The sequence below is a fragment of the Nuphar pumila genome, chromosome 16 (assembly GCF_984573655.1).
Source record: "Nuphar pumila chromosome 16, dmNupPumi1.hap1.1, whole genome shotgun sequence".
Classification (NCBI taxonomy): Eukaryota; Viridiplantae; Streptophyta; class Magnoliopsida; order Nymphaeales; family Nymphaeaceae; genus Nuphar; species Nuphar pumila.
Window position 1 is genome coordinate 42,682,107 of NC_143264.1, and position 288,358 is coordinate 42,970,464.

Genomic DNA, 288,358 nt, shown 5'->3' on the forward strand with positions numbered 1-288,358 from the left:
CCATCCCATGGATTTTCCCGCAATTTTCAAAACGGAGGCGAGTATTTTTAAAACAATTTTCAAAATCCGGTCAAGTTTGAATCGCGAAAGCATTTCCCTCTCTCTTCCGCGAGGAAGGGAATACGGGAAAAATTTTGCAACGATAACATTGGGAAAATTTAAAAACCAATTCTGCAAGTTCCATAGGACGATGGGGCACGATACAGAGTACTGCTTTGTCCTCAAGCATATGATACAAGACTATATTGATAGGAATCTTCTGGTGGAGGACGAGGACCGAGCCATTTCCGGACCACTCAAAGAATTGAGGATGTCAAAGTTTTTCTTCACTGTCATTCCTTTTTGTCAGTCGTCTTGTAGGGGCAAGTCAGCTCAGTCTTTTATGAACCATTTTCGTCAAAGTACTTATAAATATTCAGTTTTGTTATCAACCTTTGCTTATCAATTAAAGGTCAATTTTCTTTATGTCTTTGATATCCAATACTTCCTTCTTTTGCCATACTGAGGCATTTAAATTCTTGTTCTTTTTCAGAATGCGGGACAATCCTAACACCATTCATGAGAGAAATGATATTACCTATGAGGGTTTTTCAAAAAATCATGAAATTTTGAAAGTTTTTGCAAAATCTTCGTTATGATAACCAAAAAGTTCAAATATTTTTGGTCCAACCTTTGTCAAAAATCAACCCTCGTGTTGATCTTCTTTTCTAAAAATTGTTTCAAACCATTGTTCTCAAAAATCAAACCTGTTGTTGATCTTCTTTTTCAAAAAGAAGGTTTTTCAAACCGTTACCTACAAAAATTGACCCTCATGATGATCTCCCGTGTTGATTTCCTTTCAAAGATCAGCTCTCGCACTGATCATTCTTCTTGCGGTTGATCCTCTTCCCAAAAATGATTTCTCACTTGTCTTTCAAATGAACATTTTTCCTTTCACTTTGAAGATCTCATATGCAGGCAGGATCAGACAAACTCGTTTTTCTCAAATCTTATAAATTTTCAGTTAATATTGTTGTCTTTATTAGTTTCATTCATATTTTTATCAAAGTTTACATCAATTTTATCAAATTTTATCAAGTTTTATCAATTTTCCTAAATTTTATTAAATTTTATCAACTTTTTACCCTTTCAGGTTAAGGGATAAACCTGATGCCGCTTTTCCCATGAGGTATTTCCTTTCTCCTTTTTCCCGCTTAGGTTAAGGGATAAACCTGACCCTCGTTCTTTGAGGTGTTCCCATTCAGGATAAGGGATAATCCTGAGATGACTCATAGGAGCAACAATGCTACTTGTGAGAATTCTTTTACAAAACAAAATTTTCATCAATTTCCTCAAATCTTCTCCATTTTTATCAGTCTTTCATCAAATTCTATCTCCTTCTATCTTCCCAAATTTTATTCTGTCTTTTTCCCATTCAGGATAAGGGGTTAATCCTGAAAATTGGACCGCATACAGCTAACTGTGCTGGTCCATCTAAATCATAGATCATAAATCATAAATCTTGTCATATCCCTTCTAAATTCAAGTCTCAGGTTATCTCTTCACAAAATCTTCTTTTTCCCTTTCAGGTTAAGGGACAAACCTGAACCTCGGCCTTCGAGGTATTTTTTTCCCTTTCAGGTTAAGGGATAAACCTGAATCATTTTTTTATGATTTCCTAAATTATCATCAAATGTCTATTCAATTTCCCCTTCAAGATAAGGGATAATCCTGAAACCTCGGCAATCATTCTTGCTTCAATCTCCAAATATCTTAAAAATGTCAGCCTCCTTCTCGACTCTCAGTTGGAAAATCTAGTGCTCGTACTGGTACATTTTAAAAAATTCAGTGCTCTTACTAGTACATTTTCAAAAATTCAGTGCTCGAACTGGTCATTTTCAATCCTAGATCAAACCATTTTTTGGAACCCAGTCATCGAACTGGTCATTTTAAATTTTCGATCTTAGATCGAATCATTTTTTCGGAGCCCAGTCCTCGAACTGGTCATTTAAAATTTTTGATCTTAGATCGAACCATTTTTCGGAACTCAGTCCTTGAACAGGTCATTTTTTTTTTTAAATTTCAAATAAAGAGCAAGTTCATTTGAGAAATCCAGTCCCCGCACTGGCTATTTCTCAAAATTTTCAAATAAAGAGCAAGTTCATTTGAGGAATCCAGTCCCCGCACTAGCTATATCTCAAAATTTTCAAATAAAGAGCAAGTCCATTTGAGGAACCCGGTCCTCGCACTGGTTATCTCTCAAAATTTTCAACTAAAGATCAAGTTCATTTGGGAAACCCTGGTGCTCGCACTGGTTATTCTGCAAAAAAAAATTCAAATCTAAAGACCAAGTTTATTTGAAAAACTCAGTTCTCGCACTGGTTATTTCTCAAAATGTTCAAATTAAAGACCAAATCCATTTGAGGAACCCCATCCTCGCACTGGTTATCTCTCAAAATTTTCAACTAAAGATCAAGTTCATTTGGGAAAACCCGGTGCTCGCACTGGTTATTTTGCAAAATTTTCAAATCTAAAGACCAAGTTCATTTGAAAAACCCAGTCCTCGCACGGGTTACCTCTCAAAATCTTTAAATCTAAAGATAAAGTTCATTCACAAAACTCAGTCTTCATACTGGTTGTTTCTAAAAAAGTCTCAAATCTTAGATCACATCATTAAGGTTCCAGCTTCTTCGCTGGTCGTTAAATGAAAGGTCCCAGTTCTCACTGGTCGTTAAATCAAAGGTTTCAGCTCCTTCGCTGGTCGTTAAATCAAAGGTCTCAGTTTTCACTGGTCGTTAAATGAAAGGTCCCAGTTTTCATTGGTCGTTAAATCAAAGGTTCCAGCTCCTTCGTTGGTCGTTAAATGAAAGGTCCCAGTTTTCACTGGTCGTTAAATCAAAGGTTCCAGCTCCTTCGCTGGTCATTAAATGAAAGGTCCCAGTTTTCGTTGGTCATTAAATCAAAGGTTTCAGCTCCTTCACTGGTCATTAAATGAAAGGTCCAAGTTTTCACTGGTCGTTAAATCAAAAGTTCCAACTTTCGTTGGTCGTTAAATGAAAAGTTCTAGTTTTCCACTGGTCGTTAAATCAAAAGTCCCAGTCTGTCACTGGTCATTAAATCAAAGGTTCTAACTTTTGTTGGTTATTTAATCAACAGTCCCAGCTCCTTCGCTGGCCATTAAATAAAAGGTCCCAGTTTTTACTGGTCAAAATTTCCAAAATCAAAGATTCAGCTCAAGGTCTCATTAAAATCTATATTGAGTGATTATTTCATAAAGGATCCTCGAAAACTTTGCCAATTTGATTAAAGACATTTGTTGATGTCAATATTTTACTACACAAAGGAATCACCTCAAATTACCTCTAGTATTTTTTCCAAAAGGTAAAGCTTTTTGCGAAAAAAGATAAAATTTAAATTCTGTCCTTGTTGATCAACCAAAAGGATGTAAGAAATATCCTCGGTATGGTTAGCGAAAGAAGTATTTAATGATGTTGAAAAGCCAGACGCGAATTGATATTGATCATGGCTATGGCGCATGTTTTGAAGACGATTTTCTGGCAATCAGGTAGTGGAAATATCCTGAGTTATAAAAAGAATTCATTCAATCCATATCTCCTCGTCCATTTAAGTTGCAATCAAATATCTGCAAAAGGGATCTCTCAATTATCGTCAAGATAAAGACGAATATGCGAGCTAGACCCCAAGGCCAAAGAAGATTTGGATCATCTCTGAGATGAAGGAGTTTTTGACGGATCCTTCCAGGGAAAGTTCAGATCACCATTAAGATGAAGGTAGATGCGATGAACCTACTGACAAACCCTAAAAGATATTTGATTTCTGTTACCATCTAAAGACCTTTTGAGCCAATATCATCAGTATAATTCCTGAGAAAAAGAAAGATCAGAACATTTTCAAGAGAAAGGAGTTTGTGACGTACCCTTCCCCGAAAAAAAGAGAGAGAAAAGTCAGGACATCTCCAAATGAAGGATGATGTAAAAACCCAAGAAAGCTCAATGACTCAAAAGGAGTGCAAAAAGATTATCATGAAAAAACACCCAGATATCAAACTGCCAAATTGCCAGAAGTCATCTTTTCTTATGCGAAATTCTTTTATCAATATCTTTTCACTACATGCTTTTATGAAATTAAGAATATTTCTTCTCTCCTCATGTCAAGGAAATGGATGGCTTCCTTGAAGAAAATCATCAGCGCTAAAATTTTGAATTTGACTCTTAAGACCGAGGAGTTAACCTCGTTGGAGGAAATACTTTATGTAAAAGAGGGAATGTCTTTTGCACATACGTGCACATTTTCAAGCGTTTGAGTCAACTACAGTTTTATCTTATTGGCAAAATTTTCTAGCTATTCCAAGAATGAAATAAATATTCAATATCCATTTTGATGCAACCTAGCGTTGTTTATATCTTCTAAAAGACTTTCCTTATTTCGTTGAAGTATTTCTTCTTATCCCATCATGGTTTCTTCATTCGGGAATTCTGTATGGTCGTACCCACTCAGGTTAAGGGTCAAACCTGAATTTTCTGCGAGAGGTCATCAATTTCAAAAGCTGATTTAGTCTCAGCAATGAGGCGCCCAAGATCATCCATTTTTTTAAGCTTTAGGGAACTTCATTTTCCTCCTTTCGCGAACCTCTTTTGGATTTGTTTGTCCAAACTCCGAAAGGTCCTATCATGATTTCTTCGTTCGAGGATTTCATTTGGTCGTCCCCTTCAGGTTAAGGGTTAAGCCTGAACCTCACCCCTCGAGGTATCTTCCTTTTTCAGGTTTGGGTTAAACCTGAGTCTCGTTTCGACGAGGTTCCTCATTTTGACGAGGTGTTTTCTTTCAGTCCCATCATGGTTCTTCCCATCGAGGAATCCATGCTTTGTATATCCATCCAGGATAGGATCCTACTTGAGCTTCATCTCACGAGGCATTTTCAAAAAATGTCCCATCAAGGTCCTCATATATTCCTTTCCTCATTCAGGTTATCTTGAGATATCTTCATCCCATCCAAGTTAAGGGCTAAACCTGAGTCATTCCAAAAAATTGATTTTGCCTCACCCATAAGACTTGATCAAAATTCTGATTTTCCACCATTTTTGGGACCTTTACCAAAAGTCCCATCACGATTTCCAAATTTCTGTTATTCAGTCATATCATTTTCAAGGATTTCGTCTCCCCAATACCATTTAGGATAAGGTATTAAGCCTGAAAAACCATGTCTTTTCAAAAGCAAATTCTTCCACACCCAGCTCAGATCTGATGACTCGGGTTTTTTTTTTCAAAATTTAGAGTGTTTTCTTTGCCACTAAGCTCGGCTTTCAACTGGCTTAGTAGCAAAGAGGGGCATCTGTAAACACCCCAAATTTTTCAAAATGTTGTAAATATTCCCTTTTTGCCCTTGGCCTCCATTTTCTAAATAATTAAGTCATTTTTTTCAATCAAAATTCCAGTTTATTTCTCAAATTTACTAGAATCAAATCAATTTTTTATATCTGACTCGATTTTGGATCCGGATCCAATATCAGAATCCAAACCTGAGCTTCGTTATCCAATTTTTAAACCAAATTCTCAAAATTACCAAAATAACTTTTGAAAGGCTCAGACAGTTCATCCGGTATCCATTTGGATCCATCGCATTGTATTTCTCGATTCGAGGTTCAAAACTTGAATATTTTCTCAAAACTTGTATCCAAACCCATTTTCTGAAGAAATTTCTCCAAAATAACCCCGAATTCTCAAAAAACCCTTCTTTTGTAAATGTTTGTAAATTTAGTTTAAAAATTCCTTAGTTTTAGAATTTTATTTCAAAAATACCAAAAAAAAATAAAATATACAGAAAATGAAGAAAAGAGCAAAAAATAAAAATACAAAAGAAAAATACAAAAAAATAGTTTAGAAAACCCCTTTTTGAAAGTTATTCTTTTAGTGAAAACCACCCTTTTGAAAAGATTCCTTTTCAAGAAACCTTATTCTGAAAATTTTAGAAAATTGAAAGGACCAAATTCGAAGAAGGCCTAACGGCCTTCTGTTATCAAACAAAAGCCGCAGGCCTCCGTTTCCTCATCCATCTTCACCCTGTCATTGCTTCACACACCCTTCTCTCTCCTTCACGATCCTTGCTCATCCCTCTATAAGAAGAGACACAGAGGAAGGGGTCGGGGATCGATTTTTACATTTGTCTTTTGCCTCCTCATGTGCTCTTCTTATTCACGATCTCCTCTGATCCCTTTCTGTCCACGATCAAGCTTTTGAATCCCCTTTTCTTCTTCAACAGAAAAGGGGTTCCACGGTAGAAAAGGAGGGAACTCCCTCCTACAAGATCCATTGTGTGCCCATCGATTATACTCCCTGCGTCTCTCCTCATTCCCCCTTTTTCTCCTCTTATTTCTCCTCCTTGGTTTTTCTTCGATCGGCTGAAGGAGATTAACCCCGTCAGCAACTAGCGGTAAGTGCCTCATCTCCTCCTCCATTTCTTTTCATATCGTTCACTTCTTTTGTTGCTTTACTGCATTCCCCTTTGTTTTCCCGATTTTTTTTTCATTGATTTCCTTATTTTAAATTTATTAATGCACTCTCTGTAATATTGATTTGTCTATAACAAATCGGGTTATACACAAGCAAGATCAAGGGGAACGAATGTGTTCCAACACTTTGTTCTCTCTGCTTTTCTTTATATTTTACTGTTTTGTTTTTTTTATTATTATTATTCTAAGCCATGGCTGGTTTCATTTCTAATTTCTTTCCCCGACTTCAATTCCTTGTTTACATTAGAACCCTGATCCCATTGCAATGAATCGGTTGAGATCTTGACTCTCCATTTTATGTTTTATTTTCTTCGGATTAATCATGATTATTCACATACGTCGGGACTCTTATCGCTTTGATTTTTTTGTGTCTATCAATTTCACTTTGCCTGTTCTGTCATTGATACGAGTGTAGACGTTGCCTAAAAAAAAGAAGGGAGGATATAGTTAGTAGCTGAAGACCTTCAAAGATCTGAAGCTATCTGTCCAGGATTATACAGTTGTTGTTAGGATTAAGAATAATATGATGACCAAATTGGCGAGGCTATCAGAGTTGTAACATCTTCAAGAGTTCTAAGACCTCTTTGAGGGAACAGGGATTGGTATAGACATTTGCGTCTGATCAAGCAAGTGTCATTCGGAGGCATCTCATTTTCCTTGATAAAACTGCTCATTGTGTGGCCAAAAGCCTAATAGTGCCATAATTGGAGGTTACGTTTCATAAGGTGTCTTTGTTCTTCTGCTTAACTAGTGACATTTTTTTCTTTGTTTGACATCAACATCTAATTAATAGTAGGCAAAAGCTTGAAGCTCTAGGTACCAGGCTTTGTGTACATTAGTATTCCAACAACAACATTTACGAGGAGTTGCATTTTGTCATCTTTTGGTCTCGTTACCCTGTCAAACATCCCATTTCTTTGATACTGTATTCTGATCCTGGCCTATTTCGTAGGTTTCGATCTGAATTTCTGTATTGAGCTTACGTCTCTTTAAACTTTTGTGTGGTTTGACATTGCAGGATTCTATTAGCAGGCGATTTCTTTTCAGATGTGTCTTTTAAATGCCCTCCAGTATCATGTAGCATTAATGTGTGGTGTCTCATTAAAATTTTTTGTAACTGTTTTGGTTTGCTCTGTACTTTTGTTCACAAGATTTTCTATATCTATATTTTAATATGATCTCTGATTTCCTTACTTTACCATGATGTTATATCATCGTTTATAATTGCTGTTTACACTGATCAGTTTTATTATAATATAATGTATATCAATTTGATATCTCTTTGTTAACATCTCTGGTTTTTATCATGGTATGCACTATTCAAAATTCATCATATAGTATCCTGCCTTAATTTTTGCCTTGATGTCTAAAATTTCAAATCCATTTTATTCGTTATGTTATGTATGTTTATCCCCCATTGATGCTTTCTTGTTTTCTATATATGTACTTATGTAATATTTTGCTCGTGCATGTGCTTTCTGTATACATGTTGTCTGTAAGAATCACATTACATCCATCACAACCACAATACACCCCTGGCATTTTACTCACCTGTCACATATCTTTATTTTCTGCATACATATATCACCCACTTTCCACAGTACAATACCCTCCCAACTACATCCTTCCACTTCCACCATTTATATCACCTCCAGATACACTTCCCTGCTACCCTCATCAGCAAGCCATCACTCCCCAAAATTATAGCTTCAGCTTCCATATCTCACTTCTCTGCATCTCTTATAGCCTCATCAAACATTGCATCACCTGTCATGTATCACAATATTAGGATATCTCAAGATAGATTTGGTTTTAGACTTTCATATATGCACGATCCAAGGAAATAGATGATAATATATATTTGAGACATTCTTACTGCTTTGATTGGAATGGTTCTTCATTCTTACTGTGCACACTTGAAAGTCAATAAAAGGGCACTGAAGCTTCTGCAAAGCTGACCCAGAACGAAGGAAATGCTCGTTGGATATTGGAAAGACGCTAAGCTCTGATGAGCATCTCAATTCTTTAGTTCACCTCTATGCTTTTCAGGAACCTCTGTAATTAAAGCCACACGGTGTTAGAATTCCTGCATTTGTACAGTTTTCATTTTATATTGGTTATATTCCTGTGTTATATATGTTAGCTCGCACACATTAAATCACAATGCACATGCTAGTTTGTATATTAGCTGTATGTGTTTTGCAATATTATGTTAATTTGCATCTATGAATATTGCTAAATGTTAGAAATTATTCAGCATTCATATAAGTTGCATGGTAAGTTAATCATTTGCGATTTGTGTCATCATAATGCATATATTAGTGTTATATCTCCTGCACCTCACATTCATGTGTCCCATATTATCCTTCACACATCAAAACCCCTTTGCACTTCCTTGTGTTTCCTCACTGTACTATACAGGAACCCTTAGCCTATGCACAGCATGTCATCATATACACCCTATTATAGCTTTGTGTGTTCCCCTAAGCACAACAGTCGCGTGGGCTGCTTGTCTCCAGCAATGGCTACAAAAACCAATCACCAACCACGCCAGCCACCACATTCACCTGCCTTCCACATCACTTACAACTGCACTTCATACAACACCCAACCCATGTTACCCGTTGCGGAGATCATGAATCCAACAAGCCCTTGGGACTGTTGTTGCTTAGCCACATGCATCGACATCAGCTAAGATGTTTCCCCCATTAGCCTCAGTTCGCTTGCTTAATCCCTTTGATTTTAGCATTGCTTTTTTTGAGTTAACTTAAGGATTACGGAATCGCACTCCCTCTCATAAGAATTGTTGAATTAGAAGTGTGGATTCCTTCTATTCATATCATTCAATATGCTTTTATCTGACAAGGCACTTTCATTCCCTTCATCCTTCCAGATATATGTATATATCATACACATCCTTTAACATCATTCATATGATATATTTTGATTGTATGATAATCATGTTTTTGCAGGAAATGTATGAAAAGGGTTATCTCCCTTCTTAGCTTAGAATTTGTAATTTCTATTCCAATGTCGTAATAGCTAAAACTATAATGAGAATTTCTCATTCCTTACATTAGATTAGAATGTATGAACATGCATATATCTTAGAAATTGCTTGTTTTCATATCATTTTCTTCTTTATCTCAAAAATTCACGAATGGAAACACGAATGACACGTGCACCATTGTAATAAGAGGTGATTAAACCCTAAGTTGATGATTTGCATCAATGGCCATAGTGAGGGTATGAACAAAACTTAGGATTTTCATCTTTTATGGAATAACACTGGATCTACACTGGATCCTTTTCAAAAATCATTATTTTTTTAAAATATTTTCTTCCTTTATCAGAGTTTAATTTAAAATTAACTCAAAATATATATCAATGGTCATAGTCAGGATATATTGAGAGTTAATTTCATTTTAAACTCTATAAAGGCACAAAATGTGTTTCATTCTTCACTTGAATTTAAATATGATTACTATATAATACATTCAATGACCATAGTCAGGGATGTATTATATCTTCAATCTTATTTTAATTCATTTAAAGAATGAAATATGCTTTTCAAATTCAATTTCAAAATTCTTTAATTCATCTCATCATTTAGGACAAAATTACATCATATTTCCAAAAATCCTTTCTCAAAATCCAAGTGATTTTGAGTTTCTTCTTCATTTCTCAAATCAAATTCATCCTTCTATCTTATTTCAAAGATTCCAATTTCAATTTCAAAGTCCAATTTGACATTGAGGTTTCAAAATCATTCTTGTATTCCAAATCCAATTTCAAAGTCCAATTCAACTTTAAAAATTTAAATTCATTTTCAGGATTCAAATTCAATTTAGCATTTTGGATCTAATTTTCAAAGTTCAATTTCTGATTCATCTTCTGATTTCAAAACTCAAGCTTTAAATCAAGTTTATCCTTTATTCTTCATTGAGTCTTGATTCTCAATTCAAAACTAAAGTGTTGAGATTAATTCTGAATCTCAAAATTCGATTTTTCCTAAGTTTTAAATTCAAATTTGGATTTTCAAAATCCAGATCCATCAACAAGTCCCATTTGGATTTTGAAAATCCAAATTCTATCTTGGATTCTAGATTTAGAATTCAATTCCACCTCAGATTTAGATTTTCAAAACCAAATCCATCCTGAGAATCCAGATTTCAAATCCAATTCCATTCCCAATTTCAGATTTCAAATCCAAATTCTATCTTGAATTTCATATTTCAAAACCAATTCTATTTTCAGATCACAGCTAGACTTCTTAAATCCAATTCTATTTTCAAATTTCATTTGAATTTCTTAAATCTAAAATTCCATCCTGATTTCGAACTTTAAATCTGGAATTCAATTCCATTGCGAATTTCATCTCCACTTCAAAATCCAGATTCAAAATTCAAATTCAAAGTCCATTTTGACTTTGAAACTTCATTTTTTCTATCTCAGCTTCAAATCCCCCTTTCTCTTCATTCTTTTCAATTCAAGATTTATTTTCCCAACTTTGATTATTTCAAAACTTAGAACTTCAAATATCTTTTCAGATTTATCTCAAGCTCTAAGTTAGATTCAACTTTCAAAAGTCATTTCTTCACTCCATTTATTTCAGAATTACTTGGAAAATCTCAAATTTCCAAAAGTGTTTTCTCAAAAGCATATATTTCTGCATTTGCATTGCACAAGCATGATTCTCTGTGCATTTTAGACTTTGAATAAATTCTTAGATAATATTTTAGCAACGCAAAAGGCATAAATTCGATCCTTGATTCGATTATCCCTGGTAAAGGCGCCAGGAACGGTCGAACCTCGTACCGACGAGCGAATCCCGTCTCTCCATTTTTCCGCAAATATTTCAAAACGGAGGTGAGTAATTTTCAAACATTTTCAAAATTAAGGTCAAGTGAGACCTTCACAAAAGAATTCCTCTCTCTCTTCTTTTCTTTTCTCTTTTCTCTTCTCTCTTCTTTTTTTATCTTTTATTTCCTCTTCAAAAAGGGAAATAGAGGCTAGAAAGGAAAAGAGAAGAAAGAGAGAAAGAATACAAGAAAGGAAAAATTTTGCGATGATCACACCTAGCCAGCCCATGGTGAATCCTAGGGGTAAGGAGTCGATGCATGGCCTGCATATGACAGATGCCCATCAAGAGTAGGCTCAGGTGGTAATCACCCTTAGGAATGGGAAGCAGTACCAAGCGAGGAAGGTTGCAGGAGAAAGAGAGAGAATGAGTGAGAAGCAGCATGTCCCTACCATCCCACCTCAGGAAAGCGAGAGGGCTCTACCATCTGAGCCTTCAAAGTCCTATACTCCCAAAGCCTCCTTTCTTAAGGTGCTAGAAAGACCGTAGTCATTAGGCAAGACGAGAGTGAACATGCTGGAGATGCTTGAGATATTCAAGCACGTTCAAATAAACCTCCCCTTGCTTGATGCCATCCAACAAGTCCCTGCATACGCAAAGTTCCTAAAGTAGCTTTGCACACAAAAAAGGAAGTTGAGGTCCCAAGTACCGAAGAAGATATACTTGACAGAGCAGGTGAGTGTGGTGTTACAACACCAAACCCCACCAAAGCTTAAGGACCTAGGGACTCTGATTATTTTGTGTGTCATAGGAGACATCATTGTTGAGTGTGCATTGCTTGATCTTGAGGCAAGTGTCAATATCTTGCTAGGTTTCTTTTATAAAAATTTTGGATTAAAGGAGATAAAGCCAACGCCTATGACTCTGCAGCTTGCAAATAGATCAGTCAAGGTCCCACAAGGGATTCTTAAAAATGTTTTAGTCAAGGTGAAGGACTTCTACTTCCCTGTCGACTTCATCATTTTAGATATGGAGGGAGTAAATGATATGCAGCAGACCCCCATCATACTTGGATGCCCCTTCTTGGCCACTACCAATGCGTGTATTAATTGTCGCACAGACACGATGGATGTCTCATTTGGCAATAGGAAGATGAGGTTGAACATTTTTCATCCGGCAATGGGGCCTGTCAGCGATGAGGCTTCTTTCGAGGTCGACTTTGTTCAGGACCTCGTAGATACAGAGCATACATGGTTATTGAGTGATCCACCTCAGGAAGAGGTTGATGAATCGCCCGAAGAAGATTGTCATGGGTCGATGGAGAGTCAGGCAGGTGATCTAAGTTAGACCTAGCACTTCGAACCGCTTCCGGAGTTGGCAGAGAAGCGAGCCCGACTGTCCATAGAGAGTCCACTCGAGCTGGAGCTGAAGACCTTACCGGCCTCACTCAAGTATGCCTTTTTAGGCAAGGATCAGACTCTCCCCGTCATTATTTATGTAGACCTGACTGGCACCCAGAAGTGTCAGCTTTTGCAGGTCTTGCACAAGCATAAAGAGGCGATTAGATGGTCGGTGGCGGATCTGGAGGGGATAGACCCCTCCTTTTGCATGCACAGGATTATCATGGACGAGGGTGTCAAGCCCTTCAGAGAGGCGCAAAGGAGGCTAAATCCCCATATGAAAGAGGTGGTGAAGAAGGTAGTCAAATGGTTGGACGCGGGGATCATTTATCCCATCTTCAATAGTCAGTGGGTGAGTCTCACCCAGGTTGTCTCTAGGAAGTCTGCGCTCACCGTGGAGATGAATGAAAAAGGCGAAAGTGTCCCTATAAGGACTACCACGAGATGACGAGTCTGTATTGATTATAGGAAGCTAAATAGTGCAACTAGGAAAGATCACTTCTCATTACCGTTCATCGACCAGATCTTAAAGAAACTCGCAGACCAACATTATTTTTGTTTCTTGGACGGTTGTTCAGGATACAATCAGGTGGTCGTTCATCTTGAGGACCAGAAAAAAATGACGTTCACCTGCTCATATGGCATATTTGCTTATAGGAGAATGTCGTTCGGGCTCTGCAATGCCCCGACAACATTTCAGCAGTGCATAATGGCGATCTTCTTGCATATGATGGATGACGTCCTTGAGATTGTCATGGATAATTTTTTGGTCTATGGCTCTTCCTTTGATGATTGTCTTCAGAAGCTATCCTGTGTGCTTTAGCATTGTAGACAGATAAATCTTGTGCTCAATTGGGAGAAGAGTCATTTCATGGTTCAACAAGGCATTGTTCTTGGGCATATTGTGTCCGAGAAAGGGATTGAGGTCAACAAGGCCAAAGTGAAGTCCATTGCTAGATTATCTCCACCAACCTCTGTGCAGCAAGTGCGTTCATGCCTACAGCATGCAGGTTTCTATCGACGGTTTGTCAAGGATTTTAGTAGGATTTTCAGGCCATTATGCAACTTGTTATCGAAAGACCAGTCATTTATCTTTTATGATGCATGTCTGAAGGCATTTATGTCTCTAAAAGAGGCCCTGATCACAGCTCCTATCCTTCATTCTCCTGATTGGTCAATTCCTTTTGAGATTATGTGTAACGCGTTTGATTATGCGGTTGGAGTCATTCTTGGCCAGAAGATAGAACGGTGGTCTCCTGTCATTTATTACACTAGTAGGACCCTCTCTGATGCTCAGATGCATTACACCACCACAGAGAAGAAACTGCTAGCTGTAGTTTTTGCTCTTGAGAAGTTTCATTCTTATTTGTTGGGCTCCAAGGTCATCGTTTACTCAGATCATTCCGCTCTGTGGTACCTAATGAGTAAGAAGGATGCCAAACTGTGTCTCATCCATTGGATCCTTTTGCAACAAGAATTTGATCTCGAGATTCGAGATAAGAGTGGATGTGAGAACCTTGTAGCAGATCATTTGTCCAGACTAACAGTGGAGACATCCACTGATCAAGGATAGATTGATGATTCATTTTCGAATGAGAAGCTCTTTCATGTCAAGCATCTGCCCTGGTTCGTGCATATTATCAACTTTTTGGTGATCGAAGAGTACCCTGCGCACTGGAACCGCAATGAGAGAGATCAATTTTTTGTGCAGGTGAAGCACTATTTCTGGGAGAAACCAGAGTTGTTTTTATTATGTTCGGATCAGATGATTCGGAGTTGTGTTCCTGAGGAGGAGTATGACTCCATTCTATCATTCTGTCATTCCTTTGCTTGTGGAGGCCATTTTTCTAGTCGGAAGACTGCCGCAAAGGTCCTCCAGTCTGGATTTTGGTGGTCGACACTGCATAGAGATGCCCATAATTTTTGTAGGAGGTGCTTGCGCTGTCAGTAAACAGGATCCATCGCCAAGCGTGACATGATGCCCCTTCTTCCTATTTTGATTATTGAGATTTTTGATGTGTGGGGCATTGATTTTATGGGTCCTTTCATGCCTTCATTCGAATTTGTGTATATTTTAGTGATGGTGGATTATGTCTCCAAGTGGGTCGAAGTTGTGGCCACCCAGACCAATGATCATAAAGATATGCTTCAATTTATCAAGCACAATATCTTTAGTAGGTTTGGAGTCTTGAGAGCGATGATTAGTGATGGTGGTATGCACTTCTGAAATGTGCAAGTAGCTTCCTTACTTAGGAAATACTTGGTACGTCATCAGATTGCCACACCATACCACCTACAGACTAGTGGTCAGGTCGAGGTCTTCAATACGGAGATCAAGCGGATTCTTGAAAAGATAGTTCGGTCAGACCGCAAGGACTGGTCCCAGCGCCTCGATAATGCCCTTTGGACTTATAGGACTGCTTTCAAGACTCTGATTGGCATGTCTCCATACCAATTGGTTTTTGGGAAACCATGTCACCTCCCTGTTGAGTTGTTGCATATGGCATATTGCACTATCAAAAAGTTCAATTTTGATATGGCCCAAGTTGGCGCTGAGAGAAAGCTGCAGTTGAGTGAGCTTGAGGAGTTGCGCAATGAGGCCTACGAGAGTGCCAAGATTTACAAGGCTCGAACCAAGCATTTCCATGATCAGCACATTGTAAGGAAGCAGTTTGAGCCTGATCAAAAGGTTTGGCTTTATCATTCGCATCTCCATCTTTTTCCTGGGAAGCTGAAGTCCAGATGAAATGGACCGTTCATAGTCCATAGAGTTTTTCCACATGGATCGATAGATCTTTTGGACCCTCAAATGGGCGGCATTTTCAAAGTCAATGGGCAGTGACTGAAGCCCTACATTTCTGATAGTGTGGTGAGGCAAGACATTGAGGTTGTTGACCTCATGGATGCATGAGGCCACGCACAGGTTTGTATATTGTATCTTTAGTAGGATCTAGTAGATGTTCATAGATGGTTTTCTTTATTTTGCTTAGCTTTCTTGTATCTCATGAGTATATTGTTAGATCAGGTATGCATTTTTATGTAATCGTAGGACATGCATTCATATGTCATACCAGGTAACTTACTCTTTTCTCCCAATTACCTTGTTCTCATGTGCATTCACTTAGTTTCATACATGCATGTGGGAGTGCCAGTAACAATAGTGTCATTCATGCATGGGGGAGGGTGTAGTTTGCACGTCCTGATTCTTCTATCTACGTACTTGCACATTTTATACGTCAACTCACAAAATTTAGGCTTTTAGGGAATGAGTTTGAACTTATATGATTGTTTTGCAAAATCTAATATTTTTAGATAATTTTTAAGTCCCATGAAAAAAAATTCTAACACGGATCTAGAAAAACCATGGTTGTTTATGTGGATTTCAAAGAAATGATGTTAGATGAATGTTAGAGTTTATTTTGAATCATAAGTATGAATATGCGTGGTTTTATTTTTGAGAAACTAAGCTAATGAACAATATTGCATTTATGAGCTCAAAAGTGAAAAAGAGTATATGTTTAGTTGTTTGATATCTTCGTACTTCCTAGTAGTTGGGCTCAGACACAAGTTGAAGTGTTTGAGTTTCATATTGAAAAAGATAATGAAGGCAGTCACTTCTTTGTCTACGTTGATATTTGTGGCCTATTTTGTTCGAGCAAGTAGAGCCTGAGGGGGTGTTTACACCTGGTGCCCTAAAGCCATCTGGTTTGGGAGTCACCGGTTCGAAAGCCCGTTACATAGATTTTATAGAGAGCCTAATAGATATTGACATTACATATGACAGAGAAATAGACTATACGTAAACTATAAAAAAATTGAAGGTCTAGTGACTCGAGCAACTAAGTCTGAGGGATACTTTGTATATGGTGCCCTAAGGTCATCTGGTCTGGGAGTCACTGACCCAAATCTTGTTACACGGGTTACAAAACTGAAAATTTGAAATAGTGCTCAACAAAAGAAATAAAAGAAAAAGTGTGTGAAAAATTGAAAATCAAGTAAAATAAAAAGTTTACTGCTTAGAAGCAAATATTGAGAAAACCTGTGCAGAAAATATATGAGTGAGGATAAGTAAATAATAACGTGTATATATTTGATTTTCAGAGAATAAAGCATAAATGATTGTGATATTTAGAAATGTGAAAGAAAATATTTTATTCTGTGGTGGCAGGTAAAAAACAACTCTAATCATGTTTTGATAATGTAATGGCATGAAATATTTGTGAAAACAAACTCCTTGACTGCCTAATGTTTTTTGAAGTTGAATTTTTATGCATACATGATAAAGATGTTTGTGGGTAGCATCACTGCAAACCCTCACGAGACCTTACTCGTCCACTGGGGCAACCCAGGGGTTGAAAGGGCTTGTTGCTTATGCTAAATACAACTGTAATTTCTACAAAAGTGAATTAGGTTTTGCTTTGATTAGTTAATTTATTAGTTTTGTTGTTTGCTTCAGTTTGCTCGAGGACTAGCAAACGATAAGCATGGGGGTATTTGATCATGCATACATTTCACATCGTATTCAAATTAATTTATGCATGATCGAGTGGAAAATCGTATTAAATTCCCAATTTTATCATTAGTTTCAAGAAATCACGTGAAAAGGAAAATATTGAAGAAGTCATGAATTTTAGGTTGTGCCGGTGTTCCTTTTAGTATTTTATTAGTGTAAGAATTTTCTTGAGTCATATTTTGTTTAGATTAGGTCTTAATTAGTTAAGCTTAATCAATGTAGAAATGAGCATTTTAGGGAAAATGTTTTTCAAGCAAAGCCCTTTTGAGAAATTACCAAAAAAAAATTGGTCTTGCTTTGAAAAAGTAGATTGACCTAATGCGTGATTTCAAAACCTCACGTAAAGAGAGAAAGAGGCATCTCCTCCTTGGATTTTGTGCCTCTTTCCCTCTCTCACTCTCTTTCTTCCCTCTCTCCTCTGTCTCCCCCTTCTCACTACCAGCTGGTTCTTCTTCCTCCCTTCTTCTTCTCCTTCTCCCTTCCTTCTCGTCGGCGGCTTCTTCTTCTTCTTTCAGCAAAACGGAGCAGTGTGACGATCTGATCTGGGAGAGACCACTCTTTTCGCAACCAGTCCAGCCGAACTATTCAATAATTTGTTCTCCCCTCTTCTTTTTACGTGTTCAGAATAGTTTCTTTTTTTTTTTTGCTAAAAAGAATAAAAAAAACCGTATCCTAAATTTTGTATTAGACTGTTTGTTTCATTGTGTTCTTTAGGGTTACATGTTACACGGTTTCTTGGTTTTTAGCTGTCAAAAATAAATAAATAATAGAAAAGGAGAAAAAATACATAGCGTGAGCTATGAAGAAAAATTGATGTTGCTGGGCATACCTGGGATGAACTCAATCTGCATTAGGTAGTTAGAGTCCTTATTTTATTGCATTACACAGGCACTATTGTTTTTTTTTTATTGTTCATTAGTATTAATGCTTGCGGTAGAATATTATATGTTAGATTAGGGTTAATATCAACGTAGCATCTTTTGTTTTTTTTCTAGTCAGCGTTTTGTTTACTTTTTTTTGTTCAGCGTTTTACATTTTTTTCCGTCAATGCATGTTAAACTTAAGTTCATTCGTTTCTAAATCTGAGTTCAATAGTTGTTTGTGATTGAGTTTCAACAATTTTTGTTAATTAATTAAGAAAAAAAAAAGAGAAAGAATCGGTAAAGTCTAGCACCTTTTGTTTTTTTTTTGTCAGCGTGCTTCAATTACTTAGGTTCAGCCGTTGTGTTACTTAGGTCATTTTTTTATTAGTTTTTATTCAGCATCTCTTGTTTTTATATAAGTTAGTGTGCCTTGTTTCAACAGCAATTATTTGTTAACGTTGAAATTGCATATAGCTAAGTTGATTCATGTTTATACATTTTTTTTATATAGGTCAAGCTATTAGTATAGGTTAAGTTATTGAGTTTGAATATTTTTGTTGTGTCTGCTGTTTAGTATTGATTGTATTAGATGCTGGTTGCTTTAGGTTAGTGATTGCATTAGTTATTATTTCATTAGATATTAATTGTCTTACTAGTCGTACTTTACTTCATCAACAATTATTTGTCTTAGTTATTCATTTCAGTGGCTGCATTGAATTCATTAGGTTGATTACATTATTTAACATGTTAGTTAGCTATTTCATTAGTTCATGTCACGTAATTATTTGTGTTAGTATTAGCCATTTGTTTTAGTCATTTTATTTTAGTAAGTGTCGCAATTGATTTTTAAAATTAGAGTAGTGTTTTCTAGTTATTTCGTGATTAGTTAGTCTCTTTCGTATTCTAGATTAGTAATTGGTTATGCTATTTCATCTTGTAGCGGTTTGTTAGAACTTAGTTTAGATATTGTTTGTTGATTTTTAGTTTAGATTTGGTATTAGTTTGTATCGTACTGTTGTGTTTTGTGTGTTTGATTTTTGCAGGGAACAATCAGACGTATGGTAAAGCCCTTTTCGTGCCCTCGAAGTACCCTCTGAGGTCCTCTCAAGCCCTTAGAGAGCCCTCAAAGAAGGAAGGGAGCACAACCAATAGGAAAGAGATACAAAGGGACCGCATAAAAGACTCAAGCACTGAAGACTTTTACCTTTTCTTTTAGATTAGGATTTTATTTCATTTATTCAATTCATTGGGTTGTAATAAGGCCTTTCTATTCTTTTGTTTGTTTAAGTCCTCTGCGTAGGGTAGTACTCTTTAGTGATTTATTTATTTAATTAATTATTTTGGCAATAAAGAGTAGCGTAGTTGTGTGTTTGAATACGAGTATTTTTCGTTCCCTGAGATTGACCCGGACTCCACTCGTGCGATCCGGTTTTTATATTTTTGGTGTCGGGCTTTCACATTATTTTTATATAAAATATCATTTTCAAAAGCGTTTTCCAAAACTTACACTAAACATCAAAGACCAGGTGGTACGATGCAGTTGATGGAGATTCTGTAGTGAAAATGGAAGATCACGATGGGTTTCATTGTAGGTTTACCTACAACTCAACGTCAGCACGATGCAATTTGGGTGATTGTCAACAAACTCACCAAATAGGTATACTTTTTGTTCATCCAGATCAGTCAATCATTATACAACTTAGCAGAGTTGTACATTCGGGAGATAGTTTGTTTGCATGGTATTCCCTCATCGATTATATTCGACCAAGACCCTCGTTTCACTTTTTGTTTTTGGGGACAGTTGCAGAAAGCTCTAGGTATAAAGCTAAAGTTCAGTACAACTTTTTATCCCCAGACTGACGGACAGTCGGAGCGCATGATATAAACCCTTGAGGATATGTTGCGAGCTTGCGTTCTCGATTGGAAGGGCGATTGGGACATGCATTTAGCACTAGCCAATTTTGCATATAACAATAGTTATCATGCTAATATTATGATGGCTCCATACGATCTACGGGCGACCTTGTCGATCTCTAGTTTACTAAGATGAGGTTGGTAAGTATGCAGTGGAGTCACCTATTATTTTGCAGCATTACACCAAGTAGGTTCTGAGGATTTGCAACAGACTTCACGTAGCCCAGAGTCAACAAAAGATTTATGCAGATAGGAATCGCAGGGAGCTCACTTTTGCGGTGGGAGATTTTGTGTTTGTCAGGGTGCCTCCTACCAAAAGTGTGTTCTGGTTTGGGAAGTTGAGTCCTAGATACGTCAGACCATTTGAGATTCTAGAGTAGATAGGTGAGGCCGCTTATCAGGTAGTATTACCTTCTCAATACTCGCAGATACATGATGTCTTTCATGTGTCTATACTGAGAAAGTATGTTCTAGACCCCTCACACATGATCCAATACGAAGATGTGAGCATCAGAAAAGATTTGCCCGCTGAAGAGAGTCATGTAGTAATTATTGATCGAAAAGAGCAGGTATTAAGGATGAAGATTGTTCCCCTAGTGAAAGTATGGTGGCAGCATCATGTTATCGAAGAGTGCACTTGGGAGCCTGAAGCTAGTATGCAGGAGAAATATCTTCATTTGTTTTGAGCCTCGCTTATATCAAATTTGGGGGATGAAATTCTTTTTAAGGGGGGTAGAGTGTAAAACTCAAGATTTTTCTTTGATAATTAAATAAATAAATGATGAATTATTGGTTCAATTATGACTATATTGCAAATTCTTGATTTTCTTGATATTCTTGATTTTTTTGATTTTTTATTTTGATTAATTATGAATCTTCATCTCGAGTTATGAAGAATATTGCAAGAATAATTAGAAATTTTAAAATTGAGTGGCTTTAGATCTTAAACCTTTGTTTTGGATCTAATTTTGGCATTTGGATCTAATATGGATCTGAGGTGTTATTTGGATTGGTTTCAATCTTAAATATTAATTGGATCCAATGGTTATGGATTAGACCCTCATGGGGATGTCCTACGTGGACCCCCATTTGGATTCAGGCATGTATATGAATTAAAATATTATCTAAATTTAATTTAGATAAATAAATAAATAAATAAAAGTTATAATCAAGATTTTTAATTAAATTTTTTAATTAAATCACTAATTAAGATACTAAAGAGGGTGGGACATCCCACACCTCTTAAAGATATAACATTTGTTAGGTTTTGTTAGTGTTTAGTTGTTGAATAATCAAATTTGATAATCCTAATTAAATTTTAGAAAAATCAAATATCTAGAGAGGTAGGAGTCTAGAAGATAATATTTTTTCTAGAAAGGACTCCTCTCTCTCTCCACATGATTTTAGAGAGGAGAGTCCTATATCAAATGGGTTAGGGCTTGTGGAGAAGGCTATATATACCCCTCTCACACGCTCCTCTCATTTTTCAGAAATTATCTCTCATTTTTCATTTTTTTGTTCTTCTTCCTCTCCTCTTAAAAACATCTAGTAGGTCTACAGTAGTGTGTGCATCCATTAAATCTGCACAAACCTTGGTGGTTGTGGTGGTGTAGAGATCGGACTACCCGATTTCCTTTTTATTTAAAGGATCTATCAATTTTTTGGGTAAGATTTACATAGTAGATGCTTTTTACGTATATTACGCATGCATATATTAATTATATTTATTTTTACTAGCATATTTACATGTTTGTATCTATTATACATGTTTTCCTTTATAAAGAAAGTGTTATTTGGATTTAAAAAAGGTGAATCATGAGTTTTTCATAAAAATAATTTTAAAAAGCATGTCTAAAGAAGGTTTCTTTGTTGGTTTATAATAGATTCAGTCATAACTTAATTATTGTTGGTGATATTCATAAGTTAACCCATATTGTATCTAATTAAATCTAAAATATTGAGTTTTCAAAGGTTTTATAGTCTCAAAAAGATTTTCAACAAAAATGTTTTCTGAGAAACCTAAGTTTGTGATGACGGATAAATCATGCCCGACCAGTTTCAGAAATAAATCGAGATCTCTTCGAATATCAGTCCAAAAAATCTAAATAAAAATACTGGATTATTCTACTCATCATGGGTTAAAATCTTGTTTTGCTGATTTGGAGTCATATTGAGTGAGAAACATTCATCCTAACAGAGCTCTAGTTCAGGCTCTGGATACAAGACTGTTTCGACCTATATCTGTTAAAAGATAAAAATGCCTAAGAAAAACTACTCTGAATATTTTATAAATATTTGTTTGAAGTATAACATATAATAAAAGAATGTATAAAAAAGGTTTTGCCAAAAACATTTTTTATAAATTCTAAGAAAATCTTTAATCTAGTAAAAATCTACAGTTTACAGATTCTAGATTGAAACTCTGTCTGAAGAGATTTTCATAAAAGTTTTTTAATTATTTTTATGCTCATTATTTTTTAGATCAATTTATTGAGTTGTATTCTTGACAGGTACAGACAGGCACACTAACAATATGGTGATTTGATATGTGATTTGTTATTTTTGGCAGATTTTATAAAATTGGGTCATCAGGAATCCAAATTTTTCTGACGACTTATGCTTGTGATTAGTAAGTAACGTGTTTGGATCTTATGGTTTTACTATTTTTCTATTATATTCAACATATTATTAGTCTTTAGAAACCTTATTAAATCATAAATAAAGGGTTAAACATTAAGAAATATCTAAGTTTGATTTGTTGCAAGTTATAATTGAAAGATATTGTAAAGCTTGATTGTTATGCAAATTAACTGTTTTGGTTGATTCCAAAAGATAGTACTTTCATTAATATGATTTTTTTCAACATGTTTAGCTTGTTAAATATCTGAATTCATGTTTATCTTATTAAAGATTTAATAGTTTATGTTTGAGATAATCAAACTCCTAAATTTCTCAAAAAAAATGATTTAAGGTTTTGGGCTCTTTTTTGGAATTCGATTCTTCTAAATGCATATGTTGTTGAGATATGATTTTTCTAAGTTATGTACATCATGAACTGAATTATGTTATATGTATTTACATTGATTAAGCATGGCTACAACTAAACATAATTAAAAATATACAAGCCTTTCCGATTTGGACTTATGAGGGCCTGGATCGGGCAAATCGGCTTATGTGTTTTCGGTTATGGGTTTGTTATAGTAGATTCATGGATTCAATCTGTTATCATAGATATTTTAATCAGGTCTGATGTGATTTGAATTACTGTAAAATCAGGACATTAATCAGAGTCATGTCGATTTACTCGATAAGGGTTTATGGAAGCTCTTATCGAGAAAGTCGGGGTTTGTGGCTTTAATTATGTTTTGATATTTTCTTTAAACTTTTTACAAATTTAGTTTTGAATTATATCAAATTTGATATAAATATTTATGATAGAGATAGAGATGAGTTTGATCGCAATTGGTAAGTTATGGTTATGGTGTAAGGATGCTCTATTTTTTATAAATAGGCTCTTATACAAATTGTATTTGAGATTTATGAGTAAATTCATTTATGACAACTTAAATGCATTTATTTTCATGATAAATTGAGCATGAGCATGATTGTATTTGCAAAGCATGTGAAAGAATGTATACGGACATACTGATTGCATTGTGATTTAGCAAAACATGTTTTAGTTGTATGGTTTCGGGCTACTCTAGCCACTGGACCTAAATAATTTGACAATGATTTACAACTGTGGTTCACAAATTGATTCATATTTGTGATAATAATGCATGCTTATTTCTAAATATTAAAATTATGTGATACTGCATAAACAAATTGTTGAATAGCAAGTTGACATGATTCATTGCTTATGAGAATGCATGCTATGCTTTGAGATGCAGTATTTGTGAAATGCATGTAGGATGATAGAAATCCCACAGGATTGCATGGGCACTTGGGTACTCGATAAAATAATAATCTATGGTTTCAAAGAGGGAATAGTGAGATGTCAAAACACTAGCCTAAATGGTAGATGCATTTACCTATAGCCAAAATAGGCCACCCGAATTCATATTTCTAATTTTTTTACATGAACATATTTCATAAAATCAGAAAAATAATATTACATTTATTTTTAAATAATCTACCATAGACAAATCTTGTTTTCATTGCTGTTAGGCTGGAAAACTGATCTGTCTCATCGAATCCTATTTCCTCAAAAATAGTTTCGGTATTTTTTGTAATAAGGCACATAAAAATGAATAATTTTCAATGCTAAAAATAATAATAAAAAGCATGCTAGGCACCATAGTATGTGTACATGGATATTAACTACAATTTCTAACTGAAATTTTGCTAGTAACAATTAAATATTTCATATATTTTTTAAAATTTATAGATTTTATTTCTGACAAAATCAATAGCATGCACACAATTTTTTTTAATTCGGTAGTTTGGCTACTTTAGGGGGTGAATCAATTTCTTCTAGGTAAAATTGAAATCATCCCCTTTTTATTAATTCCAACATGAATTCTGACATAAATCTTTTTTTAACAATAGTTCAATTCAGATTCTAAAACCCAATTTTTGGAGAAATCGATTTTGAGAGGGGATTTTCTTTAGAAAACCCTCTCTATTTTAGATTTCGACAAACCCTATGCCATACCCATGTATGAGGGACATGGTATAGGGTTTGTTCGTATGAAAAATCATAAGAACTCATGCCTTTGAGTCATGATTTACGTTTAGAGAATAGAACCCCCTACCTCTTTCATGAAAACGCCTCCTAAGCTTGCAAAATCAAATCTCGTACACAAACCGTCCACCCAACATGTGTGGTGACCATGCCAACGAACTCAAACTGCTTACTCTCCAGCTACTCACGTGAATGTCATCCTTGTTGGGCCACTTGAGGGAAACACAAGGGATATGTAGGGAAGAAGAGAGGAGGATGGAGAGCAATCAAGGGAGCAAGAGAGAAAAAAAAAACTCAAATGGGCAAATAAGGGGGGCGTCAGCCCCTCCCATAGTTTTATAGGAGTTATGGGTAGAGGTCAAGGGCTGGGTAAATCTCAACTCTTGATCTCCATCAAGGCTTTCTTTCCAAATATGTCTTCTTTTCTAACTTCCTTTTCTCTCTTTTATTTTTTTTATATTGTAGTTTGGTTAGCTTAAGGCATAATATCTATTACTTATATATGTTATAATATATGCATTATACTATGTAAGTAGAACGTCATATGGGCTTGTCAACCCCCATGGGGTTAGACCTTTCCATAAACAACTTTTCAAACTTGCTTGCTTGGCAAGCAAGTTTGACTACTCTTTTCTTTCTTTCTTTTCTTTCCTTTTCTCATGTCTCATTTCTTTCTTTTTCTTAATGTTTCAGCCTTCCCATCCTAGAAGTATCTAGGATGGGATGCCCCTCCCTTGGGAGGCCTCTCTTTGGAAAAAGGCAAGTTTTGACTTTTTAAAAGTTGTTTTGGTTTTTGGTAAGTTTCAAAATAACTTTATTTTTAAAGTTAGATTTTATTTTTAGTATTTTAAAGTTGAAATGGAGTGCCACATAGGATGGGATGGCCCACCTATAGACTCCTACACTTTTATAAAATTTAGTTTACTTATAATTTTTATTTCACTTATTAATTTAGTTAATTAAATAAATTTGTAATTTGGATTTCAATTCTTTCAAAACTAAAATTTAGAATTAAGTGAAATGACAATAAATGAAACTTAAATTAGGTTTATATGTAGGTGAGTGTCTCTACTTAGATTTCAGTTATATTTGTTATTCATTATTATTATGTTTTTTTTTAACAAATTTTGAATTTCTCAAAAATAAATTTTGACAAAAAGGGTTTCACTAGGATCGAGGGACCCCTGGGGCGTGTGAGTCTAGTTTATACATTTAAAAAATTTCCTAAGTCTTACATGCTTTAAAGAATAACCCTCAGTACAAATTATTATTTTTAATTTATCACACATAAAGAAAATTGCAAAAAATTACGAAAATTCCTTGAAAATTTATGGGTATTACATCCAACCCCCTTAAAAAAAATTTATCCTCGAAATTTGGTTAAGGTTACATAGAAAATAGGTGTGGATGTTTTGCTCTCATCTCCGCTATCAGCTCCCATGTACACTCTTTGAGTCCATGGTGTTGTCATTAAACCTTCACTAAAAGAATCGTCTTATGTCGTAGCAATTGCTCTCATCGATTTACCATCTCTATTGAGCGTTCCTCGAATGTGAGATCCTTCTACACCTCTACTTCGTCATACTGAATAATATGTGTCAGATCTCGCACATACCTCCTCAACATCAACACATGGAAAACATCGTCAATGTCCAAAAACTGAAGCAAGAATGCTATTCTATAGGCCACGCCACCAATCTTCTCGAAGATGAGGAAAGGTCCTAGATACCTTGGACTCAACTTCACCTTCTTGACAAACCGAAATATGCTCTTAGTTGGCAATACCTTGACGAATACAGGATCTCCCACTTTGAATGCGACTTTTCGGCGCATCGGATTTGTGTAGCTTTTCCGACAACTCTAAGTAGTCAAAAGTCTCTTCTGAATCAATTGTACATGATTCATATAGTGTTGCAGGATGATTGATGACTCGTTAGCTCGATCACCAACCTCACTCCAACAAACAAAAGATCTACAGGGTCATCTGTACAATGTCTTGTATGGAGCCATGCTGATACTCGAGTGATAATTGTTGTTGTAGGCGAATTCGGCTAGCTTCAAGTGTTTACTCCAGTTGCCCTTCCACTCTAATGCATAAGAGCGGAACATGTCCTCTAGGGTTTGGATAGTCCTCTCTGACTGTCCGTCTGTCTGTGTGTGAAATGCCATACTAAACTTAAGCTTTGTCCCCAAACGCTTTCTATAGTTGCCCCCAAAAGTTTGACATAAACCTCAGATCTTTGTCTAAAATGATGGAGATAGGTTATAATTTCTGAGATTTTTTTAGGGTTTTTTGAATTTTTGGCATTTGAATTATTATGTGATGAATTCTAAATTCTAGCTAGAAATGTGTTGAGGGCTTGTAGGGATTAGAATAAAATAATTAGGTATGAAAATAACCCCTACATGCCTAAGGTTTCTAGAGAAATTAGAAATATGATTTCTTAGATAGTTTCAAAAAAATGAATTTTAGCCTTAAGAGAATAAATTAAAATAAATAATTTAAATGTTTAAAACTTTGAAGAATTATTTATGAAATTTAATTAGGCATGAATTTAATTAAAATACATGTATTAGTATTTCATGTGAATTATGAATTAATTTATGAAATATTTTAATTTAATTTAAAATGAATTTGACTTGAATTTCATGAAATGGATTTCAAAAATTATCTAAAGTTTATAAAATGATAGGAGTCCATAGGTGGGACAACCCATCCTATGTGGCATCCTAATTTAAAGTTTAAAATAATAAAAACAAATATAAACTTTAAATTGAAGTTAAATTGAAAGTTACCAAAAACAAGGTAAAAGTGAGAAAAGTCAAAACTTACTATTTTTCAAAAATAAACCCCATAAGGGTGCATCATTTTCAGAAGGACCTAGAAGGGTCCAGCAAGGGCTGGACCCATGAGGGGAATAGGAAAGAAAGAAGGAAAAGGAAAAAAAATAACATTTAAAAAGTCAACTTGCTTGCCAAGCAAGCAAGTTGCCTTTTTAGAATTTTAGAAAGGGGAGGTCGACCGACCCACTCTCTATTTTAATAGTGTGCATATTACAGTATATATATACTAGGTATAAAAAAAAGGAAGTAATTTTTCTTAGATTTGGAAAGTACCCCTTCATTGAGATCAAGGGCTTGGATTTACTCCAACCCTTGACCTCAACACAAACCCTATAAATAAAGAGGAGGGGATCATGCCCCCCACCCCCCCTATTTGATAATTTTGCTAGAACTACTTATTCTCCCCAATTTCCTTTAATTTCCCTTTTTCTCTCTTTTCCACACAAAACCCTATGGTGTTTTCTCTTTTGGGTCTGTAAGAGAGGCTTTCACATGATTTAAGAGGGACTAAGGAGAGTCTATTCGATGTCGTGGTATGCGTGGACTGTTCGGTACATACAAAAAGATCAAGCTACACGCATAGGATCAGATTTTTCACCAAAATGTAGGGGGATTTATACTTCTCTTGCAAAACGGAATTTGTAGCATAAATTCCATGAGTTTTTCATAAGTTTAGACCCTAAACCAACCCTCACATACGTGGGTTTGGCTTAGGGCTATCAAAAGATGGAAAAAGAATAATTTTTTTAAGGAAAACCACCTTAAAAACACATTTTTCTCCAAAAAATTGGTTTCTCATAAAATAAAACCATAAATTTTTAAAATACGTAAATTAGGCTAATATTTTTATGCAAATTTTGATTTGAGTCAGTAGTATATGATATTATAGATGTCCTGTAATAATTTGAAAATTTTTTGTGGTCAAAATATTTAGTTTTTGTGAATTTAGTCTTATGTTTTTTAGAAAAAAAAATTGGAAAATTTAGTAAAACCTATGAATTTCATCGTTAGATCCATGAAATATTTAATTGTAATTGGTAGATTATGTTCATGTGTATATTTTATGATTTTTATAGATTTTTTTATTTTTAATTATATATAAATTCTATGATTTATTTATTTAATTGAGTATTTTACCAAAGTAAATTTTGAGGAAGTAAGCCACAATCAAGATGAGTCTATTTTTTTGGTTGAATGGCTGAGAAAAAATATGATTTATCTAAATTAGAATATATTAGCCTTAGATGTGTGATTTTATTTAAGTTTTTAAATTAAATTATATCAAAAAAATATGGGTCTACGGATTTGGGTGACCCGGTTTGGCCCCACCCGAATGCAAAGACCTGATATTATTGTTTCTAGCCAAACATCTGGTTAGTAAAATGATCGTAACTCTCTCGTCCGAAAGAATTTTGGAGAGCAATTTATTACATTGAAAAACTAACAAAATTTCACACTTACTGTGAAATTTTGGACTCTTTTCATAGATTAAGCACTATTCTATGACAGGCGGAACAGAATATGATATGTCTATAGTAAAATATTTGTAACTCTCTCATATAGAGGAATTTTTATGAATGGTTTGTGGCTATGAAAAGTTGACAAAATTTTCTTCAATTTGTAAAGATTTCAGCTCTGCTCACTAACTATAAAAAATTTTAACTGTGTAACAATTGGACAGAGTTGAGAGTTTCGCAAATTGGAGTTGGTTTAAAGACCGAACCCCGATATATGTGTAGTTGCATATGTTTCGTGTAATTTTTCTTATGATTAGCATGCAGAATGTGTATGCATATACATGTCTGATTTTATGTAGGGTATGTTGTGCCTATCTTAAGGCATGAATGAATATTCAAAAGACTGAACATGTTGCCTAAAGGGGGCTAAGCATTAATTAAGGGATTGAAGAGTCAAACATGCAAAGTGCAATGTTTAATTACAAATGTTGTTTGTGGTTGCATGTCTAATCATGTTATAATGATGATGATGTGATGTAATTATGTAGATGCATGTAAGTTATATTTCATTATCACATTGCCAATGTACATGCATATGTATTAACCAAAGCATGAGAATAATTAGGTAATTGAATGCAATGCTTCAAAGAATGCATCTATTGCCCAAGAAGTGGTCAAATCCTTATAATGAATTCAATCATGATGTTGCATGTAAGCCATTAAAATAATTAAGTAAAGCATGTGACATTAGAGTAAGGGCTTGCAAAGAAAGGGCAAGTGGTACATCCAACTTCATGAAACTCTATTTTAGCACGGAAGGTTGCTCCTCCTCACCCACGAAGATAGAAAAAACTATGTAATAGACTGCAACGTAGAGGGTAAGAAACTCATGAGTGAAAGTCTGATGCATCGAGTTGGTGGTGTTGAGAGTCTCTCTCACTCTTGTCGTCAGATAACCCAGTACTTGTGAAAGGTGTCCGGCCATGCCAATCATTATATGTAAAACACTGCCTAAGCTACGACCCTGAACCAGGTTTCTGCCTGTGTTGTACCCATAGGACTAAGAAGTGATAACTTAAGATGTATGTGCATTAGTTAGGCATTGCATGCATTATTTAAGAAAGAACATATAAATAAAGTTAAAAATTTATGCATGCATTCAATGGCTTTTGCATTTGGTAAGTTCATGCATTTTAACTGCTCATGCATTTTATTTGCTTTGGATGAGTTAATTGATGCATACTTGTTTAATTTAGTGAATTATATACGCATGTTAGTTGTGTAAGTATTTCAGTTAATTGTTAGTTTTAAATTATGAAAAGTCTAATAAAATTCCTGTTTCGTATTTTATTTTACGAGTTTAATATATTTCACCCTACTGAGACATGTCAAGTCTGACCCCATATGATTTAATATTTTTCAAAAAGTTAGTAGATGCTTGCATGCGAAGGTGGGAGGTTGCGATGGGAATTGAGTCTATCTTTCTTATACCTTCTAAGTTTTTAGACTCTGATTATTTATTAGTTTTTAATTCAAGGACAAATATAATTAGTTATGAACAGTTGTGGACTTTGGTTTATTTTATACATACTTAAATTTATTTATTTTTAATTTCATAATTGTACGGTTGCAAGTATTCATGTAAAGTAGCATGCCAAATTTTAGAACTGATGAGTTTTTTCATTGTTATTTCTTAAAAGATTTAAAAGGGTTTAAAAAAATTACTATTTTGCGGGTTCTAAAAATTGGGGTGTTATATAGGTACTCCATGTAACCTGACGATCTCATCAACGTATAGATCTGTCAGACTCTCCAATGTTTGATTCGCCCTAGTCGGTAGGAAGTGTGTCGACTTTATAAGGTGATCTACAATAACCCATATAGTGTCATACTAGTGTCGTATCATGGGCAGACCTACCACGAATTCTATGGTAATGTCTTCCCACTTCCACTGTGGTATCTCTATCGTCTGCAAGGTTCCACCAGATCTTTGATGCTCGATCTTGACCTGTTGACAAACTAAGCATCTCAATACGTACTCAGCAATGTCTCTCTTCATACCGTTCTACTAGTAGTTCCTCTGAAGGTCATATATCTTTGTGCTACCTGGATGTATAGTGAACCTGATCTGATGCGCCTCGTCAAGTAGCTCTTTCCTCAACTGTTGGTCCGTGTGAACTCCCCAAATTTTTCAAAAGTTTGTAAATAATCCCTTTTTGCCCTTTATCTTCATTTTCTGGGTAATTGAGTCAGTTTTAAATCTAAATTCCATTTTATTTCTCAAGTTTTGTTGAAATTAAATGCATCCGACTCAATTTCGGATTCGGATCCAGATAAAAGATCCAAATATGAGCTCTGTTGTCCAATGTTTAAAATCAAATTCTCAAAATTACCAAAAATAATTTTTAAATAGCTCGAACAGTCCATCCGACATCCGTTTGGATCCATCACGTTGTATCTCTCGATTTGAGTTTCAAAAAACTCGAATATTTTCTCAAAACCTGGGTCCAAACCCATTTTTCTGGAAAACTTTTCTTAAAATAGCCTTGAAAAACCTTCTTTTGTAAATATTTTCATCTCTCATACTGCTTAGGTTTTAGAATCTTATTTCCAAAAGTAAAAAAAAAAATCAGAAAATATAGAAAAGACAAAAAAAAATAAATTTTTTTTTTGAAAGGCCTCTTCCTGAAGACCCTTTTTTTTTTAGAAAATCGGGTAAGGACCCCCCCCCCCCCCCGCACTTTATTAAAAATCTTGAAACTAAGGGCCCCTTCGGCAAAAATTTCCTTTTAGGGTTTCTTAAAGAAACCCTTGGCGAAAAAAAAAAAAGAGAAAAGGGGGTCGAAGGTGGCACCTCTCGCCTCTCTCACAAAAATCCTCCATGAACCCTCTGATCGCCCGAGCTCCTCCTCCTTCGTTCATCACCAATGAATTCGCATGCGTCCATTTCCCGAGCTCCTCTTCCTCCACGAGCCTCTCTATGGCCTCCATCCATCTACAACGAAAACCCCATGCTCAGCCTTCGCCGCCCTTCATCACCTCCTCTTTCATGAAGCTTCCTCAAGAACCCTCATCACACGCTCCATAGCAATGGCTCCAAAACCCTCAACCATCGATCATCAACCGCTTCCCCTCTTCTTCACCTTCCATCTTGAATGACACTTCTCCCTCTCAAAGTTTCTCTCTTCCTCTATAAAGGGAGGCCAGCAAGAGACGAATGGGGACCGAACAATCCGCCTTCAGCATATCTTGATTCCTCTCATCGGGTGTTCATTGCTACTTGGAAGCAAAAGGAGAGCCTCTTGGACCACGGCGCCACCATCTGCCAGAGGACCTTCTTCTCTCAATCATCCATCTTTCCCATTCTTGCCTGACAGCTTTCCTCGGAAGCCGCTCTTTCGGAGTCCCCAACAAACATATAGAAAGGAGTCGAGTCCTGCAGTAAGGTCGTGGTTTTCTCTCGCTTCAGCCTTCCTGATCCTTGCAAAAACAAGGAATTTGCACATCCCAGCTTTTCTTGCGATCAATAGAGGAATTCGGCTCTCACCACACCACGACGCCTCTCTGTTTAGAATTCCTCCTTCCTCTTCATTTCGGTTCTGAAAGGAAGCCCCACTTTGGTAAGTATCTACCACTCTCTTTTCCTCTGAATTCTCTATTAAATGACAATGAATATTCCTTCTTCTCATGGATTTTGTTAAATTTCTCCCATTTACTTTGATTTTATTTTCGGTTCACCCAAGCACCCCCTATGCCACCGATTTATTTATAGCAAATCGGTCCATAGCAGTGCAAAATTGACGGATTCCCGACTCCTACATTGTTTTATTTCTCTATTTGCGATTTAACATCGAGTTTTGCTGGTTTATATTCAAATTTTGTTGATGTTCTCATGATTGAGCCATATGTTTTAATCCATAGCAAACTTTGTTAGGATATAATTCTTTACTTTCGGCTTTTATTTTCTTTCGGTTCTCGTTCTTCTGATCTTCATCATTTTTTTTTCTTTTGATTCCTTTATCCAGTCCTGTACTAGATCATAGATTGCTTCTTAATCACTGCTTTCCCGTTTTGCTTTTGGCTTGGGTTTCTGCTAGTGTTTCAATTTCCATTTTATCTCCTGCTAGCTTCGATTCTTACGGGTGATCCTTCGTTGGTTTTCTGTTTTATTGTCTTTCGATTTTTGTTGTAAGCTCATAATCTGATTTCATCTTTCTCCCTAATTCCTGATTTGTGCTTCATGTTGTTGCATTCTACATCATACATATACTTACATGCTCTTTCTCAAATGTCCACATGCTTTGATTTTCTACAGTATTACAATCATCAATAAAGTATCGCTTTCCTTTTTTTTCTTTCCTGTTTCAATCAATTTGAAAATAATCGAATGTTAGCATTTTGTGGTTCCCTGCATTCATGACATGTTCTGATGATTTAACCTCAAATTTGCATTTGACTTACCAGGGAGACCCATGTCTGGTTTGAATGCTTAGTAGCTTTAGTATGACTCTATGCTATATTGGTAAGTCATGGAAGCCCATATTAGATCTTATCATAAATCAGTCTTTTCAATTTACATCAAATGGGCCAGGAATCCCTTATTGAACTTATAAGATTCATAACCACAGTCCTAAAATCTCTCATCAAGGGCGGGGCAGAAGGGAATAGCTTATTGGGTGTGGTACATATGGGAGAGTTCATCTTGCTATACACAGTCACGGCAATTCCTGCAATGAAAGGGTTGGTTTGATTGGTTTTAGATGCAGGTACAGGGACATGTTTGATACAGTTCATCATCACCTTAATGAACCTAGTTGCGAATTTGATTACGAACCCCAGCTCTGTATTTAAAGCCAGGTTTGCGTGAGCTCTTGAATTAAATGTTCACTCATTCAAGTTCTAGATCGATGGTCTGGTTGTCAACAATTGAAATAAATCTAAAATTGAGCGATCCATCTCCAATATCAGTTGACTGATTGTTTTCAGTCCTGCAAAAACTTAAGTATCTTAAGCCATTATTTGGCCTCTTACATACTGGATTTTTTTACATATGAATTCTGATTCGATTTTTTTTTCTTATTTTATCAAAACAACTTGGGCTGTGTTGTTTGAACATCTGTGAAGGACGATGCCCTGTGCCTTTATCAGAATAATTGATTTCCTGATTATCTCTAATGATCAGATCCTCACGATCTGAGAATTTGAGTAAAGATTACTCCTGGTAGATTGATAATGATTTGAGCATTGATCGTTTGATCCCTGATCCCTGGCTGGAACGATCATCGACTTATTGAATTCTCTGGTTCAAGAAAGTGCCATTCATTGAGAATTTCGGTGAGCATTATTTTGGAAATCAATCAGCTGACATTCTTTTTACTCCTAAATCTTAAATCTTCATTGATTGTCTAAATACTAGTTATTGGTGTTCAGATATCATGTGAAAAACTTTCTGAGTTCCAGCTTCTATTACTGATATTATATTTGGAGCTCTTTACATTTGAAATTCCAATCACTGATTTATTGTTACTGAGTCTTTCAACCTGATTTTTTTTTACTTATTGTTGAACGCAGGGTTACTATCCATCCGAGCTTTTAATCGGTAAGCTCCAATTTTAATGAAATTTATTAAAACTATCGAAGCTCCAATTGCTAAGTTTTTTTTTTCTTTATTCATTTTGTTTCCCTTTTGAGTTTGTTATGTTGTGACAAAACCAAGGAAATAATCTACTCTGATGGAGGTTCTAAAACCCCAGTCAGGTTGGGATGGGTCCGTTAAGTATAGCTCTGCCATTGTTATATGTACTATGTTGAAGAGGGTAAGAATCAGTAATGCAGAAAGTTAAGGGATGTTGTAAGATCTGAAAAGGTTAACAAAGAGACCCTTCCCTAATAAAATTAGTCTTTTTGCCAAGCAAGAGAGACGGTCGAGGTAAAGCTCATACATTGAATCTTGTATATATTATTATAGCATAAACCCTTTTATCCTATCTTCTATACGTTTGTTGTAATATAACATTTTTATTCCACCTTTCGCGCATCTACTGTAATGACCCAGTCACATCATGATGATTTTAATCCCTATCATTCCTTTCATAGCCATTTGATATACTTGTTCCCCACAGCTATGGCACTCATGGTTATCACTTACCTTCAGCTATGTCTACACAGCTGTCTTGGTAGCATCAACTGCTACCCATTTTCCACTCCAACTTCAGCACCCTTTACCTTCCAACCCACACCAGCTACTCCTATAGATGTCTCAACAGCACTATGTTGTCGCCCATTCACAAATATTGTAAGATATCATAGGGCCGAGAATTTTCGGAGAGATATTATGATCTCTCTTCTTTACAGCAGTTCACCAAAAGAAATGTCCTAAAACTGTGATTTCTCACAATGGTTCACCAAGCGAGTTACTACATGTTCCTCATTTCCTACAGTGATTCATCATGAACTGTATGGCCATCACATTTCACAATGGCCCATCTTGGACTATCTCAGTCCCCATTTTCACTTGTTGCATCTGATCATGGCAGTAGTTATATATATATGCATATGTTTATGTACCTATATACCTATATATATAGATCTATATTCATATATATACATATATGTGTATAGATCTATATGCATGTACATATGTACATAGATATATATATTATTTTCATCTTTCCATGCTTTTAGATTTTAAAACATATAAGCATTTTTTTTTCTTTTCTTTCATTAGCATCTTTGAAATCCATGTAATGTATGTAAATTCTCTTCCCCTTTTCATACTAACCGAGTGTTTTGCAGGAAAAATGTGGAAAATGTCATTACTTGGGATTTGTATTTTCAATTTCAAGTATATTGTAATAGTTAGATTTTAATGAAAATTTACACTTCCTGTTTTAGATAGAATGAATGAGCATTGTAAACATCATGAATTGCTTGTTTTCATGCATTTTTGCCTTTATTTCTCAAATTCTCACAAATGGCAACACGAATGGCATGTGCACCATTTCATAAATAGGTAATTAATCCTAAGTTGATGATTTACATCAATGGCCATAGTCAAGATGTAAACAAAACTTAGGATTTTTATCTTTTATAAAATAACATTGGATCCATACTAGATCCTCTTCAAAAATCATCATATTTTTCTTTAAATATTTTCCTCTTTTATCAGGATTTAATGTAAAATTAATTCAATATATATACCAATGGCCATAGTCAGGGTATATTGAGAGTTAATTTCATTTTAAACTCTATAAAAGCACCAAAATATATTTTATTCTTTACTTGAATTAAAATATGATCATTATATAATACATTCAATGACCATAGTCAGGGATGTATTATATTTTCCATCTTATTTTAATTCATTTAAAGAATGAAATAGCTTTTCAAAATCCAATTTCAAAGATTCTTTAAATTCATCTCATCATTTAGGATAGAACTGCATCATATTTTCAAAGTTCCTTTTTTCAAAATTCCAATTGATATAAATATCTTCTTCAATCAATCTTCAATTCTTGTAAAATCCAAATTCATCTTTTCATTTTTCAAATTCTATTTCATTTTCAATCTCAAAGTTCAATTTAAACTTTGAGATTTCAAATTCATTCTATATTCTAAATTCCATTTCCAAAATCAAGTCCAATTTCAAAGTTCAATCTAAACTTTGAGATTTCTGATCCAAAACTTGAATTCGAAGTCCAATTTGACTTTGAAATTCATTTGTATATCCCAAAGTTTAAAGTTCAATTTAAAGTCACCTTCTGTTTCAAAATCAAGTTTAATGTTATCATCTTCAAAAATTCAAAACCAAAGTTTGAGATTGATTCTGAATCTCAAAAACTTGATCCTTCTTAAAATCCAAATTCAGTCTGGGTTTTTAAAAAACTCAGATCCATCTTCTTTGGACTTTCAAAGTCCAAATCCAAAAAGTCAGGACCCAATCTCACCTTGGATTCCAGATCTTGGATCCAGATCCATTTTAGGATCCAGAACCCCATTCTACTTTGGATCTTAGATTTCAGATTTAAAATCCATCTAGGATCCAGAGTCCAACTCTATCTTGGATCTCAGATTTCATATCCCATCTTCAGATCCAACTCCATTTTAGGATCCAGAATCCAATGTCATCTTGGATCTCAGACTTTAGATCCAGATCTATTTTAGGATCTAGAACCCAAATCTACTTTGGATCTCAGACTTCAGATCCACTCCATTCACGGATCCAGAACCCAGTTCCACTTTTGGATCTCAAACTCCAGATCCAATTCCATTTTAGGATCCAGAATCCAATTCTACTTTGGATCTCAGATTTCAGATCTAAATCCATCTTAAGATCCAGACTTCGGATTTGAATTCCAGATTTCAAATAAAATGCTATTTTCAAATCTGACTTTCAAAATCCCATTCTATTCTCAATTCTAGATTTCAAAATCCAATTCCATTTTCAGATCTTCTGAACTCCCTAAATCCATTTCAATTTTTAAATACCATTTGGATTTCTCAAATCCATCATGATCTCAAATTTTAAATTCAATTCCACTTCAAATTTTATCTCTTCTCCTAAATCTAAGTTCAAAATCCATCTTCTGACTTTGAAATTTCCTTCCTTTTCCCTTTTCATCTCAGCTTCAAATCATTCTTTTTCAAAATCAAGATTTATTCTTCCAACTCTGATTATTTCAAAGACTTAGAACTTCATATATCTTTTCTGATCTATCTCAAAGTTCTAAGATTAGATTCAATCATTCAGAAATCATTTCTTCACCCCATTATCAAGTCCATCTCAGAATACTTGGAAATTTTCAAAAAGAGCATACATCTTTGCATTGCACAAGCATGATTCTTTGAGCATTTAGATTTAGAATAAATCTTTAGATGATATTTAGGCAAAACAAAAAGTCATAGATTCGATCCTTGGTTCGATTACCCCTGGTAAAGGCGCCAGGAACGGTCGAACCTCGTACCGACGAGCGAATCCCGTCTCTCCATTTTTTCCGCAAATATTTCAAAATGGAGGCGAGTTAAATTTCTAAATATTTTTCAAATCAAGGTCAAGTGAGACCCCGCAAAAGAGTTCTTCTTCTCTCTTCTTTCTTTTCTCTTCTCTCCTCTCTTCTTTTTTTGCCTTTTATTTTTCTCCCTTCAAAAAGGAAGAAAATAGAGGTTAGAAAAGGAAAAGAGAAGGAAGAGAGAGAAACCACAAGAGAGGAAAATTTTTGCGATGATCACAGTTTTGGCAACCGTGATGGGACCCGTCTTCGTTCGGTCGAATTATGCCTTTGCTTTGCTTTGATATTATCTAAGTCTTTATTCTTCTATGTCAGCTTCATTTTCCATGCAAACCTTAGGAGCCTAGACTCTGTCCTAAGCTGACATTATTTGCATATAGGATCTAAGTATGGTTTGGTAGGACGATATTGAGGAGATTATTCCATGTTCACATTAGATTTAAGTTTGAAACACAACTCTCCTCAATTTTAGGGATTGAATGCAAATAATGTATGCAAGTGTATGCTTCTTTTCATTTAAATTCTATCTCTTTAGGACTTGCATTAGAGCTTTCTGGTTTTATCTGCATGTTGAACATGTTTTTGAAAACATCCCTACCTATATTGTCCTGGTCTTCACGTTGCTGAGCTGTCTCACTGAACCATAGTTCGGGAGAGAGCCTCACAACTGGACCACCTATTTGGGTTCGCGCCCCCTACCACGTACCTAAGGGCATAGTCCGAGGTATATCAGTAGGTGCTCAAGGATGTTGGGAAACCTTACCTTAGAATCGAAGAGATATCTTATATGCCACGTATTTCGAGCCTCGACTCTAGTATATCGGCATACCTTGATTGGAATCAGAAGATCTGAACCGTAGAGTTAGGATTAAGGTCCTACAAGCTATTTCAAATATTGCATTTAGAGTCAGCCTTTTGGGAATGCTGTGTGTGCATCCTTGTTTGTGCAGCTATGATTATGTAATATTTCCTAGTATTCTCCTGTATATATCAAACCTTCTTCAAAACCCTGGGTGTATTATTCAAAATTTCCCTTTATTTTCAAAAACCCCAGATATATACTTTTCCTTTACCTACATTCTTTTCTCTTTTGTGTCAAAATTTTCTTAAAAACTCTGGAAAGACTTTTCTAAGTCCCTTAGTCTCTCAAAATTTCCAGGATTTATGTCTGTCCTTTTCTTTCATCAAAAGTATGTCCACAAGTTCTGCAGACTATCTAATTCTCTTCCTCTCTTGCCTTAGTATCATTTCGATGGCGTCCGAATCTCCCGATGCTATCTTTCCCAGGGATCATGTCTTCTATCAAATAAGGGATGGAACCCCGGATCATCGGGTTATCCAGTCCCATTCCTTCTTTCCTCTGTGGTATTATTCCTGGTTCGTCACCTTCTCGCGTATGTTCCCAGACCACTTGAATGATTATGGATTGGAGATGGCATCGGCAGTTGGCAAGCGAATCATCAATGGCAGTCTGATTCAAGCTATGGCAGAACAATGGAATCCACGTACCTGCACATTCTGTTTTCCATGGGGAGAGATGACTCTGCTAATGGACGAGTTCAGTGATATCATGGGATTGCCAGAACCAGCTGGTCAGCCAGACGATCCGGTCCAGCAACAGTTCTTGATCAATGTCAAGGGGATAGATGTTCGAGAAGCATTAGCCAGAGCTACAGGGAGCAAATCTTAGCCTCTCACGGAGATCAACGAAAGTCAGTTCTTCGACCTGTTCGGACTCTATCGCAAGTATGGGGCCTACGAAGAAGTCGATACTTTGTCTCGAGCAGCGAAAGAAAGAATCCAACATGCCATGGTCCTATGCACGGTGGGACTAGCGTTCTTTCAGGATGGTCAGAATTTCATCGATGTCAGAGTCGCTCAGCTCTTTCGAAGATGGGGGAGCAAGCAGACCCGTCAGCTTTTAGTATCCATGGCAGCTCTAGCCTTTCTCTACAAAGGCTTAGCTCGTTTCGCCCTCGGAGAAACCATCTTGGTGGAAGGATGCACGTATGCCTTGCAGCCGTGGTTCCTGCGACATGTGCCGTCAAAAGCCAGTTCCTTGAGGTTCAACAGCAAGAAGCCGAAATCTATTAATCAGTATCGAGCCTTGATCGAAAGTCTGCACCAGGAAGAGATCCTCTGGGACTATTTTGACAGACGAGAATCAGTTCCTCGCTACACTTGTGCCTGTAGCAAGCGATACAAATTACTCGGCCCTTTCTTCTGCGTCGACTATCAGCCAGAGAGGTATCTCAGACAGTTTTCGCAGCGGCAGGTTTGTGTCAACACTCGCTTTCCGACGGGCCACATGCCAGAGTTCAATCTACAGTCGGATCAGTGGTGTGTGGCATACCACGTCACCAAATACACTTGGGACTCCTTCATTCCTTTGTCTATGTTTCCTGGTCCTAATGTATCGTCGGAGCATCGAGAATGGTGGCAAACTGTCTTCCCACCTTCTCTTTGTATTTAAATTTTATCATCAATAAAAATGCAACTTTTTGTTCTGATAAAAAGCTCTTTATGGCCAAAATTTTGAATTTGATTTATATGGTCACGATCCTCGTGACGACCTCATCCTTGGGGATGAGACCTCTTTTTTATATTCTTTCTTCGATTATCTCTCATCGTGATGGACGACCTCGCCTAGGTTATAAGGCGCATTTTTGTTGTCGCAAAATGGTGACACAATTATCGCAAAATTTGTGATGACCCAATCTCTGGTGATGGGATAACTTGTCTAAATTGTCTGTCAATTCCCCTTTCTTGTCCTTTTCTCAAAAGGGCTCCATTTTTCAATCTCTAACCATTCCTCTATTTCTACAAAAATCATTTGGCATTGTCAAAATGGTTCAGACCAGTGCTGGAAAGGAGACTGCTCCTCAGCACAGTGACAGCGAAATCAAAGCAATGGATTCTCCCAAATCGGTCAGGAGGTGGAATCAGAACCAAACCGATGATATAGACCCTGCCATGTACAACCTGTTCAAAAGAATGATGACCAGAATGATGTTAGAACAGGCTGAGGCCAGTCAGAAGAAGGTTGCTCCGAAAAGCAGACCAAAGAAGAAAGCTGTGAAAAAAACAGTCAGGATCATCAGAAAGAAAGTCCAGCCTGACACCACTTCTGAAGAAACAGAATCAGTTGAAGAGGAATCAGAAGAGGAAGAGCAGTTTGTTTATCATCAAAATCCTCTGTCGTAGTTTGTAAAAACCGCTGCAGAGCCTGAATCAATAAACAAATCCATTCTGGCTAATGATCTGATGCAAGAGCAGATGAAAGAAATGAATCGGGCCATCAAGGATATTCAGGCCAAAAGCAAGGGCAAGCAGACCTACTCCGGTGAATATTTTTACAATGGCCTGGATGGGGATGATAATCTAGAGAATCTCCCTCGCAAGTTCCTTAAGTTTCATCATCATTTGGCCACTTTCTATGTCGAGTGCAGCCGTTTCAGGAAAGACAACCGAGCGTTATTCATTTGCTTTCCTCGCAGCCTAGAGAGTGTAGCGGCCAGGTGGTATGCAGACCACATTAATCCCATCGAACTACGAAAGTTCGATAAAGTTGTTAACCTATTCATTAAGCGCTTCATGTTCAATATTGAAGCCTCACCAACCCTCAATCATATGTACAATCTGAAGCAGAGCGAGAATGAGAAGGCTAGCGAATTCATCCACAGGTGGAGAAGCACCTGTAACAGAATGAAGGTCCCCATCCCAGAGGAGCATGCCCTACAGATTATTTTGAACAACTTTACCCAGCCTCTGAGGAACCTCATTTCTACCTCGCCCGCCAAATCATTCATCAAACTAATTGAGAGATCCGAATGACTCGAGACTGGCTTGGACAATGGCCTGTATGAAGGGTATCCTTTTGTCAGAGGGAATCCCGATCAAAAGAAGAAGGCGCACGTCCCCTATTCTACAGGATTTTCGGATCAGGGCAGCGGCAGTTCTAACAGCAAGAAGAACAAAAAAATCGTAACAAAAATGTCGGGCATTCCAGGGCCGAAAGGACAAACTCGACAACTCAGAAAGGAAAATTTTTCAAGCCACAGCCTGTCCAGTCAGCACCTCAGCCAGAAGCGAAGGAGTCAGAGAAGCCGAAACACGAGGGTTGGAGTTATGACCGAGAGTTCACAGCTCTGGAGCAATCCCGCGAAGACATCTTGGAATATATGATGTCAAAGGGAATGATCAAACTCCCTAAGGTGGCAGATCTTCCCGTTGCTATGGGAAAATGGACTGACAAGTTTTGCAAGTTCCATCGGACTGTTGGACATGATACCGAGCATTGCTTTGTTCTTAAGAACATCATCCAAGACTGCATTGACAAGAATTTATTGATCGAGGATGAGGAAGAACAACCAGAAATCTTGACCAAGTCATTTCCCAAGCATTCAGCTTCAATCATCACGGAGCAGACATTCACTCTTCAAGATAGCATTCAGCCATGTTCTAGGCAGGACATTCAGGATCAGCATCAGGTCTTGGTCCTTCGTCAAGCACAGTCTTCCGCCAAGAGGGTGGATATTACTGCATTTTACAAGAAAACAAGCAAAGAACTAGCAAAAGCAATGGCAGACATTGCCAAGCTAGTCCCTAGATTTCCGAAGCACTTCGTCAAGGCAGCTTCGAAGAAAAAAGAGGCTTCAGGGTCAGTTCAGAAGCCAATCACTGCTCTATCCAACATTTCTATCCTGGATCTGACCCACGCTTCGCCCGAGCACCAGCAAGTGCTAGAAGATCTTCTCAGAAAGATCAAAGTCAAGCCTAGCACCACTCCACAAGATATGGCTTAGATCGTCAATCAGGCCATGAAAAACGCACCAATCACATTTTCAGATGAGGATTTGCCAAAACCTCACTCATTTCACAATAACGCCTTATATATAGTGGTGCGAACTAGGGGCATGACAGTCCCCCATGTGCTAGTTGACGGAGGCAGCAACCTCAATATATGTCCTGAGATGACGGCCAAGACATTGGGCCTAAAAGAAGAGGAGTATACCCTAGATCCGATCACGATCTACGGTTTCAACAACCATGGGCAGACAACCAAGGGGAAGATATTTCTTGAAATCTTCATCAATTATTCGATGCATACAGTCCTCTTCCACGTGGTCAATGTGCCACCCACATACAATCTGTTGCTTGGGCGCACTTGGGTCCACAACACCAACGCTGTCCCTTCAACCTTACACCAATGCATCAAGTGGTCAAAGGGAGGCATGATTACCACGATCTTAGGAGAAGACTCAGAAGAGCGACTCCTGCAGCCAATGATTCTCCATCCTACTTTCACTGCCGACATCCCGAGCATCAGGGAAGTCAATGAAATCAATCTGAGTGAAAGCCTGGACATGTTAAAATTAAAAGAAGTCCAGCCAACAGAAAATGTAACGACAGTAACCCAGTGGCAGGGGCCCCATTTCTTTAAGTTAGGTGGACGCCTCGACTGTACTTCCTTTCAGGATCACCCTCTTTTCCCTCAGTTCTCAAAAGCTAAGAGAGGGTTTGATCTTCTGATTAAACACGGTTATCAGCCCTTCAAGGGCCTGGGCAGCAATGAAGACGGCATTCTGGAGCCGATCGTCCCCGCTCGGCATGTCGAGGGTACAGGCTTAGGTTTCATAGGTCAATCGTCCGACAGGAAGACCACCTTCGTCAAAGGATCCCAGTAAAGAAGACAATGACAGTGTTTTCTGCTTTTCTTTTTCCTTTTTTCAAATGTCATCTTGTAGGGGCCAAAAATCCGCCCCAGTTTCTTTCTTTCAGAAATCATCTGTAAATATCAAAGTTACTTAATCAATGAAAATTTTGTTTACCCTATTCATCTTGGTGTACACAAATTCTTTGTTTACATCCTTTGCTATGATTGTCATTCTCTGTTACTGTACAAAAGGTTGCTTTCAAAAACTTTTGTCCTTTCTCAAACACCTTTTTTGCACTTTCAGGATTGCCGTCATTATGGCTCCTAAACCGCTCAAAAAGCTCGTTATCAATACCAACCTTTTTCAAAATAAATCCAAACCGGCCAGAATATGCAAGGCAAGGGCAGAAATCGGCAAGGTAACAACGCAGATCGAAGAGTTAGCAGAATTCGATTCGGCGATTCAGAATTTGCCAGCATTCAGAAGCAGGATGAACCATCACCATTGGTTCAAGATCCAACAGAGGATGTCAACATCGGTTCAGAAGATGATCCGAAAATCCTCAAAATTGGTTCCAGCTTAAATTCAGATGAGAAGGAAAGGCTCGTCTATTTTCTCAAACAGCATCAGGAAGTCTTCGCTTGGACTTATGAGGATATGCCAGGCTTAGATCCCAAGTTGGTCAAGCATCGCCTTGTGCTGAAGCCGGATTGCAAGCCAATCAAGCAGAAACTATGAAAAATGGATCCTCGAGTGGCATCGCAAGTTAAAGAAGGACTTGAAGAGCTGTTAAAGGCAGAATTCATTCGGACTATCGAATACCCAGATTGGTTGGCGAACATCATAGCAGTTCCCAAAAAGAATGGCAAAGTCCGAATCTGTATTGATTTCAGGGATCTGAACAAAGCAACCCCGAAAGATGACTATTCACTCCCCAACATCGATCTTTTGATTGATAGCATGGCAAGCCATGCCATGTTTTCCTTTATGGATGGATACTCAGGCTATAATCAGATCAAATTGGCCACTCGTGACCAATCCAAAACTTCCTTCACCACGCCTTGGGGTACGTTTTGCTACACAGTCATGCCATTTGGGCTCAAGAATGCTGGGGCAACCTATCAGAGAGCAATGACAGTTATTTTTCATGACCAGATGCACAAGAACATGGATGCCTATGTGGATGACATCTTGGTCAAGTCAAAAGAAGGAGAGGATCATCTTGATGCTCTCGGCCAAGTCTTTGAAAGACTTATTCTCTACAAGCTGAGACTCAATCCACAGAAATGCGTCTTCGGAGTGGAGTCAGGCAAACTACTTGGCTATATGATCAGCAAGAAAGGCATAGAAGTGGATCCTGCCAAGGCAAAGGCGATCATTGACATGCTGCCTCCCACTAATCTTAAAGAACTGCGAAGCCTTCAGGGTCGCATTCAGTCTATTCGACGTTTCATCTCAAATTTGGCCATGAGATGTGAACCCTTCAATCACTTGTTAAGAAAAGAAGTGAAGTTTGAGTGGGGATCAAAATGTCAGCTCTCATTTGATCGCACCAAGCAGTATCTTCTCAATCCACCAGTTCTGAAGCCACCAGAACTTGGAAAGTCACTTCTCTTGTACATCTCCGTCAATCACAATGCTTGTGGCAGATTTCTTGCACAGTACGGGGAAGGCAGCCGGATAGAGCATGCCATCTACTACATCAGCAAGACCTTCATCGATTATGAGAAAAGATACTCTCAGATGGAAAAGACATGTCTAGCCTTAGTATGGATGTGTCAAAAGCTTAGACATTATCTCTTGGCGTCAGAAATCAAAATTCTATCAAGACTTAATCCTCTTAAATACATCCTTGAACAACCTTTTCTTACTGGACGGATTGCTAAATGGCAAGTCCTCCTGATGCAGTACGATTTGGAATATGTTTCTTAGAAGTCAGTCAAGGGTCAGTCCATCGCGGACCAGTTGGCAGATTTCCCGTTGACAGAAGAGATCAAAGCGGAAGATGATTTCCCTGACGATCACATCTGCAGTGTTCAGGAGTCCCCAATTTGGACTTGTGAACACCCCAAAATTTTCAAAGTTTTGTAAAAATGACCCTTTTGCCCCCGACTCTATTTTCTGAGAAGATCAAACTGATTTCAAAAGCTAAATTTCAATTATTCTTCAGATTCTTTGGATTAAATTCCATATAGATATATTCAAAATCAATTCAGGTTCGAATTCGGTGCTTTAAATCCATATTTCCTCAAAATCCGGATCAAAACCCATTTCTGAAGAAATTTTCTCAAAATAGCTTTTAGTTCTCAGAAAAATTCCCTTTTGTAAATATTTTTGCAAAAACACAAAAAATTAGTTTTAATCCTTATTTTCTCACAAATCTTAGGTTTTCTACTTAAAAATACAAAAAAAAATAGAAAAATAACACCAAAAACCAAAAAAATGGAAAAAATTTGAGAAAAAATGAATTAGTTTAAACTTTAAAAATCAATTTTTTGCTAAAAAGCCCTGAGAGCCCCTTTTTGTAAAAACTCAAAATTCAGAGGGGGCCCTATGCAAAATCCTCTTTTAGGGTTTTGAAAACCCTTCGTAAATGAGAAAAAGGAAAAGAGAGCCGCCTCCCTCACTCTGGTATCTCCCCTCCATTGCCGCCCGATCACCATCTTGCACAATCCACCCTTCGATCGGGGATGGCCTCTTCCTCAACCCTCAATCCTCAACCGAACCCCCCCTTCTCGATGGTTCTCCTCCTTCGATATAAGCAGGTATCGAGAAGGGGTAAAGGGCCTGTCTTCACCCTACCACCGCATCATCCTTCTTCCCCCTCTCTGATCCGTCTTCACCCCATCATGCTTCACGTTCTTCTCCTCTTCCTTTCTTTCCTCTGTTTCCCCTTTCCCCTTCTTCTTCTCTCTTTTTCCTGTTCCTCCCCCCCCCCTGTTATCATCGCAAAATTTTACTTTTTGCGAGTCAAACTAACCTTTGAAAAAGATTTTGAAAATAACTCGCCTCCGTTTTAAAATGCGGAAAAATTCCGTAGAATGGGACTCGCCTATCGGTACGAGGTTCAACCGTTCCTGCCACCTTTAACAGGGGTAATTGAACCAAGGATCAATCTTATGCTCTACTCTATTCAACTTGTCTAAATCATATTCTAATTTCTAAATGCACATAGAATCAGGCATGTGCTATGAATTTTAAGAAAATGCACATTTGATAACATGATGTTTGCTTTGAATGATTGAAATATTTAGAATAGATATCACATGGAAAATCGTGAATTGGGATTTAAAATGTACTTCTGAGAAAAGTAAAAATCAGTTTTTGAGGAATCCTTGACATTTGGTGAAAATCGATTCTGAGAGACTTGGTTTCTCTGAATTCAAACTTGGAAATTGAAATTCTAACTTAGAAAATTTGAATTTGGAACTTGGGAAATGCTTGAAATATCATTGGCAAATCCATATTTTGAGAAAATCGATTTTTGAATAAGACTTAGGAAATTTTTGATTTCTCTAACTTCAAACTTTGAAATTGACTGCATAACTTTGGAAAATTGAGTTTATGAACTTGAGAAATACTTGAAATATTCTTTGCAATTCATTGCTTTTGGGAAAATCGATTTTGCTATAAGACTTAGGAAATTTTGAGGAATTCAATTTCCTTGACTTGGAATTTGAATTGGAATGGGCAAATGCATGAAATGAATGAATATAAATTTGAGAATTTGAGAAATACTTTTTGTATTTTTGAGAAATGCAGTGCATTTTGAAGTTAGCCTAAGAGTGTAGGCTGAATGTGGCTAATGTGAAGATCATAAATCTGGGTATCATTCATATTCTGACTATGGCCATAAATACGAATTCCACCAAGTTTATAAACTTCATAAAAGCTAGTGCATGTGCCATTCGTGTAGACCATAGTGAGTTTTAATATGCATGAATCATCATCCATCACACATTAACATTATTTAAAAAAATAAACTATATGCAATGCAACCTAAGCTAAGCAGGAAATGTAAATTCTTATTCCAAAGTTTAATTACAAATTACATCACTATTGAAATTTAAATACATGAAAAATAAAATCTTCAATGTACCTGCAAAACTAGAAAAACTTTGTTAGTGATGATATGTTGGCTTTTCTAGGTTTATCCAGTAATATCTAGAAATTACTGGATTTTGCTAGATATAAGCCTTTTTGCCATGATTCCCTTAAATCAAAATTGATAAAATATGAAATAAGATTGAATAAATAAGGAAGATAAGATATGAAATTTCGAAATTGGGGTCAAAATGACCAAAATGCCCTAATAACAAAACTATGGCCTTGAAATTAGGGTTTTTAGAAATATATTTGGAAAAATGCAAGTTTTGAAAATTCAAATGAAAATAAATCAAACCACATATGATATGACATGATTAAAAATATGAAAATTAGGGTTAGGGATTTCGAAATTGAGGTCAAATGACCAAATTGCCACCGATAGCAAGACTATGGCCTTGAAATCAGGGTTTTCTGAAATAATTTTTGGCAAAAACTTTGGTTTTATGGATTAAATGAAATCAAATAAACATAAAATTAAACATGAACTATCCTAATATGATTATAAACATGACTAAACCCTAAAACATATACTTATGCATGAAAATCCAATAATATCACAAAAAATATGATTTTAACAGTGTTTTTGGAATTCTTCGGGTACCCTGTTTTGCAATTTTATTAATTCAGCCATCAATCGGATTCCAAAATTCATCAAATTCGGTACCTGCACTTGTTATAACCCTAATGTTGGATTGGAATTATAAAAATATTTTTTTGACATTGAATTAATCCAAAAATTGCATCAAACCCTAAAAACATGTTATTTTTGACCTAATTTATCAACCAGTTTCAATCCAAGACCCGAACCAGGGGGCAAATCTCCATGAAAAATTATGAAGTTTTACAGAGACTAACTAAGAAGAAAAACAGAGATTTCCCAATTTACAGATCGGAAAAAGAATCTCCGGTTAGGGAGAAACCCTTCCGGCAATCTGAGCTAAAATATATCACTTTCAACAGGGATTAAAATGGCTACTTCAGATTGAAAATACAGAAATAAATAGCAATCCTAAACAAAAATCTCTGAAATTTTAGTGGTGAACAGTAGACAGAAAAATAGCAATACTCACTTTTTACATATCATGAATCAGATCTGTGCTTTGGGATTTATGACTAACACAAGTCTGATCAGGGTTTTGGTAAACCCTAACGAGTTCTAAATTTAAAAACAGATTCTCTGAAAGAGGCAAAATACTAAACAGTGATCAAAAAATCGAAAATTTCACAGCAGACAGATCTACTCAATGTTAATCCATAGCATTTTACATATCTAAAATCGGATATAATATGAGAGAAATATCATAACAGCAAGCTACCTTCTTGATTTTAACCACGATTTTAAAGCTTTAAAAACCCGATTTGATGTCTGATTTTTTTGACAGGGTTTCCGAGATCCAAAACCTCTGATTTTTCTACAGTAACTCTATAACTCATGCATGCATCACATATAAAAAATGTAGAAATAAACAATGAGTACTTCAATCCGAAATAACATTATATTTACTGTTCTAAACCTAAAACACACAGAAATTTAAGAAACTTGAAAAACCATGCATTAACTAATGTAAATCCATAAAATAAACTATAAAACAGTAAATAAAAACTATTTCTATGCTATATAACGTAAAACAAACATGAATAAACCATGAAAATAAAATAAAAACAGGGAATCAATGGCTGGAATTTGATATCACCTTTAAAACATAGATTTTACCCATTAAAAGGGTAAATCATATATTTTATTGGTTAATAAGGTAAAGAATCATATTAAAATTAATTCTAATGGATTTAAATCCCTGTAAATCACCCAAAACAGGGTTAGATCACCTTCTTGGATCGTTCTTGCTGATTCTTGAGGTGAAACCATGGTTGAATCCATGAAATAGGAGGTATTAATGGCTAAAATTGATTTAAAACTATTAAAAACATGAAATAAAAGCTAAAAATTAAACAAAATAATTACCTTGAGGTGGCTGCAATGGAGGAAGGGTTGGAGAGGAGAGAGAAGCTCCAAGAATCCAAAGGAGAGCAAGTTGAAAAAATCGACCCCCTATGGCCTTCTATTTATAAAAAAAAATTAGGTTAAAAATCAAATGTTTTAAAAAAATTGGACTCTTCTAAGGGGGGGGCGATTTTTGGGTGAAAAGACCTAACTACCCCTAGCCTAAATTATCTAAAGTAGTGCCTAATTAACCCCTAGACTTTCCTAAAAAATCCCCAAATGTAATGCCACTTGGCATTTTCTACATTTGGCTTTTTAAAACACCTTTAAAAACCTTTAAAAACACTAGTTTTAAAAACTAACTTTCAAAAATGAGTTTTTCAAAATGGTTTTGACTCTTCTAAACCTCTAACACTAACCAAGACATCAACTAACCCTAGTCTAGCCCTGACTGACTCGAATATGGCACCACCCCGAGTGGGCCCTACTTGAGTTTTTTTTCAAAAAGCGATTTTAAAACTTGAAATTGAAGGAGTTTTCAAAAGGATTTTTCAAAAGCAATCTTAAAACTAGAATTTTTGAAATGGCATAAGGTTCTAACTAAGCTAGAATTCCTCTGGATATGGTGCCAACTGAGTGGGCCCACATCGAGTTTTGAAGAATTTTGAAATAAACACTGAAAATGGTTTTAAAAAGGGGTTAAAATCGATATTTGAACTTCAAGATTTCTGAAAATAGGGTCTCAAGCGAACTGGAACTCCGAGTTAGAGTCTTGAACTCTTAGGACTCTGAGATTTTAAATTTTAGAATTCAAATGTAAAAATTTTTGAAAGATTTTATCAAGAAATGATGAAATAAGTCAGAAAACACAGTCAGGGTTAGACTCCTAACTCGACCGAACTCTAAAATACAGTCCTGAACTAACTGGACTCTGTAAAATGACCTAAATTTAGAAAACAATAAAAATGAAATAAAAACAGACTTCAAAACAGACTCCTGACCAGATTAGGACTCTGAGACAGAGTCCTGATCGGACTGAAACTTTCAAAAATTTGAGAAATTTGATGAATAGAGAAATTCAGAAGCGACACCATCTCAATGGGTCTCATCTGAGAATTGAAATCGATAGAAATTTGAATTTAACATGAATCCAGATTGTTTTCTGAGAAAATATTTCGAAATATAAAGTCCTGGGGTTGGAAAATGATGGAGTATTGAATAAAAACCCAGGTTTTGAAATTGATTTTTTTGAAATAAAAGCTTTGAAATTCAAATCTGGATTGAATGTTTTGAAAGCTTGTAAGACCCGCAATTTTTCAGAAAATATCTGAATAAAATTCATGAGGCATTTACCGGTAAAAATAGCATTTCTTCTCAGAATGCAAAACGAATCAATTCCTGCGAGCCAGTTATACTTAGGATATTCGTCGAATCGCGAATATATGCTCAAATACTCTGGAAGCCATAACTTCCTACCTGAATGAAATCAAAGGATTCCTGCGAGCCAACTTTCTTAGTTACGTCAATACGAAGGGAATGGCGTACTCAGAATTTTTCGGAAAAAAATCGCCGGAAACCCGAAATTCTTGCGGGACCCACGGAAATATTGGTGGGACCCATAGAAATATTCCTCAGAAAATATCTGGTGGGACCCACAAAAATATCCCATGGAATATCCAAGTGGGCCCCACACCAAGGAACCTCTTGGAATTAAAAGGAAGCCAAGGGGGTAGAAGGGGGATAAAAATTCCCAAGAGGAGGTGGGCTTGGGCTATAAATAGCCCTCCCCACTCTCTCTCTTCTCATAAAAATCGACCCCCTCTCTCTCTTGCCTTCTCTCTCTCTCCTAAACCTCCCCTACCTAGCCTAGCCCACCTGACCTGGTCTGAGCCTGCCTGACTTAGCCTGAGCCTGCCTGACCTGGTCCTAACCCACCTGACCTGGGTCTGAACCCACTTGACCTGGTCCAAACCCAGTTGACTTGACTTGAACCTAGTTGGGTTTAAAGTCAAAGTCAAAGTCCTTTTTGGTCCAGATTCCGGTTTGGATTTCTGAACCCAGACTTAGCCTACTTGAGCTGAGTTCGAACCTGCTGAACCCAGTTGACTTGGATTGAACCCTGTTTGGTTCAAACCACTTAGGTTGAGTAGCTTGACCTGCTCTACCTCTTTCTCAACTAAGTCAGCTTCATCTGACTTAGTCTGACCTCTCGAAGGAAGGCTCGAAGCCAAAGAAGCCACCCGGAGCCGTTTCTTCCACGATTTGAAGTAAGTTCGCTTCGTTGATCCATCTCTCTCAAGTATTTGACTGTTTGTATATAGAATATACTTTCTGAAGTAGTATCTTGCTTTAGTTCTTGATTGAGCCCCTTTTGGACACTTCGGTGTTCACCCGCTCGTCTCGTAACTATCGTCGGATATATTTATGTTCAAACACGCAGTATATGCGTTCTTCAAAATGGTATCTCGCTTTAGTTCTTGGTTGAGCCCTTTAGGACACTTCGGTGTTCACCCGCTCGCCTCGTAACTATCGTTGGATGCGGATCTAGGTGTATATCTGTTGATTCTGCCGACGCGTCTTATATCGCACAGGCTATGTAATTTACCTTTGCTGTCGCGTCGTATGATGCCAAGGCTCCCTGTTTTCTGCACTTCCGATTACTGCACTTCCGATTATGCATTTACTTACGCCGTTGCGTCGAACGATGCCAAGGCTTCTGCTTTCTGCAATGTATTTACTTACGCCGTCGCGTCGAACGATGCCAAGGCTTCTGCTTTGTTATATATGTAGAATATTTCGTTCAGTTACACACCCTGAACAATAGTATATGCATTTCTTTACGCCACCGCTGTATAAAGCACAGGCTTCTGCTTATACTACATATATAGCGCATAAATGAGCGTTCAAATGGAGATCAACTCCAAATCGCCCATGCGATTCCTTGACCGCTCCTCGTTCAAGATTCTGCTTGACGAATGAAGCCCCTATTGGAAAGGCTTCGGTTTTTGGCAAAATGCTCTTTACGTAATGACTAAGTCAATTTCGTATGGCCTGGCTATGGCCAAGGGTTCCTGCAACCTTGATGGATGCAAAGTACGCACAACGGTGCGCATCCATTTCCCGAATTAAGCGTGGTGATTTCCTACCAAAGAGGGGAGATGCCGCTGAAATGGATAAAAGAAACGCACGCTTTCTCCGTAAAAGAGAGGAAGTGCTGCTGAAATTTCTAAAGAAGCTAAGAATAGCTCAGAAAGAACGTAGCAGGATACTCTGACATATAGCAGAGTGCTACCCAGTTCATGGTTTGCCCTCTACAACGAAGAAGGGTTCGTCGCACCACTGCCGGTAGAGCAGGGGAGGTGCTGACGAAATGGTTGGCAGAAGAGCTGCCGGAACCAATGGAACGGCATAATGATGTCCGTTGATGGAACGATGCCAGATCGGCTCGTATCCTTGTGCCTGCAAGGGCACTTTGCTCGTAAGGGCCGCTGAGCCGGAGTAGAGGTTGCGCCTTGGCTAGGTTTGGACTCGTTGCATAAAAATACGCCGAGTAGCCGATCTATTTAGATCGAGTCATATGCATGCTCATTGAGAACGGTTACACAACCAGACTCGTAAGGGCCGAAGAGCCAGAGTGTGTTGTTTCCACCCAAAGAGGTGTGATGCTCGTGGTGGCCGAAGTGCCAAGAGTGGTGTTCTGCATGCATATGAATAAGACTTAAGGTCTCACATACCTCGCGGTTGAAGATCGTGTTAGGGGTACCCCCTCAGTAATGACTGTGTTGGGGAAGACTGAATGGGGTCGGGTACATACTCCCGTAGTGCTGAAAGCACGGGCTGCCTAAATGGCATGCAGATTCTGTCCAAGTAATTGTAAGACTGGCAGACCCCTTCAGAAATTATGCTCACTGTGGAATGACAGTGATGGTACAGCCTTGAGTGACATGTATTTTACTTTGGACCTGATAGAGTCCACGATGGCCTCAGTCACTCATGGGTTTTGGGGTCGTGGTTATCCTTAAGATCTAAGGATTGAACCCAACTACTGCAAGTAGAGGATGCATCCGAATATGGGCCTAGTAGGGTTCTCCCAGTTGAAACACACTGCCCTACTATGGATAGGGTCAACAGGCCTCTGGGGTATCTAAAATACATAGAATAATCAACCCCCAGAACGTCGCGTTGATGCCCGAACAATAGCTCTACCTGCGTACCAATGGCGGGAGCGGTTAATTATCGAAACAATGCATTAGCTTAGGTTCAGCGATGCTTTGAATGTATGAGTGGATGACGTGTTGAGTCAGTCCTGCATAACCTTTGTGAAGGTGTTATGTTCGGTATACGACTGGACCGACTGGGCAAAAACCCGTGTTGTATCTACACGACTAAGTGAAACTCGAGGAGTTGTCCTTAGATGCGTGGGATACGGATGTGCCAAGTATGAAGACTTGAGCTAGACATCACTTTGAGACCCGGAAGAGGTCATGGCTAAGTCGTGGAGACTTATGCAGCTATTCCAATCACAGCCCTGAAAAGGCTTGCTCTAAGTCATGAAGACTCGAGCGGATGTTCTACTCATAGCCCTGAGGAGGCTCCTGCGATATACGCTAAGTCTTGGAGGCTTGAGCGTCGTTATTGCGCATTGCGACCCTGAGTGGTCATTATCGTACTTGAGTTGAATGGTTACATGATTGCATGCTTACCAGACCATCAGTGGTTCTGACCCCGTTTTATGGGGATTTCAGGTGTTGGACCTGCGTGGCGATATGCGGATCAAGGCGGCATCGAGTTTCAGGGTTTCTCTAGACAGAGTTGTACTGCTTCCTTTTATTGAACCTACACTGCTTTTCTAAGCAGTAGTGTTGTAATAAACATGAGTTTTCGATAAAATGGAACACCTTGGTGGTCAATGAATTGCTTGGCCACATACCTGCAACGTGCTCGGAGTTTTCTAAAACCGACGACTCATTATCGTCTTATTCCGCTGCTAAAAGCTTTTCTAAGTTCCGCTGCAAAGAAAAAAAAAAGAAATTCATGAAAATTTTAACTTAGCTTTGTTTTGGAAATCCGGGGCGTTACAAAATTGGTATCAGAGCATGAGTCTGAGAAACCTGGTTCAAGATCCGTCATGGTCCCGATATCGCACTGTAAGTATATGTTTTTATACTTTGGTTCTGATCTGGGTGCATCTTTGTATAGATGGCAACTCATGACTCGCGTGGATACTGCTATCGCTGCAAGGTCATGCACGATGAGTAGATATGCCCGTATGAAGTCCAAGACTGCCAATATTGTGGCGAAGATGGGCATTCCGCCAACGAATGCCAAAGGAAATATACCGCCGATATGGGTCGGCGGGCTTCAAAGGGTCTCAGGGATGAGACTTCGCGTGTCAGTGGACCGCATCACTCTAGTGTTGGGAGCAACCATACCCCAACATCTTTTGATGAATTACCAAGGCTGAGGGATTTTGATTTGAACTTCCCGGCGGAGGTCTATCACTCGCCAAGCTACCATCCGGCATCACATACGCCGAGCTTAAATGGCAGGAACAAAAGAGGGGATTCTTTCTGTTCGCCAATCATTATTCCAGACTCCCAGAGTCTTGATCTTGCTGACTGGGAAAGTGGACTGGAGTCTCTCATATATCCCCAGTATTCGCTTGCTAGTGCGGAAGTGCCGCCCAAGCCAAAGCTAGTAGTGCCTGCACCAAGGCCATGTGGCAATAGATGGACCTTTTGGAGTTCGTCTTCATCAAAGAAATCCAAGTCTTAAAGAGACTGGTGATGTTTTGGAGTCAGTAGACTCATGTATATAGTTTCTCAACGCCTAAAGTCTGTCAGTGTGGCATGACGTTTTGTTTAAAGCGATGCTTGTGTAAATGTGATGTATATTAAGTAAATAAAGCTTTTACTTCCTCATATACATCGAGAAACTAAAAACAAGTGCTTGTGTGTGCATAGATAAATGGCTCCTACGACGAGGAGAACCATACCAAGCGAGGAGTCCTATACGCAAGGATTCCTGTTGGAGACACTCAATAACCTGGTTACCGCCATCCTGATCGATATGATACAGTACGATGTCATTCTGGGAATGAATTGGTTGGCTCAGAATAATGCCAAGATTCTGTGCCGCGAGGGCAGAGTGATTCTATCTCCACCCGGATTGCCTAAGATGGAGTACCGGTTATCCAAACCAGTTCCACAGAAAAGGCTCATATTAGCACTTAAGGTACAAAAATACCTTAGGAAGGGTTGTGTGGCCTTCCTGTTGAGTCTCTCGGTGGAAAAATCCAATGACCAACCCCTTGAGAGTTTGGAAGTGGTACGGGAGTTTCCCGATGTGTTTCCTGAGGAATTGCCAGGACTTCCGCCACTTCATGAGGTTGAATTTGGAATTCAATCCTTACCTGGAACAGCGCCGATATCCAAAGCCCCGTATCGAATGGCGCCAGCTGAACTCAGTGAGTTGAAGTGTCAGTTGGAAGAACTGATGGAACAAGGGTTCATCTGTCCTAGTGTGTCACCGTGGGGAGCCCCAGTGCTGTTTGTAAAGAAGAAGGATGGATCCCTTCGGTTATGCATCGCTTATCGGATGCTTAACCAGGCAACTGTTAAAAATAAGTACCCGTTGCCTCGGATTGAGGACTTATTCGATCAACTCAGAACAGCGAGGGTGTTCTCCAAGATCGACCTCAGGTCTGGGTACCATCAACTCAGAGTAAAGGAAGAGGATATACCCAAGACAGCCTTCAGAACGAGATACGGCCATTATGAGTTCGTAGTAATGCCCTTCGGACTCACTAATGCGCCTGCTGCCTTTATGGATCTAATGAACCGGATATTCAGACCATATTTGGATAGCTTTGTCATCGTCTTTATTGATGACATTCTCGTATATTCTGAGAACAAGGAACAACACGTGGAGCACTTGAAAATCGTCTTGAAAACCCTTCAAGATAACCAACTCTATGCTAAGTTTTCAAAATGTGAATTCTGGCTAGACAAAGTGATGTTCCTTGGTCATGTGATCTCAAAAGATGGAATCGCAGTGGATCCTGCGAAGGTGGAAGCTGTGATGGACTGGAAGCAGCCAGAAAATATCACTGAGGTCTGTAGCTTCCTTGGACTTGCCGGATATTATCGGAAGTTCATACAAGACTTCTCCCGAATCGCCGTACCGATGACGAAATTACTTAAAAAGGGAGTCAAGTTTGAATGGACTGACCAGTGTAAGGAGTGCTTTGAGGTTCTCAAACAGAGGCTTACCACTGCCTCTGTCCTTACCTTACCTTCTGGTCAGGGAGGCTTCGTTGCTTATACCGATGCCTCGGGAACAGGTCTGGGTTGTGTGTTGATGCAGCATGGCAAAGTAATCGCCTATGCATCACGACAGTTGAGGGTCCATGAGAAAAACTATCCAACCCACGACTTGGAGCTTGCCGCGGTAGTGTTCGCGCTTAAAATCTGGCGACACTACCTGTATGGAGAGAAATTTGAGGTCATGTCGGACCATAAAAGCCTAAAATACCTCTTTTCTCAAAAAGAACTCAATATGCGGCAACGGCGATGGCTGGAATTCCTCAAAGACTATGAATTCACGCTTTCCTATCACCCTGGAAAGGCGAATGTTGTAGCAGATGCCCTTAGTCGCAAGACTGTTGGCACTCTGGCCAGCCTAACCGGACAATGGAAGTTGATGGAGGATTTCGTCAAGTGGAAGCCATTTTTGGCTGATTCAGGTAGAATCCAAATGCCATGTTTGACGATCCACATTGAGTTCCTCGATCGCATCGTAGCCGAACAGTTCAAGGATCCCCAGTACTTGGAATTGAAAGCTCGTGCTGAAAAAGATAACACTTTCTTCCATTTGAAAGAAGATGGAGGAATATGGATGGAAGAAAGAATTTGGGTTCCAAATAACCCTGAGCTAAGACAGGAAGTACTCCAGGAGGCTCATAATAGCAAGTACACCATTCACCCTGGAGGTACAAAGATGTTCAGAGATTTACAGAGAAAGTACTGGTGGAGGGGTATGAAACGTGATGTGGCTACGTTTGTCTCAAAGTGTTTGATCTGCCAGCAAGTTAAGATCGAACATCAGCGCCCTGGTGGAAAGATGCAACGGATCGAGATTCTAGAATGGAAATGGGAAGGCATTACGATGGATTTCATCGTTGGATTGCCTCGATCCAAGAGACAACATGACTCAATATGGGTGATCGTGGACAGACTCACCAAGTCTGCTCACTTCCTGCCAATCAACACTCGATACTCAACTGAACGATTGGCAGAGATCTACATTCGGGAAATCGTTAGACCCAATGGAGTGCCGATTTCGATCATATCTGATCGTGACCCGAAGTTCACCTCTCACTTTTGGGAGCAGCTTCAGAAAGCCCTGGGGACAAAACTCAAGTTCAGTACAGCATTCCATCCCCAAACAGATGGGCAATCAGAACGAACCATACAGACTCTTGAAGATATGCTAAGAGCCTGTATGCTGGAATGGAAAGGTGATTGGGATTCCCACCTAGCGTTGGCTGAATTTGCTTATAATAATAGCCACCACACTAGCATTGGGATGGCGCCGTATGAAGCCTTGTATGGACGACCCTGTAGATCACCAATCCATTGGGGTGAAGTGGGTGAGCGAACCTTGGACTCGCCCATTGTGTTGCAGCATTATACTGAGCAGGTCCACATGATCAGAAAGAAGCTACTGACTGCTCAGAGTCGACAGAAGAGCTACGCCGATTAGCGGCGTAGGGAACTCGCTTTTCCGGTTGGAAATAAGGTTTTTATCAAGGTCTCTCCAACCAAGAGTGTGTTTCGTTTTGGAAAGAAGGGGAAGCTCAGCCCCATATTCGTTGGTCCCTTCGAAGTTTTGAGCCGGATCGGAGAGACTGCCTACCGAGTAGCATTGCCACCACAATACGCGCAAATACATGATGTATTTCACGTATCAATGCTTAGAAAGTACGTTCATGATCCTTCTCACGTCATTCAACATAAAGACATTGACATCCGAGAAGATATGACGGTAGAAGAAAGGCCAGTGGAGATCATGGACCGACGGGAGCAAGTGCTAAGAACGAAGGTCATCCCACTTGTTAAAGTGAGATGGCAACATCACGGAGTCGATGATTGCACTTAGGAGCCTGAATCAGATATGCGGGATAAATATCCTGAACTCTTCACTTTGTAATCTTAACTGAATTTCGCGGACGAAATTCCTTTAAGGGGGTAATGATGTAAGACCCGCAATTTTTCATAAAATATCTGAATAAAATTCATGAGGCATTTACCGGTAAAAATAGCATTTCTTCTCAGAATGCAAAACGAATCAATTCCTGCGAGCCAGTTATACTTAGGATATTCGTCGAATCGCGAATATATGCTCAAACACTCTGGAAGCCATAACTTCCTACCTGAATGAAATCAAAGGATTCCTGCGAGCCAACTTTCTTAGTTACGTCAATACGAAGGGAATGGCGTACTCAGAATTTTTCGGAAAAAAATCACCAGAAACCCGAAATTCTTGCGGGACCCACGGAAATATTGGTGGGACCCATAGAAATATTCCTCAGAAAATATCTGGTGGGACCCACAAAAATATCCCATGGAATATCCAAGTGGGCCCCACACCAAGGAACCTCTTGGAATTAAAAGGAAGCCAAGGGGGTAGAAGGGGGATAAAAATTCCCAAGAGGAGGTGGGCTTGGGCTATAAATAGCCCTCCCCACTCTCTCTCTTCTCATAAAAATCGACCCCCTCTCTCTCTTGCCTTCTCTCTCTCTCCTAAACCTCCCCTACCTAGCCTAGCCCACCTGACCTGGTCTGAGCCTGCCTGACTTAGCCTGAGCCTGCCTGACCTGGTCCTAACCCACCTGACCTGGGTCTGAACCCACTTGACCTGGTCCAAACCCAGTTGACTTGACTTGAACCTAGTTGGGTTTAAAGTCAAAGTCAAAGTCCTTTTTGGTCCAGATTCCGGTTTGGATTTCTGAACCCAGACTTAGCCTACTTGAGCTGAGTTCGAACCTGCTGAACCCAGTTGACTTGGATTGAACCCTGTTTGGTTCAAACCACTTAGGTTGAGTAGCTTGACCTGCTCTACCTCTTTCTCAACTAAGTCAGCTTCATCTGACTTAGTCTGACCTCTCGAAGGAAGGCTCGAAGCCAAAGAAGCCACCCGGAGCCGTTTCTTCCACGATTTGAAGTAAGTTCGCTTCGTTGATCCATCTCTCTCAAGTATTTGACTGTTTGTATATAGAATATACTTTCTGAAGTAGTATCTTGCTTTAGTTCTTGATTGAGCCCCTTTTGGACACTTCGGTGTTCACCCGCTCGTCTCGTAACTATCGTCGGATATATTTATGTTCAAACACGCAGTATATGCGTTCTTCAAAATGGTATCTCGCTTTAGTTCTTGGTTGAGCCCTTTAGGACACTTCGGTGTTCACCCGCTCGCCTCGTAACTATCGTTGGATGCGGATCTAGGTGTATATTTGTTGATTCTGCCGACGCGTCTTATATCGCACAGGCTATGTAATTTACCTTTGCCGTCGCGTCGTATGATGCCAAGGCTCCCTGTTTTCTGCACTTCCGATTACTGCACTTCCGATTATGCATTTACTTACGCCGTCGCGTCGAACGATGCCAAGGCTCCTGCTTTCTGCAATGTATTTACTTACGTCGTCGCGTCGAACGATGCCAAGGCTTCTGCTTTGTTATATATGTAGAATATTTCGTTCAGTTACACACCCTGAACAATAGTATATGCATTTCTTTACGCCACCGCTGTATAAAGCACAGGCTTCTGCTTATACTACATATATAGCGCATAAATGAGCGTTCAAATGGAGATCAACTCCAAATCGCCCATGCAATTCCTTGACCGCTCCTCGTTCAAGATTCTGCTTGACGAATGAAGCCCCTATTGGAAAGGCTTCGGTTTTTGGCAAAATGCTCTTTACGTAATGACTAAGTCAATTTCGTATGGCCTGGCTATGGCCAAGGGTTCCTGCAACCTTGATGGATGCAAAGTACGCACAACGGTGCGCATCCATTTCCCGAATTAAGCGTGGCGATTTCCTACCAAAGAGGGGAGATGCCGCTGAAATGGATAAAAGAAACGCACGCTTTCTCCGTAAAAGAGAGGAAGTGCTGCTGAAATTTCTGAAGAAGCTAAGAATAGCTCAGAAAGAACGTAGCAGGATACTCTGACATATAGCAGAGTGCTACCCAGTTCATGGTTTGCCCTCTACAACGTAGAAGGGTTCGTCGCACCACTGCCGGTAGAGCAGGGGAGGTGCTGATGAAATGGTTGGCAGAAGAGCTGCCGGAACCAATGGAACGGCATAATGATGTCCGTTGATGGAACGATGCCAGATCGGCTCGTATCCTTGTGCCTGCAAGGGCACCTTGCTCGTAAGGGCCGCTGAGCCGGAGTAGAGGTTGCGCCTTGGCTAGGTTTGGACTCGTTGCGTAAAAATACGCCGAGTAGCCGATCTATTTAGATCGAGTCATATGCATGCTCATTGAGAACGGTTACACAACCAGACTCGTAAGGGCCGAAGAGCCAGAGTGTGTTGTTTCCACCCAAAGAGGTGTGATGCTCGTGGTGGCCGAAGTGCCAAGAGCGGTGTTCTGCATGCATATGAATAAGACTTAAGGTCTCACATACCCCGCGGTTGAAGATCGTGTTAGGGGTACCCCCTCAGTAATGACTGTGTTGGGGAAGACTGAATGGGGTCGGGTACATACTCCCGTAGTGCTGAAAGCACGGGCTGCCTAAATGGCATGCAGATTCTGTCCAAGTAATTGTAAGACTGGCAGACCCCTTCAGGAATTATGCTCACTGTGGAATGACAGTGATGGTACAGCCTTGAGTGACATGTATTTTACTTTGGACCTGATAGAGTCCACGATGGCCTCAGTCACTCATGGGTTTTGGGGTCGTGGTTATCCTTAAGATCTAAGGATTGAACCCAACTACTGCAAGTAGAGGATGCATCCGAATATGGGCCTAGTAGGGTTCTCCCAGTTGAAACACACTGCCCTACTATGGATAGGGTCAACAGACCTCTGGGGTATCTAAAATACATAGAATAATCAACCCCCAGAACGTCGCGTTGATGCCCGGACAATAGCTCTACCTGCGTACCAAAGGCGGGAGCGGTTAATTATCGAAACAATGCATTAGCTTAGGTTCAGTGATGCTTTGAATGTGTGAGTGGATGACGTGTTGAGTCAGTCCTGCATAACCTTTGTGAAGGTGTCATGTTCGGTATACGACTGGACCGACTGGGCAAAGACGCGTGTTGTATCTACACGACTAAGCGAAACTCGAGGAGTTGTCCTTAGATGCGTGGGATACGGATGTGCCAAGTATGAAGACTTGAGCTAGACATCACTTTGAGACCCGGAAGAGGTCATGGCTAAGTCGTGGAGACTTATGCGGCTATTCCAATCACAGCCCTGAAAAGGCTTGCTCTAAGTCATGAAGACTCGAGCGGATGTTCAACTCATAGCCCTGAGGAGGCTCCTGCGATATACGCTAAGTCTTGGAGGCTTGAGCGTCGTTATTGCGCATTGCGACCCTGAGTGGTCATTATCGTACTTGAGTTGAATGGTTACATGATTGCATGCTTACCAGACCATCAGTGGTTCTGACCCCGTTTTATGGGGATTTCAGGTGTTGGACCTGCGTGGCGATATGCGGAGCAAGGCGGCATCGAGTTCCAGGGTTTCTCTAGACAGAGTTGTACTGCTTCCTTTTATTGAACCTACACTGCTTTTCTAAGCAGTAGTGTTGTAATAAACATGAGTTTTCGATAAAATGGAACACCTTGGTGGTCAATGAATTGCTTGGCCACATACCTGCAACGTGCTCGGAGTTTTCTAAAACCGACGACTCATTATCGTCTTATTCCGCTGCTAAAAGCTTTTCTAAGTTCCGCTGCAAAGAAAAAAAAAAGAAATTCATGAAAATTTTAACTTAGCTTTGTTTTGGAAATCCGGGGCGTTACAAAGCTGGAGTGCTGGATCTCAAGAATGAGATGCAATGTCATGCAATGCTATGCAATGCAATGAGATGGTATGCCGAATGCATGCAATGATATGCAATGACACATGAAATGGACAAACACTAGATGAGGGTGAAAATTTGGGGTGTTAACAGATGCCCCTCTTTGCTGCTAAGCCGGTTGAAAGCCGAGCTTAGTGGCAAAGAAAACATACCAAATTTGAACCATAAAAATGCCCCAGTTAGATAAATCTGACTGGGTATGAAAGAATTAATTCAAATGATGATGGTAGTTATAAAATGGAGAATTTTATTTCAAAAGAAGTGAGATTCAGGTTTTGCCCTTAACCTGGATGGGACGAGAAATACCTCGTATGGAACGAAGCTCAGGCTTAACCCTTAACCTGATTGAGAAATGAAATACCTCATCACGTGAGGCTCAGGTTTGTACCCTTAACCTGATTGGGCAATGAATGGACAAAATCCTCGAAAGAAGAGACCGTGATGGAACCTTCGGATTTCTGCACAATGAATTCGATAGGGGTTTTGCAAAAGGAAGGAAATTGGGGTCCCTAAAGTTTAAATAGGGATTTGATTTTGGGCACCTCATTGCTGAGACTAATTAACTTTTGAAATTGCCTTTTGCTGGAATTGGTGGCTTAACCTCAAGCCGAAATTGGACTGTCTATGGTGGGACAGTGGGGACACAGGGAAGTGTGCGAATCTGAGAGCCCGTGCGCTCAGATTATACCAAAGAAGGGAAGGAATCTTGAAAACTCACGTTATCAAGTCCTAAAAGGGATGGTGTCAGGATACGCCAAAGATGAACCTCAAGCTCTCGCTTCATGCCAGGATAATTAGAAAATATTGTCAAAATGTTGAAAATCATTGTTGATTCAAAATAATTTAAAATGATGCACATTGTTTTGAAAGTATTCCCTCTTTTCTACCTGAAGTATTACCTCCGACTGGGCTTAACTCCATAGAATCAAGATTCGAATTCAAATTGCTTGCGATTGGCTTTCTTTCAAGGAAGCTATCAATTTCCTTGATATGGATGGGAAAGAGAGTATTCTTGATATTGCAAGAGCTATTGGTGAAGGAATATTGATAAAAGAATTTCACAAAATTAAAGAAGATTCTTGATAGATTTGGCAGTCTGATATCCTGGGATTCTTTTCTCATGATTATCTTTCTGCACTCTTTTTTTAGCAGATTGGAGCTCTCTTGGATTTTTCGGGAATTACATCATCCTTCATTTTGGAGATGTCCTGACTTTTCTCTCTTTTTTTCTTGGGAAGGGTACGTCACAAACTCCTTCATCTCAGAGATGTTCCGATCCTTCTTTTCTCTCAGGGATTATCTTGATAGTTATTGGCTCATTGGTAGGAAATCTCTTGATGATAGCTGGAATTAAATATCTTTTAGGGTTTGTCGGAAGGCTCATCACACTCGCCTTCATCTCGACGGTGATCTGAACTTTCCCTGGAAGGATTCGTCACAAACTTCGTCATCTTGGAGATGATCCAAATCTTCTTTGGCCCCGGGGGTTGACTCGCTTAATTCACCTTCATCTTGACGACAATTGAGAGATCCCTTTTGCAGATATTTAATTGCAGCTTAGGTGATTGAGGAGATATGAAAATTGAGTGGATTTTTCTGTATCACCAAGGATATTTCGACTGCTTTATTTTTCAAGAATGGTCTTTAAAAATGTGCCATTGACTGCGATCAATATCAATCACTCATGGCTTTGCAACAACATTGAATTCTCTTTGCTGGCCATATCGCGGATTTATTCTTCATCCTTTTGGTTGGCCAATAAAAAGATTTTGAATTTTGAATCGTTTTTCGTGAAAGCATTGTCCTTTTGGAAGTAATACTAGAGGTATTCTGAAGTAATAATTTTGTGCAATAAAGATTTTTGAAATCAACAAATATTTAATGACAAATTGGCAAAATTTTCTTGAAATCCTTTTGTGAAAGCGAGCATTTGAAGCACAATGCAACACATTCATGACATAAATTCTCTTCTCCTTTCCCCAAAGGAGAAGATTCAGAAATTGGAATTTGGGAATTACTCCTCTCTTCCCTGAAGAGGAGGTGTTTGCAAAACGAACTTTTGAAGAGAAATTAAGCTTTCGTCAAAACTTCCTAATATTAGGCTTCTCTTATGGAAAGGGGGCCGGAATTGGTGAGGTTGGTAAATTGGTCATGAAGGAACGAGTTCATCACACTCTCCCTGAAAAGAGGGTCCTTCGTGATGAAATGGCCTAATCTGAAATTATGGTTACAAGGAAAACGAACATCCGTCGAAGCTCTCCCTGACCTAAGGGTTCCTTGTATGAAATTGGAATTTTGTTTTGCAAACGGTTCACAAAGGCACGAGTCCCTTCAAACTCTCCCTAAAAAGGGGCTAAGTGAACGAATTGGATAGCATGCGAAAAGAGCGAGCTCCCTCGAACTCTCCCTATACAAAGGGTCTCTCGCAACATAAATTTTTTTGGAATTGGGTATTTGGTGACCAAAAGGTCGAAATTTGGAATTTTGAATTTTGAATTTTTGAAATTGGAATTTTGATATTTGAAATTAAAAATTGGATGTTTGGAATTTGATATTCGGAAATTGGAAATTAGAAATTGGGAATTTTGGAATTTGGAAATTGATATTTGGAAATTGGAAATTAGAAATTTGGAATTTGGAAATTGATATTTGGAAATTGGAAATTAGAAATTGGGAATTTGGAAATTGATATTTGGAAATTGGAAATTAGAAATTGGGAATTTTGGAATTTGGAAATTAGAAATTGGGAATTTTGGAAATTGATATTTGGAAATTGGAAATTAGAATTTTGGAATTTGGAAATTGATATTTGGAAATTGGAAATTAGAAATTGGGAATTTGGAAATTGATATTTGGAAATTGGAAATTAGAAATTGGGAATTTTGGAAATTGGATGAGTGATCAGCACGAAGACTGAACTCAAGAGGTCGACTGACATGACCATTCAGTGGAACACTAACACGAGTGTTTGATTTTGAAAGGATACCGGTATGCATACCGGTTTTAAAAATGTACCAGTTTGGATACTGGATTTTGGTTCAGTTCTGGTGATTGTCTTTCAATCTTGAATCGTTAGGAATTGTGATGGGATTGATAGTTGAAATCTCAATACTGACCAGATTGTTATTAATGCGATTGTATGCAAATGAATGCAAATTGATGCACATGAATGCACAAGTGCGTGAAATGAGAGATTTGTTTATCCTACCTGCATACAGGATATTTGTAGATAAAAACAAAATTTTAAAATGCCCCAGTGTAACTGGGAAAAAGAATTTTGATCATTATTGAAGAAAATTTGGAAGAATTATAAAGAATAGGAAATTGTTCAAGTATAGAATTTTTTCAAATGTCGAGCATTGATGGGATCTGGTAATTCTATTCCATCAGCATTGATGAGCCGATATAAATTGCGAGGTAGTGCCTCTTTGACAACATAAGGACCTTTCCAATTTGGCGACCATTTGCCACCCGGGCAGTGCCTGAGATAAGCTGCTGATCTGAGCACTAGATCATTGACACGAAATTTTCTCTCAATGACAGATTTTGCATATTGTCGGGCTATCCTCTGGCGATAGGATTGAGCATGCTCTGCTGCTCTGATCCTTCTTTCATCGAGCAAATCAAGTTGTACCAGTCGCTGTTGCTGATACTGATCAAGAGGTAATTCTAGAAGTGATGCAAATTTCAGAGCAGGTTTCTGAACATGTAGAGGTAGTACTACTTCAGTTCCGTAGACAAGTTCTGACGGAGTAGCATTCGTTGGAGTTCGAATGGTGGTTCTGTATGCCCATAATGCATCATGAATCTTTTCATGCCAGTCACGGCCCGTTTCTAAAGTTCGCTCCAGGATTCAGATCAGAATCTAGTTGGTGGCCTCTGCCTGACCATTCCCTTGAGGATAATAAGGAGCGGAAAAATGATGATGAATTTTGAACTTTGAGCAGAATGTCCTCATTCTCTCATTCTTGAAATGACTGCCATTATCCGACACAATATCATGCGGTATACCGAAACGGCAAAGGATATTCTTATGGATGAAAGAAACCACGTGTCGACCTTCTACTGTGCGTAGAGTGACTGCTTCTACCCATTTAGTAAAATATTCTGTTGCGGTAAGAAAATATTTATGACCATTGGAGGCTGAAGGAGTGATGGGACCTACAACATCGAAAGCCCACATGGAAAATGGCCATGGCGAGACGACAGATTGCAAGTATGTCCCTGGCGCATGAATGGAAGGTGCATGCATCTGACATTGAACGCACTTCTTCACAAAACGATAGCATTCTTGTTGCATAGTTCTCCAATAATATCCTGCTCGGATGATTTGTTTGACGAGAGTCTGATAGCCAACATGACCACCGCAAATGCCTTCATGTGCTTCTTGCACAACTTCTTTGGCTTCTTCTTCGTCCAAACATCTGGAATACTCAGAACTGAATCCACGACGATAAAGGATGTCAGAAAGAATAAAATATCGAACGGACATGTGTTGAATTGCTCGTTGCTCTCTCTTTGATAATTTTGGAGGAAATTCGTCAGTTTTAATGAAATTCTTGATATCATGATACCAAGGCTTCTTCTTCTGCTCAACCTGGTTTATCTGCTTTACTGGGACGAAAGCGGGTTGATCAAGTCTGCCAATTTCAAATGAGCGACAAGATTCTCCACTCCTGAAAGACATGATGGATCCCAGATTAGCTAAACTGTCTGCAACTTGATTGAAATCTCTCTTGATATGAAAAAGTTGGAATTCTTCGAATTTGTTGGCAAGAGCTGAGACAATCTTCTGGTAAGGAAGTAATTTCTGATCTTTCACTTGCCATTCGGCTAGGACTTGATTGACGACGAGCAAGGAGTCGCCATAAGCATGCACTCTTTTGACATTGAAGTCCTGTAGAATTTTCAGACCTTGTATCAAAGCTTCATACTCGGCCATATTGTGAGTGCATTAAAAATCCAGTTTAAGAGAAAAGGGAATCATCTCTTTCTCTGGTGTGATTAGCAGAATTCTGATTCCTATGCCTGCCATATTCTTGGAACCGTCGAAGAATAAATTCCAAATTGGGGATTATTGAATATTGCAGATCCGCTCATCGGGGAAATCATCCTCAGCTTTAACATCCTCTGCTAGAGGAAAATCTGCTAATTGGTCTGCAATTGCTTGGCCTTTGATAGATTGCTGAGAGACATATTCCAAGTCGTATTGCATTAATAGGACTTGCCATTTGGCGATTCGTCCGCTGAGAAATGGTTGTTCAAGAACGTACTTGAGATGATTTAATTTAGATAGAATCTTGACTTCAGACGCCAATAGATAATGTCTTAATTTCTGACACATCCATACCAGAGCTAAACACGTCTTCTCTATCTGAGAGTATTTCTTCTCGTAATCAATAAAGGTCTTGCTCACATAGTAAATGGCATGTTCTATCAAGCTGCCCTCTTCGTATTGCGCCAAGAATCCGCCGCAAGCAACTTGATTAACTGAAATGTATAGCAATAGGGGTTTCCCTAATTCTGGCGGCTTTAAAACAGGAGGATTGAGAACATATTTCTTGATGTGTTCGAACGACTGCTGACACTCTGGTCCCCATTCGAACCTCACTCCTTTTCTGAGCAAATGATTGAAAGGCTCACATCTCATGGCCAAATTAGAAATGAATCGCCGAATTGATTGCATGCATCCTTGAAGGTGTGAACACCCCAAATTTTTCAAAATGTTGTAATTATCCCCGTTTTGCCTTTTTCCCCCATCTTTTGGGTAATTGAGTCAGTTTTTAATCTAAATTCCATTTTTTTCTCAATTTTTGTTGAAATTAAATTCATTTTACATATCTGACTCAATTTTGGATCCGGATCTAGATCAAAATCCAAATCTGAGCTTCATTATCCAATTTTTTAAATCAGATTCTCAAAATTTCCAAAATAACTTTTGAAAAGCTCAGACACTTCGTCCGGTATCCGTTTGGATCCATCGTATTACATTCCTCAATTCGAGGTTTAAAGCTCGAATATTTTCTCAAAACTTGGGTCCAAACCCATTCTTCTGAAGAAATTTCCCCGAAATGGTCTGAAATTCTCAAAAAGTATACTTTTGTAAATATCTCTCAGAAAAATACAAAAAATTAGTTTTAATCCTTGTTTTCTCACAAACTTTAGGATTTTATTCTAAAAATACAAAAAAATGGAAAAATCATGCAAAAAAAAATGGAAAAATAACACCAAAAACCAAAAAATTTGGAAAGATTCTGAGAAAAACAAATGATTTCGAGCCTTTTTTTTGAAAAATAATTTTCGCTAAAGACCTCTGAAGCCCTCTTTTGTAAAAAAAATTGAAAGTTGAAAGGGGGGGGGTCTTTGAAAAACTCTTTTAGGGTTTTTCTTTTACCATTTGTAAGGAAGAAGAGGGGGAGGGAGGCGCAGCCGCCCCTCCCGAAACGCGCCAGCCGCACGCCTCTCGTCTCCCTCCATGGCAGGTCGTTTCCCCCCCATGTGCGATCTCCACGCTCATCCTCCATCCACCCTCCATCACGAAACCCCATGCCTTCATCTCCACCTTCCATCGCCAACGATTTTTCGTTCACGAACCTTCTCTCCCCTCTATAAAAAAAGAGGAACAAGGGTAAGAAGGGGATCCATTTTTTTCTGGTGCCGATCATTCCCCCCCAACATTCCATTTTCTCTTATATTCCTTTCTCTTTTGGAGATCGATCTTTCTGCAAGAGCACCTCCCTTTCATCCATTACCGATCGAGTTTTCTCTGCAAAAGATCACTACAATCCACCTTCATCGAGTTGCCCAGTAAAATCCATCATCAACTTCATCCATCCAGCCTCACTCGCTCATCTGGCAGCCATTTTACTTCGAAAAAGAAAAGAGAAAACATCAATCGGTGCTTCATCTCTCTGGTGCTTCCCCTTCAATCAACGGGAGATTGGTCAGCGAAATCACAAAAAAAGAAAACTGAAGAACGATTCCTCTCCAAGGCATCACTTCTGTATTTGCCTAAAAGAACTCAAAATCTCTGCAAGAGACAGGTAAGAACATCTCTTCCATTTCCAATTCTCTGCAAATACTTTTTCATATTGTCGTTTCTTTCTATCATCTCCCGTTTGACCCTATATTCTAGTTTTAATCCATTTTTTTTTTACGCACTACAGAGTGTGTGGAGTCGCTCATAGCGATGCCCACCTCTCTTGTGCAACAACCACGGAACAATCATGTTCCAACATGTTAATCTTGTGCTTACATTGCTATTTCTTTTCTATTTTCTATTTATTTTATTAATTTTTTATTTATATCTGAACGTTGTGGGGTTTCATTCGTTGATTAGTTGGTTCAATCAGGTAATTCTTCAAATGGTTCGTCTGATCCATTGATTTAATTCGTCCGATTGACATATTGGTTAGATATCTATCCACACCTTGTTTTATTAGATAAAAAAATATTTGATCTGCAATTAGACAATAATACCATGTCCTTAGTTCTAAGAGGAAATAACTGAAGATTCAGGTAGGTATAAAAAAAAAAAAAGAGAAATCTTCTTCTCTCTAGTGAAAAGGGTTCGTTCCTTACATAAATTGTCATGCATCATGATGTCACTGATAGGCCTTCATTGTTTTCAATACATGTTATATCTGGCAGATATCTCAAATTTGAAGAAGATTGCAAAAAGAAATAAATTGAAGGCTGTCATGCTCTTGTTGAATATCTTCCCCTTATTTTGCAATTGAGATGAACCAAAGATTCTTTTCCCCCTTTTTTTTTTCTTTCTCGTTACTGTGCTAATGGATTCTATCCTTCTTTATATCTCATCTCCTTTTTGTTTTACATTCCATATCACGTGCCATGTTTCCTTGTCTATATACCATTTGCTTTATCTTCATATCTATCAAATCATACCCCTGCATAGCATCAATAACATTTAGAATTTTCTTCTAGTTCATCAGTGTTCCTCAATCCTGATATATGCTTTGTATTCATGCCATAGAGACTGTTAGCATCTGTATCATTGCATCGAACATCATTAGGCATTCAGTCTTCATCTGCATCTTTCTTTATCGCATATTTTAGACTTATATCTCTTATCATTCCAGCATATACATCCCCTTTTCAACTTGTTTTTTTTTCTTTTTTTTACATTTTTGCAATGAATTGTTGCTGAGATGTTTATCTTTCTGTATGCTGGTATGGATGCATTGGGTATTGAGAAGTTTCGATGTATACAGAGCAGTCCAGGAAAATCGATTGGCTTGGGTTTAATGCTGATAGGATTTGTTATGCTGGGAAAGGTAGTTGTTGGGTCCCCATTTTCCCCCAACTTCTGTTGTGATTCCTGGTCCAAAGAAGGAAGCGAATTTTGCCTATCTTTTCTCAAAATCTGCCAGCTGCAAAGCTTTGGCATCAAATACAAGAACTAAAGAATATCTGCCATCTTCAGTTACTCTTCACGAATCACTTCGCCTTGAGATTCCACCACCCTGACCATACTGGAAAATATGTTTTAAAAGCCTCATCCAAGTGTTGTTTATCTCCATGTTTGAATCTTATAATGTCATTCTTCCCCTGTTTAAAAAAAAAATCGTATGTTAGCATCAGTGCGGACCACTCTTAGCCAGGAAGAATATTGGAGTATGCTCCAAAGCCATATGAAAGAAGTGTGTATCCAACATCTACCCATTGGTTAAAAATTAGATTGCTAGTCAAGATGCTATTATTAGATGCAAATCGTTTACTTATTATACACTAATTGAAGATTCATATACTGTGAGATATATTTTGTTAAATTCTGTATAATTTGATCTTAGTATGCATCATATGGTATTAGCATATAAATGTCAATATCAATTGCAATACATCATCATGCCCATACTAGTCCACTCTCAGTATCATTTATGTATGATATTGCACGACACACCATCCATCATATATTTCACCATTTTCACAATGCTTCAACACTTGCTGTTCCTGTACCCCCCACAGTAAGCACAATTGGCCATGCACTGCCATACCCACGACCCCTACTGCTGTGAACCACCTGCAACAGAGCCTCTGTACCCTGTCCAGTTTAGGCTCGTCTAGCATCCATCTCCACCAGCATTATAGTTACCCATTTCCGACCCATTACCATATCCCCTCATAGTAGTTAATGAGTTACTGTAACCTCCCAGCAGTCCATAGGCTCACTACATCTCCAAGACATTAGATATTTCCATACACATACTTTCCCCCATTAAGTATATGAGTTGCCTTAGGAAAACCCATAGGCATTCCCCACTTCAACAAGTCATCAGCCTGTCAATAGCTGTCATTTCCAGGAAACCTCCATTGCTTGCAGAAAATGACATCTTGCTCGATCTATCAAATGACTATCCCATCGGAATAAAAAGCTAGGATTAGGATCGGCTGAGTGAGTCTTTCTTTTCCAGCCCTCTTCTCAAACCTTGCGGCTAAATTACCTGAAAGTTTTACATAATCTGCTGAACTGACTAACATTAGTCAGTGCTTTGAAGAGGAGTTTTCGGGGATAAGCTTTTTTTGTCCTGAAATGTGATACTGCCATTAGAGGGTTCCTTAGAGAATCCATCAGTTATGCAAACTATGTTCAGATCCCTGAATAACAGCAAAAGTGTTGACAGTGAGCAAACCTATTGCTCTGATATTTCTAAAGAAGATCAAAGTGATCTTAAGCCTTCATGCCATTTTCCACATTATCATACATATTTTACTTAGCATCCATAACTCACTGCATCTTCACCTTATGTATAAAGTGCTATCCTTCTTTTTTTATGTGTGGCTCCTATTGTATATTAACACTTGATTCCTGCAGGGAATGTGTAAAGGGTATGGCTTTCCCTTGAAATTAAGAAATTTTGTAATTTCAATTTCATTCAAAATCTGTAATAGTTAGATACTAATGAGAACTTTATGTTTCCAGCTTAGGTAGAATGAATGAGCATTATAACCATCATGAATTGCTTGTTTTCATTCATTTTTTTTTTCTTCATTTCTTAAATTCTCACAAATGGCAACACGAATGGCACGTGCACCGTTTTCATAAAAGGTAATGGATCCTAAGTTGATGATCCATATCAATGGCCATAGTCAGGGTATGGACAAAACTTAGGATTTTTATCTTTTATGAAATAACACTGGATCCACACTGGATCCATTTTCAAAATTCATCATATTTCCTTAAATATTTTCTCCTTTTATTAGAATTTAACTTAAAATTGACTCAAAATATATACCAATGGCCATAGTCAGGGTATATTGAGAGTTAATTTCATTTTAAATTCTATAAAAGCACCAAATGTATTTGATTCTTCTCTTGAATTTAAATATAGATTATTATATAATACATTCAATGACCATAGTCAAGGATGTATTATATCTTCAATCTTGTTTTGATTCATTTAAAGAATAGACTAGCTTTTCAAAAAAATCCAAAATTCAAATTCTTCAAATTCATTCATCACTTAGGATAGAATTGCATCATATTTTCAAAATTCCTTTCTTTTCGAAACTCCAAGTGATGTAAATATCTTCTTCAATCAATCTCCAATCCTATTCCTCTTTTTCAATTCTATTTCATTTTCCATCTCAGAGTCCAATTTAACTTTGAGATTTTAATTTCATTTCATATTCAAAAATTCCAATTCATTTTCACAGTTCAAATTTTACTTTGAAAATTCAAATTCATTTTCAAAAGCTCCAATCAAACTCAAGGTCCAATTTAACTTTGAGATTCTTGATTCATTTCAAGCTTCAAAACCCAGGTCTAAATAGACTTAGGATTCATCTGTATATCCAACATTCAATTTCTAAAAATTCCTTTTCCCAAATTCAAATCAGACTTAGAAATTCTTGATTCCTCTTCTGAAATTAACTCCAAGTCTATTTTTAAGATCCAAAATTCAACACTCATATTGGATCTCAGACTTTAGATCCAATCCCTCTTTAGAATCCAGAATTCAACACTCATATTGGATCTCAGACTTCAGATCCAATCCCTCTTTAGGATCCAGAATTCAACACTCATATTGGATCTCAGACTTCAGGTCCAATCCCTCTTTAGGATCCAGAATTCAACACTCATGTTGGATCTTAGACTTCAGGATCCAATTCCTCTTTAGGATCCAGAGTCCAATTTCACTTTTGGATCTCAGACTTCAGATCCAATTCCCCTTTAGGATCCAGGATCCAACTTCACTTTGAATCTCAGATATCAGATCCAAATCCATTTCTTAGATCCAGATTCCAACTCTACATCGAATCTCAAGCTTCAGATCCAAATCCTTCTTAGGATCCAGAACCCAATTTTATATCGGATCTCAAATTTTTGATGTTAAATCCGTCTTTAGATCCAATTCTATTCCCAATTCTAGATTTTAAATCCAAGATTCGTTTTCAGATCTCATCTAAACTCCCTGAATCTATTTCTATTCTTAAACACCATTTGATCATCTCAGATCCATTCTAAGATTCAAATTCAATATCACTTCAAAATTTCATCTTCTTCTCCTAAATCCATGATTGAATTCAAAGTCCATTTTTTTACTTTGAAACTTCATTTCTTTTCATTTCAGAGCTTCAAAATCATTCTTTCTCAAAGCCAAGATCTATTCTTCCAAACTCTAAATTACTTCAAAAACTTAGAACTTCTCTGATCTATCTCAAGTTCTAAGTTAGATTCAATCATTTCTTCACTCCTTTGCCAAGTTCATCTCAGAATACTTGGAAATTTCTAAATCAATTTTCGAAAGAGCATTCATCCTTGCATCGCACAAGCATGATTCTTTTTGCATTTAGATCTTTAGAATAAATTCTTAGGTTATATTTAGGCAAAGCAAAAGGCATAGATTTGATCCTTGGTTCGATTACCCCTGGTAAAGGCGCCAGGAACGGTCGAACCTCGTACCGACGAGCGAATCCCGTCTCTCCATTTTTCCCGTAAATTTTCAAAACGGAGGCGAGTTATTTTCTAAATATTTTTCAAATAAAGGTCAAGTGAAAACCCGCAAAATAGTTCCTCTTCTCTCCCTTTCTTTCTCTTCTTTTCTTTTCTCTCTTTCTTTTCTTTCTTTTCTTTCTTTTATCCTTCTCCCTTCAAAAAGGAGGAGAATAGAGGTCAGAAAAGGAAAAGAGAAGGAAGAAAGAGAAACCACAAGAGAGGAAAAAATTTGCGATGATCACAGATTTGGCGACCGAGATGGGACACGTCTTCGTCTGGTTGGATCTATGCCTTTGCTTTGCCTTTATATAATCTAAGTCTTTATTCTAACATATGTCAGCTACATTTTCCATGCAAACCTTAGGAGCCTAGACTCTGTCCTAAAGCTGACATCATTGCATATAGGATCTAAGTATGGTTTGGTAGGACCATATTGAGGAGAATATTCCATGATCACATTAGACTTAGGTCTTAAATACAACTCTCCTCAATTATAGGGATTGAATGCAAACAATGTATGCAAGTGTATGTTCCTCCTTATTTAAATCTATCTCTTTAGGACTTGCATTAGAGACTTCTGATTTTATTGCATGTTGATCATATTTTGAAAACATCCCTACCTATATTGTCCCGGTCTTCACGTTGCTGGGCTGTCTCACTGAACCATAGTTCGGGAGAGAGCCTCACAACTGGACCACTTATTTGGGTTCGCGCCCCCCTACCACGTACCTAAGGGCCATAGTCCGAGGTATATCGGTAGGTGCTCAAGGATGTTGGGAAGCCATTACCTTAGAACCGAAGAGATATCTTTCTGCCACGTACTTCGAGCTTCGGCTTGAGTATATCGGCATACCTTGATTGGAATCAGATGATCTGAACCATAGAGTTAGGATTAAGGTCCTACAAGCTATTTCAAATACTGCATATAGAGTCAGCCTTTAGGGAATGCTGTGTGCACACCTTTGTTTGTGCAGCTATGATTATGCGATGTTTCCCTTGTGTTCTCCTATAATATATCAACCTCTTTTAAAACCCTGGGTGTACTCTTTAAAAACTTCCTCTATTTTCAAAAACCCCGGGTGTATATTTTCTCCTTTACCTACGTTCTTCTTTCTTTTGTTGTCAATCCTTCTTTAAAAACCCTGGAAATTCTTTCTTTGAAGTCCCTTGATCTTTTACAAAATTTCCAGGAAATTATGTCTGTTCCTCCTCTCATCAAAAGTCTATCCGTAAGTCCTGCATTCTATCTGACTCTTTTCTTCCCTTTTGCCTCAGTATCACTCCGATGGCATTCGAATCTCCCGATGCTATCTTTCCTTGGGATCATGTCTTCTATCAAATAAGGGATGGAACCCCAGATCATTGGGTCATCCAGTCTCGTACCTTCTTCCCTCGGTGGTACTATTCTTGGTTCACCGCCTTCTCGTGTATGTTCCCAGACCACTTGGATGATTGTGGATTAGAGATGGCATTGGCAGTTGGCAAGCGAACCATCAACGGCAGTCTGATTCAAGCTATGGCAGAGCGGTGGAATCCGCGTACTTGCACGTTTTGGTTTCCGTGGGGAGAGATGACTATGCTAATGGACGAGTTCAATAATATCATGGGATTGCCAGAACCAGCTGGTCAGCCAGATGACCCGGTCGAGCAGCAATTCTTGATCAATGTCAAAGGGGTAGATGTTCGAGAAGCATTGGCCAGAGCTACAGGGAGCAGATCCTAGCCTCTCACAGAGATCAGCGGAAATCAGTTCATCGATCTGTTCGAACTCTACAACAAATTTGGGGCCTACGAAGAAGTCGATACCTTATCTCGAGCAGCGAAAGAAAGAATCCAACATGCCATGGTCCTATGCACAGTGGGGCTGGCATTCTTTCAGGATGGTCAGAATTTCATCGATATCAGAGTCACCCAACTCTTTCGAAGATGGGGAAGCAAGCAGACCCGTCAGCTTTTAGTATCCATGGCAGCTCTAGCTTTTCTCTACAGAGGTTTGGCTCGATTTGCCCTCGGAGAGACCATTTTGGTAGAAGGGTGCACATATGCCTTGCAGTCATGGTTCCTGTGACATGTACCGTCAAAAGCCAGTTCTTTCAGATTCAGCAACAAGCAGCCGAAGTCAGCCATTCAGTGTCGAGCTTTGATCGAGAAACTGCATCAGGAGGAAATCATTTGGGACTTCTTCGACAGAAGAGAGACCATTCCTCGCTACACCTATGCTCGTGACAAGCGCTACAAACTGCTCGGCCCTTTCTTCTGCGTAGACTATCAGCCAGAGAGGTGTCTCAGACAGTTTTCGCAGCGGCAGGTTCGTGCCAACACTCGCTTCCCGACAGGCCGCATGCCAGAGTTCGATCTACGGTCGGATCAGTGGTCTGGAGCATACCACGTCGCCAAATACACTTGGGACTCCTTTATTCCTTTGTCTATATTTCCTGGTCCTAATGTATCATCAGAGTATCGAGAATGGTGGCAAACTGTCTACCCACCTTCTCTTTGTATTTAAATTTTGTCAATCAATGAAAATGCAAGCTTTTATTCTGATAAAAAACTTTTATGGCAAAATCTTATTTTTACGGATTCATCCCCAGTGATGAGACCCATTTTGTCTATTCTTCGTCATGACAGACGACCTCGCCTAGGTCATAAGGCGCATTTTGTCACCATAAAAGGATGACACGATCATTGCAAAAATTTGTCAATCCCTTCCGCCATGTCTTTTCCTAAAAAGAAATCACATTTCCCAAAAAATTCCTCTGAACCCTAATCATTCTTTTCACCTTCACAGGAAATCACTGGCATTTGCAAAATGGTCGTAACAAGGGCAGGAAAAGAAACTGTTCCTCAACACAGCGACAGTGAGGCCGGAGGGATGGATTCCCCCAAATCAGTTAGGAGACAGAATCAGAATCAAGCAGATGACATAGATCCAGCCATGTATAATCTGTTTAAAAGAATGATGACCAAAATGATGGCTGAGCAGGCCGAGGCTAGTCAGAAAGAAGTTGCTCCAAAAAGCAAGCCAAAGAAGAAGGCTGTAAAGAAGCCAGTTAGGATTGTTAGAAAGAAAGTACAGCCTGACACCACTTCTGAAGAAGCGGAATCAGTAGAAGAGGAATCGGAAGAGGAAGAGCAGTTTGATTATCAGAATCCTCCACCGCAGTTTGCAAAGACCGCTGCAGAACCCGAATCGATAAACAAGCCCGTTCCGGCTAATGACCCAATGCAAGAGCAAATGAAAGAAATGAATCGGGCCATCAAGGATATTCAGGCTAAAAGCAAGGGCAAGCAGACCTACTGTGGTGAAGATTTTTACCATGGCCTAGACGGGGATGACAATCTGGAGAATCTCCCTCGAAAGTTCCTTAAATTCGATGGAACCAGCAACCCCAAGGCTCATTTGGCCACCTTTTATGCCGAATGTGGCCGTTTCAGAAAAGATAATCGGGCGTTATTCATCTGCTTTCCTCGCAGCCTAGAAGGAGTAGCGGCCAGGTGGTACGCAGACCACATTAATCCTATCGAACTAAGAGAGTTTGATAGAGTTGTGAATTTGTTCATAGAACGCTTCATGTTCAATGTTGAAACCTCACCAACCCTCAATCATCTGTACAATTTAAAACAGATGGAGAATGAGAAAGCCAGTGAATTCATCCACAGGTGGAGAAGCACCTGTAACAGAATGAAGGTCCCCATCCCGGAGGAGCACGCCCTGCAGATTATTCTGAATAATTTCGCTCAGCCTCTGAGAAACCTCATTTCTACATCACCTGCTAAGTCATTCATCAAACTGATTGAGAGAGCCGAGTGGCTCGAGACCGGCCTGGATAATGGCCTGTACGAGGGTTACCCTTTCGTCCGAGGAAACCCTGAGCAGAAGAAAAAGGTTCATGTTGCTTATTCCACGGATTTTCCCGACAACAGCAGTAGCTCTGGCAAAAAGAAAAGCAAGAAGAATCGCAGCAAGAACTCAGGGCATCCCAGGACCGAGAGAGCAAACTCTGCATCCCAGAAGGGAAAATTTGTTAAGCCACAGCCCGTCCAACCAGTGCCCCAGCCAGAAGTGAAGCAGCCAGAAAAGCCGAAGCACGAAGGTTGGAGTTATGATCGGGAATTTTCAGCATTAGAACAGTCCCGCGAAGACATCTTAGAATATATGATGTCGAAAGGAATGATTAAGCTCCCCAAGGTAGCAGACCCTCCCGTCGCCATGGGTAAATGGACGGATAAATTTTGCAAAATCCATCGGACTGTGGGACACGACACTGAACATTGCTTTGTCCTCAAGAACATCATTCAAGATTGTATTGACAAAAACATGCTAATTGAGGACGAGGATGAGCAGCAGCCAGAAATCTTGTCCAAACCATTCCCTAAACATTCAACTTCGGTCATTACACAGCAAGCATTCTCTCTGTAAGGCAGTATCCAACCATGTTCCAGGCAGGACATTCAGGATCAACATCAGGTCCTCGTCCTTCGCCAGGCACAGTCTTCCGTCAAGAGGGCGGATATCACCACATTTTCCAGCAAACCAACAAAGGCAACGACGGAAATTACCAAAGTGATCCCCAGGATTCCGAAGCGCTTTATCAAGGCAGCTTTAAAGAAAGAAGAAGCTTCAGGGTCAGTTCAGAAGCCAATTACTGCATTATCCAACATCTCTATCTTGGACCTGACTCACGCTTCATCTGAGCACCAGCAAGTGCTAGAAGATCTTCTCAGAAAGATCAAGGTCAAGCCTAGCACGACTCCGCAAGATATGGCTCAGATCGTCAATCAGGCCATGACGAATGCACCAATCACCTTTTCTGATGAGGATTTGCCAAAGCCTCATTCGTTTCATAACAATGCCCTATACATAGTAGTGCGGACCAGGGGTATGACAGTCCCTCATGTGCTCGTCGATGGAGGCAGCAGCCTGAATATCTGTCCAGAGATGACAGCCAAGGCGTTGGGATTAAAAGAAGAGGAATACACCCCAGATCCGATCACGATCTACGGTTTTGACAACCATGGGCAGACAGCCAAGGGGAAGATATTTCTCGAAATTTTTATCAACTATTCGGTGCATACGGTCCTATTTCATGTAGTAAATGTGCCACCTACGTACAATCTGCTCCTCGGGCGCACTTGGATCCACAATGCCAATGTGGTCCCATCAACCCTGCACCAGTGTATAAAATGGTCGAAGGGGGGCATGATCACTACGGTCCTAGGAGAGGATCCGGAAGAACGACTCCCGCAGCCGATGATTCCCCGTCCCACTTTCACTGCCGACATTTCGAGCATCCGGGAAGCCGAAGAGATTAATCTGAGTGAAAGTCTGGATATGCTAAACTTGAAAGAAATCCAGCCTACAGAAAATGTCACCGCAGTTGTCCAGTGGCAGGGACCTCGCTTCTTCAAGCTGGGAGGACGCCTCGATTACACCTCATTTAGAAATCACCCTCTGTTTCCTCGATTCTCAAAATCAAGGAAAGGATTTGATCTCCTAATGAAGCACGGGTATCAGCCCTTCAGGGGCCTGGGCAAAGATGAAGACGGCATCCTAGAGCCGATCATCCCTGCTCAGCATGTCACCGGCACAGGCTTGGGTTTCACAGGTCAGTCATCCGGCAGAAAGACCATCTTCGTCAAGGGAGCTCAGTAATGAAGACAATGCCAGTGTTTTCTGTTTTTCTTTCCTTTCTGTCATCTTGTAAGGGCAAGATCCGCCCCAACTCCTTTCTTTTCTTCAAACAATCACTTGTAAATATCAAGGTTTACTTAATCAATGAAAAGTTTGTTTGCTCTATTCATCCGGGTGTACACAAATTCTCTACTTATATCCTTGTCTATGTTGTCATTCTCTATCTCTGTACAAAAGGCTATTTTTCGGATATTTTACCTTTTTCTCAAAAGCCTTCTTTTCGCTTACAGGATTGCCGTGATCATGGCTCCTAAATTGTTCAAAAAGCTCGTCGTCAATACCAACCTTTTTCAAAATAAACCAGCCAGAGCACGCAAAGCGAAGGCAGGGGCAGAAGTCAGCAAAATGACAGATCAGATTGAAGAGTTGGCAGAATTCGACTCGACAATTCAAGATTTGCCAGAATTTGCCAGCATTCAGAAGTAGGATGAACCATCACCGTTGGTTCAAGATCCAACAGAAGATGTCAATATTGGTTCAGAAGATGATCCAAGAATCCTCAAAATTGGTTCCAGTCTAAGTTTAGATGAGAAGAAAAGGCTCATCTACTTCCTCAAACAGCATCAGGAAGTCTTCGCTTGGACTTATGAAGATATGCCAGGTTTAGACTCCAAGTTAGTCGAGCATCGCCTTATGCTGAAGCCGGATTGCAAACCAATCAAACAGAAACTCAGAAAAATGGATCCTCGAATAGCACCACAAGTTAAAGAAGGACTTGAAGAGTTATTAAAAGCAGAATTCATCCGGACTATTGAGTACCCAGATTGGTTGGCGAACATTGTGGCAGTCCCCAAAAAAAATGGCAAAGTTCGGATTTGTATTGATTTCAGAGATCTGAACAAAGCCACCCCAAAGGATGATTATCCACACCCCAACATCGATCTTCTGATCGATAGCACGGCAGGCCATGTCATGTTCTCCTTCATGGATGGATACTCGGGCTACAATCAAATCAAATTGGCCGCTCGTGACCAATCCAAAACTTCTTTTACCACACCTTGGGGTACTTTTTGCTATACAGTCATGCCGTTTGGACTCAAGAACGCTGGGGCAACCTATCAGAGGGCTATGGCAGTGATCTTTCATGATCAGATGCACAAAAACATGGATGCCTACGTGGATGACATTCTAGTCAAATCTAAAGAAGGAGAGAATCATCTCGATACTCTAGGCCAAGTCTTTGAAAGACTTATCCTCTACAAGTTGAGACTCAATCCGCATAAATGTGTCTTCGGGGTAGAGTCAGGCAAACTGCTTGGCTACATGATCAGCAAGAAAGGCATAGAGGTGGATCCTGCCAAAGCAAAGGCAATCATTGACATGCCGCCTCCCACCAACCTCAAAGAATTAAGGAGCCTTCAGGGGCGTATTCAGTCTATTCGACGTTTCATCTCAAATTTGGCAATGAGATGTGAGCCCTTCAATCACTTATTAAGAAAAGAAGTGAAATTTGAATGGGGATCAGAATGCCAGCTCTCATTTGAGCGCATCAAGCAGTATCTTCTTAATCCACCTGTTCTGAAGCCACCAGAACTCGGAAAACCACTCCTTTTATATATTTCCGTCAACCACAATGCTTGTGGCGGATTTCTTGCGCAGTATGAGGAAGGCAGCCGGATAGAGCATGCCATCTACTACATCAGCAAGACTTTTATCGATTACGAGAAGAGATATTCTCAGATGGAGAAGACATGTCTAGCCTTAGTATGGATGTATCAGAAGCTGAGACATTATCTCCTGGCATCAGAAATCAAGATCCTGTCGAGACTCAACCCTCTCAAGTACATCCTTGAGCAGCCTTTTCTTACTGGACGGATTGCAAAATGGCAAGTCTTCCTGATGCAGTATGACTTGGAATACGTCTCTCAGAAGTCAGTCAAGGGTCAGTCCATCGCAGATCAGTTAGCAGATTTCCCGTTGACAGAAGAGATCAAAGTAGAAGATGATTTTCCTGACGATCGCATCTGCAGTGTTCAGGAATCTCCACTCTGGACTCTATTCTTTGACGGAGCCAGAAATATGTCTGGTATAGGGATTGGGATCTTGTTGATCACTTCTGAAAAGGAGATGCTCCCTTATTCCCTCAAGCTCAATTTCTAATGTACTCATAACATGACCGAGTATGAAGCTCTAATACAAGGCCTCAAAATTTTGCAAAGCTTTGATGTCAAAAGAGTACACGCCTTTGGCGACTCATTACTTGTTGTCAGTCAAGTTAATGCCGAATGGCAAGTCAAGGATTCAAAGCTAATCCCTTATCAAAAGATTGCCTTAGCTCTCATAGGCAACCTTGAAGAATTTCAGCTCAATCACGTCAAGAGGGAATACAATCACATAGCCGATGGCTTAGCCTGCTTAGGCTCTATTTTGTCTTTTAAAGACAGTAAATCCTGTCATTCCTTCGAGATCGGCAGACTTGATCAACCTGCCTACATTTCAATTGAGCAAGTGAACCAGGCCGCTTAGAAGGAAAAGCCTTGGTATCAAGACATCAAAAGCTTTATCAAAACTGGTGAATTCCCACCAGACATGCCAAGAAGGGAGCAACGTGCAATTCAACGCATGTCGGTCCGCTATTTCATCCTTGCCAATACTCTCTACCGTCGTGGGTTCAGCTCTGAATATGCTAGATGCTTAGATAAGGATGAAGCCATGAAAGTGGTCCGAGAGGCACACGAGAGAATTTATGGTGGCCACGTCGGCTACCAAACACTCGTCAAGCAAATTATCCATGCGGGATATTACTGGAAAACCATGCAACAGGATTGCCATCAATTTGTAAGGAAATGCATCAAATGTCAGATGCACGCTTCTTTCATTCATGCGCCAGCCGCATACTTGCAATCTGTGGTCTCTTTTTGGCCCTTTTCGATGTGGGCCTTCGACGTGGTGGGTCCAATCACTCCTTCAGCATCTAATGGCCACAGATACTTCCTCGCCGCTACAGAATATTTTACCAAATAGGTCGAAGTTGTAACTTTGCGAACAGCATAAAAATCTCCTTTGTCGCTTTGGCGTCACACATGATATTGTGTCAGATAATGGCAGCCATTTCAAGAATGAGAAGATGAAGTCCTTCTGCTCGAAGTTCGGGATTCATCACCACTTCTCAGCTCCTTACTATCCCCAAGGGAATGGCCAGGCTGAGGCCACCAACAAGATTTTGATCTGCATCCTGGAAAGAACAGTGGAAACAGGCCGTGATTGGCACGAGAAGATGCACGATGCACTTTGGGCGTATCGAACCACCATTCGAACCCCAACAAATGCTACTCCTTCAGAGCTCGTCTATGGGACGGAGGTGGTGTTACCTCTACATGTTCAGAAGCCCGCACTCAAGTTTGCGTCACTCATTGAACTTCCGCTTGATCAGTATCAGCAGCAGAGATTGGTACAGCTTGATCTACTAGACGAGAAAAGACTCAAGGCAGCAGAGCACGCTCAGGCCTATCGTCAGAGGATAGCTAGGCACTACGCCAAATCAGTTATTGAGAGAAGATTTCGAGTTAATGATCTTGTGCTCAGATCGACGGCTCATCTCAAGCACCGGCCGAAGGGCAAGTGGTCACCCAATTGGGAAGGCCCTTATGTGGTTAAGGAAGCATTGCCCCGTAATTCCTACCGTCTGATCAATGCAGATGGAGCGGAACTGCCAGATCCTATTAATGCCCTACATTTGAAGAGATTTTACACTTAAATTCCTAGCCTTTTGTACTCTTCAAAAATCTCTCTCAATAAAGCGACGATTTTTCTATTAAATTCTCACATCTTCTCCCTGATACTGGGGCATTTTATTTTGATCTATACATGTCTTCCTTCGTCACATGCAGGCAGGATTAGACGAACTCTTTTCCGAAAAACTTATCAATTTTCCAGTTGATCTATTTTTATTTAAATTGCATCTATTTCATTTTCCGATTTAATTGAATTTTCATCGATTTGTTATCCATTTTTATCATTTTGTCAAGTTTTTTATCAAGTTTTTATCAAACTTTTAAATTTTATCAATCTTTTATTTTACATCCCTTTCAGGTTAAAGGATAAAACCTGAACTACTTCCCATAAACTCTTCAATACATATCAACCTTTATTCATTCCTCTTCAGGATAAGGGAAAATCCTGAAGTCATCAAAATTCAGACCATCTTGGGTCAAGAATCTTGAATAAATCTTTGTAATCGGCAGAATCGATTCATGCATTTTGTCAATTCTTCTAAAAATCCGACTCTTGGGTAGGAATTATCTCCTTCTCATCTGGGTTCCGACTCGGGTTTTCCTTTTTTTTTATATTCTCATTTCTGAAGTTTCAAGTTTCGACTTGAACTTCCTTTTGAATCCAATGCTCGTGTTGGACAAATTGTTGTGTTGAGAATACGAGTTTCCGAACTCAATTCTCATTCATTTTCTTATATTTAAAAACTGGGTTCCGACTCGAATTTTCCTTTTTTATATATTCTCATTTCTGAAGTTTCAAGTTCCGACTTGAACTTCCTTTTGAATCCAATGCTCGTGTTGGACAAATTGTTGTGTTGAGAATACGAGTTTCCAAACTCAATTCTCACTCATTTCTTATATTTGAAAAAAACTGAGTTCCGACTAGGATTTTTCATTTTCCCTAAATTTTCATCAAATGTCTATCCTATTTCCCCTTCAGGATAAGGGATAATCCTGAAACACCGGCAATCATTCTCGCTTAATTCTCAAGTATCTTTGAATGTCGGTCTCATTTTCAAATTCTCCTATTAAACCAGCCAGTGCTCGTGCTGGTGTGCATTTCGAAAATCCAGTGCTTGTACTGGTGTGCATTTTTCAAAAAACCCAGCGCTCATACTGAGGCATTTTTTTTTGAAATCCAGTGCTCGTGCTGGCATATCTAGCGCTCGTGCTAGTGTTTGGCTGACTAATCAGTTAGTCATCCAGGTTCAGCCTTTGTGCTAACCAAACATCATCATTTCAAGCTATAAATTCTCAATTTCGACTTTCAGGTCACCATTTTATCAAGAATCAATCTTTTTCTCTTGTGAAGGACCCTCTTCAGGGAGAGTTCGAGGGAGCTCGTTCCTTTCGCATGCAACCATATTCCGTTCGCAAGAACCTTCTTCCAGGGAGAGTTTGAAGGGACTCATTTTCTTCGCGAACAGTTTGCAAAACAACAACCAGCTTTACACAAGAGAACCCTTTTTCCAGGGAGAGCTTCGACGGAAGCTCGTTTCTTTTGTGGCCCCTGTTTTTATCATCCTTGGCCAACCCCTTCATAGAGGACCCTCTTCTAGGGAGAGTGTGATGGACTCGTTCCTCTGTGATACTTTCTCAACTTTGTTTTTCGGCCGCCTTTCCATAAGAGAAGCCTAGAGATAGGGAGTTTTGACGAAAACTTAATTTCTCTTCGAAAGTTCCGTTTTGCAAACACCTCCTCTTTCAGGGAAGAGAGGAGTATTTCCAACTTCCCATTCAGGTAAGGGTTTAAGCCTGAGTCTCTCTTTTGGGGAAAAAGAGAGGAGAATTTTGTCACGGACGTGTCGACTCGATATCAAGCGACTTTTGTCAAGGATTTTCTAGAATACGTTGCCAATTTGCTATCAAAAATCATTGTTGATCTCAAAAGTTTTCATCACACAAAGAATTATCTCAAACTACCTTCAGTATCATTTTCAAAAAGAGCAAGACTCTTGCGAAATAAGAGCTAAATTCAAGCTTTTTCTGTTGGTCAACCAAGAGGTTGAAGAAAAATCTTTGATATGACCGGCAAAGGAAAATTCAATGATGTTGAAAAGCCATAAGTGAGCTGATATTAATCATAGCACTGGCACATTCTTAAAGATTATTCTTTTGGCGGTAAAACAGTGGAAATATCCTGGGCAGTAAAAAGAACCTACCCAATCCATATATCCTCAGTCATCCAAGCTATGCTGCGATCAAATATCCGCAAAAGAGATCTCTCAATTGTCGTCAAGATGAAGGCGAATTAAGCGAGTGGACCCCCAGGGCCAAAGAAGATTTGAAACATCTCCAAGATGACGGAGTTTGTGACGGATTCTTCCAGGAAAAGTTCGGATCACCGTTGAGATGAAGGCGGATGCGATGAACCTACCGACAAACCCTAAAAGATATTTGATTTCTGCTACCATTTAGAGATTTCAACCCAAGAACCAATGTCATAAACCTTGAGAAAGGAAAAGAAGGATCGGAGCATCTCCAAGATGAAGAAGTTTGTGACGTACCCTTCCTCGAAAAAGAGAGAAAAGTCAGAACATCTCCAAAATGAAGGAGGATGTAAAAGAGACCAGAAAAGATCCATGGTTCAAAAGAGTGCAAACAGATCATCATGGGAAATGCCCAGGATATCAAACTGCCCAAAACTGTCAGGAATCATCTTTATCTATGTAACATTCTTTTATCAATACCTTTTCACTTAATTGCTTTTATGAAGCTAAGAATGTTTTCCTCTCTTTTCATGTCAAGGAAATTGATATCTTCCTTAAAGAAACTCAACAGCAACAAATTTGAATTTTAGATCTCAAAATTCTACAGAGTTAGCCCAATCGAAACTAATACTCTAGGTAGAAAGAGGTGACATTTTTCAATCATTCTAAATCAACTACAATTTTTTTGGTACCTTATTGGCAATATTTTCTAGTTATCCCAACATGAAGAGTGAACTTGAAGATCGTTTTGACGTATCCTGACGTCATCCCTCCTTAGGACTGAAAAGTCCTTTCCTTCCGCCTGATCTGAGCGCTCTCAGATTCGCACACTTCCCTGTGCTCCCCACTGTCCCGCCATAGACAGTTCCCGCTCAGGATAAGGGTTAAACCTGAATTCTTTGCAAAAGATCTGTTTTTGTCAAAAGCTATTTTCAGTCTCAGCAATGAGGCGCCCAAGAACAACCCCTTTTCAAGCTTTAGGGACCCCCATTTTTCATCCTTTTGCAAAAACCCCTCTTGGACTTGTTGTGTAAGGTCTAGAGGCCCATCACAGTTTTCCTCGCTCCTCGAGGATTCTATATCCATTCAGGCTAAGGATTAAACTTGTTACCTCACCCCTCGAGGTACAAACCCAAACCTTCTGCGAGAGGTCGTCTGTTTTTGAAAGTTGATTTTAGTCTCAGCAATGAGGCGCCCAAGAATCATCCCTTTTCCAAGCTTTAGGGAATCCCTTGATTTTCTCTTCTCGCAGACCCCTTTCAGATTTGTTCATCCAAATTCTGAAGGTCCCATCATGGTTTCTTCATTCGAGGATTCCGTATGATCATCCCTTTCAGGTTAAGGGTTAAGCCTGAACCTCACTTCACGAGGTACCTTCCGTTCAGGTTAGGGTTAAACTTGAGTCTCATTTCCGACTAGATATCTTTTCTAGTCCCATCGCGGTTCCTCCATCCGGAGATTCCGCTTCATCTCCCACTCAGGTCAAGAGTTAAACCCGAATCTCGCTTCAGTGATGCATCTGTTGTCCCATCACGGTTTCTTCACTCGAAGACTCTGTATGGTCGTCCCTCTCAGGATAAGGGTGAAGCCTGAACCTCGCTCCGCGAGTTACCTTCCTTTCAGGTTTGGGTTAAACCTGAGCCTCGTTTAGACGAGGTAATCCTTCCCGTCCCATCATGATTTTCCCCACAAAGGAATCTGTGCTCTTTGTGCATCCATCCAGGAAAGGATCGCCCTTGAGTTTTCATCTCATGAGGCATTTCTCTCAAAATGTCCCATCGAGGTCCGCTTATGTTTCCTTTCCCCATCCAAATTATCTTAATCTATCTGCGTCCCATCCAGGTTAAGGGCTAAAACCTGAGTCATTCCAAAGGGTTGATCTTGTCTCACCCATGAAACTTGATCAAAATTCTTATCTTTCACCATCCCTGGAATTTTCACCCAAAGTCCCATCACGATTTCCTCATTTCTATCATTCAGTCGTATCATTGTCGAGGATTTCATCCCCCCAGGACCATTCAAGATAAGGTTTCAAGCCCAAAAAGTCGTGTTTTCAAAATAAGTCTTCCACACCCAGCTCGGATCAGCTGACTGGGGCATTTTTCAAAATTTGGAGTGTTTCTTTGCCACTAAGCTCGGCTTTCAACCGGCTTAGTAGCAAAGAGGGGCATCTGTGAACACCCTAAATTTTTCAAAATGTTGTAATTATCCCCTTTTTGCCTTTTTCCCCCATCTTTTGGGTAATTGAGTCAGTTTTTAATCTAAATTCCATTTTTTCTCAATTTTTGTTGAAATTAAATTCATTTTACATATCTGACTCAATTTCGGATCCGGATCTAGATCAAAATCCAAATCTGAGCTTCATTATCCAATTTTTTAAATCAGATTCTCAAAATTTCCAAAATAACTTTTGAAAAGCTCAGACACTTCGTCCAGTATCCGTTTGGATCCATCGTATTACATTCCTCAATTCGAGGTTTAAAGCTCGAATATTTTCTCAAAACTTGGATCCAAACCCATTCTTCTGAAGAAATTTCCCCGAAATGGTCTGAAATTCTCAGAAAATATACTTTTGTAAATATCTCTCAGAAAAATACAAAAAATTAGTTTTAATCCTTGTTTTCTCACAAACTTTAGGATTTTATTCTAAAAATACAAAAAAATGGAAAAATCATGCAAAAAATGGAAAAATAACACCAAATACCAAAAAATTTGGAAAGATTCTGAGAAAAACAAATGATTTCAAGCCTTTTTTTTGAAAAATAATTTTCGCTAAAGACCTTCGAAGCCCTCTTTTGTAAAAAATTTGAAAGTTGAAAGGGGGGGGGGTCTTTCAAAAACCCTTTTAGGGTTTTTCTTTTACCATTCGTAAGGAAGAAGAGGGGGAGGGAGGCGCAGCCGCCCCTCCCGAAATGCGCCAGCCGCACGCCTCTCGTCTCCCTCCATGGCAGGCCGTTTCCCCCCCATGTGCGATCTCCACGCTCATCCTCCATCCACCCTCCATCACGAAACCGCATACCTTCATCTCCACCTTCCATCGCCAACGATTTTTCGTTCACGAACCTTCTCTCCCCTCTATAAAAAAAGAGGAACAAGGGTAAGAAGGGGATCCATTTTTTTCTGGTGCCGATCATTCCCCCCCTACATTCCATTTTCTCTTATATTCCTTTCTCTTTTGGAGATCGATCTTTCTGCAAGAGCACCTCCCTTTCATCCATTACCGATCGAGTTTTCTCTGCAAAAGATCACTACAATCCACCTTCATCGAGTTGCCCAGTAAAATCCATCATCAACTTCATTCATCCAGCCTCACTCGCTCATCTGGCAGCCATTTTACTTCGAAAAAGAAAAGAGAAAACATCAATCGGTGCTTCATCCCTCTGGTGCTTCCCCTTCAATCAACGGGAGATTGGTCAGCGAAATCACAAAAAAAGAAAACTGAAGAACGATTCCTCTCCAAGGCATCACTTCTGTATTTGCCTAAAAGAACTCAAAATCTCTGCAAGAGACAGGTAAGAACATCTCTTCCATTTCCAATTCTCTGCAAATACTTTTTCATATTGTCGTTTCTTTCTATCATCTCCCGTTTGACCCTATATTCTAGTTTTAATCCATTTTTTTTTTACGCACTACAGAGTGTGTGGAGTCGCTCATAGCGATGCCCACCTCTCTTGTGCAACAACCACGGAACAATCATGTTCCAACATGTTAATCTTGTGCTTACATTGCTATTTCTTTTCTATTTTCTATTTATTTTATTAATTTTTTATTTATATCTGAACGTTGTGGGGTTTCATTCGTTGATTAGTTGGTTCAATCAGGTAATTCTTCAAATGGTTCGTCTGATCCATTGATTTAATTCGTCCGATTGACATATTGGTTAGATATCTATCCACACCTTGTTTTATTAGATAAAAAAATATTTGATCTGCAATTAGACAATAATACCATGTCCTTAGTTCTAAGAGGAAATAACTGAAGATTCAGGTAGGTATAAAAAAAAAAAAAGAGAAATCTTCTTCTCTCTAGTGAAAAGGGTTCGTTCCTTACATAAATTGTCATGCATCATGATGTCACTGATAGGCCTTCATTGTTTTCAATACATGTTATATCTGGCAGATATCTCAAATTTGAAGAAGATTGCAAAAAGAAATAAATTGAAGGCTGTCATGCTCTTGTTGAATATCTTCCCCTTATTTTGCAATTGAGATGAACCAAAGATTCTTTTCCCCCTTTTTTTTTTCTTTCTCGTTACTGTGCTAATGGATTCTATCCTTCTTTATATCTCATCTCCTTTTTGTTTTACATTCCATATCACGTGCCATGTTTCCTTGTCTATATACCATTTGCTTTATCTTCATATCTATCAAATCATACCCCTGCATAGCATCAATAACATTTAGAATTTTCTTCTAGTTCATCCGTGTTCCTCAATCCTGATATATGCTTTGTATTCATGCCATAGAGACCGTTAGCATCTGTATCATTGCATCGAACATCATTAGGCATTCAGTCTTCATCTGCATCTTTCTTTATCGCATATTTTAGACTTATATCTCTTATCATTCCAGCATATACATCCCCTTTTCAACTTGTTTTTTTTTCTTTTTTTTTACATTTTTGCAATGAATTGTTGCTGAGATGTTTATCTTTCTGTATGCTGGTATGGATGCATTGGGTATTGAGAAGTTTCGATGTATACAGAGCAGTCCAGGAAAATCGATTGGCTTGGGTTTAATGCTGATAGGATTTGTTATGCTGGGAAAGGTAGTTGTTGGGTCCCCATTTTCCCCCAACTTCTGTTGTGATTCCTGGTCCAAAGAAGGAAGCGAATTTTGCCTATCTTTTCTCAAAATCTGCCAGCTGCAAAGCTTTGGCATCAAATACAAGAACTAAAGAATATCTGCCATCTTCAATTACTTCTTCACGAATCAATTCGCCTTGAGATTCCACCACCCTGACCATACTGGAAAATATGTTTTAAAAGCCTCATCCAAGTGTTGTTTATCTCCATGTTTGAATCTTATAATGTCATTCTTCCCCTGTTAAAAAAAAAACAAAAAAAAAAACAAAATCGTATATTAGCATCAGTGCGGACCACTCTTAGCCAGGAAGAATATTGGAGTATGCTCCAAAGCCATATGAAAGAAGTGTGTATCCAACATCTACCCATTGGTTAAAAATTAGATTGCTAGTCAAGATGCTATTATTAGATGCAAATCGTTTACTTATTATACACTAATTGAAGATTCATATACTGTGAGATATATTTTGTTAAATTCTGTATAATTTGATCTTAGTATGCATCATATGGTATTAGCATATAAATGTCAATATCAATTGCAATACATCATCATGCCCATACTAGTCCACTCTCAGTATCATTTATGTATGATATTGCACGACACACCATCCATCATATATTTCACCATTTTCACAATGCTTCAACACTTGCTGTTCCTGTACCCCCCACAGTAAGCACAATTGGCCATGCACTGCCATACCCACGACCCCTACTGCTGTGAACCACCTGCAACAGAGCCTCTGTACCCTGTCCAGTTTAGGCTCGTCTAGCATCCATCTCCACCAGCATTATAGTTACCCATTTCCGACCCATTACCATATCCCCTCATAGTAGTTAATGAGTTACTGTAACCTCCCAGCAGTCCATAGGCTCACTACATCTCCAAGACATTAGATATTTCCATACACATACTTTCCCCCATTAAGTATATGAGTTGCCTTAGGAAAACCCATAGGCATTCCCCACTTCAACAAGTCATCAGCCTGTCAATAGCTGTCATTTCCAGGAAACCTCCATTGCTTGCAGAAAATGACATCTTGCTCGATCTATCAAATGACTATCCCATCGGAATAAAAAGCTAGGATTAGGATCGGCTGAGTGAGTCTTTCTTTTCCAGCCCTCTTCTCAAACCTTGCGGCTAAATTACCTGAAAGTTTTACATAATCTGCTGAACTGACTAACATTAGTCAGTGCTTTGAAGAGGAGTTTTCGGGGATAAGCTTTTTTTGTCCTGAAATGTGATACTGCCATTAGAGGGTTCCTTAGAGAATCCATCAGTTATGCAAACTATGTTCAGATCCCTGAATAACAGCAAAAGTGTTGACAGTGAGCAAACCTATTGCTCTGATATTTCTAAAGAAGATCAAAGTGATCTTAAGCCTTCATGCCATTTTCCACATTATCATACATATTTTACTTAGCATCCATAACTCACTGCATCTTCACCTTATGTATAAAGTGCTATCCTTCTTTTTTTATGTGTGGCTCCTATTGTATATTAACACTTGATTCCTGCAGGGAATGTGTAAAGGGTATGGCTTTCCCTTGAAATTAAGAAATTTTGTAATTTCAATTTCATTCAAAATCTGTAATAGTTAGATACTAATGAGAACTTTATGTTTCCAGCTTAGGTAGAATGAATGAGCATTGTAACCATCATGAATTGCTTGTTTTCATTCATTTTTTTTCTTCATTTCTTAAATTCTCACAAATGGCAACACGAATGGCACGTGCACCGTTTTCATAAAAGGTAATGGATCCTAAGTTGATGATCCATATCAATGGCCATAGTCAGGGTATGGACAAAACTTAGGATTTTTATCTTTTATGAAATAACACTGGATCCACACTGGATCCATTTTCAAAATTCATCATATTTCCTTAAATATTTTCTCCTTTTATTAGAATTTAACTTAAAATTGACTCAAAATATATACCAATGGCCATAGTCAGGGTATATTGAGAGTTAATTTCATTTTAAATTCTATAAAAGCACCAAATGTATTTGATTCTTCTCTTGAATTTAAATATAGATTATTATATAATACATTCAATGACCATAGTCAAGGATGTATTATATCTTCAATCTTGTTTTGATTCATTTAAAGAATAGACTAGCTTTTCAAAAAAATCCAAAATTCAAATTCTTCAAATTCATTCATCACTTAGGATAGAATTGCATCATATTTTCAAAATTCCTTTCTTTTCGAAACTCCAAGTGATGTAAATATCTTCTTCAATCAATCTCCAATCCTATTCCTCTTTTTCAATTCTATTTCATTTTCCATCTCAGAGTCCAATTTAACTTTGAGATTTTAATTTCATTTCATATTCAAAAATTCCAATTCATTTTCACAGTTCAAATTTTACTTTGAAAATTCAAATTCATTTTCAAAAGCTCCAATCAAACTCAAGGTCCAATTTAACTTTGAGATTCTTGATTCATTTCAAGCTTCAAAACCCAGGTCTAAATAGACTTAGGATTCATCTGTATATCCAACATTCAATTTCTAAAAATTCCTTTTCCCAAATTCAAATCAGACTTAGAAATTCTTGATTCCTCTTCTGAAATTAACTCCAAGTCTATTTTTAAGATCCAAAATTCAACACTCATATTGGATCTCAGACTTTAGATCCAATCCCTCTTTAGAATCCAGAATTCAACACTCATATTGGATCTCAGACTTCAGATCCAATCCCTCTTTAGGATCCAGAATTCAACACTCATATTGGATCTCAGACTTCAGGTCCAATCCCTCTTTAGGATCCAGAATTCAACACTCATGTTGGATCTTAGACTTCAGGATCCAATTCCTCTTTAGGATCCAGAGTCCAATTTCACTTTTGGATCTCAGACTTCAGATCCAATTCCCCTTTAGGATCCAGGATCCAACTTCACTTTGAATCTCAGATATCAGATCCAAATCCATTTCTTAGATCCAGATTCCAACTCTACATCGAATCTCAAGCTTCAGATCCAAATCCTTCTTAGGATCCAGAACCCAATTTTATATCGGATCTCAAATTTTTGATGTTAAATCCGTCTTTAGATCCAATTCTATTCCCAATTCTAGATTTTAAATCCAAGATTCGTTTTCAGATCTCATCTAAACTCCCTGAATCTATTTCTATTCTTAAACACCATTTGATCATCTCAGATCCATTCTAAGATTCAAATTCAATATCACTTCAAAATTTCATCTTCTTCTCCTAAATCCATGATTGAATTCAAAGTCCATTTTTTTACTTTGAAACTTCATTTCTTTTCATTTCAGAGCTTCAAAATCATTCTTTCTCAAAGCCAAGATCTATTCTTCCAAACTCTAAATTACTTCAAAAACTTAGAACTTCTCTGATCTATCTCAAGTTCTAAGTTAGATTCAATCATTTCTTCACTCCTTTGCCAAGTTCATCTCAGAATACTTGGAAATTTCTAAATCAATTTTCGAAAGAGCATTCATCCTTGCATCGCACAAGCATGATTCTTTTTGCATTTAGATCTTTAGAATAAATTCTTAGGTTATATTTAGGCAAAGCAAAAGGCATAGATTTGATCCTTGGTTCGATTACCCCTGGTAAAGGCGCCAGGAACGGTCGAACCTCGTACCGACGAGCGAATCCCGTCTCTCCATTTTTCCCGTAAATTTTCAAAACGGAGGCGAGTTATTTTCTAAATATTTTTCAAATAAAGGTCAAGTGAAAACCCGCAAAATAGTTCCTCTTCTCTCCCTTTCTTTCTCTTCTTTTCTTTTCTCTCTTTCTTTTCTTTCTTTTCTTTCTTTTATCCTTCTCCCTTCAAAAAGGAGGAGAATAGAGGTCAGAAAAGGAAAAGAGAAGGAAGAAAGAGAAACCACAAGAGAGGAAAAATTTTGCGATGATCACAGAAGGCTACGCAATTATTTGAGAATAGTCGGGAGCGGCATGCCAATGATAGCTTTGGCCTTAGCGGGATCCATTTCTATCCCCTTCTTGCTGACCAAGAAGCCTAGCAACTTGCCTGATTCGACTCCAAAGACACATTTTTGTGGATTGAGTCTTAGCTTGTAAAGAATGAGTCGCTTGAAAACTTGATTAAGAGCTTCGATGTGATCTTCCTCTTCTTTGGATTTCACCAGAATATCATCGACATATGCATCCGTAGTCTTGTGCATCTGATCATGGAAAATAACGGCCATAGCGCGTTAATAAGTGGCTCCAGCATTCTTAAGCCCAAAAGGCATAACCGTGTAACAGAAAGTGCCCCATGGCGTGGTAAAGGATGTTTTGGATTGGTCACGAGCGGCCAACTTGATTTGATTATATCCGGAGTATCCGTCCATAAAGGAGAACATAGCATGTCCGGCTGTGCTATCGACTAGGAGATAATTGTTTGGGAGCGGATAGTCATCCTTCGGAGTGGCTTTATTGAGATCACGGAAGTCGATACAGATTCGCACTTTACCATTCTTCTTAGGAACTGCTACGATATTCGCCAACCAATCCGGGTAGTCAATTGCTCGAATGAATCCTGCTTTAAGCAGATCCTCAAGTCCTTCCTTGACCTGTTGCTCGATTCGAGGATCCATTTTTCTCAACTTCTGCTTGACTGGTTTCGCCTCAGGCTTCAGAACGAGGCGATGTTCCACCAATTTCGGATCTAAACCTGGCATATCCTCATAAGTCCATGCGAATACTTCTTCATGCTGCTTGAGGAAATTAGTGAGCCTTTCTTTCTCTCCTGGACTCAAACCACTGCCAATCTTGAGGATTCTAGGATCGTCTTCTGATCCGATATTGATATCCTCAGTCGGATCTTGAACTAAGGTTGATGGCTCATCTTGCTTCTGAACCGATGCAAATTCTGGCAGTTCTTGAAGAGCTGAATCGAACTCTGCGGATTCTTCTGACTGCTTTGCAGTCTGACTACATTCTGTTCTTATTCTGACCTGATGAATTATTGCTGATTTCGAACAGGCTTTTGGATTAAAGACGAGCTTCTTGATAGATCGGGAAGACATTCTGAAAATTGGAGGATAAATTGATTTAGGGAAATTGCTCATCATGAAATAAATTGCTTTTATTGAAAATAATTGGAAAGATAAAAGAGCAAAATGATTTCAATTTTGTGAAGATTTAATATTGAGAAGTAAAGAGACAAATGGCACCAAGATAGGCAAAGGAAACTTGCAACTTTATTGAAAGATAGAATGACAATGATGAGAATGAAATGGGATATCATCCCGACAAAAGAATAGAAAAGGAAAGACAAATGAATTCTTCTAATGCGTTCCCTTAATGAAAACAGTGCCCTTCCGAGATCTTCGGCCATTAAAGTCCAATCCGGCCCTTTTAGGGCAATGCTGAGGAATCACTGGTTCAAGACGACCATCTTCATTTTTGCCTAGGCCTTGAAAAGGCTGATAGCCGTGCTTCACTAGTAAATCAAATCTCTTTTTAGCCTTCATAAATTGGGAGAATAGAGAATGATCCTTAAGTGCGCTATAATCAATTCGTCCTCCAATCTTGAAGAACTGTGGGCCTCCCCATCGGGTCGCAGCCACTGTATGCTCGGGTTGCTCTGCCGTCTGTATTATTCTTGAATTCTCTTCAAAGTTGACCTCTTCAATCCCTCTAATGCTAGGGATATCAGTAGTAAAAGAGGGCCTGGGAACCATGGGCTGTGCTAGCCTCTGCTCCGGATCTTCGCCTAAGACTGTCGTGATCATACCACCTTTTGACCACTTGATGCACTAATGTAGAGTAGACGGTACTGCGTTTGTGTTGTGGATCCATGGTCTCCCGAGAAGCAGATTATAAGTGGGCGGCACATTGACCACGTGAAAGAGAATTGAATGGACCGAGTAGTCAATGAAGATCTCCAGGAAGATTTTTCCTTTCGTTGTTTGGCCATGATTGTCGAACCCATAAATGGTGATTGGATCTGGAATGTATTCTTCTTCTTTTATGCCCAAAGCTTTGGCGGTCATTTTCGGACATATATTGAGGTTGCTGCCTCCATCGATCAGCACATGAGGAACTGTCATCCCTCTGGTTCGAACCACAACATACAAGGCATTGTTGTGAAATACATGAGGTTTAGGGAGATCCTCCTCGGAGAAAGTAACTGGAGCATTAGTCATGGCCTGATTGACTATGTGGGCCATGTCTTTCGGAGTTATGCTTGGTTTCACCTTGATTTTCTGCAACAGATTATTTAATACTTGCTGATGTTTAGCGGAAGCTTGGGTTAAGTCCAAAATTGAGACATTGGATAATGCTGTAATAGGCTTTAGAGTGGATGTCTCACTTTTCTTTGGGACGGATTTAATGAGATGCTTAGGGAGCCATGGCATACTTTTGGCTACCTCGAGAGATACCCCAGCGGGCTTGTCAGATACTTTCATTTTGCCGAAAGCTGAAATAAGGTCCATCTTCTGGGCCTTGGACTGAGGCTGTTGCAATACCAGGACCCGATGCTGAGCTTGCATATCATTTTCAGAGCATGGCCTGATATGCTCCTGTGGTTGAAACGACTGTTCGGTAATTACTACTGTAGAATGACGAGGAAATGACTCTTTTAGAATATCTATATTTTCATCTTCCGCACCTTCTACCAGAAGATTTTTATCAGTAAGGTCCTGAACAATGTTCTTCAGAATGAAGCAATTCTCAGTGTTGTGCCCCACTGTTCGATGAAATTTGCAGAATTGGTCTTTGAATTTTCCCATAGGAGCGGAAGGATCGACCAGTCTGGGCAATTTGACCATCTCCTTGGTCAACAGGTACTCGAGCACAGTATCGAGTGATTGATCTAATGGAGTGAACTTCCTCTCATAGCTCCATCCTTCGTGCTTCACTTTCTCTCGGGGTTTTGGTCCCTGCTCCAGCTGAAGCGGCTTGCTGAATTGCGGGATCGACTTTCCTTTCTGGTCATTCTTGTTTGAACCTTCTGCCCCATAACAGAAGTCTCTATTCTGCCCCTTGCGATGATTCCGTTTATTACTGACAGAATTAGTGAAATGAGTCTTCTTTTTCGACTCATTCTGATTGTTGTTCTTGGTGAAAGTGAAACCTTCGTAGAAACCATTCTCCATACTCAATTCGAGCCATTCGGCTCGCTCTGTTAACTCTATAAATGATTTGGATGGCGCAGTAGAGATGAGGCCATTTAGAGGCTGCGAGAAATTGCTTAGAATCAAGGACAAAGCATGCCTTTCTGATATGGGGTCTCTCATCTTATTGCAAGCTGACCTCCAGCGGTGGATAAAATCTTGGGCCTTTTCATTTTCTCTTTGTTTCAGGCCACAGAGGTGGCTGAGGGTCGGGAGCGCCTCAGCATTGAACAGAAAGCGCTCAATGAACATATTCACCACCTTATCAAATTCTTTCAGCTCTATGGGGTTGATGTGCTCCGAGTACCATTTAGCTTCCGTTCCCTCCAGACTGCGAGGGAAGCAAAGGAAGAGTGCCCGATTGTCATGCTTGAATCGTGAACATTCAGCGAAAAACATGGTGAGGTGAGCTTTAGGGTCGCCAGAACCATCAAACTTGATAAATTTTCTGGGGAGATTATCCAGCTTTAGGGTCGCCAGGAAAATATTTATTAAGAATTTTGGTAGACAATTGAAAGAGTATCCCATTACTAAGGATTGAGTCGTCGCTGGAATTACGACAATTGCATTGCTATTCTTTGCAAAATAAACAACTGGAAGTATGCCTTGTTACCTAGGCGAGGTCGTCAAACCAAGATAGGATGAAATTTAAAGGAATTTTATTGAAGAAAAGGGCATGATTTTATTAATAATAGACTCGACAAAGGGGAGGGGGACAGACAATTTTCCACCACTCCTGATAATCAGAGGACACTCGAGGACCAGGAAAAATAGTGAGAGTGACAAAAGAATCCCAGCCATGTCTGGCAGAATGATATGCTCCGGACCACTGATCTGATGCGAGGTTGAACTCTGGCAAGACCCCCGATAGTGGACGGATCTCTACGCGCTTCTGCCTCTGAGAGAACTGCCTGACACACCGCTCTGGATAGTAGTATGCGCAGAAGAATGGACCAAGTAGCCTGAACCGCTTGCCATAAGCGTAAGTGTATCTGGGAGGTGATTCCTGACGATCGAAGTAGTCCCATACGACTTCTTCCTCATGAAGGTTGTCGATCAAGAACCGGTATCGCGCAACTGGAAGAAGCTTCTCTCCATTGTATCTGAATGAACTGGCTCGGACTGGCACATGCCGGAGGAACCAAGATTGCAACGCGTAGGTGCACCCTTCGACTAGAATTGATTCTCCGAGTGCGAAACGAGTCAACCTTTGGTATAGAAAAGCGAGTGCAGCCATGGCTATCGAGAGGTGGCTGGTCTGTCGACTTCCCCATCTCCTTAGAAGCTGAACTATTCTGATATCCATGTAATTTTGTCCATCGGGAAAGAAAGTTAATCCCACCGTGCACAGAACCATCGCGTGTTGAATTCTCTCTCGAGCTGTCCTGGACAACGAGCTGACTTCTGCAAATGTTCTATACTGTTTGTAGATTTCGAGCAGGTCCACATATTCATTTCCATCTTCTTTAATCAAAGGCCAAGACTTACGTCCCGTCATGCGAGCTAAGGCATCTTTAGGGTCCAGACCCTTGGCATTAATCAAAAAATGTTTCTCCAATGGATCTCCAGGCTGACCGGTTGGCTCGGGCAATCCCATAATCTCTGAAAATTCATCTATCAGTACTGTCATCTTTCCTCATGGGAACCAGAAGGTAGAAGTGCTCGGATTCCACCGTTCTGCTAGTGCATGGATCAAATTGCCGTTGACTGTCTGCTTTCCCACTGCGGACGCCAGTTCTAACCCATAATCGTCCAAGTGGTCTGGAAACATACGAGAGAAATTCTTGAACCATAAATAGTACCACCGAGGAAAGAAGGATCCGGTGCTGAGGGCTCGATGCTCGGGAAGACTTTGTCGCACCTCGTAGGAGATGTGACCCTTAGGGAAGACTGAATCAAGCTGACTGGATGCCATCAGACTGGAAAACATGGAAAATTGGAATAAGACTTGGGAAAATACAGGAAATTTGAGGGAAATGCAGGCAGGATAAAAATAAAGTAGGAAATTCGAGATCTAGAAGACAGGAAAGGTGGGAAATCACCTGGAGTTTTGAAGAAAATAGAGGAATTTCATGAAAATCGTCTAGGGTTTGATGAAATATGAAGAAATAAATGGAAAATAAAGTATTTGGAAAATCGTCCAAGGTTTAAAACATGGACAGTACTTGGACATAGATTGGGGGAATTTTGAGAAAATCGTCCAGTATTTTAGAAAATTGGGAAAATATGGAAAATAAAAGGAAACGACTATAACATATTCAATCACATTCTGCACAAACAAATATACACATACAGCATTCCCTAAAAGCTGACTCTAGATGCACAAATTTTGAAATAGCTGTAGGACCTTAATCCTAACTCTAAGGTTCAGATCAACTATATCCAATCCAATTATGCCTATATACTCAAGCCAAGGCTCGATGTACGTGGCATAAAATCAATTTCTCCGGTTCTAGGTTCAAGTTTTTCAACATCCTTGAGCACCTGCCGATATATGTTGGACTATGGCCCTTGGTACGTGGCAGGGGGGGTTTCACCCAAATAGGTGGCCCAGTTGTGAGGCTCTGTCCCGAACTATGGTTCTGGAAGAGAGCCCAGCAACGTGAAGACCGGGACAATATAGGTAGGGTGATTTTTGAAATATGAGCACATGCAAGAAAACAGAGGGCTCTAAGTCCTAAAGAGATAGAATTTTGAAATATTTGAAGAAGCAAACATTGTTTTCATACAATTCCTAAATTGAGGAGTGTTGTATTAGACCTAAGTCTATGTGAGCATGAATAATTCTCCTCAATATGGTCCTACCAAACCATACCTAGTCTATATGCATTCCATGTCAGCTGGGTTCAAGTCTAGGCTCCTAGGTTCACATGATATCATAAAGCAAAGCTGACATTCCATGGAAATCGATTTTGACAATTTGAACTAAGTAGAGCATTAGATTGATCAGGAAAAGACAGGTTCCATCACGGTCGCCAAACCTGTTATCATCGCAAAATTTTACTTTTTGCGAGTCAAACTAACCTTTGAAAAAGATTTTGAAAATAACTCACCTCCGTTTTAAAATGCGGGAAAATTCTGTAGAATGGGACTCGCCTGTCGGTACGAGGTTCAACCGTTCCTGCCACCTTTAACAGGGGTAATTGAACCAAGGATCAATCTTATGCTCTACTCTATTCAACTTGTCTAAATCATATTCTAATTTCTAAATGCACATAGAATCAGGCATGTGCTATGAATTTTTAGAAAATGCACATTTGAAAACATGATGTTTGCTTTGAATGATTAAAATATTTAGAATAGATATCACATGGAAAATCGTGAATTGGGATTTGAAATGTACTTATGAGAAAAGTAAAAATCAGTTTTTGAGGAATCCTTACATTTGGTGAAAATCGATTCTGAGAGACTTGGTTTCTCTGAATTCAAACTTGGAAATTGAAATTCTAACTTAGAAAATTTGAATTTGGAACTTGGGAAATGCTTGAAATATCATTGGCAAATCCATATTTTGAGAAAATCGATTTTTGAATAAGACTTAGGAAATTTTTGATTTCTCTAACTTCAAACTTTGAAATTGACAGCATAACTTTGGAAAATTGAGTTTATGAACTTAAGAAATACTTGAAATATTCTTTGAAATTCAATGCTTTTGGGAAAATCGATTTTGCTATAAGACTTAGGAGATTTTGAGGAATTCAATTTCCTTGACTTGGAATTTGAATTGGAATGGGCAAATGCATGAAATGAATGAATATGAATTTGAGAATTTGAGAAATACTTTTTGTATTTTTGAGAAATGCAGTGCATTTTGAAGTTAGCCTAAGAGTGTAGGCTGAATGTGGCTAATGTGAAGATCATAAATCTGGGTATCATTCATATTCTGACTATGGCCATAAATACGAATTCCACCATGTTTATAAACTTTATAAAAGCTAGTGCATGTGCCATTCGTGTAGACCATAGTGAGTTTGAATATGCATGAATCATCATTCATCACACATTAACATTATTTAAAAAAAAAACTATATGCAATGCAACCTAAGCTAAGCAGGAAATGTAAATTCTTATTCCAAAGTTTAATTACAAATTACATCACTATTGAAATTTAAATACATGAAAAATAAAATCTTCAATGTACCTGCAAAACTAGAAAAACTTTGTTAGTGATGATATGTTGGTTTTTCTAGGTTTATCCAGTAATATCTAGAAATTACTGGATTTTGCTAGATATAAGCATTTTTGCCATGATTCCCTTAAATCAAAATTGATAAAATATGAAATAAGATTGAATAAATAAGGAAGATAAGATATGAAATTTCGAAATTGGGGTCAAAATGACCAAAATACCCCGAATAACAAAACTATGGCCTTGAAATTAGGGTTTTTAGAAATATATTTGGTAAAATGCAAGTTTTGAAAATTCAAATGAAAATAAATCAAACCACATATGATATGACATGATTAAAAATATGAAAATTAGGGTTAGGGATTTCGAAATTGAGGTCAAATGACCAAATTGCCCCCGATAGCAAGACTATGGCCTTGAAATCAAGGTTTTCTGAAATAATTTTTGGCAAAAACTTTGGTTTTATGGATTAAATGAAATCAAATAAACATAAAATTAAACATGAACTATCCTAATATGATTATAAACATGACTAAACCCTAAAACATATACTTATGCACGAAAATCCAATAATATCACAAAAAATATGATTTTAACAGTGTTTTTGGAATTCTTCGGGTACCCTGTTTTACAATTTTATTAATTCAGCCATCAATCGGATTCCAATCAAATTCGGTACCTGCACTTGTTATAACCCTAATGTCGGATTGGAATTATAAAAATATTTTTTTGACATTGAATTAATCCGAAAATTGCATCAAACCCTAAAAACATGCTATTTTTGACCTAATTTATCAACCAGTTTCAATCCAAGACCCGAACCAGGGGTCAAATCTCCATGAAAAATTATGAAATTTTACAGAGACTAACTAAGAAGAAAAACAGAGATTTCCCAATATACAGATTGGAAAAATAATCTCCGGTTAGGGAGAAACCCTTCCGGCAATTTGAGATAAAATATATCACTTTCAACAGGGATTAAAACGGCTACTTCAGATTGAAAATACAGAAATAAATAGCAATCCTAAACAAAAATCTCTGAAATTTTAATGGTTAACAGTAGACAGAAAAATAAAAATACTCACTTTTTACATATCATGAATCGGATCTGTGGTTTGGGATTTATGACTAACACAAGTCTGATCAGGGTTTTGGTAAACCCTAACGAGTTCTAAATTTAAAAACAGATTCTCTGAAAGAGGCAAAATACTAAACAGTGATCAAAAAATCTGAAAATTTCACAGCAAACAGATCTACTCAATGTTAATCCATAGCACTTTAAAGATCTAAAATCGGATATAATATGAGAGAAATATCATAACAGCAAGTTACCTTCTTGATTTTAACCACGATTTTAAAGCTTTAAAAACCTGATTTGATGTCTGATTTTTTTGACAGAGTTCCCGAGATCCAAAACCTCTGATTTTTCTACAGTAACTCAATAACTCATGCATGCATCACATATAAAAAATGCAGAAATAAACAATGAGTACTTCAATCCGAAATAACATTATATTTACTGTTCTAAACCTAAAACACACAGAAATTTAAGAAACTTGAAAAACCATGCATTAACTAATGTAAATCCATAAAATAAACTATAAAACAGTAAATAAAAATTATTTCTATGCTATATAACGTAAAACAAACATGAATAAACCATGAAAATAAAATAAAAACAGGGAATCAATGGCTGGAATTTGATATCACCTTTAAAACATAGATTTTACCCATTAAAAGGGTAAATCATATATTTTATTGGTTAATAAGGTAAAGAATCATATTAAAATTAATTCTAATGGATTAAAATATCTGTAAATCACCCAAAACAGGGTTAGATCACCTTCTTGGATCGTTCTTGCTGATTCTTGATGATTCTTGAGGTGAAACCATGGTTGAATCCATGAAATAGGAGGTATTAATGGCTAAAATTGATTTAAAACTATTAAAAACATGAAATAAAAGCTAAAAATTAAACAAAATAATTACCTTGAGGTGGCTGCAATGGAGGAAGGGCTGGAGAGGAGAGAGAAGCTCCAAGAATCCAAAGGAGAGCAATTTGGAAAAATCGACCCCCTATGGCCTTCTATTTATAAAAAAATTTTAGGTTAAAAATCAAATGTTTTAAAAAAATTGGACTCTTCTAAGGGGGGGGAGATTTTTGGGTGGAAAGACCTAACTACCCCTAGCCTAAATTATCTAAACTAGTGCTTTATTAACCCCTAGACTTTCCTAAAAAATCCCCAAATGTAATGCCACTTGGCATTTTCTACATTTGGCTTTTTAAAACACCTTTAAAAACCTTTAAAAACACTAGTTTTAAAAACTAACTTTCAAAAATGAGTTTTTCAAAATGGTTTTGACTCTTCTAAACCTCTAACACTAACCAAGACATCAACTAACCCTAGTCTAGCCCTGACTGACTCGAATATGGCACCACCCCGAGTGGGCCCTACTTGAGTTTTTTTTCAAAAAACGATTTTAAAACTTGAAATTGAAGGAGTTTTCAAAAGGATTTTTCAAAAGCAATCTTAAAACTAGAATTTTTGAAATGGCATAAGGTTCTAACTGAGTTAGAATTCCTCTGGATATGGTGCCAACTGAGTGGGCCCACATCGAGTTTTGAAGAATTTTGAAATAAACACTGAAAATGGTTTTGAAAAGGGGTTAAAATCGATATTTGAACTTCAAGATTTCTGAAAATAGGGTCTCAAGCGAACTGGAACTCCGAGTTAGAGTCCTGAACTCTTAGGACTCTGAGATTTTAAATTTTAGAATTCAAATGTAAAATTTTTTGAAAGATTTTATCAAGAAATGATGAAATAAGTCAGAAAACACAGTCAGGGTTAGACTCCTAACTCGACCGAACTCTAAAATACAGTCCTGGACTAACTGGACTCTGTAAAATGACCTAAATTTTGAAAACAATAAAAATGAAATAAAAACAGACTTCAAAACAGACTCCTGACCGGATTAGGACTCTGAGACAGAGTCCTGATCGGACTGAAACTTTCAAAAATTTGAGAAATTTGATGAATAGAGAAATTCAGAAGCGACACCATCTCAATGGGTCTCATCTGAGAATTGAAATCGATTGAAATTTGAATTTAACATGAATCCAGATTGTTTTCTGAGAAAATATTTCAAAATATAAAGTCCTGGGGTTGGAAAATGACGGAGTATTGAATAAAAACCCAAGTTTTGAAATTGATTTTTTTGAAATAAAAGCTTTGAAATTCAAATCTGGATTGAATGTTTTGAAAGCTGGAGTGCTGGATCTCAAGAATGAGATGCAATGCAATGAGATGGTATGCCGAATGCATGCAATGATATGCAATGACACATGAAATGGACAAACACTGGATGAGGGTGAAAATTTGGGGTGTTCACCCCCAAAAGCATAGAGGGATCGGCTGAGAAGGGAATCGGCTGTTGCTGAAAACCCTGCGTTGATTTCATTACAGAAGCAAGAGGAAAGAATCCTCCTCTGTCCAAGCTCGTTCAGCCCTTGCAGTGACAAATTTGGAAGAGATATCACCCGATTTCACATTTCATCAGCAAAGGCCAACTCCTCTTCGGTTAAAATTTTGCCATCAGAGACCCGAAGGCCCCTACAGTAGAAGAGAGGAGCTCGATTCCTTCATCCGGACTTCTGCAGTATTTCAGTGAGCATTCCTTCTCCTTTTCTTTTTTTGTTTTTTTCTTTTTCTTGTGTTTAGCTTTTTCCCCCTTTTCGTTGAATCTCTGTCAACGCACCCTTGAGGGAGTTGGATTGCTTTTAGCAACCTCAACTTCTCTTCTGTGCAATAATAAACAGGATCTCTTAATCCTAACATTTCTTTTGAATTGCCACCTCCATCTTCATTGTTTAGTTCTGCGATTCACTTTTACTCTGTTCATGACATTAGATTCAATGATTTTTCCTTTTATTTTGGTTTTTATTTTTATTTTTATTTTATTTTTTTTCTTTTTCTCTTCTTTCTCCTTCTTTCCCCCTTTTATCCTGATCGTATGCCTTTAATTTGGTTGTAAAATTTGGTCATACATTATTCCTTCCAATCCCTACTGAACATCGTTTGACCTGCTCTTTTCCTTTGCATATTTTCTGTCTGAGTTACGATTTGTTTTTGCATTTGTCTCTGCCATATAGCATTTCTCTAGCCTTGATTGTTTCATTTTGATGGTTTAATGATTGAAATGGTGGATGTAGATGGACTCCATTTTTGGATTCAATGGGCATTTGGTTTTAGTTTTGTTGATCTTCACTTCGTTAAGAAACATTCACAACATATAGTTCGCCATCATCAATCAAATTGGAGCAATTTTATCATGATTTAAACATTCTCATTTGTGGTTGTAACATCATTTTGCTGGATACAGTTGGTTTGTTCTTACAGGGGTTTGGTCTCAGGTATATGATTCAGTTGTATGATGCATGGTCTTAATTAGTTCATATAACAAATTCATGATATATCTTGTCACAGGTTAGCATCATCCCTCGGTGTGCATTACACTTTGTATTTTCCTTTTCTTTTGTAATAAGCCTGGTACAAGACCACTCTCAGCCTCTGTTATGCATCCACACGGTTCGTTGTGATCTGAGTTCGGGGGATTGACTCCATAACACTCAGAGTCATCAAATGCATCATCTGTTGTTAAGAATTTTGGATACTTTACAGATCAAGAGAATGAGAGAGATATAGTCCACTTCCTCTGTTTATTACACATGCAAAGGAGTGTTTCCAGCTGGTGGTAGGATATCGTCTGATACTGGTAGAGGAGATCCCAGTATAGAACTTAATGTTGTTCATGAAGCCACAAATGCTCTGCAACCCTTATAATTAGATGCAATTCGAATCATCACCTTGTCCAGGAATATATGGATGATTCAGCGCATGTTCCAATTTGTCGCCAGTTTCTATTGGTTACAAGGTTTAGCCTTTCTTGAAAAATCACAGGCACATTTTTACCTGACAATGCACGTCAAATGAGCTAAGTTTCAGCCCTGGTAACAGTAGGAATACTTGCGGCAAAGATAGTCTGTTGTATTGCAGCGTGACCAGTGATATATCCATAATGCCGCAGACTGCTGAGGATTTTTGTGTGCTTATGATATAAGCAGTCTCACTACTGCTGGGGATCCTAACACCCGTCACCACAAGTGTACCATCATCTCCTGCACTTTACCACGGAACTCCATTGGCATATTCATCATTATCTAGCCTTTCCCTTCGGTTTATTTATCTCTTCTATACCTCATCAGTTCACGTTTTACACTTCTGTTGATTTCTTACATGTTAATTCATAGCATCATTTTTGAGAAGGTAGTTCCCTGTTTGCCTAAGCCCCTATTTCATCCGTTCCTGATGTTGTTTAGAACGATGCATGTTGGCGCAGTGGTGGATTCTCAACGAGTCAGTTGATCTCTGTCCATCAGATCGTTTTAACACAAGGCGTGATATGCTCTAATATGTTGCTAAGAGCATAGTGGCAACGTTAAGAAGGGTAAAATTTTGTGAGAACCCAAAGTGAAGGCACTATATTTTTTAATCCACCAACATATGCCCTAACTGCTCATTAGGATTGAAGGAATGACATTGCCCAGGGGCAATCATCGTGATATTCTACCTACCAAATTCCCCAGGATTTTATTCACCTGTGAACAGTGATTGGAAATATGCTTATTTCTGTGCTATACCTCTCCTGAAAACTTTCTTTTTTTTGGTTGCAGGACTGTTCACGAATTCCTACAGATTTTCTTTTCTCCTGTGAGCATTAATTAAAGGTATGTATGTAACAATTCTTGCGTTATTAGTGTTTTTGAAAATTTTATTTTGAATGGCCACCCGAAATTTCTGCAGTTGTATAGATCCTCCTTTTCCTGTGTTTCTTTTAGAATATTAATTAAAGGTATGTTCATAATAGTGCCATTGGATGATAATGATTGTTAACAATTTGAATCTAAGTGACAATGTCATGCTGCCAATAGAAATTTTCTTTTATTTATTTCACTGTTTACCTGTCACAAGAATCACATCATCTCCATTCATGTGCTTTTCCCTGTTTCATCATCTGTGTTCACGAGATAATCAGCGCATCTCATCATCTGTCTGCTGTATTGTTCATCAGTGTCTTGGACTCAAGTGTTGTCATTGTCAATCAGGGGCTTACCATGTCATTTAAAATGTGGTTAACCACTCAATCGCGTGCTGGTGGGAATTTCACATTCTCAGGCTCACATGATCCTTTCTTTGGGATTGGTTTAGATATTCTGACTGCTTGAAAAATTGGTTCTCCATTTGCTGGAAACATTGAGGTTGGGTTGCAGTGTTTGGCTACATTACAAACTTCATCTAAAAATTTTGTGATTGCTTGTGGCAACTGGGTAAACAGTTTCCGAATTATATCAGTGAATAATGGGAGGGTGGTTCAAAGCATCAAAATAACACAAGGAAGCTACTATCAGTAGAATTATTATTGGGTCACAAGATAAAAGTAAAAACTGTTTATAGTTGTGGCACTCTCAGGGTAGTGCTGACTGCAACCCAGTGCTGTCTTCATCGTTAGCACTCCACTACCTGTCAAGTTGATATTTTCATACCTTCCCTTCAGCCCATCTTCATTCCAGCCGCGTGTTACATCTGCTACATGCACCCATACTGTCACCTAAAGTGGTGTTTTAGGGGTTATCATGATGGCACTTTTGATCTCCACAGCAGTTTGTACACACCATTGTGATTTCATTTGGTCACCTATTGTAATGTTGCTGCAACTGGTGGCATCTTCAACATCTTAGCTTTTTCCACGGAATCACACATCTCTACCATTTTTTCAGCAGCTTACAAGCACCTACCTTCCAGCTGCACATTATGTAGGTTGTGTATATATATATATATACATGTAAATACATATATACCTATATATGCGTATATATACATACATATGTATATATGTATATAGGCATACATGTCATTTTCCATCCTTCCACCATGTACATCTTGGCATATAAGCATTTGGCCATTGACATCCATATGATATATGCAATTTCCCTCCATTTTCTTCATACTAATCAGGTGTTTTGCAGGGAATATGTGGAAAATCTCAATGGTTGGAGTCATAAATTCAATTTCATATATTGTAATAGTTAGGTATTAATGAGAATATTTACACTTCCTGTTTTAGATAGAATGAATGAGCATTATAAATATCATGAATCACTTGTTCTCATATTTTCTCCTTTGTTTTTCTAAAATCTCATGAATGGTGAAACACGAATGACACGTGCACCATTTCGTAAGAGGTAAGTTCATTCTAAGTTGACGATTTACATCAACGGCTATAGTCGGGGTGTAAACAAAACTTAGAATTTTTATCTTTTACAAAATAACACTAGATCCACACTGGATCCACTTTCAAAATTCATCATATTTTCTCAAAATATTTTCTTTCTTTTATCAGAATTTAACTTAGGATTAACTCAAAATATATATCAATGGCCATAGTCAGGGTATATTGAGGGTTAATTTCATTTTAAATTCTATAAAAGCACAAAAAAAATGTATTTTAATCTTCACTTGAATTTAAATGTGGTTATTATATAATATTTCCAATGACCATAGTCAGGGATATATTATATCTTCAACCCCATTCTTAATTCACTTAAAGAATGAAATAGCTTTTCAAAATCCAATTTCAAACTTATTCAAATTCATTTCATCATTTAGGATAGAATTGCATCACATTTTTCAAAATTCTTTTTCAAAAACCCAAGTGATTTTCAATATCTTTCTTCAAATTTCTATTTCAAATTCCAAATCTATCTCAATTTCAAAGTCCAATTTGACTTTGGAATTTCAAAATCATTTCATATTCAAACTCCAAAATTCCAACCCAAATTCAAAATTCAATTTCAAAGCTCAAATTAAACTTTGAAGCTTCTGATTCATCTTCTGGTTCAAAATCAAGTTTTCTTCAAGTTTTAAATCAAAGTTGAGATTGACTCTGAATCTCAAAATCCAAACCTTCCTAAGTTCAATCTGGGTTTTCAAAACCCAGATCCATCTTTAAAAGTCCTATTTGGACTTTTCAAAACCCAAATCCAAAGTTAAATCCTAGTCTCAACTTGGATCCATATTTCCAAGTATAAACTCCATTCCACTTTGGATCTCCAAATACAGATCCAAATTCCATTTAGGATCCAGATCCTCATTCCCCTTTTGGATCTTAGATTACAGATCCAAATTCCATTTAGGATCCAGATCCTCATTCCCCTTTTGGATCTTAGATTACAGATCCAAATTCCATTTAGGATCCAGATCCTCATTCCACTTTGGATCTCCAATTACAGATCCAAATTCCATTTAAGATCCAGATCTTCATTCTACTTTGGATCTCAGACTACAGATCCAAAATCCATTCTAGGATCTAGAACCCAATTCTACATTGGATCTCAGATTACAGATCCAGAACCCATTCTAGGATCTAGAACCCAATTCACATTTTGGATCTCAGACTTCAGATTCACTCCATTTTAGGATCCAGAACCCAAGTTCATCTTGATTTCTAAATCTCGGATCCCGTTCTAGAATCCGGAATCCAATTCCAATTCTAGATTTCAAATTCATTATCGGATCTAATCTGAATCTCCTAAATCCATGTCTATTCTTAAATACCATTTGATTTCTCAGACTCATTTTAAATTTCAAACTTCAAATCTAAACTCAATTCCATTTCTCAATTTTATTCAGATTTCCTAATTCTATCTTTCCTTCTGATTCAATTCTATTTTTCATTTCTATTCTGATCCAAAGTCCATTTACGACTTTGAAAATTTCTTTCTTCTTCTTTTATCTCAAAACTTCTAAATCATTTTCCAAAATCCAGATTTATTTTCCCTAGCTCTTGATCATTCTAAAAACTTAGAACTTTAATCTTAAGTTCTAAGTTAGAAAACATTTCTTCACTTTATCAGATTCACTTGGAAATTCTTCAAAACATTTCTTAGATGAGCAAGTGCACAAGCATGATTCTTTGTGCATTTAGACTTAGAATAATTTCTTAGATAATTTCTTAGCAAAGCAAAAGGCATAAATTCGACCCTTGGTTCGATTACCACTGGTAAGGCACTAGGAACGGTCGAACCTCGTACCGACGAGCGGATCCCGTCTCCCAGTTTTCCCGCAAATATTTCAAAAATGGAGGTGAGTTATTTCAAAATTCTTCAAAATTAAGGTCAAGTGAGACCCGCAAAAGAGTTCCTCTTCTCTTCTCTTCTTTCTTTTCTCTTCTCTCTTTCTTTCCGTCTTTTATCTTTCTCCCTTCAAAAAGGAGGAAAATAAGAGGTTGGAAAGGAAAAGAGAAGGAAGAGAGAGAATATTATGAGAGGAAAAATTTTGCGATGATCACAGGACTCTATTCTTTGATGGAGCCCGAAATATGTCCGGTATAGGGATTGGGATCCTGCTAATCACCCCTGAAAAGGAGATGCTCCCTTATTCTCTCAAGCTTGACTTCCAATGTACTCACAATATGGCCGAGTATGAAGCTCTAATACAAGGCCTCAAGATTTTGCAAGACTTTGATGTCAAGAGAGTACACGCCTTCGGCGACTCATTGCTTGTTGTCAGTCAAATTAATGTCGAATGGAAAGTCAAGGATTCAAAATCAATTCCCTATCAGAAGATTGCCTTAGCTCTCATAGGCAACTTTGAAGAATTTCAGCTCAATCATGTCAAGAGGGAATACAATCACATAGCAGATGGCCTAGCCTATTTAGGCTCAATCCTGTCGTTTAAAGACAGTGAATCATGTCGCTCCTTCGAGATTGGCAGACTTGATCAACCTGCCTACATTTCAGCTGAGCAAGTGAACCAAGCCACTCAGAAAGAGAAGCCTTGGTACCAAGACATCAAAAGTTTTATCGAAACTGGTAAATTTCCATCGGAAATGCCAAGAAATAAGCAGCACGCGATTCAGCGCATGTCAACCCGTTATTTCATCCTTGCTAATACTCTCTACCGTCGTGGGTTCAGTTCTGAGTACGCCAGATGCTTAGATAAGGATGAAGCCCTGAAAATTGTTCGAGAGGCACACGAGGGAATTTGTGGTGGTCACGTCGGCTACCAAACACTCGTTAAGCAAATCATCCGAGCAGGGTATTACCGGAAAACCATGCAGCAGGATTGCCATCAATTTGTAAGGAAGTGCGTCAAATGTCAAATGCACGCACCTTTCATTCATGCGCCAGCCGCATACTTGCAATCCGTGGTCTCTCCTTGGCCCTTTTCGATGTGGGCCTTCGACGTAGTTGGCCCAATCACTCCTTCGGCCTCTAATGGCCACCGATATTTCCTCGCAGCAACAGAATACTTCACCAATTGGGTCAAAGTTGTCACTCTGCAGACAGTAGAAGGCCGACATGTGGTTTCTTTTATTCATAAGAATCTTCTTTGCCGTTTCGGCGTCCCACATGATATTTGATGATGCATGAAATGCACATCATGTTAACAAGTTTTTCATGCATTTTGTAATGAGTTTAAGGTTTTAAATCATGTTTAGATGCATTTTGTTAGTAAGGGGTTATGGTTCGAATTTCAGAGAAATCGGAGTTAAAATGAAAGAGTTATGGCTATTTCAGTGTTCGGGCACGAATTTCGAGGTAGATCGGATCCATATCCAACCCAATTAGGTTATTTGGACTTTGGATCAACCTTTAGAAAGCCCAAAATCCAACCCACACGCATATCCATATCCATTTCAAAAAGTTTTGCAGAAAACCCCCCAGAAAGTGGCGCATAGAAAATTATTTTTTTATAACCTTCTTACTGAAAACTATCAAAAGTATAAATAAAAGATTCCAGCAAACCCTAGGTGTCTTTGGCCTTGGATTTGATGCCCTCTACAGTGCCTCTAGCTTCAGCACCGTCTCCTCTTCTATTTCATTCCATTGGCCATTGAAGATTCGGTTCATGCTTGCAATCCAAGCATTTTCTGATCTCTCTTTTCGATTCTTGTTATTTCTTCCTATTCCTTGCTGCGTTTTTCATCATTTTCTGTGTTTTTGCAGGTGTAGCAGAGGTGGAGACTACTAACCTTGATTTGTAGTGCGAAACACACCATCAAGGTGAACCGGCCCTACCTCCATCCGGTTTTCTGAGCCCTCCGATCACGAATCGGCGCCCATCCCACCCTCGGTGGATCTTTAACGTGTTGCAGCTGCAAAAGTTCTGTTCTTGGTGATATTCCAGCATCTTCAAACCATTTGGGAAGTCAAGACCAAGCCACTGTCCGCTCTTCTTCTTCCCAACGATTGTCGGATCGCCCGAGAGGTAGGTCTTCTTCTTCCTTTTCTTCTAGCTAAAACTGAATTGTGTGTGTGATTTTATTTTATTATTTTTCTGTGTGTTTCTTGTTTTTCTTTTTGTTTCAACCTTAGAATAGATCCCGCGCACAGACCAGCACATTAGATTAGGTTTGTTTCATTGTTTGATTCGTATGAATCTTGATTTTCAAAAATTTTCACCCAAATCGTGAAAATCGGCTAGATCCTCATTTAGCCGATTCTTCAAGTCTGTCCAGTGTGTTTGTGGTTCTGTTTTACAGAAAAACCAATTTGAAAAAAAAAGTTCATTTTGATTCAATTTAGTCCTTGGGTTTGCTTGTTTCGTGTTGCCATTAAATAGAAAAGAAAAAAATTGGCTAGATTATTTCTAGCCGATTCTTGTGTTTTAAAAAATTATTCATGTTTTTTTTTCTATAGTCTTGCTGTTTGATCTGTGTGTGCTCTGTTGTTTCCATTATTATTCATTTTTGTTTTAGAGGAAGTTGGATTTCTTAGGTGGCGTATGAGAGTTTATGCCAAAATCGTTGAATGAGAAGTTGCAATTAGTGAAGTGCGTGTGATTCTATTGTGGATGTCATGTAGTTTGTTTTTCGATTGCAGTTTGTAAGTTTGTGTGATTCAAGTTCATCATGTTTGGGTCTTTTTAAACTTCGTTTTTATGTTTAAATGTTTTCGGTGGTTTGTTTCATTGCGAAAAAGCCAAAAATCGAGTTTTTCTTTTCTTTGTGTTTTTGATTGATGTGTTCAGCCGGCTGTAGGTCTGCTATTTAGTTTAGTTTAGTCTTTCTTAGTATAATTGTTTCTGCAAGTTTAAGTAAGTTAGATTTTCATTGTGTAATAGAGTTATTAGTGATTATTTTAAAGTCTTAGTAGTTTAGTCTATGCGTGTATTTAGGTTGTTGTTCATTGTTCATGTAATTTCCAGCATCATATTTAGATAATGTGGTTTTGTTTAGTGTAATTAGATTCATTAGGGTCTTGTGTAAGTTAGATTTGTCATAAGCATAATTTCCTTTGATTAGTTTTGCAATTCTATTTTAATAAAGTGAAAATTTCTAGTGTTAGTTAGGTCTTCTTCTTCCCCAAAGTGGGGCGGCAGCCATTAGAGCTCCATTCAAGCTCTAGGCTATTTTTGGTAGGTATTAGAATTAGGTAAGTTCATTATGGTGTCTAGGTTTAATGAATTAGGTTCAATGCTTTAGACATTTTTAGGATTTCATTTAAGTAAGTCTTGAATTAGGTGTAGCATTTAATTCTAGGAAATCGTGTTTTCTATTTGAGTCTTTTCATTACCTAGCTAAGTTTTAAATTCCTTAGCCTAGAAAATAGCTTCAATTAGGGTTGACGAGTTTTGAGAAGGAAGGCCATTAAGGTAATTGAATTTGAAAATGTTTTTGGAAATAGTGGATTCTTCAAAAATCGTGTGGAGCATTTAAAGAGAGGATTAAATTTTAATTGTCTATTAAAAAGGAGTTACTTACTTAGCTTTGGAAAGTGAGTTTGAAATTCAATTAAATTTCCAAATTTGGTGTCCATGATTTCAAGAAAGGAATAATTGCAATTGAATTCTATCTTGGAAAGCAAAAATCATGGGATTCTCTAGGCTGTATGTGTCCCTTTTCCAAAGTGGACTTTAAAGCTATTTAAGGATTGTAACTCCTCATTTAATTGGACGATTTTTGATAATCCAACTTTCTAGAATTCGATAATTGATATTTATTACCTTCTTTTTCCAACCTTCTATATTAAATTCGTTTAGATTTGAATTAATTTTAGGTTAGTGAGTAGGTTACTCATTAGATATGTCTTAAATAGGGGTTGATTTACTCTAGTAGGCATGTAGTTAGTGTATTTAATTATTCATTCTCATTTTAGGTGGTTAATTAATTAGATTTACATTATTAGGTTACTAAAGTAATCAATCTAACCTAGCTAACCTAGGTGAATCGGGTATCTAGACTTAGTCAACCGAACTTAGTTGAGTCAAACCGAGCCTAGCCTAGTCAAGACCGAGCCTAATTGAGTCAACTGAATCTAGTCTCAGTCAAACTTAGTCAGTCTAGTTGACCCAATTAGCCAAGTCAACTGAACCTAGTCGAGTCAACCGAGTTAACCTAGTGAACCTAACCCTAATCCTATTTTAAACCCACAGCCTTTGGTTTTTAGTAGCTTCATTTCATTTAATTGTAACTCATATTGATTTTAGACTAATTATTTTAGTTATTTGGTGTAGTTATATTGTAGAAGTGTGTATGTGCAAGTTGTACTTGTTTCTTGTGTGTGATTTGTGTATTTCGATTATTTCAATAGTAGTTAGTTAGTATTTAACTTAGTTAATTAGATTTGTATTTCTTTGATTAGCTTAGTTGCATTTGCATCATTAGTTAGCTTAGTGTTAGTCATAAATTGCAATTTACGGTTATTCTTTCATTCAGTTAGTAATAGTGCATTCAATAGCAGCATATACACTGTCAATTAGTTTCATTTAGATTGAATTAGGGTTATTTTGCATTCTTAGTGTTCAAAATAGAGTTATTTAGTGAATAGTGCACTCAAAGAAAAAACTGATTTTTGCCCTATCGTACTGTCATTATTCCATGTGCAAAAATTCTGAGTTTTTATAAAAAAATTCTTCTATTCACTTTATTGACGTGTTAGCTGACTACATACCAAATTTCAGCTCGATCCGAGTTGGTTTGGTCTGATTTTTAAGCGTTTTATGAAAACCGCTTTTTCTGGTTTTTAAATTTCGGGACTTTCGATATCCTGATTTTTCCCAGTTTTGAAACGCTTATATCTGGAGTTTCAGATATTGTTTTTTCATTATGTAAAAACTGTCAGATTATTTAATCTGTTAGTTACAGAACAAAACAAATTTCGGGAAAATCGGACCTCGTTTGCCTTGTCAAACAGTGGTTTTCCGACAATCTATCATAACTCTATTTTACACTAGTGAGGGCCATATTTGTAATTTCTTCAGTTTCGACATTTTAGGACTGTTTTCAGTATTTTCTGCATCTTAGGAGCTGCATATGCATCATACAGCATTGTTAAAATTAGTTTAGCTGATTTTTGAATTAGTTTAATATTTTATTTAATTATTTTCTCATAATTAGAATTTGTTTTACTAATTCGTGAAAATTAGATTTAGTTTCATTTGTAGTTTGCATTATTAGAGTAAATTACTAAGTTTTCATTTTCCTTTGTTTTAGGTTGAAAAGCATATTCATTTTTTCAGGGTTCATTGTTCACGTGCGAAGATTGTCTAATTGGTGAAAGGACCAAAATACCCCTGGCGTGCAGCTGAAGAGTGGACTGCTTTTTCAATCCTTTTAGTGATTAATTATATTTTAATTAGCTCTGTAATTGTAGATTGAAATTTGTAATTAATAAATTAAATTTTGAGAAATATTTTGAGTAATTCTTGTTCCCTGAGGATTCGACCCGTACTGACCACTTTGTGGAAAGTCGGTTTTTATACTTTTGGTTGACGATTTTCCAAAGTTTTTATTGAAAATTATTGTTTTAAAAATACCATTTCAAAATAATCAACCAAATTTCGGCGTCGTTGCCGGAAAACGGTGAATTACTTACTTTATTTCTTAGAGTTTGATTTATTAATTTGTTTTAGTTAGTTACTTAGTTGTTTTATTTTTTTGTTAGTAGGATTAGTAAGTGAATATAGGATTAACATAATTAGTAAATATAGGATTCACGTACTGTTCTTTCTAGGATTCACTTTATATTTATTCTGCAAGGAGCAATTAGACAGGTGGGTTTTAGAAAAACTTAGTTTGTGATTTCCTGTATTTATCTTTTCAATATTTTAGAATAGTTTACTTTGTTAGTCTATTTATTTAGTTATATAATTCTGACATAGATAGTTAGCATATTTGTTTATTAGTTGTTGTTATTTGTGTTATTTACATTTTAGTACTTGTGTTAGTTTAGATTTAGATTTAGGTCGTGTGCTTACATCTGGTCTTAGTACCAGTGTATGCAGGGGCGACGAGGTCTAGGAACACCATTACATCCATTTGTTGATAACCCAGAGAGAATTTTATATTCTCATCGAAGTTCAACAACAATGGCTGACATGGATTCTCCACCTCCACCCCCAGTTCATCCACATCCTCTGCGGGAATATTTCATTCCCACAGATTATGTTCAGGCATCCTGCATTCGGAGACCCGATGTAGGAGCGCCTCACTATGAGATTAAGGGCAGCATTATTCAGATGCTCCCATCTTTTTATGGCCTTAGTCATGAGGATCCCTACTGGCATTTAGATGAATTCCTCGAAATTTGTTCTACTGTAAAGATACAGAATTTTGATGATGATGCTTTGAGGTTGACTCTATTCCCCCTTTTCATTGAAGGACAAAGCCAAGTATTGGCTGAAGTCCTTAGATTCTGTAGAAATAGAGTCTTGGGATCAGTTACAGCAGGAGTTTCTTCAGAAATACTTTCCCATTGGTCGTACGAACCAATATCGTCGAGCCATCACTAGTTTCACGGAGCTAGATGGTGAGCACTTCCATGAGACCTGGGAGAGAATGAAGGATCTCCTCAGAAAATGTCCCCATCATCAGGTGCCGAGATGGCAACTGGTGCAGAGCTTCTACGATGGATTGTCTGACAGGAATCGTCAGATGGTCGACTCTTCATGTGGGGGAACATTTATGCTGAAGAGCGAGGATGAAGCATGGAGGTTATTTGATACCTTGGCCGAGAATTCCCTCCACCATGCTTCGAGCTCTCATTCGGATAGAGCCACACCCAGCATTCATAAGAAAGCTGGTGTTCTTGAGATTGGTCCATCTACTGCACTACAGTGCAAGGTAGACATGATTGCTCAGAAGCTGGACCAGCTTCTCTCAGGACCACCCACTACACAACAGGTGTGTACTCTATGTGCTAGTCTGGCACATGATATCACTGAGTGCCCTTCGGCAGCTCAGTACCCTGAATTTGTTCAAGAACAAGTTCAGGCAGCTCAAGGTTACGTCAGACCGCCGAATAACCCATTCTCATCTACATATAATCTGGGTTGGTGTAACCATCCCAATTTTTCATGGAAGAATCCACAATCTTCCATGTAGATGCCTACTTCCTCCCAGCCAGTTCGGCCGCCATCTTTTTCTCAGACATTCCAGAGGCCGAGTTATTCTCAGTCTTCTACTTCATTTCCTCCCCCGATTCAGCAGGAGTCTGCCCAGCAGACCTCTTTTGAGGAGAGACTTCTCCAGGCATTCCAAGAGGTGAAAACCTCTAATCAGAATGCATTCGAGAAGTGTAGCCAGATATTAAGCTCACATACGCAGTCCATTGCGAAGTTAGAGTCGCAAATGGGACAGTTAGCAGAGACAATCAGTAGGAGACCCGAGGGTACATTGCCGAGCCAGGCTGTCATGAACCCGAAGGGCAAGGACCAGATGACTGGAGGCCTGTTTCATACTGAGACACAGCAACAGGTCAAATCTGTTATGGCCCTGAGGAGTGGACGTGAGTATCACGTCGATAGCAGAGAGAGAGAGAGTAGAGAGAATATAGAAGGGCCAGCGACCATTGTTTCACCTTCGTCGGCTCAGCCATCATCACCATCCCCACCATCATCTTCTTCACCTTCATCATCTTCGTCCTCAGTACAGAAGAAGGATAAGAGTGAATCTTCTCACAAAGAGGAAGAACCACCCGAGTATATTCCCCCACCACCCTATCCCAACGCATTAGAGTCTTCTGGATTTAGAGGGAAGCAAGGTGCAAAGATCCAGGACATGCTTGACATCTTCAAGCATGTGTAGATCAACTTACCTTTGCTTGATGCGATTCAGCAAGTGTCGGCATATGCCAAATTCCTGAAGGAGCTATGTACGCAGAAGCGGAAATCTAGAGAGAGAGTTCCTAACAGGGTCCATCTTACTGAGCAGGTGAGTTCAGTACTTCAGCATCAGACACCACCAAAGCTCAAGGACCCTGGAGCCCCGATTATTGCTTGTACTATAGGGAACATCCGGATAGAACACGCATTGCTCGATCTTGGAGCAAGCGTGAACATTCTGCCCGGGTATTTCTTTGATTCTTTCGGGCTAGGAGAGATGAGATTGACTCCTATTACACTTCAGCTGGCAGATCATTCTGTTAAGGTACCGAGAGGTGTCTTGGAGGATGTGCTAGTTAAAGTGGATGACTTTTATTTCCCCGTTGATTTCATCATTCTGGATATGGAAGGAGTAGATAGCCAGCACCAGACTCCGATCATTTTGGGTAGACCATTCTTGGCGACTGCCAATGCGTGCATCAATTGTAGGACCGGAGCCATGGATCTCTCATTCGGCAATAGGAAGGTCAAGCTGAATATTTTCAATGCCGCGATGGGACCAGCGGAAGACATGGACTGCTTTCATGTAGATATTTCACATGAGTTAGTGGAGGAGCAGCTCGAGTTGTATATTACTGAGGATTCTTTAGAATTGTACCATATAGAGAAGAATAGTTGTATAGATAGCGTAGATGTGTCTAGAGTGTCGTCGGAGAGATTACCTATGGGAGCTATCATTGAACCTCTCCCACCACTTGCGGAGACCCCTGCCAAATCGTCGATCGAATCACCTTTGAAACTTGAGTTGAAACCCTTACCGGATTCACTCAAGTATGCTTACCTCAGAGATGATAAGACTCTGCTTGTGATCATCTCGTCCCTGCTCACTGAGGAGCAGGAGCAGAGATTGTTGACTATTCTGCGAGAGCACAAGGCAGCGATTGGCTGGGGAGTTGCTGATTTGAAGGGGATTGATCCTTCATTCTGCATGCATAGAATTCATTGCGATGAGGAAGTTAAGCCAGTGAGAGATATGCAGAAAAGGCTAAATCCTAACATGAAGGAAGTGGTGAAGAACGAGGTGGTGAAGTGGTTGGATGCCAGAATCATTTACCCTATTTCTGATAGCCAGTGGGTCAGTCCGATTCAGGTTGTGCCGAAAAAGTCAGGACTCACTGTTGTGGAGAACGAGAAGGGTGAGAGAATTCTGATGAGAACCACTACAGGATGGCGGGTCTGTATCGATTATCGAAAGCTGAATGTGGCAACTAGGAAAGATCATTTCCCATTGCCATTCATTGATCAGATCTTAGAGAGACTCGCAGGACAGAGCTACTACTGCTTTTTAGATGGATACTCAGGATACAATCAGGTAGTTGTCCATCCTAACGACCAGGAAAAGACTACATTTACATGTCCTTATGGCACCTTCGCATTCAGACGTATGTCGTTCGGGCTCTGCAATGCCCCGACAACTTTTCAGAGATGTATGCTTGTTATCTTTTTGGACATGATAGATGATGTGATAGAGGTTTTCATGGATGACTTTTTAGTGTATGGCTCTTCATTTGAAGATTGCCTCCAAAAACTTACTCGAGTACTGAGTAGGTGTGCGGAGACAAATCTTGACATGAGTTGGGAAAAGAGTCATTTTATGGTCTAGGAGGGGATTGTGCTTGGACACATTGTGTCCAAGCGAGGCATTGAGGTTGACAGAGCGAAGGTAGAATCCATTTCCCGTTTGACTCCACCCACCTTTGTGAGGCAGATTCGGTCATTTTTAGGGCATGCAGGCTTTTATAGGCGGTTCATAAAAGATTTCAATAAAATCTCTCGACCGTTGTGTACTTTATTAGAGAAATACCAGCCCTTTATTTTTAGCGAGGATTGTATGAAGGCCTTTGAGATTCTCAAAGAGGCCTTGATTACTGCGCCCATCTTGAGACCTCCGGATTGGACTCTCCCATTTGAGATTATGTGTGATGCATCTGATTATGCTATGGGGGCTATTTTAGGACAACGCATTGATAGGAAGCCCTATGTGATCTACTATGCAAGTAGAACTTTGTCTGATGCTCAGATGAATTATACTACGACACAGAAGGAGCTACTTGCGGTAGTTTTCGCATTGGACAAGTTTAGGTCCTATTTACTCGGTTCGAAGGTGGTTGTCTATTCTGACCATGCTGCATTGAAATACCTGCTGAATAAGAAAGACACCAAACCGAGATTGATTCGTTGGGTTCTACTACTACAGGAGTTTGATCTCGAGATTCGAGATAAGAAGGGAAGCAAAAATGTAGTAGCAGACCATCTTTCCAGACTGATCGTGGAGACCACGCAGGATCAGAGGCCGATCAGTGATTCTTTACCCGACGAGCAGATCATGTCAGTCAGTACATCGCAGTTACCCTGGTTTGCAGATATTGTGAACTATCTGGTTTCGAGACAGATCCCTGAGCATTAGAACAAGAATGAGAGTGAGAGATTCCTATATCAGATGAGGCACTATTATTGGAATGAACCAAAGTTGTTCAAATACTGTGCAGACCAGATCATTAGGAGATGTGTTCCGGAGGAGGAGTACCAGTCCATTCTTAGTTTTTCCCATTCATTAGCTTGTGGAGGGCATTTTAGCAGTAGGAAGACGGCTGCAAAGGTTTTGCAGTCAGGATTTTATTGGCCCACACTCTACAGGGATGCTCATGAGTTCTGTAGGTGATGTCTTCGATGTCAGCAGATTGGGAAAATGTTCAAGAGGGACATGATGCCTTTGCTTCTGATTTTGATAGTCAAGATTTTTGATGTTTGAGGCATTGATTTCATGGGACCATTCCCGCCTTCATTCGGAAATTTATACATTCTTGTGACGGTTGATTATGTGTCCAAGTGGGTCGAGGCTATGGCAACTAAAACCAATGATCATAGAGTAGTGCTTAAGTTCATTAAGCACAACATTTTCAGTCGTTTTGGTGTGCCACGTGCGATGATTAGCGATGGTGGCAAGCTTTTTAGGAATGTTCAGATAGCTTCTCTGCTGAGAAGATATTCTGTCAATCATAGATTCACCACTCCGTATCATCCGCAGACTAGTGGACAGGTTGATGTTTCGAATAGGGAGATTAAGCGGATTTTAGAAAAGACAGTTCGCCCGGACCACAAGGATTGGTCCCAGCGCTTAGATGATGCACTTTGGGCATATAGAACTGCATTTAAGACTCCCATTGGCTTTTTCCCGTATCGCCTTGTATTCGGGAAAGCATGCCATCTTCCTGTCAAGCTAGAGCATAGAGCGTATTGGGCTATCAAGAAGTTGAATTTTGACCTCACCCAGGCTGGCAAAGAGAGAGCACTGCAGCTCTCAGAATTAGAGGAACTCAGGAATGATGCGTATGAGAATGCCAAATTATACAAAGCTCGCACGAAAGCGTTTCATGATAAGTACATTGTCAGAAAAGTGTTTGAGCCAGAGCAGAAAGTGTGGCTATACAATTCTCGTTTGCATTTATTCACAGGGAAGTTAAGATCGAGATGGACAGGACCGTACATTGTGAAAGAAGTGTTTCCCCATGGAGTAGTGACATTATTCGATCCTATGACCCAAGGTACATTCAAGGTGAATGGGCAAAGACTGAAGCCCTATATTTCAGATTCCTTGCAGGATGGTGAGTGTGAGATAGTGCATTTCACAAAGGCATGAGGATTCAACCAGAGGGATGTATCATATATACACTAGTTGTTTTTTATTTCAGTATTTTTCTTTATTCAATATTGCATTTCATATGTGCTGACATCAGTTTTGATGTATGCAGGATGAATCTAACACTTAGTGTATCAGTTACCAGATACAGAGCAGAACTTTCAAAAGAATTCAAAGATCAGATAAAATTCAACTTCAGAAGCTCAGAGCAGATCAGGTTGTATCTATCCTTTCTCCCATATTCTTGTTGTCTTTTAGTGTGCATTTGCATTGCATTTTTACTTATTTTGTATGCCACTAGGGACAGTGTCATTCAAGCATGGGGGGTTGGTGTAGATGCACACTAAAAAAAAAAATTATGTCTGGTAACTAAGGTAGGCATTTGAGAACAAGTTGTAGCATATATGATTGTTTTTGGCATAATTTAACAGTTTAGAAATTTTTAAGCCCCATGTAAATTTTTTTTTTCTGAACTGATTCAAATAGAGTAGATATTTATGAGAAAATTCAAAGAAAAGATAGTATTTGATTGTTAGAAAATTTTGAATCACTTTAGTATAAGTATGCACAGTATGTTTTGTGAAAGAAATAAGCAATGGAAAGATGTTTTTGAAAAATGAGCTTAAAAGAATAGAGCTACGTTTAGTTGTTGATGTCTTCGTGAATCCTAGTAGTGGAACTCATACACGAGATGAAGTGTTTAAGTCTCTTGACGAAAAGGATAACGAAGGAGATCATCTTCTTGTCTAGTTGATATTTGTGGCCTTTGTAGTTCGAGTAAGTAGAATCTGAAGGGTGTTTTACACCTGGTGCCCCAAAGCCAGCTGGTTTAGGAGCCACCGGTTTGAAAGCTTGTTACATGGACTGCATAGAAAACCTAAGAGATAGAGACATTGCACATGACGAGAGGAAGACCATACGTAAACTATTAGAATAGAAGGTCTAGTGACTCGAGCAATTAAGTCCGAGGGATACTTTGTATCTAGTGCCCTAAGGTCGGCCGGCCTGGGAGTCACTAACCCAAAGCTCGCTACACGGGTCATGAAAAGTGACTATTCGAAATAGTGCTCAGGTGAGAAGAATGCTCAAGACAAAAAAAAATTGAAAAAAGGGTGAAAAATTGAAAAGCCAACGAAAGAAAAAGAATGTGCTAAATGAGAAAAAAATCATTGCTTAGGCATATGTGTCTATTACTGTGCAGAAAATATACAAGTGAGGATAAATGAGTAAAACATGAGAATACTTGACTGTCTAAGAAAAATCATAAAATAGCTATAATGTTAGAAAAGTGAAGGAAAAAGAATTTTTACTGTGGTGGCATGAGATTTTTAAACTTGTTTTGAGAATGTCCATTACATGAAATATTTGTTCCAACTATTTTCTTAATTGCCTAATATTTTTTAAAATCATCCTGGCATTTCATTGATGTTTGTGGGTAGCATCTCTGCAAACCCTCACAAGACCGTACTCGTCCACTGGTGTAAGCTAAAGGTTTAAAGGGCTTGTTGCATACGCTAAATGCAACCGTGATTCCTACGAAAGTGAGTTAATTTTATGCATTCATGTTTAGCATTTCTTGTCTTTGTTGCATAGCATAATTAGGGTTTGTTAAGGGACTAACAAACATTCAAGCATGGGGGTATATGATGATGCATGAAATGCACATCATGTTAACAAGTTTTTCATGCATTTTGTAATGAGTTTAAGGTTTTAAACCCATGTTTAGATGCATTTTGTTAGTAAGGGGTTATGGTTCGAATTTCAGAGAAATCGGAGTTAAAATGAGAGAGTTATGACTATTTCAGTGTTTGGGCATGGATTTTGAGGTAAATCGAATCCATATCCGACCCAATTAGGTTATTTGGACTTTGGATCAACCTTTAGAAAGCCCAAAATCTAACCCACACACATATCCATATCCATTTCAAAAAGTTTTGCAGAAAACCCCCCAGAAAGTGGCGCATAGAAAATTATTTCTTTATAACCTTCTTTCTGAAAACTATCAAAAGTATAAATAAAAGATTCCAGCAAACCCTAGGTGTCTTTGGTCTTGGATTTGACGCCCCCTACAGTGCCTCTAGCTCCAGCACCATCTCCTTTTCCATTCCATTCCATTGGCCATTGAAGATTCGGTTCATGCTTGCAATCCAAGCATTTTCTGATCTCTCTTTTTGATTCTTGTCATTTCTTCCTATTCCTTGCTGCGTTTTTCATCATTTTATGTGTTTTTGCAGGTGTAGCAGAGGTGGAGACTACTAAACTTGATTTGTAGTGCGAAACACACCATCAAGGTGAACCGGCCCTACCTCCATCCAGTTTTCTGAGCCCTCTGATCACGAATCGGCGCCCATCTCACCCTCGGTGGATCTCCAATGTGTTGCATCTGCAAAAGTTCTGTTCTTGGTGATATTCCAGCATCTTCGAACCGTTCGGGATGTCAAGACCAAGCCATTGTCCGCTCTTCTTCTTCCCAACGATTGTCGGATCGCCCGAGAGGTAGGTCTTCTTCTTCCTTTTCTTCTAGCTAAAACTAAATTGTGTGTGTGATTTTATTTTATTATTTTTCTGTTTTTCTTTTTGTTTCAACTTTAGAATAGATCACGTGCACAGACCAGCACGTTAGATTAGGTTTGTTTCATTGTTTGATTCGTATGAATCTTGATTTTCAACATTTTTCACCCAAATCGTGAAAACCGGCTAGATCCTCATCTAGCCGATTCTTCAAGTTTGTCCAGTGTGTTTGTGGTTCTGTTTTACAGAAAAACCAATTTGAAAAAAAAAGGTTCATTTTGATTCAATTTAGTCATTGGGTTTGCTTGTTTCGTGTTGCCATTATCTAGAAAAGAAAAAAATTGGCTAGATTATTTCTAGCCGATTCTTGTGTTTTAAAAAATTATTCGTGGTTTTTTTTCTGTAGTTTTGCTATTTGATCTGTGTGTGCTCTGTTGTTTCCAGTATTATTCATTTTCGTTTTAGGGGAAGTTGGACTTCTTAGGTGGCGTATGAGAGTTTATGCCAAAATCGTTGAATGAGAAGTTGCAATTAGTGAAGTGTGTGTGATTCTATTGTCGATGTCGTGTAGTTTGTTTTTCGATTGCAGTTTGTCAGTTTGTAAGTTTGTGTGATTCAAGTTCATCATGTTTGGGTCTTTTTAAACTTCGTTTTTATGTTTAAATGTTTTCGGTGGTTTGTTTCATTGCGAAAAATCCAAAAATTGAGTTTTTCTTTTCTTTGTGTTTTTTATTGATGTGTTCAGGCGGCTGTAGGTCTGCTATTTCGTTTAGTTTAGTCTTTCTTAGTATAATTGTTTATGCAAGTTTAAGTAAGTTAGATTTTCATTGTGTAATAGAGTTATTAGTGATTATTTTAAAGTCTTAGTAGTTTAGTCTATGCGTGTATTTAGGTTGTTGTTCATTGTTCATGTAATTTCCAGCATCATATTTAGATAATGTGGTTTTGTTTAGTGTAATTAGATTCATTAGGGTCTTGTGTAAGTTAGATTTGTCATAAGCATAATTTCCTTTGATTAGTTTTGCAATTCTATTTTAATAAAGTGAAAATTTCTAGTGTTAGTTAGGTCTTCTTCTTCCCCAAGGTGGGGCGGCAGCCATTAGAGCTCCATTCAAGCTCTAGGCTATTTTTGGTAGGTATTAGAATTAGGTAAGTTCATTATGGTATCTAGGTTCAATGAATTAGGTTTAATGCATTAGTCGTTTTTAGGATTTTATTTAAGTAAGTCTTGAATTAGGTGTCGCATTTAATTCTAGGAAATCGTGTTTTCTATTTGAGTCTTTTCATTACCTAGCTAAGTTTTAAATTCCTTAGCCTAGAAAATAGCTTCAATTAGGGTTGACGAGTTTTGAGAAGGAAGGCCATTAAGGTAATTGAATTTGAAAACGTTTTTGGAAATAGTGGATTCTTCAAAAATCGTGTGGAGCATTTAAAGAGAGGATTAAATTTTAATTGTCTATTAAAAAGGAGTTACTTACTTAGCTTTGGAAAGTGAGTTTGAAATTCAATTAAATTTCCAAATTTGGTGTCCATGATTTCAAGAAAGGAATAATTGCAATTGAATTCTATCTTGGAAAGCAAAAATCATGGGATTCTCTAGGCTGGATGTGTCCCTTTTCCAAAGTGGACTTTAAAGCTATTTAAGGATTGTAACTCCTCATTTAATTGGACGATTTTTTATAATCCAACTTTCTAGAATTCGATAATTGATATTTATTACCTTCTTTTTCCAACCTTCTATATTAAATTCGTTTAGATTTGAATTAATTTTAGGTTAGTGAGTAGGTTACTCATTAGATATGTCTTAAATAGGGGTTGATTTACTCTAGTAGGCATGTAGTTAGTGTATTTAATTATTCATTCTCATTTTAGGTGGTTAATTAATTAGATTTACATTATTAGGTTACTAAAGTAATCAATCTAACCTAGCTAACCTAGGTGAATCGGGTATCTAGACTTAGTCAACCGAACTTAGTTGAGTCAAACCGAGCCTAGCCTAGTCAAGACCGAGCCTAATTGAGTCAACTGAATCTAGTCTCAGTCAAACTTAGTCAGTCTAGTTGACCCAATCAGCCAAGTCAAGACCTAGCCAAGTCAATCGAACCTAGTCGAGTCAACCGAGTTAACCTAGTGAACCTAACCCTAATCCTATCCTAAACTCGCAGCCTTTGGTCTTTAGTAGCCTCATTTCATTTAATTGTAACTCATATTGATTTTAGACTAATTATTTTAGTTATTTGGTGTAGTTATATTGTAGAAGTGTGTATGCGCAAGTTGTACTTGTTTCTTGTGTGTGATTTGTGTATTTCGATTATTTCAATAGTAGTTAGTTAGTATTTAACTTAGTTAATTAGATTTGTATCTCTTTGATTAGCTTAGTTGCATTTGCATCATTAGTTAGCTTAGTGTTAGTCATAAATTGCAATTTACGGTTATTCTTTCATTCATTTAGTAATAGTGCATTCAATAGCAGCATATACACTGTCAATTAGTTTCATTTAGATTGAATTAGGGTTATTTTGCATTCTTAGTGTTCAAAATAGAGTTATTTAGTGAATAGTGCACTCAAAGAAAAAACTGATTTTTTCCCTATCGTACTGTCGTTATTCCATGTGCAAAAATTCTGAGTTTTTAGAAAAAATTTCTTCTATTCACTTTATTGACGTGTTATCTGACTACATACCAAATTTCAGCTCGATCCGAGTTGGTTTGGTCTGATTTTTAAGCGTTTTGTGAAAACCGCTTTTTCTGGTTTTTAAATTTCGGGACTTTCGATATCCTGATTTTTTCCAGTTTTGAAACACTTATATCTGGAGTTTCAGATATTGTTTTTTCATTATGTAAAAACTGTCAGATTATTTAATCTGTTAGTTACAGAACAAAACAAATTTCGGGAAAATCGGACCTCGTTTGCCTTGTCAAACAGTGGTTTTCCGACAATCTATCAGAACTCTATTTTACACTAGTCAGGGCCATATTTGTAATTTCTTCAGTTTCGACATTTTAGGACTGTTTTCAGTATTTTCTGCATCTTAGGAGCTGCATATGCATCATACAGCATTGTTAAAATTAGTTTAGCTTATTTTTGAATTAGTTTAATATTTTATTTAATTATTTTCTCATAATTAGAATTTGTTTTACTAATTCGTGAAAATTAGATTTAGTTTCATTTGTAGTTTGCATTATTAGAGTAAATTACTAACTTTTCATTTTCCTTTGTTTTAGGTTGAAAAGCATATTCATTTTTCCAGGGTTCATTGTTCATGTGCGAAGATTGTCTAATTGGTGAAAGGACCAAAATACCCCTGGCGTGCAGCTGAAGAGTGGACTGCTTTTTCAATCCTTTTAGTGATTAATTGTATTTTAATTAGCTCTGTAATTGTAGATTGAAATTTGTAATTAATAAATTAAATTTTGAGAAATATTTTGAGTAATTCTTGTTCCCTGAGGATTCGACCCGTAGTGACCACTTTGTGGAAAGTTGGTTTTTATACTTTTGGTTGACGATTTTCCAAAGTTTTTATTGAAAATTATTGTTTTAAAAATACCATTTCAAAATAATCAACCAATATTGAGAGGATGAAGACCTTTTGCTCGAAGTTCAGGATTCATCACCACTTCTCAGCTCCTTACTATCCTCAAGGAAATGGCCAGGCAGAAGCCACCAACAAGATTTTAATCTGCATTCTAGAAAGAACTGTAGAAACAGGCCGCGATTGGCATGAAAAGATGCACGATGCACTCTGGACGTACCGAACCACCATTCGGACCCCAACCAATGCTACTCCTTCAGAGCTCATCTACGGGACAGAGGTAGTATTACCTCTCCACGTTCAGAAGCCCACACTCAAATTCGCATCGCTCATCGAACTTCCGCTTGATCAATATCAACAACAGAGGTTGGTACAGCTTGATCTGTTAGATGAGAAAATGCTCATTGCGGCAGAACACTCTCAGGCCTATCGTCAGAGGATAGCTCGGCACTACGCCAAATCAGTTATTGAGAGAATATTTCGAGTTAATGATCTTGTGCTCAGATCAACAGCTCATCTCAAGCATCGGTCGAAAGGCAAATGGTCACCCAATTGGGAAGGCCCCTATGTGGTTAAGGAAGCACTGCCCCACAATTCCTATCGCCTAATCAATGCAGATGGAGTGGAACTGCCCGATCCTATCAACGCTCTACATTTGAAGAGATTCTACACTTAAATTGTTCATCCTAGCCTTTTGTAATCTTCAAAAGTCTCTTTCAATAAATCAACAATCTTCTATTGAATTCTCACATACTTCTCCATGATACTGGGGCATTTTTATTTTTGATCTATACTCATTTTCCTTCATCATATGCAGGCAGGATCAGACGAATCTTTTTCTAAAAATTTTATCAATTTTTTTATTAATCTTGTTATCTTTATTAATTGCATTTGTTTCATTCTCCAATTTAATCAAGTTTTCATCAAATTATTGTTAAGTTTATCAATTTTGTCAAATTTTATCAAGTTTTATCAATTTTATTTTATTGATCTTTTCCTCTTTAACCCTTTCAGGTTAAGGGATAAACCTGATGCCTCTTTCCCATGAGGTATTCTTTTATTTATTTTCCCCTCAGATTAAGGGAAAAACTTGACCCTCGTTGTCCGAGGTGTTCCCATTCAGGATAAGGGATAATCCTGATACCCCTCATAGGAGCACCAGTGCTACCCATGAAAATTCTTTTTCAAAGTAAATTTTCAATAAATTTCTTTAAATTATTCCCCATGTTTATAAATTTTATTATTTTCCCTCTCAGGTTAAGGGATAAACCTGAATTATTTCTCATAAATTCCTCAATTCACATCAAATTTTATTCTATACTCCTTCAGGATAAGGGAAAATCCTGAAGCTGTCATAAATAGATTTGGATCTTAGGCCATCTTGGGTCAAGGGTCTCGAATAAATCTCCCATCATCTTCATCGTCGAAATCTATTCATGCTTTTGTCAAATCCTTCAAGTTCTGACTCCCGAGTTGGAATCGTTTCCTTCCCATCTGAGTTCCGACTCAGGATTTCATTTTCCATTTTATCATTATTTTTCTTAAAATCTGGGTTCCAGCTCGGGTTTCCCCTCTTATTTTCGTCTGAAGCTTCAAGTTCCGACTTGAACTTCCTTTTGAATCCAATGCTCGTATTGGACAAATCGTGGTGTCGAGAATTCGAGTTTTGAAACTCAATTCTCACTCTTGTCTTACGTTTAAAAACCGGGTTCCGACTCGAATTTTTCTCTTTGTATATTCTTATTTCTGAAGTCTCAAGTTCCGACTTGAACTTCCTTTTGAATCCAATACTCGTATTAGACATATCGTGGTGTCGAGAATTCGAGTTTTCAAACTCAATTCTCACTCTTTTCTTACGTTTAAAAACCGGGTTCCGACTCGGATTTTTCTCTTTGTATATTCTTATTTCTGAAGTCTCAAGTTCCGACTTGAACTTTCTTTTGAATCCAATACTCGTATTGGACAAATCGTGGTGTCGAGAATTCGAGTTTTCAAACTCAATTCTCACTCTTTTCTTACATTTAAAAACCGGGTTCCGACTCGGATTTTTCTCTTTGTATATTCTTATTTCTGAAGTCTCAAGTTCCGACTTGAACTTCCTTTTGAATCCAATACTCATATTGGACAAATCGTGGTGTCGAGAATTCAAGTTTTCAAACTCAATTCTCACTATTTTCTTACGTTTAAAAACCGGGTTCCGACTCAGATTTTTCTCTTTGTATATTCTTATTTTTGAAGTCTCAAGTTCCGACTTGAACTTCCTTTTGAATTCAATGCTCGTATTGGACAAATCTTGGTGTCGAGAATTCGAGTTTTCAAACTCAATTCTCACTCTTTTCTTACGTTTAAAAACTGGGTTCCGACTCGGATTTTTCTCTTTGTATATTCTTATTTCTGAAGTCTCAAGTTCCGACTTGAACTTCCTTTTGAATCCAATACTCATATTGGACAAATCGTGGTGTCGAGAATTCAAGTTTTCAAACTCAATTCTCACTCTTTTCTTACATTTAAAAACCGGGTTCCGACTCGGATTTTTCTCTTTGTATATTCTTATTTCTGAAGTCTCAAGTTCTGACTTGAACTTCCTTTTGAATCCAATACTCATATTGGACAAATCGTGGTGTCGAGAATTCAAGTTTTCAAACTCAATTCTCACTCTTTTCTTATGTTTAAAAACCGGGTTCCGACTCAGATTTTTCTCTTTGTATATTCTTATTTTTGAAGTCTCAAGTTCCGACTTGAACTTCCTTCTGAATTCAATGCTCGTATTGGACAAATCGTGGTGTCGAGAATTCGAGTTTTCAAACTCAATTCTCACTCTTTTCTTACGTTTAAAAACTGGGTTCCGACTCGGATTTTTCTCTTTGTATATTCTTATTTCTGAAGTCTCAAGTTCCGACTTGAACTTCCTTTTGAATCCAATACTCGTATTGGACAAATCGTGGTGTCGAGAATTCGAGTTTTCAAACTCAATTCTCACTCTTTTCTTACATTTAAAAACTGGGTTCCGACTCGGATTTTTCTCTTTGTATATTCTTATTTCTGAAGTCTTAAGTTCCGACTTAAACTTCCTTTTGAATCCAATACTCATATTGGACAAATCGTGGTGTCGAGAATTCAAGTTTTCAAACTCAATTCTCACTCTTTTCTTACGTTTAAAAACCAGGTTCCGACTCAGATTTTTCTCTTTGTATATTCTTATTTTTGAAGTCTCAAGTTCCGACTTGAACTTCCTTTTGAATTCAATGCTCGTATTGGACAAATCGTGGTGTCGAGAATTCGAGTTTTCAAACTCAATTCTCACTCTTTTCTTACGTTTAAAAATCGGGTTCCGACTCGGATTCTTCTCTTTGTATATTCTTATTTCTGAAGTCTTAAGTTCTGAATTGAACTTCCTTTTGAATCCAATGCTCGTATTGGACAAATCGTGGTGGCGAGAATTTGAGTCGTCAAAACTCGATTCTCGCTCATTTCTTATATTTGAAAAACCGAGTTCCGACTTGGATTTTCGCTTTTGTATATCCTTATTTTCTCAAAGTTTCGGCTTGAATTTCCCCTGTCGATCTAATGCTCGTATTTGGACCAGATTTCTCATTGAACTTCCCTTTCAGATTAAGGGACAAAACCTGAACTTCCCCTTCAGGATAAGGGATAATCCTGAAACACCCACAATCATTCGCACTTAAATTCTCAAGTATCTTCGAATGTCGGTCCCTTTCTCAAACTCTCCGCGGGAAAGCCCAATGCTCGTACTGGTGCATTTTTGAAAATCCAGTGCTCGTACTGGTGCACTTTCAAAAACCCAGTGCTCGTACTGGTGTGCATTTTTTAAACCCAGTACTCGTACTGGTGTGCATTTTCAAAACCCAGCGCTCGTACTGGGCACATCTTCAAATTCAATGCTCGTGCTGGTACATCTAGCGCTCGTGCTAGTGTCTGGCTGACTGATCAGTTAGCCCTCCAGGTTCAGTCTTTGCACTAACCAATCATCAAAACTCAAGCTCTAAATTCTCAATTTCAACCTTCGGGTTACCATTTTTGTTAAAAAAAAATCATCTTTTTCTCTTGCGAAGGACCCTCTTCAGGGAGAGTTCGAGGGAGCTCGTTCCTTTCGCATGCAACCATCTTTCGTTCGCAAGAACCCTTTTCCAGGGAGAGTTTGAATGGACTCGTTTTCTTCGTGAACAGTTTGCAAAACAACAACCAACTTTACACAAAAGAACCCTTTTTCAGGGAGAGCTTCGACGGAAGCTCGTTTCTTTTTGTGGCCTCTGTTTTTCTCATCTTTGGCCAACCCCTTCACAGAGGACCCTCTTCTAGGGAGAGTATGATGGACTCGTTCCTCTGTGATACTTTCTCAACTTTGTTTTTCGCCCGCCTTTCCATAAGAGAAGACTAGAGATAGGGAGTTTTGACGAAAACTTAATTTCTCTTCGAAAGTTTCGTTTTGTAAACACCTCCTCTTTGGGGAAGAGAGGAGTATTTCCAACTTTCCATTCAGGTAAGGGCTAAAACCTGAGTCTCTCTTTTTTAGGGAAAAGAGAGGAGAATTTTGTCATGGACGTGTCAATTCGACATCAAGCTATTACATTCACCAAGGATTTATAGAACACTTTGCCAATCTGCTATCAAAAGTCATTATTGATCTTAAAGTTTTCATCATATAAAGAATTACCTCAAACTACCTTTAGTATTATTTCCAAAAGAGCAAGACTTTTGCGAAATAAGAACTGAATTCAAGCTTTCTTATGTTGATCAACCAAAAGGACGAAGAAAAATCTTCGATATGACCAGCAAGGGAAAAATTTCAATGATGTTGAAAAGCCATAAGTGAATTGACATTGATCATAGCTATGGCACATTCTTAAAGATCGTTCTTTTGGCAGTAAGACAGTAGAAATATCCTGGGTAGTAAAGAGAGAACCTGCCCGATCCATATCTCCTCAGTCCTTCAAAGCTGCAATCAAATATCCGCAAAAGGGATCTCTCAATTGTCGTCAAGATGAAGGCGATTTAAGCGAGTAGACCGCGGGGCCAAAGAAGATTTGAAACATCTCCAAGATGACGGAGTTTGTAACGGATCCTTACAGGGAAAGTTCAGATCACCATCGAGATGAAGGCAAGTGTGATGGACCTACCGACAAACCCTAAAAGATATTTGATTTCCGCTATCATCTAGAGATTTTTACCAATAAACCTATATCATCAAGTCTAATTTCTGAAAAAGAAAAAGAAGGATCGAAGCATCTCCAAGATGAAGGAGTTTGTGACGTACCCTTCCCCGAAAAGAGAGAAAAGTCAAGACATCTCCAAAATGAAGGATGATGTAAAAGCCCAAGAAAGCTCCATGACTCAAAAGAGTGCAAAAAGATCATCATGGAAAGTGCCCAGGATATCAAACTGCCCAAAAACTGCCAGGAATCATCTTTATCTATGTGAAATTCTTTATTAATATCTTTTCACTCAATTTGCTTTTATGAAGCTAAGAATGTTTCCTTTCCTTTCATATCAAAGAAATTGATATCTTCCTTGAAGAAACTCAACAACAACAAATTTGAATTTGATTCTTGATTCTACAGAGTTAGCTCCATTGGAGTTGATACTCTAGGTAAAAAGAGGTGATATTTTCATGCACAATTCAATCATTTTGATTCAAATACAATTTTTGGCATCTTATTGGCAATATTTTCTCGTTATCCCAACATGAAGCAAGAACTTGATGTTCGTTTTGACGTATCCTGACGTCATCCCTCCTTAGGACTAAAAGGTTCTTTCCTTCCGTCTGATCTGAGCGCTCTCAGATTTGCACACTTCCTTGCGTTCCCCACTGTCTCGCCATAGACAGTTCCTGCTCAGGATAAGGGTTAAACCTGAACTTTTTGCAAAAGGTCTGTTATTGTCAAAATCTATTTTCAGTCTCAGCAGTGAGGCACCCAAGAACAACCCATTTTCAAGCTTTAGGGACCCCCATTTTCATCCTTTTGCAAAACCCCTCTTGGATTTTGTTGTGCCAAGTCTAGAGGTCCCATCACAGTTTTCCTCGCTCCTCAAGGATTCTATATCCATTCAAACTAAGGATTAAACTTGTTACCTCGCTCCTCGAGGTATGACCCAAAACCTTCTGCAAGAGGTCGCCTGTTTTTAGAAAGATGATTTAGTCTCAGCAATGAGACGCCCAAGATCATCCCTTTTCCAAGCTGTAGGGAATCCCTTATTTTTCTCTTCTCGCAAACCTCCTTTCAGATTTGTTCGTCCAAATTCTGAAGGTCCCATCATGGTTTCTTCATCCGAGGATTCCGTATGGTCGCCCCTTTCAGGTTAAGGGTTAAGCCTGAACCTCGCTTTGCGAGGTATCCATCCATTCAGGTTAGGGTTAAACCTGAGTCCTGTTCCGACTAGATATCCTTTCTAGTCCCATCATGGTTTCCTCATCCGAGGATTCCGTACCGTCTCCCACTCAGGTCAAGGATTAAACTTAAAATCTCGTTCTGATGATATATTCCTTCCTATCCCATCATGGTTTCTTTGTTTGAGGGTTTCGTATGGTCGTCCCTTTCAGGATAAGGGTGAAGCCTGAACCTCATTTCACGAGGTATCTTCCGTTCAGGTTTGGGTTAAACCTGAGCCTCATTTCGATGAGGCAATCCTTCTCCATCCCATCATGGTTTTCCCCGCAAAGGAATCCATGCTTTGTATATCCATCCAAGAAAGGATCATACTTGAGTGTCATCTCGCGAGGCATTTCTCTCAAAATGTCCCATCGAGGTCCTTATATATTCTTTTCCCCATCCAAATTATCTTGATCTATCTTTGTCCCATCCAGGTTAAGGGCTAAACCTGAGTCGTGCCAAAAGGTTGATCTTGTCTCACCCGTGAGACTTGATCAAAATTCTTATCTTTCACCCTCTCTGGGATCTTTACCCAAAGTCCCATCACGATTTCCTCATTTCTATTATTCAGTCATATCATTGCCGAGGATTTCGTCTTCCCCTAACCATTCAGGATAAGGTTTTAAGCCGGAAAAACCATGTTTTCAAAATAAATTCGTCCACGCCCAGTTCAGATCTGCTGACTAGGGCATTTTTCAAAATTTGGAGTGTTTTCTTTGCCACTAAGCTCGGCTTTCAACCGGCTTAATAGCAAAAAGGGGCATCTGTGAACACCCTAAATTTTTCAAAAGTTTGTAAATATTCCTTTTTTGCCCTTTATCTTCATTTTCTGGGTAATTGAGTCAGTTTTAAATCTAAATTCCATTTTATTTCTCAAGTTTTGTTGAAATTAAATTCATCACTCAATTTCGGATCCGGATCCAGATAAAAGATCCAAATCTGAGTTCCATTGTCCAATGTTTAAAATCAAATTCTCAAAATTACCAAAAATAATTTTTAAATATCTTGGACAGTCCATCCGACATCCGTTTGGATCCATCACGTTGTATCTCTCGATTCGAGTTTCAAAAAACTTGAATATTTTCTCAAAACCTGGGTCCAAACCCATTTTTTTGGAAAACTTTTCTCAAAATAGCCTTGAAAAACCTTCTTTTGTAAATATTTTCATCTCTCATACTGCTTAGGTTTTAGAATCTTATTTCCAAAAGTAAAAAAAAAATCAGAAAACATAGAAAAGACAAAAAAATATATTTTTTTTTTGAAAGGCCTCTTCCTGAAGACCCTTTTTTTTTAGAAAATCGGGTAAGGACCCTCCCCCCCCCCCCCCCCCCCCGCTTTATTAAAAATCTTGAAACTAAGGGCCCCTTCGGCGAAAATTTTCTTTTAGGGTTTCTCAAAGAAACCCTTGGCGAAAAAAAAAGAAGAGAAAAAGGGGGTCGGAGGCGGCACCTCTCGCCTCTCTCACAAAAATCCTCCATGAACCCTCTGATCGCCCGAGCTTCTCCTCCTTCATTCATCACCAACGAATTTGCATGCGTCCATTTCCCGAGCTCCTCTTCCTCCACGAGCCTCTCTATGGCCTCCGTTCATCTACAACGAAAACCCCATGCTCAGCCTTTGTCGCCCTTCATCACCTCCTCTTTCACGAAGCTTCCTCAAGAACCCTCATCACGCGCTCCATAGCAATGGCTCTGAAACCCTCAACCATCGATCATCAACCGCTTCCCCTCTTCTTCACCTTCCATCTTGAACGACACTTCTCCCTCTCGAAGTTTCTCTCTTCCTCTATAAAGGGAGTCCAGCAAGAGACGAATGGGGACCGAACAATCTGCCTTCAGCATATCTTGATTCCTCTCATCGGGTGTTCATTGCTCCTTGGAAGCAAAAGGAGAGCCTCTTGGACCACGGCGCCACCATCTGCCAAAGGACCTTCTTCTCTCAATCATCCATCTTTCCCATTCTTACCTGACAGCTTTCCTCAGAAGCCGCTCTTTCGGAGTCCCCAACAAACAGATAGAAAGGAGCTGAGTCCTGCAGTAAGGTCATGGTTTTCTCTCGCTTCAGCCTTCCGGATCCTTGCAAAAACAAGGAATTCGCACCACCCAGCTTTTCTTGCGATCAATAGATAAATCCGGCTCTCACCACACCACGACGCCTCTCTGTTTAGAATTCCTCCTTCCTCTTCATTCTGATTCTGAAAGGAAGCCCCACTTTGGTAAGTATCTACCACTCTCTTTTCCTCTGAATTCTCTATTAAATGACAGTGAATATTCCTCCTTCTCATGGATTTTGTTAAATTTCTCCCGTTTACTTTGATTTTATTTTTGGTTCACCCAAGCACCCCCTATGCCACCGATTTATTTATAGCAAATCGGTCCATAGCAATGCAAAATTGACGGAGTCCCCGACTCCTACATTGTTTTATTTCTCTATTTGCGATTTAACATCGAGTTTTGCTGGTTTATATTCAAATTCTGTTGATGTTCTCATGATTGAGCCATATGTTTTAATCCATAGCAAACTTTGTTAGGATATAATTCTTTACTTTCGGCTTTTATTTTCTTTCGGTTCTTGTTCTTATGATCTTCATCATTTTTTTTCTTTTGATTCCTTTATCCAGCCTTGTACTGGATCATAGATTGCTTCTTAATCACTGCTTTCCCGTTTTGCTTTTGGCTTGGGTTTCTGCCAATGTTTCGATTTCCATTTTATTTCCTGCTAGCTTCGATTCTTACGGGTGATCCTTCGTTGGTTTTCTGTTTTATTGTCTTTCGATTTTTGTTGTAAGCTCATAATCTGATTTCATCTCTCTCCCTAATTCCTGATTTGTGCTTTATGTTGTTGCATTCTACATCATACATATACTTACATGCTCTTTCTCAAATGTCCACATGCTTTGATTTTCTACAGTATTACAGTCATCAATAAAGTATCGCTTTCCCTTTTTTTTCTTTCCTGTTTCAATCAATTTGAAAATAATCGAATGTTAGCATTTCGTGGTTCCCTACGTTCATGAGATGTTCTGATGATTTAACCTCAGATTTGCATCTGACTTACTAGGGAGACCCATGTCTGGTTTGAATGCTTAGTAGCTTTAGTATGACTCTATGCTATATTGGTAAGTCATGGAAGCCCATATTAGATCTTATCATAAATCAGTCTTTTCAATTTACATCAAATGGGCCAGGAATCCCTTATTGAACTTATAAGATTCATAACCACAGCCCTAAAATCCCTCATCAAGGGCGGGGCAGAAGGGAATAGCTTATTGGGTGTGGTACATATGGGAGAGTTCATCTTGCTATACACAGTCACGGCAATTCCTGCAATGAAAGGGTTGGTTTGATCGGTTTTAGATGCAGGTACAGGGACATGTTTGATACAGTTCATCATCACCTTAATGAACCTAGTTGCGAATTTGATTACGAACCCCAGCTCTGTATTTAAAGCCAGGTTTGTGTGAGCTCTTGAATTAAATGTTCACTCATTCAAGTTCTAGATCGATGGTCTGGTTGTCAACAATTGAAATAAATCTGAACATTGAGCGATCCATTTCCAATATCAGTTGACTGATTGTTTTCAGTCCTGCAAAAACTTAAGTATCTGAAGCCATTATTTGGCCTCTTACATACCGGATTGTTTTACATATGAATTCTGATTCGATTTTTTTTTCTTATTTTATCAAAACAACTTGGGCTGTGTTGTTTGAACATCTGTGAAGGACGATGCCCTGTGCCTTTATCAGAATAATTGATTTCCTGATTATCTCTAATGATCAGATCCTCACGATCTGAGAATTTGAGTAAAGATTACTCCTGGTAGATTGATAATGATTTAAGCATTGATCGTTTGATCACTGATCCCTGGCTGGAACGATCATCGACTTATTGAATTCTCCAGTTCAAGTAGCTACCATTCATTGAGAATTTCGGTGAGCATTATTTTGGAAATCAATCAGCTGACATTCTTTTTACTCCTGAATCTTAAATCTTCATTGATTGTCTAAATACTAGTTATTGGTGTTCAGATATCATGTGAAAAACTTTCTGAGTTCCAACGTCTATTACTGATATTATATTTGGAGCTCTTTACATTTGAAATTCCAATCACTGATTTATTGTTACTGAGTCTTTCAACCTGATTTTTTTTTTACTTATTGTTGAACGCAGGGTTACTATCCATCCGAGCTTTTAATCGGTAAGCTCCAATTTTAATGAAACTTATTAAAACTATCGAAGCAATCTGTAGAAATCTGTCTGCTGTGGATTAATTTATTGCTAAGTTTTTTTTCCTTTCTTTATTCATTTTCTTTCCCTTTTGAGTTTGTTATGTTGTGACAAAACCAAGGAAATAATCTACTCTGATGGAGGTTCTAAAACCCCAGTCAGGTTGGGATGGGTCCGTTAAGTATAGCTCTGCCATTGTTATATGTACTATGTTGAAGAGGGTAAGAATCAGTAATGCAGAAAGTTAAGGGATGTTGTAAGATCTGAAAAGGTTAACAAAGAGACCCTTCCCTAATAAAATTAGTCTTTTTGCCAAGCAAGAGAGACGGCCGAGGTAAAGCTCATACATTAGATCTTGTATATATTATTATAGCATAAACCCTTTTATCCTATCTTCTATACGTTTGTTGTAATATAACATTTTTATTCCACCTTTCGCGCATCTACTGTAATGACCCAGTCACATCATGACGATTTTAATCCCTGTCATTCCTTTCATAGCCATTTGATATACTTGTCCCCCACAGCTATGGCACTCATGCCTATCACTTACCTTCATCTATGTCTACACAGTTGTCTCGGTAGCATCAACTGCTACCCATTTTCCACTCCAACTTCAGCACCCTTTACCTTCCAACCCGCACCAGCTACTGCTATAGATGTCTCAACAGCACTATGTTGTCACCCATTCACAAATATTGTAAGATATCATAGGGCCGAGAATTTTCGGAGAGATATTATGATCTCTCTTCTTTACAGCAGTTCACCAAAAGAAATGTCCTAAAACTGTGATTTCTCGCAATGGTTCACCAAGCGAGTTACTACATGTTCCTCATTTCCTACAGTGATTCATCATGAACTGTATGGCCATCACATTTCACAATGGCCCATCTTGGACTATCTCAGTCCCCATTTTCACTTGTTGCATCTGATCATGGCAGTAGTTATATATATATATATATATGCATATGTTTATGTACCTATATACCTATATATATAGATCTATATTCATATATATATACATATATGTGTATAGATCTATATGCATGTACATATGTACATAGATATATATATTATTTTCATCTTACCATGCTTTTAGATTTTAAAACATATGAGCATTTTTTTTCTTTTCTTTCATTAGCATCTTTGAAATCCATGTAATGTATGTAAATTCTCTTCCCCTTTTTATACTAACCGAGTGTTTTGTAGGAAAAATGTGGAAAATGTCATTACTTGGGATTTGTATTTTCAATTTCAAGTATATTGTAATAGTTAGATTTTAATGAAAATTTACACTTCCTGTTTTAGATAGAATGAATGAGCATTGTAAACATCATGAATTGCTTGTTTTCATGCATTTTTGCCTTTATTTCTCAAATTCTCACAAATGGCAACACGAATGGCATGTGCATCATTTCATAAATAGGTAATTAATCCTAAGTTGATGATTTACATCAATGGCCTTAGTCAGGATGTAAACAAAACTTAAGATTTTTATCTTTTATAAAATAACACTGGATCCACACTGGATCCTCTTCAAAAATCATCATATTTTTCTTTAAATATTTTCCTCTTTTATCAGGGTTTAATATAAAATTAATTCAATATATATACCAATGGCCATAGTCAGGGTATATTGAGAGTTAATTTCATTTTAAACTCTATAAAAGCACCAAAATATATTTTATTATTTACTTGAATTAAAATATGATCATTATATATTACATTCAATGATCATAGTTAGGGATGTATTATATTTTCCATCTTATTTTATTTCATTTAAAGAATGAAATAGCTTTTCAAAATCCAATTTCAAAGATTCTTTAAATTCATCTCATCATTTAGGATAGAACTGCATCATATTTTCAAAGTTCCTTTTTTCAAAATTCCAAGTGATATAAATATCTTCTTCAATCAATCTTCAATTCTTGTAAAATCCAAATTCATCTTTTCATTTTTCAAATGCTATTTCATTTTCAATCTCAAAGTTCAATTTAAACTTTGAGATTTCAAATTCATTCTATATTCTAAATTCCATTTTCAAAATCAAGTCCAATTTCAAAGTTCAATCTAAACTTTGAGATTTCTGATCCAAAACTTGAATTCGAAGTCCAATTTGACTTTGAAATTCATTTGTATATCCCAAAGTTCAAAGTTCAATTTAAAGTCACCTTCTATTTCAAAATCAAGTTTAATGTTATCATCTTCAAAAATTCAAAACCAAAGTTTGAGATTGATTCTGAATCTCAAAAACTTGATCCTTCTTAAAATCCAAATTCAGTCTGGGTTTTTAAAAAACTCAGATCCATCTTCTTTGGACTTTCAAAGTCCAAATCCAAAAAGTCAGGACCCAATCTCACCTTGGATTCCAGATCTTGGATACAGATCCATTTTAGGATCTAGAACCCTATTCTACTTTGGATCTCAGATTTCAGATCCAAAATCCATCTAGGATCCAGAGTCCAACTCTATCTTGGATCTCAGATTTCAGATCCTAAACCCATCTTCAGATCCAACTCTATTTTAGGATCCAGAATCCAATATCATCTTGGATCTCAGACTTTAGATCCAGATCCATTTTAGGATCCAGAACCCAATTCTACTTTGGATCTCAGGCTTCAGATCCACTCCATTCTAAGATCTAGAACCCAGTTCCACTTTTGGATCTCAAACTCTAGATCCAATTCCATTTTAGGATCCAGAATCCAATTCTACTTTGGATCTCAGATTTCAGATCTAAATCCATCTTAAGATCCAGACTTCAGATTTGAATTCCAGATTTCAAATAAAATGCTATTTTCAAATCTGACTTTCAAAATCCAATTCCATTCTCAATTCTAGATTTCAAAATCCAATTCCATTTTCAAATCTTCTGAACTCCCTAAATCCATTTCAATTTTTAAATACCATTTGGATTTCTCAAATCCATCCTGATCTCAAATTTTAAATTCAATTCCACTTCAAATTTTATCTCTTCTCCTAAATCTAAGTTCAAAATCTATCTTCTGACTTTGAAATTTCCTTCCTTTTCCCTTTTTATCTCAGCTTCAAATCATTCTTTTTCAAAATCAAGATTTATTCTTCCAACTTTGATTATTTTAAAGACTTAGAACTTCATATATCTTTTCTGATCTATCTCAAAGTTCTAAGATTAGATTCAATCATTCAGAAATCATTTCTTCACCCCATTATCAAGTCCATCTCAGAATACTTGGAAATTTTCAAAACATCTTTTCAAAAAGAGCATACATCTTTGCATTGCACAAGCATGATTCTTTGTGCATTTAGATTTAGAATAAATCCTTAGATGATATTTAGGCAAAGCAAAAAGGCATAGATTCGATCCGTGGTTCGATTACCCCTGGTAAAGACGCTAGGAACGGTCGAACCTCGTATCGACGAGCGAATCCCGTCTCTCCATTTTTCCCGCAAATATTTCAAAATGGAGGCGAGTTAAATTTCTAAATATTTTTCAAATCAAGGTCAAGTGAGACCCCGCAAAAGAGTTCTTCTTCTCTCTTCTTTCTTTTCTCTTCTCTCCTCTCTTCTTTTTCTGTCTTTTATTTTTATCCCTTCAAAAAGGAGGAAAATAGAGATTAGAAAAGGAAAAGAGAAGGAAGAGAGACAAACCACAAGAGAGGAAAAAATTTGTGATGATCACAGTCCACTGGTACCCATAGCCTCTGGTTATACCAAATACTACCATCTTCTTCCAGATGTCAGGCTATCTTATCCTGCTTGCATGTTGCAATCGTCTTCGTGAAGCCTGAGTCATCCTTCTGTTGAGCAATAATCAGGTTCTTAAGTAGTCTCCACTTGTTACTGATCAAGCTTGCAAGACTTCTTGCTTTTCTGCTCAGTGCATCTGCCACTAAATTGGATTTTTCTGGGTGGTAGGATATAGAGAAGTCATAGTCTTTTAAGAACTCTAACCACTGCCTCTATCTCATGTTAAGGTCCTTCTACGAGAAGATATATTTGAGGCTCTTATGGTCGGAGAAAACCTCAAACTGCTCTCCGTATAAGTATTGCTGCCAAACTTTAAGTGCAAAGACCACTGCTACTGGCTCTAGGTCATGTATAGAATAATTCTGCTCATGCACTTTCAATTGGCGCAAAGCATATGCAATGACCTTGTTGTGTTCCATCAACACATTTTTAATACGGAAGGTTGCTCCTCTCCAACCACGAAGATAGGGAAAACCCTATGCAATAGACTGCAGTGTTGAGGGAAGAAATTCATGAGGAAAAGTTTGATGCATCGGGATGGTGGTATTAGGAGCTTATTTCTCTCTTGTCACCTCACCCAGTATAGGTGAAAGGTGTTCAGCCAGTCTAAAGCCACCAATGTATGAAAACACTGCTTACGTCACAACCCTGATCCTGGTATATGCCTGTGTTTGTACCCACAGGACTAAGAAGAAAAACCTAAATGTATGTGTATTAGTTAGGTATGGCATGCATTATCTAAGAAAGAAAAGATAATAAAAGATAAGAATCAGTTCATGCATAAAAATGACTTCTGCAATGGTAAGTGTATGCATTTTTAAATGTTCATGCATTTTTAATTATGTTCATCCATTTTAAAACCCTATTGCTTGAATGAATGGTTGATTGGATTTAGTTTTGCAAATATGTGATTTTATGAGTTATTAAAAATGCATGTTAAGTGTCATTGTAAATACTTTTGTTAAATGCATAGAAATTCGTAGTAAATCATGCTTACTAATCACAATTTATATGTTTAGTATAGTTCTACCCTACTGAAATAATTTTTGTTTGACCCTATGGTTTTAATATTTTTTAGGAGGTGAGTGAGCTTACGTGTGATGGATGGAGCTTGTGATTGAGACTGAGCTATACCTTTCTCAAACCTCCAAGTGTTTTGGATTAAGAGCAATTTTACTTGCTCAAACTGATAAAATTTAATTTGTTAAATAGATATTTATATTTAATTTTGGACATGTATAGACATTTTATTCTATTTATGAATGTTAAATTCCTAAGTTCAAATGCATGTATGAATGCGAATTTAAATGATAAGTAATGCGCCAAGTTTTAGTCCCATTAAATTCTTTTGCTGCAATTTTGTCAAAGTATTTCAAAAAAAATGTGAGTTTGATTACATGTGGTAAGTTATGGTTTTAGTGTAAAGATGTCTTATTTTTGAGAAATAGACTCCTATATAAATTGTGTTTGAGATTTATGAGTAAATCCATTTATGAAAGATTAAATACATTTATTTTTATGATAAATTGAGCATGAGTATGATTATCTTTGCAAAGCATGCGAAAAATGTATTTAAATATGTTGGTTGCATTGTGATTTGACAAAACATGTTTTAGTTGTGCGGTTTCGAGCTACTCTAGCCATGAGACCTAAATAATTTGGTATTAATTTAAAACTATGGTTCATAGATTGATTCATATTTATGATAATGATGCATGTTAATTCTTATTTATGGAAATTATGTGATACTGCATTAATAAATTGTTGAATAGCATGTTGACATGATTCACTGCTTATGAGAATGCATGTTATGCTTTGAAATGCATTATTTATGAAATGCATGCAGGATGATATAAATCCCACAGGGTTGCATGGGTACTTAGGTGCTCGATAAAATAATAATATATACTTACAAAGAAGAAACAATGAGATAGCAATGCACTAACCTAAATGGTAGACACATTTACCTATGGACTAATTAATAAAATAACCCTAAGCTAATTTTTTGGGTATACCTTTACCGAGGTATGCTGAACCAGAATGGTTGGTGGTCTACCTTAGAGAGGGTATGCAGTATGAAACTCTCTGAGACTTTTATTTCTTATTATGCTGCGAGGGGCAATGCCTCGGCGGTCTCCCAGACTAGAGAATTTAAGGGGATCAAGATTGTCTCTTATATCTTAGGTGGGAACGTCCTTGAGACTTCTACAGAAGTGAGTGATCATGATCATCGTGTGACACGAAGCCACGCCCTTAGGTAAATTTTCTCTGAGCACACTGCTACTTCTCATGGTCTGATTTCATTCTTGGGGAAACGACTCAGTCAGCTATTCAGAAAATTAAAATACATAATGTAACGCCCCAAAAATCCAAGACTTGTAACTTTTAGAATAGTTTAGAAAGCTTTGAAATCATACAATAATCAGAGTTTAAATAGTACTTCAGCGGAAAATGATATTTTTTTAAAACCACAAGTCAATAGACCTTGAGCGCATTACAGCGTAAACTTTCCTTTACCGAATTCCGCACAACTATTGAAATCAAATGGTTTTAAAATGCAATTTCAATCGTTGAGAATTTTTTTGTTGAAACCAAGAAGAAGTTTACTAAAACAGTTTTAGTAACTCAAGGTTTAATAAAAAGAGAAATTTTGAAATACACTATATACCAAATTTACCGACATATCCTCAGGAGCGAAACGTCAGGGAAAGAGCTCTATCTTGATCTCATCGCGCCATCGTGCCATCGCAGAGTGTATCACCTATACATCACCTGCCCATAAAATGGGTCAGTTTCACTAAAAACTGGTAGGTGCACATACAGGACAATATAGAACATAGTTAAGCAAAATAATTTAATATGTCACGTAGACAGGCAATTATATAGCAATTTAAATTCAATAGATTCATGGAGCAACTATTATGAGCAAATTGCTAAAACTATTATAAGCATTTCACTGGCACAAGTAGGCTAATTATTATAAGCAAAGCACTGCATAAGCAAGTAAAATACAATGCTACATCAACCACACACACAATTCCATAAGTATTGAAACCTGTTGCATGCTATAGCTTTCATACAGGTATAACTCAACAAATTGTGTGATCGGATTTAAATTATGTTTCGATATTAACTGGCCAAGTGGGTACGCACAAGGCACGACTCTAGAAACAGCCTAGACTGATCCGGGGGTTTATTATGCTATGTATTTTAAGATAACCCGGATAGCTGACTCAGTCCGCACCTAAGGGGACGGCCAGTGACCAAGAGAGAAATCCCCAAAGCAGCATAATTAAACAATGGATGCATCCCGAACATGGAGAGCTACCACCTAGGATAATTATGGTAGTCTCTTTCCCTTAACTCTGATGACTGGGGAAGCCGAGTCTTTTGCTCGTAACTGCCATAAATAGCTTGTCCATCGAAGTTTTTGTACCTTTCTGTCCTCTCTTCTGACAGGAGTCAGTGGTTCGAATGAGTACATCAGGGGTAGTTAACTGAAGACACATTCTACATACTCTGGTCTTTCGACCCAACTCGAGTATCTTGCCGGTGAAGGCGGAAATCATCACTTATTTAGGTGATCTCAGCATTTTGTTATTTGCACTCATCAAGGTTGCCACAACCTACTCATCCAATCATTGCAACGTAAGAAGACGTACTTGTCAAAAAGTACAGACGCACTTGTCAAAAGTACGACTACCATAAAAGGGATATGGTTTCACCAAAGAAACCCCAACAGATATTATCTGCATAAGAAGTAACACAATACAATTTGACAAGATAAGTCTTGAATTCATTTTAACAATATTTTGCATATTTAATGATACAAGGTTGTCTCGAATCTCTCGTCCGATCAACAAAGTACTTAACATGTCATGTATGACTAAAAGTACGCAACACTGGAAAAGGGAGGTCCGTAGGCTTCTCAAAAGGAACACCCAACACACAACTTCATAACGATCCAAAGAATATAGGAGTACTCATTTGGCACGATTAATCCTTAAAAGCCGCAATGCCCCATTAAGTCATTCACACGAGGCATAACACTATCAATCTTGCATCCAAAATTTATCTTAATATCGACATGATTCGCACGACACGCGACACTAAGTTCAATAAATGAAGAATGGGTTCTTCAACCGAACCTCACTCAATCATAGGCTCCTGCCCCCAATCGGGGTTATTCAAAATGAGCCGCAACTTGAATCAAGGTTATAAAACATTTCTCCCAAGTGCGTGGACTTGGGAGGGGCCAAATGTGACTTCGCAATCCTGCAAGACTTAATCATACTTTGCAAAAGTTGTGCATTTTGAAGAGCACCGGGTTCGCAGAAGGAAACTCGTTTTTAGAGAACTGAAATGCACAAGCACAACTTCTAGTGTTTTGAAAACAAGTGAAATTAGGATGGGCACAAGACTACATTTATGTAGGTACATATTTACCATAAGTGTCAACATATGCAGGTTATAACATGACGACAAACAACTCTCGATTTGTGATGCCGCACCTCGAGCAAAAAGCACATAAGTAACACACGAGGTACCAAAACCATACCATGGCCACTTAGATAGACAAACACATAAGGTCATAAGTAATACATGAGACCCGAAGTCGTACCTCACTTAAAGGAAATGTGCAGGCAAAAATGTATGCAATCAAACAATGACATAGGTATTGCAAGAAGTACGAAACCACGCCTCAAATTCATAAACAACTACACAAAATAATAATCGAAGAATGAAATTGTACATCGACCCATATAAACGTACAGGTAAGTATATATGCAAGCAATTAAGGGCATAAGTATTGCAAAAAGTACGAAACCACCTTCAACCACATAAGCAAATACGCAAATTAATACTCGAAGAGTAAAATCATACCTCGACTCATAAATATGCATACCAGAAAATATGCAATGCAGAAGTAATATAAATCTAAGCATATCTAGCATGGGCATCTTAATTATTTCAACTTAAATAGGTTCATTTATTACCCTTTGTGCGACTTTACCCTACCTTGGGATGTCATGCAGTTGCGTATGTCTACGGGTGTGGATGATACGAGGGTCGGGCCGCGGAGCGCGAACTGGACTCGTTGCGTAAATCTGCAAGAATGTGAAATATTCAATTATGCTAATATAATTAATGGTGCGACGGGGGCAAGGGTAGAATTAGGCGACAGGAGACTTTGGCCCCTTCATGACCGAACAACAAATGGCAGGGGCCTCGGTCCCTGCCTGACGAAACAGCTGATAGGGAGTGAGACCTTGATAGTCGAAGACAGCGAGGCGACACGGGACGAGCCCTTGCCGACTGCACTAAGGCGGCAAGGGGCGAGCCCCTGTCGACAGCAACGAAGCGGCAGAGGGAAAAGCCCCTGCCAATGACAGCGAATCGACAGGGGGGGCAAGCCCCTGCCGATAGCAACGAAGCGGCAAGGGTCGCACCCTTGCCGACGACAGCGAATCGACAGAGGTCGAGCCTCTGCCGACGGTAGCGAATCGACAGGGGTTGAGCCCTGTCGGCGGCGGTGATTAGATAGGGGTCGAGCTCCTACCGACGATAGCGATTCGGCAGGGGTTGAGCCCCTGCTGACGGTGGCGAATCGGCAGGGGTCAAGCCTCTGCTGATGGCAGCAAATCAGTATGGGAGGCAGCCCCTGCCGTCAGCACCGAAGGGGCAGGGGGCTAGCTTCTGCCGAAGAGAGAGGGATCGAGGCGGCAGGAACCATCAGCCTCCTGCCGACCCCTTCGCAGGTCATGGCAGAGGGGAGGGTGACAGGGGCCAAAGGCCCCTGTCGGGCTTAAAAAGAAATGGCAGGGGCCATCGGCCCCTGCTGGGTTTTAAAAGAAGAGGGGCAGGGGTCGATGGCCCCTGTCGGAGGGTAAGCAGAGAGAGAGAGAGACAGGGAAGAGGGGGTGTCGCAGGGGCCATTGGTCCCCTGCCGGCACTCCGGCAATCCCCCAGAGAAAAAAAAAGGGGACGACAGGGGCCCCGTAGGCCACCTGTCGGGCCTCCGATGGGCACAGGGGAGGTGGGAGGCACGGCAGAGGTTGTGCGCCGCCTGTCGGCCTCCCGGTGAGATGACAGAGAGGAGGGTGAGGGGGAGAAGTGGGAGGAGACGACGTACCTGGGAAGAGGCCGACGACGATGGTTGGCGTCGGCTTGGGTTGCAGCAGCGACGGCACTGGAGGCGTGTGTAGGGAAGAAGGAGACGCAAAGGGGAGGTGTGCCTCCCCTTGTCCTCCACTAGTGCTCTTAAAGAGATCGGGGAAGGAGGCGTGAAATTGAGAAACCCCGATTTCCATCCTTATCGGGTCGGAAAAGGGGGTTGCGGTGCACAGAGGAAAGGGTTTTTCTCAAAACCCTTTCTCCTGTGTCGGGTTTTAAAACCCTAACGGTGACGGGCCCGGGTAGGTTCCGGACCTGACCCGGCCCGGGTCCAGACCCGACCCGGCCCGGGTCCAGTTTTTTTTAAAGTGGGTTTTACATCCTACCCCTCTTAAAAGAATTTCGTCCGCGAAATATCATTAAAAGATTATCTGCAACAATCTGGTCCTTAGTTAATCACTGTTAATGAGGATGCACTATATGTGTGAGTGATCTGAAACACGTATGCTATTAAAGTAATCAGAACAACACATAATAAATTTCTGAGAAAGGTTCGAAGCCAACAACTCGATCGAACAAAATGTGAGTGATTTTGTTAATAATTTATGTCTCCGCAAGAGTTTATTTGGAGCCAGATCAAGGGTTTGGCAGAAGACTGTAAGAATGTTTATTCGTCACCTTCTACTAGATCTGATACGAACAAAGAGACACAACGGGACATTGTTCTAGTTTGTTTATGTTCCTTGAACAGAGTTTCTGTACTTTATCATAATCAGGTTGTCGTTCGTTACCCTTACTATTTCTAACAGACTCCTAGTCCGGAATAGCCTTAACTAATCCCCATATCTCAAGGCCATACATGGCTAGTTGCCCTATCTTCGCTTAAGTTATCATTCGTAGAATGGCCCTAACTTTCATAGAAGACAAAAACGTAACCTCGTATCAAGATCTAGAATCAGTAAGGATCTGATTCTCTAATCTAAAACTAGTATATACTCATGCTACAACAGAAAGCCAAATTTAAAGATTCCTAACTGACTATATCAAATGCTCTCAGAAGAGCATCCTAACACACCATAATTCTCTACGAAATCAAAATCTACAAGTTCCACGCTGGATCACCCGGTCTAGGAAATGTACGACCTCACAAGGAATTACCTCCCTAGATGGTTTACCTGGTCTTGGACAAATATACTTCCTCACAGGAATTCACCACTCTAGTCGGATTACCTGATCTTGATCATACATGCCCTCGCAGAGAATCCTTTGCAGACGAGGTCCTCAATAGGTACCGAAATCAATGATACATGCATCAAACAAACGACCACTCATAGGGTCGATAGCCACCAATAATAGGCAAAAGTATATATATATCATCAATGAGCATCACATCACTTCATATGGTATTCAATTCATAAAATCACCCATTTCATCAATAAGGTTCCATGAATCATAGTTCACTATTGAACTTAAACATATATCACATACTTTCAAAATTTGAGGTCACATGCATTTCAATCATATCATACAAAAGCATATTATCTTATGCATTATATCATTGCCACCAAGAGCATTGCATTATCCAAATCTAACCTCAAAGCATGAGTTCTATACAATGTGATCCGATATATATCAAGAATCAACTAAACCTCAAGATACGTAATTTCTACGCAGTTCGAGTTATGCACACATGATTCAAGTCATATATGCATCTAAGACATTCAGATCATTGCATCATCTTCATAAGCATTCACAATGTTTTTTTTTACATCAAATCACATTCGACTATATTCAGCATGAAACACATGCACTAATCTTCAAAACATCTTAGTCCAATGTGATATCCATCAATCATGCTATACAGGTATGATATATTCTCACAAACAATCATAATGCAACCCTCTGCAACACAGCTATGTAGGCGTGATGTATCATCAGAAACTAAGTGTTTGTAGTCGTGAGGTGTCATTCCTCTAAATAGTCTAAACTAATGATTTGTAGGCGTATAAGTCCATCACCTAAAAGTTAATCATTTACAGGCGTAACAAGTCAACTACCCAAAAACTAATCAGTTGTAGGCGTGACATGTCATTTACCTGCATAAGCATCATAATCATAAGGGTCTGGGTTGAACAAACTTCATACGTAATTTCATTAATAAATTTTTGCTTGACAAGATCCGTACTGGAAAATAAAAAAGTCTTACCCAAAACTTATTAAAGTGTCTATTCGCCAATTCTCTACCTAACCCGTCATGATGAAAATAAACACGGTTCACTACTCTAATTGCTACTAGTGAGGCAGCTTGGGTTGTTGTTGCTGACTTTCCTTCGCGATTCGCTTCTTCAGATCTGCTTCCTTCTTGCAACAAACTCTGGCGAATTGTCCCATCTTTCCGCAATAGAAACAACCTCTGATGTCTCGAGGGCATGGTTGTCCAGGATGACCATAATTACACTACGAGCATTTTCAACTAGACGATCGATGTAGCTTGATTCTTTTGCCTTGCTTTTGTTTCTTAGATGGGGATCCCTGCATTCTATCATTGGCAAGTCGGCATTTGCTAACTTATTTACTACCAACTGACTTTTTGTTCTGAATATCTTTAACATGCTTCCCTTGCTCCAAGCCTTGTGTGACCAGTTGCCACCCATCGTACTTTCGTTTATGGCGGCATTCTTTCACTGAATGGTCCACCATACCACAGAAAGAGCAAACAATAGAATTTTGGGGGTATAATTGATTCAGGGGAACTTGATGGTTATCCATCTGTTTATCGCACTGACCCTGAAAGGTGTTCTCGCAAGCCACACTATGACTCAGGTTCTGGACCATAGATTGGAGATGAATAACGACTCCGGTCAAAACATTTATTGCCTCGCTCATCTCATTATACGACATCTAAATCGAAGCAAAATATTTTAATCAAATTAAGTACAAAACAACAAAATCAATAGTACTTACCGTGCGATGCAGATGTCGAATGGTCAAGAATCACTATTTTCCCTGTCGCTCTGATACCAAGTTGTAACGCCCCAAAAATCTAGGACTTGTAACTTTTAGAATAGTTTAGAAAGCTTTGAAATCATACAATAATCAGAGTTTAAATAGTACTTCAGAGGAAAATGATATTTTTTTAAAACCACAAGTTAATGGACCTTGAGTGCATTACAACGTGAACTTTCCTTTACCGAATTCCGCAAAACTATTGAAATCAAATGGTTTTAAAATGCAATTTCAATGGTTGAGAATTTGTTTGTTGAAACCAAGAAGAAGTTTACTAAAACAGTTTTAGTAACTCAAGGTTTAATAAAAAGAGAAATTTTGAAATACACTCTATACCAAATTTACCAACATGTCCTCACTAGCGAAACGTCAGGGAAAGAGCTCTATCTTGATCTCATCGCGCCATCGTGCCATCGCAGAGTGTATCACCTATACATCACCTGCCCATAAAATGGGTCAGTTTCACTAAAAACTGGTAGGTGCACATACAGGACGATATAGAACATAGTTAAGCAAAATAATTTAATATGTCACGTAGACAGGCAATTATATAGCAATTTAAATTCAACAGATTCATGGAGCAACTATTATGAGCAAATTGCTAAAACTATTACAAGCATTTCACTGGCACAAGTAGGCTAATTATTATAAGCAAAGCACTGCATAAGCAAGCAAAATACAATGCTACATCAACCACACACACAATTCCATAAGTATTGAAACCTGTTGCATGCTATAGCTTTCATACAGGTATAACTCAACAAATTGTGTGATCGGATTTAAAATATGTTTCGATATTAACTGGCCAAGTGGGTATGCACAAGGCACGACTCTAGAAACAACCTAGACTGATCCGGGGATTTATTATGCTATGTATTTTAAGATAACCCGGATAGCTGACTGAGTCCGCACCTAAGGGGACGGCCAGTGACCAAGAGAGAAATCCCCAAAGCAACATAAACAATGGATGCATCCCAAACATGGAGAGCTACCACCTAGTATAATTCTGGTAGTCTCTTTCCCCTAACTCCGATGATTGGGGAAGCCGAGTCTTTTGCTCGTAACTGCCATTAATGGATTGTCCATCGAAGTTTTTGTACCTTCCCGTCCTCTCTCTTGACAGGAGTCAGCGGTTCGAATGAGTACATCAGGGGTAGTTAACTGAAGACACATTCTACATACTCTGGTTTTTTGATCCAACTCAAGTATCTTGAAGGTGAAGGCGGAAATCATCACTTATTTAGGTGATCTCAACATTTTGTTATTTGCACTCATCAAGGTTGCCACAACCTACTCATCCAATCATCGCAACGTAAGAAGACGTACTTGTCAAAAAGTATGGACGCACTTGTCAAAAGTACGACTATGATAAAAGGGATATGATTTCACCAAAGAAACCCCAACAGATATTATCTGCATAAGAAGTAACACAATACAATTTGACAAGATAAATCTTGAATTTATTTTAACAATATTTTGCATATTTCATGATACAAGGTCGTCTCGGATCTCTCGTCCGATCAACAAAGTACTTAACATGTCATGTATGACTAAAAGTACGCAACACTGAAAAAGGGAGGTGTGTAGGCTTCTCAAAAGGAACACCCAACACACAACTTCATAACGATCCAAAGAATATAGGAGTACTCATTTGACACGATTCATCCTTAAAAGCCACAATGCTCCATTAAGTCACTCACACGAGGCACAACACTATCAATCTTGCATCCAAAATTTATCTTAATATCGACATGATTCGCACGACACGCGACACTAAGTTTAATAAATGAAGAATGGGTCCTTCAACCGAACCTCACTCGATCATAGGCTCCTGCCCCCAATCGGGGTTATTCAAAATGAGCTGCAACTTGAATCAAGGTTATAAAACATTTCTCCCAAGTGCGTGGACTTGGGAGGGGCCAAATGTGACTTCGCAATCCTGCAAGACTTAATCATACTTTACAAAAGTTGTGCATTTTGAAGAGCACCGGGTTCGCAGAAGGAAACTCGTTTTTAGAGAACTGAAATGCACAAGCACAACTTCTAGTGTTTTAAAAACAAGTGAAATCAGGATGGGCACAAGACTACATTTATGTAGGTACATATTTACTATAAGTGTCAACATATGCAGGTTATAACATGACGACAAACAACTCTCGATTTGCGATGCCGCACCTCGAGCAAAAAGCACATAAGTAACACACGAGGTACCAAAACCATACCTTGGCCACTTAGACAAACACATAAGGTCATAAGTAATACATGAGACTCGAAGTCGTACCTCACTTAAAGGAAACGTGCAGGCAAAAATGTATGCAATCAAACAATGGCATAGGTATTGCAAGAAGTACGAAACCACACCTCAAATTCATAAACAACTACACAAAATAATAATCGAAGAATGAAATTGTACATCGACCCATAGGAACGTACAAGTAAGTATATATGCAAGAAATTAAGGACATAAGTATTGCAAAAAGTACGAAACCACCTTCAACCACATAAGCAAATACGCAAATTAATACTCGAAGAGTAAAATCATACCTCAACTCATAAATATGCAGACCAGAAAATATGCAATGTAGAAGCAATATAAATCTAAGCATATCTAGCATGGGCATCTTAATTATTTCAACTTAAATAGGTTCATTTATTACCCTTTGTGTGACTTTACCCTACCTCGGGATGTCGTGCAGTTGCGTACGTCTATGGGTGTGGATGATACGAGGGTCGGGCCGCGGAGCGCGAACTGGACTCGTTGCGTAAACCTGCAAGAGTGTGAAATATTCAATTATGCTAATATAATTAATGGTGCGACGATGGAAAGGGTAGAATTAGGCGACAGGAGACTTCGGCCCCTTCATGACCGAACAACAAATGGCAGGGGCCTCGGTCCCTGCCTGACGAAACAACTGATAGGGAGTGAGATCTTGACAGTCGAAGACAGCGAGGCGACAGAGGACGAGCCCTTGCCGACGACACTAAGGCGGCAGGGGGCGAGCCCCTGCCAACAGCAGCGAAACGGCAGGGGGAAAAGCCCCTGCCAACGACAGCGAATCGACAGGGGGGGCAAGCCCCTGCCGATAACAACGAATCGACAGGGGTCGCGCCATTGCCGACAACAGCGAATCGGCAGGGGTCGAGCCCCTGCCGACGGCAGCGAATCGGCAGGGGTCGAGCCCCTGCCGACGACAGCGAATCGACAGGGGTCGAGCCATTGCCGACAGCGGCGATTTGATAGGGGTCGAGCCCTTGTCGACGGCAGCGATTCGGCAAGGGTTGAGCCCCTGCTGACGGTGGCAAATCGGCAGAGGTCGAGCCCCTGCCAATGGCAACAAATCAGCAGGGGAGGCAGCCCCTGCCGTCAGCACCGAAGGGGCAGGGGCTAGCCCCTGCCGAAGAGAGAGGGATCGGGGCGGCAGGAGCTATCAGCCTCCTGCCGACCCCTTCGCAGGTCATGGTAGAGGGGAGGGTGACTGGGGCCAAAGGCCCCTGTCAGGCTTGAAAAGAAATGGCAGGGGCCATCTGCCCCTGGTTGGTTTTAAAAGAAGAGGGGCAGGGGTCGATGGCCCCTGCCAGAGGGTAAGCAGAGAGAGAGAGAGACAAGGGAGAGGGGGTGTCGCAGAGGCCATTGGTCCCCTGCCGGCACTCTGGCGGTCCCCCAAAGAAAAAAAAAGGGGATGACAGGGGTCCCGTAGGCCACCTGTCGGGCCTCCGATGGGCACAGGGGAGGTGAGAGGCGCGGCAGGGGTTGTGCGCCGCCTGTCGGCCTCCCAACGAGGTGATAGAGAGGGGGTGAGGGGGAGAAGAGGGAGGAGACGACGTACCTAGGAAGAGGCCGCCGACGATGGTCGGCGTCGTCAATCGGCGTCGGTGTGGGTTGCAGCAGCGACGGCACTGGAGGCGTGCGCAGGGAAGGAGACGCAAGGGGGAGGTGTGCCTCCCCTTGTCCTCCACGAGTGCTCTTAAAGAGCTCGGGGGAGGAGGTGTGAAATCGGGAAACCCCGATTTCCATCCTTATCGGGTCGGAAAAGGGGGTTGCGGCGCACAGGGGAAAGGGTTTTTCTCAAAACCCTTTCTCTTGTGTCGGGTTTTAAAACCCTAACGGTGACGAGCCCGGGTCGGGTCCGGACCCGACCCGACCCGGGTCCTATTTTTTTTAAAGTGGGTTTTACACATATCATAATAAACACTCGAGTAGTCTAGTTTGTTTCATAGTGGTTCTATGCATACCCGATAGGCTTTTGGTAATAAAGTGAAACATAAAATACTTGCTTACTTTACTTTTCTGCACTTTTATTTATGTTCATATGATTATATGGATTCATGCATATTATTGAATATCTTAGTTTCAATTATAGTGCAATTATGTATGCTTGAAATTGTTATAGCATGCTTCTGTACATTTGTAGAATCTTGAATGCATGAACTCTATTATTTAATCATTTATCCATCTATTAAATGTTGAATGTTGTTCTTTTGTGATTGATGCATAGTATGCAAGCTTTATATATTGTATCTTGCATTAGCTGTGTGAATTTTACTGAGACTCTTCAAAGACCCATGCTTTCAAAATAAAATATTTTTCAGGTAATATGTGATTTGTGGAGCAAGTGCAGGATGCTGGAGGGGGCTATGAAGGCTAATGTTTTTGAATCCCTAGGGGCTATTTGTCTTATTTGAATTTGACATTTATTGACTATTTATTTATCTATTTTTTAACAATGGCTTGAATTGTTTAATATTTAATGAGACTATTTCATAATTCAATTAATTTCTTTTATGGGTGATTGAATGACAATGTTTTTGAAATGTAATGTGTTTGAGAGGTTTAACCAAAAATCCATCACGTTAAATTGATTTTAAATCAATCTTTTTTTTCTGTGTTTGCTCACGTAAATAATAACTTAAGGATTTTGTCATCTGGACGCTTTATTCTCGAACTTTATTCTAAGGAACTATTGAACTCCGATGCATGCGCAGGCTAACTCCTTAGAGCTTATTTTGGTTAAGGCAATGCCAATGATGGAATACTTAAATTAATAATTTCTTTTATGTAGTAGTTCAATCGGATTTGTTAACGGTGGTTCCATACTATATCTGGTACTGAGAGGCTAAGACACGCCCGCGCTTGCCCTCGGGTGGGTTGTCTAGTACTTGGTACGGTTGGAACATATTCGTTAGTGAGACCATTGTATTATTACATATTAAAAAAGAAAAAGAAAATCAACAATGTGTTAACTTTGGCAAAAAAAAATCCTGGTATCTTTTAGTTAAAATTTGTCCTACTGTTACATAAAATCTACATGAAAGACACTTTTCCCCCTAGAATGTTGCCAAATGATCCACCACATGTATGCTCACTTTCATATTGAAAGAATGTTGCTTCATGCACCTTTGTGTAATGAATCTTTTATGGGCAATCAATCATAGTCTACGAGTTCTTTCTTGTGCATACAATAGTGACCTTGTTATTGCAGTCCTTCATGAATTTTGCTTTATAGTTATTTGTGATGACATGACTTTTAAAAACTCATGACAATGTTGAAGATCATTAAGCCTTAGACTGAAAGCAATTTCTTGATCGTTAGAGCTTGTTGTTAGCCAAAAAAATGTTTCTAATCGTTAAGTTTTTTGTTATGCAACTCATCATACAATTGAAATGCCTCTGCTTCAATGATTTTCAATTGCTTTTTATTGTATTAAAATCCATTGAATGAGAACCTATTCAACCACATCTCATTAGCATAAAAACATAAAATAATTATACTATCTAACAAATTTTCATATAGCTTATACAACATACCAAGAGTTTAACTTCTCAATTGCTATTTTTGCACCATTTTTATCCACTATTATTTGTCCCATGTTATCAGTGTCTTGGTCCGACTCAACCGACATGGTATAGTCATTATCATCAATATCATTCGATTTGTCACTATGAATGTAATTGTTGTTACCACTAATTGATTGTTCGGTTGCACAAACTAAATCAAAATTCATTATACGTATCACTTTCTTTGCTTTTATGCATGTAACATTCTTGCATTTTCAACTTTCAATATTAATAACAAAAATAACATCTCCATCTTAAGCATATATTACAGCGTCCAACAACTTGTACCTAGTTGTGATCTACTCTAGAAGACTACATGTCATCCTAATTACTGCGATAAAGATCAGTAGCATTGGTTTGCCTACATAGTTCTGCATCCTTAATTGATCTTTTGATCTGTACAATATCAATTGTTTGTGAAAGTTTTTCATTGTCTGTACGTCGAACATCTATATCCCTAATCGGTTTGGGCAACTACATGCCCTCTGCATTCCTGAGCTTAATGTTTGGGACATCAATATTGCCCGCTGTTTAGGATAGTTGGATGTTTACCAAAGGACTGAGCTCAATAGATGGTGCATGAAATAGATGTACATTTTTCATAGGATTTTCATCATTTCATTCATTAATAGATTCTTGTATATCACTTTTGCTTTTTGTTTAACTTTGCGATTTACTAAGTAAATGTCATCGCTAAATAATGTTAACTCTATATCATCATCGTCCAATACATCTATTTATATATCTTGGCTACCTACTTTAAGAGAATAACTATACTAGAGACTCAATAACTCTTCTGCATATCTGATTTTATGAGATATCAAAACCATAAATTCTTTAAAGCTATTGTTTTTGGAGACCAATATAGATCTCTAAGTAGGGTGATTTTAACTCTTTTATAGGCAATTATTAACTACCTACACAAACTATATTACATATCATTTATCTAATAAAAATAGCATGTGAGAAAAGTCTAACTATATACCTTTCATACATTCAATTAACAAAACTACCTATAATAACCACTCTTAAAATCAAATACCCACAATAACCCCAACCCCTATTCAATGCTTATGCACAATCAACCCCAACTGCATCATACTAATTGAATACTCGTGCACAGTCAACCCTAACCCCATTACATCAAGACAAAACCACTGAATATTAATAAAATGACAAGCAAACAAACATAAATAATCTTTAATACCAACATATATATATATATATATATATATTTATGAAAAAACCTTAAACATAGTAAACCTTATAAAATCGAGGGGCAAATATTAAATAAAATATATGAAAACATACATAAAATATCCATAGTGACAACCAAACACAAATACTTCAAGGCTATTAAATGCTCATATCTATAAAAAAAATAATTCGAAATGAAATAAAATAATATATATATATATATATATTGTTTGTATAGAACTCACCTTTAAACCTAACCGGAGAAGTCAATGAGAAGGATACCATAACCTTATTGAAATGGATTAAAAAGATTTCAGGGGAATCACAAGGGGAGAGAAAAGGGTTAGAGGTTTTAAAGGAAAAAGATTAGGGTTTTTTCTTGAAACAATCAAAAAAATAATTTTAAAAAATAAAAACGACTATATATGATTCAGTAAGCATGCGAATGTACAAAAAATCACATGATAAAAGTTTATGCATCTCAACACATTTTTGGATCTCATTGAAGAAAATTTCTTCCAAAGAGATTCACAAGTACTCTTCGCGAAGATCATACATTATTTGTGAAAGTAGCACCATATTTGTGATCCTTGTATATGAGTGCGAAGTTTGAGGACATTCACAAAAATTATACGCGAATGTCATCACACATTTGTGAACCTCCTTGAGGATCATTTATTTAAAGGAAATTCACATGGTAGCACACGAATGTCATGAAGGTAGTACCTTATTTACAAAGATTGATTAGATTACAAAGGTCGAGGACATTCACAAACATTAATATGCGAATGTCGTCACACATTTATGGACCTCCTTAAAGATTAATTCCTTAAAAGTGATTCACATTGTATCTCATGAATGTCATCTATATATGTGAATTTTGTACGATATGTGCAAAGGTGCGCAAATTTTAGAAACAAGAGGTTCGTAAATTTGGTTATGCGAACTTCATGAGGTCAACAAAATTATTCTGTGAATGTACTTTTTAGTGAGAGGTGAGATCAAGACAACATACCTATATATCGTGTAGACCTCATGAGGTTCGTTCATGCGAATGGTAAAAATGTCCTAAAAAAGTCAAGCACTTGCGAATTTGGATATGGGCAGATTTTGAAAATTGTAGAGCATTTTGGAAAACATATCATTTTTGTCATATAATACTGTCAATTTTCATTATTTTTATTGGAAAGTTTTAGTGCAATATAGGTAGTTGATTTAAAAATCTATTTAAATATGAAAAATTATTTTTAGTATGATTACCTTTCTCAGGTTCAGTTTTACTGTTTGGATTCGAATTTGGATCTGTCATAATCTAGACTGCATCCCATTAGTTATGCAGTTTTCACCCATAGTGTCACTTATTTCCGCTTGTAGAGTTGTGCTAGATTTGGTGTCCGTTGTCACCCGCAGTATAAGTTCAATCATGTCATAGTGCTGCCACTTGGAGGTGTCAACGGGTCAGTTTTGACCCTATTCTGACCCATAATGGATCTGGTAAGGTTAGGGTTTGATAACAAAGGAAGGGGTTTGATTAACTATTCGGTTCAAACCCATGAGGTCCAATTACTGAATGGGCCAGGTATGATTTATAGAACTCTATACCAAACCTAGATCTGACCCAAGTTTCAATTAAGATCTACAAATTTTCAATGTAAAAATCTTAAAAAATATTATTTTACCGGGTATGGACTGGGTTTGGTTTACGTAATTCTTCATTGGATCTTGGTATGGTTTTTCTTATGAAAATCCGATCAGATTCAGATCCGATACCGTCTGGATCCACCCATTTTGGTGGAGGTCCAACCCCTTGATACCCCACTTCCAAATCAGAAGGGCATTTAATGGAAAAAAATCTTGTAGCATACACATGGCGAAAGGCTCCAACAGGTCTGCTTTTCCAAAATGTTCGTTAAGTTGTTTTCTTCTATTGGAGAGAGAGGATTAGAAACTTGTGTCGGAAATAGAGGGAAGGGCTTGTTAGAAAGCTGCAAGTAGAGAGAGAGAGAGAGAGAGAGAGAGAGAGAGAGTTGGGCTATAGCTGTTAGCATGGAAAAATGCTTAATCACCCATGGATTTCAGACTCCTTGTAAGTCTCTCTCTCTCTCTCTCTCTCTCTCTCTCTCTCTCTCTCTCTAGATGGTTATTTATAATTTAGAAGCACTGCGGAAGCTTGCGGGGATCTTGTTATGGTTGATATTGTACTATTTTAATAGATGATCTCTGTACTCAAGTTACTTTTGGAAATTCCCACCCACCGGTTTAAACCTTTACAAAAAGCCATAGTTGGTGGGGGTACTTTCCCTTGAATTACTATCCGCCAATATGTTTTAGAATCCATGGAGATGGCTGGCCTAACTGTAGTGCTAAATGCTACGACCAGACATCAAAAAAGCTAGAAAAACGACAAACACTTCTGGAGCTAGTAGCCATGCTCATCAATTGCAAGCATGCGATTTTGTGAACTCGACAGAATATTATGTGAGCGATTGTTGCTGAATCTTTGTAGATTGAGTTACGTTATCGTGGAAAAACCGATCAATCAAGTCGATCGTTGTACATGTCCAGTACCTTCTTCAATATGACCCTTGATGAGAGTGAAAAGGCAGAAGTAATTGGTTGTATTAAATCTGATCTTTCTTTCTTTCTTGGTCTGCACCATGAACATGTGAACAGATAAAACAGTTATGATTCATTGCAACGTATTCTGTGGTTGACGTGATTGAATGGCTATGATAAGAGAAAGTGGTTGCAAATATGAAACAAACGTGAATTTTGGTTGAAACTTAGTGATATAACCTCCTGATACTCCCCCTCAGGTTGGAGCATGAATGAAAAAAATGCTCCACTTGATACTCAAATTTGTTTCTTCTAAGGGTCTTTATAAAAGCATCAGCTAGATGGTGTAAACGTGTGCAGTGTGACAGAGACCTGAATGGATTTTTCTTTTAATTTTGCAAATTAGCAGTCAATTTGAACATGTTTTTTCTTTTATGGAAAGTTTGGTTATCAACAATATGCAGCAGCATGGTTTTCCACAGATGAGTCACGGTCATGAAGAAATGTAGCCAAGTTAGTTCACAACAACTTGAGACCATTTATGGTATTCAACTTCGGATGATAACCTAGTCATGGTGGGATTTGGCAACATCCTTTGCTAGAAGTTCGCATTATGGCACAACTAAACCCAATCCAACTGGCAATATACCGCAAACTGTAGTGCAGTGGTGTAAGATAGAGAAATGGACCCAAATGCACCTTAAGTTAAAGCAGAACACGAGCATAAATTGACTTAAAACATGTAATGAGATAATTATATTTGGGCACGTAATTTTCAAGTATATGAGATGCCTAATAAGTTTTTTGTATGGAATGGGAATTGAGAGAATTCCCTACATCTTGTGCTAATGTTGGGTGTTGTCCCATTGGAAAGTTAAATGTTTGTGCACCAAACATTCTGGTTATCCCCAAGAATATTTGAGTGCATTTGCTTTAGCTAATTAAAATGCCAGATTTGGCACTGTCCACTTCAGTGCTAATAAAGTACTTCAGAAGGCCAAGCTTTGGTATGAAACTGACCTTGAGTTTTTTTTTTCTCTTTTTTAGGGGGTTGGAATACAAACTTCTAAATTTTTGCTCTGATGATCATATCATCCAGACATCCACGTAAACACTTAAATCACATTCTCTGTTGATCCCATGTCATTATCATCATTTTCTTTTGACTGCCACAGGGTTGTGTTGTTTCTGCTAGCATATAGGCATATTACAGCCTGCCATATCGTAACACACTAACAAAATCATAAAATCACTGTGTTACATACAATAGCACCATTCCTACTCATACGTAAAAATCCTTGTTCTGTAGATACCCCCTATGCTTGACCTAGCAAGGGATCTTTGATTAATATGAATTTTGTTTTGCAAACGAGTAATTTTCAAGAATAATATCAGTTACAGAGGCATGCCTATATGTTTATTGTTATTTTCAATGAGTGGATGCTTTTATTCATGGACTGTTGGTAGAAAACCAAGATTCTTCTTCATGTAACCGCTCTCAGTATATTTACTCTAGGCTATGTCACACAGATACTCCATGTTGACTGCCGTTCCATATCCCTTTATATACAAGTCATATTGGAAATTTCATAAAAATGGTTGTATCCGCGTATCCACAGTCATATCCATGTGACAGACGCTAGGAGTGCTGCATATATATTACCATACTTCCTACTAGAGGCCTTCTTGCTCCCTGTAACATTTGTAAAGTTTAAGAATCTTGATGAACTGGGTTTTCTTTGTAGGCATGCTATCTTCAGTGAGACTGCTTCAAACTCCATTTCTGCCATCAAAATGGAAATGTTATGTTGGAAATGTTGGTTCTTCTTCTCTTGGACTGCCAAAATTCGCAAGGCATGAGAATCATGGAGTGGAGGTACCTTGAGGCTTCTGTTTATCTTTTTTGTTAGAAGTAGGATTTTACTTTTTAGTTACTACTTTCTTTTTTCCTTTCCTGACATGCATGCTGAATACCTTTTTCTATATTATGAGTGTCAACCCTGTAATTTTTATGCTAAAAGATCCACAAAAACTCCATTTGAGTCTTTTGAGCTAATTTTTAAGTTCTGGCCAATGTGTTCACAGGAAATTAGCTTGTAGAACTTTTTGTGGGGGAAAAGTGATGCGAGCATTATGTAAATTATAATCTAACATTTGATATACGAATAGAAAAGGAATTTTGATTTCCATTTATTGCATTAACATCTTAGCTTAAAAGGTTTTCTGCCATCCCACTTCTGTTTTGCCCCATCTTCCATATTGCAAGAGTTTATATCTTCTTATTATCTAATCTGTTCTCTTAGAAACTGTCTTCTATGGTCAGGAGCGTTCATGGATGTATGTAGATCAATTTATGTAAGTAAAATTCAGTTGATTCTATGTACCAATATTGTTTTAATCGTTGTAACTATGATCCCACAGGAAGTTGAATTTGGACATGCCGTTCACTTTTGTCTTTCTTATTGACCCTGCACTTTTAGATTGGTGAAGCCTGTTCAAAACCATGTATCATTTGAAGAAACCCTGAAGATGTAGGTAATATAGTAGTTTTAGTTACAGTTGGTAAAATGGTTATTTGGCAGCACAGTCGCATGGACATGCAAAAGAACATATTGTAGGTGGTAGGAAATAAACGAACATGATTCTAAGTGTGATATCTTTAATGACAAGACTTCTCTTTGAGAGAAAGGAATTCGTCTTGCCCAAAAAGATCAGCCTATTCAAATTCAGATCATTTTGGATTCAACTCCATAAGCTTAGTTGAGTTCATTTTCTTCTCTTCTTTCATGACCGTGGACAATTCTTAACTTTGTTTCATGTTTTAGTTTTGAATTATTAGTTCCATAATTGAAAATCCATATTTTTAAGTGCCCAGGGAACATTGATTAAGAAATCATTCTCTTGTTTTGAAGAGTTATAACTTCAGAAATATGTCCTTGCAATGAGTTGAAAGAAAGGTCCAACTGAATGAACAAAGTATGAAGCACAGTTGATGTGAAGTACTCAGAAAAACATCACAATATAAAAAATTAAAGAAAGAATTAACCAGCTAACGTTGATATTTCCACAAAATGTTGGACATTTGAGGCCCTATCTGATCAAAGAAGATGATCTCTGAGCTAGAAAAGCATGTTTGAAAACAGCTAAATGTTTGAGCCAAATGTGGATGAAAAGTTATCATTATGGCTAATTTTGGACCCGGACCAACAAATGATAGTGAAAAGTTAGATTGACTGTTTATGAGGAGCATGTTGACTCCATGAATCACTTGAGAAGTGGGCTGCCTCACGTTTCTGCAAATTGTAAACTCATTCCATATTTGCCCATAGGAAGAAGTTAAATGGAGATGCAAACTACAAACCTAATAAAAATATTTGCGTACCTACTATTATATCAGAAACACTGCAATTGACAGTTGGGTGATGGTACCTGTGTTGACGCAGCCCACATATAGTTTTCTTCTTCATATTATACGGTTTATACCTTTCTTTGATCAAATTTGCTTTGACAAAAGGCATCAGACCATTTATTCGCTTGTTGTGCTTATCATATGGGAAACATTCCCTTCAGTCTTATGCCATTCATAGACAAACAAATCAAGGATAATGGTTTCCGGTTCAATATACAAAATTAACCCATGGTACACTCAACCACATGTCAAGATCGTGGTCTTATGGCTGTGAATGCTATTTTCCAGGTATTTGAATGAGGCCTTCACTAGCAACCTTTTTTATCCATATTTGATATTGGTTGATCTTGGCCGATATCCTTGATGGCAAGTCTTTGAGTTGTCATGGTCTAGAAGAGGATTAATTGGCTGCTTCTGGTTTATCAGTCACAACGATTTGCTTCATGTCCCCTAGGATCCAGATCCGTGCCTCTTTCCTGCTGTGGCTGACCATCTTGTTAGACCAGCTATTACCTTGGTCTGACCAACTAGCTGATTGGCCTTTCTTCAGGCATATTCCTTCCCTTGCTCCTGCCTGGAAGTTTGAGGGCTAGTTCCTTTCTTTAAGTTTTACTGTTCCATTCACCACAGAAGCACCCATTCTTCCTTTTTGACTTGCATGAGTTCAGCATTTTGCTTATGTTCACATCCTGACCCTTCTTGTTTCAATGAGTTTTGTAACAACTTCTTTATTTCATGGCTAATCTGATTAAAAATTATCTTTTTTTGTGGGCGTGGGAAGCATACGATGCAACGAAAGACAAGAAAAAAATTAAGCACACAAAGACACCAATTTACGTGGTTCGGCGAAACCACCTATGTCCATGGGGAGAGTACGAGAATAATTTTATTATGCTGGCAAGTAAATAAGATTACAGGGCTCTTAAGAACAAGAAGAAATGTGCTAAAACGGTGCTAGTACCATTTACCTCCACCAAAATAAAGTCCTTTGAGTGATACTTGTGATTGTGTCTCCTTCCTTCTCCCTTGGTGCAAGCCCTCAACAATCCCACCATGTGCAAGTGCACACCTTTGTAAAGAAAAACCCTCTTTTTGCCTCACCCTCTTTTTCTTTTGTCTTTTCCTTACACATGATGAAACCCATACATAGGGCAACCTTTCGTGTGATTATTCACTTCCAACAATGTTGGTTTCCATAACTACCCTCTATTGGTGGGTCCCCAAAATACCCTCGCATGGGTGTTGCCAAAAAAAAGAAAAGAGAAACCCACCCATTATGTTGGGAATTCCTTAGAGCTAAAAGAAAGGGTCTCCAAGGTGTGACGCCCCAAAATTTAAAACCAGAAAATTTACCAAAAATTTTGAAAATTTTTCTTTTTAAATATTGACAGCGAAAAACAATTTAATATTGAGTTCGGATTTGATAATTTTGAGCGAGCCACGAGGGTGAAATAACACAAAGCTATTATCAGAGTGAAGACCAAAATATTATTTACATCATTTTTGACAAAATGTACATAACACTCAAAACTTGAAAATACAAATTATTATGAATAAAAGTCTCAAGCAGGGCCCTGGATCCTTCAGAGAGTATTAGTCCTCAATGTCGCTCCTGCCCCGCTACATTCACTGACCTGTACCTGAACAAAACCCATTAAAGGGTCAAACTTTTGACAGTCTGGTAAGTCTTTACCAATTCCGGTAATTTAGACTATTAAACATATTTAGACAATTCAGATAGAGCATTTTCATCGAAAAGTAATATAGAATATAAAACATAACTGTTTGCATAATTAGGACATTTTCGTTTCAAGTTGTGATTCCAAAGGTCTTTGTTTTAATAATCAACTATCCACCTTGGTACGTGGGGGAAGACAATCGCTGACAGCCGAAGCATTTTTGGGGTATATTATTCTCAGATATTTTAAACCCGACTACTTGACTGTAGCGAACCCAAAGTGGGCGGTCTGTGACCGAGAGAATCGCTGCTAAGGCAGAACAAAAAATATGATACATCTTGGAATACTGCAGTAGTTAGGGATCTGTAACGCCCCAGAAGTTCGACTTGAGACAAGAAGATTTGAATGAAATTACCTTCGAAAGTCAGAGTTTGCAACAAAGATTTTTAAAGATACCAAAGGTTTTAGATAAAAGCACAAGTCGATTCTTCTGAGCACGTTAGCAAAAAGACCCAGCACAAACCCATTTCCTAACTAAGCCAAACAGTGAGCAAAAGATAGAAAAGAGTTTATCCATAAAAGGTTTAGTTTGTACAGAACAAGGGGAGTCATCCACCCCTAACAACAAAAGTACAAAACCCAAAGTGAAGTAGCCAGAATGCCGACGGGAGAGGTGAGGCTTTGATCATGTAGCATTGTACCGCCGCCTGTAAGGAGAGCCTACCTGTCACCTACACCCATAAAAATGGGGTCAGTCCTGAAAACTGGTAGGTGCGCAAAAGAATAAGAAGAACATCAACTAATCTAAAGCATGCTCATATTTAAGCAGATATAAACTGATACAACAGGCAATATGCAGGTGAATAGCAAAGACCATAGCAAAGCTAACCAGAATATTATCATGAGCTCAAGCAGGCTAGTATTACACTGATAACAATCTAACTGTAAGCAGTCATAACAAAACTTATCATGCATATCTTCTAACGATCGCAAATAGAAAACTGGTAGCAAGGTAAAACAGGCAGTCAAAAGCAAAAACAAAGAACAACTGTGAGCATGCCATAATGTGATCTGATTATTAACTGACTATTGTGGGTATGCATAATATATAAAACATAGAAACAACCGAAATTCATTCGGGGGTTCATTATGCTATGTATTTTATTATACCCCGAAGGACTGACTGAGTCCGCTCCTAAGAGAACGACCAGTGGCCAAGAGAGTAAGTCCCCAAAGGCAAAACAGGGCCCAAGGATGCATCCAACTTCTGCAGAAGTGTCGTACGACTACCACCTAGGATACTTATTGTAACGCCATTTCCCCTATCACCGATGACTGGGGAAGCCGGATCTTTGCCCGTAATAGCTATTAATGGCCTGTCCATCGGAGGTTTTGTACCATCCATCATCTCTCTTGATGAACCATCCCGAACAAGCATGATGAGGGGTTTTTCTTCATCATCGCCTTGCTCTACATGCCCTGGTCTATTCGACCCACTTGAGCATCTTGCCTGTGAAGGCGCATGATTACCATTTAGTGAGATGTCCACAATTATGCTTTTTTGCATACCATGAGGTCTATCTACCTCGTGCTACTCATCGTAGCATCGCATATCGCAAAGAGATGCGGCTAAGCTCATAGCCACAAGCCATAAGAAGGCACTCAAAACAAGCTCAAAAGCTGTCAACAATCTCTAGAGATACCTGAGAAATAGAAACAATAGCATGATCACAATTTACATTATGCAAGCAAGAAGTGAAGCAGTAAGAGCATAAACAAGTAAGAGCATAAATAAGCAGGTCAAGCACAAGGCCAAGGCGTGTAAGGCGCGAGGCGACATAAAGTAAAGTGCTGAAACGTAAACAGCCAAGGCGTATAAAGCGTGGGGCGACAGAAAGTAAAGTGCTGAAACGTAAACAGCCAAGGCGCAAAAAGCGCGGGGCGACAGAAAGTAAATTGTTGAAAGTAGAATGCTGAAAAGATAAAGAGGACAAGGATCACGAAACCGCATCCTTGAGTTAAAAAACGTACATATATAACGTATATGTATACATATATAATTGTCCTCGTTTTCAATTATCTTTTCTTTAGTTTTAGTTTTGCTCATTCAAAGTCCTTTTACACAACTTTTCCATACCTTGGGGTTGCGGGTTCCCAAACGCCTACGGGCGTAAGTACGAACAGTCTCGGGCCACGTGTGCACTCCGTCGTGCGTTCTGCAAGCGTAAAAAGGTTAGCGTGCAAGAAGAAGGTCAGGAAAACAGAGTCCCTGTCGAAAAACAAAATAGGTGAACAAAATTAAAGACAGGGGGAACAAAGCCCCTTGTCGACAAGGCAGATGGCAGGGGGCTCCGTCCCTCTGTCGGCAAACAAAACAAAAGACAGGGGGAACAGAGCCCCCTGTCGACAAGGCAGATGGTAGGGGGCTCCGCCCCCCTGTCGGCAACAACAACGGACAGTGGGATCAGAGCCCCCCCCCCCCCGTCAGATGAGAAAGATGGTAGGGGGGCTCCGCCTCCTGCCGGCAAACAGACAGAGACAGGGGGACGGAGCCCCCTGTTAAAACAAGAGGTGGCAGGGGGCTCCGCCCCCATGCCGGCAACCAAAGAGGGACAGGGGGACGGAGCCCCCTGTCAAAACGAGAGGTGGCAGGGGGCTCCGTCCCCATGTCGGCAAACAAAACGAAAGATAGGGGGAACGGAGCCCCCTGTCGACAAGGCAGATGGCAGGGGGCTCCGCCCCCCTGCCGGCAACAACAACGGACAGGGGGATCGGAGCCCCCCCCCCTTGTCAGACGAGAAAGATTATAGGGGGGCTCCGCCCCCTGCCGGCAAACAGAGAGGGACAGGGGGATGGAGTGTAACGTCCCAAAATTTCGAACTTTATAATTTCCTTGAAATAGTTGAAAAATTCATTTTCTTTACAGAGTTTATTTTTAAAATCAGCGGAAACGATTTCTTTAAAAGAAAAAGGACAAGTTTGACAACTTTGGGCACGTTAGCGAGAGAACAAAGATTTACCATGGACGATCTGCAATAATACTTAGGAAACCATTTCTTCTATTAAAAGAGAGTGTCAGGTTTGTACAAAATTTGGATTTCCTCCAAGGAAATTGTAACAAAAACCAAAATGTCCAGAAGAACTACGAGCAGAAACAGTGGATCTTGAAGTCATCTCGCAGTCGCGCCATCGCCTGTGATGCACCTATTCGTCACCTGTACCCATAAAATGGATTAGTTTTGCGTAAAACTAGTAGGTGAGCACAAAAACATAAAGAACTAAATTAGGCATAAATAATTTATGCAGCAGGTAGTAACGAGCAAACTAAGCAGATAAACTGGAGAAACAAGCTAAGTACAACAAACTGAAAGGTGAGCATGCTGAACCATAAGCTCCTGGAGTTGCTTCTTGAGTTCCTCGAGTTCTGGGGGTGCCATACGGTATGGGGCCTTCGAGATAGGTGCAGTACCAGGTAGCTGATCAATACAAAACTCCACCACACGAGGCGGCGGAAGACCAGACAATTCCTGGGGGAAAACATCTGAATAATCACGAACTACGTCCAACTCGCCAAGGGGAGTCGGTGCCGTAACTGATTTAATAAGACTTACTAGAAAAGCAGAGCATCCCTTTCGTAAGAAACTCTGCGCCTTCAGTGATGAAATCATCTTGGTCTCGCGCACCGATTGCGGAATTCGAAATTCTACCTTCGGAAGACCCGAAGGAGACAAAACAATCCTGCCTTCGTGGCACAAGACCTTGGCATGGTATCTGTGCAACCAATCCATGCCCAGGACAACGTCAAACTCAGACATCTCGAGTAAAATGGCACAAGCAGGTAAAGTGTTGCTCGGCCACGATTACGTCTAATTCTGGCAAGTAGGTAGCACAAACCATATTCTTCCCAGTGAGATTGTATACGTCTAAGGTAGAGTTTAACCGAGATACGGGTAATTGTAATTGTGCAGCAAAACTTGTAGAAATAAACGTATGAGGGGCACCACAATAAAAAAGAACGAAAGTTGCACGATCAACAACTAAGATCGTACCTTACACGAGATCCCTCTTCGTCAGTTGCTCAACGGTGGCAGCATAGACTCGTCTAGGTGCTCTCCTTGCACTGCTAGTCTGCGGTTGCTCCGGTTGTGTCAGTTGCGGTGCTTGTTGTTGCAGTTGGGGAGGCTGGGACGCACCACTGGCTTGCCTAAGGTCGTCCGCCGCCCTCTTGCAGCAATCTCAGATGTAGTGACCCATCTTGCCACAATAGAAGCAGCCACCTGTCTCGCAGGGACAGGGCTGACCAATATGCGATCCCCCACACCCTCTGCAAGCACCTCTGGGGGGCTGTTGAGGCGATGGACGGTACTGGTTCCGCTGCCTCTTTGCTGGAGGACCTGACTGCTTCGCTCCCTCGACCTTGACGGGCAAAACTGGTTGCTTTCCTGCTTCGATCTTGACGGGCAAAAGCGATGGCTTAGGCTGGACGCGGGGCTGAACCTTCTTCCGTTCGCCACCTGCTGCAGGCGGCCTCCTGGTTTGAGTGCTCTTCGTACGCTTCCAGTCATCATTGAGAAAAGTGGCTATTTCAACAGCCGCCGAGAGGGTTGCAGGCATACTAGTAAGAACTCTATGTCTGAGTCCTTCCTTCAGGCCCCTAATGAATTTCCTTGCCTGCTCACGTTCGTCTTCGAAGAGGTTGGGGTAGTGCCGCTCCAACTGCTGAAACCATGCCGCGTACTTGCTCAAAGATAAGCTGCCTTGGCACAATTCTAAGAACTCGATCTTCTTTTTCTCCCTTGCATGAGGGGAAAAATAATTGTCGAGAAACGCCTTCTTGAAGGTCTCCCAAGGCACCACACCCATGCTCAAGAAACGCATCCTTTGAGTAGTATACCACCAAATATGTGCCTCGTCCTTTAAACGGAAGGACCCAAACAAAGTCTTCTTCTCCTTGGGAACTGAGAGGACGTCGAAGACTCGCTCGATCTCAATGACCCAATACTCTGTTGCGTCTGGGTCCACTCCACTGGGGAAAATTGGTGGGTCCAACTTTAAGAATTTCTCAAAAGAGACGTTCTGCTCAGAAGGAACCTGAGCCCTCTGCGCAGTACCCTGATTCCGGATTGCCTTGGCCAATGCATTGAGGGAATCCATAATGAATCCCCTACGCTCGAGCCCATCCTCAGTCAAATCCTCGTTCGACTGTCGTGCCATCCTTAACAAAAAACATAAGGTACAAGTCAGAATGCACCAAGATTAATAAGAAAAACAAAGTACTTTATAAATCCGTAAGTCATTACATATACAAAATCTCAGCGATACTGGTATACCAGCCAAAAAGAACTTATCCGCACGGGAGTTTGCAGACTCTCTTACAAAAACTGAACAAAATTATACAAACACAACTTTCCTCTAACGGTCGAACTGTCGAAGATACTCCCTCTTATCGCCCGTGCGCCTAAACCTACGTCGAGGGACAAAAGAGAGTGGCTCATCGAAGGGAAGCTCCACTTCGTACATCGGCGTCGAAGGTGTGTAGTCAAGTGAGATTGAACCGCTCGTGGTCGAATCTGAAATGTTGATCGGAGAATCAACAATAGGAATTTGGAGCACCGGGCCCTCCGGGATTAACCGGAGCAAAGGTTGCTCGAGGACCGCCAAAAGTAGATATGGCGCATTTAGGTCGGGAATGGCGGCTTCAACAGAATCCTGGGCTGCAAAAGCCCTATCGTGCTCCTCCTTAAGGAGACAAAAGTCTAGGGTGTATCCGGACTCGCCAGAGAAGACACACTCAATCGGTACAAAGATGTGACTGCTATTATCTGATGTTGCTGGCGTAGCCTGTCGATTAATCTGCATTTGCGAGGGTATAAGCCCCCCAACCCGAGTATATACCAGAGTTGCCAGCCGAGGAAGCGGGAGCGGGAAGCGATACGGGAAGCGGAAGCGGGAAGCGAGGCACTTTCAAAATTTTAGGAAGCGGGAAGCGTGGGACCACTTAGGAGTGAACCGGGAAGCGTCTCGGAAGCGACATAGGAAGCGTCTCGGAAGCGACATAGGAAGCGAACCGGAAGCGACCTAAGAAGCTATAAATTTCTAAATTGTAAATTATAAGCTACAATGTTCTAAACTCTAAGTTTAACCTTAAAATTAACATAATCCACTACTTCACTTCATCATGCAAGATTCAAAATAAAAGTATACCAAAAAAATATTATAAGACCATGACAAAAAAGTAACATAAAAGTTTTTAAGTTGGACTACTCCAACTACATCATCAAAAAAACAATTAATAATTCAAGAGTTCATTAATCTGTCATCTTTCTCTTCCCCTTCAAGTCAGCAATAGATCGTGAACTTTCTGCATCATCACGTGCGTCTTGTCCTCCACGACCATGTCTTCTGCTCCTTCCTTCATTTCCTATAATGAATACCTTAAAAAATTAAAATGTTCAAAAACCATAATTTAAAATATAAAAAACACAATATCAACATACCTTGCCTAGGTCTCCTGCTAAAGAAACGATCAATCCGACCTTGAGGAACTGATGGTCGCTCTTGTATATCTGCAGTTCTACTAGCTCTGTTGGATTGATTTGTATCCTCTTCAACTTCATTTGTACGTATGATTATTGGAGGTAATGGAGCTCTTGGTTGTGCATCTTTATGTTTGGATTTGGAAATAATGCTTGATTGTTGTGCACTATCATCCAAATCTCTCCATCGCATATCCTCTAATCTCAACGTATTTTCTTCTACAATAGGAAGTTCTGGATTGATATCCCATTTTCGACTAGGCCCTTCTTTGTAGCGATCGTTGCACCTTTTATAACAAGAATATAAAATATGAATGTTAATAAACAATCAATGATAGAAAAAGAGAAAAAAAATACCAAAACAAAAGTACAACACAGTTTAATTATACCTGTCAATCAATCGAAGATTGGAATGAATATACACTAAGGTATCAGCACGATCTTCATTGAGTCTATTTCTTTTAACATTGTGAATGTAACTATAGGTGCCCACACTCTTTCTGCAGAAGATGTGCTAATAAGTTGAGATAAAACTTTAATGGCTAATGCTCTCAACTCAGGTGTATCACCACCATAAAAACGCCACCAATTAAGCACCGACATTGTAGGATTCAATGCATCTATTCTTGCTGCATTTCGGCTAAATCTTTCACTTCTTGATGCAAAAGCCATAAGTTGTGACCTATAAAGTGTAGATAGCTCTTCATTTTCAGAAGATATGACTTCAAGCGCGAGCATTGCACCGTCTAAGATATCATTATCCTTTTCTGCAAAAAAAAATGTTTAGTAACTATAACAAGAAAATGCAATTGAAATAATAAAATAATTAAATCATTAAACTTTATTAAATTGATAGAATAAAATTTTTACCAGGAGAAACTCGTTTGACCCCTCCTGCTGCTGGGATTTTGAGATACTCCGACTCGTAATATTTTGGAGTAAGCATGTGGGCTAGACTATGGAGAGGCACATTCATTCTATCCCATCTATTTGAGACAATCTTATGAATCTTTTCATATAAATCTGGTTGTCCTTTTAGATTGTCTTTGATTTCCCCCAACATGTTGTCCATGCCTTCATACACTTCACCAATTATAGGGCCTTCCTGATCACAAAATTTAATCATCTTATAGATGGGTTTTGTAATCAATAATGCTAAACGTACAGAATCCCAACATTCTTCATCAAGAACAGTTGTTTCTGTTGTAACAGCCCTTTTTTTCATAGTGTCATCCGTGCATGATTGCTTCCAATCGCTCCATCTATCTGAAATTATTGTAAGCCTTAAGCTCTCCCTCACATCAAGCAAGCGTTTCAAAGTAGTATAATGTGAAGCAAACCTTGTTTTTGCAATCTTTATTAATTCTAATTTTTCATTACTTCTAAAGATTGCTAGTGCTTTTGAATGATTTGTGATATACTTCACAATTTCTTTACTCTGCAAATATGTTTCTCCCAACCAATGAAACTCATGTGCCAAATCCTTGAAGATCAAATTAAGTGTGTGCACAACACAAGGTGACCAAAAAATATACTTGTACGTTTGTTTTAATTCTTCACCTGCTAACTTGCAATTTGCTGCATTGTCTGTAATCACTTGCACTACATTAGAAGGCCCCACAAGTTTAAATTCGGTCTTCAAAAACTCGGCAATGTTTGCAGCTGACTGTTGCACATTAGAAAAATCGCTTGCATATAAGAACATCGAGCCAAAACAGTTTGAGGCAAGTATATTTATCAAGTGTTTGTTCTTGATATTTGTCCAACCGTCTGAGACAATGAAAACTCCAAACTCCTCAAACTTTTCTCGAAATTCATTTAACTCCCTGTGAACACACTCTTTCTCACTGTCAAGCAACGTTGTTTGCGCTTTTTAATATGATGGGGGTTTATATCCAGGCACTTTACTAACTGCAGATATCATCTCTTCCCAATATGGTGATCGAAGCACATTGAAAGGTATGCCATTTGCACACAAAAATCTGATAATTTTGTGATCTACATCATCTCTTTCTACCTTTTTAAAGGTATCACGAATATCAACTGTTTGTCGGCTTCCACTAGATGATGTAGTCATACTAATAGGCTTCTTCGGAGTATCAATTCTTGATCTCCTCAACTCAAATGCACTTGATGAAACCTCCACTCGACGAACTTGCCTCTTAATTTTTTTTGCCAATTCTGCATTTTTTGCAACTACAGCGCAAAAGACAATCCCAACACTTTGTCCCTTTGGAGATCCCATGAGATGTGCAAAAACTCGAGTATATGACCCATGATAAATATTTTTGCAGTGCCTGCACATAAAAACTTGGGTTCCACCTTGCTTTCCTTGCCCACTCTTCTTTTGTTTCAATACATGGCGCCATAGCACTGTTGTTTTATGCATGCTAGGTGGTTCATCATCTTGGTCATCTTCAGAATAGTAGTCATATTCTTCTTCATCTTCCTCATCAAAACAATTTTCATTTCTGTTCTCAAACTCATATGGAATCTTGCCCTTTCTTGCATTATCCTTCCCAACACCACTAGACGATTCATGCTCCAAATTGTAAAAAGAATCATCATCGTCATCATAATTATCGTGATCATAGCTTGTGATGGTCATTAATGAAGCAAAGAACAGGCAAATATATCTGCATCATAAAAGTATAGGAATCATTTTAGAACACTTTAAAAAAACTATTATTAACAGCAAAAGATGGAGAGTGGAATGCGAAAACAAAAGGAAAAAAAAAGACTCAAAGTGAACCATGAACGCCACTTGCAATCGAATTCCCGTAAAATACCGTGGGGTTTACTAAACTAATCATGCTCATTTCTTAAAATAATCCAGACAATATGTATCACACAACTTCGCAGTCACAATCTAAATTTCAGAACTATGAAACCAATCAGATTTCCTTTTTCTAATAGCATTAACACCCGTAATGAATACAGAGGAAAGCATCAAGCCTTAAAATTCAAGTTTAATCAAACTAAATCTCAAACAAACATGACAGTTGAAACTTGAAACACCACAGATTTAATTTAACCCAGGAAATCACAAATAGGTAGAAACTTGATAAATCCAATCTAAAAAGAACTGCAGACTAGTTCTATTTATTTTTATCAGAATATGCCCATCAAATCAAATTTAACGAATCAGTACATGAATCAGCCAAGAGTCCAAGACTCAATGAATATAGCAAAATTTGTGAATCAGCCAATTTTTTTTTGACATAAAATAAAAAATGGCTACAATTATTAATAAAAATCTATTTCATATGGACAAATCAAACTATTTGCTGCAGTCAGGGCTGGGTTACTGGGCTGGGCTACAAAAATGGATAAAAATCTATTTCATATGGAATCAGGGCTTGGCTAGGACTGGGCTTTTAAAAAAAATAAATAAATAACTGTTTCGGGAGGCTACCGTAACAGTTATTTATTTATTTTTTTTAAAAGCCCAGTCCTAGCCGGCTAGCCCAGCCCTGATTCCATATGAAATAGATTTTTATTCATTTTTGTAGCCCAGTCCTACCCAGCCCTGACTGCAGCAAATAGTTCGATTTGTCCATATGAAATAGATTTTTATTAATAATTGTAGCCATTTTTTATTTTATGTCAAAAAAAATTCGGGGACGCTGCCCCCGAAGTTCGGGGGCAGTGTTGTGAGAGGCGTGCGCCTCATTACCTACCTGAGGCGTGCGCCTCATTACCTGAGGCGTACGCCTCAGAGGCGAAGCGAGGTGCTTCGCCTCATTGATTCAGTGCAGTGGCGTAGCTAGGATTCATGTGGGGGGCAGTGTTGTGAGCCTCAGAGGCGAAGCTAGGCGTTGAGCCTGCGCATTTACAACCTTGCTAAGCAATGGAGGAGGTCGCCGGACGTCAGTGGAAGAGAGGAACATACTTGAACAGAGACATTGCTCGATCGCCGGTCGTTGGAGGTCGCCGGTCGTCGGAGGTTGCCGGTCGTCGGAGGTCTCCGGTGGCCGAAAATGAGAGAGAGAGAGAGAGAGAGAGAGAGAGAGAGGAGTCGGGTGAAAAAGAAAACCCTGCTTTCGCCCTTAAGTTTTCACGATTTTTTGTAAAATGTCTGTTTTACCCTTATTCAGATTTTTTTTTATTGTTTTTCACGTGTCAATTTTCGTTTTAAAAAAGGGTAAATTTGGTATTTCGTAAAGGCGTCCCCCTTTAAAGGGGGACGCGATTTCCTTTAAAGGGGGACGTGATTCCCTTTAAAGGGGGACGCGTTTTCCTTTAAAGGGAAACGCGTCCCTTTTTAAAGAGGGACGCGCTTCTCTTTAAAGGGGGACGCGCTTCTTCTTTTTTATGTGTGCTTCCCTGTGCGTTTCGGAAGCGCCGCGTTTCGCGCTTCCGAAGCGCGTCTCGGGGAAGCGCGCTTCCCCTTTTAGCTAGGCGCTTCCAGTAACCCTGGTATATACAGAAGACCAGGTTGCTGCTAGTGGTATCTGAAATTCTGACGGTAGCGAGCTACCCGTCTTATCCGTAAAGGTCGGTGGGGGTGGGCGGTTGGCCCAATACTCTTCCCAAGACACTCTACGTCCTCCCCTTTCTATAAAGAGGCCCCTACCCCTTAACGAACGAGCGCGCATTCTACGTGCACCTCTGTCGTGACAGCCACTAGGACCAACTGACGGGGTCCATCATAGAACAACACTGATCAAAGTAAAAGCAATACATTAATCTATCAAATTCAAAAATTAAAAGAGAAGGTCTACTTACAGTGCGGTGGAACGCTCGATGATCGAAGCTCAACCTTTCTCGTTCTGGCTCTGATACCAAAAGTTGTAACGCCCCAGAAGTTCGACTTGAGACAAGAAGATTTGAATGAAATTACCTTTGACAGTCAGAGTTTGCAGCAAAGATTTTTAAAGATACCAAATGTTTTAGATAAAAGCACAAGTCGATTCTTCTGAGCACGTTAGCAAAAAGACCAAGCACAAACCCTTTTCCTAAGTAAGCCAAAAAGTAAGCAAAAGATAGAAAAGAGTTTATCCATAAAAGGTTTAGTCTGTACAGAACAAGGGGAGTCATCCACCCCTAACAACAAAAGTACAAAACCTAAAGTGAAGTAGCCAGAATGCCGACGGGAGAGGTGAGGCTTTGATCATGTAGCATTGCACCGCCACCTGTAAGGAGAGCCTACCTGTCACGTACACCCATAAAAATGGGGTCAGTCCTGAAAACTGGTAGGTGCGCAAAAGAATAAGAAGAACATCAACTAATCTAAAGCATGCTCATATTTAAGCAGATATAAACTGATACAACAGGCAATATGCAGGTGAATAGCAAAGACCATAGCAAAGCTAACCAAAATATTATCATGAGCTCAAGCAGGCTAGTATTACACTGATAACAATCTAACTGTAAGCAGTCATAACAAAACTTATCATGCATATCTTCTAACTATCGCAAATAGCAAACTGGTAGCAAGGTAAAGCAGGCAGTCAAAAGCAAGAACAAAGAACAGTTGTGAGCATGCCATAATGTGATCTGATTATTAACTGACTATTGTGGGTACGCACAATGTATAAAACATAGAAACAACCGAAATTCATTCGGGGGTTCATTATGCTATGTATTTTATTATACCCCGAAGGACTGACTGAGTCCGCTCCTAAGATAACGACCAGTGGCCAAGAGAGTAAGTCCCCAAAGGCAAAACAGGGCCCAAGGATGCATCCAACTTCTGCAGAAGTGTCGGACGACTACCACCTAGGATACTTATTGTAACGCCATTTCCCCTATCACCGATGACTGGGGAAGCCAGATCTTTGCCCGTAATAGCTATTAATGGCCTGTCCATTAGAGGTTTTGTACCATCCATCCTCTCTCTTGATGAACCATCCCGAACAAGCACGATGAGGGATTTTTCTTCATTATCGTCTTGCTCTACATGCCCTGGTCTATTCGACCCACTCGAGCATCTTGCCTGTGAAGGCGCATGATTACCATTTAGTGAGATGTCCACAATTATGCTTTTTTGCATACCATGAGGTCTATCCACCTCGTGCTACTCATCGTAGCATCACATATCGTAAAGAGATACGGCTAAGCTCATAGCCACAAACCATAAGAAGGCACTCATAACAAGCTCAAAAGTTGTCAGCAATCTCTACAGATACCTGAGAAATAGAAACAATAGCATGATCGCAATTCACATGATGCAGGCAAGAAGTGAAGTAGTAAGAGCATAAGCAAGTAAGAGCATAAATAAGCGGGTCAAGCACAAGTTTAAGGCGCGTAAGGCGCGGGGCGACAGAAAGTAAAGTGCTAAAACGTAAACAGCCAAGGTGCATAAAGCGCGGGGCGACAGAAAGTAAAGTGCTGAAACGTAAACAGCCAAGGCGTATAAAGCGCGGGGCGACAGAAAGTAAAGTGCCGAAAAGTAAGTAGGACAAGGATCGCGAAACCGCATCCTTGAGTTAAAAGACAGAAAGTAAGTGTTGAAACGTAAATAGCCAAGGTGTATAAAGTGCGGGGCGACAGAAAGTAAAGTGCCGAAAAGTAAGTAGCACAAGGATCGCGAAACCGCGTCCTTGAGTTAAAAGACAGAAAGTAAGTGTTGAAACATAAACAGCAAAGGCGCATAAAGCGCAGGGCGACAGAAAGTAAAGTGTCGAAAAGTAAGTAGGACAAGGATCGCGAAACCGCGCCCTTGAGTTAAAAGACAGAAAGTAAAGTGCTAAAATGTAAACAGCCAAAGCGCATAAAGCGCGGGGCGACAGAAAGTAAAGTGTCGAAAAGTAAGTAGGACAAGGATCGCGAAACCGCATCCTTGAGTTAAAAGACAGAAAGTAAAGTGCTGAAATGTAAACAGCCAAAGCGCATAAAGCGCGGGGCGACAGAAAGTAAAGTGCCGAAAAGTAAGTAGGACAAGGATCGCGAAACTGCGTCTTTGAGTTAAAAGACAGAAAGTAAGTGTTGAAACGTAAACAACCAAGGCGCATAAAGCGTGGGGCAACAAAGTAAAGTGCTGAAAAGTAAGTAGGACAAGGATCGCAAAACCGCGTCCTTGAGTTAAAAGACAGAAAGTAAGTGCTGAAACGTAAACAGCCAAGGCGCATAAAGCGCGGGACGACAAAAAGTAAAGTGCTAAAAAGTAAGTAGGACAAGGATCGCGAAACCGCGTCCTTGAGTTAAAAGACAGAAAGTAAAGTGCTGAAACGTAAACAACCAATGTGCATAAAGCGCGGGGCGACATAAAGTAAAATGATGAAAAGATAAAGAGGACAAGGATCGCAAAACCGTGTCCTTGTGTTAAAAAACATACATATATAACTTATATGTTTACGTATATAATTGTCCTTGTTTTCAATTATCTTTTCTTTAATTTTAGTTTTGTTTATTCAAAGTCCTTTTACGCAACTTTCCCCTACCTTGGGGGGTTGCGGGTTCCCAAACGCCTGCGGGCGTAAGTACGAACGGTCTCGGGCCACGGGACACGTGTGTGCTCCGTCGTGCGACCTGCAAGCGTAAAAAGGTTAGCGTGCAAGAAGAGGGACAAGGAAACAGAGTCCCTGTCGAAAAACAAAACATGTGGCAGGGGGCTCCGTCCCCCTGTCCTCAAACAAAATGAAAGACAGGGGGAATGGAGCCCCCTGTCGACAAGGTAGATGGCAGGGGGCTCCTCCCCTCTGCCGGCAACAACAACGGACAGGGGGATCGGAGCCTCCCCCCCTGTTAGACGAGAAAGATGGCAGGGGGGCTTCGCCCCCTGCCGGCAAACAGAGAGGGTCACGGGGACGAAGCTCCCTGTCAAAACAAGAGGTGGCAGGGGGCTCCGCCGCCCCCCCTGCCGGCAAACACACAGAGACAGGGGGACGGAGACCCCTGTCAAACAAGACAGATGGCAGGGGGCTCTGCCCCCCTGCCGGCAACCAAAGAGGGACAGGGGGACGGAGCCCCCTGTCAAAACAAGAGGTGGCAGGGGGCTCCGCCCACCCTGCCGACAAACAAAGAGGGACAGGGGGGCGAAGCCCCCTGTCAAAACAAGAGGTGGGAGGGGGCTCCGCCCCCCCTGCCGACAAACAAAGAGGGACAGTGGGGCGAAGCCCCCTGTCAAAACAAGAGGTGGCAGGGGGCTCCGCCCCCCTGCCGACAAACAAAGAGGGACAGGGGGGCGAAGCCCCCCGTCAAAACGAGACAGACGGCTGGGGGCTCCGCCCCCCCTGCCGACAAACAAAGAGGGATAGGGAGCGAAGCCCCCTGTCAAAACAAAAGGTGGCAGTGGGCTCCGCCCCCCCATGCCGACAAACAAAGAGGGATAGGGGGACGAAGCCCCTTGTCAAAACGAGACAGACGGCAGGGGGCTCCGCCCCCCTGCCAACAAAGGAAGAGGAAACAGGGGGAGCGGAGTCCCCCTGTTGACACGACACGGCGAGACGAGAAAGTGGGGTTTTATCTGGGGCCTACCGACGATGATTTCGGTGTCACCGATAGGTGCGGAAACAAAAGAAGAGGCGGTGGGTCGCTAGCGTCCACACTTTAGAGAAAGGAAGGAGGGTGGTCGGCGGCTTCGGTCACTGATGCTTCCCTCAGAGGTGAGAGGACGTCGGAACGAAAGGTGGAAGCAGTGTGTCATCGGCGCCAATGCCACAAGGGAGGAAAATGGCTGGCGGCGTCGCTCGCCGGCAACTGCGGCCACGGGAAACGAGAGGGAGAAGGCGGTGGGGAAAACACAAAGAGGAGAGAGAATGGGCGAGGGTATTAGCCCCTCGCCCGAGGCGTCCGTGCCTTTTAAAAGGCACGGGCTTCATCGGTTAAAACTAAGTTCAATGCCAATATTATTAAATTCAAGAAAGCATCGGAAGCTTGGCATTATCTTGAGAAAATGTACACGTCAAAAGACTTGTCTCAAAAGTACTATCTACAAAAAAGGGCTTTGACCCTTCAATAAAATAAAATGTCTATAAGGGAATATTTTGCAGATCTATCATTCATATGGGATAAACTCGCTATGCTTGAGCCTAAATGGAGTGGAGAAGCCATTGAGCTTAGGTACAAACAATTGGAAGAGGACCATTTTTTCAAATTTTTGAATGGACTTAGACTCGAGTTTGAGCAAATTCGGTTTGTTCTTCTCTCCTCTTTTGTTTTCCCCTCGCTTGAAGATGTCATTACAAAGCTAAGTGGGGAGGAAATGCGTATGAATACTAGCAAAAACAATCTGAGTGTTCTTGCAACTTCAACTAATGAAGAAAGTGATGCCGTTAATACCGTTTCAAGATCGGGGAACAATGTTCGAACTTATAAGTCTCCTCACTTCAAAAATCAAAATCAATGATCAAGTGGTCAAGGAGGAAGAAAGGACTACAGCAAAATTGTGTGTCATTTTTGTAAGGAACCAGGGCACATCAAACCTGTTTGCCCTAAATGGAAGAAGTTGCTTGCCATGGCCACCACATCTCAAAAGAAAGAAAATGTGACTCCCTTAAATGGAGTTCTTTTTCTATATCAGATCGTGGAAGCGCTTCAACCTATTCTTAAATGAGTTGTTTTTGGAGTAGCTACATCTACCTATTCTTCTCCTGGTAAGACCTCTTGGCTCTTAGATTCGGGTGCCTCTTTTCATATGTCCCCAAACATATGCTCTTTATCCAATTTTTTAAAGAATTCATCATCATCTTTTGTTTCAACTGCCGATGGCACTTCTCTTCAAAATAAAAGGAATTGAAAATTTTAAAGAAAAAGGTTTTTTTATTTCTAAAATTAGATTTATTCCAAAACTAAATTTAAACTTGCTTTCTATCTCTCAACTCTCGGACCATGGATGTGATATAAAATTTTTATCTGATAAATGTTGGATACAGGATCGCCGGTTCAGGAAATTGATTGGGGAAAGCTCTAGAAAATGAGATATTTACTATGTGGACTTTCTTCAAATTCCAAAAGATTCTTTTTGTAATGTGTTGCATCACAAATACATTAATGTATGGCAGAAAAGCCTTGGCCACCCCAATGTCAAAAAAAAATTGTATCTTCCGTTTGCCAAACATTTATGTAAAGAAAATTTTGTTTGTAATGATTGCACACTTGGAAAAATGAGAAGTTTTCCATATTATCAAAGATCCATGTTTACTACAAAACCTTTTGAACTTGTTCACTCAAATGTTTGGGGACCGACACCCATTATTTCAAAAGGAGGATTTTCCTATTATGTGATATTTGTGGATGATTTCTCTAGATTTACTTGGATATATTTCCTCAAATATAAACATGAGGTTTTTGCAACATTTAAATCTTATCATATGATGATTAAGAATCAATTTGACGAAAACTTAAAGATTCTTAGAACTGATTCTGGGGGAGAATATCTTTCAAATGATTTTAAAAGTTATCTTAAGAAATATGGAATAATTCATCAAAATTCCTGTCCCAAAACACCCCAACAAAATGATTTGGCCGAAAGGAAACATAGGCACATTATTGAGACAACCAAAACCCTACTTATTTCCTAAAACATCCCTAAAAGATTTTGGGTCGAAGTCGCCCTTGCATCTGTCTATCTTATCAATCGTCTTCTATCCAAAAATTTGAATAAAATCTCACCATTTGAAATTTTGTATAAAAGAGATCTTGATTATAGTAGGGTAAGGGTGTTTGGGTGCAAATGTTTTATTTTGACAGATAAAAATGATAAACTTTCTCCTAAAGTCATTCCATGTGCCTTCCTTAGGTATTTCGAGATTCAAAAAGGATTTCGGTGTTACGATATCAAGAATGATAAATTATATGTGTCTAGAAACGTAAGCTTTCTAGAAAATGTTAGTAGGTTTGAAAAATCTGAATCTCATGAGGAAAATATGGATTATTCCTTCTTATTTGATCTATTGTCAAGAGATGATGACATCAGTGATGAGGAATTCACACCAAGTGAAAATGAAGTAGAAGAAAATGACAATCCTCCTCAGTCTTTTATCTATCATGAGGCTGATAATAGATCTTCTAGGGAACCTGTTGTATACAGACATAGAGACCAAAGCAGTTTTAAAAGTGCTATAGAAAAATATGGTGAGCCTAGTGAAACCATCTCTTTGGGTGAAAGTTCTCAAAGAACTGAAAGAAATAGCAGACCTCCTTCTAGATTCATATTTTATGACTCCTTTTCTCCCAAACATAGAGCGTGTCTTAGTGCCATACAATCATACGTTGAGCCCAAAATTTTTAAAGAAGCCAAAAAGATGAATGAATGGTTAGAAGCCATGAAAAATGAACTAAGGGCTCTTAGGAAAGCTAGAACATGGGAGTTTCAGGATCTTCCTAAAAGAAAGAAAAATATAGGATGTAGGTGGGTCTTTAAAGTCAAAACCAAGAGTGATGGAACTCTTGAGAGATATAAGGTGCGTCTAGTTGCTAAGGGATATGAACAAGAGTATGGGGTATACTATGATGAAACGTTTGCCCGTGTTGCTCGAATGGTTACCGCTAGATGCCTTATTACCATCACATCAATTAAAAAATAGAACATTTATCAAATGAATGTTAAAAATGCTTTCTTAAATATAGATTTAAATAAAGAAGTTTATATAACTGCTCATTCTGGAATGGATTGCCCTAATGGTAAAGTTTTTCATTTACGAAAAACTCTTTATGGTCTAAAGCAAGCTCCCAAAGCTTGGTATGACTGATTTAACAGTTTAATGATAGAAAATGGATTTGTCTCATGCTATACTGACACTGCCTTATTTGTAAAGAAATCTGATGCAGGAATTGTAATCTTGCTGTTATATGTCGATGACATGTTAATTACAGATGATGATATCAAGGGAATTAAAAAAATTAAGTCTGCGCTAACTGAAAAATTTGAGATGTCAGACTTAGGATTTTTGACATACTTTCTGGGCATTGAAGTTGCTTTCTCTCATAGAGGATATTTTTTATCCCAAACTAAGCTTGTATGTGAGATAATTGACAGGTCGGGTATTACTAATGACAAAATTTGTGAAACACCCGAAGTTGTTGGATCCAAGATGAGGATTGATGATGGGATTATTTTGGATAATCCTACTCCTTACAGACAGCTGGTTGGATCATTGATGTATCTTAACATTACTAGGCCTGATATATCTCATGCAGTTTACATTGCAAGTCAATTCCAACATGCTCCTACATCGGTTCACATGAGTGCAGTACTTCGAATCATCAGATATATAAAGGGAACAACAAATAAGGGAGTATTTCTTTCTTCATCATCTGAATTAAATTTGATTGCATATACTGACTCTGATTGAGGAGGTGACCCTACTAATCGTCACTCCATCATTGGTTTCTGTATTTTTTTAGGTGAATCGCTGGTCTCTTAGAGGTGTAAGAAGCAACAGAAGGTCTCTTTGTCCTCCACCGAAGCTAAGTATAGAGTCATGGCATCCACAACCATGGAAATAGTATGGATTCGGCGTCTGCTAGAAGATATGAGAGTTCATATTCTAAAACTGACAAAATTATGTTGTGACAATAAGAGTGCGATATACATTGCCAAAAATCATACCTTCCATGAGCGCACAAAGCACATAGAGATGGACTGCCACTATGTTCGGGAAGAATATTTAAAAAGAATCATCGATCTACCATATGTGACATCGGAGTATCAACTAGCAGATTTCTTCACTAAGGCGCTTTGCTCCCCTCAGTTTCATTTTCTTTTGGGCAAACTTGCGGTTATCGCACCGTAAGTTTGAGGGGGGGTGTTAAAAATGTAATCCTTATCTACGTATATATTAGTATATATATAAAGATACGTATACATATATATTATATATATATGTATACATATCTCTCTTTCTCTCTCTATATATATATATATATATTGGTCTTAATACCCGAAAAGGGTATTTCTATAATTTCACATTCCCATTTTATGCATATTCCACTTAGGAATATGATTGTAATTCTTTTTTATTCTTTATTTTTTATCTTTTTCGTTTTTCTTTTTTTCTTTTCTTTTTGTGATTTTCGTGCCACATTGGGAGGCTCCCCAAAAGAGTCGTTGGGGAGCCCCCAACGACTCCTTTGGGAGCCTCAAGGTGGCTCCCTTTTGAGGTGTATATATAGGGGGTGTTCCCCCTTGTAATTGTTAAATTCTTCTAGCTTGAGAGTCTCAAGCTCCTCTCTTTTCAATATATTCTTGTTGCATGCACTTGTGCATGTTTGCATTATTTTTCGCCTTTGTGCGTATTTGTTCAAGTGTTGTTTGAGTGCCTTTGTACACATCTTTTGTGAAGTATTAGTGCTTGTATGCGTATTGTCTCGTTGTAGACATTCTTACATATAGCCCATAACATCACATGAAGATTTTTCCTAAAGCATAATTTCAACAATTGTAGTGTCTTGTAAATATTTAAGAATCCATTTTACTACATTCCAATGCCTTTTTCCTGGATTTATCATAAACTTACTAATCACACTCACAATATATGTAATATCGGGTCTACTATAAATCATAGCATACATAAGACAACCCATTGCATTTGTGTATGACACTTTAGACATGTATGCTTCTTCTTCCTTTGTCTTAGGACACAAATGCTTTGATAACTTAAAATGTATAGCAAGAGGAGTACTTACAAGTTTCACTTTTTTTATATTAAATATGTCAAGTACCTCTTTCACATATTTCTTTTGTGAAACCCATAACTTATTGACCGTTCTATCTCTTTGAATTTCCATGCCAAGGGTCTTGTTCACAACACCAAGATCCTTCATATCGAACTTTTGATTTAGGGTGGACTTTAAGTTGTCAACTTCCATCATGATTTTAGCAGCAATCAACATATCAACTATATATAACATTAGAATAATATATGAATCATCATTAAGGACTCAAAGATAAACATAAGTATCGTACTCACTCCAAGTGTAGCCAACCTTAATCATGTATGAGTCAAAACACTTATAGCATTGTAGAGGAGACTGTTTCAACCCATAAAGTGATTTTTCTAACCTATAAACAAGATTCTCTTTGCCTACTTCCTTGAAACCCTTTGGTTGTTGTATGAAGATTTCTTCCTCTACATGGCTACGAAGGAATGCGGTCTTCACATCAAGCTGCTCTAACTCAAGATCTTGCATGGCAACCATCGCCAATAATGCTTGAATCGCATGTATTCCACAACTGGTGAGAAGACTTCATTATAGTATATTCCTTTTCTTGCGAAAATCTATTCACCACTAATTGAGCCTTAAACTTTTTACCTTCTTTTTTTATGTGACTTCTTTCTTCTTGAACACCCACTTGCACCCTATAGCTTTGTTGCTCTTGAGTAACTTCACTAAGTCCCAAGTTTTATTTTTATAAAGTAACTTTATCTCTTCTATCATAGCCAGTGTTGTGAAAAACATTGAGGTGTAGCGTAGCACTCCACCAAAAACTGAATCAAGGCGTAAAGCGTAAGCCTCAATTTTTTTTTTTGAAAACTTAAAAAAGCTTTCAAAAATATTTAAAAATACAAATAAATAAAAAAATACCAAAAATCCATTGATCTTCACCAAACACTATATCAAAAGGGCCAGCCAACACATTTTTGCATGTATATCTGCAATAGAATGCCAAAAAATTAACAAACATACAAAAGAATGCAAGAATATTAACAAACACACAAAGGCCCCTAATTTAAAGCCCTAAAATCCATTTATCTTCACCTAACACTATATCAAAAGGAACAACCAACACATTTTTGCATGTATATACGCAATAGAATGCCAAAAAATTAACAAACATACAAAAGAATGCAAGAATATTAACAAACACACAAAACCCCTAATTTAAAGCCCTAAAATCCATGTCTTCACCAAACACGATATCAAAAGGGTCAACCAAACATTATAGAAAAATGAAGAGGGGAAGAAAGAAGAGAGAGGAAAAAGAGATGAGAGAGGGAAAGAAGTACCTTCTTTTTCTTTTGCATCTTCCTTTTTTTTGCTGCGTACCCGAGAGACGAGCAGCGAGAGACTAGACATGCGAGAGAGGAGGGCGGATGGAGCAACGAGAGAGGAGGGAGAAATGAGAGATGAGAGGGAGGATGGAGCAGTGAGAGAGGAGGGAGAGATGAGAGATGAGAGATGAGAGAGAGAGAGAGGATTGAGCTACGATAGAGGCAAAGAAGAGAGGACCCGACCTTAATAAGGGTTGGGCTCGCCCCAAATTTGGGTCAAATGGGGGCTTTGACCCCATTTGACCTAAATCAAATGAGGCACACGCCTCAAGGTAAGGTGTTTCTTGCCCTGAGGCATACGTCTCATAGCCCATGAGGCATGCACCATGGGCAAGGTACACTATTTAAGTGCACCTCAAGGCACAGAGGGTTGCGCCTCAAGGCAAGGCGTGCCTTGACGCATGCCTTTAGGCATGTTTTTAGCAGCACTGAGCATAGCCAACATCTATTTATTGATATCAGTAGAGTTGATAGTATCTTTATACCATAGTGGATCACCTACACCAATAGTTAGAGCAAAAGAAACCATATTTTCAAAACCATACCTTATTGGAGCCTTGTGGGTCATTCTTTCTCTTGTTCTTTCCAAGCTATATGGTGATTCTTACTATTGGTTTTGTTCTTAAGTTGTGCTAGGAGCTTCTTATTGGAAAGAACTCACACCTTCCCTTGTTGGTGGATTGGTCCCATCCACCTCTACCTCAACGACTAGTTCCTTTTCAACATCTTTTTGCTACATATCACCCTCCTTATTTGCTTTTATCATATCCTCCTCATCAAACACAACGTCCCTAGTTATAGTAACCTTATGTGTATTAGGATCCCATAACTTAAATCCTTTCATTCCCTTCTCATATTTGAGAAAGATGCATGGTTTAGACTTAACATCTAACTTTGAACGTTGTGCACTCTAAACATAATCATAAGCAGGGCATCCAAAGACTTTCAAAATAAAATAATCAATTGGCTTGTCCATATTTCCTTTGGAGTCTTACAAGCAATTCCTTTAGATGGTGATCTATTGGCAATAAAGCAAGTCATGTTAATTGCCATTGTGCAAAAGCTTTTATCCAAACTTGCATTCAACCTCATACTGTGAGCTCTTTTTGTAAGCACCTTGTTCATCCTCTCTACCAAACCATTCTGCTAAGGCATTTCTGTGGTGGTAAATTGACGATTGATTCCCTCATTTCTACAAAACTCCATGAACTTATTAGACATGTACTCTCCTCCATTATCTGACCTCAAGTATTTAATTTTCTTTTCTGTCTATGTTTCTATCTTTGCCTTCCATTGCTTAAACTTAGTGAATGCTTCTGTTTTACTCTTCGTGAAGTAGATCCACACTTTTCTTGAGTAGTCGTCTACAAAGGTAACAAAATATTCAGCCCCACCATTTGATTTAATTAGTGCAAGGCCAAACACATTTGTATGCACATAGTCAAAGATGCCACAACTCATTCTTTACAATTTTAAAAGTCACCCTACCTTGCTTTCCCAACACACAATATTTGCAGAAATTTAGTTTGCATGGTTTAATGCCTTTCAAAAAATTCCTTTTATGAAGTTGCAGCATACCTCTTTCACTCATATTCCCTAACTGTATATGCCAAAGAGTGGTCTGATCCAAGGTTATAACTATCATATCGTTACCCGTATTGGTCGGGCCCAAAAAAAGATGCATATTGTATCATATCGTATCGTATCGTAAAAAATCATAATTTTATAATAATTTTTTTCCAAAAATTTGAAAAAAAAAATCAAGAAAAATCAGAAAATTTTTATTAAAAATTCTAAAAAAATCATAATGCATGAAACAATGATGAACTGCATAAAATACAACCATAAAATCAATAAGATTTTATGCCGCATTTCCATGCCGGATCATTTGATGCCATCTTTCCCCAAAAAAACTCAATAAGAAACAAATAATAGAGAATTTTTACCTTAATCCACTTTCTTTTGTGAAAATGCACTCTTACTTGAGTAAACCACAAAATTCCTCTCCCTTACGTACAGATCAGCCCCCAAATCGCTCTCAAGACTCCTAGGGTGCATGAATACCCCTCAAATGGCCTCTACATAAATGAAGAAGTCGGTCCTCAAGAGGTCTTTAAAACCCAAAAAATAAAAGTATGCTTCAACCCTTTTTAAAGTGTGTCGAAGGTGTATCATACAATACACCTGATACAGATGTGATACACACTCGTATCGTGATACGAGTGTGTATCATATTGATTTTTCCCATAGTTACAATATGTATCGTACTGTATCATACGATACAACAATGGTCCGATCTACATTGATCTCATCATTGATGGTCACAACCACTTCACTTAAAACAATGTTCCTTATCAACTTATATAGCTTTCCTGCCAACTGACCCTTAATGGCTACCAAAGCTCATTTGCTCACCTTTAGAACTCTACCTATTGTTGCAAACTTACAACCACTTATATCTAAAGCACCCAAAGAGATTAGACTTTTCTTAAGTTCGGACACATATTTGACGTCAATCAAGGTTCTATCGCCCCATCAAACATCTTAATTTTCATTGTTCCTATTTTTGTGATCTTACACACATCATTTCTCACAATAATAGAACCACTATCATAATCCTGATAGGTATTGAACCAATCTTTATGTGGACACATATGGTACAAGCATTCATAATCCAAAATTTAGTGATATGAGAATTGATTCATACTTGCAAAAATGGAAAGAAAGTTTGCACCCTCACCTTCATTTATATTGGTTGTCACACCTTCTTGTTTTGAGTTCTTCCCCCTCTTTTCTTTCTTCTCGATGTCCTCTTTGCGCTTCTTGTAGTCCCTCTTCAAGTGCCCCTCATTTTTGCAATATTAGCAAGTAAGAGTGTTCTTTTCTCTTAGCTTCAATTGATTCTTATTTCCAGGACCTCATGACATTGACTTACATTTTTTCTGTCCTGAATCACTTCTTACCAAAGGCCCTTCTCCTAGAGATTGATCGGTCTCAAGCCTTTTTCTTATCTCATTCAATAAAAGAACTGGAATTATCTCATCCAACCTAAGAGACTCCTTCTCAAATAATAGAGTGGTTACCAAGTGATCATAAGATGGAGGAAAAGATGTCGAAAATAGCAAGGCTCGATTTTCTTCTTCAATCTTTACTTCAAGAGTCAACAACTTAGTGAGTCAAGATCCTATTTAATTTTTATTCAAGTGATCTTGCAAATTTGACCATTCCACTATATGAAGAGCTTATATTTGCTTTTTTAGATAAGGCTTGTTAGGCAACAATTTAGTCATTTAAGCTCTCTAATTTCAGTCATAGCTCCAGGTCAGAGTCTATATTCATGACATTATAGCGGACATCATCCACAAGATTAAACGGAATAACACTAACTCTTTTGCATGTCATCCCAATCATCATCAGGCATATCTTTGGGTTTCTCAACTTTTCCATATAGGGATTTAACTAACCTTTGTTGGGTCAAGAGATTTTTCACTCTAAATTGTCATAACCTAAAGTTCATCTTACCAAATCTTATACTTCACACTTGATCCTTTTGTTGTCATCGTGAACAAGCCCTAAGACTAGGTCTTGCTTTATTGCTGGTTTTTGGGCATGGGAAGACACAAACATACGATGCAACGAAAGACAAGAAAAAAATTAAGCACGCAAAGACACCAATTTACGTTGTTTGGCGAAGCCGCCTATGTCCATGGGGAGATTATGAGAAGAATTTTGTTATGCTAACAAGTAAATAAGATTATAGGACTCTTAAGAACAATAAGAAATACACTAAAACTTTACCTCCACCCAAACTAAATGAAGTCCTTCGAGTGATACTTGTGATTGGGCATCCTTCTTCCTTCTCCCTTGGTGCAAGCCCTCAACAATCCCACTATGTGCAAGTGCACACCTTCACAAAGAGAAAACCCTCTTTTTGCCTCACCCTCTCTCTCTCTCTCTCTTTGTTTTTCCCTTGCACATGTTGAAACCCTTACGTAGGGAAACCTTTTGTGTGTTTCTTCACATCAAACCTATGTCACATGGGTGCGGGTGCGGGTGCGACACGGGTGCGGCGCAATTTTAAAAAATTTGGACATGGGGACTCGGCTATATATATATATATATTTTAAAATATATATATATATATAATAATATATCCAGTGTGCATATATGTGGATATTGTCCTCTTAAGTTTGGCACCAGCATGAGTGTTTTTACAAACTTTGCAAATTGTACTTTTGCCCTTGCAGAAAGGGGGGTCCGGGGGCTCCCCCCGGCGCGGGTCCCGGATTTTTTTTTTCTAGGGCTTATGTTTAAGACTCATGCTATATATATTTTAAAAATATATATATATAAAAATATCATTTTTTTTTGTTTTTTCCCCTTAAAAATGGATATTTTTGGACTCAGTCACGTTGACTGAGTCCAAAACAAGGACGGACTCGGCCTCGACTCGTTGATTGAGTTTGACTCGGCATTGACCAAGTCCGGGCAGTGTCCGAAGCCGCACCCGTGTCGGGGCGTGTCGACTCGGGTGCGGCGCCTCCCTAGCCGAGTCCGTGTGACATAGCTTCAAACCATGTTGGTTTCCTTAACTGCCCTCTATTGGCGGGTGTTACCAAAACAAAAAAGAGAAAACCCCCCATACCCCCCATTACGTTGGGAATTCTTTAGAGCTAAAAGAAAGGGGCTTCAAGGTGGGTCCCTTTGTGACAAGTCAAACCCACATCTCGACATTTTCCTTCTCCAATCATCTTGCTTTTGTATTTTACTACATCAGTAACCATAGGAAAAAATCATGACTTATTTGTTGTTTGTGTGCTTTTTTATAAAACAGTACTATCTACTTTTATCTTCACTGTAAGTCATCAATCATGCCTAACGCAAGCCTTTGATATTATTGGAAGTCAATTAAATAGAGCTTGATTAGATTGACAATGCGCTGCGAACTCTACCTGTTTTTTAGAATGTTTGAAAATGTAACTTTCTGCAGCTTTTTCTGCCATGCTGACCATCAAATTTTGTACATCAAGAGTTATATTGGATTCTCATTCTTATATAAGTCATACATTAAAAAAACAGATGTTTGCAGTAAGGAGAAGAAGGGCATGTTCACAGACAGACACATATGTCTTGATGGAACCAGGCAAGAGTGAGGAGTTTGTTTCTGAGGAAGAACTTAAGACCAGGCTAAAATTTTGGCTTGAAAACTGGCCAGGGGAATCCTTGCCACCAGATCTTTCCAAATTCAAAAGCATCGATGATGCTGTTTCTCACCTTGTTAAGTCAGTTTGTGAACTTGAGATTGATGGCGAAGTCGGCTCAGTGCAGTGGTATGAAGTTAGACTAGAGTGAAATTTCCTTCTACTTGTAAATGTTGTTGTTCTGCTACCTTTACACCAAGATAATCTTTTTGTGCATAATTTCTATATTCTGAACAGAAATTCATTTTCTGTAGTGGGCATCCCAGCTCACTGTGAAGATAAATGAAGTTACATATTTTGATGAATCTCAAGTAAATAAACTGTTCGCTGTGTCATGGTAAGATAGGGGGACATTTGTTATGATTCTTAACATTGACCTCAATAACAACTACCGATGTGTCAAAAGCATGTCTCTACTGGATTCATGATTTAGCCTCATAAAGCTTTATTGAAGTCCAGGCGGGAATACACCAACAAGAAGTTTTCAATGCCTGCTGAAATCATTAAAGAGAATTCACCTTCACATAGTTGACATAATTCACAAGTCAGAGAAATTGAAACATATTTCTAAAAGTTTAAAACTATGGGAAGATTGTTATTAGTATTTAACATGACATTATATTGCTATTAAATACTTGCTCGAGCTACCATAAAATAAAAATGAACATGTAAACAAAGAATTCAGTGCAATACATGATATACATTCTATGGCATTAATTTATTTGCATCATCATTTGCAGAGATACTTGTAATATACAAGCAGGTTTCACAGCAGTGCTAATGCCCAGCCGATGCAAGTGGCACCTTGGATTCAACTGTCCCTGCAATGTCTTTGTTGCTTGCAAGCAAACTACTACAAACAGGGGCATTGGAAGCTGTGTTTGGTCTCCTGCAACTAAATTTCTTGAGAAGAAAAAAAAGGTGACTTAAAAAACCAGGAAAATTTAGAAATACACAAGATAAATAAACATCCATGGAAATTGCATGCTTAAAAATCCAAAATAGAAAAAGATATGGAAAAGGAAAATGTACTAAAATATCAGGAACACAAAACAGAAATTAATGTTTAGATTCATACACCTAGTTTAACTTATTGAATAAAGCACACAAAGAGGAAAATATGAGATTCCAATACAACAATAACAACAACTACGCCTTCATCCCAAAATAATTGGGGTCGGCGATATGAACCAAATAAGAAAATCATTCTGGATCTTCCATGTGAATCCTTCTCCTTCAATCATTTCTATCCAATGTCATGTCGTCGATGAGGTTCAAAGCATTCATATCCTTTCCTATCATCTCCATCCAAGTCTTCTTAGGCCTACCCCAACCTCTTTTAACTAATATATTTTCCCATTTCTCCATCCTTCTAACTAGAGCATCATTAGGCCTTCGCCGAATATGTCCAAACCACCGTAAACGATTCTCTCTCATCTTATTTTCAATGGATGCAACACCTACCTTCTTACATATCTCTTCGTTTCGAATCTTATCTTTTATTGTATTTTCACACATCCATCGAAGCATACGCATCTCAGCTACACTCATTTTTTGAATATGATGTCTCTTGTCAGCCCAACATTCTGTACCATATAGTAAAGTGAGCCTAATTGTCGTCCTATAAAACTTTTCCTTCAACCGCAATGGCATTCTACGATTGCACAACACTTCAGATGCACTTTTCCATTTCATCCACCCAATCTTTATCCTATGATTTACATCTCCATCAATTTCTCCATTCTTTTGAATGATGGATCCCAAATATTTGAAACAGTCATCCAACGGTATTTCTTGCTCACTAAGCTTCACTACACTCCCATCACTACTTTGTTGCTTACTAAACCGACATTCCATATATTTTATCTTACTCTTACTCAACTTAAAACCTCTTGCTTCCAATGTCTGTCGCCATAATTCTAACTTAGCATTAACCTCAACTCTAGACTCATCAATCAAAACAATATCATCAGCAAACAACATACACCACGACACATTTTCCTGAATTGATCTCGTAAGCTCATCCATCACTATAGCAAATAGGAAAGGGCTTAATGCAAATCCTTGATGTAACCCAACCGTTATAGGAAAATTGGTTGTCACCCCTCCACAAGTGCGGACATTGGTTACTACTCCTTCATACATATCTTTAATTATACTAATGTACTTGAGAGAAACACATTTCTTCATCATTGTCCACCAGAGAACATCCCTAGGTACTCTATCGTATGCCTTCTCCAAATCAATAAAAACCATATGCAAATCTTTGTTATCTCTCAATAAGTTGTCTAAGAAGATGTATAGCTTTCATAGTTGATCTTTCAGGCATAAAACCAAATTGATTCTCTGATATCATGACAACCTTCCTCAACCTATACTCAATCACCCTCTCTCAAAGTTTCATAGTATGACTCATGAGTTTTATACTACGATAGTTTGTGCAATCTTGTATATCACCCTTGTTCTTATATAGAGGCACCAAAGTACTCTTCCTTCACTTATTAGGCATCTTATTTGTCCGCCAAATCTTGTTAAAAAGATGTGTCCTTTCTCACCCAAGCATTTTCAAGTCTCGATAGGTATACCATCTGGGCCAACTGCCTTTCTTGATTTCATTTTCTTCAAAGCCTCTGCAATTTCTTTCTTTTGAATCTTGCACATGAAGTCACGATTCATCTCATTAAAAGGAATGAAGAAGTCTCCAAGATCCTGAGCATGACTTTCATTAAATAGCTTATCAAAATAATCTTTTTATCTCTCTTTAATCTCCTCATCTTTGACTAAAACCCTTTGTGTTTTATCTTTGATACATCTAACCATACTCAGATCCCTCGATTTCCTATTTCTCATTTTTGTAAGCCTATAAATATCCTTCTCGCCCTCTTTGGTATCCAAATTGTCATAAACCTCCTTATGTACCTTATCCCTCGCGTTTTGAACTACTTTTTTAGCTTTCTTCTTTGCTATCATATACTTCTCCAAATTTTCATTAGCACGACTCTTACTTAGGTTTCTATAACACTCTCTTTTAACCTTAATAGCTGATTTGACATCCTCGTTTCACCATGATGTATCCTTACCTAGCGGTGCATCGCCTTTAGACTCACCCAATACCTCCTTAACCACCTTTCTCATGCAACTCGCTATCTTATTCCACATTGATTCTGAATCCTTCTCGAGACACCAATCAACTTCCTTAACTACCTGCTCTACAAGCATTCCTTGTTTAGCTCCTTTCAGTGCCCCCCACTTAATTCTAGGATATATCCCATGTCTATCCCTTTTGCGGCATTTTTTAAATCTAAGATCTAAAATTAATACTCTATGTTGTGTAGCTACACTTTCTCCCGGTATAACCTTACAATCGATGCAACAACCCATATCTCTCTTTCTAAGTAGGAAAAAATCTATCTGACTCGTATTAACCCCACTTTTAAATGTTACTAGGTGAGAGTCTCTCTTCCTAAACCAAGTGTTGGCTAAGATCATATCATAGGACAAACCAAAATCTAACATCCTTTCTCCACTTTCGTTTCTTTCTCCTATACCATAGCCTCCATTGATACTCTCAAATCCATTCCTACTAATGCCTACATGTCCATTAAGGTCACCGCCGATGAAAAGCTTTTCTCCATAAGATATTCCTTGTACTACTCTATCTAAATTTTCTCAAAATTGATGCTTAATGGAATCATCTAAACCTACTTGAGGTGCATAAACACTAATAATATTAATAATATCCGTACCTAATATTAATTTAATAAGTAAAATCCTATCACCCTTCCTACGGACCTCAACTACATTATCTATAAACTCACGACTAATAACAATCCCTACTCTATTCCTATTTATTCCTGTATACCAAATCTTATATCCCCAATGTTCTATCACTTTTGCTTTCTCACCTACCCATTTGGTCTCTTGTAGACATAAAATATTAATCTTTCTCCTACACATAACATCTACTAACTCTAAACTTACCAGTTAAAGACCCTATGTTCCAAGTGGCTAACCTAATTTTATGGTCTTGAACTATCTTCTTTACCCCCACCCGTCCAACAAAGTGAGGGAACCCTTGTCTATTTGACACCACACCCGGGCGCCGGTGTGATGCGTCGCTTCTGGGCAACGACCTAGCAACCCTTGCCCATTTATCACTGCCTCTGTGCCTATAGAGTACAACGCGTCGCTGAACGCCCCAACGAAATTCTCATATTGGTTCATATTCCAAATATGAGATTCCAATAGATAAAGAAATTTTCCCATAAATCTGCAGGGCAAGATATCTTTCAAACTTCTGTAAATTTTAAGAAATGAACAAAAGAACACTGCCAAATCATTGAGCTTTTTATTACACCAATTTGAAACCATTAAACCCAATCCTGACCTGATAATGCTTCAATTGGCAGCAGTAAATTTCTCATGAGATATTCAAAATTTTAAAATTTGTGAACTTTTTGCAAAGATAAAGGTACTTTAAAATCAAAAAAAGAAAAAGAAAAATGAATAACCATAGAATAATATGTGAAAAAATCCAAATATTTTCCATGGAATTTTGCTGACTTTATATATATATATATATATATATATATATATATATATATATATTCATTTTTTGAGTATCAAAATGTATTGACGTTTTCTATATTCACCAAAATATCTTGTGCAAATATCACGATATTTGTCACTGTGGTTGGTAAGGTCTCCAGTCATCCCTGGTTGTGATGCAGCTACTGTCAGGAGCCATTGCCTACCTTTTTTTTTACAAAAAAAAAGAGGATACAAAGAGGAAAACAAATGAAATATGAAAGGGACAGCATTAGTAGTAACATTGACTCGAGTCGTCTTGCTGCTCACCCTGGATGGTTGAATTGTCGAAGTCTATCCAAACACCAAAGTCTCCCATATTTTTTACCCTAATCAATTAGGATTGAGGCCTAGTATGTGAAATAGAATAGTCAGAATGCAATCTAATAAATTTTACATAATCAAAAACCCAAAATTCTTTTAACTGAAACCAGTCAAGTGCAGTTGATATCTGACTCCATTAACCATGCATAAAGTCATGAGCAGTGGAGTTTGCCTTGTATCATATTCATGTATTTATGTCGCCAGGAAGTTAGCTAAACTGCCTGTGCTTGGACGTGACAAATCCCGTACTTTAGATCTGATCTAGCACTATTGGATGCTAAAAACACCCTATGTTTCGGGATCGAGTAGGATGGCTGAATATATACATTGTTATAACCGTGAGGTCTCGTGTTCGAACCCCAGGGGTGTTACCCCCAGCTTGCCTTAAAAAAAAAATCCTAAATTTGGTGTGTGGAATTGGAAACCGACACCATGCAGTTCCCTTTTGTAAATTTGCTGAAACATGTCATTCAAATTCCAAAGAAGGTTTTGTGGAGTTGATTTGTAAATGATATAAAATATGGAATTCATATCCATTGAAAGTGAAGCCATTTTAAATAAGTATTTGCTACCCTTGTGGTTAGTAACCCCCTGGATAGAACTCATTGAGAGTTTTTTTTCACCAAATCGGACTCCATGGATGCGTTTAACATGGTCGAAATAACAGGAATCAACCTTGCATTTAGTTTTTTCAGCACAAAAATTCAATTTTTTGAGGGTTGAAAAATTGGTACATTGTATGTTGTTGATTATTCAACTCCCAAAAATTCTGGCATACACGTACGTTGAAAAAACATGATCCAAGGGGCGCTTTCTACTAAACTAGATATCTAGGTTACATCTAGAGGGTTAGATGTAAAAAAAAAAAACTAAAAAAATGAGTGTACTTTCCTTATAAAATTATGCAATTTAGGAAATGCCTTGTAATTTGTCAAAATCCTCCCTATGTTCAAAATTTAGATTCTCGACCTTTTTAGGACATTTTTACCTTTCTCACAAGCGAACTTACTAAGGTTGGCGTGATAGACATGTACATTGTACCAAGTTTGCAACATCTCAATAAAAAGGAGATTTTCATAAATATTTTGTAATGCTTGTGAATTTTGTTAGATGAATAAACATGAATTTTGACTTTTTTTTATGGTCAAAATGTTATATGGGGATATTCTTACTTTTGAATCTAATTTTGGATTCCAGATATTTTATTTGGATCTCTGATATCGGATCCTTGATATCTTATTTGGATTTTTGATATTGGATCTATGATATTTTATTTGGATATTTGATATTGGATCCTAGATATTTTATTCGAATCTCTGATATCAGATCCTTGATATCTTATTTGGATTTTTTATATTGGATTCATGATATTTTATTTGGATATTCGATATTGGATCCCAAATATTTTATTCGGATCTTTGATATTTGATCCCTGATATCTTATTTGGATTTTTTTTATATTGGATTCATAATATTTTATTTGATATTGGATCCAAAATATTTTATTCGGATATTTGATATCGGATCTCTAATATCTTATTTGGATCTTTGATATTGGATCCATGATATCTTATTTGGATATCTTATCTGGATCCCTAATATCTTATCTGGATATTTGATATTGGATCCATGATATCTTATTTAGATCTTGGGATTTGAATCTTCAATTTTGGATCTTAGAAAGTTTGGATTTTTGTATGGAACTGAATAGTTCTAATATGGATCGAAAAATATAAATGAATCTTAGATCCTCGTTAAGTAGACCCAATTACCCATGATGAGAGAAAATTCAAGTAGGGTGAGGCATCACCCACCTACTTAATATATATATATATATATATATATATATATATATATATATATATAAATAAATGAAATGTTAAAATAGTAGGTCGGTAAAAGATTTAAAGTAAATCTTAATATAAAAGAAAAAAAAAAGTTACTAAAGGGGGGGGGGGGAGGTTAAAAGGTAAAATGGAAAGATAATAGAAAAAAGGAACCCGAGCCCCTTTCTCACTTCCTCCACACGATCTCTCTAACTCCCTCTCACTCGACCCCATTCTTCTCTAACTCCCTCTCTCATGATTTCTCTCTCTCCCTCTCGTAACCCCATATATCCCCCTCGTGGTTTCAACTCTTTCTCTCTCGTGAATCCATCTCTCTCTCCCCTACACCGTCTACACGACCCTAAGGAAGCTGTCAACGTGAAGGGTGCTACTAATACGCAAAGGTTGCAACCATACCTTGGAGTGAAACCATGATTTGGGAGGAGGTCAACCCACCGCCCCACCCTAAAGGATTCTCCGATCGCGTATATGAGGGAGTCATCGAGTTCAGCTGAGGTAGAATTCCTATGACTGTGTTGTGTGCAACATTTCAGGAATGTCTTGGCGTGTGTCATTTATACATACTAGCAACCAGAAACGATTACATAGGTCTTGTGAGGGATTGAAATTCAATCGGTCAATACCAGGAATTTTCTGGTATAACTGATTTGCGTGAACGTAGGGCTGTCAAACAGGTTTGGAGTTCTTTCCAAAAAATACTAACAGGCCTGTTATGATGGTTCGAATTAACTGTCCAACCATCGTGTAGTACCCAGCCATTTGGGTTCTTGGTTGGGCATTTTGATTAACTTTTTTTTAGTTTGGGGGAAAATTTTCTCTATTAATTAAGATCTGAAAATCCCTTATTAGAATGGGCATTAATTTACTTGTCGATCTTTGGCTTGAATTTCAGATTGCAGATAAAAATGTTATTTTGTCATTTCTGGTTTCCTACTTTTGCTAACGATAATATATATATATATATATATATATATATATATATATATATATATATATATATATATATCATGTGAAGGATCTGCATTAAATAACTTGATGAACATGGATTGGAGATTTTAAAATCGCTGATGTAATCTAATTTTAGAGCCTGATAAATTCTGATGCTGTGAAATAGAAATGTTAGTGATTGTCTAACACTTTGCAAGAAAAAAAAGCAAAAGGAGATGAATAAAGCAAAAATGGGGTATGCTTAGCCATGAGAGGATGTTGATGACTTAAATGATGAGCTACCCACTTCTGATCTTACAACCCTTAGCATAACATCAGAAGTAGGAAGATTTGGAGCAAAAGGGAAATGTGAGGATGAGGGAGTTCATCTAGAAGACGTAGAATTGCTAAGGGCAGGCTTTATTAGGAGTTTTTTTGCCTCCTATAACTGCTCTTGGACCGCAACCTGACATTCACATTGCTATAACTCCTAACCATTTAGTCGAGTAAGCGAATGTCGCACTTAGAAGATGGTTTTATGATGTTTGTATTTCCTTTTAATGCACCAAGTTTATTTCATTTTCAGGCCATGGCTGATGCCATAACCAATATCGTGTCGGGATATAAAATGCTTTCATATCATGGTTTCAGAGAAAAAAATTCAAGATGTTAACGTAAATAAAGTGAAGGCATATTGTGATGAGATGAGGCAGTCATAGAAGAAAACTGAGTGTAGCATCATGGGAAATGGTTGGGCTGACAGAAAGACAAAAGGGGTTTTTCAAAACTCACACCAATGTCCATCTTGGAGAGTTGCGCAATTGAGAAGTTAACCTTATCAATTTGATGACATTCACACAATAGAATGTGTTTACCTGAAACCATATATGCGGATGTGGTCACATATTTGCAGATGTTCATCTTAGAGACTTGAGCAATTATAGAGTTAATCTTATCAATTGGATGACACTCACACATCAGAATGTGCAAATCTGAAACTATATTGCGCAAACCTCAGAAGGTGGGCATGTGTGAAGGGTAAAAATGTCTTAAAAGTCAGGAATAAAAAAATTGAATATGTAGGGGGTTTGTCAAAGTACTAACAATTCATGGGTCAAATAAAATATGTCTCAGTAGGGTCGAGCTATACTAAACAAGTAATCGAAAATTTATAAGTAGGGATTTCTTCAGACTTTTATATATTTAATAATTTGAATACAACAAGGTTCAATAAGTATTGCAATTATTTCAAATAAGCATACAATTATAAAAGTCAACATTTATCCATCATTCATTGAACTTAAAAAAGAACAAATGCGTGAACAGTTAAAAATGCATGAACTTATTAATGTAAAATTTCTTCATATGCATGAATTTATTCTTATCTTTAATTGTCTTTTCTTTTTTATATGATGCATGTCATGCTTATTTAATATACATACATTTAAGTTTCACTTCTTAGCCATGTAGGTACAAACACATGCATATATTTGGATCAAGGCTATGGCATATGAATATTTTCATACAAGGGTGACTTTGGCCTGGCCTTACACCTTTCACCAGTCCAGGTGCGAGACGACAAGAATGAGAGAGACTCTCAATACCACCAACCTAATGCATCAGACTTTCACTCATGAGTTTCTTACCTTCTATATTGTAGTATATTGTAGAGGTTTTCCCTATCTTTGTGGGTGGAGAAGAGCAACCTTCTTCTTCTTCTTTCTCGAACGAATCTTTTTCGAAAATAAATTACTTGAACAATTGGTAAAAAAAACCCAATCCTCCATTGAGAATCATTGATACAACCGATTATCGTCGCCATTTGTTCAATTATCTCATCGAATAACGAATTGGTATTTACAAAGAAGAAACAACCTTTTTGATGAATGGAAGATCCTATAAAATGACAAGCGTTTCGTAAACAAATCAGTGTCTTGTCTGAATCGTTAATAGCAATTCCATTTCTGGAACCAACTAGATAGACTTTGAAATCGTGAGCAGGTACTCAAAACATATTTTCATGAAGCCATGAGTACCGCTTGCCCCCTCTTTGCAAGCCCTTGCTTTAGTGTTATGGTTTTACTTATTTGCATTAATGTCTTATATGCAATACCATAACATGATTCATAAAAGATTATTTGGCTACTTCAGGCCAATGAATGCAAGTTTAGAATATTGCATTTAATCACCCACTCATACTTCTTACTTGACAAACATGTGCACATGTACATAATCAACATGATGAACTTTCATAACTTTATATGCATAACATCAATTACAATTAAACAATCATATATATCATATTGTGTAGATTCAAAATTCTGTTAACCCGCTTTTGGAAAATCCACTGAAAATTACAAAAACTGGATTGCACTCCCAATTTTACTATGAATGCACATATGTCTCAGGAAAACAATCCAAAAAATAGAACTGAAAAAAATCATTATAGTAAAATCAGAAAAATTCTAGGACTAAACCCTATTTAGAAAAAATATAAGACAGACCCTGTCATCTGCAGAAAATTTTCCTGATTTGGAAAATTTCTCCAGACCTACAGTTAAATCTTTTCATAAAACCCTTTTTATAGGATTATCTTATATATCTTATCATTCACCCAAATTTTTCTTGATTTAATTTGATCAGTCTTGGTTGAGTCTTTACAACCATCAAAACTGTGGGTCGGAACAATCCTGCAAACAGGGCAGAAAACTTACGCTCTGTTGGAAGGGATTTTTGGCCTCAATACAGATCCCAATGAAGCAAAATAAGACTCTAAATTCAAGCCCTAGATGCGTAAAATACTCTAATATTTTTATTTGAATTTATTGACTTCGTTTTCATTAAGATATTAATTTTTTTCTGAAATAAGTTAGGATAAAAAATGAGGAAAAGAAAAACAAAATTTAAACTCATGCAAGATTCATCAAGAAAGAACAAGATTCAAGGTAGAAACTCATACTATCATGAATTTTGATGCTCTAAACATAGTAACATCATCATATAATGCATACTTGAACAAATTCATGCTAATCTTTGCTAAAACAAGAGAATACACCATTCAAAAATCACAAATCCATCAAAAACATATTATGCATGCTTACATCTATTTAAGAATCATACAAAACCCTAAATAATCATGAAACATAAAATATTTATGTAATGACAAGCTATTTAATCATGATAAACCTAAAATAATCTTCTCTAGATGCTCAAATCAGCTTTCTTTAGCAAGAACATCTAAAATACTAGATTCGAGAATCAGTTCTTAAACCAATCCCAAATTTGTGAAAATCCTAACTTTGTTTGACTGTTATAGAGGTTATAAAAACTTTTTTATGTGGTGGACAAATATAAAAAAAATTCAGTTTGTAGAAAATTTTGACAACTTTCCGATGTCACAAACCATTCATAAAAACTCATTGTATGAAGGACTTACGAATATTTTGGTGCAGACCTACACTTTTTTGTTCCAACTATCACATATCCATGCTCAGTTCATGAATAGAGCTCAAACTTTCATAGTAGATGCAAAATTTTGTTAGCTTTCTAACATAATAAATCACTCATTAAAACTCCTTTGGACGAAGAAGATATAAGCGATTTATCGGTCGGGTGTCAGGCCGAAAACATGATATCGATTTTTTTTTTAGAAACTCGAATTATAAAACATGTATTTTCTCATGAAAACGATCATAAAAATTTAAATTTTTATAGAACATCAATATTATCATAATCTACTAACCTAAATCAAAATATTCAGAAAAACAATCAAGTAACATGCATATTTTACAATTTTTATGATTTTATTTTCTCAAAAAATTAGTTTTGAGAGAAAATGATTTTTAGAGGGGTTTTCTTCTAAAACCCCCTTTCAATCACATGATTAAACAACCATAACCCTAACCCACATGTGGGAGGCATGGGTTAGGGTATGCACTTATGAAAAAACGAAAGGAATTTATACCCATAAATTTTGGATCACGTATAGAGTATAGAACTCCCTACCTTTTCGATGAAAATCGATCCTATGAGCGTAGATGACTCTTCTCGTGCAAATCAGCCATTCCACATGAACAATGGCCTCACCCATGACCTTCCTATGCTCCCTTCATGCACGTGGAAGGTCCCCTTGATGAGCCAAAGGTGAATACCCCAACGTTTTGGTGTAGGGAAGAGGGAGAGAAGAGGGATTCTTGGGAGAAGAGAGTTTTTTTAGAAAAAAATAAAAGAAGAAAATACGGAGGGGGTGTGAACTCATACTCTATTTATAAACCTAGGGTTGGATCAAGGGCTAGAATTAATCTTAGCCCTTGATCTTAAGTCTAGGTTAGTTTTCCATAATCTCCTCTTCTTATCTTGCTTGCCAAGTAAGCAAATTGACTAGTCAAATTAGAGTTTTAATTTTTTTGAAACTCTTTCCTCTTGGTCCAACCCACATACCCTAATGGAACTCTCTAGAGGTGGCACCCTCCAGAATGGATGCCCCCTTATGGGGTTTGTTTAAAAAAAAAACTTTTTATTTTTTAGTTTTTTTGGGTAATTAGATTTCTAAATTGATTTTAAAGTTTTATGTTTTATTTTTGTATAATGTTTTTAAACTTTTATATTGGAGTGCCACATAGGATGGGACGACCCACCTATGGATTCCTATCAAATTATTAAATTTAGTTAATTTTTGAGTTTCATTCCATTAAATAAAATCCCTAATTAATTCAAAATAAATGCAAATTCAATTCCTCTTAAATTCAAATGTGGAATTATATGAAATGACAATAAATGAACTTAAATTTTGGCCTTATCTCAATTGCATGTCACTTATTAAAATTAAAAAACCTTTATATTTTAAATATTTATTTAAATATTCTCTTAGAGAAAATACACAAATTCACGAAAATTCCTCGAAAAGTTATGGGTATTACATCCAACCCCCCTTAAAGAAATTTTGTCCTCGAAATTTAGTTAAGGTTAAGTATCGAATAGGTGTGGATGTTTCGCTGTCATGTCCGCCTCGGGCTTCCAAGTACACTCTTCAAGCCTGTGGTGCTGCCATCGAACCTTCACTAATGGAATTGTCTTATGTCGTAGCACTTGTTCTCATTGATCAACTATCCCAACAAGACGTTCTTTAAAAGTAAGGTCCTTCTGTACCTCTACCTTGTTGTACTGGATGATGTGCGTAAGGTTTCTCTAGTTATTTACTACATTAGTCGTTGCATTGAGTTCATTTGTTATTTTTCTGCATTAGCTAATTGTTTTCGTTGATTCCAGCATTAGACATTAGTTGCATTAATCATTATTTGTTAGATGTTAATTTCATTAGCCATTATGTGTTTTAGTTATTCAACAGTAGTTATTATTTGTTCAACATTAGTTATGATTTCATTAGCTATTACTTGTTTTATTTATTTTATTAGCCATGACTTACTTCATTAGCTATTGTTTGCCGTAGTTAGTTCTTACCCGTCTTAGTCAATTACTTCATTCGTTAGACAATCCATTATTTAGATTCATGCTATATTTTACTGATTAGTAATTCTTTCTTGTTTTCAATTAAATAGTTTGTTTCCAGATTATGTAGCTAGAGCATTTTTTTAGTTCATTAGGCTATTTGATTAGATTCAATAGATTGATCCTCTTACACATTTTTATTATGCTAGAGTTAGTAGTTCTATATTTATGTTAATTAGTTATTCTTTGCTTAGTCAGTTTTTGAATTTGTTACTTGTTTGTTAAGTTAGTTAAGCTATTTTGTCCTTTAGTGTAGTTTAGATCTTCTTTTCTTGTTGATTTTTAGTTCATTAATTGTTAGGTTTTGTTTAGTTCGATTTGTTTTTGCTTTGTTTTGGTTTCCCCTTTTTACAGGGGAACGATCGGACTTGCGAAGAGCCTGTTTCATACCCTCGAAGAGCCCTTTAGGCCCTCAAAAAGGCCCTTAGAGTGCCCTTAATCAAACACATACAAAAGTGAACAAACAAGGGGACTAGAAGACTCGAAGCACTGAAGACCCTTTCTTTTATTTCTAGCTTAGGTTTTCTTTTATTTCAATTAATTTGGGTTTGTAATAAGGCACTATTATTTTATATGTTTAAGCCCTCTGCAGATGGCCATACTCTCTTAGTTATTTATTCAATTAATTTTTTTTTTTGGCAATAAAGAGTAGTTAATTGTTTGTTTGAATACAAAGTATTTTCCGTTCTCTGAGATCGACCCAGACTTCACCACTAGTGTGAACCCGTTTTTATTATTTGATGCACGGTTTACACAAACATTTTTATTGAAAATATCTTTTTAAAATACTCTATTGAAAAAGTTGCATCAGTTATACTTCAAATCTTGATTTTTTGTTAATATGGGAAAATATATGCTCAAAGTTTATGATGTGATTGGAAAAAGCAATTTTTGTGAAAAACGTGCAACCAGTATTAGAATCATGTCCAAAGTGAATAAATTTGGATAGTTGTGGTTCATCTAATCAAAGGCAAATAGATTTTTTAGAAATTCAAATTTCTTTATATAAAAATCAGATTTTTGAATGGTTATATAGTTTTTTGAAAAAATGGATTTTGGATTTGGATATTCTCAAATGGATTTCGGATTTGGATTTTTCTCAAATGAATTTTGGATTTGGATCTATCCAAATGGATCCTCTCAAATGGATATCGGATTTGGATTTTCTCAAATGGATTGATGGATTTACCCAAATGGATTTGGATCATCTTAAATGGATTTTGGATTTGGATATTGGATTTGGATTTAACCCAAATGGATTTTGTTTTTTGGATCTACCCAAATGGATTTGGATAATCTCAAATGGATATTAGATTTTCTCAATTGGATTTTGGATTTGGATTTGGATTTACTTAATTGAATTTTGGATTTAGATTCACCCAAATGGATTTTGGTTTTTGGATCTATCCAAATAGATTTGGATCATCTCAAATGGATATTGGATTTGGATTTTCTTAAATAGATTTTTGGATTTGAACCAACTCAAATGGATTTAGATTCATTCAATGGAGCTTCATAAATTGGATTACTTAAATGAATTTTTGGAATCCATATTCACTCAAACATACCTTGGCAAAATGTCAAAAATATTCTACCAAAGGAATCCTTTTCAAATATGAGTCTTATGCAAATCTTTAGAAGAGATTTGAAGCAAAGCCCACGCACCTTAAGGGTGTTATGCTCAACGAAATGAGGCTATCAAAAAGCTCGCATCCAACATTCAAGTTGACATGTTTTAAATCATCATACGAGTCTCATTATCGTTGCCTTAAAAAAGGGGCTAGTTGTGTCTATACTTAGACCATAGCCAAATAATAAAAGGAGTTCACATATGCAAGAAGCAATTAAAAACTCTATGAACTCATGCCAAGGGCTAGGCAACAATAAAACAAAGTTGCAGATAAAAAATACATACATGTACTTATAAATGTGATGAATGTGTATTGACTTAGACTAACAACTTATGCTTGAAGTATATTATATACTTGTCTATGCATAAGCCAAATATCATATGGATATATACAATACTCATGTGACAGTGTATGTATTGCCTACAAAATGAAAGGTTAGGCAAGAACGTTGCATATGACAAATGAAAATGCATAAGTAGCACACGTTGCATATAGGCCAGTGATATTGATGTTCATACTTTCATACAGATGCCTTTGTAAAATGAAATATTGTTGCACTTAGCATGCTAATTATTGATGCATTAAGGCTTGATGAACATCTCATATGTGTGTGGAATGAATTAATTGTAAAAGGTAATAATGTTATGTTGAGATCTTGGTGGCTGCACCCCGTGAGATAAAGTCTCACTACTTGTACTAACTTTCACACATTTAAATTTGATATTTACGCCATCATTGGCAAGGTACTTTTCGAAGGGGCGCATGATTTGGGTTGGGCTATTGAGCTTTGAAATCTCATATGACATGACAACATGACTACTAACGTACCCATAATAAAGATGGAGTCGTCCAAGTCACCCATTCACAACTGGTTTACCAAGAGAGGGTTGATGGTACAACTTCGAGTGACAAATGTCGCATATAGAGTTTTATAACTACATATCATACTGACTTGAAAAACGAGGAGCAAGGCGTCCTCAGACCTTTGTCACTTAGAGTCGGGGAGGTCCAAGTCACCAGACAGAGGGTACACCTTAGATGTTGCAACAGTAGGGATTGCAATCCAAATTTACTTATGAACTGATCATCTCTCGGTCCTGAGGAGACCGCGGCTTGGGTTGGGGATCTGGGCAACAGAAACTGCGACAAATTTACCCCTTGCATAATAAATCTCATAGTAACTCTCGTTGTCGCGATGACCACCTCTGTGTACCCAAAGGAGTAAAACTATCAAAACTTAATACTAACCATGTTGACTCGTTAACATAGTTAGTTGAAATTTATTTTGATTATATTATTGAGATCATGATGTTCTTATTGATGTGTCATTATCATCTTGCTATTGTTATTGTTATCAACTCATGATCATGACATTTGGTTTGAATCTAGCGTGTTTGCGTGTTACATACTGCGTAATAGATATTGATGCCTTATCATAATGTATGATGTTTAATTTTACTTACATGCTTGCAAGAGTTTGACTCTGTTTGTTATGGGGCGCAGGTAATAAAGAATGATACAGTGCAAGAACTAGATGCGCGGTAGGACCCTGATTCAAACCTCTCTAACTAAGTTCCGATCTTGAAACTAACTTTTACCTATCTCATTCTTATGGGATATTTTTGTTTAAACTTTGATGATATATAAACTTGGATAACTTGTTTTATTTATAATGCATGGAATGGTTTTAACTTTTTAAGATTATGCAACTCTGTTTCAAATATATTTCTCATCTCTGTAACCCATCAAAATTGTCCGACTCTTTCAAAACCCAAATTATTTCCGTTGTGCTATTTAAAAAAAAATGGTGTTAAAATTCTAAGTTTTTAAGTTGAAAATTTTGAGCGGTGTCTTTGGAGATTACATGACCCAAAAACATGACCGACTTTAACCAAAATTTACACTTCAAGAATTTAGCATACAGCTCGTGTCGTCGAAGTGTCTCGAGAACAATTCCCAAGTGCTCTCTGTGGTCTTCCTCACTCTTAGAGTAGATCAGGATATCATCTATAAACAAAAACACAAACAGATCTAGGTAGGGCCGAAAGATCTGATTCATCAGATCCATGAAAGTTGTTGGAGCGTTGGTTAGCCCGAAGGGCATTACCAAGAACTCGTAATTGTCATACTGTATCTTGAAAGTCATCTTCTACATATCTGAATCTTTAATCCTCAACTGATGGTAACTCGATCGAAGGTCTATCTTAGACAAGACCTTGGCATCACGAAGTTGATCAAACAAGTCATCGATCTGTAGAAAAGGGTACTTGTTCATGATCGTCACTTGATTCAGCATGCGATAGTCAATGCACAAATGCATTGACCCATCCTTCTTCTTGACGAACAAGACTGGATCACCCTACGGTGAAACACTTGGCCGTATAAAGCCTCTGTCCATTAACTCTTGCAACTGCTTCTTCAGTTCTTTCAATTCTGCTGGGCTATGCGATAAGGTGCTCTGGATATTGGGGCCGTTTCAGGCACCAACTTTATGACAAAATCAACTTCTCTTGTAGGCGGCATGCCTGGCATGTCATCTAGGAAGACATATACAAACTTCTAAACCACATCCAAGTCCTCCATTGGGGTCGTGCTAGGGTCTATCAAAGACATACTAGCTAAAAATGCCTCACAACCCTTTTTTATGTATTGTTGTGCCTTCATTGCCGAAATCATCCATTCCTTGCTTTCCTTTTTACTCGCCTTGTACTCAAGTATAGGCTGATATGGGTGAATAAACTGAATACATCGCTCATGACATATCATACAAGCATAGTGCTCGTATATCTAGTCTATGTTAAGGATAGCATCATAGCCCACCATATCCAATAATATTAAATTGGTAGAGAGGTTCTGCTCTGATATTAATACTTCCACATTAGGCAAAAAGGTACGAGCGACAGAACTACTGCTCGATGGTGTGATTACCTCTAAAACATATCCTAGTGAAATCAATGTGATGTCAAGTAACTTAGCAAACCGTGTAGATATAAATGAATGCGTAGAGTCAGTGTCAAACAAAACCTTAGCATCAAACTTTGCAATGGAAATAGTACCTTTGATGACATTTGCATCCTCTTGCAACTCCTCTGCAGAAGTCGAGCCTGAGACTGTTGTTGGGGCTGCTAGGGTCGCAACTGCTGGGGCTGCCCTTGAGGTGCAGTAGCCGCTCCCTCTTGAGTCAGCCTTTTAGGACAGTCCTTGATGAAGTGCCATATCTCGCCACATCTTATGCAATCTCCCATTATCCTGCGACATTCTCGAGTTAATCTTATTGCAGTGCTCGCAAAGCACAACCAGTTGTTGTGGTCGGTTACCCTCCTATTGCCCTCTAGCCTTCTTCATAGGCAGTGCTCTACTGGTCTTGACAGCAGGTCTAGGGGTCCTGTTTACATTGCCCTTCGACCTATCGAATCGCTTAGGCTGAGTCTTCTTAGAAGACTCCCAGTCATCCTGAAGCAAGTTGGCCATCTTGATGGCCTGGTTGAGGTTCTGAGGATGGCTCATGAGCACACGGGTCCTCATTCCGTCTCGCAATCCGTGGACGTACTTATTCATCCGCGCCTCAATGTTATCATTGCAAAATTTTACTTTTGCAAGTCAAACTGACCTTTGAAAATGTTTTGAAAATAACTCGCCTTCGTTTTAAAATGTAGAAAAATTTCGTAGAATGGGACTCACATGTCGGTACGAGGTTCAACCGTTCCTGACACTATAACTAGGGGTAGTCGAACCAATGATCAATCTTATGTTTTGCTTTGCTCAACTGTCTAAATCGTTGATCTATTTCTAAATGCATGAAGAAGCAAGCATGTGATATGAACTTTGGGAAAATGCAAATTGAAAACATGATGTATACTTGGAATATTTTGAAAAATGAATGATTGAAAAATCATTTTTCACACCTGGGATATATTTTTGAATAAAAGAAAACCTGGAAAATTGTGAACTGGACTTAGAAAAGATTTGGGAATTTCTTGAAAACTAAGGGTTTTTGAGAAAATCGATTTTGAGGAAAACCCGGGTAACTTTGAGAAAATTGATTTTTTTGAGATGAAATTCTATAATCGATCAAAAGGGATGGGTGTGTGGCTCTGTGAACTCTTTCATGATGCAATCTAAACCTAGATGATACATGGATAAAATTTGTGAAAATATTTTTTAAAGAATTTTGAGAAAATCATTTGTAAAAGAATTTATGTGCCTTATAGAATTTAAAGAAGATAGATTTGCCACATATCCCTGACTATGGCCACGAATTTATATTGAATATATCTCATTTGATTCTAAAAGGAGAAAATACTTGGAAAAACTTTTGAAAATATGCAATGATTTCTGAAGATAGCCTAAGAGTGTAGGTTGTTTGTAACTTAAAAGAAGATGATAAATCTCAGTATCGTTCGTATTCTGACTATGGCCATAAATACGAACTCCACCGAGTTTATTAACTCCTTAGAAGCAGGTGCACGTGTCATTCATGTTGACCATTGTGAATTTGAAATATATGCATGAATGACAAGCAATTGCAGTTATATATCAAAATCAAACTATATGCAAATGCATCTTAAGCTAAGCAGAAAAGTAAATTTTTCTATTCCAATATTACAATTATAATTTACATCAATAATTGAATAAAAAAAAGGGGAAAAATAAAAGAAATTTAATCCTGAGATTTCCTGCAAAATTAGCAAACTTGTTAGTATAAAAATGTCGGATTTTCTGGATTTATACAATAATATCTGAAAATTGAGGAATTTATCCGGATACAAGCCTTTTCCATGCTTTCTTAAAATAAATAAAATAAAATAAAAGATGATGCCAAACTAAATGAATAATAAAAATAAACAACTTGAAAATTCAGAATTTAGAGAAAATGACTAAAATACCCTTAAAAATTGAAGTTAATTACAAAACAGGGTTAAAAATATGATTTTTCATAAAAAACTTTGTAATACGCTTAATCCGAGGATCAAACTGATTCAAAACGATGCTAAATCGGGTGGAAAACACCCTAACATGATTATGAAGATGATTAAACTAAAAAATCATGAAAATAATGCATGGAAATAATAAAATATAAAAATAAAATAAAATTTGCTTGTGTTTCGGTTAAATTGGAACTCCGCGGGCATTCTGTTTTTATGAATTAACTAAATAACACATCAAATGAATTCTAAAAATACTAAAAATTGACATAAATACTTTTCATAATCCTAAAAACAATATGCAATTGGAAAATAATTTTTTTGGGATTATTTTGGATATAAATATTAAATAAAAAGATGAAAATATGTTATTTTACCTGTGATTTCATACCTGTCACGGTGTCAGATCAGAATTGAATATCAAACAACAATGAAATTTATGAAATTTAACAGGGAGAAACTAAAAAGATCAATGAAAATAACCCTTTTTACAGATCTGGAATTCAGTCTCCGGTTAGGGCGAAATCGTTCTGACAAGTTATGCTTGATTATGGCTAACATATAACGATGCAAGAAAGACATTCTGATTTCGGTTTAAAGAAAAACAACAAACAGACTTCAAAAATCATCAAAATCATACTGAAAAAATTAGACATGCAGACGAACACGACACTTTTTACGAATCCTCGAGACGATTTCCGGTTAGGGAGAAATCACTCCGGCAAGATGACCCTGGTTTTGAACCGTGCTTGTCAGTTCAAGAAAAACAGGTTCTGATGTCGGGTTAAAGAAAAATAACAATAGACCGTAGAAAATTATAAAAATTTCACATAACAAACTAGACATACTGACGATCACGCTGCTTTTTACGGATCTAAAAAATGATCTCCGATGAGGGAGATATGACCTCGAAAAGATGCTCCTGGATTTACATAGCGTTTTCCTGGTTCAGAAAACAGGTTCCGTCTTTGAATTTTGAAAATAGGGTTACAAATCTAAAAAAAATCTGATTTTTTTATTGAAAACCGTAGACAAATGCATGATTCTACTATAAAAAAATCAGATTTAAACTACGAATATAAACTGGTGAAATAACAACATTAACAGGCGGCCAAAAATCAAAATTGTAAAACCTAAACCCTTGAACAAAATAAACCTAATTAAGCATGCTAAAATTGATAAAACGTGTAGCTAATGCCATGAATCATGATTAAATGCATGAAAATAATTGAAAATGAAAATTGATAAAACGTGTAGCTAATGCCAGTTATTTCAGTTATGTAATCAGTTTATTAGTATATTTTAACGTTTTTTGGTTAATCTCATATATTTTCGAGTTATGTAATCAGTTTTTTAGTTACTTTTATATGTTAATCTCATATTTTTAGTACTTATTTGAGATTTTCTATTTTTTATTGATTGTTATTTAATCAATAAAGCATTTCTTTATTTATTTGTATTTTTAGATCTTTTTTTATAATATTTTTTAAGTTTTCAAAAAAAAATTGAGGCTTACGCTTTACGCCTCGAGGCTTACTCCTCGCCTCGGTTTTTGGTGGAGCGCCTCGCTACACCTCAACGCTTTTCACAACACTGCCTTCAAATGTGGTGTCATCTAATGTGGGCCCCATTTGGTTTTCAAAAAATAAATTTAAAAGGGTGAAAATAAAGGAGTTAAAAACAAGATTTTCAAAAAGCTTTTAAAAGACACCTACATTTGTAATTTTTTTTGTATTTTTGAAATAAGTAAAACATGAAATAAAATGAAATTGGATAAAGATGGAAAAAATTAAGGTTTGGTGCCTCTATAGGTTGAACCCCACTTGAAGAAAATTGGCAAAAATTGGAAATTAGTTTAAAAATCAAGTTTAAAATGAATCCAGATCATTTTTCTAAGGAAAATGCTTTGAAATAAAGAATGTAAAGCCCTGGGGGTTGGCCAAATGCTGAAAAATGGTTTTAAAACCCAAGTTTTTTTAAATTTATTTTGAAAGAAAGGTTTTAAAATCGAGTCTGGATTTGATATTTTGAAAATGAGAGTGCTGGATTTCGAAAATGATATATAAAATGCAATAAAATGATATGAAATGACATGAAATGATATAAAATGATATGCCAAATGCAAACTCGGGATGAGGGATTTGAAGTCCCAGACCCCTGGCAAAGACAAGGAATTGAAAATTCCTGTCTGAAGATAGAAATTGATAATGGGATATCAAATCTGATCTAAGTGTGAATTCGATCTCAGATATAGCTATTTTTTTTAAAGAGTAATTGATCTGAGCCCAGATTGACAATTGTACCGGCTTAGAAAATGATAAAAATGATGTTTCGAGTAGAAATGATCTAAGAAATGATTTTGCCCCTGCAGGGCAGAGAGTGACACTGAAAAATGAGGTTTTAACTTGTTTAAACTGAATTGAACTGGGTTCTAGGGTTTCTAGACTCATATGAACTAAAATGACACTAACTCAACTAAACTCCTAGACTGGATGATCAAGAAATAACATCATTCTCAGAGAAATAGTGAGAAATGAACACTGAAGTGAAGTGGATAACGAGAATGTACTGTGTTTGAACTTAAAGAAGGTTAGTTATACTGAGATGAACTAAATCTAGAGGTCAAACACTAGCTGAGCTTACTGGGCTTAGCTCAATTTCAGCTGAAATGGGCTAAAATGGACTCCAAGACTATGAGAAATGAATTTGAATTAAAACTGGTCCACTTGAACTCCTGGTGAGCTCAAGTTAAACACAAAAGAACATGATTGACTGGATTTGACTGACTTGAGAACAATTGACTAGAATTCGAGCTAGAATTGAGCTCATTTCTCAAGAAATGAACCAATTTTAGCTGAAATGATCAGAAATGAATAAGATTTACTCATCGTGAGCTTAGGGGAGCTAGAAATGACAGACATTCTAACTGTTATGAACTTAAAACAAGCTTGGTTGACTCTGACTGACTGAGATCTAAGGTGATCTAGGGGTAAAATGGTACTTTTACTGACAAAAAGAGGCGAAATGACACCTAAACTAGAATGGACCTAGGGGTACCTGCCTCTCAACAGAGACCTCAAGAATCTTGAAGATCTCACTGATGGTTCAAACCCACTTCTCTGCTAAGTCTGAGTCCTCCTTCCAAGTGAAGGCTTGGGGACTCAATTTCATGAAGCGTTTATAAGACACTCCATGGGTCGTGGAGTCGCTCCATTGCCATCATGATGGTGGCTGCTATTGCCATTTCTCCCATTCTCAGCGAGGTCCTGGCATCGAGCAGTAAGTATAGTGAGGGCCTCCAAAAGAAAGCACCTCTGGGCGGTCTATCCAGAAGGTTGACGTGAAGACATCTACAATAAAATTTAAATTAATTTAACCTCTAAGTTTTTGCATATATCCTTCACTTATTCTGACCACCCTACTAAGCATTTAAATTCAACTTTTACACAAATCATAAATGGCAATCAAATTGCATAAATTTTCATAACAATCATAAAATAAATACTAAGATTAGAACATATTCATAGCGATAGGAGTCGATTGGACAAATTTGAGTTATACTTTCCCTCTGCTCTGATACTAAGTTTATAACACCCCAAATTTTAACTCTCGAAAATCATGAATTTTTTAATACTTTTAAATTTCTTTAAGAAATTACAACAAAAAATAAAATGAGAATAAAACTTGGCGTGTTACTTTTCGTTTACATTCACATTCAAACAAGCATTTGAACTTAGAAATTTAAACATCCATAATTGAAATAAATGTTCTCACATGTCCATCATTAATAATAAAATTTAATAATTAAATCAATTTATATATCAGAGTCCTGAGCAACTCATATGCTCTTATTCATTAACTTCGGAGGTTTGAAAAAAGTATGACTTGGTCCCCATCGTAACCTCCCACCATCACATGTGAATTCACTCACTTTCTGAAAAAAAAACGTTAACAATTCATGGGGTCAAATAAAACATGTCCTAGTAGGGTCGAGCTATACTAAACAAGTAATCTAAAATTTATAAGCAGGGATTTATTCATACTTTCATTTATTTAGCAATTTGAATACAACAAGGTTCAACAAGTATTGCAATTATTTCAAATAAGCATACAATTATAAAAGTCAACATTTATCCATCATTTATTGAACTTAAATAAGAACAAATGTGTAAACAGTTAAAAATGCATGAACTTACCAATGCAAAAGCCCTTCATATGCATGAGTTGATTCTTATCTTTAATTATCTTTTCTTTCTTAAATGATGCATGTCATGCTTATTTAATGCACATACATTTAAGTTTCACTTCTTAGCCCCATGGGTATAAACACGGGCATATACCGAGATCAGGGCTATGGCGCAGGAATATTTTCATACAAGAGTGACTTTGGCCTGGCCGAACACTTTTCACTAGTCCGGGTGCGAGACGACAAGAGCGAGAGAGACTCTCAACACCACCAACCCGATGCATAAGACTTTCACTCATGAGTTTCTTACCTTCTGCGTTAAAGTTTATTGTAGTGGTTTTTCCTATCTTCGTGAGTGGGGAGCAACAACCTTCCGTGCTCAAAACATATTTTTATGAAGCCATGAGTACTGCTTTCCCCCTCTTTGCAAGCCCTTGCCTTAGTGTTATGGTTTCACTTATTTGCATTAATGTCTTATATGTAATACCATAACAAGATTCATGAAAGATGATTTGGCCACTTCGGGCCAATGGATGCAAGTTTAGAATATTGCATTTAATCACCCACTCATACTTCTTACTTGACAAACATATTCACATTGTAAATAATCAGCATGATAAACTTTCATAACTTTGCATGCATAGCATCAATTACAATTAAAAAATCACACAGATCATATTGTGCAAATTCCAAATTCTGTTAACCCACTTTTGGAAAATCCACTGAAAATTACAGAAACCGGATTGCACTCTCTCAATTTTACTTTGAATGCACATATGTATTAGAAAAACAATCCAAGAAACAAAACTAAAAAAATTCATTATAGTAAAATCAGAAAAATTCTAGGACTAAACCTTGTTCAGGAAAAATATAAAACATACCCTTTCATATACAATTTTTTTTTTCAGTTTGGGGAATTTCTCCAGACCTACATATAAATCTTTTCATAAAACCCTTTTTACATGATCATCTTATATATGCTATTATTCACCCAATTTTTTCTTTATTTAATTTGATCGGTCTTGCTTGGGTCTTTACAACCATCAAAACCATAGGTCGGAACAGTCCTACAAACAGGGCAAAAAACTTGTGTTCTGTTGCAAGTGACGTTTTGGACTTAATATTGATCCCAACGAAGCAAAATAAGATTCTAAATTCAAGCCCTAGATGTGTAGAACACTCTAGTATTTTTATTTGAATTTATTGGCTTCGTTTTCACTAAGATATCAATTTTTCTCTGAAATAAGTCAGGATAAAAAATGAGGACAAGAAAAACAATATTTAAACTCATGCAAGATTCATCAAGAAAAAACAAGATTCAAGGTAGAAACTCATACTATCATGAATTTTGATGCTCTAAACATGGTAACATCTTCATATAATGCATACTTAAATAAATTCATGCTAATCTTTGCTAATACAAGAGAATATACCATTCAAAATCACAAATCCATCAAAAACATATTATACATACTTACATCTATGCAAGAAGCATACAAAACCCTAAATAATCATAAAACATGAAATATTTATGTAATGACAAGTTATTCAATCATGATAAACCTAAAATAATCTTCTCTAGATGCTCACCTTTCTTTTGCAAGAACATCTAAAACCTTACATTCGGGGATCGATTCTTAAACCAGTCCCAAATTTATGAAAATTCTAACTCTGTCTAACTGTTATAGAGGGTATAAAAACTTTTCTGTACGGTGGACAAATTTAAATTTTTTTTAGTTTGTAGAAAAATTTGACAACTTTTCAATGTCGCAAATCATTCATAAAAACTCATCGTATGAGGGAGTTACAAACGTTTTGGTGCAAACCTATACTTTTCTTTTTCAAATGTCACAGATCCATTCTCAGTTCATGAATAGAGCTTAAACTTTTATAGTGGATGCAAAATTTTGTTAACTTTCCAACGCAATAAATTGCTCATTAAAACTCCTCCGAACGAAGGAGATATGAGCAGTTTACCAGTCAGGTGTCAGGCTAGAAATTTGATACCGATTTTTTTTTTGAGAAACCCGAATTTTAAAACATGTATTTTCTCATAAAAATGTTCATAGTCAAATTTTTACATAACATCAATATTATCATAATCTATTAACCCAAATCAAAATATTCAGAAAAACAATCAAGTCACATGCATATTTTATAGTTTTTATGATTTTATTTTCTTAGGAAATCAGTTTTGAGTGAAAATGGTTTTTAGATGGGTTTTCTTCTGAAAACTCCTTTCGATCACATGATTAGATAGCCCTGACCTGAACCCACGTATGGTAGGCATGGGTTAGGGTCTGTACTTATGAAAAATTGAAGTAATTCATACCCACGAATTTTGGATTATTTATAGAGTATAGAACACCCTACCTTTTCAACGAAAATTGATCCTATGAGCGTAGATGACTTTTCATGCATGTGAAAAGCTCTCATGCTGAGCCAAGGGTGAATACCCCAACGTTTTGGTGTAGGAAAGTGGGAGAGAGAGAAGAGGGATTCTTGGGAGAAGAGAGAGTTTTTTTAGAAAAAAATAAAAGAAGAAAATAGGGGGTGCGTGAACCCCTCCTTTATTTATAAACCTAGGGTTAGATTAAGGGATGAAATTAATCCTAGCCCTTGAACTTAGGTCTAGGTTAGTTTTTCATAACCTCTTCTTCTTATCTTGCTTGCCAAGTAAGCAAGTTGACTAGTCGAATTAGAGTTATAATTTTTTTTAAACTCTTTCCTCTTGGTCCAGCCCATATACCCTAATGGAACTCTCTAGAGGTGATGCCTGTTAAGAAATGACTTTGAATACAATAGGTTCAAGAAGGAACCAATAAACATGCACATGAAGTGCGATACACACACCCTTAGTAAAGTGCCAATACACAAACCCACGAAGGGGCAAAGCCACAAAGGCTAAAAAATAATGATCTTCATTATTGGTGGGAGGTAAAACTCCAAAAAACCACAACTGAGAAGGGGGAGAGACCCCTTTATATACAAGAGGAGAAAGGGAGATTGAGGGGTCCATTGGGGCTCCTACTAGGTAGTCGTTGGGGAGCCCCAACGGTCATATTTATGACAGTTGGGCACCCCAACGATTGCACAAGTGGGGCCCCCAATGGTCCCATGTGATACATTTAATAAAAGAAAATTAAAGAAATAAAAAACAAGAAAATATGGAAAGAGAAAATAAACCTAAGAGAAAAATACATGGTGAAAAGAGTAAAATACCCCTATCGGGTATTTTGGCTACAACATAAAAAATATACATACATATATATATGATACATGATTATCTTTTATTACCCCCCCCCCACCTGGAACTTTGCAAGGGGGAACAAAAAGTTTGAATACAATAGCAAGAAGTCTCAGTCTTTAAAAGTCTTCAATAAAAGCCGCCATCTTCATAGAAGATTGGTAAAGTTAGCAAATGACTTCTTCCAATTGTTCTTGCCATTGAGCTCCCTTAGAAAATTAGAATTATGCTTTCATCTTGCCTTGAAGGTCCTGAAACAAACAAAACAAAAAGCTCAAAGTATACAAGAAAGCATTTAAAACAAGTAAGAATCTTCAATTCATAATCATATGATGTATTGTGCATTCAATGATTCACATAAGCTTTGAAAAAACAAAACATTGAATTCAAAATTGAGTCATACAATACTTGGATATAAGCAAAAAGGAAAGAAAAATTCCAATAAATGCTCAAGAATAATAGTCATTACGAGCATATGCGACATCATATAATGAAATAAATCAACATGACGATTTTTCAAAGACATTAGGAAATGCTTAAAAAAAAGCCTTGTAAAGAAAAGGTATAAACCTTACACCGGAACATAGTTTTAAAAACCATATGCAAGTCCATTGATGGGACAAAGATATATCTTTTAGTCACAAAAACAACACATGCACATACGAATTGTGTAATATTATGCATATTGCCATATGGCAGAAAATATATAATTCAATTAATATCAACATATCTTAACATCCAATTAAGTATGAAAAACATTCACCTAAGAGTCAAAAAACAATATCATTTGATTAGAGAACTTCACATATTAAGAGATGAACTTTTTGACAATAAAAACTTAATAGACAAATGCCAATAAGGCAAAAGCAAGAGATTACATAATGCAAAAACATATTGATAATCATTTGTACTCAGAAAATTTCATTGATCATGCAATTTATAAGGCAAGTCCCTTTGAAAAACATACATAAATCTTTAAAAAATAGGTTTTCCACTACAAACAAACCCCTCTTTAGACCTCTAGAACCCATAAATCAAGTGTATCAGCGACTATTCAAAGAGCATAAAAACATACCACTAAAGGGCTAAAGACACATACGAAGGTGTGTATAAAACACCTCTTGTCTACATATGATAATACTTGAAGTGAGTCGATCAACGATTAGATCAAGAGCACAAAAGCCAACCATAGGCCAACATCACACATAATGGTGTGAACCAACAACTCTCGTCTAAATATAATGACACTCAAAATCAAGTATGTTCAGCTACTAGAACAAGATTACAAATGCCAACCATAGGCTAATACACACACGAAGGTGTGACAACACTTCTCTTGTCTACATAAAGTGACACTTGAAATGAGTGTATCAGCGACTAGAACAAGGACACAAAAGCCAACCATAGGCTAACATCACACACAAATGTGTGAAACAACAAGCCTTGTCTACATAAAATGACACTCAAGACAAGTGTGTTCAGCTACTAGACCAAGAGAACAAAAGCCACTAATGGGCTAAACAAATTACACACAAAAGTGTAAACCGCTAACTCTTGTCTACATATGGTGACACTTAGATAAGGGGCAAACAACGGAGAAATCACTTGAGGAAGGAAAGCTTGAAATAGAAATATAATTAATGATCATTAAATTTTCAATATACCTTGAAACGCTATAGTTTCAAACCTTAAACATCCATCACAAGTATACATAATTAAAAGCATCCATAATAAAATCAATGGCCAAAAACAAACGAATGACACACTCATAATCAGAGATCACATAACATGTCATTTAGAGTCAAACTATAAGTTGACAATCTAGAATGACATAACATAAGGTGCACATAACTCACCCCAACAAACATCTCTGTAATAATAAGGCCAAAAAGGATTGATACATCATATAACAACTTGTGATGGACAAAATAAGTGCCATAAAAGGCAAAAATACTCTTTCAAATACAGAATGACATGTAAAGAAATTATCTTGGGATAATCAAGAGAAAAAACCAAGCTCTTCATAAAGGAATCACAAGAACCATGACTGTTCACAAAGAGAGCTTCAACACAAAACCGAAAGAAAGGATATTCAAAATACTTGAAAAATAAATTTATAAAATTGAGATTAAATCCCACACAAGCTTTAATATTCTTTGATTGTGATGAGATATGCGGAAACATACAAAGTGCTATAAGCACTTACAATGTCTTATAATGATCAAACAAAAGAGTCAATATCCAAGTCCATTAAGGGACAAAGCACTCACAAGCCTTGAGAAAGGCTCTAAAAAATAAAAGACTCTAAAACACTTTCACAAAAAAAATGTGCACAAAGGCACTCAAACAATGCTTAAACAAATATGCAAAAAGGCGTAAAAAGGAGCAAACATGCACTAAGGCATGTATTTCATAAAAAGAGGGAATGCTTGAGTCTCTCAAGATTTAATTATGCAATTATATGCTTAACAAGTGCAATTCAATGCAAGACAAAGGTGACCATCTTACGGCCAACTTAGGCATCTTTTAAAAGAAGAGACACAATCAAGAGGTTTTGAAACCTTATGTGAAAAATACAAACAAACAAGTTTATAAAATTGCATCATTAGAAGAAAATCCAAACTAATGAAATCTTTTATACCAAAAGATGCAATAGACATACTATGAAATAATGCATATCAAGATTCTATATAGTGTGGAAAGTTCTTTTAAAAGATCTTTCTTAATGAACACAATGGTTCATACAACATATTTATCACAAAAAATTTCAAAATTCTTTAAAATAAACCAAAAGTATTGAAAGACCTTTACAATCCTTCTTTTCACAAGAATCGCGGAATTCTCACAAATAGTTATCATTAACAAGAACCACTTAGGATTCATACAAAAATGAACAACAAAGATTTAGATGTGAGAAATTTACATACAAGAATTATATCAATTTTTCACAAAAAATGCACTAAAACCCATAAACAAGAGAGGTCCTCAAAACAAATTAAGTTTCATATGAGAGTTTAAAATTCGTAATTTGGGGAAAATTGACAAAAATACCCATGAAAACAAGACTATGGCTTTGAAATCAAGGTTTTTTAGAAAATATTTTGGTAAAACTTTGGGTTTAGGGTTTAAAAAGACTCAAATCAAAGTCAAATCGAATATGCAAAGTTCTACCATGATTCTAAATATGTACAAACCCTAAAAACATAAACTTTTATGAAGAAAATTAAAAATAACACAAAAAACATGATTTTGCCAGTGTTTCGGGATCCTGCGGGCACCTTGTTTTGCAATATAATTAATTCAAGCATCAAATGAGTTCCAAAATTAATAAAAATCAACACATGCACTTATGATAACCCTAAAATTAAACTGGAATCATAAAAATCTATTTTTGACATAATTTAAATATGAAAATTATACAAAAACCTTAAAATATGCTATTTTTACCCTGGGCACGTACCTGTCACAGTGTTAGACCCGAATCAGGGGTCAAACCACAATGGAAATTCATAAAATTTTACAGGAAACTACTAGACAAAAAAATAAAGATTCTCCATTTTACATATCAAAAAAATTATCTCCGGTTAGGGAGATATCATTCTGGAAATATATGCTTGAATTTAACAAATATGAAATATATCAAAACAGATGCTTTTGGTTTCGAATATAGAGAAAAATAGCAAACCACATCAGAAAATTCTAAACTTTTAGCAGTGAATATAAGATATGTAGATAAAGAATTTCTTTTTTTACAGATCATTGATCGGATCTCCGGTTAGGGAGATACGATCAACACAAATTAGCTTAAGGTTTTAATAAAGCATAATGAGTTCTAAAAAAATTGATCCTACTTTCAAACAGAGGAAACCTAGAAGTCAGTGTCATAAAAATATAAGAAAATTACAGTAAATAATAGATTTTAATACAAAGCTACTGAAATTTATGGATCATGAATCCAATCCCGGATGACAAAAATATCATATCTGCAACTTACACCTAAATATCAATAGCGATTTTAAGTAACAGAAATCACGATTCGACTTTGTATTTTTCTAACAAGGTTTTCGAACAAAAAAACCAATGATTTTTTTACAGAGACTTACTGACAAATCTGTGAATTAATCATAAAAAAATCAAAATTTTACAATGAAGATTTAAACATGAAATAACATGATTTCTACAGACCTAGAATCAAGACACACGAAAATCTAAGAAAACACTAAAAACTATGATTTAAACATGGAAAAAGATAAAAAAATGTATAAACAGCATAACAAAATTTAATTTAATGCTGAAATATATAAAATAAACATTAATATGACAAAAAAATAAAAAAATACAGGGAATCCATGTTCGAAATTGATTTACTCTTTGAAAATATGGATTTAGCTCATTTAACAGGTAAATCACATATTTCATTGATTAAGAACATAAAAAATAACAATATAAACGATTCTAATGGATTAGAATTCTAGAAAACATCCTAAAACTGAGTTAGATCATCTTCTTGATTCATTTTTGGGGTTCTTGGATGAGATCCATGGTTAAAAACCATGAACACAAGGGGCGCCCATGGTGAAATCCATTGAAAAACATAAAAAAAAAACTAATAAAAATAATGAAATAATATTAAGTAACTTACCTTGGGGCTGCAACTGCAATGGAGGAAGGAGGAGGTGCTGGAGAGGAGAGAGAAGCCACGAAATTTGGAGAGAAAAAGAGCCTAGGGATTGACCATCCTTTGGCTTCTATTTATAGAAATAAATTAGGTCTTCTAAAAGAGTCCTAAAAAAATAAATTGGTTTTGCTAGGGGACGGGGGTTGATTTTTCCTAATTGGTTTTGACTCTTAAACTTTTCTAATTCAGCCCTAACTAACCTAGGACTCCTAATCTTATTAAAATAACTCCAAATGTGGTGCCACCCTCTGTGCACCCATACTTGGTTTTTGAAACTTTAATTAATAACTTTAAAAACTAATAGTTAAAAACCAAAGTAAAAATGGATTTTCAAAATCGATTTAAACACTTCTAAACCCCTAATCTAACTAGGACACTAACTAACCCTAGTCTAACCCCGACTTCTGCAAATGTGGTGCCACCTCGAGTGGGCCTCACATGAATTTTCAAAAAGAATTTTAAAACTTGAAAATGAGAGGTTTTTCAGAAGATATTCAAAAGTAGACTTGAAATTGAAAGTTTTGAAATGACACAGAGTCCTGACTGGGTCAGAACTCCTCTGGATATGGCACCAATTGAGTGGGCTCCACATCAGGGTTTTAAAAAAATTGAAATAAAGATTTAAAATGGCTTTGAAAAGGGGTTAAAATCGACAAGATAAAATTCAAAGGTTTTGAAAATAGAGTCCTAAGCGAACTAAAACTCTGAACCAGAGTCCTGAACCAATTAGGACTATGAGATTTTAGATTTGTGAAAGCCAAATGAAGAAGTTTTTGAAATATTTCATCAGAACTGGTAAAATAAGTCAAAAAATGTAGTCAGGGTTAGAGTCCTAACTCAATCGAAACTCTGAAATAGAGTCCTGAATCAACCAAGAATCTGCAAAATGACCTAAGTTTTTAAAAACAAATGAAAAAGAATGAAAATGGAGTAAAAACAAACTTCAGAATAGACTCTGAACTGGATTAGGACTCTGAGACAGAGTCTTGATCGGACTAAAACTCTAGATTTTTTGGTATTTTCTGAAAAACAGATGAAAGAATTTATGAAAACAATAAAAATAACAAGTATTGAAATCAAAACAGAGTTCTGATCCAACTGGGACTCTGGGGACAGAGTCCTAATTGGACTAGGACTCTCAAATTTTAGATTTTTTGAGAAAACAAATGAGAGGATCTTGAAAAACAGATGAAAATAAGATAAAATTGAAGTCTGGTTCAGAGTCCTGATTCGACTAGGACTTTGAGAAAGAGTCCTAATTCGACTAGGAAGCAAAGACCAATAATTTAGAAAAAAAACATATAATTTTAGAAGTTATCTTATAAGTCAATCATGAAACACCTATGCAAAAATTATTAATCTTACATAATTGAAGACAATTTTGAAAAACATCACTCTATAGAGGATTCTTCATAAATTACTATTATATGTGATGGGAAATCGATAGATGTGTAGAAAGGAATGTGAATTATTACAATTCTTCATAAACTAAAAGTTTCAACCCAATTTTCTTGAAGAACTTTCTATACATATGCTTTCAAACAAAATATATGCAATTGATGACTTCAAAGTATGAAAGTTATTTTATAAGAATTTTAAATTCGAAAAGTGTTAAAAGATTTTATGCTTTCAAACACCCTTTAAAGAGTGTTAAAAGATTTTATCACAACCACATACAAGGCTTTTAAATCATATGCAAGACATATAGAACGTCCTAAATCCATACACATGAGTAAGATCAAATTATGCTTTGGGAGATAAACGACCCATTAGAGTATGTCTTGAGCAACCATATATCTAGAAAATAACAAGTTCCCAATTAATTTTTTTTAAAAAACATGCGAGTAAGTGAAATGTGATATACGAAAACAATAAGGGTTCAAATGAAGACCCAAATCACACAATCACTCAACATGCAATATAATGATAACGAAAATATATGCATATAAATGATCAAACAAATAGCTTTATGATTCATGCTACTTTCAAGAAACAAAATAATACATACCGAATGACTTCAAAAAGAGAGGGAAGAGAAACAATGAATACTTCACCATTCTTTGAAGTTTCTTTGAGCGACACACTTTTTGATGCACCAAAAGACAACCGTTCACGACCTTGCTCTGATACCGTTAAGAAATGACCTTGAATACAATAGGTTCAAGAATGAACCAATAAACATGCACATGAAGTGCGAATACGCACACCCACTAAGGGGTAACCGAATGCACATAAAGTGCCAACACACAAACTCACGAAGGGGCAAAGCCACAAAGGCTAAAAAATAATGATCTTCATTATTGGTGGGAGGTAAAACCCCAAAAAACCACAACTGAGAAGAGGGGGAGACCCCTTTATATACAAGAGGAGAAAGGGAGATTGAGGGGGCCATTGGGGCTCCCACTAGGTAGTCGTTGGGGAGCCCCAACGGTCATATTTATGACCGTTGGGCACCCCAACGACTACACAAGTGGGGCCCCCAATGGTCCCATGTGATACATTTAATAAAAGAAAAATAAAGAAATAAAAAATAAGAAAATAGGGAAAGAGAAAATAAACCTAAGAGAAAAATACATGGTGAAAATACCAAAATACCCCTATCGGGTATTTTGGCTACAACATAATATATATATATGATACATGATTATCTTTTAACAATGCCTCCCTTGTGGGACCCTCTAGAATGGACACCCCCTAATGGGGTTTGTTTTAAAAAAGGAAACTTTTGATTTTTTATATTTTTTTTTGTAACTAGATTTTTAAATTGATTTTAAAGTTTTATTTTTAATTTTGTATAATATTTTTAAACTATTATACTGGAGTGCTACATAGGAAGGGACAACCCACCTATGGACTCCTATCAAATTATTAAATTTAGTTAATTTTTGAGTTTCATCCCATTATGAAATCCCTAATTAATTCAAACTAAATGCAAATTCAATTCCTCTCAAATTCAAATATGGAATTACATAAAATGACAATAAATGAACTTGAATTTAGGTCTTATCTCAATTACATGTCACTTATTAAAATTCAAAAACCCTTATATTTTAAATATTCTCTTAGAAAAAATACATAAATTCAATAAAATTCCTAAAAAAAGTACGGGTATTACATTTTACATCCTTTTCTCCTTAAAGAAATTTCATCCTCAAAATTTAACTTGGGTTATTTATTGACAAAATTTTGAATATTTTATTTTTATCATTTATTTGTTTAATAAGTATAGAAAATTTATGGGTATAACATTATCCCTCCCTCCCCCCTCCGCCCCCCCAAAAAAAGTAATTTCGTCCACAAAATTCAATATCAAATCATCGAACCTGATAAATTCAAAATATAAATCATTATGTTCATACTATGTAATACCTCATATTAAACCTTCTATCATACATCCTTAATTTGGTATATCAGGATTTACTTTTGATATTTTTTTCTCAAAAATTCATCACATAGCCACATGTAACATCATATTTTATATTATTTAAAACCAATACGTTCTTAAATTGAACCTTGAATCATGCATATTTGATTCATTAAATCAATTATGTCTCATAATTTAAAACATGTGTATTTCATAAAATGAAACATCTAAACCTCAAGCATACATATTTTCTGCCTATGCCATTCAAGTCATACATATGTAATTTATATAGGTATTATCGAAAGCTTATAAACATGCATAATTTTTTCTATTGATGTTTCTATTTAGCATCTAAGTTCAGAATTTACATGAATCATAAACATTAAATTTTTCAGGAACAATTTCATAGCAATACTTAAAAATAAAAAGCAACACATTCACCAAGCGATGTCAGTCAATTGGATGAGCTTTTAGCCAATTTTTTTTATCTGCTCTGATACCAAGTTGTAACACTCAAAAATTTTTATCACAAAAAATCATGAATTTTCTTTTTCAAATGGTTTTAGAAATTATAACAGAAATTCAAAATGAGATAAAAGCCTTGGCGTATTATAGACCCATCGTATCATTCACAAATAAATTTAAAGATTGAACATCCATATTTAATAAATATCTATTATAAAATTTTAATTAATATTATCAGAATCCTTAAACAAATATGAATGTTCGCAATCCAAAACACTAGCAAAAAGAGAAAGATTTAGCTCGGTTCCCTTTACGACCTCTTGCGGTCACAATGGTCTTCTAATCTCTACCTAAAAAATATTTTAGTAATAATAGAGTCAGACTTAACAAGTCCTCAGTAGGAAATCACTATTCAATACACATAAACTAAAACAAGCATGCACAAGCGTATTCCAATACTCACACGTGTAGATATCAATTATCTCTTTAAGAATACATATAATACAACACTTTACAGGATTTTCAATCATTCACACTTACATGATTCTTTAAATTAGAAGTAGTTACATATTCATAAACATTTAAATATGCATGAACAACTAATAATACATGCACTTACCATTGCAGAATGATCAATCATTTATGCATGAGTGGCTTTTTATCTTTAATTAAGTTTTTTTTTTAAATGATGCATGCCATGCCTAACTAAATGCACAATCAATTTAGGTTTCAGTTCTTAGCCCTGTGGGTACTAATACAGGCTTAAACCTGAAATTCCACTAGAAGGGGGGTGAATAGTGAAATACGATGCAGATCGATAAAATAAAAATTAAAGACAATAAGGCACAATACAATAAACACAGGATTTATACTGGTTCGATTGAGTTACTGACCCACATCCAGTCACCAAGTAAAACACTTGAGCCTTTCACTATAAAATCTGTGTTACGGGATAAATAGTACAACACCCTCTTCCTCAGAGGTCTACTTCTCTCAACAGAGAAGGGAAACGCCCTCTTCCTCAGAGGTCTACTTCACTCAACAGAGAAGGGAAACACCCTCTTTCATAGAGGTCTACTTCTCTCCACAAAGAAAGGAAACACCCTCTTTCACAGAGGTCTACTTCTCCTAATAAAGAAGGGATACAGTAGATAACAGAAAGTTACAACACTTCCCTAAAGAACCTTCAGAATGATATGCAGAGTATGAATGCACGTATGAAGATTCTTAGAATGTTCTCTCTTTTGAAAATAGGTAGAATAATCTCTCAGGAGAACAAAATGTTCTTTTCTTTTTCACACACTTGATTCTTTTGTCAGAGAGTTTTTCTTGTCTTTTTCTCTTTCTTTTTCTAAGCTCTTTTTCAGTGTGTCGAGTAGGAATTTTTCTCTTTGAAAAGCTCACATGTATGTTGTTGAAATATTATTTTGTTTGTATATATAGGTCTTCAAAAATAGTCATTGCTTTTTGAAATAATTGTCCTTTTGTGATGTGAGGTGTCAAGTCATCTCAAAACAACTTTCTATGAGAAAAGGTGTGAAATGATGTGTACTATATGTTTTTTTTTTTTAAGAATCGTCATTCTATAGATTAAAGAATTGTCAAGTATTAAATGTTTGGTGTATTAAAAAAGTGATACTTTCTTCAAGTCGTCATTTCTAAATTTAAATATTTGAGGTATACTATACGTTGTTGTAAAAAAAACGAGTTTTAATTTGTAATGGGTCTTTTCTCAAAATTAATGTTTTGTAGTTCATTGAACGTTGAAGTATTTTATAATGTAATTTGTCTTTACTTAATTAAATGATTTGTAGTACATTAATTGTTTTCTTACGAATCGTCACTTCTTTGTAAGTACAATAAATGCTTGTTAAGTACTTTATTTTATAAATGGTCATTTCTTGAGTAAATGCTTTTGAAGTGCCATTTAATGTTTACAGAAAGAATGATGACTTTAAATATAAGTCGACATTTTTTAGTGTGGATTTTAATATTAAATAAATAAATGGTCATTTCCTAAATTAATTGTTTTGTTGAACAATAAGTAGTTGTGTATAAAATAATATTTGTTTTCTCAAATCGTCAATTCAAGATGAACAATTGTGTATTATGAATCAATGTATTTTGTCTTTTTCTTTCATAAAAGCTTTTGAAATCATGAGCTTTTATATCTTTTCAAGTTGTCTTTTTCATAAATACTTGTAGGAAGTACAATTAATACTTTTGAAATCATGAGCTATTATATCTTGTCAAAATGTCTTTTTCATAAATGCTTATAAGAAGTACAATGATTTGTTTTAAAAGGTGTTTTTGAAATGCTACAATATACATAACATATCCTTTTATGAAAGCTTAACTTTTTGTAAATAAATGACTTGTATGATTTCAAAGCATATAGTCTAATATGAAATATGCATGCTTCTCAAGGTTCTGTTACATATGACTCTAAAGAAAAAAAAATCTTCATCTTGAAGTAGCCGATCTTCTTGGATAATCTTTATGAATGTATGGCCCATCAAGCTTTTTCTTCAGAGTAGTATGATTGCATCAAATAGTTGCACTTAATCAGGTTGTTTCCATTCTTCTTAGGTGAAATAACTTTGCATCAAATACTCGTTAAATACTTGACACATCATATCCAGTCATAATATAACATATTCAGTTTCATAGATGAAAGCATATCATATTTATCATATTGCATAAAAGCATATCATGTATTTATCATGTATCATATATATGCATCATGACAGCATATCATATTTATCATGTATCATCAAAACATAGTTTTTCAACATTCTCCCCCTTTTTTATGATGACAATATATGCTCCCCCTGTCAATAAGTCATATGCATAATGATAATTTAAATATGATATCATACAAAAAAATGCATAAAATGATAGTATTAAAAATATAATTAATAAAAACTTTAAGTTCAGGAAATCGTATTTCTCCTACATAGGAGAGGTAGGTTTTTCTCCCCCTTTGTCATTGACAAAAAGGAGGGATCAGAGTAGAAAAGTTAATATTACAGAGCAAAAATATAAATCATTCAGAATTAGACGGAGAGCGTAGTTTCTTGAGGATGTCTCTTTGTTCAGTCTTGAAGGACTGAAAGGCTACCTGTAATGATTCTTGATTCTCCAAGAGAAGATCCTGTGTGGTTTGGACATCTGTGAGTGTAGAGAAGATATCAATTTGAGATATTTGAGTTGGATCAGCATCATCATATGCTTCATCTTAAGGTTGTTGCAGCTGAGATCCTTCTTGCAAGAAGACAAACTCGTTAAAGGCTGTGGTAGAGTAGGATATGATGTCATTTTGGAGGGGTACATTAAAGTGTTGAAGAATTGAAGTGATGAAATAGCCAAAAGGAAGGAGACGGAAGACTCGAAAGTTTAACATATTTTGAAAGATAATAGATGACCAATTGATGGGAAAAGAACAGAAAATGGCGTAGATTAGGAGAGAGATCTCGTTTGGCACGAATCCCTTGGACGGTTGTTTGGGAAAGACATTGTGCAATAGGATTTGTGACAGAAGCTGAGCATGAGGTTTCAGATTGCTCATATGCCATGGAAAGTGGGTGGATCTTGTGGAGTGAAGGATTTTCTTAAACACAGTACGATCAATGGGTACTATGTTGGGTAGGTCAATGCCATATGAAGGGAGATTCAGAATTTGTCCTAAGGAGTGAATGTCAAAGGAAATGATTTTACCATGAACCATGGTGGTGATAGCAGTTTGATCATGATTTACTGACAGGTTGGTATAAAAAAGCTTGATGAGAGTTGGATAATATGAAGCAGTGTTTGATGATCCTAAAATATGAACAAAGTCTTGGAGAGAAGTTTCGAGATCAAAGGAGGTGAAGTCTTCGAAGTGAACTAACCTTCCTGTTTGGATGGGAAGTGAGCTTACGTAGTTGAAGTGGTGAATGAGATCTGGATATCGCAGTTCTGAAGATTCAATCATGTTGAAGTCATCAGAGAAGGATTTGGAAGAGGAGGCCATGGCGAGTAACTAAGAAAATAAGGAGTAACCTTGGAGAGGATGTAAGGGGATAGAAGCTTTCGAACGAGTGATGTATACGTGAAGAATGCATCAGTTTATTAAATAGAATGATGATGTTTATTTTAATAACAACTTGATGTTTTGTGAATGACAATTGAAGTGATTAAGATTTGGAATTTAGCTGGGTCCATTATTCGTGAATGTCTATATATGAAGAGTGAATTTTATACTTTAAGGGACTCGTGAATGAGTGATCAAGTCACTCTTTGGAAGAGTGTGTGGATATGGACATAAGAATTTATTATGTCATGTTAGATATGACACATAAAGAGTGAAAGTAAAACATAGTTTCGAACATTATTTTTCATCATAAGGAAAACTTGATATAGGAGAGTGAATTGAATAGAGAGAGAAGTCATGGTTTGTGAATAGTGTGCTATTTGGAACGAGCCTTTTATGTGTGATTGATAAGATAGAAAGGATGAATAGAGACAAAGAAATGTAAGACATGATGTTTTTTTTTAAAAAATAATGACCCACGGATTTTGAAGAATCCAGTCATAGAGGTGATGAGACATAAAGAGTCTTGGAGTGAGGAAGAAAAAAAAAATGGTGTGAGATTAGATGAATGTATGAATGATATAATGTGATATGATAGTGTGAAATAAAAAGTTTAATAATAGCCTAATAAAACAAACAACAAGTTGGTATATCAAGGGTCAAAATATTTGAATTAATTAAAGGAGATAGGCTCAATTTTCGTAAGGGAGGTTTTGAGAAAAAGACAAGAGAGAGTTATGAGATGAGTGACATGAAAGAATGTCATGATGCTTATTTAATGTAAAAATGGTTTTTATGGATAGGCGTGAAAGGAGATAGGTCATAGGGTAATCATGTGATGTGTACTTTGAAAGATATGACATTTTTGAAAAAAATGAGTGACATAAAGTATGTATTTTAATATTTGTGGTTTTTATGAGTGTACGTGAATATGAGGACTTACTTTGACTTTGAACAGTGGTAAGAGAGATGATGAAACAAAAAGAGAAAGAGTCAAAAATATATTCGAGAGATTAAAAAAGATAAGAATAGATAAATGATAATTAGATTACAAATAAGAATAGACAAGAAAGAGTCGGATTCGAAAAAAATCTAAAATATATAAATGATAAACTAAACAATAGTAAAAAAATCATTAGATATTGCAAAGTTTTATCTAAGTAAAAATACAAATAAGTGTGATTAATTATAAGTCACTTAGTTTACAGATTCCTAATTCTCTTCTAATTCGTATAAAGTCTTTATGTTTTAAAGGTTTAGTGAAAATATTTGCTAATTGTTGATTAGTGGGTATAAATTTAAGTTTGATTATGTTGTTTAAAACTTGTTCTCTTAAAAAGTGGTGTCGAATTTGAATGTGCTTTGTGCGTGAGTGAAGAATAGGATTTTTAGATAAATTGATTGCACTTGTATTATCACACAAAATAGTTGTGTTTTCAAATTTTAAACCAAAGTCATTTAATGTTTGTTTCATCCAGATGACTTGTGTACATGCTAGGCTTGCAGCAATATATTCAGCTTCAGTAGTTGATAATGATACACAATTTTGTTTCTTACTGAACCATGAAACTAGTGAGTGCCCTAGCATATGACATGTTCCACTTGTGCTTTTTTTATCAGATTTACTACCAGGAAAATCAGCATCACTGTATGAGATTAAATCAGATATGGATGATTTTGAATAAAATAACCGAAAATTAATGGTTCCTTTTAGATATCTTATTATTCTTTTTACAACTTTAAGATGTGATTCTTTTGGATTTGATTGAAATCTAGCACACAAGCAAACACTGAACATGATATCTGGACGACTAGCATTTAAATATAGTAGTGATCCTATCATACCTCTGAATAATTTTGTATCCACAGTCTTACCATCTTCATCTTTATCCAATGCAGTGGTTGTGCTCATAAGAGTATTCTTTGAAGCAGTTGAGTTCATGTTGAACCTCTTCAGAAGTTCATGAGCATATTTAGACTGATTGATGAAGACTCCATCCTTGGTTTGCTTAATATGTAGTCCAAGAAAGTAGGTGAGTTCTCCCATCATACTCATTTCAAATTCTTTCTGCATGGACTTAGAAAAGTCTTCACAAAGACCATTGTTAGTAGATCAAAAAATGATATCGTCCACATATATTTGAACGATTAAGGTATGATCATTCACTATTTTTACAAATAAAGTTGAGTCTGCTTTGCCTACAGAAAATAAATCTGGTTTTTAATAGAAAAGTTTTAAGTCTATCGTACCAAGCGCGAGGTGCTTGTTTTAATCCATATAAAGCACGTTTTAGTTTAAAAACATGATAAGAAAATTATTCATTTTCAAAACCTGGAGGTTGTTTTACATAAACTTCTTCATTTATAAAACCATTTAGAAAAGCACTTTTAACATCCATTTGATATAGTTTAAAATCCATATAGCTTGCATATGCCAAAAACATTCTTATGGATTCAAGTCTAGCAACAGGAGAAAATGTTTCATCAAAATCAATACCTTCCTCCTGATTGTATCCTTGAGCCACTAGCCTTGCCTTGTTTCTTATAACATTACCTGATTCATCCAGTTTGTTTCTGAAGATCCATCTTGTCCCAATGATTTGATAATCTTTTGGTTTTGGTACAAGATCCCATACATCATTTCTTTGGAAATGGTTAAGTTCTTAAGTCATTGCTAGCATCTAGAACTCGTCTATGATGGCTTCATCAATCTTTTTAGGTTCAAGTTGAGAAATGAAAAACATATTTGCAATACGTTCCAACTGAGCTCTTGTTTGAACCCCCTTGTCAGGTCTTCCAAGATCTGCTTTTGAGGATGATCTCTGATTTCGGCAAATGTTCTTTGATGATCATCTTCATTAGATTTAGCTGAATTATCTAAGAGAAAATCTGTACTTTCAAGATCATCATCGTTAGTCTGCTTATGAACAGATTGATCAACATATTCATAAAAACTGACATGCATGGATTCTTCAATAGTATTAGTACTCTTATTAAAAACTTTATATGCTTTACTATGACTTGAATGTCCTAAGAATATGCCTTCAAAAGATTTAGCATCAAATTTATCAAGGCTATCTTTTGTGTTTAGGATAAAGCATTTACAACCAAAGGCTTTCAAGTAGTCTATTCTTGGAGTTCTGTCATAGAATAGTTCATAGGGAGTTTTATTTAAGAGAGGTATAATAAGTACTCTATTTGAAATATAGCATACAGTGTTAACAGCTTCAACCCAAAAATATTTAGCGAGATTATTATGTTGGAGCATAGTTCTAGCAGATTCTTGAAGGGTTCTATTCTTTCTTTCTACTACACCATTTTGAGGTGCAGCTCTAGGAAAGGCAAAGTTGTGAGAGATACCATGCAAGTTAAAAAAATTTATAAAAAGATCATTATCAAATTCTCCTCCATGATTACTACGAATTTTAACAATTGTAGAAGATTTTTCATTTTGTAGCTTTTTACATAAAATTTCAAATTCACAAAACGTATCACTTTTATTTTTCAAAAATATTACCCAAGTGAATCTTGAGTAATCATCAACAATGACAAAAACATATTTATTATGATTAAGACTAGCTACCCTAAAAGGACCAAAAAGATCCAGGTGGAGAAACTCTAAAGGTCTTTTACTAGACACAATATTCTTTGATTTGAAAGATGGTTTTGACAATTTTCCTAATTGACAAGCATCACAAAAATAGTCTTTTTTAAATGATATTTTAGGTAACCCACGTACCAAGTTATTTTTAGCCAATTTAGACATATATTTAGAGTTAACATGTCCCATTCTCATATGCCATAAATTTTGAGAGTCATTATTAGCTATAAGACAATGTTCAGTAATATTCTCTAGGTGTAATTCATATACATTATTTTTTCTTATACCTTTCAAAATAATATTTTCGTTGGTGTCTGCTATGAGGCATGCATCATGTTTGAAACTAACATTATATCCTATGTCACACATTTGACTTATACTTAAGAGGTTATGTTTTAAACCTTTAACAAGGAGAACTTCTTTAATAAGGGGTTTATCGATGTTACCAATATTGCCAATCCCAATTATTAATCCTTTGTTGTTATCTCTAAAGGTGACAGTTCCTCCTTTATGATGAAGAACAACAAAAAGATCTGGATGTTCTGTCATATGCTTTGAACATCCACTGTCTAATATCCATTTGTTCTTCTTTTTCAGTGCCTGCAATAGATCAAGTAAAAATTCTTTTTGGTACCCGATTGGGTCCCTTTTTGTTAGACTTTGGAACCCATATCCATTTTGATTTGGGTTTATCTACAGACTTAGAGGAGTATATGGTATTATAATTGAAATTGTAATACTACTGCTTAGGTTCAGCAGAACCTTTGACAAAAGCAGTCTTTTGATTCATACAAGAAGGTCTATTGAGATGAGAGTAACCAATACCATTCTTGTAAAAAGAGAATTTTTGAGAGGATAGGAGTTTGTTCGGGTTCTCTTTTCCTTTGGTAAACTTGAAAACCGTTTTCATAAGGTTTTCAGTTTTAGTTTTTAATTCTGAAATTTCTACTTGAAGATTTTTAGTCTTGGAACTAGTAAAACTTATTTCAGAAGTATAAAATTTTTCTTTTTCAACTCAGAATTTTCAATACTGAGTTTTTCATTTTTTTGGGAAAGCTCTAAATTCTCGATTTTTAAAACTTTGTTTTTGAGAATCATTTTTCTAGATTCTTCAAAAAGTTCTTGAAATGCATTTAGAAGTTCTTCAAAAGAAAAGTCAGAAGTTTCACTTACAGAGCTTTCTTCTGCCATGAAGCACATGTTTACAGTTTCAGCTTCATCGTCACTTGACTCTTCACTGGTGGATGGTTCTTAGTCATCCCATTGAGCATGTAGAGTCTTTTTCTTGAAGAACCTCTTCTTTGGTTCCTCGATTTTGGATCTTCTTTTTAGGAGAGGTCAGTCACGTCTTATGTGACCTGGCTTATTACATTGATAGCACATGGTATCTTCTTTAGAATCTTTCTTTTCTTTGTGCTTATTTGATAGCCTGTTCTTTCTCATGAAGCGCTGAAATCTCCGAGTAAGTAGCGCAATTTCAGATTCTTTTTCTGAGTCCTCATTCTCAGAAATGACTGTGAAGGCTAAATTTTTCTTTGTAGGTTGTTCTTCTTCCCTTCTTTCTTTCATATGAACTTCATAGGCCATAAGATTGCCTATTAAGTCGTCCAGAGTAAGATTGGATAGATCTTGTGCTTCTTCAATAGCTGTGGTCTTTTTCTCCCAATCAGTTGTAAGAGATCTCAAGATCTTTTTCACCTTATCAGTCTGGGAATACGTTTCTCTCAGAGATTTAAGATCATTGGTGACATTAGTGAATCTGGTAAACATTTCAATGATAGATTCATCTTTATTCATTTTGAATAGCTCATATTTTTGAACTAAAGATGAGATCTTTGCTTCTTTTACTCTGTTAGTTCATTCGTGGATAACTTCCAGAGAATGCCATATGTCATAGGCAGATTCACAGACTGATATTCTGTTAAACTCATTTTGATCAATGGTGCAATATAATGCATTCATAGCTTTTGCATTTAGGTTTGCCATCTTCTTTTCTTCGTCAGACCATGAAACATAATCTGAAGTTGGAGAAGTGTATGGATATTCTACAATCTTCCATACAGCAAAGTCTATAGACTTTAGGAATATGGTCATCCTGCATTTCCAATATCCATAGTTCATGCCATTGAAAAAAGGAGGGCGAGATGAGTGTTGACCTTCGATGTCACGAGCATAAGAGGTTGATGCCATTTGTGCTGGAAGACTTGTTACGTCGAAACCAGCAGAACCTGCTCTGATACAAAATAAAATTCCACTAGAGGGGGGTGAATAGTGAAATACGATGCAGATCGATAAAATAAAAATTAAAGACAATAAGGCACAATACAATAAACATAGGATTTATACTGGTTCGGTCGAGTTACTGACCTACATCCAGTCCCCAAGTAAAACACTTGAGTCTTTCACTATAAAATTCGTGTTACGGGATAAATAGTACAACACCCTCTTCCTTAGAGGTCTACTTCTCTCAACAGAGAAGGCAAACACCATCTTCCTCAGAGGTCTACTTCTCTCAATAAAGAAGGGAAACACCCTCTTCCTCAGAGGTCTACTTCTCTCAACAGAGAAGGGAAACATCCTCTTTCACAGAGGTCTACTTCTCTCAATAGAGAAGGGAAACACCCTCTTTCACAGTGGTCTACTTCTCTCAACAGAGAAGGGAAATAACAGAAAGTTACAACACTTTCCTAAAGAACCTTCAGAATGATATGCAGAGTATGAATGCACGTATGAAGATTCTTAGAATGTTCTCTCTTTTGAAAATAGGCAGAATAATCTCTCAGGAGAACAAAATGTTCTTTTCTTTTTCACACACACTTGATTCTTTTGTCAAAGAGCTTTTCTTATCTTTTTCTCTTTCTTTTCTCTTTCTTTTTCTAAGCTCTTTTTCAGTGTGTCGAGTATGAATTTTTCTCTTTGAAAAGCTCACATGTATGTTGTTGAAATATTATTTTGTCTATATATATATAGGTCTTCAAAAATAGTCGTTGCTTTTTGAAATAATTGTCCTTTTGTGATGTGAGGTGTCAGGTCATCTCAAAACAACTTTCTATGAGAAAAGGTGTGAAATGATATATGTACTATATGTTTTTTTTATAAGAATCGTCATTCTATAGATTAAAGAATTGTCAAGTATTAAATGTTTGGTGTATTAAAAAAGTGATACTTTCTTCAAGTCGTCATTTCTAAATTTAAATATTTGAGGTACACTATACGTTGTTGTAAAAAAAATGAATTTTGATTTGTAATGGGGCTTTTCTCAAAATTAATGTTTTGTAGTTTATTGAACGTTGAAGTATTTTATAATGTAATTTGTCTTTACTTAATTAAATGATTTGTAGTACATTAATTGTTTTCTTACAAATCGTCACTTCTTTGTAAGTACAATAAATGCTTGTTAAGTACTTTGTTTTATAAATGGTCATTTCTTGAGTAAATGCTTTTGAAGTGCCATTTAATGTTTACAAAAAGAATGATGACTTTAAATATAAGTCGACATTTTTTAGTGTGGATTTTAGTATTAAATAAATAAATGGTCATTTCCTAAATTAATTGTTTTGTTGAACAATAAGTAGTTGTGTATAAAATAATATTTGTTTTCTCAAATCGTCAATTCAAGATGAACGATTGTGTATTATGAATCAATGTATTTTATCTTTTTCTTTAATAAAAGCTTTTGAAATCATGAGCTTTTATATCTTTTCAAGTTATCTTTTTCATAAATGCTTGTAGGAAGTACAATTAATACTTTTGAAATCATGAGCTATTATATCTTGTCAAAATGTCTTTTTCATAAATGCTTATAGGAAGTACAATGATTTGTTTTAAAAGGTGTTTTTGAAATGCTACAATATACATAACATATCCTTTTATGAAAGCTTAACTTTTTGTATATAAATGGCTTGTATGATTTCAAAGCATATAGTCTAATATGAAATATGCATGCTTCTCAAGGTTCTGTTACATATGACTCTAAAGAAGAAAAAAATCTTCATCTTGAAGTAGCCGATCATCTTGGATAATCTTTATGAATGTATGGCCCATCAAGCTTTTTCTTCAGAATAGTATGATTGCATCAAATAGTTGCACTTAATCAGGTTGTCTCCATTCTTCTTAGGTGAAATAACTTTGCATCAAATACTCGTTAAATACATGACACATCATATCCAGTCATAATATAACATATTCAGTTTCATAGATGAAAGAATATCATATTTATCATATTGCATAAAAGCATATCATGTATTTATCATGTATCATATATATGCATCATGACAACATATCATATTTATCATGTATCATCAAAACATAGTTTTTCAACAAAACCTAGATCAGGGTCATGATGCATGAGTGTTTTCATATAATTGTGGCTTTGGCCTAGTCGACTATTTTTCTACAGGTGAGGGACGAGCGTATCAAGAGAGTGCTCCCAACACCATCATCCCAATGCATCAGTTTTCTACTCATGAATTTCTACCCTTTACACTACAGTCTAATGCAGAGGGCTTCCCTATGTTCGTGGCTGAAAAGAAGTAACCTTTCATGCTCAAATACGGTATCCACGAAGCCAAAAGTACTGCTTACCCTTTTCTTATAAGCATTAATATTTAGTGTTACATGTTTAACTCTTTTTAATTCGTTAATTCCATGCAACACACAATTCAAATCAATTTTCAAGATTCGGACCTTTTCAGGGCTCATGGATGCACATGTTTGAAATGCGAGACAATAACAATGTATCAATGCATTTTTAACATTAACATTCATTCATGAATATGCAATGGTCATAAATAATTAAAGCATCTATATTCAATCACAATCCATGTTCATTTTGTTGAGTTCAATAGCAAATGGCGACAAAAAACAATTAGTGCGTAAGCACTTCATTTAGTTTGTACCCCGTATTAGACACTCAATCCCTGCATAAAAATTACTTTAACAGTACATATGCAGCATTATATAATTTGCATAAAATCATATTAAAATATCTTATAAAATATCACATGTATTCCTAACCGAGCCCTTAGCCAGTTTGGGGTCTGTCGGACCCCTAATCTGTCTGACTGTTACGGCTGTTATAGAGATGTGTACATTCTCTAGGCAGAGTTGAAATTTTGATAGGTTATAGAAAATTTTGTCAGCTTTCCAATGCAACAACCGATCATAAAAATTCTTTCGTATGAGGGAGATACAATCGGTTTAGTAAACACCTATACTTTTATGTTCTAACTATCATAGTTCAGTGCTCAATTCGAAACCAGAGCTTTAAATTTCAAAGATTGTGTGAATTTTTGTTAACTTTTCAATACAATAAACCATTAATAAATACTCCTCCAAACGAGGAAAATACAAACGATTTACAGGTCAGATGTCATGTTGAAAATACGAAATAGCGAGAAACATGCATTCGGTTGAGCAGAAATAGGCCACCCAAATTGAAATTTTTGAAATTTAATCAATAAGATCACTTCAAATGTTACTTTAAAAATCTAAAATCATGATATTACATATTTCTCCATAGAAAAATCCCATTTTCATGGCCATTAGGAGGTTGGGAAATCGATCAATCTTCCCAAAAACTAGTTCTTCAGAAAAGTTTTCGGTGTTTTTCTCAAATTCATGCATAGATTTATATTTTTTCATAGCAAAAAATTACAAAATTTTAATTAACATCATACAACATGAATAAGAATATTGAATCAAGCAATCTAACTAAATTTTTCACAAAGAATCAATTATATGTTACCCTATTGTATTTCGAAAACGATTTTTATTTCTAAAAAATCTATAACACACGGTTTGCATCCAATCTTATGTTTCAATTCAAACAAAATATTTTTGTTTTTTTAGGGATTGAACCGACTTTTGTTTGGTAAATTAGATTAGACCCTTCTTTATTAACATATTTTAGGGTTTATGAAGGGCTTTCATTCGAAAACCCTTAATACTTTAAATTTGGGCTAATTGGCTATGCCCGATTTGCCCGTATTTGAACCCAATGCACATCTTATATATTTTTTTCGTTAAGGCTTAAAATCAGAGCATTCCTTACACATGTATGCATGTGTATACTTCTTATTTAGGGTACATTCATGCATATTAGTGTCATAACTCAATTTTAATTAAGATCCAAGAAAACTGATTTAGCAAAATTGATTTTTGAGAGGTTTTTCTTTAAAAAACCGTCTCTACTCTAGTTTTGACTAATTTGACACCAAATCCTCACGTGGGAGGTTGAGTGCATGATTCATCTAATTAGAAATTGGAATAAACTCGTGCATACGAGTTTTGATCTATGTGTAGGGAATACAAGCCCCTACCTTTTTGTGAAAATCATAAATCTGATCACCGAAGGATTGGTCCTTCTATCGATTTGCCTTCTCCCTTTCATAATGTGGTTGTAGCTCCTTGCTCATCCTCGGTTCAATGAAGGTACAAACCTCCTTATGATGTGAAAGAGGAAAACTCAAAAAGAGAAGAAGAAGAAAAGTAAGATAGAGAGGAGAGAAGCTTAATGAAAACCAAAACAAGGGTCAAAAGTGGGGGCGTGAGCCCCTCCTTGGCTTTATACAACCTTCTCATAGTCTTCTAAACTCTTCTATAATTCTAATAAAAGAAATCTCAGCCCATTTGTTTCCTTTTTTCTAACCTTTCTCTTTCCTTTTTTTCTAACCTTATGTACTGTAAATATGATATTTTATAACATATATAGTTACATTAACTATAGGTATAACATACTATATATATTGTATGAGCTCAAGTAAGCTCATCAGGGGCCACATGCATAGGATGTACCCCCTAGCTTACTAATTTTCAAAAGTAAGCTTGCATGGCTTGATTGTGTGGCAAGTGCTTGGCCCTTTTTTTTCTGTTTTTTCTTTCCTTCTTCCAAACTTTCTCTATCCCTTTTTTTTCTTGACTTTAGCTTGTCAGCCCATCCTAGAAGATTCTAGGATGGGATATCCCCCCCTCTTGCAAGTTTTTTCATGAGATATCGAAAGTTTTGGCTTTGGCCTCTTTTATTTAGTTTTTGAAAACTTTTTTTTAAGGGCCTTTGTTTTTAAAGTTTTAACCATTTTTTTTTAAATTAACTTAAGGTGCCACATACGATGGGCTCTATAGAATTTGATAAAATTCAAATTTTCATTCCATATTATTTATTTTATTAATTTACTTTATTTGGTATTTTGGATTTCAAAATTTCCAAAAGGATATTTAAATTTTAAATGGAATGTCTCTACATGTAATCTAATTAGTTATGGTGACACACCACCTTTTTGGTTAGTGTGGTTGGGACAAAGCTCGATGTTCCATTGATAGAAGACCTCAGCATAGTCTAGGAGTTTCTAGACATTTTTTTGGAAGACCTAGCGGGACTTTCGCCAGACAGAAAGTGGAGTTCAGTATCGACTTATTGCCCAAAATAACATCGATTTTCAAAGCACCTTATCGTATGGTGCTAGCGGAGCTTGAATAACTTAAGAAACAATTGCAAGAGTTAGCGGATTGTGGATTTATTATGCTGAGTGTCTCACATTGGGGAGTACCAGTGTTATTTGTTAAGAAGAAAGATGGTTCGATGAGGTTGTGTATAGACTACCGTTTACTCAACCAAGTTACCATTAAGAATAAGTACCCGTTGCCCAGGATCAAGGATTTATTTGACCAGTTTCGCAGAGCGAGGTCTTTTTGAAGATTGATCAATGTTTTGGCTACCATCTGCTTTGAGTAAAGGACGACGATATCTAGAAGACCACTTACGAATGCCCCAACCACATTTATAGATTTGATGAATCGAGTATTTCGTCCTTACCTTGATTCCTTCGTTATTGTCTTTATAGATGATATTTTGGTGTATTAAGAGAGCAGAGAACAACATCAGGATCACTTGTGGATCGTACTCAGTATACTCAGGGAACACCAGTTGTATGCAAAGTTCTTTAAGTGTGAGTTTTGGCTCGAGCAGATTATGTTCTTGGGGCATGTGATCTCGAAGGATGGAGTTGTCATACACCCTACTAAGGTAATTGAGTTTTTCTAACCATTGTTTCGACGTAACACATTCGAATTTTTTTATTTTAGCTAAGCAGTTTGGATGATTTTGAAGGTGAATGCAGTCTTAGAGTGGGAGCAGCCGAAGAACATCTGTGATATCCGGAGTTTTCTTGGATTAGCAGGCCATTACAAATATTTTATCCAAGACTTGTCATGGATAGTTATGCCGATGACGAAGCTTCTAAGGAAGGGAGCTAAGTTTGAGTGGGACGCCAAGTGTGAGGAAAATTTTCAAACTCTAAAGAGGAAGCTTATGTCAGCCGCAGTTTTGACTCTACCATCCGACAGTGGAGCTTTTGTGGCTTACACCGATGCCGCAAGCACTGGTTTAGGATGTGTTCGTATGCAACATGATAAGATTAATACTTACACATCTCGTTAACTTGAGATTCATGAGAGAAATTACCCCAATCACGATTTAGAGTTGGTGGCAGTTGTCTTTGCATTGAAGATATGACACCACTATTTGTATAGAGAGAAGTTCGAGGTATTCTCAAATCATAAGAGTATGAAATATTTGTTCTTGCAGAAGGAGCTCAACATGAGGCTACAAAGATGGTTGGAGTTCATCAAGGACTATGATTTTGACATCTCGTACCATCCAGGGAAGGCCAATGTGGTAGCAGACATGCTTAGTAGGAAGTCAGGAGGCTCTTCGGCAAATTTGTTGGGAGCAGGGTGAAAACTTTTAGAAGATTTCGTAGCTTGAAAACCTTTTGTAGTTGACGAAGGAGTGATTCAGTTGTCTAGTGTGACCATCCAATCTGATCTTATTACTCAGATCATCAAAGCCCAGAAGAAAGATCCTCAGTATGAGAGATTGCAGGCTTTTGCTCGGTTGGAGTATTCATCTTTTAGACAGAAAGAAGATTGGAGTATATGGATGGAGGAACGTATTTGGGTTTTCAACGATCCCAAATTGAAGAAAGAGTTGTTAGAGGAGGTTCACAGAGCTAAGTACACCATACATCTAGGTAGTATTAAGATGTTTAAGGACTTGCAGAGTATTGGTGGAAAGAAATGAAGCACGAGATTGCGAGGTAGGTAGTTTTAATAGTTTCTGAATAATATTATAATATATTTTGTAGATTTATATGACCTCATTACTATTTCTTTTCGCAAGGTTTGTCTTAAGATGTTTGACTTGCCAACAAGTCAAGATTGAACATCAAAGACGAGGTGGTACGATGCAGTTGTTGGAGATCCCACAATGGAAATGGGAGGAGATCATGATGGATTTCGTTGTAGGTTTACCCAGGACTCTATGTCAACATGCGATTCGGGTGATCGTCGACAGACTCACCAAATCAGCATACTTTTTACCGATCCAAATCAGTCAGTCATTAGACAATCTAGCAAAGTTATACATTCGGGAGATAGTTCATTTGCACGATATTCCCTTATCGATTATATCTGACCGAGACCCTCATTTCACTTCTCGTTTTTAGGGATAGTTGCAGACAACTTTGGGTACAAAGTTGAAGTTCAATACAACTTTTCATCCCCAGACAAACGTACAGTTGGAGCACATGATTCAAACCCTTGAGGATATGTTACGAGCTTGCATTCTCGATTTGAAAGGCGATTGGGATACATATCTAATACTAGCCGAGTTTGCATATAATAATAGTTATCACGCTAGTATTAGGATGGTTCCATATTAGGCTCTTTACTGGTTACCTTGTCGATCTCTAGTTTACTGGGATGAGGTTGGAGAGCGTGTAGTGGAGTCACATATCATTTTACAACATTATACTGAGCAGGTTCAGAGGATTCACGATAGACTACATGCAGCTCAGAGTCCATAGAAGAGTTATGCCGATAGAAGCCTCAGGGAGCTCATTTTTATAATAGGAGAGTTTGTGTTTGTGAGGATGTCTCCTACCAAAAGTGTGTTTCGGTTCGAAAAGAAGGAAAAATTGAGTCCCAGATACGTTGGACTGTTTGAAATTCTAGAGCGAATAGGCGAGGAAGCATATCGTGTAGCTTTACCTCCTCAATGCTCGCAGATACATGATATTTTTCATATGTCTACATTGAGAATGTATGTTATGGATCCCTCACATGTGATCTAGTACGAGGATGTGAGCATTAAAGAAGAATTGACTGTTGAAGGGAGTCTCGTAGTGATCATTGATAAGAAAGAACATGTATTGAGGACAAAGACTATTCTCCTAGTACAAGTATGGTGGCAGCATCATGGTATCAAAGAGTGCACTTGGGAGCTTAAAGCTTTTAACACCTGTGATTTTTTCTTTAATTTAACTTTTAAAATTCTTGTTAAAATTTGTTAATTCATGTGATATTCGAGAGTCTGCGTTGACTCAACAGTGGTTTGGACTCAAACTAGGGTTCATAAGAGGCTCAGAAGGGTCACGCCTAGCCCAATGGGGTACCAGTTACGATTAGGGTGGCTCACAGGGGTTCAAGGGTGACTCAGGGTTATTTAGATCTTAAATGGGTTAGGTTCAGATCCAAACCTGAGTTTAGATCCAGTATTGTTTTGGATCTTATGTTTGTATATGAATCTTTAAATTGGTTTTAGTCTTGGATCATTTTGTTTGGTTCTTAGATCCAACCCAACTAGGTTTTTGGATCTAGATTGGGTTTTTAGATCTAGATCGGGTTTTTGGATCTGGATCATTTTGATTTTAGACCCAAGTGGGATTCACTCCAGACCTTAGAGAGTCTTTTTAAAACCTAGAAGGCTCTAGAGAGAGTGGGACACCCCTCCCTAGTAGATCCATAATTAATTAAATTAATTAGTAATTAAGTAAGATTAGAATAGTACTTGATTAAATTAATTACATAATTAATTTAAGAAATTAGTTAGTATAATTCTTATTGGACTCTTAGGAATCAACCTTAGATAGGGTGCTATGGGATGCCCCCCCTTGTTAGGTTTTTATTGTAAAAACAAGAAGAAAAAAAGGCAAGTCGCTTTATTATTATTCTTTCCTATTCTTCCTTCTACCTCCTCTTCTTTCTTTCTTCTTTCTTGGAGTTTTTTCAGCAGCCATTAAAGCTCTTCTGAGGTTTTAAGATAGGAGACAAGTGTCTATCTACGTTTGTGAACCTGATTAAGGTAGGTACATCAATCGTGTAGGCATCGATTTTTCCAAATACATGAAATATACATGAGACAATTTTTAGATCTGAACCAATGATGGATCAGACATTGAAACACCTTTCTAAGATTGATTTTCAATCTAGAGAACAGGTTTTTATAGATCTATGTTATCAAAGAATAAAAAAGAAAAATTGTTTTTGAAATAAGACGATTTACTAACTTGTAAAGAAAAAACGATTTGGGAAAATAAACTTGTTCTTTGTTAGATCTTATTTGTTTCATTATATTTAGTATGTTAATCTTAGTTTATATTGATGAAATATATGATTTATGAGTTCTAAAAATTTGTTATATGTTTGAATCCATATTCTTGTATGCGAAAGATCGATTTAAAGAAGGTTTTGGCAAAAACGTTTTTAGGGTTTTGACGTTATTGACAAAGAAAGTTGATCTGAGCATGTATAATGGATTATTTCATGTTTAGCATGATTAAATAACATGTTAATGTATAAAGAATACATGTTCCCATGATTGTTTAGGGTTTATTATGATTTTTGCATAAATGTAATCTTATTTAAGGTATTTATTAATGGTTCTGTGATTCTTAAATGATGTATGTTATTGTTTTAGCAAGACTAGCTTAGATCTGAGCAAATAATTATTGTATGATGATGTAAACATGATTAAAAATCATGATTTTATGGATCTTTACCTTGAATCTTGTTCTTTCTTAATGAATCTTGCTTGAGTTTGAATCTTAGCTTTTTTGTCCTTATTTTTTATCCTGACATGTTTGAGACAAAAATCAATAACTCTATAAAAATAAAGTCAATAAATTAAAATAAAAATAGTGGAGTGTTCTACACACTCAAAGTTTGAATTTAGAATTTTGAATCGCTTCATTTGGAGTCGTATTGAGGCCAAAACGTTCCTTGCAACAGAGCACTAGTTTTCTGCCTTGTCTGCAAGACTGTTCCGACCCACGATTTTGTTGCTTCTAAAGACCCAACCAAGACTAATCAAATTAAATTGAAAAAAATCTAGGTGAAAGGTTTTAGTATAAGAAGATCCTCTAAAAAGAGTTTTGTAAAACAATTTTTCTGTAAGGCTAGAGAAAATTTTCAAACTGGGATAAATTTCTGCAGATCTTAGGATCTGGCTTATATTTTTTCTAAATAGGGTTTCGTTCAAGAATTTTCATGATTTATTTACAATGAATTTTTGGGTTTTGTTTCTGGACTGTTTTCTTAAGACATAGGGGCATTGCTAGAAAAATCGGAATAGTGTAATTCGGTTTCTGTGATTTTCAGTGGGTTTTCTAAAAACATGTTAGCAGGGATCCAAATTTATACATTAAGACATGTATAGATGCTTAAATATATTTCACATTATTCAGCATGGTTATGGATGTTTATCTTGATATTTGGGCTTATATGCATACAAACTGAATGTATTTCATGCTATTCTTGATTTGTAACCATTCATATGACATGCATTGTTAATGAATATTGAATACGATAAGTTATGATTTGTCTAAAGTGAATTGTTACACATGTTAGTGTTTGTTTAAGCATGATCATGAATTGCATGTAATTGCAACTTTTATATATGCATATGGGCATATGACATGGTGATAATGATGTGTGATATGAGTATGCGTGTAGCTCGAGTGCGAGTCATGGTTCGGTGAAACCTATGGGTGTCTGTGGTGCACTATAGATAGAAAAGATATTTATACACATAATCACATAATCGCCTTGTGGAGGCTGTAGCTACAGTGTTGATTATGGGATCTGATGGGTCAAAACAGACTTGCTTATGGAATCTCCAGTGGGGAGATAGGGTTGGTGAACCCGAGTGTGTGTGCGGTGTGAACTAGTAATTTAATTTATAAGCCTAATAATTAAATAACACCCATGACCCATTCAGATGTAGTCCTTTCGACTGTGACCCACTTTGGAGAGAGTGGGGGTACACACGACTGAGAGTTCGACATATTGTTTTGGAGAGCAGTGATGTCTCTTGGTCCCCCGTCTCTAGTCATAGGTGGTCGGACTACCATGTGTCCTAAGTGGTAGGTCCAAATTCTCTGTAGAGTAGGAATCGATTTTGCGCAGGACTACTGGGAGTTTCTCTCGGTTACGGACTGCTCCAGTGGGACCTCAGTGAGAGGTTGGTAGGTTTTTTCAGTTCAATGAGGTTAATAAATTATATGGCATAATATATCGTGATGACAAGTGGCATATAAGACATCAGAATGGAATTATTGAAATAGTTCAGTTGTGTATAAGTTGTTATTTCATTGGCATGATGCATTGTAGCATGTTTATTTCTAAAATATGAATCCAAGCATGATTAGTTATGAAAATGTGAGTTATGCTTAATTCTGATATTGTGATGTTGCATAACTTAGATGTTATCTAAAAGTGTGCCAATGTTTATTTCTAGGATTGGAATAATTGTGTTCACGTGTTTTGGTAATTACCTATTGAGGTTATAGACTTACGCTTCTACTTATAATATTTCAGGTAATGAGTACGCTGGGGGGTGATGACAGTAGGCTCAGGGTGACACCAAGAAGGTCACAACTTTTTACGGTTTCGAGAAGACTTGATATTTTATTATTTGGTTATTTGATTAAGTCCTGTTAACTCTGATAAAGTTTGAGACCAGTATTTGATTTATTTAAATATAAATTATGGTTTGATTTAATTACTCTAGTCTTATGCGTGTGTTGTATCTGTAACCCGCCCAAGGCTTGAACCGTATTTAAAAAGAGTTTATGTTGTATTTCTTGAAAATCGTGTAAAAGAATTTAAAAATAAACTTTGTAAATTTTCAATTTCAAAAATTGTGGCGTTACAAAGCTAGTATGCGGGAGAAATATTCCCATTTATTTTGAGTCTCGCTTATATTGAATTTCAAGGACGAATTTTTTTATAAGGGGTGTATGATGTAAAACCCGAGATTTTTCCTTGATAATTAAAATAAATAAATGATGAATTATTGATGCATTTATGACTATAATTGTGAATTCTTGATTTTCTTGATTTCGATTAATTATGAACCTTTGTCTCAAGTTATGAATAATATTTCAAGAATAATTGAAAAAGATAAATTGTGAAGACTTTTTGAGTTGGTGTGGTTTTGGATTTTAGACTTTGGTTCTCGATCCAAATTTAAAATATTATTTGAATCCAATGGTTATGGATTGGACCCTCATAGGGGACGTCCTATGTGGACCCCCATTTGGATCTAGGAGTCCATATGAATTAAAATATCATCAAGTTTTTAAACTAAATAAAAATAAAAATGTGATAATTAAATTTTTTTATTTTTAACTCATTTTTTAAAACAATAATTAAAGGGATTAAGAGGGTGGGATGTCCCACATCTCTATAAGAGTCCACATAAGTTAGAATTTTAAGGGTTTGTGTTGAATAGTCAAGCCTAATAATTCTACTTAAATAAAATTAGAGAAAAAATTAAATAATTAAAGAGATAGGAGTCTAGAAGTTAGAATTTTTTTAGATAGGACTCCTCTCTCCCTCCACATGATTTTGGAGAGGAAGAGTCTTTTCTTAATCAGACTAGGGTTTGTGGAGAGATTATAAATACCTCCTCTCATGTGCCCCTCTCACTTTTGCTAGAAAAAAATCTTTATTCTCTTTTTTTTTCTCTCTTCTTTTTTCCTTTTTGGTTTTTTATTTCTCTTTTCTCCTAAAATGTCTAGGAGGTCTGGAGTAGGTTTGTACATCTATTAAACCTGCACATACTTTGGTGGTTGTGGTGGTGCAGAGATCGGATTACCCGGTTTTCTCTTTTTGCCTTAAAGATCTATTGATTCTCAGGTAAGATTTATGTAATAGATGTTTTTTTACGTACATTAAGCATGCATATCTGAGTTATTTCTATTTTCAGCAACATATTTACATGTTTTGATCTATTATACATATTTTTTTTGAAGAAATCGTTATTTGGATTCGAAGAAAATGAATCATGAGTTTTTCATAAAAATGATTTTGAGAAACATGCCTAAATAGGGTTTCTTCGTTGGTTCATATTAGATTCAGTCATAACTTGATTATTAATGGTGTTATTCATGTGTTAATCCATATTGAATCTGATCAAATCTAAAACAATAAGATTTCAAAGGTTTTATGGTCTCAAGAAGAGTTTTTACAAAAATGTTTTCTGAGAAATCTAAATCTGCGATGACTAATATGTTATTCTCGACCTGTTTTAGAAATAAATCGATATCTCTTTGAATATTAGTCCAAAAAATCTAAATAAAATCACTATGATGATTTACGCATCTTAATCTTGAATTTAAAATATTGTTTTACCTAATTTGAAGTCATATGGAGGAAGAAACATCCATTTTAACAGAGCTTCAATTTCTGGCTCTGGATACATGGTTGTTTTGACCTATTTCTAATAAAAGATATAAATGATCAAGAAAAATGACTAAATATTTCATAAAAAATTTAGGTGAAGATTATAATATAATGTGCTAATGATTACTTGTATGTTTATTATTTTTTTCATGTATTTTTATGTCATATATTAAAAATCTCATATTGCTAATAGCTATTACTGTTGACTTTATAATTGCCAGAGCATTCCAAAGGTTTGCTGTCGTTGTGGAGAATGTGAAATTATGACATCATATTCAAAAGAAAATCCTAACAGATTTTTTATCATTGTTTTTTTGGGTAAGCATTATAATAGTAAAACAAAACATTTCAAAACATTATTTGCATGCCAGTATTTGAAATTGGTACTTCAATAAGACATTGTTATTGTGTTTATGGCAAAGAAACACAATCAATGAAAAAGTTCATCGAAGCAAAACCACAAGTCGATTGAAGAAGTTGCATTTCATCAAACTTGAGAAAAGAATTGATGTAACTTTTTCTTTTGGTGTGATGAGTACTTCAAAGCTTTGTGTTCTTACTATGCGAATAAAAAAGTGGAGTGCCTTAAAGCAGAGATTGAACTGATAAAGACACAACATGAAGCTAATGCACATATGTGGGCTGCAAAAAAGGCACGACTATTAGAAGATTTAACAAAGTGGTCCTCACAGAAACTGCTAGAAGATGTATTTGATGATGCTCACGTAGCAGCATAATATGACATTTACGGTTTAATTATTGAGATTGAACCAATTTTCTGATCTAAATATATTTATGAAACGTTGTGATTAATTTTTAGTTTGATTCAACTTACTGTTTTTGAATTAAATCCATGTATGTGGGATTGAATCCAATGAGTTTTGTAATAATGTCATTATTTAGAAACTTTGTAGATGGACAGTCAAATTCGTGGACATTATTGTGAAAGATGCATACATATGAAGAGTTGTGTTTTTGAAATATTTTTCAAATATTTTGGTAGGTCTGTATTGATGAAAACAGGGCTTGGGTAAAGGAGAGGAATAATTACGAGATTGCTTTTAGTGGGCTTGCTCATGCTCTTCCTGTAAATATCCAGGATTCTTGAATATTTAAGAAAATTATGAGCCATTGATTTTCACGCCTTAAAAGGTCCTTATGCATCGTAATTGGAAGGGATTTTCAGCGAGCAAGCTGGCCCCGAAAGGCTTACTCAATGGATGTTCTCTTAATTTTGTTCTGCTACTGCAAAAAACTTGAGACAGTTGCTATGGATGGACTAAAAGATTATAGATACAAAGGAGATTAGGATCAGGCCAGAGGCACCTTAGATGGATTACTGTAAGAGGTGCCTTTGATGTCAGATCCATGTGATGGATGTTTATATATATATATAGCTTATTTCACATATGGGTTCTGAAAATGTAATCAAAGAAGATGAAACACAAGTTAATGTGGTTCAGTGTATGATACACCTACGTCCACGAAAACTCTATCGGTTTGAGATGCCGATAGACTTGCTTTAGTCTTATTATTTATAACCTTTTGATACAACAATTTCCTAGTTTATAGGATCTGTTTCTAGATACATCCTGAGCATTTTCCTTTATTGTTTTGATAGGATTTTCTTTACCAGAAGCATCTCTACCAGAATTATCGTGATCACCAGAATTAGCATGATCTCCAGAGTTATCGTGATAACTGTGCAGATTCTTGCTGACTCGGTTATTATCCTCCCTCAAACTGGGCGGCAGGAAAGAGAGTCCCAGTTTGCCCCACAGGTGAGTGAAGACCGAGCCTGTCAGTGCTTTAGTGAAAATATCAATAACTTGCTGGGACGACGAGACAAATTGAGTAGTAAGTAGGCCAAGAGCAACATTTTCCCGTACGAAGTGATAGTCAAGTTCCACATGTTTCATGCGAGAGTGAAATCACAATACAACACAGGAGGCTCGGTAAGATAGAGCCCAATATCCTTAAGAATGTAGGAAATCCACATTAACTCAGTTGCCGCAGAAGCCATGGAACGATACTCCGCCTCAGTAGTAGATCGGGCAACAGTAGGTTGTTTCTTAGCAGTCCATGAGATACAGTTGGATCCAAGGAAAGTAGCAAAACTGATGGTAGAGCGGCGTGTAACAGGGCACCCTGCCCAATCTGAATCCAAGAAGGCATGGAGATGAAGCCGTGATTGAGAAAGAAGATTGCAGCCAAGATCAAGAGTCCCATGAATATAACGGAGTAACCTCTTGGTGAGCTGAAAGTGATTGTTTGTGGGCGATTGCATAAACTGGCTAAGAAAATTAACACTGAATGAGATATCTGGTCTAGTGAATGTGAGATATTGGAGTCCTCCAATCAAGCTTCGAAATAATGTGAGATCTGAAAAGGAAGCATCGTCAATGGGAGCCTTGAAGTTTGTGATTAATGGTGTCACTGTCGGCTTACATGAGAGCAAATTAGCCTTTTCTAGAAGACTGTCTGCGTTGATCTGAAAAGGGAGCATCGTCAATGGGAGCCTTGAAGTTTGTGATTAATGGTGTTGTTGTCGGCTTACATGAGAGCAAATTAGCCTTTTCTAGAAGACTGTAAGCATATCTGCGTTGATTAAGGAATAGCCTTCCGGGAAGCTGTAGAACTTCTATTCCAAGAAAGTGATGCAAAATCCCCAAATCCTTCATAGCAAACTCACGACTGAGATCTTTAATGAGGGTGTCAATAAGCAAGGAATTACTGCCTGTTAAGATGATATCATCAACATATAACAGAAGTAGAATGGTGCCACTAGTTGAGTGACAAACAAACAAGGGGGAGTCGAACACACTTGAGAAAAATCCTTTAGAAAGAAGATAGGAGCCAAACCGGTCATACCATGCCCGAGGTGCTTGTTGAAGACCATAAAGAGTTCGATGAAGACGACAAACATGGTGAGGTCGGGCAGTGTCCACAAACCCAGGAGGTTGCTCAATAAAAATAATTTGATCCAAAACCCCATGAAGGAACACATTTCTGACATCTAATTGCTTGATGGGCCATTTATTAGAGAGGGCCACAATTAAGACAATCCGAATGGTGGCTGGCTTAATGACCGGGAAAAATGTTTCCAAAAAATTGACTCTAGGCACTTGATGGTATCCATGAGCCACAAGGTGCGCTTTTAAGCGTTCAACCGTACCATCACTTTTCAACTTAGTTTTAAATACCCACCGAGTAGTCACAGCATTCATATCTGGTTGGAAGGAACTAATGTCCAGGTGTGACAGTGGTCAAGAGCTTGTATTTCCTCTTGCATGGCACGGACCCAACCAGGATCTTTCAAAGCCTGTTTCATAGTTTTGGGTTCAAGTGGAACAGTAAGGGCCAAAAAATATTTAGGGTTGGGTTTGACAATCCCGACTTTGGCTCAAGTGATCATAGAATGGCCGGAGGTTCCTGTAGTAAGGGACTATTGAGAAGGAACAACGGATTGAGGGATAGGATTATCACCTTGCTGAGCACAAGGGCTGTGATCCGGTGGACTGGATTGAGTAACTGAAGGACATGACACACTCGGGTTGGTTAGGGCAGGAGGGTCAGGAGATGATGACTCTGGATCATTATGACAACAAGTGTGGAGCGGGTTGAAAGAAGAGGTAGTCTGAGTAGGTGGCTGATCACGCAGTGAAAAGAAATCACTCCAATCATGAAAACTAACCCCATCTTGGTGTGTGTTGGCCGATGAGAATAACGTACCTGGTTGCTTGTAAGAAAAAATTTCTTCATAAAAAACAACATGCCGAGAAATATACAGGCGCCCGGTTGGTGGGTAAAGGCATTTGTAACCTTTATGTATGGAACTATAGCCCATAAAGACACAAGGCAAGGACTGTGGCTGAAGTTTATGCTGCACATAGTCACGAAGATAAGGAAAGCATCGAGTCCCAAAAGTGTGCATGCAAGAATACGTTGGAGCTTTTCCAAACACACGTTCAAAGGGAGACTGCATGTGCAACGTAGGAGTAGGAAGCCGATTGATGAGCCAAATTGTTGTAGAAAATGCCTCAACCCGAAAACGAGATGGTACACTAGCATGTAGCATCATGGCAAGGCCAAGTTCGACAATAGTTCGATGTCGGCGCTCAGCCATCCCATTTTGGGAAGGAGTTTTTGGACAAGCTTTGAGATGTTGGATCCCGTTGTTGTGTAAATAATCCCGTAGTTTGAGACTATTAAACTCGCCTCCTTCATCAGTTTGAAACTTTTTAATTTTGCGATCAAATTGTTTTTCAACAAATTTATGAAAGATGATGAAGGCATGGAAGAGTTCAGACTTGAGACGCAAGGGATAAAACCATATAAACCGAGTAGCTTAATCAATGAAAACAACATAATATAAAAATCGGTTAACTGAAGTGACTTGGGCTAGTCCCCATAGATCACAGTCTACTTTTTCAAGAAACTGATCACAATGTTCATCAATAGGCAAATAGGGTAAGCGACACATCTTAGCCATCTGACAACTAGAGCAAATTAAATTCTTATAATTGGTCCTGTGTATGCAAATTGCCTTTTTATTTGCAAGAAAATCAACTATCTCATTATGGATATGGCCCAGTCGCTGATGCCATATATCCTTATTGGCAGACTGAAATCTGGAAGAAAAATAAACTTCATGAAACTGGTTCGCTTTCCGCATCCCTGTATGTTCGAATGCATAGAGATCATCACGCCTGGTCCCCGAGATCACCACTTGTTTGGTCTTCGTGTCCTTCACAACAAACCCATTAGCCGAAAATTCAAAAAGATACGGAAGATCGGATGTAAGTTGGCTAACGGAAATAAATTTTTTTTATTTGTGGTACAACAAGCACATTATCTAATGTAACATGCTACTGGCCGTTAGATATAGTGGCTTTCCCGACGTGGGTGATGTCTAATGTTTGCCCATTGCCAACCATAACTTTGTCCATTCCAGAATATGCAGTTAGAGAATCGAGGTTACCTGGATTAGATGTCATATGTGTTGAGGCCCCGGTGTCAGGAAACCACTGGTGGTCTTGACTATCGGCGACTTTAATGGCAGCAAGTGCTTGAGGAGCTTGTTGGGGCTGAAATGTTTGATTGAATCTATGCCAGCAGTTAAGAGCACTATGATTATTTTTGTTGCAAATTTGACAAACAACCCCTTTTTCTCGATTTGGCTTCTTGTTTTTGTTGTCTGAATTCCAGGTAGTCCCTTGACTAGCTTGAAGGAAATCACGCCCTTTAGAATTGAAGTTTTGATTGAAACTTTGATTTTTGTTACCTTTAAACTTCTAATTGGACAAACGTTGGCTGACAAAAGTGACTTGAGTTCTGACATCTTCATCCAGACTTCTCATGTTCTCATTATTTTGAAGCAATGCCACTACTTCAAGATATGAAGGTGTCAGTGGTTTGAGCATAGTTGTACGAAAGGATTCATAATCCTTCCCAAGGCCAGTCAGCAGCCAAAATCTTTGGAGTGATCAGCGATAGGCTTGCCAATGGCAGCAAGTTCATCGCATATAGTTTTAAAATTTCTTGTGTACTCATCGACCAACTTGTTTCCTTTCTTATGCATTTGTAATTTTTGCATAAGAAGCATTTATCGATCTTGAGATTCATGTGCAAAGTACCTCGTTAGAGTATTTCATACCTCTCGAGACGATTGATGTCCAATAATGAGCCCCAAAATTTCTTCAGCAAGCGTCCTTATAATCCATCCCCGTAGCAGGCGATCAGATTTTGGCCACGCAAGAAAATCTGGATTTAGGTCTGCTGAAGTATTTCCTTCATCGGCTTCAAGATATTTTGACTGCATTTGTATTTCTCCGTCGATGAAACCCCTTATATCTTGTCTCTCAATGAGTCCCAACATCTGTGTTTGCCACAACAAAAAATTCTAATGCGTCAACTTGATGGACACGAAGTTTGCTACATTCAGGTTATATGGGTAGGGAAATTTCGTTGAAGAGGAAGCCATCTGATAGACTTGCTCTGATACCATGAAAATGTAATCAAAGAAGACGAAACACAAGTTAACGTGGTTCGGTGTATGATACACCTATGTCCACGAAAACACGAAAACGCTATTGGTTTGAGATGCTGATAGACTTGCTTTAGTCTTATTATTTATAACTTTTTGATACAACAGTTTCCTAGCAAAGCAGGTTATATGTTCCCCCCCCCCGAACAGGGCCGGTACTGAGATCTCATGTTCGGGGCTTCCAAATAGCGCCACGTATACGATCGAGACCGGCATGGTTCCCGATGACCGTCCGCATCATACTGCATCGTAATTTGGTGCCGCAACAAAGACTTAAGTACCCTTTACCGCCATTCGCTTCATCTTCCTCGAACGGACATAAATGCCCTCCTTCTAGAAAACTGAACCGTCGGTTCGTGAAAAGGACAAAACTGCCCTCCATCGTTATCGCGCCAAAACGTTCTGCATAGTTTGCGTATGTAGCAAGTGTTATGTTGTAGGATTCAAATAGTTCAAAACAATCCATTCTCGCTCTAAGCACTCTACCGGAGATTCTTTGCTTTCATCTGGAGTCGTCGGAGCATCCTTTCCCTTTGTTCCAGAGCATCTGTTTCTGTCTTACCACTGCTTACTCTACAGTTGGAATATCCAAATTCCCATCGTTTCGGTGAGTTTCGTGTAAGGTTTCTTTCTTCAATTTGAACTTTGCTTCTTATACAACGATTTGTTTCTTATGAACCCAAATATTCCGACGATTTCTAATCATGATGATCGTGTAATGTGTTGTGCAGGTTAGCAATGTCTGCGCCCCATCAGATTAGAGATACCCCGTCGTTCTATGGGTTGTCTATTAGAGAAGTGATCCGCCAGTCCCATCTATCTAAGGTTTTTGAAAGATACCAAAATATACTTAAGATTGAGAACGATGAAGACAGGGAAAAAGCCTTGGAATTGTATTATGTGGGGGATTATCCATCAGATATCGAGGCTGCGGACCAAAGGAAGAACTCTGAATTACAAAAGATGCAGAACAAGGATGACGAATTGAAGGCAAAGGCAAAAAATATTGTTGAGAATTTGAAAAGAAGGCTGAGGATTGATGCACGGGTGAGGGAAAAGAGGAAGAAGAATGAGGAGGAGTTTCAAAGTTATGTTAGCTATTTAGTGGATGAAACTACGACACAATGTAAGAGGAGAGACTTGGAGCGCAGTGCAATGTTTAACAAGGCATGGCTACTGAAGAAGGAGGAGGAGATGCGAAAGCAAATGAATAAGGACAAGGAAAAGAAGGAACAGAATATTCCTCAGTATGAGGAAGAAAAGGAAAGGAGAATGAGGGATAAGGAGTTTGAGGAAGCTAAGGAAATGCAAAGGCAGGAGAAGGAGAATGAGGAAAAGAAGGAAAGGCAACGGAAGGAGAAGGAGGAGGAAGAAGAAAAGGAAAGAGAAAGGAAGAAGCATGGGGAAGAATTCCAGGAAAGAAGGAAACAAGAACTGGAAGAGAAATAAAGGCGGCGGAAGGATAAGGAGGAGGAAGAAAAGGAAAGGGAAAGGAAGAAGCATGAGGAGGAAGTGCAGGAAAGGTTAAGGAAGAAGCAGGAGGAAGAGGCGAAAAGGGAGAGAGAAATGAAGCAGAAGGATGAGGAGAAAAAGCAAAGAGAAAGGAAGGAGAAGGAGGAGGAGGCGAAAAAGGAGAGAGAAAGGATGCAGGAGGAGAAAAGGGAGAGAGAAAGAAAGCAGAGGAAGGAAGAGGAGAAAAGGGAGAGAGAAAGGAACGATAAAAAGGAGGAGGAGAATAGGGAGAGAGAAAGGAAGCAGAAGGAGGAGGAGGAGAAAAGGGAAAGAGAAAGGAAGCAGAGGAAGGAAGAGGAGAAAAGGGAGAGAGAAAGGAAGGAGAAGAAGGAGGAGAATAGGGAGAGAGAAAGGAAGCAGAAGGAGGCGGAGAAAATGGAGAGAGAAAGGAAGGAGAAGGAGGATGAGAAAAGGAAGGATATAGAAAGGATGGAGAAGGAGGGCAAGAAAAGGAAGGCGAGAGAAAGGCATGCGATGGTGGAGCCGGTAAAGATGGAGATTGAAATGCAATTGGAGGCAGTGGACCCACCAAAAAGTCCCAGGTTGGATGGAAAACAGCAGAAAATAGCGACCAAGGTAAATATATTTGTTCTGTCTGTGAAGATTTAATAACATGTTTAGCGATTTTGGTATAGCGATTACTGTGTTAGGTATTAATTTGTATAGCGATTACTGTGATAGTCTGTCTGCAACCAATATTATTTATAGCGGTTAGTAGAATAATATTTATAAGTACAAATGGAACTAAATTACAATTGGTAGGAATAATATGTTATTTTGTGTTACAGGGAGTTCACAGGAGAAGTAGAGCACTAGGTGAAAAGCTCGGAGGTCGGTGTCAATGGCCTGTATTTCTGTCGTGGTATGGTCAGTTGAGTGCATATCAGAAGGACCGATTACGAAATATGCACTTCGGTGGCCTTTTGGACCAGCAATATTTTGAAACTTGCTGGAATACCATGACCCACCTGGTAAATAAATTGAATGATAAGACGAACACATTCCAGTTTGATTCTTTTGAGATCACCATGACTCTAGAAGATGTGGCGAGGATCACTGGCCTTAAGTGCGATGGCAGTGCTGTCCTGTTACGGCATTCAAACTATAACGCAAGGGAGAAATGCACGGCCCTGTTAGGAATGTCGATGGACGAATGTAGTCAATGTATTTCTGGTGGAATAAATTCCACATCAATGAAGGTCTCATTTTTTTCGTAATAAATGGGAAGGCCACTCCGCTACTTGTGTATCTGAAATAACTGACCAAGAGTTGCGTGACTTCCTTCTATATTTTTTTGGTCTTACATTATTTTCCGATTGTTCTGGTTCGAGAATAAGTTCCATGTGGCTGCAGTACCTGGCAGACTTAGACGAAGTAGACAACTATGCCTGAGGTGCCACTATGCTCGCACACTTGTACAGTCAACTCCACCGTGCGAGTAATGGTACAAAAACAGTTGGTGGATTTTGGCCATTTGTTCAGGTATTTGTTGATTACATACTTAGTAATTGTAGAACAATCTCATTGCAGGTTGTGGTGTTACTAATAATATTATTTTTGTTAGGCCTGGGCGTTGGAACATATTATCCCATTGCGTCCTCGTTGTGGCCCTCCGATTTGTGGTTTTCCAAAGATCGGTCGTTGGGCTAGAATAAACGTCGCAGTTTATAATGCTAAGTCCATTTTAGATGGGCTTCAACTAAACGAGGTAAACGTTCTAAAATTATTTACAATCGCGACAACATTTACCATTGAGTATTATAAATCGTTGTAATGTTCAGCATTCTTAAGTATCCATCGCTGCAAGATTGTCTTCTGTAGTACATATCGTTGTTGCCATATCATGCGTAAATAAATGTTAATATATTTGTCATTCGTTATTAAAAAGAATTACCAATGTACAGGTTTTGTGGAGACCTTATGGAGATGGGGAGGACGATGATGAAGACGTTGTTGCGGTGGCTGCTAGATTGTCTTACCGCGATTTGTGGCTATTCTGCAATTTTGAAGCCGAGTTGCAGCAAGGTAGTCGAGTTCTTCTACAATCTGGCTTGGGGCAGTCTATCCCAAATAAGCCTTTTGAAGTGAGAAGGAAGATGAATAGTGGTGGGGGCAGGAACGTGAATTGGCCCGATCGCTACAGGGACGAATTATTAAATTGGAACTCAGGTGGTTTGATCCCTTCTATTTCGAAACCACATGAAGGACGACAATTTGATCCCTTCTATTTCGAAAGGTATTGGGAACCAATGCGGAGAAATCTGAAGATTGAAAAAATTGTGAACCCATGCCTCCCAACTGCCCCTTCTCATGTTGCAGCCCAGCCTCTACAACCAAAACGTCGTCTCTCTTCGGTTACTACGACTGGTCCCTCAGTAACAAAGCGCGAGGAATAGCGAACACTTGCACTAAAAGAGAACATTGTCTCTGCCGCAAGGTTGGAAGTTATGGAGAGGGAGAATAAGAAATTAAGGGCAGAAGTAAGCACTATGGGGATTCAATTGAACTCAGTGGTAGAGATGATGACCAATTTTCTTAATAAAGGTCTCGCAACGAAGATGTCACGCAGGATAGACAGTGCACAAATAAAAAGTGAGAGACAAGTCTATGATATTTCATCTGATTCCTCAAGTGCCTTAGAATAAATCGTAGTTTTCATTTTTATCACGCTAGGTTTTTGTTGTAATTGTATAATGAGTTGTAGTAACGTGACATTCTTTTATTGTTTAATTCTTTATTATTGCATCTTTTCGTCTGTGGATCTCGGTAATAAATAAACTTTAATAGAAAATAGATGTTTGTTCAAAAATCGTGGCATTGCCTAACCTCTCTAGCATTGCTAAGATATATCATTTCTCTTTAGCAATCGCTGTATTTGTCTCTGCCTCGAAAGAATATCGCAATAAGGATTGGTGATGTAAGCCGTGAACAATAATTTAACGAGTTCTGACGGCGTAAATGATAACAGTCAATAGCGATAAGAAAAGGGTTTGTCGTTGCATGAATATATCGATGTATCCATATACGATAATCAATAAAATAATCGTGAAAGATTATTCATAAAGCTTGTTATAATGCGACTGACAAACGACGAGTTTTTTATTATTAAAAAGTGAATAATTAAATTTCGGGGGTGTTTCCGAAAAAGTCTGGCATGTGAGACGACGTATTTTTAATTATTTCTATCGAAAAAGGGTGGTTTGTGGAAAGACGTATTTTTAAATTTTTCGAAAGCAATCATTTAATTTGGCGGCGGCTATCAAAAATAGGGAAAAAGACGTATTTTTATTTATTTAAAACGCAATCATTTAATTAACGGGCTATTTTTCGAAAATGTCCGGCATGTGAGACGACGTATTTTTAATTATTTCTATCGAAAAAGGGCGGTTTGTGGAGATCGGTATTTTTAAATACTTCGAAAGCAATCATTTAATTTGGCGGCGGCTATCGGAAAAAGGGTGGCATGCGAAACGACGTATTTTTATTTATTTAAAACGCAATCATTTAATTAGCGGGCTGTTTTCGAAAAAGGGCGGGACGTTAAAGGACTTTACCTTTGTATTTGACTGAGGACGGTGTTTCCGTATCTGTGTTGCAAAGGTGCCATCGATATCTCCGTCCAGGCATGGCGCCGAAGAAGGGTTCAATCGGAGCAGTACGACCAGCCATGGCATCCAAGAAGACGACTACGGGGCCAATACGACCCGACACGGCGCCAAAGACGATGGGAGCACTACGACCGGGCACGGGGGCAACGGAGAGGACGGTGGGAGCAAAACGACCAGGCACGGCGCCAACGGAGAGGACGATGGGAGCAAAACGACCAGGCACAGCGGCAACGGAGAGGACGATTGGAGCAAAACGGCCAGACACAGCGCTGAAGAAGAACACAACCACATCCACAGTACCAGCATTAGCGCTTAAGACGTATATTTTTTGAAACGCCTGAGCGGTTTAGTCAACATTTGCCTTTTCATGTCGTATTTGGACTATTGTTGTTTACTGTAGACAATAATTTTAATGTCGAATCCTGAATACCACGCTCATGGTGCACACAGTTCAACATCCACAGGCAAGGTTGGGCGGCAACGCCCTGACGAGTGCGTAGATGACATCGAGCAGATGCAAGATGAATTTGCAGTTGGGAACACTATCAGTAATTTTGTAAGTATTTAACCACTATCAATTTCTAGGTCGTTCCGGTTTGTATGTTTTGAAGTTCGTAAATTTGTGCAACCAGACAATGTTGATTTTGTCAATTACATCCAGAGCAAGCCAACGAGCAATACAGTACGCATCATCACCCCTTATTTCATGGTATGGTTGTTCCGCTGTTGTTTTGTTTGTTTTTATTACGTACTCAAGTTTCTTGATGGTTAAATCTTACTATTTCGTGCAACAGATGTACGTCCGGCGAAAGCCATACAACATTGGATTCAAAGATGCAGTACCTTGTTGGAACAACGATGATGAGTGCCTAGACATTTCGAAATTTGGAAAGGTAAGTGAACAAACCTCTTCTCCAAGGTTTAGTCGTAACATCCCCATCACGATATGTCTCTGGAATGAGAAATTATTTTTTCGATTCGCAGATTTTACTTCCTACACTCTGGCAAAATCCCGACCATTGGGTCCTATACGAGATGAATTTTCTGGAAAAACAACTATGGTGTTACAACTCATTGGACTGCCACAGTGGCGTAGAACGCGACACTATACATTTGGTAAGATTGTGGCCATAGGTGAATCGTAGCTATTCGAGGTGGACCGGAGTGTAATATATTATCCCTTTATCACAGGCGGGATTCCTTAACGAGGCTATGGGTGTCGACATTGTCGAGTGGATGTTGCTCTGTGCTGACGATGCTCCTTTACAAAGTAATGGGGTCGATTGTGGCATATTCGTAATGAAGCATATTGAAGCAATATACAATGGAATAGATGTTACTTTCCACGCTGTATGAGCTTTGTATCTGATGTTATTGTTTATTCCTGTTATATATTCGTTTCATATTACATGTTTTATTGCAGGATATTATGCCGAAAATACGCGACGAAATATGCGAACAATTGATTGAGTTTAAAAAGAACGACAGACAAAATATGTGAAGTGAAACATATTGATTGTTCTGTCTGTACAACCTAAGAAGCTCCGCCATCACCGTTCTCGCCCTCCTCCTCGACAGCAACCCAGTCGGTGCAGTCGCGCTGAGGATGGCCAGCAGAAGCTCCACCACGTCGTCTTCCTCTCCCTAGCGAGGAGGTCTCAGCGGAGCCGCCGTTTCGGTGACGGGTGTTCATCTCGTTCCGGTGACGGGTGTTCTACGAAATGTAAATCGTAATCAGAAATAGTTTTGTGTTGTATGCGCATAACCAATGCTGGTAGAAGTTATTCTTCAGTAATGAAAAATACTGTACGGAGATAGATATTTCTAAAAATCGCATTCAGTGAACGTATCAATAAGAAAGGTTTGTTCTCAGAAATCGCTGTATTGCTGAACCTACGGTAAGGTACGCCTAAGGCGATTTCTTGGGACGCGTGTGGACGTACTTTTGGATTTATTTGAGATCGAAAAATTCGGTCCAATCGCATTGATTAATATTTGGAATAACCCCCACATTGTTCAATTTCATTAATGCGGAGTGCATTTTTACTGAAGATTTGCTTTTGGTTTAATGAAACTGACGTATATACTTGAAAACTGACGGAGGGTGATAGGACGTTTCATTAATATTTGAATGACACAACACACACTTCCACTTTGCTTCGCGAATAAGGAACCGACAAATCGATAATTCCTACGTATAGGTGGCTTTGACGCAGTTGTCGTATCCATTTATACTTTTTTCATATGTCTGCAAGATCATAATTGAAGGAAACGTCATATGTCTACAAGTTTTCATGGTGGTAGCAGTGTAGTTGATGGTAGACCACTAAGCGTATCGCTTTGTACTATTCGTAAAATACGAAAGCTACATTAATGGCCCTTATTCACCACTTTTTTCATATGCCAGCAATAAAGCGATGTTTAAGCATACAACATTTCATAGCGATGTTGAATATTATCATTTCGAACATTAGAAGTCTTTGTTCATTAAAATACATCGCAGTCTCACTCAGCGACTGTCAACCACGCTGGTTGAGCGCACATCTTTTATCAATTACAAGCCTTTTAGATGCTCGCGAGGCCTCCTTCACTTTCTCCTCCGCAATTAGAAAGGACGTCAATTTTTTGCAGAGTTCTTTGCGGAATCCGGGTATATCAACCTGCAAAAACAGATTGTAAAGTAGAAGCAATAGACATGCACTTAATCCCCAATAACAGAGACGAAGAAATGGCATACAGCGTCGAAAAAGGGTTCTGCACCATTGTATATTGCTTCAATGTACTTCATTACAAATACCCCGCAATCAACGCATTATCTTGTAAAGGAGCATTGTATGCCATATGATAGATCCACTCACTAGCATCGACTCCCAAAATGGCTTTGAGGAAACCGATCTAAGAATAATGCGACCGATAGTAAATTCATGACCCCAGTATACGACTTGTTCCTCACATAGATATTGAAACTTACGATATGGGAAATGTCTAGCCGTAAACCACTGTCAACTTCCAACGAATTGTAACACCGTAGTTGTTTTTCGCGTAAATCCATCACGTATAAGACCCAATGCTTTTCAGATTGCCATAGTGTAGGAATCAATATCTGCAAATAGATCAAAAAAATGATGTTAGCACTTGTTATGCTGTAATATTGCACTCTAGGTTTGTTTGCTTACCTTTTCACTTGACAAAAGGTCTCTGCAGTGATTATCGTTAACCCAATAAGGTATGCCGTCTTGAAATCTACTAGAGTATGGCAAACTGCGTAAGATAGTCTGCAAACCCAAACATTGCTAACACTAACGATAACATACGAATCAATTGGAATAAATCAATAACGGAAAACAATATAAAATAAAACCGATATACCATGAAATACGGGCTTACGACGCATACAGTCTGGCTTGGTGCGCTGCTTTTAATATAACTGACGAAATCAGATATAGTCTGTTTGCAGCAAATATGTTGTTGTTAACGAACGTACACATGGCTTACGTATATAGACAACTGCTACTAGTTTCATACTAACAAAATTACTGATCATGTTGTATTGTGCGAATTCACTCTGCATTCTGTTGATGTCCTCCAGGAGTGATTGACTAAGTTTTCGCCCAACTTCGTCGGTGGATGTTCGACTGAAATGAATGCGGACATTGCAACGAACGATATTGAAATTACATTATACAGTACACAAAACACAAATCGCAAAAAACGGCATGAAACAGACGGATTTTGATGAAAATGTAGACGATGTGTAGACAATATACCCATGATTCGCCATTGTTGGTCCTATAGCTATCTTCGTCTGTGTAAGTTTGTATGTTGGAGGACGGATCACCTGGTTTATGAAGGAACCGTCTGTTTGATTGTTGCTGGTTCATGAAGTAAAAGACAAACACAGCTTCTAGTACTCGTGCGACTATTTATGACCTAAAGATGTACTGCTCAACCAATATGATTAATGAATACTGTACGACAAATCAAACATTTATTGTTATCCGTTGTAACTGAGTAATTCGACTTCATATTCGCTGCATGGCGATTTGTGGTTATCGTTGAATAGCGATTTGTGCAGCAATACTCGGCCTTTGTAAAGGGTGTTAGTCAACGCCGATTTGCGGTGTTAAACGATACTAGTATAAATTGATAATGAACGTTTGTTCATAATAACCCCACGGATCTAAAAAAAACCCACGGGTTGAACCACATATCGATTGTGAGAAATTGTGGAGTACCACTCACACTTGCACTTCGACTGTTAAAGCGAACAAAGTTCCCCCTGTACCAGATGAAGAGGTTGACTTACCTCTTAAGAAATGAAGTGAGGAAGAGAAAAGACACATTGAGTAGCCTTTTATTTATAATATATGGATACAACATTTCACAGGATAACAATAATGATTTCAAAAGGCAATTGGAGGTGTCACAGGAATCTCGTGTGGGCTATTAATTTAGTTGTCATGCCTCTTTGCATGCCCCGATCTCCACAATGCCGGATTTGTTTTTGCGTTTATAGTCATTTGTCACTGACGACTTGCGGTCCGTGGTTGGATTTGCTTAAATCGATAGATAGCGATTTTTTGCTTCTACATGAAGTTGATCGATGACATCACTGTATGGCGATTTGTGGTTATCGTTGATTAGCGATATGTGGCATCGCAGCATAGCGATTTGAGGGTATTGTTCGACTGTCGATCTAAGCGCGATGACAAAGGTTGTTCAAGTAAGCTTTTTTGGGGCATTGACCAAGGTTGCGCTTCATTTTATGATCCAAGTAGGCTTTCAACCGCGCAGGTGATAGCATACTTAGATCATAAAATGGAACGCAACCTTGCTCATTGGCCGAAAAAAGCTTACTTGAACAACCTTTGTCATCCCGCTTTGATCGACATTCGAACAATACACTCAAATCACTACGCTGCGATGCCACATATCGCTAATCAACGATAATCACAAATCGCCATACAGTGATGTCATCGATCGACTTCCTGCAGAAGCAAAAAATCGCTATTTATCGATTTAAGCAAATCCAACCACGGACCGCAAGTCGTCAGTGACAAATGACTATAAACGCAAAAACAAATCCGGCATTGTGGAGATCGGGGCATGCAAAGAGGCATGACAACTAAATTAATAGCCTACACGAGATTCCTGTGTCCCATACCTATCTGTTGAATGCATCAGAGCCTGTCATGAAAGAGAAAATATTAGACATTGAATTAAGTTTCACAAGAAATGTATACCTCCTCGCAACATTGATTACATACCAAAAGACTTGTAAAACTGTAGCGATCGTTGCCGGAAATCTGGTCAGGAGGAATGTAGGTTTGAACGTTTGGTAGTACTTCGGCATGGTATTGTTGCATGATGGACATTACACGAGTTAGCTATTTGACAAGCTTCACGCAATGGGAAGCAATATAATGTTTTACATACATGTTCATTGCAAGGGCCTTGTTGTTTTTTATTACAGGTAGGTTGTTTCTTAATCCTCTTCTTGCCAACCAATTCTACTGCACCCTTTGCCCTCTGACGACTGCGATCAGAGGCATGTTTTCTTTTGATACTCTTCGCTTCATGAATATGTCCATCATAATCAACAACGTTCACTACTGACTTGTTGAAGATAATGTTTACGCTTCGGTGCAACTTCTCAGGAGTGTCAAGCGAAACATGATTTTGACCTACGCTTTTCGATCCCATTATCTTCGTCTGGTATTCATTCGCTGCAACGGACTTAATGTGAATTAACTCTACGTTTTCAAGTAACTCCGTTGCAGCTTTTCTCACACATGCATAGCCTTCTTCACTTCTCGATGCCAAATCAGCAACATGCATGAATGACCTACACAGTTGTTGGTAACGGGAGGCTATGTGGCACTTCCCGTCAACACCAGATTTACTCGCATTGTCCATAACGAGCATTTCAATCTTCGCGCGTCTGGTCCATCTTCGCATTACATAAGACTCAGGTATTTCTTGTATCTTCTCTTGATTGAGTGCCTTTAATGCATGACAGCATAGAATGCCTTTGAATTCATACATTTTGCACGAACATTCTACCCTTCCGGTGTCAACATTGTACGTGACATGTGCTTCTTGCCTTTCCTGATGCTTTTCGCCCTGACAAAAAATATGGTATTTGTGCATATTCTCGGTTTGCACGAGTCCTTCTATTTTGCAATTCATGACATGCAACACCTCTTTCTTGATCCATTCAAATACAGTTAGTGTATACAGAGCTACAGGTCGCATCAATATTTCCATGCCAAAAGTTTGAGGTCGTGTATTGAAGCATTTCACGTCTTGTTCAAGCTCATTTTGTCTTAGACCGTCTACAAATAATTCATATTGTTCCATGAAACGAAACATTGTTAAACATGAATACAGATTTTTCTTCAGGGTGGCATGCATAGATTCGGCTCTTTGTGTGCTTATCATACCTGCACAAAAGTATTGTCTTCCATATGCCAATGCCCACTTCTCTTTTTCTGCATATAAATTTTGTAACCACAGACAGTCAGTAAGGTCGTATGTCTTAATCATTTTGTCCCAATCTGACTTAAAAGTGACCTCGTCTACGCTATGAAGTACACACCTTGTAAACGTTTTGTCAAACCCTGTATTCTGATTAAATATGTGTCCTATGTTCTTTGCTGCATTTTGAAAGATATGCCACAAACATAGGCGATGCTGTGCAACTGGCCACACATGAAGCACTGCAGCCGCAATTGCGTGATCATCATCTGTAAGTACAGTTTCAGGATGCTTCCCGTTCATTGCCTGTGTAAATACTCTGAAGAACCACTCAAAGCTTTTCTTGGTCTGGTCATACACAAAAGCACTGCCTAATATACAACTCTGTGCGTGATGGTTCACTCCGACAAACTACGCAAATGGCCACTGTTCAATATTAATCTTTACTGTAGTTTCAAACACAAGCACATCATTGAAGCATTCATAATCTACTCTAGACTTTGAATCTGCCCAAAACATATTCACAGCATATCCATCTTTGTCCACTTGCATTGCACTAAAGAAACCATGTTCATTGCTTGATTTATTCTGTAAGTAGCGAACCAAACAACATATTTCTCCGTTCTTCATGTTATCTGTCCTCTTCCTTCTCAAGTGGTTTCTTAGATCCATAGGAGTGAATGGCACATTTTCGCGACCACCATCTATGCGGGTAAACAAATTGTATGTCTTCCTTGGTGCAATGCCGGCGCTATCGGCTATTTCAGCCATTGCAGCAAGCGCTACAGTTACTTTACGATGTGACCTTAGCATAGCAGTCATAAATGATGCAGATAAATCATGATTATGATCACTGATTAAAGTACGCACGACAAATTTCCCATTCAGATGTCTTCTCAAAACCAATCTCGCCTGACATCCACATCTTGATTCTGGCATGCTCCTTGTTGGATTTCCCATTGATTTCTTCCAACCTTGCTTGGAACAGACATATGTCTTTCTAACCAAGACACCCTGTGCATTTTTTGACCAAGAAAACCTTCTCACACTGAAGCCAACTTTTAAGGCATAATCATTGTAAAATTTATATGCATCTTCCTCGTTATTAAACTGCATTCCTTCTACAGGAACATAGTCACGTGTAATTCCATGTACATTCTCAGTTCCTACGGTATCAAAATCTACCTCATTATTGAATTGCATTTCTTCTCCTGGAACATTCAAGTCAAGTGTACTTCCGTGTACATTCCCGGGGCCTACACTTTTATTATGTGCACTGTCATCAAAATCTACCTCATTATTGAATTGCATTTCTTCTCCTGGAACATTCAAGTCAAGTGTACTTCCGTGTACATTCCCCGGGCCTACACTTTTATTATGTGCACTGTCATGGTAGTCTAACTCATCATTGAATTGCATTTCTTCCGTTGGAACATTCAAGTCAAGAGTGGGTCTAATGCCTGCACCCTTCTTTTCATGTGCATTGTTAGTGCAGATGTTCAATACTTCAGTTGCGTCATAAGTATAGATATTCAATTATCTAGATCTTTCGATGGATTCAGCTACATCGTCTTTATTACAACCTGATGATAAGCTCAACAATGTTTTAAGTAATATATCAATTTGTGTTTTGCAGCAAAATAGCAAACAAATCAATATTAACTAACAAAACGGGAGTCTGTTACTAATACAACGGTTTGAGATACAATGCATACGATGAATGAATGTAGGATACCTGATGGGGTAGAGGCCCTTCCTAGCATCTGCAAACGAGCATTCTTGTCAATAGGTCCCAGCGTCTTACAAATATCGATAAGTTTCCAACCTTCGTAAGAATAAGATCTACCTGCAATAACCAAACAATGCCTTAATGGCACACAAGACGACATGCCTTCTTCATCGATCGCATGATGAGATGAAAAGCTACTCATGTTGCCTTAATGGCACTCGTTGGAATGTTTGTGCATCATTGCTTTCTTCGATAATGCCTAACAACAACGACAAATAAAATAAGACAGTGGAATGTTTTGTAAACAATATATCAATTTGCGTTAGCAAGCGGCATAGCTTTACTACGATTTAATCAGGATGCATATAACAACGGATACCACTAGGGTTAAGCAACGATTTAATGCATGACAGTATCAAATCAAGTGCAGTTTGATGTTTGCTTATACTGAGCATCGACTTATCGCTTACCATGCCAATAAAATACACATGTCGTACATGTGTGTTGACGATAACACTCTCATAATATCCACGAGGCTCTAAAGCAAGTTCAATAGAAGTCGCTGAGAGAGCAACGATATGCATGCGAAAATCGCCCCGCCATTCGTGTAACGATGTGTTTCTGCATCCACATGTTTTCAAAGTCTGTGTACAAATATCTTACAAATACATATTACATGAAATATAATATCTTACACAAACGATATGTATGTATAGCGATTTGTAAGATATTGAAAATCGATGCGGCAGTTCAGCATAATAACTTACAACTCGACGATACAAAACCATACTATCTAAAAGGTCGATAAATATATCGCACAATAAATTACAAATCGATAAGGAAGAACTTGAGCATAATAGCAAACAAATCGATATTAACTAACAAAAATGTATCTCACAAAAACAAGAGTCTGTTACTAATACAGCGGTTTGAGATACAATGCATACGATGAATGAATATAAGATACCTGATGGGGTAGAGGCCCTTCCTAGCATCTGCAAACAAGAATTCTTGTCAATAGGTCACAGCGTCTTACAAATATCATATGTATAGCGATTTGTAAGATATTGAAAATCGATACGGCAGTTCAGCATAATAACTTACAACTCGACGATACAAAACCATACTATCTAAAAGGTCGATAAATATATCGCACAATAAATTACAAATCGATAAGGAAGAACTTGAGCATAATAGCAAACAAATCGATATTAACTAACAAAAATGTATCTCACAAAAACGGGAGTCTGTTACTAATACAGCGGTTTGAGATACAATGCATACGATGAATGAATGTAGGATACCTGATGGGGTAGAGGCCCTTTCTAGCATCTGCAAACGAGCATTCTTGTCAATAGGTCCCAGCGTCTTACAAATATCGATAAGTTTCCAACCTTCGTAAGAACAAGATCTACCTGCAATAACTAAACAATGCCTTAATGGCACACAAGACGACATGCCTTCTTCATCGATAGCATGATGAGATGAAAAGCTACTCACGCTGCCTTAATGGCACTGAAAGGAATGTTTGTGAATCATTGATTTCTACCATGATGTCTAACGACAACAAAAATGAAGAGAAGACACTGGAATGTTTTGTAACGCAAGGCAGGCACGAGAAGACGACAGTGTGTTGTACAACAGGATAAAAAACAAGGCAGAAAGCTAGACTGGAGACGAAGGCAAAGTTTTGGTTGATAATGGGAGCAACTGTTACAGCAGATGGCGCAGGAGTTTAATGAATAGAGAACGTCTCCACTTTAAATGATTAACATCAAACTTTCTGGATGGAGGACTTTTTTGTCTTTTTATCGACCCGTCGTTTCACAACTTTTGAATGGAGGATATTTTTGTCATTTCCTCAAACCGTCATTTCAGGGCAGAAAAAGCAAGTAAGGGTGATTAAGTCTTTGCAACAGCACCAGAGTTCGATGCAAAGTTATGTCAACATACACGAGAATACGAGCCCCATGTGCATGAATACGTGGCGCTCATTCGATCCCCCGAACACAGACGTGGGATTCAGTGAATCATCGGGGGCGAACATACACCACCCTCTCGTTTCCTAGTTTATAGGATATGTTTCTAGATACATCCTGAACATTTTCCTTTATTATTTTGATAGGGTTTCCTTGAGGCATCTCTACCAGAATTATCGTGATCACCAGAATTAGCTTGATCTCCAGAGTTATCGTGATAACTGTGCAGATTCTTGCTGACTCAGATCCCACAATCAGTTCCAGATCCGTTCATGGTCTAATCAACGTATCTAGAACGCAAAAAATGAACATTTGAAGAACAAACAAAAATGATGGCGCTTGGGGTTGCCATTCATCCAAAAAATGAAGTTAGGTTGTACTGGATACCAACCAGCTGAACATCATCTCCTTAAATTTCTCCAAAACCCGTACCTGTTCAAAGGCTGTTGAGATTTCAGAGGCTTTTGGTTTGAGCAGCTGATTTGAGGTATTCACTGAAAAACCAACAAGCTGAATGGTTCCATCTTATATGAGATGGAGTTGCTGATCCGACCGTGCATTTCAGAGACAGGCGCTGGGTGGCTGGCACGGTGGTGGCCGCGTACGAGAGATGCCAATGGTATCAGCAGTAACCACCCAGCATCGTTAAACTGAAGCGACACACGCCCCAAAAACCATCTTTAGTGACGCTGCTAAAGACTCAAGGAGTCTTTAGTGGTGATCGCTACCGCCCTAAAGAGCTTTTCAGCGGAAAAAAAAAAATCGCGCAGCCTATTGACGGCGCCTGATAGTTGGCTGCCATTGTCACCTACTTTCTCTGTTATATATATATGCGCACGCGCTTCTCTTATTGCATCCCAGCTAGAAAGTTGACATTCACTCCGAACAGATACCGTACACAAAGGTAATACTAAAAAAAAATACAGCTAATAGAGGAATACGATTAGGAGCTCTCATCATACCGTGGAGCCGGGCAATCCACCGTCCAAGTAGTCGGTGGGCCCCACGTATGGCATGCCAAAATTTGCCTCTACTGACACATTGAAACTTTTTATTTTATTTTTTTTCTTCCAATGGGCATTTACAAGGACCTCACGCTGATGGTGCAAGAATCAGGTGCAATCACATTGCACACCAAAAGTGTGCCGCTACACCTGGCTGCCCTCTATCTCACTCTTGGCCACAGAGCTGATAGGGCTCCACTCAGAGCGAACCAAATCATCTTCTCTGTAATATCGCTTGGAAATTGTGCCTCTTCCTTGAGAGCTACGAGAGTAGAACCCATGCACATTCCACCAAGTGAGTTATAATATCGCTTGGAAATTGTGCCTCCATGCACATTCCACCAAGTGGGATTGAATATGACTTGTCAACGGCTAGGATTTGGTTCAAACTCAGGTAGAACCACACCCAAACTTGATTTGAGATGATGGTCAGAGGTACAGACCTGGATCTAATCGAATCCACCATATACAAAATCATACCCGGATCAACCAGACCTGGATTATACCCGTAAAAATAATATTCTTTATCATTTTCACGTTGAAAAATTGCAGCTCTTAATTAGAACTCGGGTCGGGCCCAGGTTTGATATGAAATTTCACAAACCATACCCAGCTCCATATATTAATCAACCCTTCATGTCTGACCTGGATTCTAATAAGGTCTTCTTATTTGTCACCAAACCCTAACCCTATAGGGTTTGGTATGGGACGGGTCCCGATCAAACCTAACCTATTGACAGCCATAGATATGACCTATGACCTAATCTGATCTCCTTGAAGGATTATACGTAGATGCATCCACTTATCTATAAAAGTGGAACGTGTTGGGAACTCATGTTGTGCTTATCTATGTCACAAAGACGGGGACAGCGACCGTAACTAAATATGAATTAGAGATGAGAGTTGCCAAATTTTCTCAAAAAACGTGATAGAGGGGCACATATTCTTTTTTTCATTTAATTGATTAAAAAAATTTCATTATGTTAATAATTTAAAGTATATTTATTGTTGAAATTGTTATTAAAAATATTATAATTTACTAAAAATTGATATAGTTTTGCCTGTACGTGTCATTAGAGACCAGATTACCCTATATTAGATAGGAATGTGAATTGGCTGGGTTCAAGGATTCAAATTGAGTGTTAACATGATGGAGTTATATATATTCGGATGTAGTCTAAGTAGATTAAAAAGCCTGATTTTGGTTATTAATGGAGATTTTCCAAATATGATTTAGCTATCTGCCCTTATAATGTGTTAGCTCACACACACACACACACACGATATATATATATATATATATATATATATATATATATATATATATATATATATATATATATATATATATATATATATATATATATATATATATATATATATATATATATATATATATATATATATATATATAACAATAAAAGCTCATTAAATAATAATATACACATCTAAACATGTTTTCCATTCATAAATTAGGATCAAGAAAGGCATAGAAGAGCTATAAAAAATTGGCAAACAATATTTCACGGTTAATTTAGTTTTAATTTTCCAAAAAAATGTAAATATATATGTTTTTCTTTCCTCTAGGAAATCAAGTTAGGGCATCCAAGTTTTGGCAAAATTGAATCCATATTAGAGTTTCTTGAAAAAATATGGTTTTAGAATATAATATTTGTATTCTAAACTTTTCTCCCAAAGAACAAAATTTTCATTTTTGTTGGTGTTTTGAGAAAAAAATATTTTCTTTTTTTCTTTTTTGGCTTTCAATGATTTTATGGAATAAGTAGTGTTTTAAACGGAGTTTTGCTAACAACATACAGTTTTACGTGCAATGGGGTTTAGGATATTCTTGATTCATATATAAAGAGCCAAAAACCAAATCCAACCCATTCAGCTGATTCAGGATCTGCAAACATGGTGATCAGCCATGTCATAGGGACACGCCATTTTGGATGCGTGTCCCTTATGACACGACCATACACACTGACATGCACAGATATTATTTGAATATTTAAAAAATAATTTTATTTCCATATAAATACATTGATTAAATATTAAAATGTCAAAAAATAATTTTTATTGATAAAAATAAAAAATCCAAAAAAACTTCTTGAACTTGCACCTCGAACCCGTGTTACGTGTCTGGTCATACCTGTATCTTTGTGACAGGTGATTAGGCAATTGGATTTTGGATCCAAACATGCTCCATTGGTATCCAAACTCTAAGCAATAAAATAATCATTAGAAAACTATTTTTGATGGTTTAACATATAAAAATGTATTTGTATTGAAATATTATTAAAACTAATAAAATAATATATTTTAAAATATTAAATTAATGTCCGTAGATGATAATTTTTGCTTCGTATCCGACTCGTGTCACCACGACACGCCTCCTAAATGGTGTGTCGTGGTTACATGGACTCTAAGTCAACCTTGGTTAGGTCTAAGTCTGGGTCTTTTTTTGGAGGACCCGATCCATTCATAGGCTGGCAACACATGCCACGGCATAGTCGTCACAGAGCCAAGGTCATCCTTCTTTTTGCAAAGCAGGTTATATGTTCCCCCCCCCCGAACAGGGCAGTTAGCTACATCTCATGATCGGGGGTCCCAAAGAGCACCACGTATGTAAGCATGTGCGTCTTGTATCCCCATGTTTGTGAGCATTAATTAGCGTTGGAGTTTGATGCGATTGCAAAGACTTAAGTACCCTCTCCTCCATTGGTGTAAAAAAAAATGACGGTTCTTGAAAAGGAGTGGTTGTAAAGACTTAAGTGCCCCTAAGATGATTATTTAAGACCCAGTCTCTGCACTGCATGATTATCCGAGAAAGAAATCTCCCCTTGAGGAGGCCATGAACATCAACCCTCTTACTCTCTCTCTCTCTCCCTTCTATTTCTGCTTCTGTGCACATCCATTAGAAGATCATACATTGCTCCATCAAGCACCGACTGACCTGCACAGGAAGAGGGTCTGGGGGCTCCTCCCAGCGTGGGTAGCATCACCAGTGTGGGTAGCATCATTCAACTTGAAGAGTTATGGAGTCTGATTCAGAGCTTTTACCCTTACAGAAGGGGGGGGTCTGAGGGCTCCTCCCAGCGTGTTCATGGCCTTTTGCCCTTACAGGAGGGGGGATTTACATTTCGTAGAACACCCGTCACCGGAACGAGATAAACACCCGTCACCGAAACGACGGCTCCGCTGAGACCTCCTCACTAGGGAGAGGAAGACGATGTGGTGGAGCTTCTGCTGGCCATCCTCAGCGCGACTGCACCGACTGGGTTGCTGTCGAGGAGGAGGGCGAGAACGGTGACTCTTAGCTTGGGCAATCTTTCTTTTGATGATTGTGGTTGTAATGTATCGTTGAAGTTAAAATGGGGAATGAAATGACAATAAAATTTGCTGAAAATTTACAGAAATAAACTAGACTCAATAACGAAGACCCCACTTTTTACGGATTTGGAACATGACCTCTGGTTAGGGAGATATGGCCCTGACAAGTTGGTCCTAATTCGGGTAGCGATTTACAATGATTTGCTTACTGAATAACATTACAAATCGCTATAGAGATTTGCGGAAACACTACAAATCGCTATAGCGATTTGCGAAAGAATCTACAAATCGCTATAGCGATTCACGGAAGACACTACAAATCGCTATAGCGATTTGCGATTTGTAGTGTCTTCCGCAAATCGCTATAGCGATTTGAGGAAACACTACAAATCGCTATAGCGATTTGCGAAAGAATCTACAAATCGCTATAGCGATTCACGGAAGACACTACAAATTGCTATAGCGATTTGCGATTTGTAGTGTCTTCCGCAAATCGCTATAGCGATTTATAGTGTCTTCTGCAAATCACTCTAGCGTTTCGTTGGAGACCCAAAAATACTACAAATTATTGTAGGAAAGCCCGATAATACTACAAATCATTGTTGGAAGGCCCAAAAAAAATTTGGTCCGGAGGGCGCTGCCCCCCGAGCCCAAAAAAAATTTGGTCCGGAGGGTTTTACAGTGTTTTACGAAGAAGGAAGAAGAAGAAGATGACGATGGAGCAATGTAGGATCGTCTGTTGGATGTGCACAGAAGTAGAGAGAGAAGGGAGAGAGAGTGAGAGGGTTGATGTTCATGGCCTTCTCCAGGAAGAACTCTTTGTTTCCCTTGATTTCTTCTCTAGAGAGAGAGAGGGTTTTACAGTGTTTTACGGAGAAAGAAGAAGACATGTTTGTCCTTTTTTTGAACAGAAAAAGAAGAAGACTTTGAAGAGTCAACATCATCCTCGACTTTCTGGATGGAGGACATGTTTGTCCTTTTTTTGAACTGTTTGTTTTTTCTTTTTTGAATGAAGGGCATTTTTGTCATTTTCTCAAACCATCACTTTATGAGAAGAATAGCAAGAAAGGGTACTTAAGTCTTTGCAACAACACCAGAGTCCGATGCAAAGTTATGTCAACATACACGGGAATACGAGCCCCATGTGCTTGTATACGTGGTGCTCATTCAAAGCCCCGAACACAGACGTGGGATTCAGTGAATCATCGGGGGCGAACATACACAACCCTCTCTTCTTTTTGGCCTGCCAACGTCTTTCTTTATCTTTTCTTCCGTTCTTTTACCGTAGTGGAGAATCCATTGCAAAAAAAAAAATGATTTCACACCCGCTTCCTCTGCGTTACTCTTCTATAAAAAGTCAAACAAAGGAGAAGAAGAAGAGTTACTGTGGTTCTCTGTAAGTTTCTTCTTTTGTTGGTAGTTAAAAAAATAGTATTAAAAGTTATGGGTTCTCACTGATTTTACTTCTACTTAATGGCACCTTGTTTTTCTCTATTGAGGAAAAAAACTTTTGGTTGTTGGGTTTTTATTCACTTGCTGAGAAAAATTGGTTATTGGCTATAAGGAAGCTTAGAAGAAGATTGTTTTTTAAGTGTTTTTGGTCTTTGGGGTATTGGATTTCTGTAATTTTCTTTCATCTCTTGTTGTTTTCTGAGTGGTTGTTGTGATCTTGTTGTTTCTTGATCATCTCTCAGGTTCCAAGCAAGATGGAGCAGTACTGGGGACTAGTTTTCTTTATGAGTTTTGCGGGTCTTGTGAGATTTGGAGAGGCAACAGTGCCAGGACACCAACCTCTTGCTAATATTGCCATCCACAGGACTACTCGTGCTCTGCATGAGTCTGCCTATATTAAAGCATCTCCTCTTGTTCTTGGTTTGAAGGTAATTTTTAAAAGCGTGGGTTGGACATTTGTGTGAGAGTTCTGTTTGTACTCTAGAGCCCTTCTAGTTGTAACTTTGAGATTATGCACTGCACTGTGTGGTTATCTATGTCTGAAGATCTCGAAACAATGGTCTCTCTCTCTCTCTCTCTCTCTCTCTCTCTCTATATATATATATATATATATATATATATATATATATATATATATATATACACACACACACACACACTTTGGTCATTAACAATATTGTGTCATTATAGGTATGTTTCATGCAGATGGATATTGGTTGATTTCATCCTGATGGTAATCCGCTAATAATTAGATAATAAATCCTGCCGTGGTTGTATGACTCATATCACTGAAGCAGTTCCGTTTCTTTCTAAGGGCATCGCATCATCTTACTTGCTGAAAATGTAATATAGTGATGAAATCTACTTGGATGTCATAGTGAATATGTGAATAACCAATGCTTACAACTTGCAATGAACAGTAGCAGCTCACATGTGAATATAATATGCTCACTAAAGGATCTGAATTATTCCATAAACAGAAACTTGGGGGGCTTGGTCCAAGATTCAGGTTATTTGAGATGACTTGGGAAAGTGACACACCCTTGATTCATTTCTTAATCACAACGATCCTGTGTAAATCTTATGACCTCAATTTATTAGTTTTAATCCTCACCAATTTCATTCATTATATATAATCATTACAGGCTTTACGTTCATGCAGTTACATGTAGGCCTCCAATTAGGAGGTTTATTCTTCCAATACAATGCATCAGCAAGGACCAAAATAAATGAGGAACTGCAATGCTACAGTGCTCAAATTTCACGAATTCTCTACTAATACTTTTGCTTGATTGTTTCAGGGTGAAAACGTTGATTGGGTAACCTTAAAGTTTAGTCACCCAAACCCAAGCATTGATGATTGGGTGGGAGTATTTTCTCCTTCAAATTTTAAGTAATGTTTATCTCTTCCTCAATAAATCTACAATTCTTTTGAGCAAATTTCTTTGGTGTTGTCTCTTTGTTGATGATTCTACTTATTATTCTCTGCAAAAAAAGATTTAGATCATTCAATGGAGTGGTCTATATGCATCAGTTTGACCTTTGGCGGTACCATTGCTTTAAAATTTTCTACTCAAAACCAAAATGCTCATAGTTGTTGTTTATTTGTTTGTTTTTTCTTTTCTCTGTCTATCTTATGATATATTCAATGTGTAAATAACATGACTAAGCAGAAGTAATGTAATCACTCTTCTTTTTCAGTGCATCAATTTGTAATCCTGAAGTCTTTAGCTGGGAAGATGAAGCTCCATTCTTATGCACCTCACCTATTAAGGTTTGTTGAAGGCTATCTTATGTGAATTAATCAGTAGCTTATGAGAAGGTGTCCATTTAATGGAAACATTAGTCTTACAGAATCTATTTGGCATTGCTGCCTGAAAATGAACTCCTTGATCAATTTTGCTAAAAAATTGCTCTTTGCAGTACCAATATGCTAATTACTCAAATCCAAGCTATACAAAGACAGGAAGTGGATCACTGAGGCTTCAATTGATCAACCAGAGGGCTGACTTTGCATTTGGTCTCTTTTCAGGGGGAATCTCAAATGTATGTTTTCTCCATGGCATGGAACTTCTCTGTATTTTATTCTTTTTGTGGCTTCATTTTCCAAATAACATCTGGCTGATGCTCGGAGATTTGCTTGTCCCAGTCTCTGCCTAATGTGCAATTTATGTTCTATCAAACGTCTGGTTAATTAAATGCTTTATGCTTGTGGATGTGCAACTTAAGCTCATTTATCCTTGCTTGAAAACATGCAAGTTTACATTGGTTGGTAAAGGAAAAATATTCTTATGTTGTAGATTGAAGCTTCACATCATAAGCTAGGTGATGAGTAGCATAAAACAATTAGTGTGATGCCACGGGAGAACGAGTTGGGAAAGCATGTCATAGGTTGGGTATGAGAACATGAACCAATATTTTGTTACAGCCTAAAGGAAAAACCCTTCCCTACAGATGGCTCCAAAGTCAGAGTTATGTATTAGCATCAATTACATGTCCCACATGTATTCTCTTATTTCCTTTTGACATTTCTCATGAATTATGGGCCCTAACCACTGAGGTGCAGAGTTACAAATAGGGTCCTCTATACTGATCCGTGTGTCAAACTCGTCACATTAACAAGATGGGATTCATTAATTGAAGAAATATATTTAGTTATTTACCTTTCCAAAGCTCTAAACCCTAAAGCTGAAATAGAACTTTTCCCAATTGCTGTTCTAGTGAATCCTATAATGGAACTCTTGAGGGTTTTCATGGCAACATCCTCAGTCAAATTCATATCTACAGCCCATTCAAATCTCCAGATACACATATCACAATTTGAGACAATTATGCTGCAGTTTCTTGTCTTAACCGTGCAACATGGAATTGATTGCCAATCTGCCCTGCACTCACCAGGACAAGAAGGTCTCATGAAACCATTATGATTGTAAGATAGTGCCTATGCTGGACCATCATGACAAAGGAAAATGCTTAGTCCCAACCATTTCAAATGTTGGCACTTGGCATACATAAAAGGGAACAGAGGATACACGTGACTAATACCCTAAAAGCATGTTTCCCAATCCAGATAGTCACATGGAAGTTTTTCAAGAATCTCACCTCTACTGGGTATTTGCTCATGGTTAGTGAAGTCACTCTGGAAAGGATATAGTATAAACAGTCTGAAGAGAAAACTTGATTCTCTTAGCAGACACCTGAGTGAAAATCTTAGGAACCCTACAGAAGTAATATTTATCTGAAGGTATAATGCCAACTGCACTTGCAAATGGAGAGACTTAAGTTTCCCTTTAGATCTGTATAGAAATTGGAGTAATAGATACCAGGTGTTGTGAATCAAAAGATCATGTAACAGTCTAGTGAGGTATTGGTGGGCTTTGGTCTCCCTTCATAATGTAAATGTTTTAAAGCAAATGAAACATGACTTATAAGGAAATGAACTGACCTTTTAGCTTTATTTAGTGAGTAGGATGCCTTGACTTCCTCTCAAAAGAAGCTTGATGAATGCTCTTTTTCGAGGTTGTAAGTATCGTATCATAACCCATATCGTTCGGGCCCAAAATAAGATACATGTTGTATCATATTGTAAAAAATTGTAAATTTTGAAAAATTTTAAAAAATTCTAAAAATCATAACACACGAAAAATGATGAAATGAACAAAATGCAACCCTAAAACCGGTTTTCACTCATTACTCGAGTGCCCCATTGCCATGCCAAATCATTTAATGTCATCTTATCCCCAAAAAACTCAATAAAAGCAAACAATATAATTTTTTTTATCTTAACTGACTTCTTTAAGTAAAAAATAGTGGTAATGCACTCTTGATGAAATCACAAAGGCCCTCTCCCTTGTGGATAGATCATCCCCCAAATTACACTCAGGGCTCCTAGAGTGCATAGATTCCTCTCTAATGCCCTCTACACAAATGAGGAAATCGGCCCTCAAGAGGTCTTTAAAACAAAAAAGAAAAAATTACGATTGGGGCCTTTTTTAAGTGTGCCGAAGGTGTATCGTACAATACAACCTGTATCATACAATACGGTATGGTACGATACATACCCATATTATGATATATATGATATGGATACGATACACACTCTTATCGTGATACGAGTGTGTATCATATCATTTTTCTAAAAAGTAACGATATGTATTGTACGATATGCTACAATACAGGCAACATTGCTTTTTTTGTTGATATGCTCACTCCATCACGATATGTAGGCACAAGCACATATGGTTGCAGATTCATCTCCTCTTGTTTTCATTTAAGTTTGATTTTCTTTACTCTTGCATGCCGAAAGTGCTCCTCACACTGCATTAATTACTTCTGGATTATTATTACAGTACCCTCTATCTCTATATGAACATAATCACATATAAAACTATCAAGTGAATGTGTTATGGAACTTTCTTTCTGATAATTAGTATATTTGGGCTTTCACTTCTCTATTCATTATTTCAAAATAGATTGTCATACTTGACACATGGCAATGCTTGTTTGTTGTGTTTGCCTGTGGCATTGGTTGTCATTGGTGCTGCTTTTTTACATGATTAGTGCCTGACCAGGAATGTAATTGTGTTTTTTAAACAGCCAAAGCTGGTTGCCGTCTCAAATGCTATAACTTTTGCTAACCCAAAGGCTCCTGCTTATCCTCGCTTAGCTCTAGGCAAGTCGTGGAATGAAGTAAGTATGATTTTTCACCGCTAATACGACATCATTTGACTGCACATACCATATGCTTGTATTTTTGTATTTATTTTCATCCATTTCAATATGTCTGCATGTTTTCACGTATATCTAAATCAATATTCAAAAAATTGGAAAAGAAAAGGTCATGAATCTAACAAAATTAGTAAAGAATAATGATATAGGAAATGTTTTTTTTAAGAAAAGTGATATCTCAAACAGATGGCATTGCACCATGTTTGATTATTCATCGTTTGTCATTATGCATGTGACATCCACCTCTGACTCAGCCACTAGCCATCTAAAATTGGACTAATTATGATTAACATGAAAAGCAGCTCTTTTTTCTGCCCGTCAACTTGAACTGGCAGGTTAACAGTAGCTTGACTGCTCAATTCAGGTCTGCAGTAGCTTGCTTTTGACAAACTATATGACTTCTATTATATATTAAAGAAAATAATTTTCTTTTGGTAAAATTGTGCTCTATGAAGTCACCATTTGTTAAATGTCATAAGCAGGAATTGCGTCATACTTGGTGGGCAGGAAATACATTTACAGCTGTTTGGACTGAGTACTACGTTTTTTTTTGACAGCTTCAAGTTGTTATATGATAGATGTACATGCATTATGTATTTGTCTATGCATATACATGTGTCCCTGATTAAAGCAGAATCTTTTCAGTAAGACTTGCTGGGTTTACCCATCAATGGGTCAAAGGAAGAAACCAAGTGCATTTTGCATTCCAGTCCTTCTCATGTGGATGACATCAACATGGTTCATAATTTTCTGTGCATGGTCAAACCTGAGTCTAGCCCAGCCTATTTTGTATGATGGGCTGGATTTCATCAGCAAGTGATCCAGTAGTTAGATTTCTGATGCAGGATTCTAGCTTCAAGGGACAAGAATTAAAGAACACATGCAAAGAAGCTATAGTTTAGCTTGACTTGTATTCTGGTTGAATTGAGTTGTATCATTGAATATGGGCCAGTAAATTTGAGTTTTTTAACATTGAAATATCTCTAACTTTTTTTGTGACACCTTTTCTGCTGACTTCAACTTATTTGATACTCAGATGGCTGTCACTTGGACAAGTGGTTATGATATCAAGGAGACAGTTCCTTTTGTTGCATGGGGTCTGGAAGGACAAACCCAAACACAATCTCCTGCTGGAACATTGACATTCAGTCGTAATAGCATGTGTGGTATGGAGTTGTCAATTTTATATGGATTTGTATCCGTCAATTTGAAATTGGTTTGGAACTGTATGGCTAATGCTAGACATCCAACAGAGCTCCTGCATTATACACCCAAAATGTTTGTTAGTGTTGTTAAAATAGAACGTGTTTATGCTTACATGCATGCAAGAGAAACTAATTTAAGAATAGAGAACCATTTCAGACCTCAAAGAAATATTTCTATAATTTCCCTATTCTGGCTTGTAGAATGTAAATGCTTTTTATGACCCGAGCATCTTTCCCTAATGGTCATATTAATCTATAATGGATTAAGCTGTCATTGTTCATCATAGAAGCTATGGCCAAAAGCCATCAGCTTTGCAATGGACCAAATGAACATGATCAATAGGTGAAGGTTTGGACTTAAGGTTATGAATAGTTTTACCTGGATAAGGGTAATATATTTTCTGTACCACCATCAGCTCTTGCTTTTAATTTGTGGTTTAAGGAGTACCTCCTAATATCTCTAAATGGTAACGTGAGTCAACTTGTATATGTCTAAAATTTGGTTGATTCGGCACAGACATTGAAGTCCATATCTAGTAACAAGGGTCAAAAGTTTTTAAGTATAGGTTGATGAAAATGTTGTAAGATACAAAGCTTGCTTTTTGACAATGTTTGTACCCAAAATTTTGGTTTAGGCTACTATGAAAACTTCAATCCCCTTATAATTGGTCTCCCTTAAACTTGTCTTCTCTTACATATTACTTATGGCTTGTTATTTCATCAACAGAGGTTAAGAATTAACCTATTTTATGGAATTATAGATGGGACACTCTCCAAATTGAGTGAAGGAAATTCTATATTTATGCAGTTTATACAGATCACCTACAACTCTAAACAAGGAGCCTGGTTTGGATTCTCTTTTTGTGGTATTGATTTCTTGCTGATCTGGTATACAATCACAACATAATATTTGGAGAAAAATATGGATGAAGGGGAAGGTCTAATACATTACAGAATGCTTCTGAAACCTAGGAAAGCTTAAATATTTCTAAGAGGTGAAGCTGACAGGAGGAAAAGCAGTCTTGACCAAACATAAACGTGTACTTCATGTTTTACTGGCAACAGGTGCAAGGAATTGCCTAACGATGCCTACATGTGCTTTTGTTTGTGCATAAGAAATTTGGTAGAATAATTGAAATTTGTTAATTATCCAACATATTAAATAAGTAATTATGTGCTGGACATTTGTAGTCCTTGAAATTGTGGATATTGTAAATCAAGTATCTTTGGCTCTTGGCTTATGCATGCACCAGATGTATCACGTGTAATCTGTGAAAAGAATTTAATATATTTGAAACATAGTCACAAATATCGGTATCGACTATATCTCGGCGAGGCTATTTCTTGCAATATTATGGGTTTGGTGATAAATCTCAGGAAATTCTTGAGAAAATCTCAGGGCTTAAAAAGTATAAAAAATAAGAAAAAATAAGTAAAAAATATCATGTTTAGACAAAAAATACATAAATAATAAACGAAATAAGTAAAAAATGTAAAAGAAAGAAGAAAAACATATTTAAAATGTAAAAAACAAATAAAAACAATAAAACTAATTGATATTATCGTGATAATATCACAATATTCTTGTGATAATATCTTGATATTATCAAATTGGCAATATTTTCAAAATAGCGTGATATTTTACCTATAATCGCGAATTTACAATGATAATATCGCGATATTTTGAAAATATTGCCGATATCTGTGACTGTGATTTGAAAGAACTTCTTGATATCAATTTATGTATAGTAAAAGATCAATGACAGATAAGTGTTTAATATTGCAGCATGTCGGATGAATATTATTAAGAGATCTAGATGCAGATCACTAGGGCTAATGCTTGTGATGATGGTGACAATGATGACAAACAGATTTATACAAAAGAATTTCTGTTTTTGGATGTTATCTTTGGAAGATGAACTTATTTCTTGTGGTAGACAACATAGAACTGTATCTGAGCCAAGGAATAAAGCTGAATAGAGGCCTTTCATTCATGCAAATTCTGAATTGACTTGGATTTGGCACTTGACTGGTGCTTGCATTCTTTTGTGATATATTCTGATAACTGTTAAAATATGTGTACTCTTACACATATATGTATGTATATATATATATATATATATATATATATATATATATATATATATATATATATATATATATATATATATATATATGTGCAATACCCGATAGGGGTATTTCTGTTTTTTTGCATTTTTTGTTTTTTATTTCACGCAAATGGGGGCCCCACATAGAGTCGTTGAGGCCTCCAACGGTCACAAATGT

At 37.6% G+C, this 288,358-nt stretch overlaps 2 protein-coding genes, 1 long non-coding RNA gene and 1 pseudogene across 3 annotated transcripts in view; 3 read left to right on the plus strand and 1 right to left on the minus strand.

Annotated features, from left to right (window-relative positions):
• The first annotated feature begins 12,435 nt into the window (after window positions 1-12,435).
• Window positions 12,436-125,882, plus strand: LOC149813202 (uncharacterized; annotated as a pseudogene).
• A 35,857-nt stretch (window positions 125,883-161,739) lies between these two features.
• On the plus strand, window positions 161,740-194,426 carry CRR7 (chlororespiratory reduction 7). The gene is made up of 3 exons (XM_089990774.1): window positions 161,740-161,881; window positions 164,097-164,227; window positions 193,994-194,426. The coding sequence occupies exons 1-3, from the start codon at window positions 161,842-161,844 to the stop codon at window positions 194,264-194,266; spliced, it is 444 nt and encodes a 147-aa protein (XP_089846900.1). The 5' UTR covers window positions 161,740-161,841; the 3' UTR covers window positions 194,267-194,426.
• LOC149813204 (uncharacterized) lies at window positions 173,359-175,141 on the minus strand. Its single transcript, XR_016428311.1, has 2 exons — window positions 174,365-175,141; window positions 173,359-174,262 (listed from the first exon to the last, which is right to left on the minus strand). It is a non-coding gene; the product is annotated as an uncharacterized LOC149813204 (long non-coding RNA).
• Window positions 194,427-201,212: 6,786 nt separating the features above from the next.
• The window catches only part of LOC149813205 (putative inactive purple acid phosphatase 1), a 107,190-nt gene continuing 20,044 nt past the window's right edge, over window positions 201,213-288,358 (plus strand). The window contains exons 1-7 of the mRNA XM_089991347.1: window positions 201,213-201,368; window positions 280,382-280,567; window positions 281,441-281,532; window positions 281,841-281,913; window positions 282,063-282,185; window positions 284,736-284,828; window positions 285,904-286,033. Coding sequence (XP_089847473.1) covers window positions 201,342-201,368; window positions 280,382-280,567; window positions 281,441-281,532; window positions 281,841-281,913; window positions 282,063-282,185; window positions 284,736-284,828; window positions 285,904-286,033 — 724 coding nt within the window. The 5' untranslated portion in view covers window positions 201,213-201,341. The remainder of the gene's footprint in view (window positions 201,369-280,381; window positions 280,568-281,440; window positions 281,533-281,840; window positions 281,914-282,062; window positions 282,186-284,735; window positions 284,829-285,903; window positions 286,034-288,358) is intronic.

What these genes read in the sequence shown, in the direction of transcription:
- CRR7 (XM_089990774.1), top strand. Translation starts at nt 161,842, where the DNA reads ATGGAAAAATGCTTAATCACCCATGGATTTCAGACTCCTT. An exon ending in CCATGGATTTCAGACTCCTT is followed by an intron (nt 161,882 to 164,096) that starts GTAAGTCTCTCT and finishes TTTTCTTTGTAG; the next exon opens with GCATGCTATCTTCAGTGAGA. An exon ending in ATGAGAATCATGGAGTGGAG is followed by an intron (nt 164,228 to 193,993) that starts GTACCTTGAGGC and finishes TTAAAAAAACAG; the next exon opens with ATGTTTGCAGTAAGGAGAAG.